This window comes from Lissotriton vulgaris, chromosome 4_1 (assembly GCF_964263255.1).
Source record: "Lissotriton vulgaris chromosome 4_1, aLisVul1.2, whole genome shotgun sequence".
Classification (NCBI taxonomy): domain Eukaryota; kingdom Metazoa; phylum Chordata; class Amphibia; order Caudata; family Salamandridae; genus Lissotriton; species Lissotriton vulgaris.
Window position 1 is genome coordinate 1,616,358,738 of NC_141691.1, and position 288,358 is coordinate 1,616,647,095.

Genomic DNA, 288,358 nt, shown 5'->3' on the forward strand with positions numbered 1-288,358 from the left:
GAAATTGTAGTCCCAAAACTCCAAGAGCTTCTGGACCCTTGGCTAGTGTTGTGGACCCTCAAAGACGCAAAGGAGACCTTCTGGAAGAAGAGACAGACGTTTGGAATCTTCTGGGCAATTTAGTCAGAAAGCATCATAAGTTGACTGACCCCGATGATGAGAGTGAAGCCGGCGACGTCAAACCGTGACTCGGTCTGAATTCCAGGTTTGCACCGCTAAAAGCTTCAGAGCTCTTTGCCATCGATGACAAAGACTAAGACCTCCATGAGTCACTGAAGCATCATGCTGAAGCAGGCCTCTGTTGTCAAACTGAAAGGCAGTGTGCCAAGGAGGCTAGCTCGACATTGAGGGAAAAAGAACCAAAGAAATGACAATGTGAGAAGGTAAAAGTTTGACCGGCCCCAACCACCCAACGTATCCGACCCACACTCCATGGCAGTCGGCCGAAAACTTTGAGTTGGTCCCAGTCAAGTGAGACCGGTTAGCCGCGGATGCCGCTTTTCACTTTTTGGCGCTGGAAAGCAGATCTTTACATTTAATCTTTAAAAATTCATGTCTCTGGTTCCCTGTATTGGATTTTTGACTTTGTGGGGTCATTTTAAAGATCCAAATATTTCCTATTTGAATAAATTGGTCTTGGATCTTCATTGTGTGTTGCGTCTTACTTATTTACTGTTTTGATTGTTTTGAGTGTCTCCTAAGTTAAGCCTAAGGGCTCATGAACGAAGCTACCAAGGGTTAAGCAAGGATTCATTTATTAAGACTGGACTGGACCTTATTTGTGATTGTGGTGTTATTACTAGCTGTGGGTACCTACCTCCACCTACTAATAAACTATCTTCCAACATTCTACAAGCCCTGTAGGAGTATGAGACAAATACATTACTGGTCCTGTGCAAAACTGATTGTAAGAGTACGCGGCAAATATATTTTTGGTCCTATGCAAAACAGACTGCAGCATTTATTTACACATAAGCTATGCAGTTAAATGGGTTGCAATTGCTTTATGCAATGTTCCATTTCAAAAAGCGACATTAAAATGATTGATTTGACTATTATGCAGTTTAGGAATATGAACTCATCCCACTTTCTGCTTTGAAATCACTTTTATTAAACGTGACTATGTCCAGATAGTCCCTAAAATGTCCTTACAATAAGAAGTACCCCATACTCCACCGAGAGCTAAACTGTGAGTTTATTTCTTGACTTGGTTTGGAGTCTTGAATAAAGTCTTATATTGTCAAATCTAAGTAATCTAATGCAAGTACACTCTGAGTGCCTTGGGCACCTTGCCACACCACAACTTACCAGGCTAAACAGATGGGGCCTCATTTATGAAAAGTGACGCATCGCTGCGTGAAAACAGCGATGCGTCACTTTTCACTGCGCACTCCTTGCGACACCAATGATGCGTCATATTTAATGTATGACGCATCATGTCGCAAGGACTTACAGATACGTCAATATTTCTGACGTATCTGTAAGCGCAAAAGTGACGCATTGCTGGAGTGGGTCACAAAAGTGATGCAACTCCAGCAATGCGTCCTTTCACATAGGGAAAGCCCCATGTGAAAAGGCTTGCGTAAGTCTTACGCCTGCTGTGAGGCAGGCGCAAGATTTTGACGCAACAGCATCCTAAAAGTGACGCAGTGAAATCTCATAGATTTCACTGCGTCACTATTACGAGGCTTTTTGCGGGGGAACGCCCCCTCTGCATACATTATACCTGACGCAGGTATAATGTGGCGCAGGGGTTTAAAAAGTGACACATCTACCTAGATGCGTCACTTTTTAAATATGGCGCAACAAGGCACATTTTTTACGCCGCTGGTGCGTCACAAAAAGTGACGCACCGGCGGCGTAAAACTGACGCAAGTCCTCATAAATAAGGGCCATGGTGTATTGGCTATAGCCTGTTAACAGTAGCATATAGCACAGCCACCATGGCCCTAATGCAAGCAAGAAATTTGGGCCCACAACCTCTGGTTTTCTAGACCAGAAAATGTGCCATTAATTGAGGGTCTCTTGGACCATCATACTAATAGTATCGCGAGTGGGGGCCTGATGAGGCCTGTGCTACATTTGAAAAATGTCATGTCCCACTGCCCAGTCGTGCCCACTACCAGCGGCATCCTGCAAATGAGACACTGTCCACTCAGCCTGGGAACAGCATTGTTGCTCCTGTTTACATTTCATGTTTTATCTGCTCTTACCTTCTCTAAGAGTATTTGCTTTTTCCAGGTGGTGTTTTTGTGTATTTTTTTCATTCAACATATTTCTCATGTATTGTGAGTAGTGTGAAAAGAATTGCTCATATGTAGCTGTGTAAGTTAAGACTGTGCATGGGCCCGCCAATCCTTGGCCTCTCTGCAGAGCAATAGTCTGGTGTGCTAATTATAATTGTGATTATATGAAAAAGTGTGTGAAGGAGGTACACAGCTGACAAAATATTGCAGGGCGAAAGTTAAGGAAAACGCAGTACGTTCAGCTGAGTGGGTGCATTGAGGGTAGGGATTAGTGAAGTGAAGGAGCTGCAAAGAAGTGTGTGCTGGAGAGAGTGAAAAGGGGCGCTGAAGAAGAAAGAGAAGAGGTGTGAGACCTACAGATTGAGTGTTTCAGAAAAATATAAAGAGAGCAAAGTGTAAATGTCTAACAAAGAGACGGCAGAAGAAGTAGTGTGAAGAGAACAGGAGTGGTTGAGGCACTCCGAAGACCTTGTACCTTCCACAGATCATAGCAACGTTTTATTAGCACTCTGTTAGTGTGTGTGTGTCAATATATATCTATGTCACCACCACTGAATCTACGGAGATCTAAGGAAAATTGAACTTATGTACTTTACATGAACTATGGGACATTGACTACTGTTGGACACTACGGATTTCATATGATTGATCAATAAAAAATGGCAAATAATTATTTAAAAAGGTACTCTAAACGTTCAATATAATCATGGAAATAAATGTCATTATGGGTTGATTACAGTGGAATTCACGATATAACTGTGTGCCACCCCCCTTTTGTCTGGCCATGAGCATTGAGACAATGGAGACATACATTTTAAAGACATTTCCCTGCGCCAACACGGTAATCCGCCAGTTTAATCAGTTTGTGACATAATTGGTTCATACACATAGAAAACGAAAGAAAATAATTCAATAGCAATGGTGGTAATTGAAATCTCTCAGGTTTTTGTGCTTACTTGTTTGTACGATCATAGATTAGCTTATATTCACCATACATAGAAGGAGGTGATAGTGTATGCGAATGTAAATGCAAATGTGTTATTTGAGAAAAGTAAGTCCTATAAAGAAGATGGTGGTACCATCTGGCCACATATGCATTGTGAGGAGGGCGGGCTAGTCGTTTTAAAAATTGTGAAATTACTATTCACGAGCACTTTAAATGGCTGATTTAAACCAAGAGAACTCTATGGTCCATTTGAAAGTCATTGCCTTAACGCGTTGGCCAGTTTCATGCTCAGGGGTTCATAAAATAATTGAATACATTCTTTGATCAAACCCACACCTGGTGTCGTTATCGAAAATATATAACTCATGCTTAAGTCTATGTAATCGCTAATTGTAGGTGGCTCTGTCAATTTTTTCTGTGGCCCCTTGTGTGCGTCCCTAGGGACGTCACTGCCTCAGACCCCAGCGCCTGTGTCACTGCCCCAACTGCACTATTGATAGCTCCGCCCCTGCCGTCAGGATGCGCCTAAGAGGATTGAGTCAGGACAGGAATTCATGGGGTTAGTGTGGGGTCTCTGGATCACATCCACTGATGCACGTCTGTTGCTTCCTCCGGTACAGGCTGCCCTAACATGGATCCACCTACAGACACTATTTGAGGCAGCCACTTTCTGTCACTGGGGAAGGCTGCTGGGGACTTAGCCAGTTTTGAAGGAAACTTTACATATACTTTACATATACTTTGCATATAAACGAGTCAGCAAGTGTAAATACCAGTTAATTTTATGGAAACACGTGTTGGAAAGCCCGTCCTATATCCAGCTCTGCTCTTCTTCCTACTAAAAAGCCTTTTTCGCATTTAGTTGACCTGTTTAATTGTAAGTAGCCAATATCTTTGACTCTGGCGCCCCCTGGAGCCTCATTAGTAACAGCAGTAGCCTCCTCCAGTGCTTTCTGCTGGCCTGCAAAGTTCGCTGGAATGTCAGAATAAATAGAAGAACTTTAAGACAACGGAGTTCAAGTACACGTGGCCTTGGCATTTAGCTGCTGCATAATGTAGCCGTTCTGAGTAAGTTCTGCAGACATCTGTGGTTTTCTCTGGATCCTGTAGCTTGTGAAGTCGCCGTGAAGTCTAACCAGATCTCAACGTTACTGGAATGTTCTTTTGCATCTGTCATGTAAAAATGAAGCTGTGCACGACAGGACAGGAGCACTGCTCCACCCGCCGAACCTTTCTCCACGTCCCTTGACACCGGGAATTGCCAACTGCTTGCCAGTGGAGGACGCTGTTGCTGCGGAAAGACGAGAGTTAAATTATTCACTATGAAAAATGGAAGAAGGCAAACTTTCTTCTGTGTTCTGTGTTTGGAATAAGCCCACTATATTCCATGCTAACTAAATCTAGGTTACACAGCAACATATACAACTGGAATGTCATTTTAAACAGAACATTTTGGCAGATTGGCGATTCTCTTTTAGCCAAATACCCATATAGTGTGTACCCCACAGAGTGTAGCATACCCTCTTCTGGCTTGAGGCACACTAGCCCTTACTTAAGAACTTGGAATGGACGTACATTAAATAGCTTCTGCTGGACACTGGGACTTGGAAAACAGCAGTAATGCCTCTGTCTTGTAGTAATTGGCACTGATACTCACCAGGCGTGATGGTAATAATGATTACTCACACTGGCACACATTTTGGCTGATAGCACTGAGGAGCACTTGCGAGCTGGCACTACTGGGGTCGTATTACCGGAGTTCCCTGGGGGCACAACAGGCGTTCGTGCCCGCTTTGCTCTCCCCCTCCCCCCCGCACTCTAGTATTCCAGAAGGGTCCGCAGACGCTTGTTCATCCCCTTTTGTAATACCAATAGTGCTGGCACACATAAAGTGCCAGCACTATCATCAGAGGGTATTCTGTCATTTGAATGGGGGCGTGGCCCCATGTAAATGGGCTGATCCCTTTGCCTCTGTGCCCACGCTGTATTAGACGTAGGTGCAGAGCAGTGCTTTAAATGGGAAAGAATAAGTGCAGGTACTCATTAAAATGACCTAAAGGTGTGGCAAGTGGGCGGGGCTATGGGCGGGGCTAAGGTCAAGTTATGATGATACATATTGACTTCTATACCGGTTGCAGCACATATCAATACACAACAGAAATGCAGTTATGTTAACAAAACAGGTTAAATCATTACACAAAGTGAAAGGCAAACAAAGTAATATGTTAAAAATTTCCTTGTTTTGTACTATTTGCAACTTCTTAATGTCATATCGTTATTTGTTGTTGGTTGAGACCATGCTATATATCCTAAAGTGTGCATACACACAAAGAAATAAGCAGAGGTACAGAAAAGCGGCTGAGCTAAGGACTACAGAAGCACCTTGGCTGTCAGAGGGAGCTTCCTCTTGGACAGCCATGTGCTTACCAGTACCAGCAGCCAATGAGCTTACATTTCATGAGTACTGGTACTCTCCTACGTAGTGGCGAAGGGTCAGTATTGCAGTGATAAAAATAAGAAGTACCAGTACTCAGAACCTGTGAGTACCGGCCCATTTAAAGCACTGCTTCAGCCCTTTGCCCTAAGGCCAGGCTCTTCCTATCTCCTTCTGGTTCTACTCTCCTTTCACGATTAACCTCTCATTTCTACCCAGCCTCTAACCTTCTCTCTATGGTTGTGCCCCTCTTACTGCCACCTCTCACTTACTTTCTCCACAAGTCTCTTAAATTTTGTCATTGTTTTTTCCCCCACTTGCCTCCTCTTCTTCCCTCCATGATGTACCCATACCCTAAATTTGCCAAATGGCCTGTGATTTGTTGTCCTGTGTTTCATTGTTTGTGTTGATAGAGCACGCTTAATGTTGAGGCCTGTATTTTGTAAATATTTTTTCTAGTAAATAAAAGCAGTACAAAACAATTTTCAAGCTGTGAAAGTGTGTGTGTGCATGTGTGTGTGTGACAGTGCACGCAAGCTCCGCCACGCCCTGTAAATTCTGCAGGGCAGCGTTTTAACCTGAATTTCAGGCACGTGGTTCATCAATAACTAAACCAATTACTTCAAGAAATACAGCAGATTTGAATTTGTATTAAAATACAACTCCTAAGCACCCATTTAAAAACGAAACGAATATCTATCTGGTATTATCTGAAAAAAATGGTAATTATAACTTAAGCTGTCACCTCACTTTTTTTACAATCTTCCCTCCCCCTTCCTTCTATGTCATCTCGGGTTGTCACCTTGTCGCCTTGTATTTGTAAGGAACGGTTGTGTCTGAAATCGATCACAAAATGAAAACAGCGGCTTCACAGCATTTACTCCTTTGTTCGGCTGGGCCTGGCTGTGGTCGGGTATTAACACGTCTTTCTTTGTCATGCAGATGAAGGGTATCCTTTCTGCGTAAACTCCCTCCCCCTTTTCTCCCTTTCCAAGTTTCACCAATCTATGGGAAAGAAACGAAGAAAGTTGGATTGCAAACATTTCCCGGCCCCGCATGGGTGCCTGTAAAAGAGGGAGTGCAAAGCGCCTAAAGTGCACGGAATGGAAGCGCTTTTCAACAGGACATTTGTCTGCTGGTTCCTGAAGAGGAGGGCGTCAGCTGCTGGGATTTACAGAGAGAGCATCTTGAGTGCTGCAGCGTTCGGTCCCTGCTATTCATTGCTCTTTGGGCAGGGCTGCCTTCACACCTAGGGATTCCTCGGTGTTATCATGTAAATGCAGCCACACAAAGGAAAGCAGCTCCTGTTCGAAAAAACACAAACATACAAAAACCGGCTTTGGACAAGACGGACTGTCTTACTGACCAGCAGCCCGAGGCCAGGCTATTTCACTCACCTAGCAGGGGGGGAGGAGGGGATGGAGTGGGAGTGCTAAGCACTTTCAGCATAATGGTCGTTTCATGTCTAATCAACAGTGCAGGGTCTGCCTCGACCCTGTCCTGTTAATCACAGCGTTAAGCAAGCGCTCCCCAACCCCTGCAGGGTGTGGAATTCTAATGAGCACTACAGAACATTAGCAGCATCTCTGTAAAAGTCCCCTTCAGGTCTGCGAGATCTAAACGCATGGCGGCATTTGTCCCGCATTGCAGGCGATAACAAACCTCAGCCTCTCATGCCATCAATCACGGTACCGGTACTCTCTGCGACTGGAAAAAAAGTGCTGGTACTGACAGCTCGGAAATTGTGAAGTGCCGGTACTCAGTACCGGTGAGTACCGGCCCATTTAAAGCACTGGTGCAGAGGAAAATAAGCTGTCAGGAGGCGAACTAACAGTGTGCCACCTAAAAGGTGGTGCACTGTCAGTGTGCCCCCTTATGGTATCCCTCTGGAGGGGAAAAGGGGTCCCAATGACCCCCCCAGACATCCCCTTGCAGGATGGTGCAGTCAATCACTGCACCCGCCTACGAGGGGATCTCTAATCCCTCTTCAAAGAGCAGGCGGGTGCCGCCTGCACTGTGATGCACGGAGCGACTTCAGATGACTAACCAGGAATATGTGCCCCATACTTAATAAGCCTCCTAGTTGGTAAGGAATGGAAATGCAAAGGCAGCGCTTTAATTGTAATGGCCTTCAGCATTAGCTCTGGAATTTGCCATCTGACACAAATGTTGCACACACAGTGAAAACAGATGTATTGCCACAACACTAATAATGAAAGGGCTGGCGCAGTCTAGCATAGCCCTGGTCGCAAAAAAATAAATCCAGGATCCTGCATATCATTAGTGCTTTAGTACCGAAATATCACATTGGTGACGAGACTAGATGGGCCTCTAGTAGTCAAACATACACCTAACCATCATGCTACACATGGCCAGCCCAGGTGGACAGCTCGCCACTGAAACATCCTAGATGCCCACCACCAAAGACAACCTAAGAAGAGACTGCAAGATATACAGCTCACACTTACCTGTGGCTATCGCATCCCTGCACCTCACCCAAGCAGTAAGTATCATGACCCAAAAAAGCACTGGCAATTCCAATAGGTCTGGCTTTAAAAGAATGTGTTTGGTAATGTGAAGCAATACAAGTAAAAAGCATGGGAATGTATATGTATTTGAGTGGAAGCAAAGAGCTGCAGAATAATATTGGTGTAGATTAAAAGGTCAGGTGACAGTTGCACTGTAAAGCTAGACCTTAAAATCTATGTAGTTGAATGACTCAAGTCATTCCATCTGTGCTACATGATCTAGTAATCTAAGATACTTTAATAGCATTGCAATGTGGAGTGTCTGCTCCTGAACGTTAAAGCTCAGACAGCTGGATAAATAAACAGAATTATCACATCTTTGAGGAAGACCAGTAATATTTTGTGGAAGTACAGATTCTCTGCCAACCCAAAACATTTACTTCTGGCTCCCACAGTGTGGGGAGCCCAAAAGCCACTCTCCTGGTGATTTTCACAAACTGTTCTGATTTCAGCTGTGCTCTCAAGCCAGACTATAGTTACCTGATGGAAAAACACCACACAATACACCCTTCCCTACTGTTGCGGAGTCCCAATTGAGCTAGCAGAATTCCAATATTCCCATCAGCTGTCAGGTGAGTGAGAGCAATACGCACATACTCCCTAGCAGCTGTATTTAAGCACCACAATGTGTAAAATCCAGCACTCTGAGAATCTTCAGATGCCGGCAGAGAGAACAGCCCACCCAAAAAATCAACCAAAAGACAATATTTTGAAAGGGGCTCAAGATCACCAGGCATATGAAAAAGGTGAATCACTGACTGGAGCTTATTAACTCCCACTGTCCTCGCTTACCACAGGTCTTCAAGCCAGAAAGTGAAGCCCCACCACACATGACTCTAAAAAACCCAGGTAATCCTGCTCATAAAGTTATTTCTGCGCACCCTTATTACACACCATTGAGTTATGGTTGATCTTGCCCAAGACAACAATGCTCATGTTGAGGCAACTGCATCAGCACCACAACTTGTGCCTGTCCAAGCCCACCTCAGGCACTAGCAGCCGCCGCACAACAGATGTAGGCAGTGGGTTTTTCACTCAAACACCATTCAGTGAGCTATCTGCTGCAGCAACAGCTGTCCCCAACAGGCTGTCAGGATGGGTTGGCTCAAGACTAACTACAGGGGGGTTATGCAGCCCTTTGTGTGGAGGCAGGATACAACCTATTCAAGTGTAGATAGGGCAGTGCCCAGCTCCGCCCTCTATTCCAGCCAGTAATGCCCATCCAGGCACACCTAAGCCTTCTATTGTGTGTAGCTGTTTAGGAGGAATACACAAAGCCCAAAACACCCAGTCATGTTGCCCAGAGACAGGCTACAGGCACCAAATGGCAGGAAAATGCCAACTTTCTAAATGTTTTAATCCATGGATTAAAGCAATTAGATAATTTCTTGTATACAAAGTATTAGTGGGCCCATCTAGTTTGCCTAGGGACCCAAGCCTTCCATAAGTTTTCAACTTTCTAAAAGTGGTATTTTCAAAATTGTAATCTAAAACCTGACTTCACCTTAAGAGACCATTTTGAACTGGTTACCTGTTCCCCTTGGAAGGTATCACTTACTAAATGTAATGAGTTAACTTCAATGTTAGCCTATGGGATAGGCAGGCCTTGCAGTTGTGAAAAATGGGTTTAAGAGTGTTTTTATACCAGGACATGTAAAACTTAAAAATGGGTTTAAAAGTGCTTCACTATCAGGACATGTACAACTTAAAAGTACATGTTCACCTTTTTAAATACACTACACCCTGCCAACTGGACTGTCCAGGGTCTACCATAGGGGTGACTTATATGTATGAAAAAGCAAGGCTTGGGCCAAAAGGTTTATTTTGCCTGGTCAACATGGCAGTTGAAAACTGCACACACAAACTACAATGGCAGACTTTAAAGGGCTACATAAGTGGATGGCACAATCAATGCTGCGGGCCCACAAGTAGCATTTAATTTACAGGCCCTGGGTATAAATCAGATCACTTTACTAGGGACTTACAAGAAAACTGAATATGACAACTGGGGATAAGCCAATGTTACTGGGTTTTAAGGAGTGAGCCCATGCACTTTTGCACTGTTTAGCAGTGGTAAGGTGTATAGAGTCCTAAGACCAGTAAAAGCAAGATTAGAAAAATAAGGGGAGGAAGGTAAACCGTTTAAGGGAAGACCACCTTAAGGCTGACAGATCCAACATTGTCGTTGTAACCTATGTCAAGCCATGGATGGAAGGGCTCACCCAGCACCCATCATCATGGAAGATGGCAGCACAGTGACATTTTCTTGAGTAAGTGCTGACTTGGGTATCCTTCCAGAGAGTATGCAGTTATTGGTCTTCTTTAATGCCTGCTCTAAATACCCAGTGACAATAGAGATCACAGCATCCGCAGCCGTCAAATACATCAAGACCAAATGGTAGAAGGTCTCATCTGAATATAGATTTCCAGACAGTCTCATAACAGACAATGGGCTCCTGCGGCAAAGGGAGTGAGTTCATTAAGAAACTTCTATCTCTATGAATCAATTGCCACAAGAGCATCACATGTTGGCACAAGCCTGATTGGGAAGTTGAGTGTTTCATGTGCACACTCACAAGACAATGTGCATCGGAGTGGAACAGTAAGATTATAGCGAACCATTTCCTACGTCCATACAAGAACACACCTCCCTGCACAACTTTATGTTCCCCTACATCTGTCATGTTTCACCGTGCAGCCTTAAATACCATCCCAGGTGGTCCAGGAAAGATGCCACACACCCCACACAGGGAGGGAAGCCAATGGCAGAGAGAAAGAGTAACAAGAAAGCCATAGTGAAAAGAAAAGCTAAGGAACCAGACATAAGTACTGAAGCTTGTCAAAGATCGTCATGTAGGAAGAAAATTCTGGATGCCATAAGAATGTGATCTGTGTTTTGTGAAGGAGATAAAAGGAACCGTGATATCCACTAAAAGAAACTTATCAATGTTTAAAAATACCCTATGCACAGAAACCCCAAGAAAGTCCCAGGTGGATGAAGCCACTCTTGACGATACACCATGGGACAGTGTCACATTTAAGGTGTAGAGCCCAGCTCCAGGTGAAAATAGACCACAAAGATCTCAGAGAATAGAGAAGTGCTGGATTCCAGGAAAGGAAACACACAGAGAAGTCAGAGAACTCTGTATGTGCCAAATATATGATGTAACAACGCGATCAAAATGATTGTGGTATGTTACATCGCAGTCTTCACAACGCAAGTCGTTACAACGACTTGCGCTGGATTTAGGAATAGTAAGATTTACTATTCCAACACCAGTCTACGTACAGTATGGAAGGTGTTGTAATAGTAAATATTACTATTCCTTAGGGTTATAGCGCCATCCAGCGCAAGTCGATGTAACGTTTACGTTGCAACTGCATCGTGGTGTAATCACCACGATGTAAAGGATGTTTCCCGTATGGGCTATGACAGGCACATAGACTCTCTCAGAAACTGGAAGACTTTGTAACTTACTGAGAACACAGCCAGCGAATGGAGAGCTACATGTTGTAAGTTTTGGAGTGCTTGAATGCTATGACCAGTTGAGTGTCCTGTGCATCATTTGTGCTGCATGATCGAAGCACCACAGGCACCAGGTGTTACATGATCACAAACCCCTCTGAGGACACAGTGTTAGCATATATTAGTGCACAGTGCTGGTAGTGGTGCCATGTGGAAGCATAGTGATGGGGAATGATGACCCTGGAACTGATGCTGATTGAGAGTTCTTACACCAATGGTGACAGGAGACAATGAAACGAATTGTAAGGCTCAGATTACTTGTGGTAACATTTATTTTCACACCGGGAAAATGGGTGGATAAATAATGAATGGTGTAAGAAAAACCGAGCAGGGAGTAATAAAGATTACCACAAGTAAGCTAGACATCACCTCCCCATTATCCTTTCTTGCACCATTCAATACATTATGTGTGTAGGCATCAGCTAATGCAGTTGAATGTGATATCGTCAATAAGAGAAGCATTGGAAAAGCCAATAGGTCCAACTTGCATTGTGAGTCCCTGCAAAAACATTAAAAACGCCTCCGCAGTGAAAAAACCCCCCAAATTATTACTTTCTGTACACAATGCGTTTATGAGATAAAGAATATTGTATGTAATGATTGAGTGTAGTTTTGAAATATAAAAGTGTCCCTCATGCATTACAATCAATGCAAGTACTGCATAGGTGGTGGAATGATAGCCTAACAGCAAATCACATGCGTTGATAAAGAACTTCTCCACTGGATAATCAAAGCTGCCTGCAGGATAGGTCGACTGAATAAAAAAAAATACAAAAAAAACGCAACTTACAATGCAGGATAGGTTATGGTGATAGTCACACCTATTTGTAAAAAACAAAAAATTAGCTGCCTAAATCTTTTAAGGCCAATAGCTATGCTCAAACACAATTCAGAAAGCGTCATCCCCACGTACCTTGATTATATGCTTGTATGGTAAGTTGCGTTTTTTCAGTATTTTTATTTTTATTTTTTCGCATTACGTTAGGCTAGGTGTCTAATCAGACATGTTTTGCACTAACTAGATTTAGGAAGAAGTTTATTTAAGAACACATCTCTGGAAAGAGGAGTTTTGGGCATTGTTTGAGTAAGTGTTTTTCATGAGTTGTTTATGCACTGAGGTTATGGTTTCTCCATATATCTTTTCATGTTCTTTGACCTACATGAGCTTATATGTATAAAGCGAACAGTCCTTAGATTTTCACATCCTTGAATAAATCATTATACTTTTGTGCATTGCCTTGCGACTATGTAAAATTGTATGTATAGAATGTCCCATGTGCTTAAAAACAGTAGCTTATGTTTGTTTTTTGTTTCTGAATTACAGTGTGTCCCCTGAAGAAGGGACTGTGAAAAGTCCCGAAATGCATTGGGCAATTACCATCTACATCATTTAAAGGAAAACTTCAGTAGCCAATTACATACGTTTAGAACATATCATTTTTTGGAATCATTGATGAAGCTGTCTTTATTTATATAAAAAAAGTGTTGTCATTCATAAGATAACTGAAAGGATTGATTTTTTGAAAATGAAACTGAATATGAATCATGGTGAAATGGTAAAGAAAATGTTTACTTTTTTGTAAATTTGCGGTAAATCATATAATAGTTGTGCATGTCTGAGTCCAGCAGACAATTGAGCTAGCTAGCCTCCACTCACTTCAATTCAGAGTGTTTAGGTACACTCATTCAGACATAGCACACTGATCAATAGAAAGAGTTTAATCTTTGATTAACAAACAAATAGGTGTGCATAGATTACCCCACTATAGTTATACCGTACATGCATGACGGCATTGGGTGGTGCAGACAGCACTGAATGAGATTCCTTTACCAGTGGGCAGCTAGGGCAGGCATTGGCACAAGGAGTGACGTGCCAGCGGCTGCTCGGGTCATTTGGGCTACATTCTGTACTTTGGTAGAATATAACAGGATGTTGGCGGCTGATTTTACATACATTTTGGCTCCGTTCTTTGTGTTTATTTTTCTACTTCTTTGTTAAAGCTCAACAAGCATTTCCTATAATTGATAAGTGTGATTGTAGCACTGCAGCCCGTTCTGGTCCTGAAATGTAATCAGGCCGCTGCACTGCCCTCATAGGATAGTGAGGCAGAATTAGCTGCTGTCTTTTCTTCAGCACACGCTTATGTGGTATGATTGGGAGGGCTGCGTCAAGGGTGAATCCAAGAGATTTCATTGCTGGCACATGGAATATAGGATGCAGAATTAGCACTTTCCCCTATGTTTAGTAAAGTAGTCTCCAGAAATATAAATGATCAATTAAATAGATAAGGGTCTATACATTTCAAAGAAGTAATTGTGTTCGATTCCTAAGATCAAAATGACAGAAGGAAAGCAGAAGCCATGGAAGAAATCAGGAAATTGCACTTTAGCTCAGAAAATGAAATTATATGTGTGTGTTATTCTGAAGAGTATCCTTCCTTTTCTCAAAGTTGAAAGTTCAAGGTTATTTATGCATCAAACTTGGAATCTGTGTTTACTAAATCATTTCTGCTGTAAACAGGAACATTCCTTGCCATCAACTATTATCCATCAATACTAAAGCATGAAATAAAAAGAAATGTGACAAATATTTTGGTTAAATAAATTAATCGTCAACATGTGAAACTGTGTAGTACAGCATCAAAAGGAAGAGAATAATTCCACATATTACCCATCGGTGTCCAGCCCATCCCCTGTGCACCGCTGGCTCCCATCTTTCTTCGCTGGGTACTGGCAGGCCACACACACGGTGTACCCCTCTCGCAGGTACTGCATCCAGCGAGCATAGGGTCGGCTTTCTCTTGTGCAGTAGACGGAAAGGGACTCGATCTTAAATTCCACACAGAACCTAGTTTGGAGACACGGAGGCCAGTCAAAGCATTAAAAGCAATTCCAATTATAAAGAATAACAACCATTAACCATCTATTTTGAAGAAGTGGTGGAAATTCCAGTCGACCATTTACAAAGGGATTCTGAGGATTTAGAAATTGACATAGCAGTTTTGGGACATGTAATATATCACTGTAGAGAAAGTTCATGTTCATCCCAAATTAAACCTTTCAACTGGATAACGGTGAGTAATGGCGTCTCTTGGTTTCCTCTTGTCGTTTTTATTTACCATGTAGATTTCAAATATGGCAATTGTTTAACTTTTCTATGATTCACAAAGCTCCCCTGAAGCATGGATGGAAATCCTTGTGAGCTCTAGATTCCCCTGTGTAACCCTGCACCCCCAGACGTATCCCAGCATGTGGGACCAGCCACCTGAAGAGGCACAGAAAGGCGTATTTGCAAATGTATCTTTTTACTTTAAAAAAACAGAGGAAATGGTTTTCACTGTGAAAAAAGTCATTCCTTTGCAGTCATTTGAAGAATGGGATATTTTCTTTTACTCCTACACCTAACATATTTACATGTGTTTAAACTGCATGAAAGGACACACATGTTTATGAGAACCCTCAAAAGGGAGTGTTTGCAGGTGTTTCATTAATTTTGCAGTGCTTAATTTGTAAAAAAAAGAAAGTGAGTGCTAGGGCCCTTCTCGAGAGGCCCTTGCAGCTTGCACCACCCATTGGCCCTGCCAGCACTGACAATGACAGTACCAACCTAACTACTAGCCACCATGCTCCGACAAGTGTGACAATTCAGAGTAATCCAGGCCACCCAAAGCTATGAATGTGCCGGGTGTTATTTATCTTTAATGAATATTGAATTATTGAATACTGTTTGTCTGTGTAGTGATGTAAATGTAAATTGTAAATTAATACTTGTATAGCGCACTACTCACCCGCAAGGGTCTCAAGGCTCTTGTACGAATACCGCTGTGGAACCTGATGGAGCGAGTTTCAGAACTCATTTTATTCTGACTCGCAAAGTTAATTCCCTGTAATATGAACTAATTTATTAATGAATTGTTGCATGATTTGTATTATTAATTCAACCTAGAGTAAAAATTGCATTCACACAAACACGCAGGTTTAACATTTTTGTGCTCGTGTTGCATTTGCGAGTTTGTCATGTAACACATGAATAATATTGTCTTGTTCGTCCTATTGTCCTCGTCACTATTAATGCGGCTGATCATTTTATGGCATGTGCTTTCATTATATGTGCTATGTGTTTGTCTTATGTTGTGACTGTTTATCTATGTTTTGTTTGTCAATCTTTTTACTCTTTCAGATATATAAAGAATCCAGCTGGACATTAAGAAGAATGGTAGATATTAAATGTGCTGCTTTATCCGTTTGCTTCTGCTAGGTGACATATTTTAATGGGTAAAATATTAGCAATGGAAGGGTGGGTAACAGAAGGGTTTATTTTACTTGAATTAATTATCTTGTTGTGTTTGTTTAAATACTAGCTCGAGTGAAAGGTTTGGGGCCTAGTTCTAATGAAAAGATGGTTGGCCTGACAAAAGGAGCAGAGCGCGACAGTGACGGTGTTGTCATTGAAAAACTTCCACGGAAACGTGCAAAAGCTCAAACAATGGACGTACAGTACATCTAGCTCTGAAAGCAAAAGCGTCAAGGCCAAGGAAGCGTGTAGAGGCAGCTTGGCTAAAATCCTGGAGGAAATAAAATCTGAACTTTTAGCTAAATGTTACAACTTTGGGAAGCCAATGTTGCTTCGTGTCAATGGACAATGACAATGATGTCACTAAGGCTGATGCGTTGGCCTCTCGGTGGTCTGATGGATGACAACCGATTAGGTTGCTGCTTTTTGCAAATATGACATTTTTAGTTAGATTAGTGAGTAAGAAAGGTATAAAAACCTGGCCTATTGAGGGGAGCGGGGCTGACTGTTTCCTGAGGGCGAAGTGCTGTCCGTTTTCCCTTGGACGCGTAAGATTTGATTGCTTAATAATAAACGATTTTTCCTTTTCAGGTCAGAAAGCTAACATAGGGTTTAGGTTGATGTTTTTCTTTAATTCATTATTCTGTGCAATGCTGATGTGCCAGACCTTTTGAGCTAATAATCTAATGATTAAAACTGATTTAATAAAAATGATTGAAATGAATAAATGCTAACAAAGATTTGAAACTTTTAAAATAAAAGACTTAAACGTCAAGCTGGTCTTGATTATTTAGTCGTTACCATTAGCATATTTCCATTGGCCTCAGTGGTCTAATAATATGTTTTCTTGATAAACTATGAATATAAATGTTATACTGCAGTTGTAAATATTGTTCATATGGTTTAGATAGTGTGAATAATTAGGCCACATGATTCAGCTTCATGATTTTCTGTCATAAGTTGTATGGGCCTTTGTATTGATTAGTTTGGTGAGTATTAGGTAGTGAATGGTGACGCATGTATGACAGAATTTCTTTAGTGACGCTGGATCAATTCTTTTGGTAGCAGAGGATGGTTGCTATGGTAACATACATGTTACATGTAAATTACATAGGATAAATGTATAAAAATTGTTGTTAGGTTTGTTCACTTGTTGTATGTAGTTGAAAGGATTTTTCCAGCAGTGTGAAAAATTCCTGGTTATTTGCCGGCAAAGAGTAGTGTGACTAGAAGAGTTACACAGTGCATTTGTTCTGTTTCAAAATTGTGGTATAGAATATATCACGTATTGTGGACGTACAACACAAGTTTAGGGACCTTAGATGTGACTGGTTGAATGTAATAGTGAGGATTGTCTTTGAAATCGTAGCATTAAGCATAAGGACCTGGTGAGCCTGTTTTAAAACTTTTTGTGAAAAGAGTAATAGAATTTATCCAAGCTTGAGAGAAGGGTAAGATAGCGTCGTCTATTCTTATTAACATTTGACGTTTTCTATGGTTGGTTCAAGTCCTGCCAAGATTTCGTGTGTGTATGATTAGGGTTTCTGTATGAATGCGTGAATGATCGTATAGAAATAGCGTTGTCTATTTTATGCGGAGAGAGAGTTCTGAATGTTTGTAAAACTATCACCTTATTAGCGAAACAGACAAGTGGTTTGTTTATTTGTGGTTACTAATTAAAATTCATTGGAAAGTATTGTTTAAAATGGCGCCGTGAAAAAGTTTTGTGAAGGAGGGGTGAGTTTACGGAGTAACACGCAGAGAAGCTGCAGCGGCAGTATACGTCATTTCGGTTCGCGCTGTGATTGGTTAACATACGTCACAGAAAGCGCACTGATTGGCTCACGTGGCAGTGACGAGCTGGTACCAGATTGGTCAGTTCTGAATACTGTATTTCTATTGGTGGAGCAAGGTGGTGACGTAGCTTAACCTGATTGGCTTGTTGGTGTCTTTCGCACACAGATTGGTTGGAATAGCGGAACACCAGGAAATCATTTAGAAGCTTTCGGAATAAACGATTTTGATTTAAAACATGAGTTATTGGAACGATAGTGAGATAAAGAAGCCTTCATGGTTTCAGAAAGTGAAAAATTATTTTAAACCTGACAAGAAAATTGAAACGCGTAGTGGTAAATTACTTCATAAGTACAAAACACCCGCAGCCTATATGGAAGGCGAATATGGTTATCATACTGTAATTTGGTTTGAAAATTGGATGCATTACACTAAAAATGATGGCGTTTTAGCCTGGCCGGAATATGGGTCATTTAATATGAAAGTTTTGAGAAACTTGAGAGGAAAAATGATGGATCTTGTGCCAAAGCCTAGACCTACACAATTTGAGGCATTGGTTGAATGGGAGGTTGAGATGATGGAACCTGAGCGTGAAAGCAAATGCTTGGCACCTAGAAATTCAAAGTATATTCTAAATAGAGAAAGACATGAAGACAAAGTGAGACGCTGGAGAAAGGCATACATGTATGATGGTCTGTATCCAGTGAGAATAATGATTACTGAAGATCTAGAACAAAAGAAAGCTGAAAAGAAACTTGATGAGGAATTAGATGATGCAGTTTTAGAAGACATTTATGCTACTAAACGCAAACCGCCACCTTATCAAGTAAGTTCTCAATCTACCCCGAGAGTTTCTACAGGAACTTCTCCAAGTGCACCTCCTAGAGAAGCTGAGGAAGGTTCTCCTAGATTTTTAAAATTACCTGAAAGAGTAGGGTCAATAAATAATTGTAGTACACCTAGAGAAAATAGATTTCCTCTACAGGAAAATAATTTTGTGAGAAATCAGGAAAGAATACCTGCTGACATGCCGGAAATTTCCAGTTACAATAAAGCGAAGGAAGATTTAATTCAACAATTGACAAAAAGCATGGAAGCAGTGACAGTACCAGTAACTATTGGTCCTGTTGTACCAGTTTTCGATCAAGGAGAAAATAGACATTCAGCCTTGACAGTTCCATTAAATGCAGAAATTCAAAAAGTGGCTGAGAGATTTTATTCGGAACTTTCAGAGATACATAGAGAAAAATCTATGATGCCAAATTTAACTTTAAATGGGAGTCTGTCAGGTTCGCAAACACCATCTGTAGCTGAATCAGATCCAGGTCTGCAGAGAGAAGTCTAAACAGAATAGATTTAACCCAAAATGCATTGTCTCCAGAAGCTTTTGATTATAAAAAGCTTGATGTTGCAAAATTAAAGGCTGATTTAGAAGAATTAATTATTGGCACAATTGGTACTGACAATTTGAAATTGTATCAGGATGATGAACTTCTTTTTATTTGCAAGAGTATTCAGTGGAAAACGAAAAACAGGTACGAACAACTGGAAGAAATGGCTGCTGAATTAGAAATTGATTTGAGTAAACAGAAACATTTGCAGAAACACTACAGAGTGGATTTTTCTGAAAGGGATATTGACAATCTCAATGCTGCTGGAAGGATGGCCCATATAAAAGAATTTATAAGTTTTCTCAGAAAACTAGGTGAATTAGGTAAATGGAGAATAAAATGGTCAAAGAATAAAGAACAGGATAAAAGGTTGAGAAACAATGTGGTTTCAGAATTTCCAATGAGGGAAATAGCAGGAGGAGGGTATGTACATGTTCCTTGGTCCAGACAGGATATTCTTCTGTTTACCAATGATTTCCCACGTTTGAGAGAGAAGCCAGTTGAGTGGTATCGACAGGTAGACAGATTTATAAAAGTGTCAAAAGTTCTGTGGATTGATCTGGATGGATTCTTTGACATTGTCGTCCCATCAGATCTTTGGACAGAATGCAAAATTTCTGTGGATTGGCCAAAAGAAGAACCTGCCCGAGACACAAATACAGGTGCACCATCAAAAGATGTCATGGACATTTATGATAAGGTAATCTACTGGCTGAAAGGGAAAATTCCCCCGAAAGAAGTGGACTGGGTTAAAATTGACAGAACAAACCAGGAACCAAAAGAATCAGTTCATTCATTTTGTGAAAGGTTACTGTTAGTCTTCAAACAGTACAGTGGCTATGAAAAATGAAGTGAAAAGGGCATGAGCCATTTTATTTACAGATTTGTTTATGGCCTGAGACCTGAAATTGGTGAGATGATTAAAAACGGGATTGTGTGCTGCAATCACATTCAGTTGATGACATCCTGAGAAAGGCAAAATATTGCAGTGATGAGATAGATGCAAAGCAGAAAAATCTCAAGGAAAAGGCAATGTGGGCACAAGTGAAGGTAGCAGAGCAGCAACAACAGCAGTTAGCTTCTATGCAGCAGCAGAATCAAGGAAAATTTAAGAACAATTTCAATAATAATAACAAGCCTAAATTTAATGTAAATGTTGAAGAGCTGAAACAAAAGCTCCCATGTTTTAATTGCGGCGAGATTGGACACTGGAAACGCAAGTGTAAAAACCCGCCCAGAAATTTTAAAAATTATTCATTGAATCCACAGGTGCAGTGTGAGTTAAATCAGCAGCAACAGCAACAGCAACAGCTACAGCAACAGTTAAACGAGTAAAGTCAGCAGCGACAGCTACAGCGACAGGTAGCAAATCAGCAGAGCCAGATTCAGCAGAACCAGATACATCAGAGCCAAATTCAGCAGAGTCAGGTACCACAAGCACCTTTCCCTAATAGTGCTAATGCTCAGAGATTTACACTAAGCATGGGCGGAAAATCCGTTTCGCTCGCGGATTTTGCGGATTTTCGGTAAATTCGCAATCCGCGAGATTCGCGAATCTCCCGCAAAATCCGCAAATCCGCGAGCAGCGGATTTTATGGCTTGCTCGCACTGTTCGCGTGAGTTCGCGGCTTCCCAGTACAACTTCGTGCCCCGCGAATAAGCGCTAAATTGCAGAAATACGATCTTAGCAAAACTGAAACTACTTACCAGGTTCAAAAGTTCAGGCTCATCATTAGTAGCCATTTCCTGTAGTGCTTCCTGAGGGGCCCCTCCAGAGTTCAGTTGCCAGTTGCAACTATTATGTAACCCTGCTCTGAACCTCAGAATAGTTACACATATGCCACAAAGGTCCTGAATTACAGCTAAGGGAGACAAGCAGGAGCCAGGCTGGAAGTTCAAATCCATTAATCAGCCCCTAATTCATTATTGTCAGTTGGGGCAGGGCAGGTGTTGTAACTAATTTTGCAACAATGAAAGCACTTAGCAAGTGCAAAAGATCACTAATCAGGAAGCACTAAGGAAGCAGGTGCCAGCTAAAAAAATATTCTGTGACACATTAATCAGCCCCAAATTAATTCAGGTCACTTGAGGCAGGGAAGGTGTACTTTGCTTTGCCACAATAATGTACACTGACTGGACAACCAGAGGGTGCTGTGATGAAACAGAGGGTGGCATGGGTGGGCCAGAGGGTGGCATGAGTAGTCAGAGAGTGGCAGTGGTGACAGAGAGTGGCAGTGATGAAGAAGAGTGTCCCAAACAGGCTGGACACGTAGAAACAACAAGTTCGCAAAACTTGCGACCCAACAGGTAAGTTCGCGTTTGCGAAATTGTACAAAACCCTCGCGACCTGGCAGAAACCCGCGCGAACACAAAAAAAAAATCTGCAAATTCGCGAGAATTCACGGATTTTGCGGATTGCGAGTTCGCAAATCCGCAAAATTCGCGAACGCGAGATTCGCAAAATTCGCCCATGCTTAATTTACACCCAAAACAGGTTTCTGTGGAGGTAATCAGGTAAATAATGTGTCAAAAGTTAACATGTCAAATGCTTCTCAATTTTGGCTAAAAGATAAAGAAGAGAGTGATTCATCAGAAGATTACTCATGACGGTGCCTGAAGAAGAGTGTGTGCTTTGACCCACTCTTGAGGTAGATCAGTCTGGTCCATTTGTAAATGGTAAAGTGAATGACGTTGATATCACTTTCCTTGTGGACACAGGTGCTACCCGTTCTACTGTTAGATCAGCAGAAATAGAAAATCTTCCTCTCTCTGGTGAGTCCATCCAAGTTGTAGGTGTAGCTAATCAGCAAATTAAAACAAGTTTAACAGAACCAGTTAAAGTGGAAATCGGAAATTACAAAGATAAACACAGATTTCTAGTTTGTGACAGCAGTCCTGTGAATCTGTTGGGTCGTGATATATTATGCAAAACGAATTGCAAGATATATTGCTCACCAGATGGCATTGAAATGCAAACATCAGAAGAAGATGGGCTTTATAAATTGACAATGTTAATGGTTGATGAAGAAAAGACATTACTGTTTCCTGTTTTTGATAAAAAAGATTTGCCAGAAGAGCTCAAAAAGCCAGTTAATCCAGAAATTTGGGACCTAACTGGAAATGACATGGGTCTTATGAAAAATGTAGATCCAGTAAAAATTACTGTTAAGCAGGGAATAGATTTTCCAAATGTTCCTCAATACAAAATGAAAGCTGAGACAATTGAAGGTGTCATTCCAGTGATTGAAAAATTCATAAGCCAAGGTGTGCTAAAAGAAATTGAGAGCAGCCCATGTAATTCACCGATTATGGGTATTAAAAAGCCAAACGGAACATATAGAATTGTTCAGGACCTGAGAAAAATTAACCAAATTGTTGTTCCGTGTTGCCCAATTGTTCCAAACCCTGCGGTAATTCTTTATCAGATTCCGCATGATGCAGAATGGTACACGGTCATTGACCTGTGTAATGCCTTCTTTACAGTTCCATTGCATCCAGAAAGCCAACACATTTTTGCATTTAGGTTCTAGAATCGCATATTAGCATGGTGTTGTATCCCACAAGGGTATACTGAGAGTCCATCTATCTTTAATCAGTTATTAAAGAAGTCTCTGGGAGATCTGATATTGCCTGGTAATTCTACACTGGTTCAGTACATTGATGATTTGCTCGTGGCAGCAAAAACACGAGAAAATTGTGTTACTGATACCATTACTCTTTTAAATCGATTGGCAGATGAGGGACATAAAGTGTCACCTGCAAAATTGCAGTTTTGTAAACAAGAAGTAAAGTATCTTGGTCACAGAATTGCAAAAGGAACAAGAAAAGTGACAATTGAAAGAATTAAAATGATTCGAGCAATTCAGCCACCGACAACACAAAGACAGGTCAGAATGTTTCTGGGAATGGTTGGTTACTGCCGACAATGGATTAGTGGATTTTCGGTAATTGCAAAACCACTCCAAAGACTAACAAAAGCTGACGTAAAAGATCCAATCAGATTGTCAAAAATTGAACTGGAAGCTTTTGAACAATTAAAAAGAAGCTTATGTGAAGCTCCAGCTCTGGGTATGCCAGATTATGAAAAAGAATTTGAACTGTACTGCAGTGAAAGGGAAGGATGTGCATTGTCTGTGTTGATTCAGAGACATGGAAAGTTGAGAAAGCCAATTGCATATTTCTCAGCTGTTTTGGATCCTGTTGCAAAAGCTTTGCCAGGTTGCTTAACCCCTTCCACGCTGATGACGAGCTGGGCTCGTCATGGCGTAGCCTCCTCGCACGCTGATGACGAGCCCAGCTCGTCATGTAAAGTGCGGTTTTAAAAATCTCAGCGCAGGAGCGGAATTCCGCTAGCGCGCATGAGGTTAAAAGCAGTGGCTGCAACAAGTGTGAGTCTTGAACAAAGTGAGGGTATCATTATGGGATTTCCTGTAAAGGTATATGTACCTCATTCAGTTGAAATTCTTCTTACCAGAAGTAAGACTCAACATTTGACAAGTAGCAGACTGACAAAATATGAAAAAACAATTCTGGGATCAGATAACATTTCAATTGCAAGATGCGTGAACTTGAATCCTTCCACACTATTGCCAGATGGAGTCGTTACTGAGGTAAATAATGAAAATGACATTGATCATGAACGCCTGGATGTTGTAGATTTCTGCACAAAACCTAGACAGGACATAAAAGATGTACCTTTGCCTGAATCAGATTTATTTTTATTTGTTGATGGTTCTTGTTTAAGAACTGATGAAGGAATTCTGAGAGCAGCATATTCTGTGTGTACAGTTTCAGATGTTGTTGAAGGTTCACCTCTAGATGGAATTCGTTCTGCTCAGATTGCAGAGCAAATTGGTCTAATTCGAGCTTGTGAAAAAGCAGCTGTCAAAAAGGTAACCATAGTGACTGATAGTCAGCATGGATATGGCGTAGTTCATGACTATGGACAGCTATGGTCTCAAAGAGGTTATTTAACCTCTGCAGGTACGCCAATCAGAAATGCAAAATTGATCAAGAGATTGATCGATGGCATTCAGTTACCAGAGCAAATTGCTGTGGTCAAATGTGCAGCTCACAGGAAAGGTGATGATTACATCACTAAAGGAAATGCATACGCAGACGAAATTGCAAGGTACTGCGCAAAGAACAATTATTCAATCAATCGGTAAAAAGACAAAAGTCACATGTTGAATTCTCTCATGCTAATTTCTGTAGTTGAAACATGGCAGGAGGTAAAAGAATTACAAGATGAGGCAGAAGATGAAGAAAAAAACTCATGGTTAAAGGCAGAATGCAGACAGCGAGAAGAGGATGGAGTTTGGGTTTACAAAGATGGAAGGCCTGTAATGCCAAACAGCATGATTGCTGACATGGCACGGATGTACCATGGTCCAGGGCATTTAGGGAGAGATTTAATGATTAGACTATTCAGAGAAACATGGTTCAATCCAAAATTTAGGATCATTGCAGAGTCACTTTGCCAAAGATGTTTGACCTGTCAACAGATGAATCCAAATAGGAAAACTGTTGTAAGCATGGGAACCATAGGACGGGAGGGTGGTCCATTTACAAGATTACAGATGGATTTCATTGAGATGCCGTTGCACAATAGGCTAAAATATGTGCTTGTGTTTGTTGGTCTGTTTTCAAGATGGGTGGAAGCTTTCCCAACTCGTCACAATGACTCAGTCACTGTGGCAAAATTGCTTTTAAGGGAGATCATACCTAGGTATGGATTTCCGGTAACCATTGAAAGTGATTGCGGGACCCATTTTGAAAACAGATTGATGAAATTGATTTGTGAAGCTTTAAACATTGAGCCAAAGCTGCATTGTGCATACAGACCAGAAGCATCAGGTGTTGTTGAACAGATAAATGGAACTATCAAAAACAGAATTTCAAAAATGTGTCTAGCCACAGGAGTGAAGTGGACAAATGCTCTTCCACTTGTTCTGATGTTATTAAGAAGTACTCCAGAGAAAAAGACAGGCCTTAGTCCCCATGACATTTTAATAGGTAGAGTAATGAGGCAAGCATTTATTCCAGTTGGCAAAATATTGAGTATTAATGATAGTGCATTCATTGAATACTGTCAGAATTTTTCTGAAGTAGTTAATTCTGTGTTTCATCAGGTGGGAACAGATATAATATCAAAGGAGAAAGTGCAAGCGCATGATTTGTTGCCTGGTGACTGGGTGAGGACTAAAGTCCATCGAAGAAGAAACTGTTTAGAACCAAGGTGGCAGAAGGCAAGACAAGTAATTTTGGTCACAACAAATGCTGTCAAGTGCAAAGGGCTGAAAAGGTGGGTGCATGCGAGCCACACAATTTGTGTACCACCTCCTGAAACTTCTGATGAAGACATTGAAGCAACAACTGATTCAGATTCAGAAGGAGATCCAGAAGATCCCGAGTCTGATGATCAGCAAGAAAATCAACATCAAGAAAATCTAGATGAGAATCAGAAATTGAATGAAGAAGATCTGAATATCGAAACTGGAGATGGAGGTGTTGATGAAGATCTGCTAGAAAAAGAATCTCAAAAAGAAAAAGAAGATTCAGGAGCAGAAGATTCTGAGCAAGACGAAAATCGAATCCAGGAGAGTATTGAAAAGCAAAGAAGTAACTCTGTGTGCAGGAGCAAGAAACCTGAAACTGGGAAGCTAAAGGTGATTCCTGAAGAAGAGGAAGAATCACCAAGTACCAGTTGTAAGGAAGTTGTTCCTAATGGAGTGAAGCTGCCGAGTAAAGAAGTTTCTAGGTATAGATTTGAAGTCTCAGATACAGACACTGATGAGAGCAAAGAAGAATCTGAAATAAGAAAATTCAGAAAAAGAGCTTGGAAAGCTGAATGTAATGAAAACGTGCCAAAGAAGAAGATCCTGAGAAAAGGAGATATTTGGCCTGAAGATAATTTGAAATTCAAATTGGTGAAAAAATCAAAAGAACAGATCAACGAAGTATCTAGTCAGGGAGGTGACTCTGTTAAGAAAAACGAAAATAAAAAGATTGAAGTAATCACTCGAAAGACAAAAAGAGTAGTAAAGCCAAATCAGAAGTATAAGTCTCCAGAGTGGACCTATATAATAATCCCGCCAATTGTTGAGGTGGAAAGCAGTAGCCAAGAAGATTTGGAAGAAGCTAGTGACAAAGATTGATGTTGTTTAAATTCTAGATAAGGGTTTTGTTTCCTGGCATAAGGCTGAAGAAAATGTGTTAGGTGACTTTAGGTCGAAGAAATTGTGTTTAGTTGGAAAGCACATATTTATGTGATGCAAGGTCGAAGAAAAGCTGTTTAGGGTTTCTTTTTAAAAAAAAAAAATTTAAAGGGGGGATATAGTTTAGTTTTACACTAATATTTAGTAAACTCACATATTTTTAAATTTTTGTCTTCAATTTGTGTGGTCTTATTAATTTTAGTTTGGTTAATATTGGCTGTAGTGTACCCTTTTGGTATTGATAAGCAAAAACACAAGACTAACATAACAAGTAAGGTAGAGACTAAACATGAGAAACATGCTGGCAAGTCTAGCAGAGTTATTGAGCATAATCCAGAGATCCATCAAGATAGATCTGTTGGAGATTTCTCAAGCGATTCATTTTCAAGGCTTCTGACTGAATATGTTAAAGTAATGAATGTCAAAGATTGTTATGTCTGTGTGAAGCTGCCTGCTTCTGTTTCAGAGGGGATTACTTACAACATGTCACATCTTTCTTATGGCATTACTTGCAGTGTAATTGCTAGCCTGTTTTATCAAACTGGTCGTCTGGAGTACTATTACTCAGACTTTGATGAGGTTTTTGCAAATCTCAAAGTTGTAAATAGCTTAAACAAAGTAAAACCTGCGAAACAGATGAGGGAATTCTTTTTAGTTACTAATGAACTCAATTACGAGTATGCTTATAAAAATAATTTAACATGCAAAATGAGAGCAGAAGAAAAGACTTTCCTGAACATGGTTGAGGAGAGAAGGGCTGTTTACAAAAGAAATGAGATGCTTAGACATGCTAAGTCCAAGTATTGGCAAATGGAGGACGCTAAGCTTAACGGTGTTAACACAAATGCAGCTATTCATATAGACGAACCAGTTAGTGGTAAATTTGGCATTAGAAGAGATAACACGCTCTATGATAACTTTTTTGTGGTTGCAAGTCAATGTGAGGATACCTATCGTATCATAGGGGGATGGGGTTTTAAAGGTGGTAAGGATCCAATTTTTCCTGGAATTTATTTTATTTGTGGCAATAAAGCATATTTTAGCCTCCCAGACCATTGGTATGGGACATGTTATCTTGGTTTAGTTTTTCCAAACTTTTTCATGTTGACAGAAATGAAAAGAGTACTTTTGAATTTGGTGAACATCTGAATAGGTACAAAAGAGAAAGTTTTACAGAAGTCGTGGGAGACATCTTTGGTGCTGTCATTCCTATGGTAGGAATTACCATGAATTCAATCAAAATCAGAAAGGTTTCTACAATCGTAGATAGATTGTCAACAGATACTGCAAGTGGTTTCCAATTAGTTAATACAGAACTTGTTGCTACCAGAAGCATGGTTATGCAGAATCGTCTTGCATTAGATATTCTGCTTGCAAAAGAGGGAGGGGTCTGTGGGGTCTTACATGTCCAGCATTGCTGTACTTATATTCCTGACAAGAGTCGGAATATAGAGTCGCTTATTAAAAATATCACTGAGTTTCACGAAGCGATAGAACCCCTGGAAGAAGAAAGTTTCACAGAATGAATAGGCAAAAGAATGGAGGCAATTAAAGAATGGTTTTCGGAAGTTGGTAGCTCAATCATCGGCAAAGTGCTCTATCCAGTAATTGTCATCATTATAGTGATAATGCTGCTAAAAATTAGTTGCATGATTCACAAGAGAAAGAAGCATCAGAAAGAAAAGAGGAGGATTTACAAACTCAGGAAGGAACAGGAGAAGGAATATGAGTTAGAAGAGATGCGAAGGGCTAAGTTTGAAAGTGTTGATCAGACAGCAGAAACAGGGGTTTAGGGAGACTAATACTGAGAGAATTCAAGGTGTGATGTCTCTAAATTGGGTTCAAAATTTTCCTGAAATTTTTGGCTGTTGTTTGGTGATTTTTTAAATCACCAGATGAGGGAGTTGATGGAGCGAATTTCAGAACTCATTTTATTCTGACTCGCAAAGTTAATTCCCTGTAATATGAACTAATTTATTAATGACTTGTTGCATGATTTGTATTATTAATTCAACCTAGAGTAAAAATTGCATTCACACAAACACGCGGGTTTAACATTTTTGTGCTCTTGTTGCATTTGCGAGTTTGCCATGTAACACATGAATAATATTGTCTTGTTCCTCCTATTGTCCTTGTCACTATTAATGCGGCTGATCATTTTATGGCATGTGCTTTCATTATATGTGCTTATGTGTTTGTCTTATATTGTGACTGTTTATCTATGTTTTCTTTGTCAATCTTTTTACTCTTTCAGATATATAAAGAATCCAGCTGGACATTAAGAAGAATGGTAGATATTAAATGTGCTGCTTTATCTGTTTGCTTCTGCTAGGTGACATATTTTAATGGGTAAAATATTAGCAATGGAAGGGTGGGTAACAGAAGGGTTTATTTTACTTGAATTAATTATCTTTTTGTGTTTGTTTAAATACTAGCTCGAGTGAAAGGTTTGGGGCCTAGTTCTAATGAAAAGTTGGTTGGCCTGACAAAAGGAGCAGAGCGCGACAATGACGGTGTTGTCATTGAAAAACTTCCACGGAAACATGCAAAAGCTCAAACAATGGACGTACAGTACATCTAGCTCCAAAAGCAAAAGCGTCAAGGCGAAGGAAGCGTGTAGAGGCAGCTTGGCTAAAATCCTGGAGGAAATAAAATCTGAACTTTTAGCTAAATGTTACAACTTTGGGAAGCCAATGTTGCTTCGTGTCAATGGACAATGACATAATGATGTCACTAAGGCTGATGCGTTGGCCTCTCGGTGGTCCGATGGATGACAACCAATTAGGTTGCTGCTTTTTGCAAATATGACATTTTTAGTTAGATTAGTGAGTAAGAAAGGTATAAAAACCTGGCCTCTTGAGGGGAGCGGGGCTGACTGTTTCCTGAGGGCGAAGTGCTGTCCGTTTTCCCTTGGACGCGTACGATTTGATTGCTTAATACTAAATGATTTTTCCTTTTCAGGTCAGAAAGCTAACATAGGGTTTAGGTTGATGTTTTTCTTTAATTCATTATTCTGTGCAATGCTGATGTGCCAGACCTTTTGAGCCAATAATCTAATGATTAAAACTGATTTAATAAAAATGATTGAAATTAATAAATGCTAATAAAGATTTGAAACTTTGAAACTTTTAAAATAAAAGACTTAAACGTCAAGCTGGTCTTGATTATTTAGTCGTTACCATTAGCATAGTTCCATTGGCCTCAGTGGTCTAATAATATGTTTTCTTGATAAACTATGAATATAAATGTTATACTGCAGTTGTAAATATTGTTCATATGGTTTAGATAGTGTGAATAATTAGGCCACATGATTCAGCTTCATGATTTTCTGTCATTAGTTGTATGGGCCTTGGTATTGATTAGTTTGGTGAGTATTAGGTAGTGAATGGTGATGCATGTATGACAGAATTTATTTAGTGACACTGGATCAAACCCATCCTGGCTTTCCCTGTGAGGCGTCCACTCCTGGGCACCCCCAAGGTGGAGGCCAGGCATCCTTAGCGTTGTGGGGGCCGTTGTGGAGATTAAGCAAGCTATTGCCCAGAGTTGCAGAGTGGGACTCCATGATTGGAATAGGCACCGAGGCGAGAATTATCAGGTCCGTGGAATTTTTGAGCCCAAGACCCGCCGAGGCGGGGAATTGAACCCTGGTCCTGGGCTAGACCTCTGCATCAGGGTCTGCCGCTCTAATCATTGAGCCACACTTCTCCACTCTTGCTCCTCATCCTGTCTTGCTCATCCTCTGCTGTCACCATGTGGAATGTTAATATTCATGATGACACATGAGAATCTTGGGTTCCTAGTTCTGTGAATTTAGTTGGAAGCTTGGGGCTGAGCTGTAAGGAGACAGCTCCTATTGGGGTTTTTATTCCTTCTTAATACCTTATTACCATCTACTGCCACCTTGTACCATCTTACTAAATAAATACCTATTCTACAAGAACCTACGTTGGACTTCATCTTTATTTACTTCACTACAGAATTGGCGGTGATAATAATATCTTATTACCATCTACTACCACACTGCAGTCTGCTCACCTCAAACTTTGATAGTCAGTGCCACAGTGTGGTAGACTGTCATTAGAGCTGGTGGTAAAGAATGAAATGCCAGTGCCGAGCACCGGAAACCACAGGCTCAAATTCAGCCCTTGGACAGCCTCAATTTCAGACGCATTTTCAGCCTCCAGCACTGAATTTAGCACTACTGGTAAATTTACTGTACAAGTGCATTTTCTGGTATAATAAACACAATCTTCTACGGCCCTGGTTCTGTGACCCAATATCTTAAGTATGTACGGACACAGGTGGTCACTTTATTTTACAGAAAGCCCGAAATTCTGGCTCAAATTGCATAATGCCCAACAGTCCATGCGCATAACTAAATCCATGAGAAACATTTGCCACTGATGAACTGGAACTTCCACCAAGGGCTTCCTGGTTTTTAAATAAAATCTTACAACACTTAACTCTGTCAGGACACTTATTTTTTAATGTTGAAAAAATATAGGGTGGTGAACTTGCACTTATGAGTCTTTCTACTACAAAAGCCACAAATACTACTTGGTCTTCAACTTAAACCATGCTTGAGCTGTAAAGTTTATACATTCTCTGACATATCCCTTTTTCAATTCAGTGAATTATTGTGACAAAAGCATTGATTTTTGGCAATGTGGAAGTATTTGAGGCATTTATTACATTCTGTTGCTCCAAATTTGGTGGTTCACTGAGCGGCTACCAAGTCCTGCAGTGCTGTAGGATCAGCTCTGCCATCACCCTGTTGGCATGTTAACAACTTTTTCTAGTTTATGTTTCTCTACCAATGATAACTATGTGCGATGTGTCCAAGGCCTTAATTTATAGGACTCAGAAGGTATGTTTTAAATAGAGGGTAATTGGAAATGTATAAAAGGAACCCATTGATTTATGTGACATCCACTGAGGATAGGTGAGAACACTGGCTGTCTCAAAAGAAAACTAATAAGAAACGTGGAAAAAATATTCGATGAGAACACATTGATTATAGTCCAGAAAATCTCAAGAAACATCAGTGAGAATCAAGTCTGGTAGTATTTTTTTTTATATAAGCGCACCCAGAAAAACACAATCCATGATTGAACAGCATTTGATACGAAAAGGATTTGCAACTATTTAAATGTGATATAAAGGCTATAGAAGCAATTTGTCCACAGTAATTGCAGTAAAAAATAAAAATTACTCTTTGTGTCGCTCTTTCTCTCTCTCACACACGCACGCATGCATTCACACACACACACACCTCATTTCTTAGAGCATTTACCTGAAGTTTTCACCATAAAATAAAAATAAAAAGAGCAGTTAGTATTACAGATTTCCCCCAAGGTGTTTAGTGTTAATTAATGCAAAATTAGCTCATAAGAAATTTAGAACCTGATGCCAGCGTTAATTTACGCATGCTTTTGTCTGACAAGATACACTTCACTGACAGATGTTTAAACTGATCATTATGAACCAGCTTGCTACTAGTCATCAGTTTCAGTGTTAAGGGAACAAAACAAATGTGTAGTGGGACAGAATAATCTTCTGTTGTTAGACCTGTCGTCCTTTGTGTGTTTACCCCTAACCTTTTGCCTTCAGACCTCCTTTTTTTGCTGATTTGGCTTTTAATGGCCTGAGGATTCTGCACACTTTACCACCGCTGACCAGTGATGAAGTGCTTATGCTCTCTCCTTAAAACATGGTAACTTTGACTTATCCGCAATTGGCATAATTAATTTGCTTAAATTAACTGCTACTAGTGGGCCTGCAGCAGGGATTGTGCCCCCTTCTTAAGGAGCCCTTAAATATGTTTCAGGCTTGCCATTGTAGAGCCAGTGTGTGCAGTTTTAAACTGCCATGTCGACCTGCAAGTTAAACCTCTTGCCAGGCCCAAACCTACCTTTTCGATACATATGTCACCCCTAGGGGATCCCCTGGACAGCCCAGAGGGCAGGGTGCAATGTATTTAAAATGGAGGACATGTACTTTAAACTTTTGCATGTTGTGGTAGTGAAAAACTCAAACTCTTAAACTCGTTTTTCACTACTGAAAGGCCTATATCTCCCATAGGATAACATTGGGATTACCTTATAACATTTATAAGAGTAGTTCCCAAATGGGAAGATATAATTGATTCATGTTTGGTGTCCATAGAGTCTTAATTTAAAATCCTAACTTATGGTGGAGTTGAATTTAAATTACAATTCTGAAAATGCAATTTTTTTTTATAAAGTTGAGGAGGAGAATTAGGACCAAAGTCTTAGACTGAAAGTGCACTACTTCTAGCACTCAAAAGAGTGTCTCACACATATTATATTCCAACTAAACTAGTTCATAACTTAACACAAAACTTGAACTCCATCCCAAGCAACAAGTAAGTTAATCCAAAGTGTCCCAAATGAATGTCTGTGACACCATCAATATGTTGCTTCGTAGATTTGTATTTATTCGAAGTTTAATTTTTCAAAAAAATGTTCATCGTCTTTCAATTATCGATCATACATATAAGGCGTGAGTCACATAAATCCCAATGCATTTCAGGTGTTAAGCCCACCCTTCACCCTTCTTCGGGGGAATCTATAAACAAATCATAGTGTCAATAAGTATGCATCTAATGAAGTCACATGAGTACATAAAATAGATCAAAAAGGCCCTCAATCATGTGAAGTAGTTGTTCATGGGAAATGTGTAAATTGGTGAAAAGAGCCCAAGTTCAACACGAAATGATGAGCAAATAGCATCAAACACAACTCAGGAAAAGAAATCCTAAAAGAAAATAGAGAGAATTCCATGAATGTGTGCCCTGACAATAGGCCATATAGTCCGAGTTATAACATACATGAAGATGTCTATTGATGTGAACTGTGGAGTAAACGTGTCATACCAGCACAACTATCTTTGGATATACAGTCCAGTTTGCAAAGTAAGCAGTGTGTCATGCACCCCAGTGCAATGAAGGAAATGGGTCATCTGGCTGCTGTTTGAATTGTAAAATAAATACAGCAACATTCAAGATTTGGTGGGCTCCTCGTACATCTGTGCTCCAGTGCCACTGCACCTGCTGCACCAATGGAAGCTGCACCCCTAAAGCCAGAATCAGAGAATCTCACGTGACCTCAGACAGTCACACTGGACTAAAAAAAGACTTTGATATGCTGAGGAAAAGTGGGCATGTACAGTAGAGACTAGGCAGTGGAGACTGATATGTCAAAACCAAGTAGCAGTGGCGTAGCTAGACCTTTCGCCACCGCTGGCGATCCATGCGTTTGCCGCACCGCTGCAGCAGCATGTAATAGCCAGGGGGTGCTGGAGATTCCTGCATTTGCCGCCACTCCGCAACGGCTGCAGGTAAGAGTGGGGGGCAGGCAGCTGCCCTCAAAACTCTTGCCTACCGGGGTGAACTGCCCCCCTCTTGCTACGCCACTGCTAAGTAGATGTTAGGCCATTCTTTCATGATCCGCTTCACATTGCCTGCCATGAGATGAAGTTGGCAGTATTTCTTAGCATGGAAAAACATTGAGATGTGCTAACAAGGCAACGATGCTCATGTTATCTAGCCAAGAACCCACACTGAGGGGAGAATTTGTACTTTTAAGTAACTTGGTGCCTGTCATCAGTGTGAACGTTATCTTTACGTGTCTGTGTTGAGGTTCGAATATCAGCAAACTGCAATTTGTCTTTTTGTCATACCCTTCAACGATGCACAGTTTCTATATTTGATTCCAATTCTCATATAATAACGATAATGAAGGTCCCTCTTTTCGAATTGTATAAGCACGCATGGTGTAATTTGGGAGAGTGTGCACACAACACTATGTGCCTGGCTCCAAGGATCTGTGTGTTCCATCAGTGTAAGACATGCATAAACCTTACCGCGCCTTAAGCATGGGCTTAGTTTATATAATCTTGACAGATTTGCAACAAATCAAGATGTTGTATAAGCGTTTACTGCTCAGCTCGTGTGCCTTTAGGAATGCCTGCCCTGCTGATATCTGCAGTAAGTGGTTGGCGAGACTCCCGCAGCTGTAAACACACTGAAGGCTGAAATCAACGCCCAAAAACCTCTGACAATAAATCACATTTCTGAAATAAAAAAAACACCTGTGAATCAACCTGCACCTGTTAACCGAAAACTTAAAGGATAGTAATTCATTTTAAACTGTCTACCACACCCAAACGTTGGAACTGAGGTAACAACACCAAAAGGCCGGCAGGAGTCCTAAGGAAACAGTGTACTTACTGCGAATCCTCGTCAAGGGAAGACCGAATAGGGGATAAGGCGCGTCTTTTTCTCTCCTTGTTGTAATCAGAGGTTGTAATGAACGCAGGGACTGCAAACAGAAAAGGACCATGATGTAAATGAAACACGTCACCTGTGTCAACTTCACAGATAGTGGTGAGATCTTTTGCTTTAAGCTCTCGGTAGCTTGTGAAAGAAAGTGTTTGTTATGCATACACAGAGTATCACTGCATCTGGTACTAAGGGGCCATGCAGGACGGTTTTAAGGTACCTATCTAAAAGGCCCTAGACACCAGAGGTATGTCCAAACGATGGCCACACCCCCGATAAACGCGGCGCTGTGTGCATATTTACAAGGCGATCGGGAGAAACAACGATGAAGCGCAGAGAAACATTTCCCGAAAAAAGGACACAGCCTACTAAACCAAGAGCCATATGTAGGTAGCCCAATTGCAATCGCAAATGCAGAAATTAGCAGAATTTCAGCGTTTGCGATCGCAAATTGGCCAGTGTGCTATGTAGCACGCAAAAACCCACACGCAAAATAAGGAATCGCAAAATTAGCAATTCCTTATTTTGCAAATGCATTTAAGGAATCCCAAATTGCGATTCCTTAAATGCAATGTAGGAGGCACCTAAATTGTGCAATTTTGGCTTAAGGAATCGCAAATTACCACCAACTTCAGGTTGGTGGTAATTTGGGATTTCTTTTTGAAAAATGCACTTTTATGCATTTTTCAAAGTGCCATGTGGCGCACATACATGCCCTTAGTGCATGTATGTGCGCCACATGTGCACACATGTTTATTTCAGGAGTGCAAAAGGGTGTCCTATTGACACCCTTGCAACCTTGAAATTGCATTCTCTATTTGCGATTCTCTAATTGATAATCGCAAATTGAGAATGTCTTCCCATTCATTACCATGGGCCTTCTAGCCCATAGGAATGAATGGGAAGGTATTCCTTATTTGCGAATCTGTTTGCGATTCACAAATAAGGAATAGATGGGATTCACAAAGTATTTTGCTAATCCTACTTACGTTGCGTTTTGCGATTCTCTAATTGCGATTCCCTAAAAATCGCAATTTGAGAATCGCAAAATTAGCAATTCCTTATTTTGCAAATGCATTTAAGGAATCCCAAATTGAGATTCCTTAAATGCAATGTAGGAGGCACTTAAGTTGTGCAATTTTGGCTTAAGGAATCGTAAATTACCACCAACCTCAGGTTGGTGGTAATTTGGGATTTCTTTTTGAAAAATGCACTTTTTTGCATTTTTCAAAGTGCCATGTGGCGCACATACATGCCCTTAGTGCATGTATGTGCGCCACATGTGCACACATGTTTATTTCAGGAGTGCAAAAGGGTGTCCTATTGACACCCTTGCAACCTTGAAATTGCATTCTCTATTTGCGATTCTCTAATTGATAATCGCAAATTGAGAATGTCTTCCCATTCATTCCCATGGGCCTTCTAGCCCATAGGAATGAATGGGAAGGTATTCCTTATTTGCAAATCTGTTTGCGATTCACAAATAAGGAATAGATGGGATTCACAAAGTATTTTGCTAATCCTACTTACGTTGCGTTTTGCGATTCTCTAATTGCGATTCCCTAAAAATCGCAATTTGAGAATCGCAAAACAGGTATTACCTACATATGGCCCCAAGTGCAAAAACAGCATCCATCATATAACCACAAGTTGCATGTTCTGTTTATGCAAAGGAACACGTGGGCACACCAGCACACAAGAGACAAGACTAATTAAATATATAAATTAACAAGGCTGCTATACTGTTAGTCTGCACACTGCGCCATAATACAAAACAACTAAAAAGTATGTGATTCCAAAATACATGCAAAACACCAGCAGCGCTCTGACACTTATCATCCGCGGCAGAAGGGACACAATGTAGATCACACAACAGGTTAAACAAGTATTGGCAATGCCAATAGGTTTGGCTTATGCATGCATGGTCAAGCCAGACCTAAAAATCCATGCACTTTAAGTACTGCTCCCCTCCCATCTGTGGTGCTGTCAGATAAAAACGCCATAAAGTATCTAGTTAACTAAGACACTTCAATCCCATTTATGTGCCCCTGAAAATTCAAGTTTAAGCAGCTAGAAAAAATAAAATGATCACATCCTTTTTAGGTCGTGCCTGGGCAGCGCGTGCGCTGCTGTGCAAAGCGTGCTGTATTTGAGTATAGTCTTGAAGCCCCGCCCACTCTCCGCCCATATTTGTCATTGGCTTGCGTCATCGTCCTTCATAAATGCTGGCTTCTGATTCATTGATAGGCTTAGTATCGCCTTGTCTTCATTTGTAACCTCTCATTAGGACTGGCCCTTTTATTTCTGTTGTTACACGGAATGTCTTATTTAGTCTGCAAACACAATTTTCTTTAATGAGTTTCTCCTAATGCAGGCGCGACATGCTTTCCTGCAGCATTCAGCGCACCTTGCGCGCTTTCACTTTCCAAGCGGCCCAGGACAATGGTGGCCGCTTCTCTGAAATGAAAAAGGTTTAGCATTTACAATACTTCACAATACAAAACAGATAAATAAAAGGCATTGTCATTTACAATGCCAATAGTTTAAACTCTTGCAAATGTGAGCCCTATTGCAGTGCAAATGCTTTTTTGATGAAGGACACAACTTCTGCCCAATCAAAATACACACTCCTGGCTCCCAACAAGTGAGCGGAGACAAAGCCCCTCTTTTGGTGATTTTCACATAATTGTCTGGCGACAGCTACACTGTCAAGCTCAACCATAAAAAGATAGTCAATTCCGCATGCACACACCAATGGATGCATGCTTAATTTACTTTGCAGCAGACTGTGCTGTAGTACTATACAGCCCACATACTAATGATATATAAACTGTGCCCACTACATAGTGGCTGCCTGGGATCATAGCAGAAACAATGGAGACCCAAACACAACACCAATGTAGAATCACCCCCCACCTCAGGAAACTCCACTGGCTCCCAATTCAGAAGAGATTTCACTTCAAGACGCTGATTTACACATGCAAGGCCCTACACAACCAAACACCAGCTTACATGAACTACCGCCTGAACTTCTACCAACCCTCCAGACACCTGCCCTTCGCCTCCCTCCACCTCACTCACACCCCTTGCATACGTCAAAGCTACAGCAGTGGTTATTCCTTCTCCTACCTTGCAGCCAGGTCCTGAAATTACATCACTCTTCACCTCCGAACCTCAACCCTTCTACTGGAATTCAGGAAATACTCAAAATCTGGCTATTCAACGGAGTCTCCGCAGCTAGATTCTCAGCACCTGGGTATCTTCACGAGTGATTAGCCATGCTATACAACTCTTGTGTTGTTTTGATTTGATTTGATAAACACTGTCACAGCTGATAGGTCTCTATTTTTGGTACTGTTTTATAATAGTTGGGCGACTATGTGTGTGTTGCCCCAACCGTCATAGAAAGAAAGTCCCTTTATAAAGTAACATCTCAGGCTATACTATAGGAAAGCAGGGAGTGGATTAGGAAGTTTTAGGTGTACCCTTAAAAAACAGTGTTAAGAAAAGGAGTCAAAAGAGTAAGTAATGAATTTAAAAAGCATACACAGAGTGAAAATCACTTAAAAATTGTAAATAGCATAAACGGCAAAAAAATGCGTAGAATATACATTTGACAAAGGGAAGCTTTACGAAAGGTGATATTGTGCATGTCTTTTCTTTGTGATAAAAAAACTGTAATTCCAACAACATGGCAGCAAATAAAACACATGCATGTGCAAGGTCAATTAGTGAATCGCATTGTCCTTACAATACACACTTCTTAAAAAACTATGAATCAGCAGTTAACTTATTGTTATGTCATGAAAGTAAATACATCGAAGAATACACACTTGCTCTGATGTTACATCAGTAGTCTAACAAAAGGACTACTTGATACCTCATTACCAAAACCAATTGGAAATACAGATGGCCAAATGTAACCATCTGCAAAATACCATGTCCTTGATGGACAGCCCATCCATTCAACGACAAGCCATGAAAACAACACTGTAGGGGGCTAATTCAGACCCCACTTGTTGTTTGTGCGAGTACTTATTGTAATGTTTTGAAGTGTTGATGACAGAAGTGCCTCTAGGCAGCTAAACCTGTCAACTACAAACCAAAAATAAAAAAGAAGTATGGGCAAAGGCAATAGATTTGCTTTTTGCAAAGTAAAACATTTGGTGTTCTGATGGCTCTACCCCATTTTGGTAGGAACCAAAATGGAGAACATAACTTTAACACCATCGACGCTTATGGTTTTCCCCCTCTGTGCTGAAAATCTGGAATTCCTACTAATCATGACGAGCTCAGCTCGGCATCAGTGTACGAGATGTGTACCTCATGACGAGCTGAGCTCGTCATGAGCGTCGAAGGTGTTAAGGCCCAGGGTTTGGTGGATCTTCATTTGGTCAATAACTAAAATGAAGAAAATGGATTTCCAGATATTCCTAAAAACATGTCAAAGTGAAGTCCTACATTGGAAATTAATCTTGGGTGTGGTATAAGATAACCAAACACAAAATTTCAGATACTTGCTAAATCATTAGGGATTGCAAATACAATAAAAAGATGTGCATAGAAGCAGTAAATAAAAATAGGATGCAGTTGTTTTTTTGTCAATTTCTCCAGTGACCGAACAGGAAGGAGAACTGGATGGTCAACAGGAACAAACAATAGGAGAGATAAAGAAAAATGTGGCAGACTTTAGCAGTGGCCATGATTAGGCATAGAGAGACAGGAATGAAAAAATATAGACAAAATACAGAAGTAAGACGATAAAGGTGAGACAAGAAAGAGGAGGAAGAAACAACTGCAGCGGAAGCAGTGGATGGGCCACGGTATAGTCCCCCTAACAAACTGTTGAAATGTGAAAAATAAAGAGTAGCAGACAGGACAGCAGGCGAAGAAAGAAAATGAACCTGGACAAAGGCCTAGGAATGAAGAGGAATTTATTGGCTCCTACCCGGTCTCTGTTTTCAATCTAAAAGATATAAAGGGAGAGAAGATAGGGTCGAGTACAGGTGGGAATGCAGTTTGACATCTAAAAGATAAACATTTTCAACATTAATGGTATTCACACGTTTACTGTCAAACACATGGTGAATGTCTTTCAGTTTGAAAAATAAAAAGAGCCTTGTTACACCTGGCATCCTTGGGGTGGTTTCCCCTGACTTTTTTTGCTTTCTGACCTCCTGTTTTGCTGACTTCATTTTTGCTGGCTATAGGATTCTGGGCACTTTACCACTGCCGACTGGTGCTAAAGTGCAGGTGCTCTTTGCCTAAAACACAGTAGCATTGACTTATCCATAATTGGCTAAATTTAATATACTTATAAGTCCCTAGTAAAGTGCACTACATGATCCCCGGGCCTGTAAATTAAATGCTACTAATGGGCCTGCAGCACTAATTGTGCGACTCACTACGGTAGCCCTTTAAAACATGTCTCAGGCCTACTATTGCAGAGCCTGTGTGTGCAGTTTAAACTGCCATGTTGATCTGACAAGTTAACCCACTTGCCAGGCCCAACCCTTTCTTTTTAATACATATAAGTCACCCCTAAGGAAGGCCCCGGTGAAAAGTTGGAAATGTACTTTAATTTTTACATATCCAGGTAGAGAAAAACTCTTATCTCGCCCATAGGTTAACATTGGGATTGCCTTATTTCATGTCACAAGTATAATTTTAAATTGGGACAAGATGGAAATTTTGTGTTTGGTGTCTCTGGACTCACAATTTACAATTCCAACTTATGGAGAAGTCAGATTTTAAATTGAAAGTCGAAAAATGTCACTGTTAGAAATGCAAATACTGACTCTACTTAACCAACACAATGATTTCTATTTGTGGTCACAAAACTCAATTACAGCGATCACCATTTATTTTCATCATTATTTGGGAAATACTTTTCATTTTGCATATAACTGTCATCAACAGAGGAACAACATTGTCATGAAATGGATCAAATAACATTCTTTATGTGTTCCACATCAAATAAAGAACTTTATTACATTACCACAAAAATGAATTATTACATACAACACAAAAAACAATATAAAACATGTACTAATAAATGTTATGAACTTTAAAACAGCCAAAGGATCACTGAGTGGAATGCCTGTAGAGGCCCTCGTTTTTTGGTTTTCAGTGACCACAAATAGAAACCATTGTGTTAGTTACATAGAGTCAGTATTGGCATTTGCATGTTCTAAAAATATGTTGTGGCCTATCCTTGCTGAAGTTAAGTTGGCCAACCCCTTGTTGCCGTCAAATTTTAAAAAGTTTCTATTTTCTTACTTTACCCATTCTGTTCCTCTGCCTGTCTCTGAATATACATCTGGGATGGGTGCCAGCTGGGCTTGGTGCATTCTCTCTGGGAAGTCAGACACAAAGAGAGCTGATGTGTGACATTCACATCCTGATGGCCAGTCACCAGGCTGATGGGCATTCCTGAGCTAGGTGGAGGGGGGATCTGACACTTGCACCTGAATAGGGTTGTGCCTGCCCCCACACAAAGAGCTGCATACCTCCCTGTAGTGAGTTTGGACCCAGGATAGGAAGGGCAGGGAGCTAATGGATTTCAGAGGCGTCTCTTTGAATTATCCTCCACTTCAAAGGCACATCTGGGTATAAGTACTGGACCCCTGACACCACCAACTCAGCACACTCTGGACCTGAGGACACTCTGCCAGGAAGGAGGACTGCTATGCTGCTGAAAGACCTGACTCTGCTGGATTTTCTGGAGTCCTGCTCTGCTGTGCTTGCCCTGCTGCCTGCTGCCCCTTGCCTGGTGGTGAGAAGGACAGGACCCAAACCTCTACATCCCCAGAACCAAGTGACTCCTAGGGTTTTCTGGCTTGCCTCCTGTTCTGAAGTCTCAGAGGCATCAAAGACTTCATCCAACCCTACTGCACCCTCCGGACTCTGCCACCTGTGTGTCCTACCTTGCCAAGTGGTGCCAACCCAGCTCTGGACCCTTGGAGGTGGGTTTTCTGGCTGCTTCTGTAAAATTTCACATATCACCTGCTTTGCCCCGGTTGTAACTGATGCATTTGCCTTCGACGCCGAGGCATCACCGCTTCAAGGACTCTGCAGCATTAACAACGCGGCTCAACAATCGATGATTACGCATTGCCTTCATCAGCCAGATCTCAACGGCAACGTGGGACCCGGAACCGATCCATCTCCTACAATACCTTGCATTGATGAAAACGCATTGCCTCTTCCGTTCCACGCAGCTTCCCCTTGATAACAACGCTTTCTCTCTGTGAATGTATTGTTTCAACGGGGCCTGCATGGCTTGTGTATGTGACATGCACTTTATCATGGTCAGCTTGACTTTTCAGAATTGATCCAGCCCAGTGTGACCAGATAGCCTCTGTAGTGGCTTTATGACTCTAAACACTGTTTCAAGATTTTCTTTGTACATTCATGACTCCGTTTCTACTTATTGGATGTTTGTTATTTCCTTAAACTAAGCTCTATTTTCCTAACCTGGGGTGGCTAATTGTTGTGTGGTGTTTTCCCTGTTTCATGGTATTAAGTACCCCACAAATGCTTTACACATTGCCTCTTAAGTTAAGTCTGACAGCTCTGTGCCAAGCTAACAGAGGGTATGCACAGGTTAATAAAGGGTGTATATGACTTACCTTGACTAGAGAGGTGGTCCCTACTTGGACAGGGGGCATACCTCTGCCATCCAGAGACCCGATTTCTAACAGGTATTGAGAGAAAAGTTTCTCTAAAACAAGTTTTCACAAACTGAATGCACTACTGAGCTAGCACTGAGTTAGTCTGGGTCCACAGACACGTCACACCGTCAGGTTTGCTCGAGGCTGTCAAAGTTTGTAAAAAACCCTGATAATAAGGGGATGGACTATTTCAGCGGCACTCCCTGACTGCAGAGTTTCGCTGTAAGATCCGTTCATGAGTCTCTCTTTCCCGGGTCTCGGTTTCTGTTAACATCACTCGTTGCCCTGCTCAGCAGTATTTGACGCCCTGCTCAGGAGGGGAATTTATTCAGCAGACCTGCCAGCTCTGACTAGCAGGTGGAGCTGTAAGAGCATTCTGTTGCTCTCCTTTGCTTCTGGGGTTGTGTTATTCCAAACACCATGACAGATTAAGGGCATATGCTAGCAGAGTTATGCTTACTAGGTGCATACAGCATGTCTGCCACTTGCTCAGCTCAGCTACCTCTCACATTAACATGGGGATCCTAGCTCACCTTTGATTGGCATAGTCAGCACAAGTATGAAGCAGAGCTACCTCTCGCTTGACCAGGACAGCAGAGTTAGCTCTGTCTCAGAGTGGACCGTCTAACTATCTCTCACACTGCACAGATCTAATACCTGGGGCGTGCATTGACAGGATGACAAAGGTAAGACTGTGCATAGATTATAATTTAACTTTGGGTATGTTTTTCATGTCTGATTACTAATGCCTTGCTCTTTGTGTATACTTTATGACAGAGTTTTTGCTGCACACAGTACATCCGATATCAATGCTTTCGTCAGAGAATATTCAAGGAGTGAGTACAGACTATTGTGTGAGATTAGTTAAAATCATTACGAACAAGGAAAAACAAAAAGTGAATCTGAATATCCTAGAACTGAAAACAGCATGATTTTCCTATATAAATTGTGCTGCAAATACATATTTCAAGAGCCTTGGAACAAGTTAAATTTGTAAATTGATTTCAAAATAGGACACATCTTTACTGAATGAGAAGACTAGATAAGGCTAAACCAACTCAAACGGTTATTAGGGATAGTGAGATCGTTTTCTAAAACTTTAGGAGCTGGACTTCATTCAGATAGTTCACAGTGTTTTGGCTTTATTTTAACACTACTATACATTTGAGATTCTGTTAGCAATAAAAATATATATATTTTAAAGTGTCTCAGTCTTAATTCCTAGGCAACAACATAGAAGATGCTACATTATTTCATGTTCATAATCACTCAGCGGGCATCGCTGATTAATAAAAGGTTGTTTATTCCACAGTGACCTAAATTCTTCTATAAGGTATAACATAAAATGCAAATGGATTGTAATTGTCGGCCTGGCTTGTGTATTGGCTCCCTTTAGATGATGCTGAGCAGACATAGGGTGATATTAATCAATAATTAGGTTAGCATGTCAAGATTTGTTGAGCTCTGTGACATCTGCAGCATGGCTGAGCAGCATCAGTCATGATATTGTTGATCACTTAAAGGCCATTACTGAAGGATAATCCTTCCAAATTATATTTATTTTAACTTCCTTAATAACAGCAGGCAGGTACTGAGACAGTGGGATATCATTTTGGCTACTGCTTTTCAATATTTTGTAGGATGGCAATATTTCGGGAAGGCTTATTACATGCTAACTCCTGTCTGTACAGTCCGAATTCCAGTCAAATTTGTGCTGTGTGTGTACTCAGAGGTAAGTGAAAGAGTTTCCTGAAACTGTTTGCACTGTACCAGTTGCAGTGGTGGGGAGAAACGACCAGGAAACGCTAGGTGGCTGTCCATTCAGGCAAGCAAGAGTTTTGCATCTGCCACTTTTAAGATCGCTCTATCTGACGGGATTTGTAATCTAGCATTGATTCTGGACACTACAAATGTTAGAGTAGCACCTCAGTGCGTTATGGTTGACAGGTGGTACCTCAGTAAGCGGCTATATGTTCACTAGCAGGTTCCCAAATAATCATACCCAGAAAAATAGCACAGGGAGGAGGGGCTGAGACTCCACAATTTCTTAATTTGTTTGTATATTTATGAAAAATCATGGCTTTGATTTATTCTGATTTGCTTCCAACTTGTTATCTAGTGTATATGCATATAATTCATGTAATGCTGTCTACACGCAGATGTATGTCTGATCCAGCATGACGATGTCCTCAGCATTTCGTAGGATTTGTAGCTGCTGACTCTATATTCTTAAATAAAAATGATCTGACCCTATAGAGAGCTGAACTGTCTAATGGATAAATACCAAGGGGTCTAAAACGCACCCCTTTCTGAGCCCTTTGTTGATGTTTATTCATTTTGATACACTTAAACCATTGGCAACATTAATGCTCATCCAGGTATGGGAATACAGGGAAATTGTGGCCCTCAACATGGGAGCCCGTTCGGCCCCAATTCGATCCATTTTTGAAAGAACAAAATAATCAACTCTGTCGAAAGCGGTGGAGTTATCGATAAACAGGCAAAGCGAGAACCTCCTTTGTGATCTAGAGCCTGGCAAGCCATAAATGTGTTACAGTGTGGTTAGAATGCTGCTTGTAAAAAATACATTATTTTCTTTTCCTCCTATGTTTCTAGTTCATCTAATAAAAAACTGGTGTAAACTTTCCATCAATATCTAAGAGTGCAATCAAACAACAGAAGACTGGACTGGCTGTACTGCCCTTTTTGAAAAGAGAGAATAAAAAAATGTAGCCTCACCATGAGCCAGGTATAGTGGACAATAGGAAGTCAAGGGCTGAGGAAACTGAAGGAACCAGAAGGCAAAAACCAAACAAGCATTGGCATAACCAATAGGTCTCACTTTTTGGACCCTATAAGTATTTAGTTATGTAGCAGAATATCCTTGGTGCAACAACACCAACTGTTGCATGGCTAAACACTTATAAGGTCCCAAATGCGAGACCTATTGGCTATGCCTATGCTTGTTTCATGTGGCATAGGCTTGACCTCCTATACATGGTATGATAAACTTTTGAAAAGTGTATACATCAGTATTCTGTCCCTTCCATCAATTCAACTCTCAGTATCCTGATTTGGCAATCAGGTCACCATGTAGGTGAAACCGAAAAACGGTCTAATGCATGGATGATGTATGACCTCAAAGTGGATATTCTCTGCCTTCAGGAATCTGTTATGTCTCTCTAAGGCCAAGGGTGAAAGAGGAGTTTACATGAGTGGAAGAGATTTATAGCACCTAAATAACAATATAAAAATTCCCTATATAACCTACAAATAACAATTCCTTAACCACATCACTGCTGTGGTTATTTTTCCCCTGTGCTGGAAATTGTTATTTTGCTTTATTCATGACGAGCTCAGCTCGTCATCAGCACAGCTCAACTGTGCCTCATGACGAGCTGAGCTCGTCATGAGCATGGAAGGGGTTAAAAGTTTAATATTAAGTCATGCTATCTTTAAAAGTCAATTCGTCAAATGCTTTTCTACGTGCTCCCATATTGTGGGAGTGTGTAATACAATGCAGCCGGGAGTGGCTGTGGTTAATCAATAATCACAAATAACCATCTAGTTAAACGTCATCATAAACCCATCAGGAGATAGCTGGGCATTACACTTCTCCTCAGGCATGAAAGCTGGTCGACCTCGCCATGTGATCGGGGTCAGGAAGCTCATCACATGTTCAGAGCCTTGACGGTAAGGTCATGGTGCAACATGGAAGTTGCTAAATCATCAGTCTCCAGGACACGGGGTGAGCCTTCTTTAAAGGGACAAAGCTAAGCCCCGGACCCCGAACCGTAAACGTGAGCGACAGGAATGCAACGTACGTCCTCCTCCAGCCCCGTCTACATCAAGGGCAACTCGCTTTTCCACGCATCTTTTTGGGACAGCCACGCTATCTCGTGAACATATACAGTACTTATTGCTAGTTCATTTGCAGCCTCCATCTTCAGTATACCGCAGCACATTCCTGACAGGGTCTGGCAAATTGGATAAAAACGGAGACAGACATCTAGATGTCACCAATTACAGTGAAACTGCTGATGGCATCCATAACTGTTTTCAGCTGAGAGCCAGTGACTGCCAATTGATGCTTCTCAAAAAAAGCAATGGAAGCGTGATAGCCACAGAGCGCCACAAACTGACATCAAACATAAATCTGCATGCTCCTGAGATAGCATAGTGTAGCGCTCCTGCTCAGTACACAGAATATTCCTGTTCAGCATTTTCCATCCATCTTTGCAGCTGTAAATGAGCCGTATAACTTGTCGAATGAGAAGTAAGGAAAGCCCACGAACTGAAACAAGCAATGGCTGCGCGGCCGTGAAAGTGACAGAGCCGCGCAAAACTGAAACAAAAATGAAGAGCTGACGAGGAGGGAGTGGGAGAATGCAGGGGGTAGGAGAGGGCATTCACGCGCACAATCGAAGAAACCAAATGGCAGCTGTGCACGTCACACGTGCTCTTGTGCGCATATTAGCAAGCTGGTGGCCAGCAAGGTAGTACTTTTAAAAGCAGCTCCTAAATGTCTCGGCCAGGCCAGCGCATGCGCTGGATCAGGTGAGACCTAAAAAGGTAATGGAAGGAGTAGGCTGAGTACAAACTGAAAGTTAAGTGAAGGAATTGTAACAATCACTGTTGCCAGACAGGCTGCCAGTGTATAAGGCCGATCTTTATAGTAACACTGCCTCTATTGACCTAAAAGAGTGACTTGCTATTTAAGGTTCTTGTGAGGCTGGAGCAACACGCCTGATCTGTTTGTGTGTTTTCCCTTTCTATGCATGCGTATATTGCCCTGATTTCCATGTACTCCACATTTGATATTGTTGTGGTCTTTTCCGTGCTACAGTGTCTTGGGAACTGACAAAAACTTCCTGGTGGTGCCCCCTATATGATAATAGTAATATTGTAAATTAGACCTATATTTTTCTTTGGGGCAAAAAGTAAAAAAATTACTTGTTTGGGAACGTGTTTTTTTAATGATACTACTTAAGTGGAAGGTTACACAAAGTACACAAATTATTTTTTCTGTGCTAAGGTTCTAGCAAAATGTTTCCCCTTGAAATGCATTGTAGTGAATGCCTGGCTGTGGGGGTCACTAGATGGAGCACAAGGAAAACCCGATAATATATTTTAGTCAAAATAAAAATCCTTTATTGAGGGAATCATATTAATTATTGGAACTGTAGTGAGTACTTGATTTCACATGTGAAAGATGCTGATCATTTTATGGAATTTCATGGATAATCATGATTTTATCATGGGAATTAAGGTTGCTACTAACAAAGCTAAAATGAGGAGGTATTTAATATAAATATACAGACCTCTTCCTCACCCATGTGAGAGCGAAAAAAGTCTGAAATGCTGAGTAAAATATGTGCTTCCACAAGTGGCAGCAGTCTGCCAGTTGGTTCCATATTGTTCTACTGCAACTTCACCACTGCACTCTACTGAACAACTAGAGATCTATCTTTCTACATTCATAACAAATGTAAGGCATACCCGAACATCATGTTCCTGGATTAGGAGCCATTGAATTTATAGTTTTTTGCTAAGAGTATACGGAAGGAAATGAGAAGCGAATGCTTAGTACAGATAGGAAAACAGCCATTTAAAAAATGTGTGGAGAAGTAAGGGGTTGTAATAGTTTTTGACATTATATTATATATTTTTAAAGGCTTAAATAGTTAAAAGGAATAGATTTGAACCCCCATAGCTAGTGAGTCATCCTAAAAGGGTTGTTATTTCGACATTTCATTTTATTTCTTTTTACGACTCAGACCTCCTTTAATTATTATTTGCACTACCTTGCCTGAACTTATACTGGCCTCAAACCTATTTGCATTGTGAGCAAAAGAAAACAAAATAATTGATCAGTTTTAAAAATTATATAGTCAATGTCTATAAAAACATATCTTAGTTTAAACGACTACATCAAAGTTAATTAATTAAAACATTTTAAAATGAGCAGCACTGTAAACCAGGCAACGATTTTAAAACAGAGTTAAAACTTTAATGGACTGCACAATTTTCACGGAGTGAGAACGTTTGAAATATATAATACAGACACGAGGAAAGGATTGCGTTTGTGGATTAATTTTCAGGAGCTTGTAACAACACAGATATGCTAATTTTCATTAACATATTCAGCTTGCTACACAAATTCAGATTCCTAAGAAGCCTTGTCCAGCAGCATCTCTCCCAGTGCTGGAACATTCTGTAAGACAGGTGAAAACTTTAACCCTTTATTAGAACTCTATGATAGTCCCAGACTGTGACTGTTGTGAGGGGATAAAGGTATAATGATGTAAGGGTTGATAATGTAGCAAAGCTATTTACAGGTGTTGCCTATGAGTGTCCTTGGTAGACATTGACGAGCTTGAAGTTAATCAAAATGCATCATGATTTTGGTAGATTTCAGATGCATGATTTAGAGTTTTAGGATGACATCTCTTAACACGACATTTCCGCAGGGCTGAAAGGCTATTCATAGTCAGCAGCCCCAGTGAATCTGGCAGGGGAAAGAGGTTTTTAATGATCAGTGCCCTGTCGCAACCAAGGTTGGAGTATTCATCACAAAGGGATGGATAAATACATTATTAAGTAATCAAAAGGCAGTGATGGCTCCAGACGTTATCATTTTATTCAAATAAATCACAGAGGACCAAAGAAACTGGAAATATTTTGAAAGTTGGCAAAGAAATATAATTCTCTACACTATTGGTGTTGACAGTGATTCTTTCTGCTACTATGTAATCATCATTTATACTTTAGGGGTGTGTCTGTCCATCTTGCAAGCACTTAGAAGAGGAGGGGTGCTAGAATGTTCATAACAGATATGAATATGAGTATGTGTTATTTATGATTTCTCCCTGGCTATCAGTTTACACCTGAACCCTGCTTTACTTGTTGTATAGAAATGCAGCTCTCTTAAACTCGCTCTCCAAAAGTGTGAGATCCCTTGTCCTGTTACTCTGTACTTTGTTATGGTAATATCTGCAGTGCGCATTGAAGGTAAAGTCTAGTGTTACAGCACTAGCAGCTACCCACTGCAGGGACAACACAGCGACGTACTCCTTGCTCAGTTCAAACAGCTAAGCTACTCCTCCCCTCATGTTTACAGCAGAGCTATCATTCACCACAGACACCAGTGACAGCCCTCACAAAACATTCTGTAGACAGCGGCAGCATTATGTCTCATTTACTGCTGACAGTAGAGCCGCCACTCACTCTTCCAGCAGACATCAGAGCCACGCTTCACCCGGCAGTAGAGTTTGAGATCATTTCTTCTCTGGCATTAGAAGGCAGACCTTTACCATTCCTGGCACTGACAGTAGATGGATCCATCTCTGTGCCTTCATGCCCCTTGGCTATCCTGCACCACTCTTAGTTATCCCTCACTCAGACTAGGTAGAAGGCTTATCATTCAATTGCCGTAGGCAGCAGAGCTATCCCTGTCTAAGCTGACCTAACCCTTGCCTGGTGCGTGCAGCGGAGGTATCGTTCATAATCAGAACAGCAGATTTACCCCGCAGTCGTTGAATTCAGCAAAACAAAACTATCTCTCGACGCCACACATATCTTTTGCTACGCTGATTTATTCTTCAATGATTGCAATCCCTTACTCACTGGAGGCAGAAGAGCATCCACTGTGTGGCAGACTGAGCTCTGACACTACACTTATAGCAGAGCTTTTCCAGACTTTTGATGGAAAGAATAGCTGTACCTTGAGCAGACCTATCTCTGAACACCAGAGCTATCCTTTGATCAGCAGCTTTTAAGCAGAGTCTGGTGGCTTAGTGGACTAATGCATCCACTGCAGGGACCTCTGTATGACCTCATAGTGACAGGTTCAAATCCTGAGGGGTCCACGCAGCCTTTCGTACATCTGAGGTCGATAAAATGAGTACCATTGAGTTGGGTAACAATAAACATCTGATATTCAGCGCCAAGATACCTACGGGTGAACGTGCGCTTTACAAATACTTATGTTATGGTATCTCACTCTCAGTGCGGATCACCACAGACTTAGTAATGACACAGCAGCGGTATCGGTTGCTTATTGTACACCCAAAGGTAATCCCACACCCCCAACAGAGTAAATGCAGGCAGCACAGCTTTTTCTCCATTGTGATAGATATCAATGGACCTCCTCACCCCAGCTTCAAACAGCAAAGTTATCCTATGTTGATCTGACGTACTCCTCACTCAGTGTTGGTAGGACAGATGTCACTCACTAGCTACAGGCAATTCCTCACAGCAAGGCTATCCTCCAGTGAAACGAGTTACCTCTTGATCATTGAACATAGCTGTGCATCATCCCATTGGCAGACAAGCCTAGAGTAGGATTGCCCGTTAGCATGCAGGTCAGAGTGGTAGGTTAGAACATTATTCCTATGCTCAACCCTTGGTAGCTTGGCTGAGAGCAGGCAGGCTTAGCTTCAAAGACAGGTATGTAAAGTATTTAAAAATACCAGTTCAGTAAATAATTAAGACACAATACACAATAAAATTCCAACACCAATTTATAAGAATAGGAAATATTTTTATCTTTAAAATGACACCTAAACGACAAAAGTCCAATGTAGGGAACAAGTGTTACAATTGTTTTTAAATGTAGCCTTATCGAGCACATAGAAACATATAGCGCCTTATCAGGTCATCTGGTCGCGATAGACCAGGTCAAAGTCTAAGTCAAAGTTTCATGCTGACCGCAATGGAGCCCTGCGCTGCTACCCCTCGCGGTAAGTCTCGGTCAAAGGTTTTACCTTCTCACTTAGAAACTTTTCTGGAGCTTTTCTTGTACTAGACCATTTGCTTGCGGGTGAAAAGGTGTGGTGAACTTGTAGTTGACACCACACTCATCCCACATAGCAGTCACACAGCTGGACAGAAAGTTTGTGCTCTTATCTGACACCACCGCTTTCGGAAAACCCACTCTGGTGAACACACCATGCAGTGCTCTAGCCACTGCAGGAGCATCAATGGTTGTAAGAAGGAATGCTTCAGGGTACCTAGTGGCATAGTCCACTACCACCAAGATATACCTATTCCCTGATGCAGTAGGTGGGTCCAAGGGACCAACAACGTCCATCCCTACCCTGTCAAAAGGAACCCCAACCACTGGCAATGGTATTACGGCAGCCTTTGTCTTGCCCCCTGCATTGCCCCTGGCCTGACAGTCACATGGGGCCAGTAGAAATGGTTGACCAACCGGTTCCACGTCAAATGTCCTGCCAAGGGCATATCATGACCCAAAGTTAGGATGAACTCTCTGTACTTCTGGGGCATCACCAACCTCTTGGTGGCCCCCTCCTTGAGGGTTCTGACCTCAGTATAAAGCAGTCAATCTTCCTAGTAGATTTTGTGAGACCCACTGTCATCCCCCTCCTCTTGCTTAGAGGCAATCGGCCACAAGCTCTCAATGGTGGGACAGTCTTTCTGTCCCTTACTGAACTCCTCCCTGGAGGGTCCACCTGCTGCTGTCAGTTCTGCCAAATGTGACAGCTCCAGCAGGGATGGAGTCCCTCCCTCAGAGGCCAGATCCTCCCCATCCGGGTTAGATTCTTCCTGTACCTTTGGAGTTCCCTGGTGTGGCTCACCAGGCCCAGTACCCTTGTCCTTGGATGCTTGGCCTTTTGTTCCAGGGTCCAAGTGACCAGCCCCTCCCTCTGGCTAGTCTGTGACCTAGTCACAGCACATACCCACTCAGGGAGCTCAAATAACTTCATATGGAGTCATATCCCAACCTCTGACCACTCAGAGGCTTCAAGATCCATGTCCAGTAATCACTGGACTGGGAGCACCTTTGACACAGCTACCTTCATAGGACCTGTCACACCTCCCCATTCCAAATCCACCACAGCCATAGGATAGAGTTTAGTATTGCTGTCTGCATAAGTCACCTGGTGAAACTCACCATGTAGCAACCTCCCTGGAGGCACCAGCTCACCCACAGCCATAGTTACACTAAAATCCAACACCAATTCATAGAAATAGCACATATTTTTATCTTCAAATTACACCAAAATGACAAAAATCCAATGTAGGTAATTTGAGATATGAATTTTCTGAGATTTAGCATTATCTAGCACATTGAAACCTATAGAGCCTTATCAGGACATCTGTTTGTGATAGACTGGGTCAAAGTCAAAGTTTCAGGCCAACCGCAATGGAGCTCTGCCCAATTACCCCACACGGTAGGTCTCATTCAACGTTTTTACCGTCTGGCTTAGAAACATTTCTGGAGCTTTCTTTCCGGGGTGTCTTAAAGCTCTCAGCTAGTCCTGATTTGGTGAGGGTTTGCCGGATTGCCTTGCGACAAGATCCCGGTCAAACTTAGGGAAGTCTGACCTCAGGAGCGTTCTAGCTGGATTAACCAAGGATCCAGGCTGACATAGTTGAAGGCAGGCGGCTTGGCTTTCGCGGTTGCTTCCGGTCACCTTGTCTTCGTTTGGACTTAGAAACTTTTACAGAGCATTTTCTCGTGGGGTCCCTCGATGCTCGAGACCAAGATGATTTTGGTGAGGGTTCGCCGGCCTCAGATTTTGACTACTCCTTGTCAAACTCTGGGAGAAGGACCTATGGAGCCTTTCAGCACGACAAACCTGGACGGCAGGCCAACTCTTAGTTGACGGCAGGTGGCTTGGCTGGCCAGGTTGAGTCGGTCCCCTTATGTAGCTTTTTTCCAAAGTGGCTCCAAAGTTCTCCAAACTTCTGGAACTTCTTCCTTAAGTTCCCCAAAGGGTCCTAAGGTGTCTCAAACTCAGTCAAGGTTCTGGAATCTCCAAGATTGTCCTTGAAAGTTTAGGACTTCAGTTCCCACAATCCACGTGGACAAAACTCTTACAAATCCACTAGTAGTTCTTCAGGTTGAGGATTCTTGGTGGCGAGGTTCCAAGTGAACTCTGTTAACCTGTAGCCTGCAGGGAGTCCACTCAAAAGTCCTTTATCAGCAAGGTAGTCCACAGGGCAATAGTTCTAGATGGTGCAGAAGGTGCAATCTTCAGAGTGCAGGCCTTAGGAATTACCCATCAAACTTCTCAACATGGCCCATCTTGCATTTTTAAGTTTCAAGCAGCAGATATGAGTGGCTCTGCCCCTCTCAGATAGTTATTCCAAGTTCTCTGGGTCAAGCAGGAGGTCACTCCTGTCCAATGGGGTGTAGGGTACCGCCCCAAGGTATGCCCACTTACTGCAGAGTATGTCACTATTTAGTCCCAGAGTGCACCAATTCCTCCAAACTTATAATGGCTGATTTTCCAGCAGGGAGAGAAAAGCTGGCTAAACACACCCCTAGGATGACTAATCCCCATAGTCTCTTCCCCCTTACATCTGCTCATTCCTTTATTAAGCTTAGCCTATGACTGGGTTCAAAAGAGTAGAGTTGTAAATGACACTGATGTCTTCCCCTTCCCTTGAAGTCCATTGTTTACGACGTCACCCCCTGCTCTGGCATTCCTGTGTAACAGAACACTGCCCTCACAGCAGAGCTGGTCAAGCCCAAGGGCTCTTTATCACCTTTTCAAAGAAGCTTGGCAAATTCACTTACCTCTTACCAATCAGGACAGACTACTAGAAGGCTGAGTCTGGGCTTACAGACAAGAAAGTCTTACAACTTCTTGTCTGTACATTTTAGGAGAAATTCAACAATATCATATTGTTGAGTTTATTAATACTATTCTGGGAAGCCTTTGAATTGTATTTTTAGCCTTCTCCTTTCAAGAGTTATTAGTTAACTTTTTGCCATGTTAACCATGTTTTTTCCAGCACCGGGCTTATACAAACATATTTTATGAGTACTCTGCCTATATCTACATGACTCCCACCCCTGGAGCACCCAAGAGAGACTTTAGGGGTTCTGAATAGGTACACATATTGCAGATCCTCCCTCCATAGTGCTCCTAGCACCAAAGTCGAGTTTGTGCAGCACTTTATCACAATGTATGGAATGAAATGTGCAATTTCACTTAACCCAGGGCATATAAAAGTCATTTTATAAGGGTCCTCCTTATAAATATCTGACTCCCCACCCCTGGGACACCTAGGGGAGACCATGGGTGTACCTAATATGCCAAAATATTGTAGGATATCCATTTTTAAGTGCCCCAAACACCAAAGTTGAGTTTGAGCACAATTTACTTTTTAAAAGCAGTCCTGCAACACAGGGCTACTTTTAAACTAACCTCAGGCTTCATCAGTGCACACATGCAAGTGCAGAAAGGGCTGCTGGCCTCTAAACGGCCATTCCCTATTATATAGTAGGGACTGAGAGGTAGTTTCAATCCCCCCTGCCCTATTATGTACTAGGGCCTTATAGGATAGGTCGTGCCAATCACAGGGGAACCACAATCCCTAGTGTACCCTAGTGTATGTAGGTGTTTTCACTGTATTCTAAGTGTCTCTTTTAGCATAACACTGGCCCTGGGCCTGATTAGGCAGAGCTCAGGGTCAGTTAGAGGCAGTTATCACCAGTACCAGTCAGCAAAATGTCAGGGGTTGCCCAGGGCACAGAATGACTTTGCAACAAGCTAGATCTAACATATACACCAGTCAGAACTACAGAAAACTCTGTTTTGCGGGCAAGTGTATATGCATATGCACAGTCACTTTTATTTTACTTATAATAGTCTGACATGAAGAGCTAAAACTTTCTTCAGCCAGACTTACAAATGAAGAAATTCCCACCAGAGCTATAACTATGTCCCCTTCCAGGAACCCTGAGGGCCTGCACCTTCATTTGGTGGACATTTTTTAGGATGCTGATGGAAGAGTGTGGCATTCCAGTGAAAGATGGCAGAACTTGGTTTTAAGTATCATAACAAAAATAACACATATGGGGCTAGATGTAGGTAATTTTATTTTACCACTTCTTAAATACCGAATTTTACTGATTCGGTATTTAAGAAGTGGTAAAATAGAGGGGGGGGGGGGGGATGTAGGTATTACAGAATCTGTAAATACCGAATCGTTAAGATTCGGAATTTACCGATTCTGTAAATACCGATTCGGTAATGCCCATTGATTCCTATGGGCATTGAAGCCCATAGGAATCAATGGGCATTATCGAATCGGTATTTACCGATTCGGTAAATACCATTCCAGCAAGGGTGCAGGGGGTGTCACTTTGACACCCTCTAGCACCCCAAATACAGGCATGTGTTCCATGTGGCACACAGACATGCCCTAAGGGCATGTCTGTCTGTCACATGGCATAGGTGTGCATGCACACATGTGCATGCACACCTGGATTCGGTATTTTACCACCCAATTGGATTGGGTGGTAAAATACCGAATCTGAAAGGCCTTTGGGACTCAGAAGAGTCCCACCTACATCTGGAAGTTACCGAATCGGTAAAAATACCGATTCGGTATTTTACCGATTCGGTAAATTTACCGAATCGGTAAAATTGGCCCTCTACATCCAAAAAACCCATTTACCGGTCGGTAACGGCCGAAATCGGCCTTTACCGGCCGGTAAATGGCCACCTACATCGGGCCCCTGATGAGCAGGTATGGAAACCACATGGTCAAGAAATCATGGACCTGTCAAATATGTAAGTAGGTTGAGGTGCAAGGTAGAGCAGCAGGCCAACACAAGACAGAAAAGATGCCATAGCCCACATGAGCAGGGAGCAAGATGTTAAAACGGATGACAGTTCCGGGCTAGATAACTGCTGCGGAAAATCTGTAAAACACCCTATTCATGGGCAGAGTGGATTATCTGGAAGCAGAATCATGTGAAAAGCAGAATTAAAGAGAAAGAAACACTTTACAGGCCTGCTTGTCTTTGCATTAAGTCTGTGAAAATTATTTTTACCAACTTTGCCAAATTTCCAAGCTGAATGCCACATTCCAGGGTGTGCCTCACAAGATTTCTGAAGAATGAAAGCGAATAACTTCATGCTTTCCATTGCTCTGTAACCCATGAAGCGTGGGCAACTCCAGAATGCAGCCCACACAATGACATTTCAAAGTGCACATTGAGCTTGTTACAAATATAGCTGACCTGAGCAAATCAGTGTTACAACTGGAAATAAGGGTTGCCAGTCTGGTCAAGTCATCAGTATTAGCACTCATGGATTCAATTTTTAGGATGAAATGCACCTAGAGATTACAGCAACTTTAGGTTGAGTGTTATGGTCTGACGATCGCCGTTGAGCCTGACCTGAGTGCTGCGGACTCGTGGCACAGCCTCTGACCCACTGACCTGTGACGCCGCCCGAGTGGCCCGCTGCATCGGAGAGTCGCTGACATTTTTGCTGCAGCTGATTTCCCCAAACCAACTGCTGGATTATACCTGGCACTGGGGGGCCATGCTTGTACCACATGATTAGTAGCCTAGACCGGGGGGCGGAGCTCTTGGCTGGGCCGCCTCATGCACCTCTGAATGCCCTCGCTATGCTCCCCTGTCAGTTGGCTGAGTCCTGGAGAGCTGAATGGGCTTGCATCTGATCTTTTCCTGGAGTGAGCTGCATTGCCTCGGCCCCTGTTGCTTATAGTGGGCCAGCAGCCTATTCCTGTGTGGCCTGTGGACAACATCTGTGCAGCACATCAGCAACTGTCCTCCCTCTGCTTTGGTGCCCAGAGGCCTGGTGTGGGGCCTTGAGCATCGCCGTGTTGGAGGGGCCGGTGGACTGCGGCCTTGGAATATGATGACTGGCCCCTGCTGACCGGTGGTGCCTTCTGGGCAATACCTTAACCCTGTGGATCCCCCAGTCCTGATCGATGAACTTCACCTTCCTGGCTTGCTGCCCTGCTTATGATTCGTGTCTCGTGTCTGGGTCTGTACAGGGGAACTACCTGCTCATCCTTCTGGGCCTTGGGGAGGACAAAATACCTACCTGTACCACCCAAGAAACCCCAGAGAAACCTCCCACCGCCCATCACCTGTTTGTACCCCTTGCCTGCTCTATTAGTGTGGCCCATTGGTCTCCCTGAGCAGCCGCAGCTCCTTGCATTGTGGGCCCCTCCTGTGCATACTCTCCTACCTCTAACACATATGGCCCGCATCTATTCATTACTGCCGCCTACAGCCTGGCCGCCTGGTGCATTAGCTACCCGTCTCTGATCTCACCTGTTCCCCCTGTGCTCTCCTTGCTGACAAATTGCACTCTACACTCGGAAGCGTTACTGACATTGCAGTGATTGCCCAGCCTACTTAATCTGACTGCCTGGCTGCAGTGCTGTCCGGTCTGGCGCTCCAAAGCAATGTAAACTGTCATTCAAGAAGTCCAAAGTCGTCGCCACGTCGGAGTCTGTGTCTGATATGGAGGCGGGTGCAACTGGGTTCCCAGCACAGGTGCGCTGTCTGGCACCGATGCTATCATGGTGGAATTCAAGGATGGATTCCGGGCTATAGACATCAAGTTTGACACCCTTGCAAATTTCTAGGACCGCACGGCTGCTCCAGGGCGCAGAAGAGCACATTTCTGGCCTCGTGGTAACTTATACTTCGACAACTAAGATGCTGCAGAAGCTCGAACTTCACCTCAAAACAATGGCCATCAAGAATGATGATCTTAAAGCACGCAGCCGCCGCAATAATCTCTGCATAGTAGGCATTTCAGAATAGACCAACACTAGTCTCCTAGACTTCTGTGTGGAACGCTTGCTCTCTGAACACTTTGGCCGTCAAGCATTCACTCCACTTTTGTTGTGGAACGGGCTCATAGATCGATTGGCCAGTTCCCTTTCCCTGGGGCTCTGCCGCGGCCTATTCTAGTTAGGCTCCTGAACTTCCTGGACTGCGATATCACCCTGAGGCTTACAAATGAACAAGGCTCACTTCAATATCAGGGACCAGAGATCTCCCTATTTCCCGACTTTACCATGGCTGTGCAGGAGGTTTACTGATGCTAAATCAGTGAATACTGGGTCTCTGCTACCCTGCCCGCTTGTGGGTGGAGGTTAATGGCAAACCACGCTTCTTCGTCAACCCAGCCAACGCCCTTGATTGTGCAAACAATACTGCAAGCTCACTTGACCTTTAGACACAACTGGCCCAGAGCACGTGCGCTCTGCCCCTTTTATTGTCAGGGTCACCTGACTGGTGACGCCTGTGGTGAGTGGGTGTATCTAGCCGGATACAACATCCCTCCCAAACTTTCAGGAAGGTCCAAACAAATGAATCCGAACCTGTGGGAGAGAATACAATTTGCAATCAAAACATAACACAATAATGATGACTCCCACGTAGTCTCTTTCGCTGCTGGTCAACCACTGACGATGGTGTCCTTGCCTCCAGGACCACCAGTTCTCCTTGGCACGATGTCAGGGTGTTCTGTGGATGTAGTCTTTTCTTGGATTTGCAACCTGGAGGTGGGATCTAACACCTCTCTCTTCCTGTTCCCCATCCAGTGAAAGTGCAGAATGAATAATGGTGGATCCGTTATGTATTATTTCCACTTTACAGTCCTGGGTGAAATACTTTCTCAATCTGGTGATTCTCTTCATCCAACGGTATTCGCAGTTGCAGGACGTCCCTCTCACGGATGCCCCTCTCTCGTGGGTATCCCCTCTCACCGGATGACCCGGAGGCCCTTTGCTGCCAGGCTACCACTGGATCGGTGGGCTGCCGCCTTGTCGCTCCAACAGCGTTGGAGGAATCGCTAAGGGTCCTCTCTCCGTGTCCGAAGCTCCACCTGAAAAGAGTGTTGTTGGCACCTGTTACTTTGCATGCTACCTTTGTTCTCCCAGGATTTACATAGCGAGCTTCAACAGCACATCTCTCGTGTTGAGACCCACTGCCACCGGTGTCCCAGAGGCCTCTGCCCCTTGGATTTCCGCGGCCCTGTGCCAGTTCCATTGCAGAGGTGGTTGTTACCAATGGAGCAGCCTGCTTGTCTCTGTCGTCACCGGGTGACCTTTGGATTCGCACGTAGATGTGTACTCCCAGTGGTGCTGATGTTGTCCAGGCACTGTGTTCCGATGTTCTTGCACCTTCGCACATTCTTCTTCAGGTGTTTTCCTTTCTGGTGTGTGAGTTGGCTTGTCCCGCACACCTCTTTACTCTTCTACTCTCCTTTTCATCTTTCGCCATGGCGTCTCGCCACTCAAGTTCTGTCTTCGCTTTCTTTCGTGGCGCGGTCTGGTCTTCTCTCCTGCATGTTTGCTCTAACCAGGTTTCTCTTGTAGCGTTCACTCCACACGTTTCCCCCTGGTCGTGTCCAAGCACTAGGACACTGTCTTCATTTCACTCTGTGACTGGACCTGTCGTCGCGACCTTCTCTCGCTTGATTACTTCTGAATTTTAGTTGATGTCATTAGACTTCTCTTTCGTCTCTTCCTGGTCCTCTTCACGGACCTCTTGTCAGATCACTTCGCTCGCTGACTTCTTGCAGGTCAGCATCATCCTTGTGACCATCTGGTAGGTCGGCTTCTTCTTCCTTGTGACCAAACTGACAGGTCGGCTTCTTCTTCCTAGCGACCAAACTGGCAGGTCGGCTTCTTCCTCATTGCGACCAAACTGTTAGGTCGGCTTCTTCCTCCTTGCGACCAACTGGCTGGTTGGCTTCTTTCTCCTTGCGACCAACTGTCTGGTCAGCTTGTTTCTCCTTGCGACCAAACTGGTAGGTCGGCTTCTTCCTCCTTGCGACCAAACTGGCAGGCCGGCTTCTTCCTCATTGTCAGGTATTCGTGCTTCTGGTGGTCCGCACAACCACTTCTTCCTCTTTCCGCAGTCGCATTGCTTTGGCATGCTTCTGGCTGCGCTCTTCTGTCCCTTTAGTGACTTGCTGCTTTGGGCGATTGTCTTGTAGTCTTGCCTCTGCGGTGATCACCTGTGGCCACTAGGCATTACTGCACTCTCCGTCTTCGGCCCTGGCAGTCTCTGTTCAGCTGTGAGTTACCTTTCATACTTCCATTTGATATTCCCAGGCGTCTCCGGTTTTGCCTTGCGGAAGGGGGGCTTGCTTACTTCCTTTCCAACGGAATGACAATGTCTTAGGGGTCTGCCTGTTCCTTCAGTTGAATCCATTTCGCTGTCCTCATTATCTGCTTTGGATAGCCGCAGTTGCCTCTCTGCTGTGTTCTTGTACTTATGACGCGTTTGTGCGCCTTGTCTCATCATGTGTAGTGACTGGCATCACTCTAGCATGGCAGCTGCCTCTGCTTGATCGCCCCCTGTACTCCCTAGTTACTCTTTCCCAGTGTCTCAGTTCTGGGGCACTTCCTTTACTTCAGGGGCGCAGTTGCGCGAGATGGCCACTAGATGGTGCTGCAGCTCTCCTATTAACGCACCAGCAGCTTTCTACATGCTGGAGTCTTCACGCTATCTCCCCCTCGGTGGTTCTCCTGCTTTCCTCTCTGAGGGACACACCAGCTGAATCCTACCACTAAGCTTGGCTGCTCCTTATCACTTTTCCCACCGGGCACTGGCACTCGCATCCGGGTAGGTGCTTTACATACTTTTGACTATCCACTTTGTGTGAAAGCTTTTTTTTTTGGTGTGCACACGTGGCCGGGCACTTCTCTGCTGCTACAGTTCACAGGCCTTGCAGCGCTCTACCTTGTTTGCGATTCAGAAAAGGGGGTGGTGATGGACAGAGTATCTGAATTAAACAGAACACTCATACCCAGTCAACAGATCAGGGCTTGATCCATCACCGTTTTTGCGGCCGCATGTGGCCTCTCACGCTTTTGGCGGTAGTGGGCGCACAACATCCTTTCGCACTCTCGATCCCACACAGCAGTCTCCTCACTATTTTCAGAGGCGCTGGCCGCATACGGTCATTTTGCCTACTTTCCGCCCCTCGCAGCAGGCCCTTTCAGTTCACGGGCTGCGCGGGGGCGGGTTCTGATGTCACTTTGATCGGCAGCGGGCCGCACGCTTTCTTCTTTGTGCTCCCCTTCCACCCGCAGCAGCTTCATTCAGTTCTCACACTGCGCGGGGTGGGGGACAGAGCTACGTCCTGGGCACTCACACCTCTGGCTGCTCTCTCCACTGCCATCAGCACCTTCGCCCGCACATGCCTCCCGGGACACCCCTGGGCGTCCAGACGCCTTAGGATACCTCCTTCTTTCGCCACGCTGGGGCATGGGCTGTCCAGCTCTCTCTCGGACCCAAGCCACTTTTGCTCGCAGGGGGCGGAGGAGTGGGTAGCTACTCCACTCTCCGTCTGCCTCGCAGCGGGCTCACCTTTGGACCGGCTGGTCAACTCTTCCACACCCCCGGGGCTCTTCACATGCTCGCAGACAGTCGGGGGGTGCAGCGCTTCGACACGGGGGAAGGCGCATTTGCTGCAGGCACTTCAGAAGTGGGTGGGCTCCTTCTCACGCTGGGGGCTCTTCATCTACCCCACGGCGATCATCACGTCGGTCCCGGGTGGGCTCCCAGTCACCGTCTTCTCACTTGGGGCTCTTCACATGCCCCGCAGGTGATTAGGCATTCCTCGCCTACTCACAGGGGGTGCCCTTCACACGGGCAGCTCTCTCCCCCTTTTCCCCATCTGCTAGGCTGCTGCACGCATGGGCGGGCACATCCCATCCTCGTAGCCAATGTGGAGTTAGCGGGCGCTAGGCCCACATACTCAATAAAGGAGCACACAGACACAGTTAGTATGGGTGCATAACTGGCCCAGAGCACGTGCGCTTGGCCCCTTTTATTGTCAGGGTCACCTGACTGGTGACGCCTGTGGTGGGTGGGTTTTTAGTGTGTCTTACAGCACAGGCAAACACTAGAACCTATCCAGCCGGATACTACAGTTGGTAGGTTTTCTATTTTTGCACAATCTTGAACTGTAATGGATGCATTGCGACTACATCATTCCCCCATATTAGGATGGCAGCTTCATGGTGGTGACAAATGCTGCTGAGAGGTTGATAGCTGGCATCTCGTTCCTTTCGTGCAACATTAGGGGCCTCAACAATCCTCACTAATGGAAGTTGGTACTTCAATGGATGGCCCACCATGGTTTTTCTGCAGGAAACATACTTCCTCTCAGGGACCTCTCATGCTTTAGCTTCCACATGGAGTCCGCATAGATATTTCTCGAGAGATAGCATTTATTCACATGGAATTTCCACACTGATACACAAAAACCTCCCAGTCCACCCCATGGACAGTATTCTCGATGAGGACTGTAGATACATCATAGTTTCGGGTATCTGTGTGGGGCTGCATGTGCTGCGGTTTAACTCCGAACTGTGATGCTCCAGACGCTTATGTCTCAGATGGGATGCATGGATGCAGACCACATCATACTTGGTGGTGACTTCAACATGCTTTTAGATCCACAGCTATACAGTACGGAGACAGTGGCATCCTCTAAGCCCCACTCTCTGTGTGTCCTGCACAAACTCTGTGACACATATATGCTCCGTAACCCATGGCGCCTGTTACACTCTTCCTCAACTGCGTACATGTTTTAATCTGCGCACCATAACACATGGACCCGTATTGACTACTGGCTTCTTTCTATCTCTCTTACCCTATTGCTGGGCAGTGGCTCATACCTTGCATGGACATTCTCCGAACACTCCCCTGTCCAGTTGATCTTACACAACCCGGATCGCGGCGGATTAGAATGGCAGTGGCGGTTTCCAAGCATGGTGTTGCTTGAGGATGTGTTCCAGTCTGAGCTTCACTCAGTGGTAGAATACTTTGAGCTTCACTGTGGCTCTGTTACCATGCAGGCTGCATACTGGGAGGCTTTCAAGGCCTACATTCAGGGTATTAGCATTTCTAAGCATTCTGGGGTGCTTTGCAATATGAGTGGAACCCTGGCTCGCTTGGAGGCTGATTTAATGGATTTAAACTGGAAGGATGCTCAGCAGCGGCACAAGCCAAAATTGTTGAGGCGCACCACTCTGCTAGCTGAATAACGCAATCTTGCTGACTATGAAGCAATTTTATTATGGAAATACTCAAGTGCCCATTAGTACGGGAAGGGGGAATGACGGGGTCGTACATTGGCTAGACTATTGCACCCACCTAGGTGGGCAACTTAACATTCCAGAGCTGCTACAGGTGGTTTGAATAAGGGTAGCCAACAAAGATGAAGTATCGGCCAGGTTGCTCAACTACTACACTGACCTTTACACATCCCAGCTGACGGGGGAATTAGTCAAAGTCAAGTCAAAAAATTTGTATAGCGCACTACATACCCAGAGGGTTTCAAGGCGCTTAGGGAGGGGAGGAGGATTATTTATCAAATATCCACGTTTTAAGCAGCTTTCTGAACGCTAGGTGGTTCTGGGTGAGGCGAAGGTAAGAGGGGAGTGAGTTCCATGTTTTAGCAGCCAGGTATGAAAAGGATCTGCCTCCCATGGTGGTCTTGTTGATGCGAGGTACAGTGGCGAAGGCTTGGCTGGAAGAGCGGAGTTGGCGGGAGGGGGTGTAGAAGGACAGTCGAGAGTTGAGGCAGTCTGGTCCGATGTCGTAGAGTGATTTGTGTGCGTGGGTAAGCAGTCGGAAAGTGATCCTCTTATTGACGGGTAGCCAGTGGAGGTCTTTAAGGTGACCAGAGATGTGTTCGTTGCGTGGGATGTCTAATATGAGCCTGGCTGAGGCGTTTTGTATTCGTTGTAGTTTCTTCTGGAGTTTAGCGGTGGTACCTGCGTAGAGGGTGTTTCCGTAGTCCAGTCGGCTCGTTACTAGAGCGTGGGTGACTGTTTTCCTTGTTTCGGAGGGGATCCAGCGAAATGTTTTTCTGAGCATGCGAAGAATGTTAAAGCAGGAAGAGGATACGGCGCTGACTTGTCTGTTCATTGAGAGTGAAGAATCCAGGATGACGCCAAGGTTCCGTGCGTGGTCTGTCGGGATGGGTGCTTTTCCGAGGGCTTCCGGCCACCAGGAGTCGTCCCATGCAGAGGGGGATGTACCTAAGATGAGGACTTCTGTTTTGTCTGAGTTCAGTTTCAGACGGCTTTGTTTCATCCATTCGGCGACTTCTTTCATTCCTTCGTGTAAGTTAGTTTTGGCGGTGCTGGGGTCCTTGGTGAGAGAGAGGATCAGTTGAGTGTCATCCGCGTAAGAGATGATGTTGAGGTTGTGTTGGCGGGCGATGGCCGCGAGGGGGCTCATGTATACGTTGAAGAGGGTGGGACTGAGTGAGGATCCTTGAGGTACGCCGCAGATGACTTCAGAGGCCTCGGACTTGAATGGTGGGAGGCGGACTCTCTGGGTTCTTCCGGTGAGGAACGAGGTGATCCAATCGAGTGCTTTTCCTTGGATTCCGATGTTTCTGAGGCGTTGTAGAAGGGTGCTGTGGCAGACTGTGTCGAATGCTGCAGAGAGGTCGAGGAGGATGAGGGCGACTGTGTCACCATTGTCCAGTAGAGTTCGAATGTCGTCTGTTGCTGCGATGAGGGCGGTCTCGGTGCTGTGTTTGGCTCGGAAGCCAGATTGTGAGGGGTCGAGGGATTTGTTGGCTTCGAGGAAGGCGGCGAGCTGGTTGTTGACGGCTTTCTCGATGACTTTGGCCGGGAATGGGAGAAGCGAGATGGGGCGGTAGTTTTTGAGTTCGGTGGGGTCTGCTGTTGGTTTTTTCAGAAGGGCGGTGAGTTCAGCGTGTTTCCAGTCTTCTGGGAAGGTGGCGGAGTTGAAGGAGCAGTTGATGACGTCTCGGAGGTGCGGTGCTATGACGGAGTCTGCTTTGTTGAAGATGTGGTGAGGGCAAGGGTCTGTGGGGGATCCAGAGTGGATGGAATTCATCAGGCGGATGATGTCCTCAGTGGAGATTGGGTTCCAGGCGTTAAGGGTGTTTACGGGGGGGAGATGGTCAGCAGATGGTAGGGTGGGTTGGCTTCCGGGTTGGTTGTCAAAGCTATTGTGGATGTCAGCGATCTTGTTAAGGAAAAAAGAGGCTAGGGAGTCGCAGAGGGTTTGAGAGGGGGTGATGTCGTTGGAGTTGGCCGAGGGGTTGGAAAATTCCTTGACGATGTTGAAAAGTTCCTTGCTGTTGTGGGCGTTGTTGTCAAGTCGATCCTTGATACTGCCTTATCCTCATATTTGGCTGAGGTAGCTATGGTCTTGCTCAGAAGCAGTGCCTCAGTGAGCCAATCTCAAGTGAGGAGGTGGTACAAGCAATCAGTTCTCTCGACGATTCCAAGGTCCCTGGCCTGGACGGACTCACTGGGGTCTTTGATAAAACCTATAAGCTCGTTTTAGCTCCATATCTGCTCGATATGTATTCAGAATCTCTGGAGGCCGGTGTACTGCCCCGACCTTTTGCTAAATGGTAATTACTCTAATTCTGAAACGTGGCAGGGACCCTAGACACTGTAGCTTGCACAGGCCCTTATCGCAACTTAATTTTGAAAATAAAATATGTGGAAAAATCCTTGCCACCCGCCTCAAACTTCTTGTGGATCACTTTGCTTCCCTCGTTCATTCGGGTTTCATCGCCCACTGTTCTACAGCTCTGAATCTGCGTACAGTCTTTTCAGTGCTTAACCAAATCTCCCCAGAGGTCCCGGCTGCAATGGCCCTGTTGGATGCAGAGAAGGCCTTTGACTCCCTGAAGTGCCCCTCCTGCGGATCACACTTGTTAAACTAGGCATTCTGTGCGGTTTCCTCTTGTTGATCCTGCTTCCATACTCCCAACCGATGGCTCGGATTCTGGCCAATGGCTCACTCACCTCTCCCTTTGCTATCACTAGAGGGGTGCGGCAGGGCTGCCCCCTGTCCCTGCTGCTATTTATAATGTAGCAATGGATACCTACATCACAGACTGCAATATAAACCTGGCCCCCTGCTACTTTCGCTCTATGCAGACAACATTTTACTATTTGGATTTCAATCTGCCGGAAATCTTCCCCTGATCCTCCTTGGGATTGTACGTTTCGGAGGCATATCTGAGATCCACATCAACTGGACAAAATCCAAGCTATTCCTCCTCATGGACACCACTGTGGTTGTACAGAGTGAATTCCCACTGTCCTGGTGTGACGGTCCAGTTAAATACCTGGGGATATACTTACACCGTGACAAAGAAAAAGTAATTCGGCTGAACTATGGTCCCACCATGGAGAAACTGATTGCTTCCCAAATGGAATGTGGGTGCACCTTCCCTTTCAATGGCGGGGCACATCACGATTATAAAGATGGTGGTCCTCCCCCATTTTCTCTATCTGTTTTTAAATACACCCATCCCTCTCACCAACTTGTTTTTTGCCTCCTTGCAGAAGGTCTTACTGAGACTGATCTGGGCAGGACAGCACCCTCACATAGGATGAGACACCCTCATCCTCCCATATGAGCAGGGTGGGTTTGGAGTTCCACATTTCCATTTTTATATTATTGCAGCGCAGTGCCAATTTGTGCATTATTGTTACCATCCTAATGTGCATCTCCCCTACACTAAACCCGAGTGTGATCATGTTGCACCGACGGCCCTGAGCTCTTTACTTCCTGCAAGGATCCCTCTACACCCTACGGATATTAAAAAACTCTCCACCACCAGCAGGGCCTAGCAGAAACTTCTCTGGTAATTGGGGGGCTTCTGTACTCTCCTGCGCTGCCATTGGTGGGCAATCAGTGGCTCCGTATGACTCAGGAGAAGTTGGTCCAATGCACACTCACGTGGCATGATATTCACACTTTTGGTGATCTCTTCCCCAATGGTCACGTTTTCCCAACATTATCCACATGGACCTCTTTGTCTTCCGATGCCTCCGTAGTGCCCTCCGAGCATTGCTACCACCTTACCCGTTGGCCCCGGAGAAATTCATCAGTTTGACACTTGTGGTCATGGACGATGATGGCTGTAGGTTGGTTTCTCGGCTGAATGGAGCATGCATAGCATTTTTATCCCCGCAGAATGGGAAACTCATGGACACTTGGCAGGCAGAACTGGGACACCCAATAACTGATAAAATCTGGTATGCCTGCTCTGCCCAAACTCACCTCGTTTCCCCTATCCATTGGCACAATCTTCTCCATTACAAATTTCTATGCAGAGCAAATGCCACACCTAGCACCCTAGCCCGACTAAACCCCACTATGTCCTCTAGATGTCCTAAATGCCATGCTGAAGGGGCGCATTTCGTGCATATGACATGTTCATGTAGCCTTATAGGATCCTTTTGGGTCAATGTCCACTCGCACTTAGCCCAACAGATTGAAATGGAGAGGTCTACGGACCCACTGATAGTGATGCTGGGATACGTTCAGGACATTCTGAAGTGTGACCGACGATACATAGAGCTTGTGTTGCTCCAGGCTAAACACGAAATTGCCATTCACCAGGGTAGCAAACTCCCACCCACTGCCAAAGCCTGGTTGAATTGTCTAATGTACTGCGACCCCCCCAGTAAACTGTATGCTACTCTCCACCCCCCACCCCCCCCCCCCTCACTTCTATGGCAAAGGATATCTGGCATCTACTAAGAAACTACTTCTGGATGTTGGAGATCACGGGGCAGGATGCTTTACCCCTGGGTTTTTTAGGTGGGTTTTTCTTCAGTGGACCTTGTGACTCTACTGCCCTGAGGCTCCCCCAATTTGATCATTACCCTAATGATGTACCCCCCCCAATGCCTCATGACCTTGTCGTCACCACTGTACTATTACTGTACTATGTGTATCCCTTACGCAATGTATCCATGATACTGTCGTTGCAATATCCCTCCAACCAGGGGTTACTGTTTGATTTGTTCTTGCTATTCAGAAAATGATAAAGTTTCAAAAAGTTATAATTAATTAACTATTAATCATTATTTATAAATTATTAATTGAATTTTAAACATGTAAAGTATGGAATACTTATTCATTTTAATTATATTTTAGTTGCATGCTGCTAGGTATGTAGAGGTCTAGAATGGGAAGTTAATTAAGTAATATTTATTAACAATGCGTTACTAATTAATAATTCAATTGATTTTTAATTATATAAAATACGAAATACTTATTTTTGGGCTATATTTTAGGTGCAGGCTGGTTGGTTCGTAGGGATATAGGGTAGGAAGTTAATTAATAATTGAATAACAATTATTTATATTTCATTTTAATTATTCAGTTTTAGATTAAGAATTTAAAAAAATCTACATTTATGGGGTTACTCATATATGTAATGTGTTTGAAGTGAAGTACTTTCCCTACTCTTGCTTAGACTGCAGTAGAAATACTAAAATTAACCAAGCACAGACCTACTATGCAGGGGCATAAGCTTGCTCCAAAAGCAAAACAAGCACAATAATTTTTCGGTGAAAATACACATCTGCTGACTTATCTGAGGGTTGAAGAGTGGAAGATCAACATGTGGGTAGCGGCCTTCTCTCACTACTGCTTCCTAAATCTTTTTTTGGTAATCGCATATGGTTAGATGACAGTAGTGTTGTCAAGCCAGTCTTAAAAATCACTAAGTAGAAAATATGGCGTTGTGGGGACAGACAAGAGAGGGAGGTAAGTCATGCGCTCCCCTTGAGTCCTAAGGAGAAATGATAAAATAGTATATATATGTATGTCAGCAGAGGAATGATATAAGCCAGCCAATCAAATTGATGGAGAAAAAGCTATGCTCTAGGGACAGTAGTGATACCAAGAATAGGGAGGAACCCCACCAAATTAGGAGCAGAGACCTGACATAGGTAGAAAAGCCCTGCAATCATGAGCAAGTAACTGACCCAAAGCACACTATGGGCCCTATTTACAAAGGGCCTCCGCACTTGAGGTGGAGGCCCCTCAGTCGTGGCGGAATCTCCATACTGCAGTTACCCATTGCGGGGCCCCCGCCACAACTGTGGGCCTCCTCGCAATGACGGCGGTGCCTCATTCGCAAGTGCAGAGGCCCTTTATGAATTTGCCCCTCTATCAGCCGCGGCCCGTGCCGGTAAGAGTGGTGGGGCCCGGTGGGGGAAGATTTTGACGGATGACGACGAGGGCAAATTAAATAAATCATTAATTTTCCCTCATAATCATCTGTCGAAATCACCCCCAACTGGCCTCACCGCTCTTATCTGCTTGGGCCTCAGCTGCACTCTTTGGGCCTTATTTATAAGAAGTGTTGCATCGCTAAGACAAAGCAGCAATGCAACACTTCTCAGTGCGTCCTCCTTGCGACACCATATATGCGGCATATTTACAGTACAGCGCATCACTTCACAAGGAGTTACAGATACTTCAGTATTACTGACGTATCTGTAGGGTCAAAAGTGACGCATTGCTGGGGTGTGTCTGAAAGCATATGCAACTCCAGTAATGTGTCCTTTCACATGGGCCAAGCCCCATGTGAAAGGGCCTGCATCACCGTAACACCTGCCATGAGGCAGACGTAGGGTTTTGACGCAATGGCGTCCTAAAAGTGGCACACTGAAATCCTATAGATTTTAATGCACCACTTCTACGAGGCTTTGATGCGGGGGAGCGTCCACCCTGTATACATTATACCTGACTCAGGTATAATGTAGCACAGTGGTTTACGAAGTGACATATCTCCCTAAATGCGTCACTTTGTAAATATGGCGCAAAGTGGCACATTATTTGCACCGCCGCAGTGTCACAAAATGTGATGCAACAGCGGTGTAAATGTGATGCAGGGCTTCATAAATAAGGCCCTATGTGTATTGTGTTGTAGACAATTGGTCTTTGATAACAGACAGCTAAAGCAGTATGTAAGTGAAGACATAAAAAGGACGGGGAGTGATCTCCCAAAGACTTATATATTCTTTGTGCTTTTGTAATGGAGACTGGATCACTAGTGCCAAATTTTCCACCACAGTAAACAGGTTTGATAGGTGTTCAATATAGGGTGGACATTTGCATTTTCCTAGTGGAATGATTTATTCTAGAGCAAAATCCATTTTCTAAAACGAGTCATGATTTGACTTTTTTTCAAGAGTTCATGAACCTATGTGGCATCAAAACCTTGACTAGCCTTCAACACGACGCATACTGTGATGTAGAGCTATGACACAAATGAATGCATCCCCACACACACAAAGAGAAACAAAACTTCTTTATAATTCTGAAAAAAGCACACAACATTTATAACATAAATCTTTGTATATAAATTATGCTTCATGATCTAAAATAGGAAATGTCCACAGTCAACAAAGATGGTGATACAATGGTAAATAAATAATGCTTAACAACTACCGTAAGACTGTCCACATTCTTTGCTCTGGTAGGTCGTGTATTCCAGACATCCAGCTTTCTCCTCTAATGGTGGACAAGGGTCGCCTCCATTTTTGGGTTCCAGCTGCACATTGCGCCTTCTCATTCGAAGAGTTGGCTTGCATTGGTCTGCACAGCCACTCCAGGGGCTCCACTCACTGACCACACAAGGCTGAGCTGCAAAGCAATGGAAACAAGATGCTATGACTGATTAGCACTAAAGGCCACATTATAAATATTTTAAGTCATACTCACTCACTTCTTTCTTAACATAAGTGGTAAAATATTATTCTCATAAGTTTACATTTTTAACCCAGCTTCATTATGCTTTCGGTACTGTTACATTTTCTACTCATCAAATTTGTTACTTCCAAATTCAGCAATAATGCTTATTTTGATACCAAACTATTGCGTTGTCAAGTCAAGTCAAATTACTTTATTCGGTTTCATGTGATAAAACCATAAAAGCACAAGATAAAACACAGGATAAAATGTGATACGTACAATCCAGATGGGAACATCCCTAGTTTAAACATTGTCATATACAGTTTAAAAATTATTATAATATTTATGCACTTAAAAATATATAGTTGCCAAATCACCACAAACACACTGAAAATACTTGCTAAAAAAAACACTCTAGGCGGTGCAATAAAGCCTTGGACTTAATCAAATTATTGGTTAAACAGGCTAGCGGAACAAGGTTGCTCATAAAAAACAGTGTTACCCGTCAACATTTGAAGAAAGGGAAAGGCGGGCCGTACTTGTCTGAAATTGGCCTGTTTCAAAATAGGAGTTAAAAGGGATTTTCTAGGTGTATCATAAAACGGGCAAAACATTGTGAAATGACCATGTCCTGCGGAGATGTACCATCGCAACCGCAGGATGAAAGAGTTTGCTCTTTATTCTGACTCCTGGGATGGGCAAGAAGAAGGTGGAAAAGATCAAACCGAAACCTATTGCGTTGTTATTACCAAAATATAGCAATAGGTCAAAACGTAATAGACTATATCATGTATTTTTTCTCCTAGCACTCAGGGTTCCTAAGATCATTTGGAAGACATCTTCACCACTCCTCCTGCTGCTTATATGCCTGTTACTTTTATCAGATGTGTGTGCATGTATTGATCTCCGTAACCACCTCCAGTTCCATCACCTTAACTGGAACCAGATCACGTGCGTTCAAACAATCACACCCACTCTGCATCATATACTGCTTCTATGATAATGTACTGCACTCCTTCTGTTCCTATCCAGACACCATCTCTTTTGATAACTTATTGCACTTCTTCAGTTCCTATCCGAGACACTATACCTTCTGAAACCTTATTACACTCCTTCCTTTCCTATCCAAGACTGCGTCCTTTCTGATAACTTATTGCACTCCTTCCGTTCTTATCCAGACACCATCCCTACTGATAACTTATTGAACACCTTTTGTTGCTATCCAGGACATCATCCTTTCAGATGACTTATTGTACTCCTTATGTTAATTTCAAAGATGTCATACCTTCTGATAGCGTATTGCACGCATTCACTTCCTAACCAGGACACCATCCCTTTCTGATAACACGTTGCACTACTTTCATTCCCATCCAAGACACCATCTCTTCAGAAAACTGCATTCCATTAAATCCTATCCAAGATACCAACTCTTTTGATAATGTATTTCACTACTTTAGTTCCTATCCAAGACACCATCCATTCTGATATTTATTGTACTCCTTCAGTTCCTATTCAGGATACCATCCTTTCTGATAACTTATTGCACTCCTTCTTTTCCTATCCAAGACACCATCCTTTCTGATATCTTATGGCACTCCTTCAGTTCCTAGCCAACACGCCATCCCTTATGATACCTTATTCCACTCCTTTATTTCCTAACCAACATATCATCCTAACCAACATAACTTATCACACCACTTCTATTCCTATCCAAGACTTCTGAAAACTTATTGCGCTCCTTTAGTTCCACTATGCTGCGAGGCTGCCCCAGGTCGCACCCATGGACCCTTCACCTGCCACTCCTGCAAATTCTCCAGCATCAAGACCCACACCAAATCCACATACTCCAAACACAGCCCCGACTCCAACCACCTGAAGAGCATCCTACTGAACACCCGCTCGGTCCATAGACACTCCATTGAACTCTGGAACCTACTCGACACTACATCTCCGGACGTCGCCTTCCTTACAGAAACCTGGATGAACACCTCATCAGCACCCGACATCGCCATAGCCATCCCTGACAAGATCATCCGCAAAGACCGCACCAACCAAACAGGAGGAGGCATCGCCATCATCCATAAGAACACCATCCGAATCACAACCAGTTCCGACGACAACCTCGCGACCGCCGAACACCTTCACTTCCAAAGCCACACCGACCCCAGGACCACACTTAGAGGCACCCTCATCTACAGACCACCAGGTGCCCGCTCACAATTCAACGAAGACATCACTGACTTCATCAGCCCACATGCCCTCACCTCCAAGAACTACATTCTACTGGGAGACCTAAAATTTCACCTGGAAAAGAAAAACGACAGCAACACCACCACTCTTCTGGACAACCTGGCCAATCTCGGACTCAAACAACTTGTCGACACCCCCACCCACCTCGCCGGACACACGCTCGACCCTATCTTCACCTCCAGCAAACACATCTCCTTCGACCACGCCTCAGATCTCCATTGGACGGACCACAGCTGCGTTCACTTCAGCTACAAAAAGACCTCGACCCACAACCCCCCACAACTTATTCCTCGTAGAAACTGGAACAAAATCTCCACCGACCAACTCTTCACATCGCTTAACCAAAACCCCCCCCGCCATATCGTCGGACCCAAACCAAGCTGCCACCGAACTCTCACACTGGATCACCCACAGCGCAGACGAATTAGCACCTCTCAAAAAACAACAGATCAAACTAGGTAGCAAGAAGGCCCCCTGGTTCAACGATGACCTTAAGAATTCCAAGAAGTTATGCCGTACCCTCGAGAAAACCTGGAGAAAAAACCCAACCACCGACAACTTGACCACCTTCAAGGACGCGACCCGCAAACACCACCAATTGATCCGATCCACCAAGAAATCAGCATTCAAGGATCGACTCGATAACAACGCCCACAACAGCAAGGAACTATTCAACATCATCAAAGAATTTACCAACCCCACCGCCGGTACTAACGACATCACTCCTTCCCAAGAACTCTGCAGCTCTTTATCTTCTTTCTTCCACAACAAAATCGCCGACATACATAACAGCTTTGAAAACCAATCCAAAGAACAGTACACTCCACCCACCTCCGAACCAAATCAGCAATCTCCCAACCTTTGCGCCTGGAACCCAATCACCACCGAAGACACCATCCGTCTGATGAACTCCATCCACTCAGGATCGCCAACTGACCCATGTCCCCACCACATTTTCAACAAAAAGCAGACCCTATCATCGCACCCCACCTCCGCTATGTCATCAACTGTTCCTTCAACTCCGCGACCTTCCCAGAAAGCTGGAAACATGCCGAACTCGGCGCCCTTCTAAAGAAACCCACAGCAGACCCTTCTGAACTTAAGAATTACCGCCCCATCTCACTCCTCCCATTCCCTGCCAAAGTCATTGAGAAAGCCGTCAATAGTCATCTCGCCGCCTTCCTTGAATCCAACAATTCCCTCGAACTCTCACAGTCCGGCTTCCGAGCCAAACACAGCACGAGACCGCCCTCATCGCAGCAACAGATGACATTCGAACTCTATTGGACAACGGAGAAACAGCTGCCCTCATACTACTTGACCTCTCCGCCGCCTTCGACACAGTCTGTCATAACACCCTCACACAACGCCTCAGCAACGTCGGTATACAAGGAAAAGCCTTGGACTGGATCATCTCTTTCCTCGCCGGGAGAACCCAAAGAGTCCGCCTCCCCCCATTCAAATCAGATGCCACCGAAGTCATCTGCGGCGTACCACAAGGATCTTCACTCAGTCCCACCCTCTTCAACGTTTACATGAGTCCCCTTGCATCCATCGCGCGACAACACAACCTCAACATCATCTCCTATGCAGACGACACCCAGCTGATCCTATCCCTCACCAAAGACCCAAACACCGCCAAAACCAACCTACACGAAGGGATGAAAGAAGTAGCTGAGTGGATGAAGAACAGCCGTTTAAAACTAAACTCGGACAAAACAGAAGCCCTCATCTTAGGATCATCCCCCTCTGCTTGGGACGACTCATGGTGGCCACCGGCCCTGGGTACAGCACCCATACCCACAGATCATGCACGTAACCTGGGCTTCATCCTAGACTCCTCCCTCTCGATGACCAGACAAGTCAACGCTGTCTCATCTGCATGCTTCAACATCCTTTGCATGCTCAAAAAAATCTTCAGTTGGAGCCCCACCGAAACAAGAAAGACAGTCACCCACGCATTGGTCACCAGCCGACTGGACTATGGAAACACCCTCTACGCCGGAACCACAGCCAAACTACAGAAAAAACTCCAATGCATCCAAAACGCCTCAGCCAGACTCATATTGGACATCCCACGCCAAGCTCGCATTTCCGGTCACCTATAAGACCTCCTCTGGCTCCCAGTCAACAAGAGAATAACGTTCCGTCTCCTCACCCACGCACACAAGGCCCTCTACGACCTAGGTCCCGAATGCCTCAACACACGACTGTCCTTCTACACACCCACCCGCCAACTACGTTCATCCAATCAAGCCCTCGCCGCAATTCCGCGCATCCATAGATCCACCATAGGAGGAAGATCCTTCTCCTACTTAGCGGTCAAGACCTGGAATTCTCTCCCCTCTCACCTCCGCCTCACACAGAACCACCTCTCCTTCAGAAAACAGCTAAAAACCTGGCTATTCGATATATAAGACACACACCCTCCCTCAAGCGCCTTGAGACCCTCTGGGTGAGTAGTGCGCTATACAAATGCCGAACTTGAACTTGAACTTGAACTTATCCAAGACACCATCCATTCTGATAACTTATTGCATGCCTCAGGTTCTATTCACAACACCATCTCTACTATTATTCCTATCCAAGACAGAATTTCTTCTGATATTTATTGTACTCCTTCAGTTCCTATTCAGGATACCATCCTTTCTGATAACTTATTGCACTCCTTCCTTTCCTATCCAAGACACCATCCTTTTTGATATCTTATGGCACTCCTTCAGTTCCTAGCCAACACGCCATCCATTATGATACCTTATTCCACTCCTTTATTTCCTAACCAACATATCATCCTAACCAACATAACTTATCGCACTACTTCTATTCCTATCCAAGACTTCTGAAAACTTATTGCGCTCCTTTAGTTCCTATCCAAGACACCATCCATTCTGATAACTTATTGCATGCCTTCAGGTTCTATCCACAACACCATCTCTACTATTATTCCTTTCCATGACACAATTCCTTCATATATTAATGCACTCCTTCAGTTCCTATTCACAACCTCATCCCTTCTGTTAACTTACTGCACTCCTTCCATTCCTATCCAAGACACCATCCCTTTTGATATCTTATTGCACTCCTTCAGTTCCTATCTAAGACACTGTTCCTTCTGATACGTTATTTCGCTACTTCAGTTCCTAACCAAGACACCCTCCCTTCTGATAACTTATTGTTCTACTTCCAATGTTGCTCAAGACACCATCCCTTCTGATGATTTGTTGAACAGTGCCTATCCAAAACACCCTCTCTTCTGATATTCCTAACCAAGACACCATTCCTTCAAAACATTTATTGAACTATTTCAGGACCAATTCAAGACACCATCCCTTCTCATAACTATCCAAGACAGCATTCCTTCTGATAACGTATTGCACTCTTTTAATTCCTATCCAAGACACCATCCCTTCTAAAAAAAATATTGCACTCCTACAGATCCTATCCAAGACACCATTCCTTCGGATATTTTATGGCACTCCTTTAGTTCTTATCCAGGACATCGTCCCTCTTTGATATTTTATTGCACTGCTTCAGTTTCTAGCCAAGATACCACCTATTGCACTCCTTCTGTTCTTGTCCAAGGCATTATTTGTTCTGATAACTCATTGCACTCTTTCCACTACTATTCAAGACACCATGACTTCTGATAACTGCACTCCTTCTGTTCCTATCCAAGACACCATCCCTTATGATAACTTATTGCACTTCTTCTGTTCCTGTCCAAGACACTATCTCTTCTGAAAACATAAGGCACTCCTTTAGTTTCCATCCAAGGCACCATCCCTTCTGTTATTCCTATCCAAGACACTATTCCTTTTGAAAACTTTTTGCACTACTTCCGTTCCTATCCAAGACACCATCACTGCTGATATTTTATTGCACTGCTTCAGTTCCTGTACAAGACGCCATCTCTTCTGATGACTTAGTGTACTCCTTCTGTTCCTATCCAAGACACTATCCCTTCGATAACTTCTCTCCTTCTGTTCCTGTCCGAAGCCCCATCCTTTCTGAAAACTACCCAAGGCACCATCCCTTCTGATAACTACACTCTTCTGTTTCTGTCCAAGACACCATTTCTTCTGAAATTATTGCACTCTTTCTATTCCTATTAAAGACACCATCCCTTCCAATAACGTATTGCACTTCTTCAGTTCTTATCCAAGACACCATTCCTTCTGATCATCTGTTCAACTCCTTTGGTTACTATACAAGACACCATCTCTTTTGATATTCCTATTCAAAACACCATCCTTTCAGAAAATGTATAGCTTTCCTTCAGTTCCGATCCAAAACATCATCCTTTCGGATAATTTAAGTCCTTCTGTTCCTGCCCAAGAACCATTGCTTCTGGTAGCGGCATTCTTTTTGTTCCTGACCAAGACTCTACCCCTTCTGATAACTATATAAGGTACCATACCTTCTGATAACTGCACACCTTCTCATAACGTATTGCACTACTTCCTCTGCAATCCAAGACACCAACCTTTCCGATATTTTATTGCACTGCTTCAGTTCCTGTCCAAGACGTCATCCCTTTTGATGACTTAGTGCACTCCTTCTGTTCCTATCCAAGACACTATCCCTTCAGTTAACTTCACTCCTTCTGTTCCTGTCTGAAGCACCATCTCTTCTGATAACTGCTGTCCCTAAGTTCCTGTCCAAGACAGCATCCCTTCTGATAACTACCCAAGGTACCATCCCTTTTGATAATTGCACTCCTACTGTCAATGTATTGCACTACTTCCTCTCCAATCCAAGACACAATCCCTTCTGATAACTGCACTCCTTCCGTTGCTATCCAAGACACCATCCCTTCTGATAACTGCACTCCTTCCATTCCTATCCAAGACACCATCCTTTTTGTTAACTTATTGCACGACTTCCTATCCTATCCAAGACACTATCACTTCGGATAACTGCACTCTTTCCGTTCCTATCCAAGACACCATCCCTTCTGATAACTGCACTCCTTCCGTTCCTATCCAAGACACCATCCTTTTTGTTACCTTATTGCACTACTTCCTCTCCTATCCAAGACACTATCACTTCGGATAACTTCACTCCTTCTGTTCCAGTCAAAGACGCCACCCCTTCTGATAAATATACAAGGCACCATACCTTCTTCTAACAGCACTCTTTCTGATAACGTATTGCACTACTTCTCCTATCCAAGACACCATCTCTTCTGATAACTACACTCCTTCCATTCCTATCCAAGACACCATCTCTTCTGATAACTGCACTCCTTCCGTTCCTATCCAAGACACCATCCCTTCTGATAACTGCACTCCTTCCGTTCCTATCCAAGACACCATCTCTTCTGATAACTGCACTCCTTCCGTTCCTATCCAAGACTCCATCTCTTCTGATAACTGCACTCCTTCCGTTCCTATCCAAGACACCATCTCTTCTGATAACTGCACTCCGTCCGTTCCTATCCAAGACACCATCTTCTCTGATAACTGCACTCCATCCGTTCCTATCCAAGACTCCATCTCTTCTGATAACTGCACTCCTTCCGTTCCTATCCAAGACTCCATCTCTTCTGATAACAGCACTCCTTCCGTTCCTATCCAAGACACCATCTCTTCTGATAACTGCACCCCTTCCATTCCTATCCAAGACACCATCTTCTCTGATAACTGCACTCCGTCCGTTCCTATCCAAGACTCCATCTCTTCTGATAACTGCACTCCTCCCGTTCCTATCCAAGACACCATCTCTTCTGATAACTGCACTCCTTCCGTTCCTATCCAAGACACCATCTCTTCTGATAACTGCACTCCTTTCGTTCCTATCCAAGACTCCATCTCTTCTGATAACTGCACTCCTTCCGTTCCTATCCAAGACACCATCCCTTCTGATAACTGCACTCCTTCCATTCCTATCCAAGACACCATCTCTTCTGATAACTGCACTCCTTCCGTTCCTATCCAAGACTCCATCTCTTCTGATAACTGCACTCCTTCTGTTCCAGTCAAAGACACCATCTCTTCTGATAACTGCACTCCTTCCGTTCCTATCCAAGACACCATCTCTTCTGATAACTGCACTCCTTCCGTTCCTATCCAAGACTCCATCTCTTCTGATAACTGCACTCCTTCTGTTCCAGTCAAAGACACCATCTCTTCTGATAACTGCACTCCTTCTGTTCCAGTCAAAGACACCATCTCTTCTGATAACTATACAAGGCATCGTACCTTCTTCTAACTGCACTCTTTCTGATAACGTATTGCACTACTTCTCCTATCCAAGACACCATCTCTTCTGATAACTGCACTCCTTCCGTTCCTATCCAAGACTCCATCTCTTCTGATAACTGCACTCCTTCCGTTCCTATCCAAGACACCATCCCTTCTGATAACTGCACTCCTTCCGTTCCTATCCAAGACACCATCCTTTTTGTTAACTTATTGCACTACTTCCTCTCCTATGCAAGACACTATCACTTCGGATAACTTCACTCCTTCTGTTCCAGTCAAAGACGCCATCCCTTCTGATAAATATACAAGGCACCATACCTTCTTCTAACTGCACTCTTTCTGATAACGTATTGCACTACTTCTCCTATCCAAGACACCATCTCTTCTGATAACTGCACTCCTTCCGTTCCTATCCAAGACACCATCTCTTCTGATAACTGCACTCCTTCCATTCCTATCCAAGACTCCATCTCTTCTGATAACTGCACTCCTTCCGTTCCTATCCAAGACACCATCTCTTCTGATAACTGCACTCCTTCTGTTCCTATCCAAGACACCATCCCTTCTGATAACTGCACTCCTTCTGTTCCTATCCAAGACACCATCTCTTCTGATAACTGCACTCCTTCTGTTCCTATCCAAGACCCATCTCTTCTGATAACTGCACTCCTGCTGTTCAGATCCAAGACACCATCTCTTCTGATAACTGCACTCCTTCTGTTCCTATCCAAGACCCATCTCTTCTGATAACTGCACTCCTGCTGTTCAGATCCAAGACACCATCTCTTCTGATAACTGCACTCCTTCCGTTCCTATCCAAGACTCCATCTCTTCTGATAACTGCACTCCTTCTGTTCCAGTCAAAGACACCATCTCTTCTGATAACTGCACTCCTTCCGTTCCTATCCAAGACTCCATCTCTTCTGATAACTGCACTCCTTCTGTTCCAGTCAAAGACACCATCTCTTCTGATAACTATACAAGGCATCGTACCTTCTTCTAACTGCACTCTTTCTGATAACGTATTGCACTACTTCTCCTATCCAAGACACCATCTCTTCTGATAACTGCACTCCTTCCGTTCCTATCCAAGACTCCATCTCTTCTGATAACTGCACTCCTTCCGTTCCTATCCAAGACACCATCCCTTCTGATAACTGCACTCCTTCCGTTCCTATCCAAGACACCATCTCTTCTGATAACTGCACTCCTTCCGTTCCTATCCAAGACACCATCCTTTTTGTTAACTTATTGCACTACTTCCTCTCCTATGCAAGACACTATCACTTCGGATGACTTCACTCCTTCTGTTCCAGTCAAAGACGCCATCCCTTCTGATAAATGTACAAGGCACCATACCTTCTTCTAACTGCACTCTTTCTGATAACGTATTGCACTACTTCTCCTATCCAAGACACCATCTCTTCTGATAACTGCACTCCTTCCGTTCCTATCCAAGACACCATCTCTTCTGATAACTGCACTCCTTCCATTCCTATCCAAGACTCCATCTCTTCTGATAACTGCACTCCTTCCGTTCCTATCCAAGACACCATCTCTTCTGATAACTGCACTCCTTCCGTTCCTATCCAAGACTCCATCTCTTCTGATAACTGCACTCCTTCTGTTCCAGTCAAAGACACCATCTCTTCTGATAACTGCACTCCTTCCGTTCCTATCCAAGACACCATCTCTTCTGATAACTGCACTCCTTCCGTTCCTATCCAAGACTCCATCTCTTCTGATAACTGCACTCCTTCTGTTCCAGTCAAAGACACCATCTCTTCTGATAACTGCACTCCTTCTGTTCCAGTCAAAGACACCATCTCTTCTGATAACTATACAAGGCATCGTACCTTCTTCTAACTGCACTCTTTCTGATAACGTATTGCACTACTTCTCCTATCCAAGACACCATCTCTTCTGATAACTGCACTCCTTCCGTTCCTATCCAAGACTCCATCTCTTCTGATAACTGCACTCCTTCCGTTCCTATCCAAGACACCATCCTTTTTGTTAACTTATTGCACTACTTCCTCTCCTATGCAAGACACTATCACTTCGGTTAACTTCACTCCTTCTGTTCCAGTCAAAGACGCCATCCCTTCTGATAAATATACAAGGCACCATACCTTCTTCTAACTGCACTCTTTCTGATAACGTATTGCACTACTTCTCCTATCCAAGACAACATCTCTTCTGATAACTGCACTCCTTCCGTTCCTATCCAAGACACCATCTCTTCTGATAACTGCACTCCTTCCATTCCTATCCAAGACTCCATCTCTTCTGATAACTGCACTCCTTCCGTTCCTATCCAAGACACCATCTCTTCTGATAACTGCACTCCTTCTGTTCCTATCCAAGACACCATCCCTTCTGATAACTGCACTCCTTCTGTTCCTATCCAAGACACCATCTCTTCTGATAACTGCACTCCTTCTGTTCCTATCCAAGACCCATCTCTTCTGATAACTGCACTCCTGCTGTTCAGATCCAAGACACCATCTCTTCTGATAACTGCACTCCTTCTGTTCCTATCCAAGACCCATCTCTTCTGATAACTGCACTCCTGCTGTTCAGATCCAAGACACCATCTCTTCTGATAACTGCACTCCTTCTGTTCCTATCCAAGACCCATCTCTTCTGATAACTGCACTCCTGCTGTTCAGATCCAAGACACCATCTCTTCTGATAACTGCACTCCTTCTGTTCCTATCCAAGACCCATCTCTTCTGATAACTGCACTCCTTCCGTTCCTATCCAAGACACCATCCTTTTTGTTACCTTATTGCACTACTTCCTCTCCTATCCAAGACACTATCACTTCGGATAACTTCACTCCTTCTGTTCCAGTCAAAGACGCCACCCCTTCTGATAAATATACAAGGCACCATACCTTCTTCTAACAGCACTCTTTCTGATAACGTATTGCACTACTTCTCCTATCCAAGACACCATCTCTTCTGATAACTACACTCCTTCCATTCCTATCCAAGACACCATCTCTTCTGATAACTGCACTCCTTCCGTTCCTATCCAAGACACCATCCCTTCTGATAACTGCACTCCTTCCGTTCCTATCCAAGACACCATCTCTTCTGATAACTGCACTCCTTCCGTTCCTATCCAAGACTCCATCTCTTCTGATAACTGCACTCCTTCCGTTCCTATCCAAGACACCATCTCTTCTGATAACTGCACTCCGTCCGTTCCTATCCAAGACACCATCTTCTCTGATAACTGCACTCCATCCGTTCCTATCCAAGACTCCATCTCTTCTGATAACTGCACTCCTTCCGTTCCTATCCAAGACTCCATCTCTTCTGATAACAGCACTCCTTCCGTTCCTATCCAAGACACCATCTCTTCTGATAACTGCACCCCTTCCATTCCTATCCAAGACACCATCTTCTCTGATAACTGCACTCCGTCCGTTCCTATCCAAGACTCCATCTCTTCTGATAACTGCACTCCTCCCGTTCCTATCCAAGACACCATCTCTTCTGATAACTGCACTCCTTCCGTTCCTATCCAAGACACCATCTCTTCTGATAACTGCACTCCTTTCGTTCCTATCCAAGACTCCATCTCTTCTGATAACTGCACTCCTTCCGTTCCTATCCAAGACACCATCCCTTCTGATAACTGCACTCCTTCCATTCCTATCCAAGACACCATCTCTTCTGATAACTGCACTCCTTCCGTTCCTATCCAAGACTCCATCTCTTCTGATAACTGCACTCCTTCTGTTCCAGTCAAAGACACCATCTCTTCTGATAACTGCACTCCTTCCGTTCCTATCCAAGACACCATCTCTTCTGATAACTGCACTCCTTCCGTTCCTATCCAAGACTCCATCTCTTCTGATAACTGCACTCCTTCTGTTCCAGTCAAAGACACCATCTCTTCTGATAACTGCACTCCTTCTGTTCCAGTCAAAGACACCATCTCTTCTGATAACTATACAAGGCATCGTACCTTCTTCTAACTGCACTCTTTCTGATAACGTATTGCACTACTTCTCCTATCCAAGACACCATCTCTTCTGATAACTGCACTCCTTCCGTTCCTATCCAAGACTCCATCTCTTCTGATAACTGCACTCCTTCCGTTCCTATCCAAGACACCATCCCTTCTGATAACTGCACTCCTTCCGTTCCTATCCAAGACACCATCCTTTTTGTTAACTTATTGCACTACTTCCTCTCCTATGCAAGACACTATCACTTCGGATAACTTCACTCCTTCTGTTCCAGTCAAAGACGCCATCCCTTCTGATAAATATACAAGGCACCATACCTTCTTCTAACTGCACTCTTTCTGATAACGTATTGCACTACTTCTCCTATCCAAGACACCATCTCTTCTGATAACTGCACTCCTTCCGTTCCTATCCAAGACACCATCTCTTCTGATAACTGCACTCCTTCCATTCCTATCCAAGACTCCATCTCTTCTGATAACTGCACTCCTTCCGTTCCTATCCAAGACACCATCTCTTCTGATAACTGCACTCCTTCTGTTCCTATCCAAGACACCATCCCTTCTGATAACTGCACTCCTTCTGTTCCTATCCAAGACACCATCTCTTCTGATAACTGCACTCCTTCTGTTCCTATCCAAGACCCATCTCTTCTGATAACTGCACTCCTGCTGTTCAGATCCAAGACACCATCTCTTCTGATAACTGCACTCCTTCTGTTCCTATCCAAGACCCATCTCTTCTGATAACTGCACTCCTGCTGTTCAGATCCAAGACACCATCTCTTCTGATAACTGCACTCCTTCCGTTCCTATCCAAGACTCCATCTCTTCTGATAACTGCACTCCTTCTGTTCCAGTCAAAGACACCATCTCTTCTGATAACTGCACTCCTTCCGTTCCTATCCAAGACTCCATCTCTTCTGATAACTGCACTCCTTCTGTTCCAGTCAAAGACACCATCTCTTCTGATAACTATACAAGGCATCGTACCTTCTTCTAACTGCACTCTTTCTGATAACGTATTGCACTACTTCTCCTATCCAAGACACCATCTCTTCTGATAACTGCACTCCTTCCGTTCCTATCCAAGACTCCATCTCTTCTGATAACTGCACTCCTTCCGTTCCTATCCAAGACACCATCCCTTCTGATAACTGCACTCCTTCCGTTCCTATCCAAGACACCATCTCTTCTGATAACTGCACTCCTTCCGTTCCTATCCAAGACACCATCCTTTTTGTTAACTTATTGCACTACTTCCTCTCCTATGCAAGACACTATCACTTCGGATGACTTCACTCCTTCTGTTCCAGTCAAAGACGCCATCCCTTCTGATAAATATACAAGGCACCATACCTTCTTCTAACTGCACTCTTTCTGATAACGTATTGCACTACTTCTCCTATCCAAGACACCATCTCTTCTGATAACTGCACTCCTTCCGTTCCTATCCAAGACACCATCTCTTCTGATAACTGCACTCCTTCCATTCCTATCCAAGACTCCATCTCTTCTGATAACTGCACTCCTTCCGTTCCTATCCAAGACACCATCTCTTCTGATAACTGCACTCCTTCCGTTCCTATCCAAGACTCCATCTCTTCTGATAACTGCACTCCTTCTGTTCCAGTCAAAGACACCATCTCTTCTGATAACTGCACTCCTTCCGTTCCTATCCAAGACACCATCTCTTCTGATAACTGCACTCCTTCCGTTCCTATCCAAGACTCCATCTCTTCTGATAACTGCACTCCTTCTGTTCCAGTCAAAGACACCATCTCTTCTGATAACTGCACTCCTTCTGTTCCAGTCAAAGACACCATCTCTTCTGATAACTATACAAGGCATCGTACCTTCTTCTAACTGCACTCTTTCTGATAACGTATTGCACTACTTCTCCTATCCAAGACACCATCTCTTCTGATAACTGCACTCCTTCCGTTCCTATCCAAGACTCCATCTCTTCTGATAACTGCACTCCTTCCGTTCCTATCCAAGACACCATCCTTTTTGTTAACTTATTGCACTACTTCCTCTCCTATGCAAGACACTATCACTTCGGTTAACTTCACTCCTTCTGTTCCAGTCAAAGACGCCATCCCTTCTGATAAATATACAAGGCACCATACCTTCTTCTAACTGCACTCTTTCTGATAACGTATTGCACTACTTCTCCTATCCAAGACAACATCTCTTCTGATAACTGCACTCCTTCCGTTCCTATCCAAGACACCATCTCTTCTGATAACTGCACTCCTTCCATTCCTATCCAAGACTCCATCTCTTCTGATAACTGCACTCCTTCCGTTCCTATCCAAGACACCATCTCTTCTGATAACTGCACTCCTTCTGTTCCTATCCAAGACACCATCCCTTCTGATAACTGCACTCCTTCTGTTCCTATCCAAGACACCATCTCTTCTGATAATTGCACTCCTTCTGTTCCTATCCAAGACCCATCTCTTCTGATAACTGCACTCCTGCTGTTCAGATCCAAGACACCATCTCTTCTGATAACTGCACTCCTTCTGTTCCTATCCAAGACCCATCTCTTCTGATAACTGCACTCCTGCTGTTCAGATCCAAGACACCATCTCTTCTGATAACTGCACTCCTTCTGTTCCTATCCAAGACCCATCTCTTCTGATAACTGCACTCCTGCTGTTCAGATCCAAGACACCATCTCTTCTGATAACTGCACTCCTTCTGTTCCTATCCAAGACCCATCTCTTCTGATAACTGCACTCCTGCTGTTCAGATCCAAGACACCATCTCTTCTGATAACTGCACTCCTTCCGTTCCTATCCAAGACTCCATCTCTTCTGATAACTGCACTCCTTCCGTTCCTATCCAAGACTCCATCTCTTCTGATAACTGCACTCCTTCTGTTCCAGTCAAAGACACCATCTCTTCTGATAACTATACAAGGCATCGTACCTTCTTCTAACTGCACTCTTTCTGATAACGTATTGCACTACTTCTCCTATCCAAGACACCATCTCTTCTGATAACTGCACTCCTTCCGTTCCTATCCAAGACTCCATCTCTTCTGATAACTGCACTCCTTCTGTTCCTATCCAAGACCCATCTCTTCTGATAACTGCACTCCTGCTGTTCAGATCCAAGACACCATCTCTTCTGATAACTGCACTCCTTCTGTTCCTATCCAAGACCCATCTCTTCTGATAACTGCACTCCTGCTGTTCAGATCCAAGACACCATCTCTTCTGATAACTGCACTCCTTCTGTTCCTATCCAAGACCCATCTCTTCTGATAACTGCACTCCTGCTGTTCAGATCCAAGACACCATCTCTTCTGATAACTGCACTCCTTCTGTTCCTATCCAAGACCCATCTCTTCTGATAACTGCACTCCTTCCGTTCCTATCCAAGACACCATCCTTTTTGTTAACTTATTGCACTACTTCCTCTCCTATGCAAGACACTATCACTTCGGATGACTTCACTCCTTCTGTTCCAGTCAAAGACGCCATCCCTTCTGATAAATATACAAGGCACCATACCTTCTTCTAACTGCACTCTTTCTGATAACGTATTGCACTACTTCTCCTATCCAAGACACCATCTCTTCTGATAACTGCACTCCTTCCGTTCCTATCCAAGACACCATCTCTTCTGATAACTGCACTCCTTCCATTCCTATCCAAGACTCCATCTCTTCTGATAACTGCACTCCTTCCGTTCCTATCCAAGACACCATCTCTTCTGATAACTGCACTCCTTCCGTTCCTATCCAAGACTCCATCTCTTCTGATAACTGCACTCCTTCTGTTCCAGTCAAAGACACCATCTCTTCTGATAACTGCACTCCTTCCGTTCCTATCCAAGACACCATCTCTTCTGATAACTGCACTCCTTCCGTTCCTATCCAAGACTCCATCTCTTCTGATAACTGCACTCCTTCTGTTCCAGTCAAAGACACCATCTCTTCTGATAACTGCACTCCTTCTGTTCCAGTCAAAGACACCATCTCTTCTGATAACTATACAAGGCATCGTACCTTCTTCTAACTGCACTCTTTCTGATAACGTATTGCACTACTTCTCCTATCCAAGACACCATCTCTTCTGATAACTGCACTCCTTCCGTTCCTATCCAAGACTCCATCTCTTCTGATAACTGCACTCCTTCCGTTCCTATCCAAGACACCATCCTTTTTGTTAACTTATTGCACTACTTCCTCTCCTATGCAAGACACTATCACTTCGGTTAACTTCACTCCTTCTGTTCCAGTCAAAGACGCCATCCCTTCTGATAAATATACAAGGCACCATACCTTCTTCTAACTGCACTCTTTCTGATAACGTATTGCACTACTTCTCCTATCCAAGACAACATCTCTTCTGATAACTGCACTCCTTCCGTTCCTATCCAAGACACCATCTCTTCTGATAACTGCACTCCTTCCATTCCTATCCAAGACTCCATCTCTTCTGATAACTGCACTCCTTCCGTTCCTATCCAAGACACCATCTCTTCTGATAACTGCACTCCTTCCGTTCCTATCCAAGACTCCATCTCTTCTGATAACTGCACTCCTTCTGTTCCAGTCAAAGACACCATCTCTTCTGATAACTGCACTCCTTCCGTTCCTATCCAAGACACCATCTCTTCTGATAACTGCACTCCTTCCGTTCCTATCCAAGACTCCATCTCTTCTGATAACTGCACTCCTTCTGTTCCAGTCAAAGACACCATCTCTTCTGATAACTGCACTCCTTCTGTTCCAGTCAAAGACACCATCTCTTCTGATAACTATACAAGGCATCGTACCTTCTTCTAACTGCACTCTTTCTGATAACGTATTGCACTACTTCTCCTATCCAAGACACCATCTCTTCTGATAACTGCACTCCTTCCGTTCCTATCCAAGACTCCATCTCTTCTGATAACTGCACTCCTTCCGTTCCTATCCAAGACACCATCCCTTCTGATAACTGCACTCCTTCCGTTCCTATCCAAGACACCATCTCTTCTGATAACTGCACTCCTTCCGTTCCTATCCAAGACACCATCCTTTTTGTTAACTTATTGCACTACTTCCTCTCCTATGCAAGACACTATCACTTCGGATGACTTCACTCCTTCTGTTCCAGTCAAAGACGCCATCCCTTCTGATAAATATACAAGGCACCATACCTTCTTCTAACTGCACTCTTTCTGATAACGTATTGCACTACTTCTCCTATCCAAGACACCATCTCTTCTGATAACTGCACTCCTTCCGTTCCTATCCAAGACACCATCTCTTCTGATAACTGCACTCCTTCCATTCCTATCCAAGACTCCATCTCTTCTGATAACTGCACTCCTTCCGTTCCTATCCAAGACACCATCTCTTCTGATAACTGCACTCCTTCCGTTCCTATCCAAGACTCCATCTCTTCTGATAACTGCACTCCTTCTGTTCCAGTCAAAGACACCATCTCTTCTGATAACTGCACTCCTTCCGTTCCTATCCAAGACACCATCTCTTCTGATAACTGCACTCCTTCCGTTCCTATCCAAGACTCCATCTCTTCTGATAACTGCACTCCTTCTGTTCCAGTCAAAGACACCATCTCTTCTGATAACTGCACTCCTTCTGTTCCAGTCAAAGACACCATCTCTTCTGATAACTATACAAGGCATCGTACCTTCTTCTAACTGCACTCTTTCTGATAACGTATTGCACTACTTCTCCTATCCAAGACACCATCTCTTCTGATAACTGCACTCCTTCCGTTCCTATCCAAGACTCCATCTCTTCTGATAACTGCACTCCTTCCGTTCCTATCCAAGACACCATCCTTTTTGTTAACTTATTGCACTACTTCCTCTCCTATGCAAGACACTATCACTTCGGTTAACTTCACTCCTTCTGTTCCAGTCAAAGACGCCATCCCTTCTGATAAATATACAAGGCACCATACCTTCTTCTAACTGCACTCTTTCTGATAACGTATTGCACTACTTCTCCTATCCAAGACAACATCTCTTCTGATAACTGCACTCCTTCCGTTCCTATCCAAGACACCATCTCTTCTGATAACTGCACTCCTTCCATTCCTATCCAAGACTCCATCTCTTCTGATAACTGCACTCCTTCCGTTCCTATCCAAGACACCATCTCTTCTGATAACTGCACTCCTTCTGTTCCTATCCAAGACACCATCCCTTCTGATAACTGCACTCCTTCTGTTCCTATCCAAGACACCATCTCTTCTGATAATTGCACTCCTTCTGTTCCTATCCAAGACCCATCTCTTCTGATAACTGCACTCCTGCTGTTCAGATCCAAGACACCATCTCTTCTGATAACTGCACTCCTTCTGTTCCTATCCAAGACCCATCTCTTCTGATAACTGCACTCCTGCTGTTCAGATCCAAGACACCATCTCTTCTGATAACTGCACTCCTTCTGTTCCTATCCAAGACCCATCTCTTCTGATAACTGCACTCCTGCTGTTCAGATCCAAGACACCATCTCTTCTGATAACTGCACTCCTTCTGTTCCTATCCAAGACCCATCTCTTCTGATAACTGCACTCCTGCTGTTCAGATCCAAGACACCATCTCTTCTGATAACTGCACTCCTTCCGTTCCTATCCAAGACTCCATCTCTTCTGATAACTGCACTCCTTCCGTTCCTATCCAAGACTCCATCTCTTCTGATAACTGCACTCCTTCTGTTCCAGTCAAAGACACCATCTCTTCTGATAACTATACAAGGCATCGTACCTTCTTCTAACTGCACTCTTTCTGATAACGTATTGCACTACTTCTCCTATCCAAGACACCATCTCTTCTGATAACTGCACTCCTTCCGTTCCTATCCAAGACTCCATCTCTTCTGATAACTGCACTCCTTCTGTTCCTATCCAAGACCCATCTCTTCTGATAACTGCACTCCTGCTGTTCAGATCCAAGACACCATCTCTTCTGATAACTGCACTCCTTCTGTTCCTATCCAAGACCCATCTCTTCTGATAACTGCACTCCTGCTGTTCAGATCCAAGACACCATCTCTTCTGATAACTGCACTCCTTCTGTTCCTATCCAAGACCCATCTCTTCTGATAACTGCACTCCTGCTGTTCAGATCCAAGACACCATCTCTTCTGATAACTGCACTCCTTCTGTTCCTATCCAAGACCCATCTCTTCTGATAACTGCACTCCTTCCGTTCCTATCCAAGACACCATCCTTTTTGTTAACTTATTGCACTACTTCCTCTCCTATGCAAGACACTATCACTTCGGATGACTTCACTCCTTCTGTTCCAGTCAAAGACGCCATCCCTTCTGATAAATATACAAGGCACCATACCTTCTTCTAACTGCACTCTTTCTGATAACGTATTGCACTACTTCTCCTATCCAAGACACCATCTCTTCTGATAACTGCACTCCTTCCGTTCCTATCCAAGACACCATCTCTTCTGATAACTGCACTCCTTCCATTCCTATCCAAGACTCCATCTCTTCTGATAACTGCACTCCTTCCGTTCCTATCCAAGACACCATCTCTTCTGATAACTGCACTCCTTCCGTTCCTATCCAAGACTCCATCTCTTCTGATAACTGCACTCCTTCTGTTCCAGTCAAAGACACCATCTCTTCTGATAACTGCACTCCTTCCGTTCCTATCCAAGACACCATCTCTTCTGATAACTGCACTCCTTCCGTTCCTATCCAAGACTCCATCTCTTCTGATAACTGCACTCCTTCTGTTCCAGTCAAAGACACCATCTCTTCTGATAACTGCACTCCTTCTGTTCCAGTCAAAGACACCATCTCTTCTGATAACTATACAAGGCATCGTACCTTCTTCTAACTGCACTCTTTCTGATAACGTATTGCACTACTTCTCCTATCCAAGACACCATCTCTTCTGATAACTGCACTCCTTCCGTTCCTATCCAAGACTCCATCTCTTCTGATAACTGCACTCCTTCCGTTCCTATCCAAGACACCATCCTTTTTGTTAACTTATTGCACTACTTCCTCTCCTATGCAAGACACTATCACTTCGGTTAACTTCACTCCTTCTGTTCCAGTCAAAGACGCCATCCCTTCTGATAAATATACAAGGCACCATACCTTCTTCTAACTGCACTCTTTCTGATAACGTATTGCACTACTTCTCCTATCCAAGACAACATCTCTTCTGATAACTGCACTCCTTCCATTCCTATCCAAGACACCATCTCTTCTGATAACTGCACTCCTTCCATTCCTATCCAAGACTCCATCTCTTCTGATAACTGCACTCCTTCCGTTCCTATCCAAGACACCATCTCTTCTGATAACTGCACTCCTTCTGTTCCTATCCAAGACACCATCCCTTCTGATAACTGCACTCCTTCTGTTCCTATCCAAGACACCATCTCTTCTGATAATTGCACTCCTTCTGTTCCTATCCAAGACCCATCTCTTCTGATAACTGCACTCCTGCTGTTCAGATCCAAGACACCATCTCTTCTGATAACTGCACTCCTTCTGTTCCTATCCAAGACCCATCTCTTCTGATAACTGCACTCCTGCTGTTCAGATCCAAGACACCATCTCTTCTGATAACTGCACTCCTTCTGTTCCTATCCAAGACCCATCTCTTCTGATAACTGCACTCCTGCTGTTCAGATCCAAGACACCATCTCTTCTGATAACTGCACTCCTTCTGTTCCTATCCAAGACCCATCTCTTCTGATAACTGCACTCCTGCTGTTCAGATCCAAGACACCATCTCTTCTGATAACTGCACTCCTTCCGTTCCTATCCAAGACTCCATCTCTTCTGATAACTGCACTCCTTCCGTTCCTATCCAAGACTCCATCTCTTCTGATAACTGCACTCCTTCTGTTCCAGTCAAAGACACCATCTCTTCTGATAACTATACAAGGCATCGTACCTTCTTCTAACTGCACTCTTTCTGATAACGTATTGCACTACTTCTCCTATCCAAGACACCATCTCTTCTGATAACTGCACTCCTTCCGTTCCTATCCAAGACTCCATCTCTTCTGATAACTGCACTCCTTCTGTTCCTATCCAAGACCCATCTCTTCTGATAACTGCACTCCTGCTGTTCAGATCCAAGACACCATCTCTTCTGATAACTGCACTCCTTCTGTTCCTATCCAAGACCCATCTCTTCTGATAACTGCACTCCTGCTGTTCAGATCCAAGACACCATCTCTTCTGATAACTGCACTCCTTCTGTTCCTATCCAAGACCCATCTCTTCTGATAACTGCACTCCTGCTGTTCAGATCCAAGACACCATCTCTTCTGATAACTGCACTCCTTCTGTTCCTATCCAAGACCCATCTCTTCTGATAACTGCACTCCTTCCGTTCCTATCCAAGACACCATCTCTTCTGATAACTGCACTCCGTCCGTTCCTATCCAAGACACCATCTTCTCTGATAACTGCACTCCATCCGTTCCTATCCAAGACTCCATCTCTTCTGATAACTGCACTCCTTCCGTTCCTATCCAAGACTCCATCTCTTCTGATAACAGCACTCCTTCCGTTCCTATCCAAGACACCATCTCTTCTGATAACTGCACCCCTTCCATTCCTATCCAAGACACCATCTTCTCTGATAACTGCACTCCGTCCGTTCCTATCCAAGACTCCATCTCTTCTGATAACTGCACTCCTCCCGTTCCTATCCAAGACACCATCTCTTCTGATAACTGCACTCCTTCCGTTCCTATCCAAGACACCATCTCTTCTGATAACTGCACTCCTTTCGTTCCTATCCAAGACTCCATCTCTTCTGATAACTGCACTCCTTCCGTTCCTATCCAAGACACCATCCCTTCTGATAACTGCACTCCTTCCATTCCTATCCAAGACACCATCTCTTCTGATAACTGCACTCCTTCCGTTCCTATCCAAGACTCCATCTCTTCTGATAACTGCACTCCTTCTGTTCCAGTCAAAGACACCATCTCTTCTGATAACTGCACTCCTTCCGTTCCTATCCAAGACACCATCTCTTCTGATAACTGCACTCCTTCCGTTCCTATCCAAGACTCCATCTCTTCTGATAACTGCACTCCTTCTGTTCCAGTCAAAGACACCATCTCTTCTGATACCTGCACTCCTTCTGTTCCAGTCAAAGACACCATCTCTTCTGATAACTATACAAGGCATCGTACCTTCTTCTAACTGCACTCTTTCTGATAACGTATTGCACTACTTCTCCTATCCAAGACACCATCTCTTCTGATAACTGCACTCCTTCCGTTCCTATCCAAGACTCCATCTCTTCTGATAACTGCACTCCTTCCGTTCCTATCCAAGACACCATCCCTTCTGATAACTGCACTCCTTCCGTTCCTATCCAAGACACCATCCTTTTTGTTAACTTATTGCACTACTTCCTCTCCTATGCAAGACACTATCACTTCGGATAACTTCACTCCTTCTGTTCCAGTCAAAGACGCCATCCCTTCTGATAAATATACAAGGCACCATACCTTCTTCTAACTGCACTCTTTCTGATAACGTATTGCACTACTTCTCCTATCCAAGACACCATCTCTTCTGATAACTGCACTCCTTCCGTTCCTATCCAAGACACCATCTCTTCTGATAACTGCACTCCTTCCATTCCTATCCAAGACTCCATCTCTTCTGATAACTGCACTCCTTCCGTTCCTATCCAAGACACCATCTCTTCTGATAACTGCACTCCTTCTGTTCCTATCCAAGACACCATCTCTTCTGATAACTGCACTCCTTCTGTTCCTATCCAAGACACCATCTCTTCTGATAACTGCACTCCTTCTGTTCCTATCCAAGACCCATCTCTTCTGATAACTGCACTCCTGCTGTTCAGATCCAAGACACCATCTCTTCTGATAACTGCACTCCTTCTGTTCCTATCCAAGACCCATCTCTTCTGATAACTGCACTCCTGCTGTTCAGATCCAAGACACCATCTCTTCTGATAACTGCACTCCTTCCGTTCCTATCCAAGACTCCATCTCTTCTGATAACTGCACTCCTTCTGTTCCAGTCAAAGACACCATCTCTTCTGATAACTGCACTCCTTCCGTTCCTATCCAAGACTCCATCTCTTCTGATAACTGCACTCCTTCTGTTCCAGTCAAAGACACCATCTCTTCTGATAACTATACAAGGCATCGTACCTTCTTCTAACTGCACTCTTTCTGATAACGTATTGCACTACTTCTCCTATCCAAGACACCATCTCTTCTGATAACTGCACTCCTTCCGTTCCTATCCAAGACTCCATCTCTTCTGATAACTGCACTCCTTCCGTTCCTATCCAAGACACCATCCCTTCTGATAACTGCACTCCTTCCGTTCCTATCCAAGACACCATCTCTTCTGATAACTGCACTCCTTCCGTTCCTATCCAAGACACCATCCTTTTTGTTAACTTATTGCACTACTTCCTCTCCTATGCAAGACACTATCACTTCGGATGACTTCACTCCTTCTGTTCCAGTCAAAGACGCCATCCCTTCTGATAAATATACAAGGCACCATACCTTCTTCTAACTGCACTCTTTCTGATAACGTATTGCACTACTTCTCCTATCCAAGACACCATCTCTTCTGATAACTGCACTCCTTCCGTTCCTATCCAAGACACCATCTCTTCTGATAACTGCACTCCTTCCATTCCTATCCAAGACTCCATCTCTTCTGATAACTGCACTCCTTCCGTTCCTATCCAAGACACCATCTCTTCTGATAACTGCACTCCTTCCGTTCCTATCCAAGACTCCATCTCTTCTGATAACTGCACTCCTTCTGTTCCAGTCAAAGACACCATCTCTTCTGATAACTGCACTCCTTCCGTTCCTATCCAAGACACCATCTCTTCTGATAACTGCACTCCTTCCGTTCCTATCCAAGACTCCATCTCTTCTGATAACTGCACTCCTTCTGTTCCAGTCAAAGACACCATCTCTTCTGATAACTGCACTCCTTCTGTTCCAGTCAAAGACACCATCTCTTCTGATAACTATACAAGGCATCGTACCTTCTTCTAACTGCACTCTTTCTGATAACGTATTGCACTACTTCTCCTATCCAAGACACCATCTCTTCTGATAACTGCACTCCTTCCGTTCCTATCCAAGACTCCATCTCTTCTGATAACTGCACTCCTTCCGTTCCTATCCAAGACACCATCCTTTTTGTTAACTTATTGCACTACTTCCTCTCCTATGCAAGACACTATCACTTCGGTTAACTTCACTCCTTCTGTTCCAGTCAAAGACGCCATCCCTTCTGATAAATATACAAGGCACCATACCTTCTTCTAACTGCACTCTTTCTGATAACGTATTGCACTACTTCTCCTATCCAAGACAACATCTCTTCTGATAACTGCACTCCTTCCGTTCCTATCCAAGACACCATCTCTTCTGATAACTGCACTCCTTCCATTCCTATCCAAGACTCCATCTCTTCTGATAACTGCACTCCTTCCGTTCCTATCCAAGACACCATCTCTTCTGATAACTGCACTCCTTCTGTTCCTATCCAAGACACCATCCCTTCTGATAACTGCACTCCTTCTGTTCCTATCCAAGACACCATCTCTTCTGATAACTGCACTCCTTCTGTTCCTATCCAAGACCCATCTCTTCTGATAACTGCACTCCTGCTGTTCAGATCCAAGACACCATCTCTTCTGATAACTGCACTCCTTCTGTTCCTATCCAAGACCCATCTCTTCTGATAACTGCACTCCTGCTGTTCAGATCCAAGACACCATCTCTTCTGATAACTGCACTCCTTCTGTTCCTATCCAAGACCCATCTCTTCTGATAACTGCACTCCTGCTGTTCAGATCCAAGACACCATCTCTTCTGATAACTGCACTCCTTCTGTTCCTATCCAAGACCCATCTCTTCTGATAACTGCACTCCTTCCGTTCCTATCCAAGACACCATCCTTTTTGTTACCTTATTGCACTACTTCCTCTCCTATCCAAGACACTATCACTTCGGATAACTTCACTCCTTCTGTTCCAGTCAAAGACGCCACCCCTTCTGATAAATATACAAGGCACCATACCTTCTTCTAACAGCACTCTTTCTGATAACGTATTGCACTACTTCTCCTATCCAAGACACCATCTCTTCTGATAACTACACTCCTTCCATTCCTATCCAAGACACCATCTCTTCTGATAACTGCACTCCTTCCGTTCCTATCCAAGACACCATCCCTTCTGATAACTGCACTCCTTCCGTTCCTATCCAAGACACCATCTCTTCTGATAACTGCACTCCTTCCGTTCCTATCCAAGACTCCATCTCTTCTGATAACTGCACTCCTTCCGTTCCTATCCAAGACACCATCTCTTCTGATAACTGCACTCCGTCCGTTCCTATCCAAGACACCATCTTCTCTGATAACTGCACTCCATCCGTTCCTATCCAAGACTCCATCTCTTCTGATAACTGCACTCCTTCCGTTCCTATCCAAGACTCCATCTCTTCTGATAACAGCACTCCTTCCGTTCCTATCCAAGACACCATCTCTTCTGATAACTGCACCCCTTCCATTCCTATCCAAGACACCATCTTCTCTGATAACTGCACTCCGTCCGTTCCTATCCAAGACTCCATCTCTTCTGATAACTGCACTCCTCCCGTTCCTATCCAAGACACCATCTCTTCTGATAACTGCACTCCTTCCGTTCCTATCCAAGACACCATCTCTTCTGATAACTGCACTCCTTTCGTTCCTATCCAAGACTCCATCTCTTCTGATAACTGCACTCCTTCCGTTCCTATCCAAGACACCATCCCTTCTGATAACTGCACTCCTTCCATTCCTATCCAAGACACCATCTCTTCTGATAACTGCACTCCTTCCGTTCCTATCCAAGACTCCATCTCTTCTGATAACTGCACTCCTTCTGTTCCAGTCAAAGACACCATCTCTTCTGATAACTGCACTCCTTCCGTTCCTATCCAAGACACCATCTCTTCTGATAACTGCACTCCTTCCGTTCCTATCCAAGACTCCATCTCTTCTGATAACTGCACTCCTTCTGTTCCAGTCAAAGACACCATCTCTTCTGATAACTGCACTCCTTCTGTTCCAGTCAAAGACACCATCTCTTCTGATAACTATACAAGGCATCGTACCTTCTTCTAACTGCACTCTTTCTGATAACGTATTGCACTACTTCTCCTATCCAAGACACCATCTCTTCTGATAACTGCACTCCTTCCGTTCCTATCCAAGACTCCATCTCTTCTGATAACTGCACTCCTTCCGTTCCTATCCAAGACACCATCCCTTCTGATAACTGCACTCCTTCCGTTCCTATCCAAGACACCATCCTTTTTGTTAACTTATTGCACTACTTCCTCTCCTATGCAAGACACTATCACTTCGGATAACTTCACTCCTTCTGTTCCAGTCAAAGACGCCATCCCTTCTGATAAATATACAAGGCACCATACCTTCTTCTAACTGCACTCTTTCTGATAACGTATTGCACTACTTCTCCTATCCAAGACACCATCTCTTCTGATAACTGCACTCCTTCCGTTCCTATCCAAGACACCATCTCTTCTGATAACTGCACTCCTTCCATTCCTATCCAAGACTCCATCTCTTCTGATAACTGCACTCCTTCCGTTCCTATCCAAGACACCATCTCTTCTGATAACTGCACTCCTTCTGTTCCTATCCAAGACACCATCCCTTCTGATAACTGCACTCCTTCTGTTCCTATCCAAGACACCATCTCTTCTGATAACTGCACTCCTTCTGTTCCTATCCAAGACCCATCTCTTCTGATAACTGCACTCCTGCTGTTCAGATCCAAGACACCATCTCTTCTGATAACTGCACTCCTTCTGTTCCTATCCAAGACCCATCTCTTCTGATAACTGCACTCCTGCTGTTCAGATCCAAGACACCATCTCTTCTGATAACTGCACTCCTTCCGTTCCTATCCAAGACTCCATCTCTTCTGATAACTGCACTCCTTCTGTTCCAGTCAAAGACACCATCTCTTCTGATAACTGCACTCCTTCCGTTCCTATCCAAGACTCCATCTCTTCTGATAACTGCACTCCTTCTGTTCCAGTCAAAGACACCATCTCTTCTGATAACTATACAAGGCATCGTACCTTCTTCTAACTGCACTCTTTCTGATAACGTATTGCACTACTTCTCCTATCCAAGACACCATCTCTTCTGATAACTGCACTCCTTCCGTTCCTATCCAAGACTCCATCTCTTCTGATAACTGCACTCCTTCCGTTCCTATCCAAGACACCATCCCTTCTGATAACTGCACTCCTTCCGTTCCTATCCAAGACACCATCTCTTCTGATAACTGCACTCCTTCCGTTCCTATCCAAGACACCATCCTTTTTGTTAACTTATTGCACTACTTCCTCTCCTATGCAAGACACTATCACTTCGGATGACTTCACTCCTTCTGTTCCAGTCAAAGACGCCATCCCTTCTGATAAATATACAAGGCACCATACCTTCTTCTAACTGCACTCTTTCTGATAACGTATTGCACTACTTCTCCTATCCAAGACACCATCTCTTCTGATAACTGCACTCCTTCCGTTCCTATCCAAGACACCATCTCTTCTGATAACTGCACTCCTTCCATTCCTATCCAAGACTCCATCTCTTCTGATAACTGCACTCCTTCCGTTCCTATCCAAGACACCATCTCTTCTGATAACTGCACTCCTTCCGTTCCTATCCAAGACTCCATCTCTTCTGATAACTGCACTCCTTCTGTTCCAGTCAAAGACACCATCTCTTCTGATAACTGCACTCCTTCCGTTCCTATCCAAGACACCATCTCTTCTGATAACTGCACTCCTTCCGTTCCTATCCAAGACTCCATCTCTTCTGATAACTGCACTCCTTCTGTTCCAGTCAAAGACACCATCTCTTCTGATAACTGCACTCCTTCTGTTCCAGTCAAAGACACCATCTCTTCTGATAACTATACAAGGCATCGTACCTTCTTCTAACTGCACTCTTTCTGATAACGTATTGCACTACTTCTCCTATCCAAGACACCATCTCTTCTGATAACTGCACTCCTTCCGTTCCTATCCAAGACTCCATCTCTTCTGATAACTGCACTCCTTCCGTTCCTATCCAAGACACCATCCTTTTTGTTAACTTATTGCACTACTTCCTCTCCTATGCAAGACACTATCACTTCGGTTAACTTCACTCCTTCTGTTCCAGTCAAAGACGCCATCCCTTCTGATAAATATACAAGGCACCATACCTTCTTCTAACTGCACTCTTTCTGATAACGTATTGCACTACTTCTCCTATCCAAGACAACATCTCTTCTGATAACTGCACTCCTTCCGTTCCTATCCAAGACACCATCTCTTCTGATAACTGCACTCCTTCCATTCCTATCCAAGACTCCATCTCTTCTGATAACTGCACTCCTTCCGTTCCTATCCAAGACACCATCTCTTCTGATAACTGCACTCCTTCTGTTCCTATCCAAGACACCATCCCTTCTGATAACTGCACTCCTTCTGTTCCTATCCAAGACACCATCTCTTCTGATAACTGCACTCCTTCTGTTCCTATCCAAGACCCATCTCTTCTGATAACTGCACTCCTGCTGTTCAGATCCAAGACACCATCTCTTCTGATAACTGCACTCCTTCTGTTCCTATCCAAGACCCATCTCTTCTGATAACTGCACTCCTGCTGTTCAGATCCAAGACACCATCTCTTCTGATAACTGCACTCCTTCTGTTCCTATCCAAGACCCATCTCTTCTGATAACTGCACTCCTGCTGTTCAGATCCAAGACACCATCTCTTCTGATAACTGCACTCCTTCCGTTCCTATCCAAGACTCCATCTCTTCTGATAACTGCACTCCTTCCGTTCCTATCCAAGACTCCATCTCTTCTGATAACTGCACTCCTTCCGTTCCTATCCAAGACACCATCCTTTTTGTTAACTTATTGCACTACTTCCTCTCCTATGCAAGACACTATCACTTCGGTTAACTTCACTCCTTCTGTTCCAGTCAAAGACGCCATCCCTTCTGATAAATATACAAGGCACCATACCTTCTTCTAACTGCACTCTTTCTGATAACGTATTGCACTACTTCTCCTATCCAAGACAACATCTCTTCTGATAACTGCACTCCTTCCGTTCCTATCCAAGACACCATCTCTTCTGATAACTGCACTCCTTCCATTCCTATCCAAGACTCCATCTCTTCTGATAACTGCACTCCTTCCGTTCCTATCCAAGACACCATCTCTTCTGATAACTGCACTCCTTCTGTTCCTATCCAAGACACCATCCCTTCTGATAACTGCACTCCTTCTGTTCCTATCCAAGACACCATCTCTTCTGATAACTGCACTCCTTCTGTTCCTATCCAAGACCCATCTCTTCTGATAACTGCACTCCTGCTGTTCAGATCCAAGACACCATCTCTTCTGATAACTGCACTCCTTCTGTTCCTATCCAAGACCCATCTCTTCTGATAACTGCACTCCTGCTGTTCAGATCCAAGACACCATCTCTTCTGATAACTGCACTCCTTCTGTTCCTATCCAAGACCCATCTCTTCTGATAACTGCACTCCTGCTGTTCAGATCCAAGACACCATCTCTTCTGATAACTGCACTCCTTCTGTTCCTATCCAAGACCCATCTCTTCTGATAACTGCACTCCTGCTGTTCAGATCCAAGACACCATCTCTTCTGATAACTGCACTCCTTCCGTTCCTATCCAAGACTCCATCTCTTCTGATAACTGCACTCCTTCTGTTCCAGTCAAAGACACCATCTCTTCTGATAACTATACAAGGCATCGTACCTTCTTCTAACTGCACTCTTTCTGATAACGTATTGCACTACTTCTCCTATCCAAGACACCATCTCTTCTGATAACTGCACTCCTTCCGTTCCTATCCAAGACTCCATCTCTTCTGATAACTGCACTCCTTCTGTTCCTATCCAAGACCCATCTCTTCTGATAACTGCACTCCTGCTGTTCAGATCCAAGACACCATCTCTTCTGATAACTGCACTCCTTCTGTTCCTATCCAAGACCCATCTCTTCTGATAACTGCACTCCTGCTGTTCAGATCCAAGACACCATCTCTTCTGATAACTGCACTCCTTCTGTTCCTATCCAAGACCCATCTCTTCTGATAACTGCACTCCTGCTGTTCAGATCCAAGACACCATCTCTTCTGATAACTGCACTCCTTCTGTTCCTATCCAAGACCCATCTCTTCTGATAACTGCACTCCTTCCGTTCCTATCCAAGACACCATCTCTTCTGATAACTGCACTCCGTCCGTTCCTATCCAAGACACCATCTTCTCTGATAACTGCACTCCATCCGTTCCTATCCAAGACTCCATCTCTTCTGATAACTGCACTCCTTCCGTTCCTATCCAAGACTCCATCTCTTCTGATAACAGCACTCCTTCCGTTCCTATCCAAGACACCATCTCTTCTGATAACTGCACCCCTTCCATTCCTATCCAAGACACCATCTTCTCTGATAACTGCACTCCGTCCGTTCCTATCCAAGACTCCATCTCTTCTGATAACTGCACTCCTCCCGTTCCTATCCAAGACACCATCTCTTCTGATAACTGCACTCCTTCCGTTCCTATCCAAGACACCATCTCTTCTGATAACTGCACTCCTTTCGTTCCTATCCAAGACTCCATCTCTTCTGATAACTGCACTCCTTCCGTTCCTATCCAAGACACCATCCCTTCTGATAACTGCACTCCTTCCATTCCTATCCAAGACACCATCTCTTCTGATAACTGCACTCCTTCCGTTCCTATCCAAGACTCCATCTCTTCTGATAACTGCACTCCTTCTGTTCCAGTCAAAGACACCATCTCTTCTGATAACTGCACTCCTTCCGTTCCTATCCAAGACACCATCTCTTCTGATAACTGCACTCCTTCCGTTCCTATCCAAGACTCCATCTCTTCTGATAACTGCACTCCTTCTGTTCCAGTCAAAGACACCATCTCTTCTGATAACTGCACTCCTTCTGTTCCAGTCAAAGACACCATCTCTTCTGATAACTATACAAGGCATCGTACCTTCTTCTAACTGCACTCTTTCTGATAACGTATTGCACTACTTCTCCTATCCAAGACACCATCTCTTCTGATAACTGCACTCCTTCCGTTCCTATCCAAGACTCCATCTCTTCTGATAACTGCACTCCTTCCGTTCCTATCCAAGACACCATCCCTTCTGATAACTGCACTCCTTCCGTTCCTATCCAAGACACCATCCTTTTTGTTAACTTATTGCACTACTTCCTCTCCTATGCAAGACACTATCACTTCGGATAACTTCACTCCTTCTGTTCCAGTCAAAGACGCCATCCCTTCTGATAAATATACAAGGCACCATACCTTCTTCTAACTGCACTCTTTCTGATAACGTATTGCACTACTTCTCCTATCCAAGACACCATCTCTTCTGATAACTGCACTCCTTCCGTTCCTATCCAAGACACCATCTCTTCTGATAACTGCACTCCTTCCATTCCTATCCAAGACTCCATCTCTTCTGATAACTGCACTCCTTCCGTTCCTATCCAAGACACCATCTCTTCTGATAACTGCACTCCTTCTGTTCCTATCCAAGACACCATCCCTTCTGATAACTGCACTCCTTCTGTTCCTATCCAAGACACCATCTCTTCTGATAACTGCACTCCTTCTGTTCCTATCCAAGACCCATCTCTTCTGATAACTGCACTCCTGCTGTTCAGATCCAAGACACCATCTCTTCTGATAACTGCACTCCTTCTGTTCCTATCCAAGACCCATCTCTTCTGATAACTGCACTCCTGCTGTTCAGATCCAAGACACCATCTCTTCTGATAACTGCACTCCTTCCGTTCCTATCCAAGACTCCATCTCTTCTGATAACTGCACTCCTTCTGTTCCAGTCAAAGACACCATCTCTTCTGATAACTGCACTCCTTCCGTTCCTATCCAAGACTCCATCTCTTCTGATAACTGCACTCCTTCTGTTCCAGTCAAAGACACCATCTCTTCTGATAACTATACAAGGCATCGTACCTTCTTCTAACTGCACTCTTTCTGATAACGTATTGCACTACTTCTCCTATCCAAGACACCATCTCTTCTGATAACTGCACTCCTTCCGTTCCTATCCAAGACTCCATCTCTTCTGATAACTGCACTCCTTCCGTTCCTATCCAAGACACCATCCCTTCTGATAACTGCACTCCTTCCGTTCCTATCCAAGACACCATCTCTTCTGATAACTGCACTCCTTCCGTTCCTATCCAAGACACCATCCTTTTTGTTAACTTATTGCACTACTTCCTCTCCTATGCAAGACACTATCACTTCGGATGACTTCACTCCTTCTGTTCCAGTCAAAGACGCCATCCCTTCTGATAAATATACAAGGCACCATACCTTCTTCTAACTGCACTCTTTCTGATAACGTATTGCACTACTTCTCCTATCCAAGACACCATCTCTTCTGATAACTGCACTCCTTCCGTTCCTATCCAAGACACCATCTCTTCTGATAACTGCACTCCTTCCATTCCTATCCAAGACTCCATCTCTTCTGATAACTGCACTCCTTCCGTTCCTATCCAAGACACCATCTCTTCTGATAACTGCACTCCTTCCGTTCCTATCCAAGACTCCATCTCTTCTGATAACTGCACTCCTTCTGTTCCAGTCAAAGACACCATCTCTTCTGATAACTGCACTCCTTCCGTTCCTATCCAAGACACCATCTCTTCTGATAACTGCACTCCTTCCGTTCCTATCCAAGACTCCATCTCTTCTGATAACTGCACTCCTTCTGTTCCAGTCAAAGACACCATCTCTTCTGATAACTGCACTCCTTCTGTTCCAGTCAAAGACACCATCTCTTCTGATAACTATACAAGGCATCGTACCTTCTTCTAACTGCACTCTTTCTGATAACGTATTGCACTACTTCTCCTATCCAAGACACCATCTCTTCTGATAACTGCACTCCTTCCGTTCCTATCCAAGACTCCATCTCTTCTGATAACTGCACTCCTTCCGTTCCTATCCAAGACACCATCCTTTTTGTTAACTTATTGCACTACTTCCTCTCCTATGCAAGACACTATCACTTCGGTTAACTTCACTCCTTCTGTTCCAGTCAAAGACGCCATCCCTTCTGATAAATATACAAGGCACCATACCTTCTTCTAACTGCACTCTTTCTGATAACGTATTGCACTACTTCTCCTATCCAAGACAACATCTCTTCTGATAACTGCACTCCTTCCGTTCCTATCCAAGACACCATCTCTTCTGATAACTGCACTCCTTCCATTCCTATCCAAGACTCCATCTCTTCTGATAACTGCACTCCTTCCGTTCCTATCCAAGACACCATCTCTTCTGATAACTGCACTCCTTCTGTTCCTATCCAAGACACCATCCCTTCTGATAACTGCACTCCTTCTGTTCCTATCCAAGACACCATCTCTTCTGATAACTGCACTCCTTCTGTTCCTATCCAAGACCCATCTCTTCTGATAACTGCACTCCTGCTGTTCAGATCCAAGACACCATCTCTTCTGATAACTGCACTCCTTCTGTTCCTATCCAAGACCCATCTCTTCTGATAACTGCACTCCTGCTGTTCAGATCCAAGACACCATCTCTTCTGATAACTGCACTCCTTCTGTTCCTATCCAAGACCCATCTCTTCTGATAACTGCACTCCTGCTGTTCAGATCCAAGACACCATCTCTTCTGATAACTGCACTCCTTCTGTTCCTATCCAAGACCCATCTCTTCTGATAACTGCACTCCTTCCGTTCCTATCCAAGACACCATCCTTTTTGTTACCTTATTGCACTACTTCCTCTCCTATCCAAGACACTATCACTTCGGATAACTTCACTCCTTCTGTTCCAGTCAAAGACGCCACCCCTTCTGATAAATATACAAGGCACCATACCTTCTTCTAACAGCACTCTTTCTGATAACGTATTGCACTACTTCTCCTATCCAAGACACCATCTCTTCTGATAACTACACTCCTTCCATTCCTATCCAAGACACCATCTCTTCTGATAACTGCACTCCTTCCGTTCCTATCCAAGACACCATCCCTTCTGATAACTGCACTCCTTCCGTTCCTATCCAAGACACCATCTCTTCTGATAACTGCACTCCTTCCGTTCCTATCCAAGACTCCATCTCTTCTGATAACTGCACTCCTTCCGTTCCTATCCAAGACACCATCTCTTCTGATAACTGCACTCCGTCCGTTCCTATCCAAGACACCATCTTCTCTGATAACTGCACTCCATCCGTTCCTATCCAAGACTCCATCTCTTCTGATAACTGCACTCCTTCCGTTCCTATCCAAGACTCCATCTCTTCTGATAACAGCACTCCTTCCGTTCCTATCCAAGACACCATCTCTTCTGATAACTGCACCCCTTCCATTCCTATCCAAGACACCATCTTCTCTGATAACTGCACTCCGTCCGTTCCTATCCAAGACTCCATCTCTTCTGATAACTGCACTCCTCCCGTTCCTATCCAAGACACCATCTCTTCTGATAACTGCACTCCTTCCGTTCCTATCCAAGACACCATCTCTTCTGATAACTGCACTCCTTTCGTTCCTATCCAAGACTCCATCTCTTCTGATAACTGCACTCCTTCCGTTCCTATCCAAGACACCATCCCTTCTGATAACTGCACTCCTTCCATTCCTATCCAAGACACCATCTCTTCTGATAACTGCACTCCTTCCGTTCCTATCCAAGACTCCATCTCTTCTGATAACTGCACTCCTTCTGTTCCAGTCAAAGACACCATCTCTTCTGATAACTGCACTCCTTCCGTTCCTATCCAAGACACCATCTCTTCTGATAACTGCACTCCTTCCGTTCCTATCCAAGACTCCATCTCTTCTGATAACTGCACTCCTTCTGTTCCAGTCAAAGACACCATCTCTTCTGATAACTGCACTCCTTCTGTTCCAGTCAAAGACACCATCTCTTCTGATAACTATACAAGGCATCGTACCTTCTTCTAACTGCACTCTTTCTGATAACGTATTGCACTACTTCTCCTATCCAAGACACCATCTCTTCTGATAACTGCACTCCTTCCGTTCCTATCCAAGACTCCATCTCTTCTGATAACTGCACTCCTTCCGTTCCTATCCAAGACACCATCCCTTCTGATAACTGCACTCCTTCCGTTCCTATCCAAGACACCATCCTTTTTGTTAACTTATTGCACTACTTCCTCTCCTATGCAAGACACTATCACTTCGGATAACTTCACTCCTTCTGTTCCAGTCAAAGACGCCATCCCTTCTGATAAATATACAAGGCACCATACCTTCTTCTAACTGCACTCTTTCTGATAACGTATTGCACTACTTCTCCTATCCAAGACACCATCTCTTCTGATAACTGCACTCCTTCCGTTCCTATCCAAGACACCATCTCTTCTGATAACTGCACTCCTTCCATTCCTATCCAAGACTCCATCTCTTCTGATAACTGCACTCCTTCCGTTCCTATCCAAGACACCATCTCTTCTGATAACTGCACTCCTTCTGTTCCTATCCAAGACACCATCCCTTCTGATAACTGCACTCCTTCTGTTCCTATCCAAGACACCATCTCTTCTGATAACTGCACTCCTTCTGTTCCTATCCAAGACCCATCTCTTCTGATAACTGCACTCCTGCTGTTCAGATCCAAGACACCATCTCTTCTGATAACTGCACTCCTTCTGTTCCTATCCAAGACCCATCTCTTCTGATAACTGCACTCCTGCTGTTCAGATCCAAGACACCATCTCTTCTGATAACTGCACTCCTTCCGTTCCTATCCAAGACTCCATCTCTTCTGATAACTGCACTCCTTCTGTTCCAGTCAAAGACACCATCTCTTCTGATAACTGCACTCCTTCCGTTCCTATCCAAGACTCCATCTCTTCTGATAACTGCACTCCTTCTGTTCCAGTCAAAGACACCATCTCTTCTGATAACTATACAAGGCATCGTACCTTCTTCTAACTGCACTCTTTCTGATAACGTATTGCACTACTTCTCCTATCCAAGACACCATCTCTTCTGATAACTGCACTCCTTCCGTTCCTATCCAAGACTCCATCTCTTCTGATAACTGCACTCCTTCCGTTCCTATCCAAGACACCATCCCTTCTGATAACTGCACTCCTTCCGTTCCTATCCAAGACACCATCTCTTCTGATAACTGCACTCCTTCCGTTCCTATCCAAGACACCATCCTTTTTGTTAACTTATTGCACTACTTCCTCTCCTATGCAAGACACTATCACTTCGGATGACTTCACTCCTTCTGTTCCAGTCAAAGACGCCATCCCTTCTGATAAATATACAAGGCACCATACCTTCTTCTAACTGCACTCTTTCTGATAACGTATTGCACTACTTCTCCTATCCAAGACACCATCTCTTCTGATAACTGCACTCCTTCCGTTCCTATCCAAGACACCATCTCTTCTGATAACTGCACTCCTTCCATTCCTATCCAAGACTCCATCTCTTCTGATAACTGCACTCCTTCCGTTCCTATCCAAGACACCATCTCTTCTGATAACTGCACTCCTTCCGTTCCTATCCAAGACTCCATCTCTTCTGATAACTGCACTCCTTCTGTTCCAGTCAAAGACACCATCTCTTCTGATAACTGCACTCCTTCCGTTCCTATCCAAGACACCATCTCTTCTGATAACTGCACTCCTTCCGTTCCTATCCAAGACTCCATCTCTTCTGATAACTGCACTCCTTCTGTTCCAGTCAAAGACACCATCTCTTCTGATAACTGCACTCCTTCTGTTCCAGTCAAAGACACCATCTCTTCTGATAACTATACAAGGCATCGTACCTTCTTCTAACTGCACTCTTTCTGATAACGTATTGCACTACTTCTCCTATCCAAGACACCATCTCTTCTGATAACTGCACTCCTTCCGTTCCTATCCAAGACTCCATCTCTTCTGATAACTGCACTCCTTCCGTTCCTATCCAAGACACCATCCTTTTTGTTAACTTATTGCACTACTTCCTCTCCTATGCAAGACACTATCACTTCGGTTAACTTCACTCCTTCTGTTCCAGTCAAAGACGCCATCCCTTCTGATAAATATACAAGGCACCATACCTTCTTCTAACTGCACTCTTTCTGATAACGTATTGCACTACTTCTCCTATCCAAGACAACATCTCTTCTGATAACTGCACTCCTTCCGTTCCTATCCAAGACACCATCTCTTCTGATAACTGCACTCCTTCCATTCCTATCCAAGACTCCATCTCTTCTGATAACTGCACTCCTTCCGTTCCTATCCAAGACACCATCTCTTCTGATAACTGCACTCCTTCTGTTCCTATCCAAGACACCATCCCTTCTGATAACTGCACTCCTTCTGTTCCTATCCAAGACACCATCTCTTCTGATAACTGCACTCCTTCTGTTCCTATCCAAGACCCATCTCTTCTGATAACTGCACTCCTGCTGTTCAGATCCAAGACACCATCTCTTCTGATAACTGCACTCCTTCTGTTCCTATCCAAGACCCATCTCTTCTGATAACTGCACTCCTGCTGTTCAGATCCAAGACACCATCTCTTCTGATAACTGCACTCCTTCTGTTCCTATCCAAGACCCATCTCTTCTGATAACTGCACTCCTGCTGTTCAGATCCAAGACACCATCTCTTCTGATAACTGCACTCCTTCTGTTCCTATCCAAGACCCATCTCTTCTGATAACTGCACTCCTGCTGTTCAGATCCAAGACACCATCTCTTCTGATAACTGCACTCCTTCCGTTCCTATCCAAGACTCCATCTCTTCTGATAACTGCACTCCTTCCGTTCCTATCCAAGACTCCATCTCTTCTGATAACTGCACTCCTTCTGTTCCAGTCAAAGACACCATCTCTTCTGATAACTATACAAGGCATCGTACCTTCTTCTAACTGCACTCTTTCTGATAACGTATTGCACTACTTCTCCTATCCAAGACACCATCTCTTCTGATAACTGCACTCCTTCCGTTCCTATCCAAGACTCCATCTCTTCTGATAACTGCACTCCTTCTGTTCCTATCCAAGACCCATCTCTTCTGATAACTGCACTCCTGCTGTTCAGATCCAAGACACCATCTCTTCTGATAACTGCACTCCTTCTGTTCCTATCCAAGACCCATCTCTTCTGATAACTGCACTCCTGCTGTTCAGATCCAAGACACCATCTCTTCTGATAACTGCACTCCTTCTGTTCCTATCCAAGACCCATCTCTTCTGATAACTGCACTCCTGCTGTTCAGATCCAAGACACCATCTCTTCTGATAACTGCACTCCTTCTGTTCCTATCCAAGACCCATCTCTTCTGATAACTGCACTCCTTCCGTTCCTATCCAAGACTCCATCTCTTCTGATAACTGCACTCCTTCCGTTCCTATCCAAGACTCCATCTCTTCTGATAACTGCACTCCTTCTGTTCCAGTCAAAGACACCATCTCTTCTGATAACTATACAAGGCATCGTACCTTCTTCTAACTGCACTCTTTCTGATAACGTATTGCACTACTTCTCCTATCCAAGACACCATCTCTTCTGATAACTGCACTCCTTCCGTTCCTATCCAAGACTCCATCTCTTCTGATAACTGCACTCCTTCCGTTCCTATCCAAGACACCATCCCTTCTGATAACTGCACTCCTTCCGTTCCTATCCAAGACACCATCCCTTCTGATAACTGCACTCCTTCCGTTCCTATCCAAGACACCATCCTTTTTGTTAACTTATTGCACTACTTCCTCTCCTATGCAAGACACTATCACTTCGGATAACTTCACTCCTTCTGTTCCAGTCAAAGACGCCATCCCTTCTGATAAATATACAAGGCACCATACCTTCTTCTAACTGCACTCTTTCTGATAACGTATTGCACTACTTCTCCTATCCAAGACACCATCTCTTCTGATAACTGCACTCCTTCAGTTCAGATCCAAGACACCGTCCCTTCCGATGCCACCCCTTCATTTCCCATCCAAGACACCATCTCTTTTGATAACTTATTGCATTCCTTCTGTTTCTCTCCAAGAAACCGTCCCCACTAAAACAAGCCGATCAGTTACTGGGATTTTGCACAAACCTGCACGTGTGCGGATGAAGTAAGGTCCGGATATCCCAATAGCAGCCCTCATTTCCCACCTAGTCACCTGACCACTGTTCAACTCCTGGCCTCAGTCGGAATGACTCATTACCAATCTAAGGATGACTTCCACTACTTCAGTGCTCGCAAAATGAAGAAGCAGCTGTGTTTTCTTTTCATCACTCTTGCTATTATTACCACGCAACATTCCTTTAGGAATCAAATAAGTCAAATACTCCGGCCACATGTTCAACATTGCAAACTCAGGAGACAGAAGCATGTTTCTATTTATATTTTTCGTCGCATTGCATCCCCAGAAGAAACCCCAAAGTTTGATATCTTCCCAATGAGAGCCCCCTCCCTACAAACACTCAAAGCCCTTCTCCCACACAGTGATGAGCTTACAAGTTTAATATTGTTTCTACGTCAAGCACATTGGTAATAATTATTGAAAAAGCCAATACGGGTGACTTTTGTATAGTCTATCCATACAATCGACAACATCCATGGAGACATTGGCAGATCCGGGTTTGGTGTCCTCCCTGTGTTTAGAAAGGGTCACGTGGGTTGCAGAAGGAAGGGGCAGGCACAAGTCCCTCACCAGGCTAGAGTGGGACGTGCCTCGAGCAAGGCTTCGATGTCACATAAATAAATGTCTTACTAAGAATGTCAAAATGCCTGTAAATTATCCCTTTTCTGTATCTCATTTAAATTATTTTCACAGTTTCAGGTCATCGCAATAATTTATTTTCTATCCAAAAATAGAGGTTTAAACAATCCTACTGGAGAGCATACCAAATAACCTAAATAAAGATCGACAATGCATTGCAACGAAAATGCACTCGTCATTACTTTATAAAGTGCTGGAAAAGGTTCATTATTTTAAATTCATCTTTCTAAAATACAATCCACACGTTTTTCAATCAAATCCAAATAAAGTGCTGCTATACAGAGATCTCAATTCTACCTCCCAAAGTGCTTTCCATATATCGAATGAAATAATGCCAAACTTTTACATCTTTTTGCCTCCTCCCATCCTTTTGACATACTAACCACAATGATATACGTTTGAAATTAGCTTCCCTCGGCATCTGGGCATTAAAGACTGAAATTTCAGACCAGTCCCTCTCAGCCACATTCACTCCAATATCAGTCCTCCATTTTTCTTGAGCAATACCAAACATATTATCAGCTTCTTTGTAACAAATATGGAGCCATCTTATCTATTGCCAAAGCTTTTTTTGTAATTTTACATTTATATAGTACGATCGCTCTCTCCCTTGTTTCTCTATCCGAAGCTGGAGAAATTTCTTTAGTACGCTTTCTATCTAAAGATATTCCAGGATATTAAAGACCTGGGATAAGGAATATCTTGTCTGCCCTAATTCCCAAGAAATTATTTCATTATTATTATTATTATTAATTTAAAAAAATCTCCTATTCCCCCCAGATGGTCTCTTTCCTACTTTCTTAGTGTTAGCTGTAATTCTAAGTGACATAAGAATTGGAGGAGAAGCACTGCTTGGATCTGTGGGATGACAAGGTATTTCCATAGTTGTTTTTGCTTCTGCTTGAATAATGACATATTGTCTTGTATCTATGGGTATGGTGAGAGCTCCTTTAGCATCTTTTCCATATACAAATGGTCTACCACTGACATCTTGGATATATTGTGGATTCTAGTATGCAGACCCAAAAAAGACGCCAAATAAAACGCTTTTCAATCTGGGAGTGCCATCCCTACTTTCCAGCAAAGTTTAGCTCTGACAGGCTTATTCGTGTATTGGCCTTATTCCATATAAACTCAGAAATCCTCACATTATGGTTTGAAATAAAAACATTAGTTAGGTGAACTGGAATAGACATAAATAGAAAATTTAATAAGGGCAAAATGTGCATCCTAATCATTGCAACCCTGCAAACAATCGAATTATATCTTTACATAAAGGCATTTAATTCAGATGATAAAGATCATCAAGATCCTTCTTAACCTTAATCCCCAGATGCCTAATGGGACTACTCCTGTAAACCCTCTGAAGAATTTCAGGCATGTTCTTCACATCTGTGTTGAAAAGCAGTATTTCTATTTCTGCAGTGTTTATGGTATAACCTGCAGCAGCTGAAAAAATTTCCCAAAAGTTCAAACACTTTCTTAATACCTGCAGGGTCTAATTGAATATATCGAACCAAATTGTCCATATACACCTTGAGCTTAGGAGAGTCTGGTACTGTAGCTCAAACACCTTCCATCCGCCTCAGGGCACATGCAAGCGGTTCAATAGAAACCACAAACAATGAAGGTGACAACAGACTCCTTTGCCTTGTGCCCCAATAGAGATATATATAGAGGTTGACATTTTCCTGTTTATTGCCAGTTGCGCATATTCTGGCAATCATCTTAATACGTTGATCAAGAAATGCCATTGTTTTCTGAGTTCCTAAAAAAACTTTCAGTTCCCCAATTCAAAAGCTTTTTCAGCATCCACGAACAAGACTACTGCTGGAACCTTGTTAGAAGCATAGCTTCAATGAAGAAATGTGTGATAGAGAAGGCACAATGTACAACACACAAAACACAGGGGGTCTACCAGCTAAATTCTAAAGCTGCACTGTTGTGATCGAGTCCACAGGATCTCAGAGTGTATGTATCACATAGAGACAGCGAATTTCTGAAAAAAGGGAGAGAGGGGTGAACACTACATGCATAGAAGAGACCGGTACATCATAGGTTATTCGTATACGGCTGACTAATCCAAAACAATTAGTATAGGGTTTCCATCAAATAGACTCAATGATCAGTCCTATCATTTGGCCAAACCCTGGTGCATATTAGGCTGGTCCCCTGATCATTGGGACAAACAGCACCGCACCTTATTGCTGTTTTAGGATTTGGTCCACCAAAATAAACAAACCGTCCATGATGACTGATCTTTTGATGGTAAAGTAAACAAGTGCAACAGGAAAATTAGTGACTTAAAATAGGATGGAATATCCTCCTTCTAACAACTTTAATCTGCGGACAAGACACGCCTCCTAATTAGAAAAACCAGAACAGTGCAAAAAAGACAGTGACAAATATCTGTCTAAAAATGGGCCAACATGTTTCTGCCTGACGGGTATTTAATCCCTTGGCATTCATTAGGGCCTCTGCTCTTATAATAGTTGCACTTCTAGTAGTGGAATAAAGAAATCACCACCATCACCAGAGAAATAAAGTATGATAAAACTGGTTGAATACGGTACAACCTGTGGCAACCATGGACATTAACCCTCCAATTCACTTTGGCTACTGTGAATTCTGTGAAGGAAAACGTTACATCATTAATACTGTGTTGGATGTGTCAGTCCCATATGCATCGTGTATCACCCAAAAACCAATTGTATATATAAGAAAATTAAATGTTATATGCTCACCCTTAATGGTAGGGGAATAGACCTCACCTCACCTGGACTCTGCTCAGGTTGTAGGAGGCCCGCACTACAAAAACATAGGGAGGACAAAAGGAATGTAGCACAATAAAGCAGGGAATTATAAGCTTATCACCATGCCTAAAAACCATTCCTGTGAAGATAATACCCTATATCTAGAGGCAAACATGTGGGGTAGGTCAAACTACAGACTCAGTGTACTAAGCCTCAAGATAACCCAGAAAATTAACTCTGACACCAGGCTATTATAGATACCAATTGTGCTGTTTCAAAAGGTTCTTAGACAGTATAAGATAATTGCCAAAGCTGTCACCTTAATATATATGTAGCATTATATAATACCATGTGTGCTCACCTTTCCGTCAGTACCTCAAGCTCCCATCTGAGGCTTGGGGGAGGCACCGACATGTGGGTGATCTCAGTATTAGTAGTCTTGTGAGGGTTTGTTAGTATGGTAACCCTCCGCCTAGGTGGTCTCTGCTGCCTCCTTGCAGCACTATTGTAATATATCCCTGCACATCCCTCAACTTTTATTTTATACAAGGGAAGGAGGATAACGAAAGAATAACTTTAGGATGGGCTTTGCAAGTGTGTATTACTTAGGGAACCAAGCGCACTACTTTGCGCTCGAAAAAGCGCGAGAACACGCGCCCGGAACTACTAGGTGGCGTCATCGTGGCCATTTTAGTACTTCAATGACTCGGACCTGATTGTGATGTGTCCCCGAGTCTCCCTCTGATTATATGTTTTAGAAAAGCCCAGGGATCATAGAAAGAATTACTTGTTGGGTATGCCCAGTAAATCTATTGATGCTAAAAAGGACGAAGCTGTTAAAGATAAAGCGCACTAATTCACGTTCCAAATAGCGCGAGATCACGTGCTAAGGACTACTCTTTGAGCTCATAGCGGCCATACTTGTAGTTTATTGACTCTTACATACCAGTAATCTATATGGCAGTTATATCTAGTTGTTAGAAAACATAACTGGAAATAAATTAATTTCGAATTCCTACATGTTGGAAAGCTGTAATGGTATTTGTTCATAACTGTGTTGTATTAAGGAAGTCTGGCATGCTCCATTTGTAATGTAAACAACAGTTATTAGGATCGAGTGTATAAATCATGTAAGCAGGAAACCATGAGCCCTGGCATGCTCCATTTGTAGTATAAGCGACAACAATTAGGCTCGAGTATGTAATTCATGTAAGCACAACCAGTCACAGTCAGTACATCACGATTAACGCTCACTGGTATTATCATGAGACTGCGATATCATCTCACTGAAGGAGATGATTCCCTCGGGATAGTAATACCGGTATTACGAATAAGTCTACGAGGCTTCAAATGTGTTATATACCTGACAAAGCCAAGAATGACAATGTAAATGCCTTTCTGTTACAACTGATGCGCAAATCCGTCGACTCGGATTGAGTCCGGTTTGTTTATGGTAGGGATAAGCATAGTGGTGCATCCTAAATCCTTGATATTACATATCAGCATTGGACCTTATACTGGGAACCAGCTAGCAAATTAGTTGTCAAATATATTAGCCTTATGTCTGGTAAGTTTGGTGTGGCTTTTCTTACAACGGAAACTCTTTCCGTTGTAAGAAAAGCCACACCAAACTTACCAGACATTTCTTGGATCAGGCACACCTTGAAACGGACTTCCAGTGGACTGTCCTTGAGAAGCCGTACATACCCAGCTACATAAGTGATGTGTCTGGGTACCTTTTCCGAAAGGAACAAAAATAGATTTACAAGCTTCAGTGTGACAAAGGGGGATTAAATGATGATATTCCTTGGACCTTATTATAGCGATCGGCCTCTGCGTTCACTAGAGGTTATTACCAACCTAGCCCTATTCCATAAGGCTAATATAGTTGACAACTAATTTTCTAGCTGGTACTAGCTGTACTGACTGTGACTGGGTGTGCTTACATGAATTACATACTCGAGCCTAATTGTTGTCGCTTATACTACAAATGGATTCAGAAAAGGGGGTGGTGATGGACAGAGTATCTGAATTAAGCAGAACACTCCTACCCAGTCCAAAGATCAGGGCTTGATCCATCACCGTTTTTTAGCTCACTACACCATCCCAGCTCAGAACCTGGCTACATGCAAATTAGTCTGTCCCTGGCCCATTGCATCATGGGAACAGGGCAGACCAAACTACCAAGCCAATTCTTATACTGGAAAGGAAACAAGCTTCCGGGGACCGGTTTCTGGCATTTCAGCCGTCTTCGGCCCGGCTTGCTTGAATCCTGATGGTGCAGTGAGCAAGGGACTCACATCTGAGTATACCCTTCCACGCTTATGGTGGACAAAACGATTCAGAAAAGGGGGTGGTGATGGACAGAGTATCTGAATTAAGCAGAACACTCCTACCCAGTCCAAAGATCATGGCTTGATCCATCACCGTTTTTTAGCTCACTGCACCATCCCAGCTCAGAACCTGGCTACATGCAAATTAGTCTGTCCCTGGCCCATTGCATCATGGGAACAGGGCAGACCAAACTACCAAGCCAATTCTTATACTGGAAAGGAAACAAGCTTCTGGGGACCTGTTTCTGGCATTTCAGCCATCTTCGGCCCGGCTTGCTTGAATCCTGATAGTGCAGTGAGCAAAGGACTCACATCTGAGTATACCCTTCCACGCTTATGGTGGACAAAACGATTCAGAAAAGGGAGTGGTGATGGGCAGAGTATCTGAATTAAGCAGAACACTCCTACGCAGTCCAAAGATCAGGGCTTGATCCATCACCGTTTTTTAGCTCACTGCACCATCCCAGCTCAGAACCTGGCTACATGCAAATTAGTCTGTCGCTGGCCCAGTGCATCATGGGAACAGGGCAGACCAAACTACCAAGCCAATTCTTATACTGGAAAGGAAACAAGCTTCCGGGGACCGGTTTCTGGCATTTCAGCCGTCTTCGGCCCAGCTTGCTTGAATCCTGATGGTGCAGTGAGCAAGGGGCTCACATCTGAGTATACCCTTCCACAAATGGAGCATGCCAGGGCTCATGGTTTCCTGCTTACATGATTTATACACTCAATCCTAATTACTGTTGTTTAAATGGAGCATGCCAGACTTCCTTAATACAACACAGTTATGCAAAAATACCATTATGGCTTTCCAACATGTAGGAATTCGAAATTAATTTATTTCCAGTTATGTTTTCTAACAACTCGATATAACTGCCATATAGATTACTGGTATGTAAGAGTCAATAAACTACGAGTATGGCCGCTATGACCTCAAAGATTAGTCCTTAGGGCGTGATCTCACGCTATTTCGAACGTGAATTAGTGCGCTTTATCTTTACCAGCTTCGTCCTTTTTAGCATCAATAGATTTACTGGGCATACCCAACAAGTAATTGTTTCTATGATCCCTGGGCTTTTCTAAAACATATAATCAGAGGGAGACTCGGGGACACATCACAATCAGGTCTGAGTCATTGAACTACTAAAATGGCCGCGATGACGCCACCTAGTAGTTCCGGGCCGTGTTCTCGCGCTTTTTCGAGTGCAAAGTAGTGCGCTTGGTTCCCTAAGTAAAACACACTTGCAAAGCCCATCCTAAAGTTATTCTTTCGTTATCCTCCTTCCCTTGTATAAAATAAAAGTTGAGGGATGTGCAGGGATATATTACAAGAGTGCTGCAAGAAGGCAGCAGAGACCACCTAGGCGGAGGGTTACCATACTAACAAACCCTCGCAAGACTACTAATACTGAGATCACCCACATGTTGGTGCCTCCCCCAAGCCTCAGATAGGAGCTTGAGGTACCGACGGAAAGGTGAGCACACATGGTATTATATAATGCTACATATATATTAAGGTGACAGCTGTGGCAATTATCTTATACTGTCTAAGAACCTTTTGAAACAGCACAATTGGTACCTATAATAGCCTGGTGTCAGAGTTAATTTTCTGGGTTATCTTGAGGCTTAGTACACTGAGTCTGTAGTTTGACCTACCCCACATGTTTGCCTCTAGATATAGGGTATTATCTTCACAGGAATGGTTTTTAGGCATGGTGATAAGCTTATAATTCTCTGCTTTATTGTGCTACATTCCTTTTTTCCTCCCTATGTCTTTGTAGTGCGGGGCCTCCTACAACCTGAGCAGAATCCAGGTGAGGTGAGGTCTATTCCCCTACCATTAAGGGTGAGCATATAACATTTAATTTTCTTATATATACAATTGGTTTTTGGGTGATACACGATGCATATGGGACTGACACATCCAACACAGTATTAATGATGTAACGTTTTCCTTCACAGAATTCACAGTAGCCAAAGTGAATTGGAGGGTTAATGTCCATGGTTGCCACAGGTTGTACCGTATTCAACCAGTTTTATCGTACTTTATTTCTATGGTGGTGATTTCTTTATTCCACTACTAGGAGTGCAACTATTATAAGAGCAGAGGCCCTGATGAATGCCAAGGGATTAAATACCCGTCAGGCAGAAACATGTTGGCCCATTTTTAGACAGATATTTGTCACTGTCTTTTTTGCACTTTTCTGTTTTTTTTAATTAGGAGGCGTTTCTTGTCCGCAGAATAAAGTTGTTAGAAGGAGGACATTCCATCCTATTTTAAGTCACTAATTTTCCTGTTGCACTTGTTTAGTTTACCATCAAAAGATCAGTCATCATGGACGGTTTGTTTATTTTGGTGGACCAAATCCTAAAACAGCAATAAGGTGCGGTGCTGTTTGTCCCAATGATCAGGGGACCAGCCTAATATGCACCAGGGTTTGGCCAAATGATAGGACTGATCATTGAGTCTATTTGATGGAAACCCTATACTAATTGTTTTGGATTAGTCAGCCGTATACGAATAACCTATGATGTACCGGTCTCTTCTATGCATGTAGTGTTCACCTCTCTCTCCCTTTTTTCAGAAATTCGCTGTCTCTATGTGATACATACACTCTGAGATCCTGTGGACTCGATCACAACAGTGCAGCTTTAGAATTTAGCTGGTAGACCCCCTGTGTTTTGTGTGTTGTACATTAAGTAGGAGCTGGGGATAAAATCAGGTGTGGGTCTTTAAACTATATATCCCTTGGACCCTCTTTCTAACTGTCTTGGTTTTTGTCAGAGAAGGCACAATCCCATTATGATGCACTGCCACTAGATCAGCTATTACCACCAATATTCTCCTAGCAAGGATCTTCATGAAAATATTAGAATTTGAATTAAGTAAAGTGATGGAGTGGTATGAATGCATCTGATCCGGATTCTTTCCCTTTTTTGGAAAACAAATTAGATTCCTTTCTTAAATAAAGGGAATATGGGTTCTCTCTCAAAACATAATTAAACAGCTAGGTGAGTGGATTCTTTAAGTATTTAATCATCAATAAGTACCATTCATAGGGATATCCAACCTCCCCTGGAGCTTTACATCTTGGAAGTTCCCTTAGAGGCAGGCAGCAATTGGCATCAGTGGTACAGCTCTAGAATGGTGCAGATCCAATCGTAGCTCCCTAACCCAAGCAGTCCACCTCCATCCCTTTCAATCTGCATTTGGCCTGTCAAACAGAGGGTTCCTCGGGGCTTCTCCGTGAGCTCTACACTCTGTGATGTCTACCTCAGATTACTCTCTCAGGAGATTTATTTCATTACCTCAGGATCATCTTCATGAATTACGGAGATGACACACTGCTTATTATCGCCGTGGATCAATCAATGCCTGACCCTTTCTGCCAATTCCATCACTTTATGGGTAAAATCACCACTTCACTGTTTCTGAATGCCCTAAGGTTTAATGGGGACAAAACTGAGGTGCTCTGTTTCTCAAGGAACTCGATCTCTCATTCGCTTCCTGATGATGTCTGGTCGTCACCATCAGAATTTCCTTCTTCCCCACCATCTGTAGTCAGAAACCTTAGTGTTTATTTCGGCAGTGTTATCTCTTTTCATCTTAACAAGTTGACGTCCTCTTGTTCTGCTCTCAGTGATCTTGTAAAAAGGGCTCCCACTTCTACCTCCTCATCTTTGACCATTGGTGGTTATATATTTTTTCACTGAAATGTAATGCTTGAGTCTTTTGTTTCCCAAGGACAAATCCCAAAACTTGCTATTTTCACCAAGAGAGCACCCTTCCCTACACACACAAAAGCCCTTCTCCCACACACAGCAGTAAGCTTGCAATTTTAATGCTGATCTAACTTCTAGCACCCACATAATAATCAGTGGCGGCCGGCATCCATGGGGAGTGGTGGGTGGGCAAATGGGTGATGAGTAAACATAAAAATGAAAAACACTTACCTGCGACATGTCTGATTTCGACCCCTTCCTCGCTGTACATCTTCCTCCTGCAGTGCGAGCTCTTGAGAAGTGCCTTAACCAATCCTGGCACTGCTCCTATGCTGTGAGAGCAGTGCCCTGACTAAAGGGAGTGGCCTCACTTGCCACTCCCAAGAACACTGGAGCCCTGCACTTACTCTAACCCAGCTGTTTTAAGATAGCTGGGTTAGAGGTTTCAAAGTGCGCATGTCTGGCTGGCTGTAGCAAGAAAACCCACCAAAAAGACATGCACACCTTGAAAAGGTCCGGGGGAGCCCACCCTCCTCTCTGTTGCTGTCACGTAGCAGTGTCCCTGACCCGTCCCGAAGCGAGTATCAGGACGGGGTTATATTGAAAAAATAAAATGGTGATCAACCAACTTTATCACCATTCTATTTTTCAATTCTGGGGCACAGAGTGGCATTTTAACCAGTGGGGAGCGCCTCCACTTAAACAGAGGAGCCGCTCCTGTAATACTGGCTCTATCTATTTGCAGTTCAAGCTTTGGCGCTACTACCTCACCCACAATCTATCTCAGAAGCTAATCTTTTGGTGTGGACGAAATTTCAACTTGTTTGGCTGGGAGGCAAAACATTCTCTGTGCAGGCTCTCTGGCTATGGAATGGTCTACCCCAATCTTTACATTCAGTCCCTGACTTACTGCACTTTATGAAGGCACATAAAGCTTGGTTGTCGAGCTGTTTCTTCTGCTTTCTCATCTTGGGATTCTGTGGCCGTGTTTCAATTAATAGCACAAGGATGCCTTTTTGGGTAATCACTGCGCTTTATAAATTCCAAAATCAATCAATCAATCAACCCTTCCAGAGTCTAGAGTCCTCACAGAGGGCCTTCAAGTGTCCATGTCTTTTATAGACTGCTACCCATAATCGCTGCAATGCAAAGAACATGCATTCATATGGCATCTCCCGGAGCTTAAAAGGCATCCTTTGTTATATACTTATAGTGGCGTTTAATGATGCTGCACTGCTCACTCGGGGATAGCATGTGACCAGAATGTAGACTTGAAGAGATAATGAACAAAAAAACTTTAAAAGCATCAGATATTGCAACCCCCTTGGAGCCCAAATAGAGGCAATATTGACTGCAACTATAATTTTCAACACAAAGTAGATCTAGCTCCAAATGTATGCAGTGGCAAGGGGTTTGCATTGAAGGTTCAAGACTCATTTAACATATTATCTTCAATAGTAACTAAAATGTAAAGTCTGTTATCATGTCTAATGAATGTGGCAGATACTTTTCCACACTCCAAACTTGGGTAGCATGATCAATGAGAAGATAATAGACTATACTGCACGCTGCTGTAAATCTTACATTTGTTTGTGTGTAGAGATGAGGTCAACTGGGCAAGTGGAACCGATATAGAGCTTGGCTGGAGGAGGCAGCCAAACTCCCGCCTAACTCCTACAAGCGCCGCGAGCTGCACCATTTATGTGCGCAGATGAAGGCAGAAAGTTTTCAGAATGATGGTGGATTCACTCTACCTTCTGCTTTTTCGAGAAATACTCAACTTTGATGATGGCAGAGGGAGTGAATGGAAGTAGGAGGGGAGGCTATAGGCCCTACCAGCTCTAAGCTGTAGGAAGTATCCTTGACTCTTCCTTCGTCCAGGATAAATGCCAGTGTTTGTTCTTCTGTCTGCCACACAAAAACAACTGTGCCCGTGACTCCTCATGACATGGATAATCCTGGGGTTTCTTACTCCGTACTCCACATCTCCATGCACTTAGGGAAATCCCAGTGATTGCAAATTATTTGTGGTAACCACGGAGGACATTCTAGGGATCCCAGTATTCTGGGGCCAAGGAAAGTGTTTGCCCCATGTAGAGCATAATTCCTAACATTACTGAGTTCTGGTTATCAGTGATTTCCCCTCATATCACTGCACTTAGCAAAAACGAGGAGGTGATTGTGCAGTATTGGTTGTTAAAACATAATGGAGGGAATATCTGCAACCCTGTAGTGTTATCCCAACCCCAAAATTCCGCCGGGTGGCCCAATACAGCTGTCTAGCTTTACATAACATAATGTCAACTGTGAAGGTATGGTCCCTAAAGAAAGGAGTGTTCAAAGAAAAAGAAGGACAAGTCTCAAAAATATAAATATAACCACACGAGGGGTAATCCTCTGGATTATATCTTGTTGTCATCAGATACCGCTAAGAATGTCATACTTCATCATTAGGCATTGCTCCTTGTTGGGCTGGCACTGCAATGCCCTACGGGCCACTTGAAGGGTCAATTTGGAGATATTTTGTGGGTTTTGCTGTATAATGAAAAGGGTATGATGGGCACGTGGGGTGAACAAAAGTAAGAGAAACGAGAATAAACTGTCTAGGAGATACCAAGAAACTATTTTAATGTAGAGGTTCTCCTTACAGGATTAAAAGGCCCAAGAAACTGGTTGAAGCTACTGGCGGAGTGCAACGGATCCATGGTGGTTCATCAGGACTAGTAAAAGGTGGGGGTGTGAGTTTACCCCACATCCATGATGTGATGTAGATATTCCACAATGATAAAGTACCTGGTGTAAAAGTAGATAGGTTATAATAATCCACATAAAAATGAAATTATACTAAAATTAGAAGACAGCATATCTCATATGCTATGTCATTGGATTCCTGGAAATGACAGTTAAAGTGTCTCCACTAGTAGACTTGTACATACTGTGGGTAGCATTGATGGTTTCCCGAAAGATGTGGACAGTGAAAGCTGTCATCTCTCATATAGCACTTCAACGAAATAGAGGAAAACACACAGAACAAATCATAGAGAGAAAACATACATGCTGGTGTCACACTGTGGGAAGTCATGTGACTCCCATGTATCTCATAAAGGAGTCAATATCCCCATTGGTCGATGCAGATGCCAGCACGCTGCTGCTGACTAGAACACAAAAGGAGATCAGGCATACATAGGCATCAGAGTACATGTTAGGGAGCCAAATGTGGTGAAGAGTAACAAGAGAAAACAATTGGGGAGATATTTACAAGACCAGTGGCGGAGCGTGTCGTTAGCCTCCTTGGCTTAAGGGCATGCTCCACCACGTCAGAAGCGCAGGGCTGCACCATATTCACACGAATATGGTGCAGCCCTGTGTTTCCCCCTGTGGGGGAACATCCTTTACAACGCCGCAGTGCAGTTAAGACGCGTCTTTTACAACACAAGTCGTAACCACGACTTGCGCTGGAGTGCGCTCTAGGCTAGGGAATAGTAGATTTACTATTCCAACACCTTCCCTACTGTACGTAGGCTGGTGTTCGAATAGTAAATGTAACTAGTCCTAAGTCCAGCACCCCTACAGCGCATGTCGTGGTAACGACTTGTGTTGTAAAAGACGCGTTGTAAAGTACCGCGATGTAATACATCGCGTGGTAACAACGTACATCCCCCCCCCTGTGCCATACTGCAACAGTGTCTGCGTGCTGGGGAAGATTGTTGATGTACAGGAAGGTCCCTCTTCCTGCACATAAACAATCTTGAAATGCTGTTTTGTCACTTCTATGTGTGCTGCTTAATGCAGCACACATGGAAGTTACAAAATGTCATTTATTTTTAAGATTTCTTATGTGCAGGAAGGGTCACCTTCCTGAACATAAACAATCCAAGGTGTTTTGCTTTTTCCATGTGTGCTGCACAAGTTAAGTTGCTTAATGCTGCCGTGTAAATAAAGTGATGCCCCTATCGCCTCGGGAACATGCCAAAAAGTTACGTTCACCTGGCGATAGGGCTTGTAAATATGCCCCTCAGAGCCTTAGGGAACTGTATTCACATATTACCGGTGCGTGAAGGACAAGGTAACTACCCTTCTCTGCTCTTCAGGATTTAAACTGAGCAGAGGAGGTGGTCTGGTTTTTATGGTGGTTGAATAGGCGAAATGCTCACAGGTGTGTAGTGTGACCGCAAATCTGGATCAGGTGCCGGCCATGGGAAGCGGTCAAATGTGCGGCTTGGGCAGACTTGGAGTGTCCTGGTCTCATGACGGGACTAGACAGAGTTCTGTCCCGAGGTCAAGGAATCATGGTAGCCATCTTCGAACTGGTATCCGGGTGGTGAGCCAGTTAGTGTACAAATTATATTTGGGCAGAATGTGCACATAAGGGTCAAGTAAAGTAAACACAATAGTTACCCCATAATCGTGTGCTGGGTCAGAAGGATGGCTTGTCAGTGTGCCCTACGTCCTCATGGGCCCTTCCACCAGTGGCAGGACACTACTCTTGTATGTACTGTAATGTGAGTCCTCGAACGCAACTGTCCAAGGAGATCAAGCTCAACCAACACTTTAACTGGATACAAAGGGGCCACACAAACAGCAACACAAGGAACTGTGTATATCTGAACACTTGCCACTTGCCACTTGCCCCTGAGACCTCCACTACCTGGGGATGACAATGCAATCTGTTAAGATTAGGATCATGGAACGCCAGATGTTCAGTCACTTCTGTGACCTCAGACATACTCCTGAGTACCTGACATGGATTATTCTATAGGCCAGTCAAATGTGGAGTGCCACTACTAGTCTTTTTAAGATGAGACAATGCCTGGAGTTCGGCCTCTGCACCAACAAGACAAAATGGGAATGATGAAATCCCTTGGTGTGAGCTGTGACTTTCATAATCCCATCAACACACACCTTAGGGTAATACGACTGAATATGTGTGTTGTTCTTTGTTTTCCTCTGTTTTACTGAAGTGCTGTATAAGAGATGACTGCTTTCACTGTCCACATCTTTCGGCCAACCGGGAATGATACCCACAACGTGTGCATGTCTGCCGCTGGAGTAACAACAAAAGGGGTTGGCTCAAAACGCAGTAAGGCTGCGCCACATATCAATATAAACAAAACAATTGCCAGTACTGCAGGAATAGGTAAACAAACTTTCAATGCCCTATGATATAAAACAGGCCACCACCAATGCGGGACATGCATTTGCTGCCCATTAACGATAGAAGGCGATTTATTCCAACACAATGGAATTTCATGGAAGCACTGCAAGTTCACAAATTGTAAGACAAAGTATGTCATTTATGGAATATTGTGCCCATGCAATAGACTGTACATAGGCAAGACAAGTCAAGAAGTGCGACAAAGGATCAGCCAGCACAAATCGAGAATAAAAAAAGCCATTCTTACGGCACCACTTGTGCAACATTGGATAGAGCATGAACACACAGAAAATGATATAAAATGGACAGTGATCTCAAAGGTTGAACCGGACCAGAGAGGAGGTGACCTTGAGGCCAAATTATCTACACGGGAAGCGACACTCATTTTAAAGTACAATTCTGCAGTTACAGGACCAAATGAGATGTCCGAATTATATCATCTATGACTGAGGCATCGTCCACAACACATCATCTTCATTCAATCATGATGATTTTTCTGAAGCAGGTTCTGGACACCTTTGCACTAATATTTTAAATTGGACAAGCGCCCTTGCCCAATTTTATTTCCATCCCTGAGATCAATAGCTGACTACCAACTTCAATGTGGCCATCACGTACACTGACCGTTACATAGGATATACATTGGGTTTCATTCATAAACTCCAAATCCCAGAATTCTCGGAACTGGGGCAGGCGCTGCATCCAAACTCAGAGCGCGGTCATCACAAACACTGACCGCTGACTAAGACATTCATTTGTCTTTAAGCATAGACTACAAATCCCAGAAGTCCCGGAACTGGGACATGAGCTCTGTTCTTATGACGCACCCGTTGTGTTCTACGACGCGACGGCAGATTCAGATATGCCGAACGCGAGAGAGGAGTCACTGTGCCCGAGTTTAGGTAAGTCGCCATCGAGCTTCAACCCTTCTACCGCTGTATGAATATGTTTATCTGGTACACAGTAAGTTAGTTGGATTAGTCACCACCCCGTCTTTTTCTACCACGCAGGGTGCCAAAAAACTTGTTATTAAAAGGGATCAAAGAAAACGTCATTTCACGGCATCTACCCACTCCATCACGAAGGTAGGAGCCCTCGTTAGTTCATTTTGAGTGTTCAGAACCAATCAGTCAATTAGGCACAGAGGTACAACTGACAGTCGACTCTTTGCCCACAGCTCAGAATATTTCCCGAACCGTTATGGACAACTGATTTCTCATAAGAAGACAAGTTCTTCTCTAGAAGATAAGGTATTTCCTTTGTTTTGTCGATCCGAAGATAAGTAGAAGGTTAGCTCAGTTCTAGTATAGTAAGACAATATTGTTTTTTGTTTTGTCATTGCAGGACTAATTCCCTTTAGGTCCTGAGGAGAATCCCCACATTGAAGGGGCTTCGAAACGCGTCGACCTGCTTTTCTGTTGTTTTGATCTGTTTTCTGTTGTTTTAACGGCTAATCTTTTATAGTGAATGTTGTTGTGTATTGAGTAATCTATACATTGGTTAGATGGCCTGTTACATTATAAATCCAACAGTTATGTTAAAATAATATTAGTACCCCACCATCTTTTGAATAACTTGACTATTAGAATTCTGGTGAGGATACTGGTTCCTTCTAAAAAACAGTCTAAAAACACTTGCTCCTTCGTTATTAGGAATCTTTTCTTTCTTTTTTTCACCGCGCACCTTGTGTTTTGACTTTGTGTTTGTTCCCCTACCCCTGTGAGTGTGAATTGCTGTATGTAAGTTTTTGCACAGAGCAAATGTGGAATGGAATTGTATGAGCATTATTCACTTATATTGTATTTGTCTTCACTTGTGTGTTTTCGTACACATTTTCTCGAGTTTTAGAAAACAAACCACTCCCCTCCCTAACATTCGAAATCTTTAGAAAATTGAAATTTGTCAATATTTTTCTATATCCTTTAAAAAGAAAATAAAAATATTCAATTTTGAACACACTGTGTATGGTGGTCATGCTACAATTGTTTTATATCATTGGGCATTGAAAGTTTGTTTACCTAGTCCTGCAGTACTGGCAATTGTTTTGTTTATATTGTCTGCCGCTGGAGGCATTTTAATTGGCATTTCCAGGAATCCAATGAAATTTCATATGAGATATGCTGTCTTCTAATTTTCTTTGTTTACTTATCATTTCATTTTTAGTTGGACGATCATAACCTATCTACTTTTACACCAGGTACTTTACCATTGTGGAATACCTACTTCACATCATAGGTGTGGGGTAAGCTCACCACCTACCTTTTACTGGTCCTGATGAATCAGAGTGGATCTGTTAGGGACCATCAGGTGCAAAGAATGTGGACTTGATTTCACTTTTTGTTACTCACAGCTATTTGGGTCTTTTAATCCTGTCAGGAGAACCTCCACATTATAATAGTGTCTTATCTTCTAGACAGTTGCATTGTATATTTTATTAGTTTTGACCTCCCCACACACTCATCACACTCTCACACACACACACCTTTTCATTATATGGCAAAACCAAGAAAGATCTCAGCCAGAGTAACCCTGCATGGGGCCTGTAGGGCATTGCAATGACAGCCCGACGGCGAGCAATGCCCAGTGATGAGGCATGACATCCTTAGGGGTGTGTGAGGGCATCAATAAATAATACGTAGGATTCCACCTCTTGCTCTTATATTGATATTTTTGAAACTCGTCCTTCTTTTTCTTTGACCTCTCCTTTCTTTAGGAACATTAACTTGGTGGTTGAATTCCGATTGCCTTCGGAGCCTGGGTACCGGACCTTTTTTGGCTCCTAGCCCCCATCTTCTATTTACTTTGTGTACCTTTAAATAACATCATGGTGGTAGTTGTACTATAAAGCTAATGTACGTGCAACCACAGAATGCAATCTATTAAATTCAAAGGAAGTGCCTCCAATACCTTTAAATGGGATGAAACCTGGGGGAGTGCTGACTCTGTCTAAATCTAAAGAGATGTGTAGATTGACTGGGCAAACTAGACTCAAACCTCACCCTGGCTTCTCTACACATCCAAATTGTGTTACTGTGCACAAATCAGCTATATTTCTGACTTACTCACGACCAAATAATGCGATATTTGGAGCAGAAACAGACTGATTCTGCATGGTTAGTACTATTTTAAAAAGGCAATGGACAGAATGATCTATTGTTCTAAAGAGTGTAGAAGATAAGAAACTGCAGTGGGAATCTCTTTTACTTCACCTGTAATAATTGCTGGCCAGTCGCTTCTTTAACCAGGCTTTCTTAAGGCTGTGCCATCTGGTTGGGGGCGTTTGACAGCAGGTTATCTCCAGGGACTGTAGATCCCTGCTGATCGATCGACTGGATCCCAAACAGGAGTTTTAGCAAATGTACTATAATTCAGCTTACCACTCCCTCTTACATGCACCCCTACCACAAAGCATTCGGAGGCCAGCACAGGATAGTTAATAGACTGGTTACAAAGCTTCCCAAACAATAGTTTTTACCCCGAGGTGAGCACCATCTATTTCAATCTTATCCGTTCTTGGTTTTGCAGCATCTTTAAAGCCCTTGCAGAGTAGGGGTTAGCTCCACTTCATTTAACTTTTTAAGTACTTGACCTCTTCACTGAGACTCTTATCCCACCACAGAAGTGGGCTTCCTCCATTGTTATTCTGATTGGTGCTGCCAGTATGCCACCTGAGCACATGACGACTTCCGGGCTCCCGAGCCATCTGGGATCAAATTAGGCTGGAATATCAACATAACCACGCAGTTCCACATAAAACAATGATTTTAACCTGCCACACCACAGCTGCAGCACCATTTTTATGTGTACCACAATTTTACAGGCGTGTTGTCCCCCAGACATTCTAAGATGCTGCAGTGGCAGTGCGTTAGCCAAGAACGTGGTTTGTTCTCCATGCAACATAATTGTGGCTAGTGTGTCGCACTTCGAGGCTGACTTCAACATTCCAATGAAGTGATTCAGCTGCAGCAAAAGGGCATGAACTAAACAGTAAACTTCAAACGCCACTGAAAGAATATGGGTTTATTTCCAGCCAGTAGCTTCCAGACATGATAGAACGTTAGCCAAAAACGAAGGCAGAACATTCCTGACTTTCATTTCTAGTAATAGACTATCCTCATTTCAGTTCTGACATACATTTGCTTCAAAAACATAGCATGAAATCTTCAAACCTAACTACCATTAAACTTATGTCTTGTAAAACGGCCATATGTTTAGAGATCCTGTTCTCTAGAACCATTGCCGTAAAAAGATACATTCCTTTAACATTGACTGCATCTCTATGAGTGCAGGCCGTAAGAGGCGATATAGCACAAAATGATATACCCTTGTCCCTGGCAGCACCCTTAAGTATCTGCCAGCCCCACTCCGAACATCTCTATATGTTGATGTGTTTCATTGTTTAATCTCGCTACAATCCTCTCTGCTTTTCCTCATCAAAGTCAAATCATCAAAATGTCATGGGTATCAAAAGGGATATTGTGTGCCATTTAAAGCCCCCTCCTTTTTCTGACCCCCCGCCATGCTGACTTCACAGGTAGCGACATCATATTATTATTGGATGTTGTTGGAAAATGCCACTTTTTTGCCCCTTTCTGTGAGATCATCTGAATTGTGTGCTAAAAAAACTGTCCTAGGTTGCTTGTGTTCCGGTTCAGGAAGGACCTGGCCTAGCAGTTCGAGCTGGACTGTTCCCATTGGAGCAGGGTCAAACGGATTTCCACATCAGTCGTTCCAGACTAAGGTGACACGGTGTGCAAAATAATGTAAATAGGGATGCAACATGAGAAATTATCATTTGCTGAGATTAATTTAAGCATTCCATTCATCCCTTTTCTTATACTTCAGTGTGACACCTCTAGGGTGAGCACAAGATCCATGTACAGGGTTAGAAAGGCTGTACCATGTAGGATTTAGGTAGAGAGGGGCATTGTGTGCTATTTTTGCAGTAGGGCACACAGGAACTACGGAAAACGTTGATAGAATTAACCCTGGAAAAAATGTCCCTATTGGTTAGGCAGAGTCCAGGAGTCACTCCCACCCACAAGCTAGTGCCAGAACCTTATGGACCTGTGGAAGACGGAAGAAGGGCTGCGCCTGCCGTTGAGACCTGTGAGGAGAACTAAAAGACTGCACCTGCTCCCACTTGTACCCAGGACAAACATCCTGAGAAACCTGAGACTTAGAACTTTTTGTCTCCAAAAGGTCTTAGGGGGAACTGGGACAAACCTGCAAAGTCAATCTGATGAAGGTGCATTGCCCCTGAGCCAAAAATTCAGTATGCTCCTGCGTGTTGCTTTTCTGCAGGAGCAAATCTGTTTCAGTGGGACATCAAGTGAGAGGGCATCGGGCCTCTTGGAGCCCTGTTCGGCTAAAGCTTTTTGCCTATCCCCGCTCAAGGAATCCGAGCTCCAAAAAAGTGACAAAGTCTAAAGGGAGAAATCTTCACTGAGTGAAGGCCCCAAAAGTATACAGTTGGAACAAATTTTGAATTTCTCTGTATCAGAGCTTTCCAGCCAAAACTCAACAACTTCACCGGGACTTCATCCAATGGCTTTCTGGCCTCATGGAGCCCTTCTTGGCCACATCCTGCTGCATTCCTCTGTTCCACTGCTGAGGACTTTTGACTTCCAATTCAAAGAGTAAATTAGAAGGGAAAACATCTGACCACGAAGAACCTGGTTTCTATATCTGACCCGCGCTCCATCACAGTTGACATTAAATCGCGCCTAGGTCTCACTCAAGCACACCCAGATAATCAAGGTTGGTGCTTAACAATTTTTGCCATTCTTCCCTTTAAAACTTAAAAAATTCATATCTCTGGTTACCCATATAGGATTTTTGTTGTTTTGGCATCATTTTGTTAATTATATTGTTCTCGATCTTTAAAGATTGGAGAGGTATTGCTATCTTATCGTGTTTTTGATGTTTTAACTGTGTTGGTACTTCTAAAGGCTTTCCACATTTTCTTAAGTTAAGCCTGTCTGGCCAGTGCCATAGCTACCAAGGGTTGAGTTCAGGTTTAATTTACTGAAATCTTTACTGGACCTAACAAGAAGAGTGACCTTATTACTTATGGTGGACAATTCTACACAACCACTAATTGACTTTCTCACAACAGGAATGAACAAATGGATGGATGCATGAATTAATGAATGATTAGATTTATAAAGCCTGAAGCTACTCCAAGCCATGTCCCAGCACTAAAGTTTAGAGAGTTACTGAGTTAGGACATAAATAGGTGAGTTTTCATGGCTTTACAGAAGGTTAGTTATTGAAGGATCCTGGGCAGCGAGATCGGAAGTCGATTCCAAACAGCACCAGCCAATACAGAGAAGGAACAGCCTCCACATGTTGACCAATGGAATCGAGGGATGGATAGAAGCATCGCTGTGGTGGAAAGTAAGTCTCTCCTGGGCACACAGTGTTGGAATCATGAAATAAGATATTTTGGGCCTTGATGATGAAAAGCACGATAGGTGATGATAACAGCATTTCAAGAGGATTCTCTTCTTTAATGGGAGCCAGTGTCATTTTTGCAGATGATGAGAAATATGTTCTCTTCAAGAAAGGCCCAAGATAAAATAGGCTGCTGCATTTTGCACAATCTGGACCTTTTTTTCAGCTTATCTGGTGGGCCGAGATAAAGTCCAGCAGCAAATTCCAATCTGGATGTGATCAGCTCAAGCACTACAGATCTGCGTGCAGACATCGACAAAACATAAAACAAATGCATACCAATCACAGAAGGGAAAAACAAGAAGCTGCAACAGAATTAATTTGAGAGCTAAAAGACAGTTTGTTGTCAATTTCAAGCCCTAACGGGCATATTATCAAGGGGGTTTATCTCCGCTTCTTTGGCTTTAAAAGCCAAGAAAGCGGAGATAAAAGTATCTCCCTATTACTTAGCTGTCGCTAACACCAGTTAGCGACAGCTAGTAGGAGATAGCGACCATCTTGGGCCCCACTTTGCATGTCAGTGATATTTATCACTAATGACATGCAAAGTGGGCGTGTCAAGATGTTAGCGACTGGAAACAGTCGCTAACATCGCTATCTCCTATTACCAACTTTTGGAGATATTCGCGCTAAGCGCGAATATCTCCAAAAGCTAACACCTGCCCTGAGCAGTTCTTAGCCATGTTATCCAATGGGAGGTGGATAACATGGCTAAGAGCATTAGCTCGGTAATGCATGAATATCGCTGACTTCTCAGCGATATTCATGCATTGCGGCCGATTTTTATCGCATTTGCGATAAACCTTGGTAATACCAAGGTTTATTTGCGATAAAAATCGCCGCAGCTCAGCGGTAAATGTTTGTCTCTAACCAAGCAATAGCGATAATTAGCGCTATTGCTTGGTAATATGCCCCTAAATACCTTACTGAAGAGGCAAGGCTTCAAAGGCTGCAGCAAACAAGGTCGGACTGGGACAGAAAATAGGCCAAGGCACCAATATAAAAGTGGCTCCCATTAGTGAATCAACTAGTTTGAATGGTCACCCAAATTTGCAAATGGGTCAGTTTTGAACTTGTAACAACATGTTGTGTAGGTGCTTTGCAAGGTAGGGCAGAATGCATGAATTTGTGCTTGTTGGAGGCAATGTTTGTGGCATTATCTGGAAAATGAACTGAAAAAACCGGCACACCACTGACCTGTCAGACCAGCCTCCAGACACTGCCTGATTGCGCCATAGGCCAGTCCGACACTGACAAAAAGAACAGATGATAGAAGGAATGCTGAACCAATCAAACATTCACCCTCAGTGACAGATCTGGGTTAAATCCATCATTTTTTTGCACGCCACACCATTCCAGTTTAGACCCAACAATATGAAAATCAGCCTTGACCATAAGAACAGTCCAGCCCTAACTGCCAGGCCAGGTCCTCCCTGGACCAGAAACAAGTATCCTTGGATAGGTTTCGGGGTTTCACCCCTCATCAGCCAGGTTAGTTTGAATCTGGTGGTTCCCAGCCCGAACTGCCAGACCAGGTCCTCCCCGGACGAGAAACAAGCATCCTGGGACCGGTTTTGGGGTTTCACCCCTCATCAACCAGGTTTGCTTGAATCTGGTGGCATAGCGAGAATAGGACCCATATCTGGGCATACCCTTTGCACTTAGTGCAACAAATGCAAAAAGACAGATGATGGATGGAATACTGAACCAATCAAACATTCACTCCTAATCACAGACCTGAATTAAATTCATTGTTTTTTTGCAAGCCATGCCATTCCAGTTTAGACCCAGCCATATGCAAATCAGCCTTGAACCTGCTCCTCATGGGAATAGTCCGGCCTGAACTGCCGAGCCAGGTCCCCCCTGGACCAGAAACAGGCATCCTGGGACGGTTTCGGGGTTTCAACCCTTATCAGCTGTTTTATATTGAATCTGGTGGCGTAGCGAGCACGGGACCCACGTCTGGGTATACCCTTCCCACTTAGCGTGACAAATGCAAAAAGAACAGATGATGTACGGAATGCTGAACCAATCAAACATTCACCTTCAGTCACTGGAGCAAATCTGAGGGCCAACAGCCAAACAGCCATTCATGTTTTATATGTCCAAACAGAAGGATTTCAGTTTTATCTGCATTGCAAAGCAAATGGTTATAACTTTCTGCCAATGCAAAGTAGCAGTAATGTCATTACACTAAATACATAATGTGAACTTTGACTCGGATGACAGTACAGAAACTGACTTAACTGAGGTAAAATGAAGAGCAAGCATTATCTGGGGATTTCCTGGTGCGTATGCTATAGCTTCATGGGGATACCAAGAGATTCTCTTCGAAAAGTGGGCCATATTAGCAACAAACTGAGATAAATATCGCAGAAAGTTTTTCATTGCCAGCTATCGCTGGAATATATCTCCACATTAACGCTGTATTACCAGCAATTAGCGCTATGGCGATATATATTCCAGCGATAGCGGGAGGGAAGGGCCAACATCGCGACAAAACCAGCGATGTTGCATGGGGAAGGGGGAAAACCTTGCTGATAAGACCCTGTGGTCGTATCAGCATAATCCACCCCCATGTCAGATATGGTTAAGTCAGGAAAATAGCAGGTGTTACAAAACCGGCGATGACCACGGTTAGCACGACTTTTCACGTCGCCAACCGGGGCCAGGGCCTCCTTGCTAATAGGCGATAGGCCAGGTCTGTCAGTCGGGAACGCCTACTTTGCATGTCATTCGCGATGAATATCGCTGACATGCAAAGCTGCACCCAAACCGGCCGCTATCGCCAGAAAGCTGTTGCTAACGCCGGCAACAGCTTGATGATAGGGCGATAAAAAAAACGCCGCTTTAGCAGCAAAAAAGTGCAGCTAAAGCGGCGATAAGGCCCTTGGTGATATGCCCCAGTGTCTGAACTAAACAGAGAAGATTTTATCAAGTTGGTACGGGTATCCACCTACCTAATTAATAATCCCATTCCTGACACGCACTCATTACGTGTGACCTTATAACTCTGATGAGGGCAGCAACAACAGTTACCTGTCCCATTTGAATTATATATATGTTTACTTTCATCAGAAGTTTTCTGCTTCTAAAAGCAGATGAAAACTCCAGCTGTAAGATGGCCCAAAACGAGGAACCATCTGGAGAATCGGACATGTAATTACCGATTTTCGAGTCATTCTTCATTTCTTAGTGGAATGGCAGGGCCCAACCCCTAATTGGCTGGATTATCCCTTCACCAGAGTTACTGGTACTCGTGGCATCGATAATTCTGTGATGGGGAAAATCCGCCCATTTCAAGGGCCACTCACAATGAGGGCCATGAACTGAAGCTTACCAAGACACAACATCACGTACACTTGCACATCCAGAACTGCAAAGTCATATTCTCACATGCTTAGTTATAGCCCCTGATATCCAGGAACAATCGCAAATGCCCAGTTACAGCCACATACCTCCAGTGAAGCTTCACATGTGCAGACATAGCCCCAGTAGCTGAGGTGTAGCCCAAAAATGCTCATATACTAACACATACCCACATTTCCACCACATTTATGAAAGTTATTCCCCATATTGTCAGGTATGGACCCATATGCTCAGTAAAGGCTAGTTTACAGGCTAGTGTTTGAGAGCATATGTGACTCAGGGTCAATTGGGTATTCCACATGACAGGTATTGCTAGCTGTCCCTGTAACCACAGGAACCAGATACTAATCCAAGAGGCCAAGAACCTCCTTTTTGACCTTTGGTTTTCAGTGGAGTGCATGGTGAACGAGTCAAGGCTTACTCTTGGAGTGTAGTGTGGGGTAAGACATCAGATTCAGGTGGTGCAAAAATATTGTGTAATATTTTTATTGCCAAGACAACGTAGTAACATTTTCAAATATGATAAAACTTATTTCTGTAAAGTTCAGCTGCTCGGTAATAATGTATATGGCCCAATAAAATTCAGTCACAGACTTTTGCAGGGACCGGGGTAAAAGTAGTTGCTAGAGACCCCAGTTGCGATCTCCTACAGAATATCGGCAGGTTGTTTAATTGTTTAAAATAACCTTTTCACAACAAAGTCATCATTATTTGTTTTAAAAGTTTATTTTCTCTTTAAGAGATTATTTGTTATTTTTGTTATTTTTTATTTAGATTAGTCAGATAAATCAATTACAGAAATAATCAAAATAGATTAGTTAGAACAAGCATAGAAAATAACAGCACGTTCATTCAGAATACAGTCCCTGTTCTAAACTAAAAGACCTATCCTATCCTAACAAGACCCCAAAAAGAATTCCGTCTGGAAAAGCGCAAGTAGATTTCGGAGTAAAGTCAGATAACTAAGAAAAGGATCAAGCTCCCCATAGATAGAGGATAGTTCTGGAGTCTCAGCTGAGTACTCCGAACAGTTGCAGTAGCAAATGTCTAAACGGGAAAGAGGGCTTGAGAAATCACAGCAGTGGCTATGATCAGCATAAAGACAAAAAGACTCCTCAATTTGGTTAAGATAAATCATAGAAATCACCAACAGCAATAACTTATGGCAATTTGAGCCCGCACAACAAAGCGCTAAGGGGCATGGCAGGGTAGGAGTCATAGAATGCCTTGACGTTTTATCTAGGAACACGTACTCTATAGAAAAGCAACTAAACACGTTGCAAAAACAGGTGAATATGTCATCAGCATCCAATGGAGGATGATCTTCCAATAGTCTGTCATCTTTGTCTTCTATTCCCCAGTAAACATCCATTTCGACATGAACTTATTCAGGTGGTATTACAAAAGTTACTTCTGAGTATGTTGTCATGGGAACCCTTTGCGAGCCTACTCTATTAGCAGTTTGGTGTCCCATTGTGTAACAATGAGCTACTCTATTGAATGAAACATTTGAATTCTGGTATGTCCTGGTTAGATCACAAAATGTAAGCTGCATCAGGCATTTTCTTTTCATATATACGCTTGTTCATTATGAATATGTGGAAAAGAAAACAATCTAAATACAGTGAAGTCATATGGTGTGAGAAAAAGAGAAACACATTTTGCAGGAAACAGCACATTTCACAGAAAGGTCAGGCTCTATGATTCAGTTAAAACATTAAATCACTATTTATAAAAGGCATTTGTTTTTCTCAAAGGGATAGAGAAGAATAAAAGAATAGTGTAGCCTATGAATTAGAGGACGATAGAACGTAGTGCTTTCTGCAAAAATTAAGCAGCATTTTCCACTTTTACATGTTAAAAGCACATTTCATAGCTTCTACTTTATGATGCATTTCTGTGTTAATGTTTAAGCATGTTCCTATATTATTATGTGGTACATTTTCATAACGTTTTTCAGCTTCCTCACTATTATTTGTTCCCTGACACCCAAATGGCTCTCTCCTATCCTGGTTAGAATATAATATTAGTATTGGGAACCCAAGTGCATTTTGGATACTCCTTTTCCCATAGCAGAAAGATGACTTTAGGCCATTTGAAGCAAACTCAACCTGATGTTGCCATCTGTGCAGGTATGGTGAGGCAGCAGCCTACAAAGCATCATCGATTGCAAAAACAACAATTGATGGATGGAATGTTGCACAATGGCAAAACATTCACCCCCAGTCACAGATCTGGGTTTAATCCATCGTTATTTTGCTCACCACACCACCCCAGTTCAGACATGGCCATATGCAAACCAGTCTTGACCCTGTGCCTCATGGGAACAGTCCAGCCCGAACTGCTACGCCATGTTTTCTCTGGACCGGAATCAAGCATCCTAGGACCGGTTTCTGGCTATCAGCCATCATCAGCCAGGATAGCTTGATTCCAGTGGCATGGAGCATGGGACTCACGTCTGAGCATACCCATCCCACTCAGGGTGACAAATGCAAAAACAACAATTAATCATCAGCACTGGGCCATTTTGCCCCAAAGCGAAGTAGCTGACAGATGGTCCAACAAAGTCACTGGTCCCCAATCCCAACCTATTTATACATTTCGATACCAGACCTTGGACCCAAAGACAGCTGTGCTAATGCACTTTAATCCTCACGTACATAATTTCTGACCATTATCTTTTTGAATTCCCCTCCCCCCAATCAGGAAATGCAGCAAATCCTGAACTGGAGTTACACAGCTATTTTAGTTTCTTGGCACACCCCCACTTCACCCTAATCCTGATTTATATCATCTCTTGCTATTCTGATTAAGACCTGAACACACCTCTGACAGTATACCTAGGTCCTTCTAGGTAGCATACTTATAATTCCACACTCACACAGTTCTGGCAATGTACCTCACATACCCTATGCTACTTCACCAATAAATCGCTGATACAAACCTGTACTCATAAAGATCAAATCAGAGCTGATTTTCAATGTTTACATTTACAAGAATCTCAGTATGTAACATAAACAGTTTGTGCAGCAAGGTACATGATATATTTATAAATAGAAGTGTAGTGTAGTTCCTATTTTCCCTATATGCCCTGCGCATTGGAATAACATAAACAGCAGTGTAGACGTAGGAGTGCAGTCTTCTGGGTCTCTACTGACTATGTTAGACTTAATTGGGTTTGTAACAGCTAGCTCAGAGGTCACTGGAAACTTTCTTGACTGAATAGGAAGTGATCACCTTCCCTGGCTCAGACAAGAAGGGATTCAGTTTTCCAACAACCGCATTAACATGACAACTTTGCTCCTCAGAATAAGAGTCAATCTCTAGAGTCGTGTGAAACAATAGACAGCTATTTCACTCAGTCAGTTGTGCAGAATTACTTTCACCAGTTATGCAGAGAATAGAGAGACGAGCATTTTCAATAAAAGATATTATTTATTGAGCAGTCTTCCTTCTCATGCAAGAGAAATGATTTGCCACAATTGCAAAACTTGTTATTATAAAAAGTGCGTACAGTAAAAGGAGTATTGTGAAATAATACTGTAAAAGCATTGATATGGTTTCTTAGCCATAAGATGGTTAAAACGAATAAAATATATACATTCATATATACATTTGGCTAGCGTCCTCAACTGGTGCTTCTAAGTACGCCTACCCCAGTGTACCTGACCTAAGCCTAATACTTGGGAGGAAGTAAGTAAGTAGCAGTTTAAGTTAAGTTGGTTTTGCCAAGGGTTTGCTTCAAGAATTCTCTCTAAGGATTTAGTCAGCACCGTACCTCTGGAATAGAATGTTGGAGGTCTGGTATCTCCTCTCAGGACTCGATATTCCAGTTACCCGCAAGGGTAGGCTGGAAACTCCTGAGCTGGATTTTCTCGGCAGGAGAAAAGACAGCGTCTTTCTCAGCGTGTCAAGGAGGAGGAGGGGCAGCGTCCGTGGGCTTCTCTCATCTGCTGGGTTCTGCAAGGGACAGCTGTTCTGCTCCAGTATTCACCACCACCGTGTTTGCTTAAGGCAACCTTGGTATTATTTATACCTGAAAGGTGCCGAGTTTGACTTAAGTTTTTGGACATAAGACGTCAATAAAGATGTCACTAAGAACTGGTCGTCCTTACAGTGCTTGCAAGAGTTCTATTACTAATCAAAACAAAGCAAGCAGGGCTTTCCCAGGTTGCTGGGGGTTTGAGCTGTCGAAAGAACTCGGTGTGTTATCTAGGAATCTAAGGAAGTGGCTTCTGCTGTGTCATGTACTGTAATGAGCTGCAGAGACGAGTTACTGAAATATGGCTCTGATCGTTTATGCCATTATAGGGATATCTATTGCTTATAGCCGTATAGGGCCATTAGGTCACAATATTGATCGGGGTCCTAGATAGAACACAACACCCACTCCACGAATTTACGTCCATCAAATTACTAAAAACTAAAGCAATAAGATGCGCGTGTATTCCTACCCACCCCAAAAAGGCCTCCGGGCAGTTATGCGCTATATAAATGGAATTTTTCATTTCATTTCATTTCATTTCATTTCATACATATTTGCATTTGAAATGGCGTATATGAAATACATGAGAATACAGGTACTGTACGTTTTCAAGCATGGTAATCATTCAAAAAATTATTGCATTCGTAATCAGTTATGAACGATTTTTGCGAAAAAATTACACATGAAATGTCTCTTAATACAGAAAAGAAGGGCGAGACTATTTCATCACATATAAAAACAATTGCTGTAAAATGTGCTAGAGGCTTGAGGTAAAGTTTTTTCTCTAGATCTTACTAAAAATAGAAGCTCTGTTCTTTATGAATAGTTCTACTTTAAGCAAAGTAAGTGTGCCAGAAAAAAAGAAAATATCTTGAAAAATGTCTGATTAAAAAAAAAATATTTCATGGGGAGCGAAAAAATAGAGTTCCAAACACTTTTCAGTAGTTTTTGTTGATCAAAACTGAAGGCCGAATTCAGAGTTCATGGGAACGCTGTGCGCCGGATTGTTTTCTAAAATTCATTGTTTCTGTTCAGGGGAGAACATCATATCAGACATGCTCTCGAAGAATAGGTCTACATATTCAGGTGACAGTTTGAGCAGGTTCGATAGTGCAGTAACCTGGCAGTTGTGAGAATCATTGCTATCATCGATGTCTGGATCAGCAATGCTCACAGAAGGTCGTACCTGGGTGATGCTGCTTTCATTTTTTGCTTCACTGCCGCCACCTAGTCGTAGTGCAGGAGTCTCAACGAATGCCGTCATCAGGATTGGTAGCCGCTGGGGACAACACGATGCGTGAGCCATTACAGGACTTAGCAAACTATCGATATCCATTGGTACTGGTGATGGTAGTGCAAGACAGGTATCAAACACGCATTCTTCTCCGCATAGCATACATCGAAGCACAGGTAAGATGCAGGTCTGCCATATAGGTCTGAATGAAAGAAACCAGGTCATGTTCAGATCTCTCAGCCGGGCCAATCCAAGGACCTTAGTTATGCGGTCCCAGTAGCGTATTGCTAGGATCATTTCTTCAATCCTTGCCGGAGTCATGTCTGTGTTTTGGCTTGCCATATCGGAGCAGAAGGGTCAAAAATAAAATGCCTGCTACGAGTCCCAAAATTAGTGGTAGGCCGCCAAAGACTGAATGGACAAAATTGGGAATAATTCCCAGAACTGCTTTGAATGGTGTTAACAGTCCCGAAAAAATTGTCTTAAATACGTTTGAGATACCAATGGCATCCGACATATTTAGGATTTGGCTGAGCATTTCTGTGAAATACACGGGGCAATTTGTTGATAAAAGTTCATGTATCTCCGATGTTGTCCTTGCAACTTCATTCTGCTTAAAGTATCAATTTGTATAGAAGAGATATTCAAAGGAGGCCAAATCGGCGTCTCGGAATCTCCAGGGCCGTTTGGAAACAATGCTTGCATACAGCAAGTGACCATGGAAGTCACGCTTACGAGATATGCTTTCCCTGGCACCAAGCCACAACAGCTGTGATCCATTATTAGAATGTAACTCCCGTTAGAAAGTTGCCTGAAGAAGGGCTCTATCTGCGTTGCAGGTGTGACGTGCTGGTGGAATGAAAGGTTGTCTGAAGTTACTTCACAGGCCCCATGTAAATTAATACCCTGGCACAAAAGTATACCGCTTAGTGAATGTTTGCAATTTTCACCACTAAGAAATACATTTTTGTCGTTGTCACTGTAGCATGTGTGTGTATATGGTAATTTCCATAATGACTTAATGTACCCTTTACCCAACCTTTCATACTGGCCTGTCGGTATATGCTCAAGGCAATTTTTAAATCGGAAAGTTGTTATCGGAATTGTGATAATCCCGTGTATTATCCATTCAATGACAGGTCTTTCTGACATTGTCAATGACAATCTCTCAAGTTTTTCGATGCTCAGGATTGTATAGTCTGCTCCTTTCTGTGCCAAACTGATTTGTTTATCAGTGAGGTTAAAGATAGAAAACAATGACGTTGTGTTGATTAAACGCCATGGCACATAGCCTGAACGAAGATTTTGCAACGTCCAGCCTAGCTGTACAATAGATCATAATTGGGACTGGCCATGTTGTAACATTAGCAAGTCTTTATCTATTATATTGATGACAGATGATACAATACTGTCCAGTGAATATATTCTTGAGGACAGAGTCATTAACCCATTGTCCACGACAGAAAGTGATTTTTCCAAATTAATACGATCAATTTCTCGTATTTTTTCTGCTGTTTCAATTTGCATTACTTTCCATGACTCGTTGTATGCCGCATATACACTTGCCACTATGAAACGTTTTTGACGCTTTTTGCGTGGTCCCATAATGAAATCACGCAAGTCAGCACCATCTTTAAGTAAAGATAAGTGTTGCTTAATTTCTGCCAGTGTGGATGTTTCTAGCCATTCAAGGCACAGTTTCCCTACACTGTATGTTGTTACTATCCCTGGATGTTGTCGCTGGGAGTATCTAGGGTCTGGTCTGGTCATTTTTAACCCCTGTGTTTTGTTCGGAATCTATCTTGACAGTTATCAGTGTCTTCTTGCCAGATTAACCACTTTTTCCAATCAGGATGTGTTCTGTTTTGATGTAAAATATGGTATACGTCTATTTCAATATCTGTGGTAGCATTATCAGGTATTGGCTTTGGAATAGACGGTTTGTTTAGGTCCTTAATCTTAGCTAGGCCAAGACAGGTTGTTTGGTGAATTGTGTCATTTAAGAACATTATTTGTTCTGGGATCATGCAGGCTCGAAATAATGCTTCTAGGCCTTGTACCTGCCAATCTTTTGTACCCCAGATTGTTTTTGTTTCAATGTTATTTTTCCAGAAATCAAAACCAAATGTAATCATTTTTTCATAAAATGCTTCTGAATATATCAATTTAGTATTTGTCAGCATGGTTTTCGACCCAGTTTTATCCAACAGTTTATAATAAAATGTTTCTGCATTACTCGTGTTAAACCCTGAGAAGTATTGGAATTTCTCATAGAATGTTTTAGAACTGCTTTTAGGTGGAGTAGCACAATGTTCCCACTGGTTATATTTAAGAACATTTCTAGGTTGCGCAGATTTTATGTAAATAGTGTTCTGCGTAATGCGAAAAACAGTACATCTGTTCATAATTAGATGAACCTTGTAAATAATCATGTTCTGTAAATTTTGCTGACCACACTAAATCCAACATCATATTATTTATACTTTCAAAGTCCCAATCATCAGAGAATGTACTTGGTTTTACAAAGTCACTTAATGAAACCTTGAACTGGTGAGGATATTTCAAGATCTCGACCGGGCCATATATTTCATAGTCAGTCTTGTCCCACACTACCCCGCCGGGTATTGGAATGGCTGTGACATTTACTGATGATAGTTCTCTTTTCTTGACGTGAGATGATTTGTGAGGTTTCAAAACTAAGTTGATGTTCTGACTAGCTGTGTCCATTGAACTGTAATAAACTTTCCTAATATTAAAACCAAAATTAGGCATAGTAGGAGTATAAGTACCCCTGATACAATCCAACGCTCAGAAATGTTTCCTTGAGTTGATGAAAGAGTTCTGTTGCTTTTTCTTTAAAAGTCTTTATTTCTGGCGTTACTTCAGGGTCACTTTGATCTTCAGAAAAGTTATCGAAATTGATGAAGTAGCCAGAGGCAGTTCTGTCGATTGTTGGAATTGTTTTCTCCATTTGCTTTTCATTAGCACATTCTGATGCCACATCATTGTAGACTGGTGTTTCATGACAAACTGTTTCAATTTGAGTTCCAAGAGGTACGAGTTCCATGGCATTATTGCATAGTCCTTCCCTGTGCACTGCAGGTTTATCAAATGTGATTAGTCTTTCAGTTTGAACCTCTTGGATTGTTGCAAATTTGGGTATTCTGTTATTTCTTGGGAGTCCACTTGGCCTACTGTTGATTATAGGCCACATACTTGTGGTTTCACTAGGTCGATGGATACAACTCGGTTCTCCTTTTTACCAGCAAGAGGCGGTCGTACTACTGATCTTGTTCCGTTGATTGCTAAGACAGGTACTGCTTTTCTGTAAGAAGGCCCAAATTCCTTCTTCACCGCTATTTTTTCTCTGACCAGATCCCCAATCTTTGGAATCCAGACAGGTCTTGCTGGGACAGGTGGTGTGTCTTCAGTGGTAGCTGGCTGTTGTTTTAACTTTATGTTGCTTAAGGATTTTCTTGTTTCATTCAAGTCCTGTAAAACAGCCAAACGATCTTTGATGTCAAAGTCTTTATTTTTATTTTTTACCACTGAAGCCTAACTATCAAGATCCTGCATATAAATTCTAGTTCCGAACAATAGTTCGTACGGGCTGAAACCTTTTAGAGAATTTCTTGGCAAATTATTAAGACTACGTTGGACACTTGTTAAATGTTTGACCCACCCATCACCCGAACCTAATACCTTCGCTGTTATAGATTGCTTTATGTCTCGGTTTTTTCTTTCCACTACACTGTTTCCCTCAGGGTGGAATGGACAAGAGAATCGCAATCCAATGCCCATACTGGTCATGGCCTCCTTATAAGCTCGAGAGCTAAAAGCAGGACCCTGGTCAGAATGAAGCATGGCAATTGCGTATGTGCCGATAAAGACTTGCAGATCTTTTATAACAGTTTTGGCGTCAGCCGAGCGCTGGGGCCATATTTTTAAAGTGAATGTAGTCTTAAACAATCAATAGGACGCTGGATTGCATATAGACAGCATTACGCTACCTTCATACAAGGCCATGGCATTACTCTGCTTGATTCGTTACTGCGGTCTCTGTCGCAGTCTGGACAGCTTTTTACAAATTTATAATGGTGCAGGCTTATCTCCGGCCACCAGTATACTGATTGTAATTCGGTCAGAGATTCCTTCATCTGTTTGTGCCTTGGACCTTCACCCATGTGTGCGTCTGCTATTAATAACTTTCTCCGGTTCGTGTTTGAAATTACCCTATCCCCCACTCCAGGGATTCGAGCAAAAGGAACAGAGTTTGCATCAATTACGTATGTATAATTGAGTGGATAGTTCACGGGTAGTGCTGCACAGTCGCCTTTTAAGGACGTTTTTACTGCCAGCATGGTTTACCCGTCTATGTATTTTTCTGAACGCTTTTTTGTGGCTACGGAAGCCGGTTTAGTAGCTTCCGCTGTGGCTGTATTAGCCAATGAATTCCCTGCAACGTGAACGCCATCACGTTGATGACTCAGAGTGTGTATCACGTGAGTCTTTTGTAGTTCTTTCTGTAAAAGAACTACTTGTTTCCAAAGCATTTTATGCTTGATTGTGGCACCTGTGTCATCTTTGTAATCATTTTGAATCCAGTTCTGCAAATCATTATTGTAGGAGTTGACGCAGAAATGCGAATCGCACACGATTAGTGTCGGGAATTCACGTTCGGCATTTTCAAGCGCCATCTTTAAAGATCTGATTTCAGCTCGCTGAGGCGAACATTTTCTCAGTGATTCAGTTTTTGTTATTTTAGGTCTAAATTTACCGCAGAGCCAGCGACCTTTAACAATCGCACAGGCTGCATCGTAGGATTTATTTTCTACATTGTAATGCTGTACAAATCTGTCTGTATAGATTATACAGGAGTACTGTTGTAGAGGAAGAATTTCGATTGGCAGAGGATATTCTTTTTCATAATTTAAATCATTCAGTTTTTTCATGTGCGGGGCGAAATAGTATTTCACGTCTTCTGCAGCAAGAGATTTTTCCCACTGTATCCATTTTGGATCCAGTGACACTGTAGGCAGGTTTACTGGGCTGAATAGTGCCTCGAAGGATGATTCCGCTGTGAGAACAGTGATCCTTTTGCCTTGTTCTGATTCTCGTTCTTTCGCTATAGCAGTTTGCACTGCTTTCACAGTATTTTCTGTGAGACTGAATGTTTTTTCTGCTTGTGTGTACAAATGAGATTTGTAAGCTATTGGTACCGTTTCTCCCTCATTAGAGGTCAGGTACGTGAATCCGCATCTTCCTGGGATTACTCGGATTACAAGGTTGCTTGTGTTGTCACGTGTTTCTAATTTTGTTTTTGCTAGCATGTCTGTTTGCAGTGATCTCAAAATCTCCGTGTGTTTTTGAGTACAGTTGATTGGTTTAAAATCAGGTTTAATTAATTCGTAGAGAGGTTTAATCCTCTCTGCGTAGTTTAGAATGTAAGTTCTTCCGAAATTCAGGAAGCCAAGAATCGATTGTAAATTCTTCAGCGTTTTTGGTGCTTGGAGTACAGCGCACTTCTCTAAAAAGTTGTCCGCTAGGCTTTTTCCTTCACTTGATAATTCGTATTCTAAAAATAATACTGTCAGATGGGCAATTCGAGACTTTTTAAAGTTGAATTTGTAACCCTCTGCTGCGAACCCAAGTATTATGGTGTTCACCCTTTTCAAGTGAGTATCCAAGTCGTCGTCTGTGAGATAGATGTCATCGACATAAGATAATGCCTCATCATCATAGATTTGTAGTAACTCTGTTACTCTGGCTGAGAATAATCCTGGGCTATTCTTGAACACCTGTGGGAGCCTACAGAAATTTTTCTGCGACCCCATTATTGAGAAAGCGGTCAAGTACCTGCTTTCTGGTGCAATATTTTGACAAAAGAATCCATTAGATATGTCTAATGTTGTTTTGTATTTTTTCCGAACTATGTTATTCATCAGTGCCGCACTGTGCAAGTTCTGTACCGCAAATGTTTTGCAACACGAGTTAAGGTGTCTGTAGTCCAGGACTAGACAATACGAATCATCTGGTTTGGAGACAGGAAACAAAGGATTGTTCATTTGAGAGGTGCATGTTTCAATTACCCCTTGGTATTCAAGTTGATCTAAAATCTCCCTGACCTGTTTTTTTATATATATATATATCCCATCCTACATGATTTTTATATAGTGCTGGTGCCTGGGCTACTGCCCATTTCCTTGCATATATATATTTAGTGTGAATTGGAATGTGATTTGAGAAGGCAGGCATAATCATTTCTTCGCCATGAGGGCACTCCCTGACAAACTCCGGGGGCCAATCTTTCTCAGCTAACAGGATGTCATAGCCTTTTGAGAGGTTATCCCAAAATAGACCCTTTATTTTTCTAGTCTTATCTCCCTCTATACGCAGTTTAATGTCGTATATCTTATGAGGTTCGCTAACTCTGGTCTCTGCAGTTTCTTCTTGAATGTATTCATTTGTGTCCATTGTCTCCAGATGACTCATCAGGATCTTGCGAGCTATGCTGATTTCTGCTGCACTGTCTAGCATTGTCTGTGCCCACTCTCCGTTTTTCAGCTGTGTCCTCAGTATTCCCGGGATGTTCGATTACTCTAATACTGGCTACCATCTTTCTTGGAAATTGTCATTTTTTACTTTGAGCAGGTTCCTTGTCTTTGGACTTGGTGTGCTCTCCTGGGTCTGACCGTCCTCTTCTTTCCGATTTCTGCGAAAAAGATCGAGAGGGACGTGTATCAATACTTTGATATCTATCAGGTTTTTTCAAGTTATCCCTATTTCTAAGGTTATATATTTTCTCAGAGTGCTCCCTCTGGGGAGACTGGTGTTCTCGAGTCGGAGTTCACTCCCTCCGCCGAGGAGACCTTCCTCTGGACTGGAAAACTTTTTCCTTGGGAGTGGACTGTTTATTTCCATCCCAGCTCTTTTTAGGAGTGTTTAGTTTATTTTTAATAAATAATTTTTCAGGATTTTCGAGTAGTTGTGGTTTTACAGGTTTCCTACCCAAACTATCTCTACCTAATTCTTCATAGCATTTTTCTATAATTCTGGCAAGCTCAATTGGTTGGTCTGTTATATCTGTTTCTTTCAATTTCTGGCGGATCGCCACAGATGCTGCTTCTCCTTTTATGTTGGCTAGTAATATAGCCGAGACCTGCTTGAAGTCTTTCAGTAATTTCATACCAAGAGTTAAAGCAGTTTTGGACCGTATTCATTCTGAATTTGTTTTAGCACATCTGGTATTACCGCCATGGACGGAACACCATGTGTTTTTGTGTAAATGGAAGCAAAGACTGTACCCCAAGTGTCACAGTCCTCCACGTGTGGTGCGACCCCCATTGGAAGGCAGATAGTCAGAATTCTGTGTTTCTCAATAGGGGTAGTATTCGGGAATACTGCCTCTATTTGAGTAATTTTCTGTGCTAACCAGAAAAGGATTTGTTCCCGTTTTATGGGTGTTTTACCAAGACATGATTGTATGTTCTGTGGTGTAATTTTATTTGTGTTCCCCTGATGAGGGGTCTGCTGTGGAACATTAACAGATGTTTGGACTGTTGCAGTCCGCATTACATATTGGACTAACTGTCTATGTATTTTAATTAATGTTTTTAGCGGTGCTAACAGCTCTTCTTTTGACATTTTTTCAATGTCTGTATGTGGTGTGTAGCTGGCTAGAACTGGCCACGTTGCTCCTGGTCTACCTAGTGGACCGAGCCTGGTGATGTGATCATTGTGTTTTAGGGCGCCTTTAAACCAGAGCAGGTGCTCTTGGTATTTTAATGGGATTTCAATCTCCTCGAAAGGAGCGTACTCTTCCGGTGGTTCCTCTATTTTGTAATAGTGGAATTTGTGTGCTGTAGCGTTTGCCGCTGGAAAGTTTATCCATGAATAGAATACCTCGGTCTGCCGATATTCGTGTGCCTCTATCACGAAAATGACGGTACCACCTCGTGAGGTCAGTCCGTTTTCTATAAGTTTTAACGTTATAGTTTTTCTTATGTTTGCCGGAATGAGGATTGCATCCCGTGGATAAATCCCTGTTTCATCGGATTCCTGCTGAGTCGCATTTACTGCAGCTTCAGCGGTTCCGTTGTTATTGCCATTTTCTGACATTTTACTGTCAGGAAGGTCTTTTGTTGCAGATCAGGTTTCAAGGAGACAAAGATTAGGTGCACAATATTTTGGAACACTGTATCCTTCAACGTTGAATAAACCAGAAGTTCTACATAGGAATCTCTTCCTACTAAGTTCAGGTGGATTTTAACCTTTCACCCATACCAGACGTCTATTGGAGTATTTACGGGAGAAAGGGCCTGTGTGAAAAAGCACGACTGAGTTACTCTAACGTCTTGCGTTAGTTTTATCGCCTTACCAAACGTTGGGCGCACCATGTAGTGTAGTTCCTATTTTCCCTATAGGCCCTGCGCATTAGAGTAACATAAACAGCAGTGTAGACGTAGGAGTGCGGTCTTCTAGGTCTCTATTGACTATGTTAGACTTAATTGGGTTTGTACCAGCTAGCTCAGAGGCCACTGGAAACTTTCTTGACTGAATAGGAAGTGATCAGCTTCCCTCCCTCAGACAAGAAGGGATTCAGTTTTCCAACAACCGCATTAACATGACAACTTTGCTCCTCAGAATAAGAGTCAATCTCTATAGTCGTGTGAAACAATAGACAGCTATTTCACTCAGTCAGTTGTGCAGAATTACTTTCACCAGTTATGCAGAGAATAGAGAGACGGGCGTTTTCAATAAAAGATATTATTTATTGAGCAGTCTTCCTTCTCATGCAAGAGAAATGAATTGCCACAATTGCAAGACTTGTTATTATAAAACGTGCGTACAGTAAAAGGAGTATTGTGAAATAACACTGTAAAAGCATTGATATGGTTTCTTAGCCATAAGATGGTTAAAATTACATGCTGTGTGTCTTTTATCAGTCCTGGATGATGTTCCCCTTCATGAGAAACAACCATGCTTCCTGTTTCTGGATCAGCTTTTTCCTCTTCCCTGTTTCTCAGAGCTTTTTGAAATAAAATGGCAAATTTGTGGACATGCTCAAATTGGCAAACAAAACAGGTGATGGACAGAATGTGGATCAATGTCACACATTCACCCCAGTCCAAGGATCTGGGCCCATATCCATAGTTTTTTTGCACTCCACACCACCCTGGGTTAGACAATGGCGATATGCAAATCAGCTCTGATCCTGTGCCCCATGGGAACAGTCCAGTCCAAACTACAAAAGCCATGTCCTTCCCAGAACGGAATCAAGCATCCGAGGACCGGACCGGTTTCGAGGTAACACCTCTCATCAGCCCGGCTAGCTTGACTCCAGTGGTGTGGAGTGCCTGGGACCCACGTCTGAGCATCCCCAGCGCACTTAGGGCGGAATTTGCAAACAAAACAGGTGATGGACAGAATGTGGATCAATGTCACACATTCACCCCAGTCCAAGGATCTGGGCCCATATCCATCGTTTTTTTGCACTCCACACCACCCTGGGTTAGACAATGGCGATATGCAAATCAGCTCTGACCCTGTGCCCCATGGGAACAGTCCAGTCCGAACTACAAAAGCCATGTCCTTCCCAGAACGGAATCAAGCATCCGAGGACCGGACCGGTTTCGAGGTAACACCTCTCATCAGCCCGGCTAGCTTGACTCCAGTGGTGTGGAGTGCCTGGGACCCACGTCTGAGCATCCCCAGCGCACTTTGGGCGGAATTTGCAAACAAAACAGGTGATGGACAGAATGTGGATCAATGTCACACATTCACCCCAGTCCAAGGATCTGGGCCCATATCCATCGGTTTTTTGCACTCCACACCACCCTGGGTTAGACAATGGCGATATGCAAATCAGCTCTGACCCTGTGCCCCATGGGAACAGTCCAGTCCGGACTACAAAAGCCATGTCCTTCCCAGAACGGAATCAAGCATCCGAGGACCGGACCGGTTTCGAGGTAACACCTCTCATCAGCCCGGCTAGCTTGACTCCAGTGGTGTGGAGTGCCTGGGACCCACGTCTGAGCATCCCCAGCGCACTTAGGGCGGATTTGCAAACAAAACAGGTGATGGACAGAATGTGGATCAATGTCACACATTCACCCCAGTCCAAGGATCTGGGCCCATATCCATCGTTTTTTTGCACTCCACACCACCCTGGGTTAGACAATGGCGATATGCAAATCAGCTCTGACCCTGTGCCCCATGGGAACAGTCCAGTCCGAACTACAAAAGCCATGTCCTTCCCAGAACGGAATCAAGCATCCGAGGACCGGACCGGTTTCGAGGTAACACCTCTCATCAGCCCGGCTAGCTTGACTCCAGTGGTGTGGAGTGCCTGGGACCCACGTCTGAGCATCCCCAGCGCACTTGTAGTGTTTGCATGCTCAAATTGGCAGCTTATTTGCAGACAGTGGCTGTTGGTGTACAGCCAACTGGCTACTAAAATACAATTACACTCAGAATTGTGGATAGATCCAATCAAGTACAAATACAACTTCCTGTAGGTATAGTTTGGCTCCACGGAAACAAGTCTCTCAAAAGGTGCATGGTCACTCTAGTTGTCTTGGTGATGGCAAGTTTCCCATAATGTCAGCGTTGAGTAACTGACACAGACATTCCTGCCAATTAATTAAATTAATTAATTGTGGGTTTATATAGCGCTAGGATAGACTCCCGGAGGAGTATCTCCGCGCTTCGACCGCTGCGAAACCCTTCCTGGCTTCCCTGAGAGATGGTCCCTTAATGGGTATCTCCAGGGTGAGACCAGGCATCCCCGGCGGTCTGGTGGGGCCGTTAGTGCAGATGAGGCAAGCTTATGCCCAGAGTTGCCGAGTGTGATCGCTGATCAGAGTGGGCACCGAGGCGAGAGAATTATCGAGTCCGCTGACCCTGGTCCAGAAACCTGCCGCGTCGGGAATCGAACCCTGGTCCCGGGCCGTCCTCTGCTCTCGGGTCTGCCGCCTCTAACCAGTGAGCCACACTACTGCACTAAATCAATCAATCAATGGGTATTGCTGCTTTCAGCTCTCACTGTCAGATCTGGACACAGAATGAAGAATAGGGAACACTTATCTTTTGATGAAATGTTTTGTAGTAGAGAAGACCTTGGTCACAGTATTTTGTTCATGTGTTCCTTCTTTCAGGCCACAGTATAACCAGCTGAATTTGTCTTATCACAAAACACTAGCAATGGCAAAAAAAGCATGATGAAGTACGCGTACATGCAGCATGATGCTATAAAGGCCCAACATGATGACGTAAATGCTCATATGCGTCATCATACATTTGCGTACATATAGCATGATGCAACTGCCATTTTGTCATTTTTATTTACAATTTCAAGATGGTGGACCTTTATTTTAAATGTGCGCCAAAGTGCGTTTATGAAAAGATGAGGCCTGGCAAACATTTGCACTGCCAGGCATCCTCCCCAGAAGGAAAATGTTTGTAACTTTTTTTTATTAAGTGCGCCAAGAATTCTAAGGGAGGCACATGGGAGCAACAGAGGAGCTGGAGGGGGCGAATTCATCCATGGAGGAATAATAGAGTAATGGGGGAAGGGAAGAGAAGGGAGAAGCCAGGGTCTATTAGGGATCCTCAACTGTTGTATACCGTTAGCCAGATCCCAAAGGGAATACCAAAATGCAAGAGAGAATGGAAGTGACATCTTTTACCCTTTGACTACCAAGTGGCATTTGAGGAAACATCACATGACATTTGAGCCCAAAAACACAAGAGGTAGTGGTACATGGCCTCTAGCTATGATGCCTTCTTAACAACTAACAACAACGGCACAGATTTATCAAGGGCTTGTCATCTTGTGTGGCTCTGCGTGGCATAGTAAATATGGATTAACTCAATGCAGCGCAAGTCCCTGCCTTGCGTTACTCTGCGTTGGGAAGGCGTCACATGGATGGAGAATGGGTGTTCCCACGCATCCACCCATGGTGTTTGGTGCATTCTCAGATTTACTAGGACTAGTAATCCTGGAAATGTCTCAAGATGCTACACCTTCCCAAGTGAGGCATAACGAGGAGAAATATGTTTATTTATCCTCATTATTTCCTCTTTTAATGTGAGCTGCATTCTGCAGAACACATCAATGCTTTTTTATGCGCAGGAAGGTGTCCCTTTCTGCACGAAAACAATCCTTCCGTAACACAGACTCCCTTGCACCGTGGCACCATGGCACCAGGGTGCCTGAGTTGGCACTTGGCAGCTACAGGGACACAGAGAGAGAAAGCAGGAGTGCGCAAAAGCGTAGTAAATATAGCACATCCCTGTTCTCCATTTGACATAGCACAAGCACAGCAAGCTGTCTTGCTGCGTTGCCTTGCGTTGCATTGCGCCAAATGTTGATAATCTGACTCTGAGATCATTGAAGTTAAACCCTCCAAAACATTTATGAAGCTGGTGTATCTTTTTAAGTTGTTAACTGTATAAGAAATAGAGTGCTGCCATGATAACACAGTGGTGCAGACGTGACATTTAAAGTCGCAACAGCCCTAGATCAAAGGCACAGGCAACCCATACCCAAATAAAGCAATCATGTGTCACATTTAGCAGCCATCTGATAAAGCACTGACTGATAGGGTCAATTACAGCCTCAAATTCTGATGCACAATCATGTGCCTGCAAAGTTTCTAATGTGCTGCCACAGTCTCAAATTCCAAGAGAAAGCCTCACATAACCAGAAATGGCCTTAGATCTTCAGAAACAGCTATAAATATTCAGGTACAGCTTCATATACTTAGGCAACAATTTGGGTGCCACTCACAGCTTTAACATTTTCAGGATCACTCGAAAATGCCCGAGCATAACCAGGTACAACATTTTCAAACACTGGCTTAGGAGCACGGAAACCATTTGCAACCTTGCAATTACCAGCACAATCCTCAAATTCCGATCAGTGCTTCAAATGCTCAGGAAGAACCATCAAACACAGAAATCAGATTCATTTGCAAGAGAGACATTAGGTTTTATTTTTTTTCTTCATTTTTTCGTCTTTATTTCGACATAGAAAATGTCATAAAAGAATGAACAGTAAAATACATCAATATCATTACAGTTATTAAGATGAAAACAAGTTCCGTTATATTAAAATTATGGTAAAAACATTGTCATACAGCAAATCTTGGGGCAAACCCCTATAAAAGGCCTCCGATCACCACAAACCCCAGAACAACTAGGCAAGTTACACAACTGTAATGGATCTCAATTTTCCAAGTATTTTCTTCTGGTATTCCACATGGCAGCCAAGAATTTTGTGACCGCAAAAACAATTATTGGCGACAGGTCAGTTTTTAATATTCGATATGATAGAGAACACTGCCTGATGCCCAGGTTTTTGCAGGTAGGGATAATCCACTTCTTCCTAGAAGTTTTGTAGGAAGGGCAAAAGAAAACCAGGTGTAACTCAGACTCTAATTCGGCACTACACGCAGGGCAATTTCTGGGGGCATTAGGATGCCAGCGTGCGGTCAAGGCCCTTATCGGTAGGGAGTCATATCTCCATTGGAGATATAGCTTCCTATGGGCATTAGGGCTAATAATATCAAAAGCAGATTCCAGTTTGTAGTAGTCCTTTTGACCCAAAAATGATCTCGTCAGTGTACCAATTTTTGCGTTGGTTAGGCAGGCGGACATGTTTTTATCATAGTACAGGCTAACCAATTCCCGCCGGAATACACCTCTACACGCTTCTTCAGGGTTAGACCATAATAGAGGGCATCCTAGTCTGTCAAATTCTTGCCTAATGTATTTCAGCCAGGGCAAGTTCCAAACATTTAGTGTTTTTAAAAGTTCTGAGAGCTCTCGCCGATAGCTGACAAGTTCAGGTGTAACCCAAAGCCGTCTCCAGAAGGTAAGAGGTTTAAGTCCCAGTTCTTCCTTGAGGGGTCTGATTCCCAAGTCCATCCTGAGGGGAAGTAGGGGCGTGCTGGCTGGCAAAGATACTAATTGCCTAAGAAACCTGTTTTCTATAGTCGTGATATCAGGGTGGCAGTTATGGCCCCATAGCTCACCACCATAGATCACCGCTCCCTGTGCCTGCATTTAAAGATTTTAAGAGGGGAGGAAATAGGTTTAGAGACAGTTTGCTTCATAGGTTTTAGAATCCCACCTGCTTTTTGGGAGAGTTTTAATTGGGTTTTAATCTGGTGTTGTACCCAAGTCATATCCTCATTTAGGGTTAGTACCAGATAGTCAAACTTTTGGACTCTCTCTAGGCGAACACCACCTATAACAGGGTTCGGGCGGGATGTTTTCGGAGAGTTAAAAATCATAAACTTCGTTTTGGATTTATTTATTTCTAATCCCAGATCATGGCAAAATGAGACAAATGCGTCCAAGACTCGCTGTATGCCCATTGGTGTCTTAGCCAGCAACAGGGTATCATCTGCGAACATGATCGCAGAGATCCCTTCACCAGCGAGCCTTGGAGCGTCTCTATTGGGGGCCATATTCAGGTGATTGATTACTCTGTTGACAAAGAGGCAAAACAGGGTTGGTGCCAAAACACAACCCTGCCTTACCCCCTGCCAACGGAGAAGCTAGATGACAAAGTGCCGTGTCTCCCACACCTTACCCTCGCGAAGTTCTGAGAATGGAGACAAAGTAAGATATTTAAGAGGGGAGTTGGAATGCCTAGGTCCCTCAATACTCTCCAAAGTTTCCCCCGTGGGACCAGATCGAAGGCTGCACGGAGGTCAACGAAAACAGTGTAAAGCGAGCCGCCCTGGACTTTGACCGTTTTCCAGTAGAGCATGTTTAATCTAAAGATCTGGTCAGTGGTGGGTACATTTCTTCTGAAGCCAGCCTGATAATCACTCAGAATTTCTGAGTCCTCAACCCAGGTTTTATTATCAGATTTTTCTTGAGAATTTGAGTTGATTCTGTTGCACCTTTGAACTTCCGCTGCATTCTACTGTCACATCCGGGCGCACACAAGTCTTACTGTCACAGCGCATGGTATTTCCTACCTACTTACTGACATATTTTTAACCTTCAACTTACCATCAGGCTAATGACTTTTCACTGTTCCCGACAAAGCCTGAAGGAAGCCAAAGGTACATAGGCACACAGGGAGAAACTTGATGGCTGAAGTTAAAAAATAAGCATGATGTACTCAAAATGTCAAGACAAATGTGATAATGAAACCTAATGCCATCCTTGCAAATAAATGAGTTTGCTGATTTTCATAATCCAGAAATCTATTTCAATCAAGTATGTGCAATATGACATTTAAGCTCTGAGACTGGTATTGATCTGGAGATATGATGGGATAAAAGCCAACACAGACATCAGAACACAGACACATTCAATATTACCCTGTTTTTGGTCTAATAGAAACATTGTTTAGTGGGATATCACTTACCATGGCATTTTTGATCCATTGAGCACAGCCATGATACACTGATGTGTAACAGCAAATGTCTGTGCGGATCCTGACGTCCCCAGGCAAAGCATCACATGCAACATTAAACACACCACAATCTAAAAGGTTCCTTTGCAGACTCACACACAAAAGAGTTCACAACATACAACATCCCAGCATCACTTGATATATCATACAACAGTGGGACTAGGGATCTGTAGTACACAAAATACTTTTTGTGAAATGCTGAACCCATCACAAAGATTTTATATGAGAATCAAACATATAAAAATCTTAGAAACATATCACTGAATGCCAACCAGCATGAATGTATCCCAAAAGAAGAGTAAAACATGCCAAATTCATGCAGAAAAGAAACAAAATTGACAAACTGTAAGAAGCAAAAAAGTATATAAAATAAATACATCAAGCAAACAAAAAACGAAAAAGTTTCAGGAAACGACATATAATACAAAGTTTAACAATTAGGCAATATCAGAAGATAGTTAGAAAAAGATGCCCAAAAAACCCCTAAAAATCATAAGGAAGTAGAATCAGTGTATAGCAGTGCATAACACCTTTCACTACTCTATAGTGCAAACGTGTTACAAAGATACCATTGTAGATTGCGTTTGTAAACTCTTACCAAATTTACATAGCAAAATACCATCCTCCAAGCATTAACAACACCATGGGCTGGCAATGCGCCATGCTGTTTACTGGTGAACACAACTCAAGTCTCTTCCAGGGCTTGTTCATTTCTCAGCATCTTTCCCCTTCCAATGTTTCCCGGCACCTATCACTTGTTGCAGATGTTCAGTGAAAGACAAACGCCTTCTTACTGGTCTGAACAACTCGCATTTACAATTTGTGGACTCACGTTTTAGTGTGGAAAAGAAACACACACACACGGAATCTAGAGTGTAGCTGGCGTGCTTGTAAAATGCCTAAATATAGATTGTGTGTTGTGTTGGTTTGGTTACCCCGCGAAATGTATACTTTACTCCAAGGGTGACATTTTCTTGGCTGGGTGTGAAAGGGCCACATAAGATGGAAGCACTAGTACTTCCGGAATGTAAACCATCTTCCTTTCACACACTGGCACAATGTAGTATTCTCAACACGTTATTGTCCTCACTGAATTAAGGTGTCTAGTCCCAGAATAACTTCATGCAATATTAAATGGCATACTGCATATATAAGTAAATTCAATATGTTCTCGTACGCTAATAATTGTTTATGATGAATGAATTTTAGAAAAGATGTGCATGTTGAAATTGCATTTTTGTGTCCTTTTCATTTTTAATGGAATCCCCACGAATAAACACATTGTTGTGAAGACACAAGGGTAGGGCTCTTAGGGGACATGCCTCTGGCTAGCTTGGTCAGGTGTTTTAGACCCATACTATTCGGATGCCTAATGACACAACTAAATAAATGTAGATGTGTATCAAAATGCTCGCGTTAATAAATCTGCTAGCAGTACAGGGCCAAAAATTGCTTGTTAACCCAGGATCTATGCAAGGCTTTAAGTCAGAATACCATATAAAGAAATATCGTACAGCATGAATACTGTGTCCTAGATACCGTTAAGAAAATATACTGTGAGGTGTAGATGTTCGATTACCTATTCCACTGGGGAGACATTTAAAACACAATGGGGCATATTATCAAGGACATGCGATACATTATCGCCGCTTTTATCGGCAGGAAACTGCCGATAAAGCGGCGATAATGGCCTTGATAATATGCTCTAGGAATTCCAATCGAAGCCCATGTTAGATGTCTTCACATCTAACATGGGCTTCGATTGGAATTCATTGAGCATATTATCAAGGCCATTATCGCCGCTTTATCGGCAGTTTCCTGCCGATAAAAGCGGCGATAATGTATCGTATGTCCTTGATAATATGCCCCAATATTCATGTCAGATGATATTCTGAAACAATATTTTGGTACCACGACTTTTGAAAATACTTTAAATTGCAACACTGTCTGTTAATTAGGGGAAAAGGCACATTAGTTGGAGAGGAAATGGAAATTACGTTGTCTAGATAGGAAATTCTTTCTACCTGTGCTATGAGCAGAAAAAAAGGATAACTTTTGCTTTACGCAAGTGTCTTAGCATTTCTTTAGTAAGCGCCTCTCCTTAGACACGCCTTCTAAAGTACGTAACCAACGACCAAGACTTGGGCTCCACTTTACAGTCTACCAGCCTGCCATCATTGAATACTCAAAATGGGATTTCTGAGGACTTGAAGAAACATTTAACACTGATGACCACAATGGGATGGGTGGAGGTGAGAGTGTGTCTTTGGTTTATCTATATAGTTTTGCCCTTGTACATTCAATAAAGGCCCCTCAGAACCTTGGAACATTGCCATACATGGTGTTTGTATCTTTTCTTTGGTTGGCTCCTGCCTCTGCCCCCTTTTATCTTATGCCTCTACATTTGGAATCTTCCAAATTTGGTGGGTCTTTGTTGTTCTTTCTTCCCTAGACCTGCAGGTAGTGAACTGGCTATTTTAATGTTTGAGAATGAGCTGTTGCTCCTGGACTTGTACCCTATTGTCGATCAGCAGAATCTCAACCAGCTTTCAAAGTATGTTAACACCAAGATCACGGCTGCACGAGTAACTGCTGGAGGTTGTAAACAATATACAATTTTGGGATGATTTTCTCTTGAAACTTATATGGCATTGGAATGAAATTGAATTATTGGTTGGGAGGTAGGAACACCACTCAGGCAACAAACACAATTCTGGTCATGGTGAACCACAAAAGTCACTAAATGAACCTGTGCTTAACCCTCTGGTAGCTTGGCGTATAAGCAGTCAGGCTTAACTTTGAAGCAAATAGTGTCCTGGCACTAGGAAGAGAGTGGGAAAACAGAGAGGAAAAAGGAGGCTAGAGTGTAAAGAGCCCCATCTTGAGTTTCTTTTTGAAAAGAGAGAAGAGATAGGCCTTGGAACAGTGAAAAATGACTGAAGGAGATTTTCATTGCCAGGATATGTAAAACGTAAACACACATATCCTACTTTTTAAATACAATGGACCCTGCCCTGTGAGCCTTTAAGGCCTATCTTATATGTATTTAAGAGAAAGGTTTTAACTTGGCAACTGCAATATAGGCTGCAGTGGCAGGCCTGAGACATGTTTGAAAAAGGCTACTTTGCTGGGTTGCATAATTAGTGCTTCAGGCCTACGAATATCATTTAATTTACAGGCCCCTGATGCATGTAGTGCCATTTACTAGGATCTTACAAGTAAATTGCATTTGCCAGTTAGGCATAGGCCAATTTTGTCATATTTTAGGATAGAGCACCAGCACTTTAGCACTTGCTAGCTGTGGCAAAGTGCACAGTGTTGTAAAGCCAACAGAAACAAATTCAGCAAAACAGGCGTGGTAAAGGCAAAATGTTTGGGGGAATACCACTCCAATGATGTTAGGTCTAACAGTGTGTACATTTTCAAAAATAAAAGGTTTCAATTGATGTGAGAAGCGGCCTATCAGCATTAGATGCATCAACGAGTGGTAGGGGTTTGTAGTTACTAACGGAGGTTTATGAGGCAAAGATTCTACTTGCGATGCTTTATGGAGTTGAATGGATCCCTTTTCCCCAGCAGCTCTCAATGTTAAATTCTGTAATGGAGAAAGTAAGGAAGACTTTAGAAATTAGGAGTGGGTGTCTAAAGAAGGTCATTGGTTGAAGATGGGTTTATATTGCTGTACCTACCAAGGCTATGCTAAAGTGTTAGAGACCATTTTATCAACTTTCTCTGACGTAAGCCAGCTCCATTCACCATTTGATGTTTTTACAAATTGAAAGGGATCACAGAGAGAACTTGTTGACTGTAAACGGGTCATTATTTGTGTGTTACATATGTTGGGTCTTCCCAGTTAGGTAGTATTGGATTATTCCTCATTCACTTACTCGAATAAAGTGTTGATATCAAGTATCGTGCAATACATCTTTGGATTAGATATGCTGCATTGTTCAAGTGCCAAGCCTTTCTCTCCAACATGTACATCAGCTATCCAAAGTCTCTCATAGTTCTAGCTTAAGGCCACTCTGGAGCTGAAGACAGCCGTTTTTATTCAAAGGTTAAATCAGGAGGGCTTCCCTGACCAACGATAAAGAATGTGGATGGAGTTGCATGTTTAAAACAGACTGTGTAAAAGGAGGTAACAGGAGCCGTTACACGTTTTATTTGCTTGATCAGATTATAAGGCTCCCCGCTGTAAGCTTATAAAACCCATGGGCCATATTATCAAGAACGGGAGATAACATTATCGCCTCTTTAGCGGCAGAAAATTAGGGGCTTGATAATATGCCCTTGTGAATTCCCATAGCAGCCCAGGTTCTGTTGGAACCTTGGCTGCTAAGGGAATTCATGAGGGCATATTATCAAGCCCTTTATCGCCGCTTTAGCAGCAGTTTCCTGCCGCTAAAGCAGCGATAATGTTATCGCCGTTCTTGATAATATGGCCCCATGTTTTCTGGAAAGTGTATACGAACTGTCAAGACAGCAAAGGGCTATAGTCAGTTACAACGCTAAATGTTTGCAATCAAATGTTCACATTTTGAACTTCATTTTAACTTAGTCATTTGAATGCTGTTGTTCTGTTTTTATGATTGACTCAGTCTTGTGGGGGAGTAGATAGTATAATCAAATGTTGTTTATGTAAAAGAGTGCTTGTAAAAAATGCATTTGCAGTCACACTTCACAACTATTTATCCGCATTGTTTTGAATCCTGAGGTGCACATAACCCCTAAAAAAAATATGTTTTTAAGAAATTGTGGGCACCTTGCTTTGTTTAGGGTTCTCTGATTGTCCAAGTGAAAGACTTCCCATCACAAATAATGAAATAGTCTCAGCTGACTACAAGACAGTTAGGAATGGAGTTGTTGCCTTTTTTAGGTCTCGCCTACGCAGCGCGCATGCGTTGCGTAGGAAAGAGACCTGTAGCCATCGGCACAGCTTTCCTGTGAAAAACTTGCACGTGTTGCATTGCTTCCTATTGCAACGCGTGCACGTTTGGCTATTCGCTCGCGGGAGCGAGCAGCTGGCGCCCTCCCCCCTGCTGCCGCGCACGCTTGTTTAGATGAAAGACATCTCTCTGAAGCCGCGATTCACTCGTGGGAGCAAACATCTCTCTGAAGCCGCCAATCACTATTGCAGTCGACTCACTTTCATTTTGTTGACAGTGCACGCTTGTTTAGCTATTTTAATGCACTGAAAAACGAATAAAGTTTAAACAAGGATTGCATGCTGTCTCGTTGGTGTGTCCCCCGCCCTCCCAGCTCCCAAACACCTCCCTCACCCCCGTTTTCCCCATGCCTCCAAAGTGGAAGGAGGTGTGAGTGGGGAACTCCCGCCTCCACCACAGTTTGTACGCCCAGCCGCTCACTTCAGGAGTCCTTTGGTCACACTGGCTGAGGCTGACTTCAGAGCGCGCCCCCGTCAGTTTCCAAAGTCACGTACGGGACTCTTGCACCTCTGACGCTGTCACCAAGGCTACAGCTGTCCCGTTGCTAAGGGGTGGGTGCTGTAAACAATGGCACGAGGGGGTGAAGCAGCGGCGCTTCAATAACCTAAACGTCAAGCTCATTCACTGATCGCGGCTGGTTGGGAGACTCATCCCAACTATCCCTAATTGTAGCGAAGAACAGCTTTCATAACTGAGTACGTTCAGGGCCCTTCCCCTACTCACACCGTCTTCCGGGTATTTCTACCAATAAGTCAAGTCAAATAAGCCTCCAAGGCAAGTATGGAAATTCCACAGCCCTAAAGGAAACGACAAGAGAAAAAAATGCCACCTGACTGAAAACCAAATTGGTGTCTTAAAAGCAGACATGCATAGCATGATTCTCTTGTATAAAGCAAGAGCTTTGTTGCCACAGCGCTTGCCTCGTTTGCTGCACTGTAAAAGCTTTGATACTGTAGCACTGTATTTCTTTCCTGCCTGCTCCCTGCACCGGCCCGCCTGACACCTAACCTCAAAAGTTTCAGTCGCTGTTACACCGCCTGGACCCTTGTACGAAAGATCCCGGGAACCAGACTGGGAGGGTACTGAAACTCTTGTCCTTCTTTTGGGTGAACATGTGCCCGCCTGGAACCCCGCTGCTCTCATGCATCAGGGCTGCACTATGTGGCACCCAGGGAGGCCCGACTCTCAGCCTCGCGGCAGGAGGAAAGGTGCGTGCACACAACAGAAGCAGCAGTTGGCCACGGGGCTGGTCCTCTGCAAAGCCTGCATTGTCAGTTAAGCAATGTCTATAACGTCCTGTTTAGCCTGCAATTCCAGGGAGGAATAGGCCAAGATGGCCCGCTTCCATTTATTCCTCACCTCCCCCAGTGCCGGCCAAGTCCTGATGAGCAGTGTCGTTCCTCCTCTCCTGCCCGCATGGGGGCTGGTCAACCCTCTTGCAAGGGAGGAGAACAGGAAGCAGAGGCCAAAGAGTTGTGTGTGTGGTGGAGGGCTAGGAATCCACAGGTGCCCCCAGCCTATCGTAGCCACCCCCCAAACAAGGTGAGCCTTCGCAGTGTACAGGCCTGTTAAGGAGAAAGACGTGGTTCTGGCCTAGTGCTTTGGAGGGTGTGTGTGTGCACCACTTATGCCATAACTTATTTGCTTTAAAGTTAGAGAAATAATTGGGCATCCAGAGGTTTTGTTTGAGGAGCGCCCAAAATCAAAATATACATGGCACATCCTCCAGCAGCCAGGCTGAGACCACCAACCTAATTTAGCATATATAGTACCAAGGGATAATCTTGAGATCAAACACAATGTTAATTTATTTTGAGCTACTAGGTGTGCCATTGTTTTAAGTAGGAGCCCCATTCTTTTTCCCTCTCACCTCCTCCATTACAGTATAAAGCATTTGTTTTGGAGCTCCGGGTATTTAAATAATTTTGCAGTTTTTCTGTGCTTTTTGGGGCTCGTTTTATTAGTGTTCCCTGAAAAGTGCAATTGTGAATTCTGTAGAGTATGCAGGAAATCCGTAAAAGTTGTGTTAGTCGTCTTTCAGCATTTGTCATCTTCTTAAATTTGAACGCAGACTTAGAAAAAAGACTCTGAAAAATGTTCCTCGTTGCAAAGTATGAACGGTATATTTCTGCTCTGAGGACTATAAAATTACCTTTAAAAACGAAACTACATTTTATACTTTTTGGCTGCCCTTTTTCGTTCTTTATTTTTAAACATGAGATGGTCTCACTTAACCCTAGTGGACCTTTCAGTTGACAGTTTCAAATGATTTTTCCTGAATTGAATGGTAGTATAGAGGTGTTTGGCAATTTAATGAACTCCTGTGAAGAAAATTCTATTGATGCCAGTTGTATTATTGGACCGGTTACTGGTATTTGATTGTATTTTTTGATCCAATAGACATTCGTTTTTGCCAGGGAGATAGTGTAACATTGAAAAATCCTGCTCTGCAACTGCATACAGGGCAAACCATTTGTTGCTACTCAACGGGAATGACCACAAAGAAAACTTAGATTCGTTTTAGCAAAAAGTACATTATTCTTTGATCAAGAACATTAATGTATACTGGACAATTGATATATTATTGATTTTTCTTTATCGCCTCGACTTGGCTTAATCGCTTTAGAGCACTTTGCTTTACTAGAGAATCTGAGCAGTTTCACATTTTAAGACATGAGGAGATAAAGTTATCTGCCTAGAGTCAAAGAATGAGCCAAAGCCGGGTTCGAAACTGATTCCCCAGGTCTGAAGTCGGCAGCTATGGACTGTAGGCCACATTTCCTCCCTAGATACATATTTATGCTTTTGTTTCTGCTGTAGGTGAAGAAATGAAAATAAAGTGCACAATAACTCATCTAGCCCAAAAGACTGGCTTAATTGATTTATTCATTTTAATGCTTTGCTTTTAGCGCCTCTGATCCTAGTGTAATGCAAAATCCCTACTGTGGAAGAGATCCTTATTAAGACCTGCTTGTTTGCAAGGCATATTAATTGGGAAACATCCACAGTGCGCTTATTGGAAAGTCTACCATAATAATGCTTGCTGATGAGGGGTGGGCAGACAGGAAAGCTTGGGGTGAATGCCTCTGCATGTGTTTATTTTTGCAAAAATGGAACACATAAATGTACTGGCAATGCCATACGCAACACATGACCACCAATTTCAGGGGATCTCAAGCCCAATTCTCTAAAGAAGTGCTGGGCCCATTTTGCACAAAATGCAGATCCCTGTTCTCACAAAATGAATCCATCTGTTGTGGGATGGACAAGAGGGTGAATGCAGGAGCAGCACTACCAAGGTTCTCTGTGACTAACAGTGCCACCAAATGCTTGGTTCTTCTTTGGTTCCCATCACCCATGTGAACAAAGGGACATGGATCTGTTGATGTTGACGTTGATAGGCTCCTGCATGTGCTTTCTCTAGCTCTCGCCCTCGTGTACTTCTCCCCCAGGACCCTTCTGCCCCACTCCATGTTTCTCTCTCCCGCCCATGTGATTTTCTTCTCCCCCATGTGTTTCTTTTCTCCCCCATGATCCACGTTGCTGCCTCTCAGTGTTGGATACTTATCCAGTCACACTCCCTGTTGCTTCCCCTTCCCTCTGTGTCGGTTCCCTCCGCCCTCTGTGTAGGTCTTCTAACCCCGCCCTCGGTCAGCCCCTCCCCTCCACCCTCCCAGACCCCCGCCCTCTTTTTCACTCCCCTGACCCTTCCATGTTGCTTACGCCCCAACAATCAACCCTGTTGTGCGTCCTCACCCGCTTTAAAAAACACGTTGCCGTTAGTTGGTCCCAATAGCGAAAAAGATTGGCTTTGCCAGTGTTTTTTGTTCAAGTATAACCAGAATAGTGCTTGTTAGGAGCAGCCCGTTTAAAGTGTGCAGTTTTCCACTTACAAAAGAGTTTTAAATACACTGGTACCACCTGCCTCCGTGGCTCCCTGATCCTCAGTGCCAGACAATCATAATTATTTTTTTGTAAAGAGTTTGAGGAGGAAAGAAAGCTTAGCCAGCAAACAATGAGTGTGTCCTAATGGTGGTATTCTCAACTACGTGTCGGTGTACCACACGGGTGGGCGACGTCTCCCCACTTATTTTACCGGGGGACGCCATCCCCCCTGCCAAACAGCTGGACTTCTCTCTTTGGCCTCTCTGGGACAAGGAGCTCGGCACCTTTCATGACGTAGCTTCCTGTCGTGACGTCACTTCCGGTGACAGCGTCCCCCCCCACTTCTTTTTTTACGACTTGTGCCTGGTGTTAACGATTGCCATATAAGAGCGCACACAAAGCGCGCGCACAAAGAGGTGGTTACAGATACGAAACAACTAAATTTCCTAGGATTTTAATTGCGCTGTGTGAATCCATCTGAAAATCCCGACAAAAACCAAGAGGCTCCATCGCAAATAAATAACAAGCAGTTGCAATGCAATATGTCTCGCATTTGCAAGAGTTTAAGCTATTAGCATTGTAAATGACAATGCCTTTTATCTATGTAAATAAAAGGCAATTACATTGACAATGCCAATAGCTCAAACATGCGTAAATGCGAGACCTATTGCACTGCAAATGCTTGTTCTTACTGGTTACAAATGTTGCTTTTCCAGGAGTCTTTTTGTGAAAAGGTGCATATTGGGCTGCATTCACCCCTTTGGTTTAGTCTGGATATCTTACCTCTGCTAAAGTTGAGTTTTGCACAAAACACTTTCACACTAAATATGGCATACCTGCCATTTTGGTAAATCAACTGTGTGAGGACAAACCTTTCAAGGAGTTGTACAAGATGTAGCTATGGTATGGTATGAAGGAGTGAGGCAAAATCTTTTCCCACTTGCACCTAAAAATGTTAGATATGGTTTTACAATGAGCAATTTTTTCTGCAGGAAGGCTGCAGAGCATATTACCAATGTATGCCATAGAGTACACTTATATTTTGGAAACCGTTGATATTAAATTGCCATCAAACCACAATTGCAGTGTATATCTAGTATGAAAAGACCTTTGGTGTGGTCCGATTTTTACTACTAAATGTGCATAATCAATTTTGGAGATATTAAATATAGTATGCACAAGTTCAGCTGCAGTGCTTACCACATGAACATTCACTGTCCTGGTGGAACTACTAATAAACATCCTTCGTCCTGCCTTAGACTGGGTGAGCCAGCAGTTGACACTTCTAAAGAAGGCCAAAAAAACACATCAAGGTAGGATGGGAAAATTCAGGACACATCAGCCTTTAAAAGATACACAGAAACAAATGCCCGGAGCCAAACGCCTCCAGAGGACAGTGACTAAGGCAGTTTGGGGATGAATTTATATGATGCTTAGTAGGATTAAAGGTACAAACACAGAAGACCGGGAGAACTTAGCATGAGAGAACACAGATAGTTTTGCACCTAAAAACATATCATTTGACTGGGACTGGGTCACAATGCTGTAAAACCTGGAAAGCAGAGGTCCAATAACTTTAGTCCTATTCACTCATGTCTCACCACTAATAGCTAACAGATTTTTACCTTTTAATTCGCCCTGTGAGTCTATGCCCAACCCTGGAACCTAAGACTAAAAGAATTCCCTGATTTCCACTCTGAATCATTCCTGCCGGCATAAAAAAGGTCAGCGAAGAGAAATGTCTTAACTTTGTCTTGAATCTCTGGCACTAGAAAGCTGTTCAATGGCTTTTGGTGCAAACCTTTTGCTGACCGAAGACACAGGATTCCAGGTCCTAGCATAGAAGGCTGCCTGCTTCTATGGAGATTTATTCTTAGGTGCATTAGGGCCTGTAGCAGAGGAAGCTGTGCATGTCTGGAAGAATACGAGTTTCAAGTAGAGATTTCATGTCCTTGTCCCTGTGGAACTTTTTCCCTGGGTTTAGCGAATGCAGTTGGTCCTGCTGAAAAATTAAGCATCGGCTGCTGCAGACAAATCCCAAGGAGAAGTTTGAATTGGACAATGTACTGTGGACCTGAACTGGATTTGTGAGGTAAACATGCTGCAACTGGAACCCATGGACTGGACCAGTTCTGAATAGTTTGAGAGTTTCTGCATCAAGAACCATTTATTATAGCAGAAAACAAAGACCACCGAAAAGAATAAAATGTGAGCCCTTTTTTCAACCACATCCTTAGGAGCATGGTATAATACTTCTGAGCAGAAAGTTATTGAGGTTTGTTTATTCCAAGAGTCGAGGTACCATTCACAAAAGAGATTGTCGCCCATGCCTCCAGTTTCACTTTACTGAAGTCCTTAGATATGAAAGACTTATGAGGCGATGAACCATGAGCAATATTGAATTCCCAAAGTAGACCGAGGGCTTGATTTAATATATGGTGATCTGGCCTTCCTCTGCCAGTGCGACGAAGTACATTACTCCGTCGACCTCGTGGAAGTCCCAACTGAGAAATGTAGAAATGTCCATCGGGCCTCCAAACATGTCAACCATTGACAGGAACTGTCTTCAAGGCAGTTCTTGCAAATGTATTCTAACTTTGCCATACTACTCCACCTAAAATAATGGAGTCATAAGTCACAATTATTATTTTGTTTTATTATCAAAAACAAAACCCCAAAGCAGGATTTTGTTTTTTTAAAAAATAAAAAAAACAATGCTCCTCACCATTGCAGTTATCTTCCATTGGTGAGGGGGGCATTTTACAGTTTTCACTGACCCTCACCTCCAGGGTATTCCTTGAGGTGATGGGCAGTGAAAACTTACCTGTATATCTGTCCATCTAAATTATATGAGTGGACATACAGGTCAATCTCCTACATTTGTTACACGATTGGGCCTTTTGAGGGCTGTAACCATGGCAGGGACAGAGTAGTCTCTGCTGCAGTTTCACTAAAGCAGGTCCCCCAATGCTTAAATCGGACAGGCAGACCAATATGTTGGCTGAAAGGGCACTCTGTCAATGTGCGAAAACATGCCTTTCCCAGTCTAATCATTTTTGTAAATTGACTCTGGGACTACCTTGATAATGGGATTTAACAGCCACTGCCAAGATGTGACAGTCCTGTTAGCTCATACTTAGAGCGTAGAAAAAAAGAATGCTGGCTTAAGTGGAGAGAGAGATTGCAGTCTAAACCAGAGAATGGGTTGCACTAATTGTCTCTATGCACTGACATCTCTGAAGTACAAACATATTCATGTTTGTACTTCAGAGACGTCAGTGCTATTCGTGCATTTAAAAAAAGCTGGAGCAAGTCATGCAGATATGGCTAATAAATGCGGACCTCAATGTCAGTTTGTAAAATCATGTTCAGAAAAGGACAATTTACAATTTCTGATTCACTCACTGTTCATAAATGTGGCAACTGAAATGTTGCTGCAAGAAGAGATGCCCTTGTGTGTCCCATCTTGTAGGAAGTAAAAAGAAAAGTAGCAGTACGCTTTTGCATATTACTATATATTTAACAAGAAGCACCGTTCAGTATCCTTTGTAAAGATACAGGAGCAGAGCCTGAGCCACCTCTCAAGCCAGCTCATTGATTCAACCCCTTCTTTCTCCTTAGAACAACACGCATAACAAAGCTATAAAAGATGCAAGTGTAGGGATGGGGTTGGACCTCTGGACCGGTTGCTGGATGGGATGGCGAAAAATGGAGGGGTATATGGACAAGAACTGCCGCTAACTAACGCTAACACTAGTTAGCAGCAGTATTCTTAATGCGGCCGCTCACCAAAAACTATCGCCCTGTTAGCGATTTACATACGTCGCTACATAGTGATAGTTTCAGGTAGCCGCGGTGAACACTGCCACTAACACTAGCATGAAGGCAATACAAATTCTGCCGTTAGCTGGCGAAAACTGAGGAAAGGCTCATTAGCGGCAAAAAAACTCACGTTAGTGAGCCCAGCGTTACTTTTTTGCCTCTAGATGCGAAAATAGCCTATAAGTCCACCTCCAATGAAAAATAGGAAACAAAATCAATGGAATGCAGAATGGAGCAGCCAGGGCCAAGTGCAGAACAGATTAACAACCCCCCAAACCCCCCAGCAGCCAGGATGACCAGCCAGAGTCCCAGGGGAAGAGGAAATTCAGGGCTACAATCATGAAAAGAGGCGCATCGCTGGGCAAAACCAGTGATGCATCACTTATCATTGCTAACTCCTTCAAAAACCATGGCATCCAAAACCTTGAAAGCGCAGACAGTCCCTGGGGTCTGGAGGCCTCGCTTGGCCTTTGTCTGGGACCCGGAGTGGGATGCAGAGGTGCGGTGGAGTTGCTGGGCCGTGGCGGTAGACATTGAGGTGCCGGCGATCGCCCTTACCTGGTGCTGAAGTCTGCCAGGTCGCATGGAGACACATGGTTGACCTTTGTGAGAAGACTGCCTGTTGCCCCTTGGAGCAATGCAAGGTAGAGGCACTCCTGTACACCAACATAGGGAGGTCTGCATCGCAAGCCATGCGCCACCACTACACTGGGGGGCACAGAGGTTAGTAATGGTGAGCCGCGCCTCTGCATCACAGGCCTGAGGATGTTGCGCTGACCGGACGCTGAGGAGGGTGAGGCCCCTAAGCTGTGCCGAACTTGTGTGGTGGGAGCATTGCAACTTCATGCCTGTATCACCTGCATCGGGAGATTACCCAGCGGACTTGGCGGCAACTGCTGTACCTAGGGTTGTGAAATCCCACCTGGCTGAGGCTCCTGCTGGCTGAGTCACTGATTTGGAGAGGGTGCAGCGGATTGCGCCACAGTGTCACTGTCCAGGTGAGGAGAAGGTGGTACGCGTAGTGGAAGAGGCCTGGGGGTCGAGTAAGGCCCAGGCATAGCACCTATGGTTGACGCACCCCCAGTGGCAGCTCATCCGTTATGGTGGAAGAGTGTCGCCCTACTGCTTACAAGCAGTGCAAAAAGCTTAAACATAACATGATGATAACTTTCTGATGTACTCATGCTGTTTCATTTGCGGCGGGAGGGTGGGTGGGGCTGCTCTACTCACTGTGCATGGCAGGAGCAGAGTGGTATGCCCACTCAAGAGCGCAATGACTGTTTGGTCAGCTCACTCAGGCTGCCAAAAGCAGTCATGTGCACATCCCTCTTCGCAATGCAGGCTGCATTACCGCCTGCATGGAGAACATGCCTGCCCCTCCAGCCACTGGCTGAACGCCTTGTTGTGGTGCTCTATGAACAATCACAATACCGCATTGCAGCATTGTGATTGGCTCAAGGAAGGGAGCCTGGATGCCTGCTTCCTGTTTCTGGAAGCAGACTCAGGGGAGTAGGAGCACAGAAGACATGGGACCGGGCCTCGAGGTAAGAATTAAAAAATATATATATTTACAATCCCCGCCCCCTCTAGCGTCCTTTCCCTGCATTTATCACCTCCCAGCTGTTCAGTCCCCCCGCAGCACTACATAATGGTGGACGCTGTGCGGCCATGAGCAGCGGGCATACCACTGGTGCACCAAAGGCAAGCCCGTCTGCGTCCGCCCGCCCCGTGACCACGCCAAGCACCAAGGACCCTTCCTCTTGCAAACTCCACTGCTACCACGCCAGCACCCTCCTCTCCATCAATCCTGGATGCCACACCGCCTGCTATCTAGCAACACTGTAAAATTCTCTTGCACCCTGCGCCTGTCAAAACTGCAAACGCACCTTCTGCAACATCAGCACACCAGCGCCTCCTGCCTCCCAGCCGACCAACAGCGCAGCCGACTGGCTCAACTGCATCCTCCTCAATGTGCGGTCCCTCCACAAACATGCAACAGAAATCTGGGACCTCCTCGACACCACCTCTTCAGACATCGCCTTCTTCACGAAAACCTGGACCAACCTCTGCTCCGGACCGAACATCGCTATCCCCATCCACGACAGCTACAAATTCACTCGCACGGATCACTCGAGTGGCCAGGAGGAGGCTTTGCCATTGTCTGAGAAAACACACTCTGACAGACCACGCACTGTAATGACCCCATGGTGACCATGGAACTCCTCTACTTCTAGATCCGGACCAACCACCACACCACACTCCACGGCACCCTCATCTACAGGGCCCCCGGACCACGAACCCCCATTCACTGACACCATTGTAGTCCTCATCGCACCCCAGGCTCTCTCATTCACCAACTACATCCTCTCGAAGACCTCAAGTTCCACCTGGGCAACTCCAGTGACCAGAACACCACCCCCTTCTGGGTCTCAAGCAGCTAGTCACTGCACCAACCCACATTGCTAGACACACGCTCAAGCCTGTCTTCTCCACCAGTGGGAACTTCAACTACAGCCACACCACAGGACTCCCTTGTACTGACCATCATTGTTTACATCACGCCTTCCCCACGCCCACCGTACACCATCGCCATCATTGTCCCCCCAGCACCACCACAATGCTTACAAACGGCAACACCACAGCGTCGAACCTCCACCGATGGATCTCTAACTGAGCCGACACCCTGTCACCCCTCAAGAAAAGACCAGGCAAACAACACTCCAAGAAGGCCGACTGGTTCACCCTTGCCATCCACTAGTCCAGCCCCACTTGAAAACGTCTCGAGAAGAGAAGGAGCCACAACATCAATCAACTCCGCAACACAATCACTCTTGCACGATGGCGCAGGGCTGCCTGTGTTGGTGCATGCAGCCATTGTGCACCAACATAGAGGAAAAAGACAGGGGGGCTTATTCCTGAGCCCCTTCTGACAGTACCACCCTGCTGGTGCATCATTTTCTTGACATACTTGCGGCATGATTCTTGTGAAGTATTTGTAAAGTGACGGATCTAGGCATATGCGTGACCTTGTAAAGCCCTGTGCCACAATATACCTGCATCAGGTATTATGTATGCAGGGTGGGCGTTCCCACACAACAAAGCCTCATAGGAGTGATGCACTGAAATCCATCAGATTTCACTACAACAATTGTAGGACACCACTGCGTCAGTACCATATGCCTCATGGCAGGCGTAAGGGTGACGCAGTGCCACAGGGATAGGCTGGCCACATGCTTTGCTGGAGTTGCGTCATGCTTGTGACACAACTGCAGCAATGCGTGACTTTAGCGCTGACAGATACGTCAAGATTCCAGATTTATTAGTCATTAATTGCAACATGGAGCGCCGTACAGTGAATACAGCGCATCCATGGTGTAGCAAGAAGGGCGTAGTGAAACGTGTTGCAACACTGTTTTGTCGCAGCGATGCAACACTTTTCATGAATGAGGCCTAGGAATGCACCATATGTTATTGATGTTGTGCATTCCTGCCCTGTAGTTTTGTTGCAGTGCAGCGCAGCAACATTCCTTGCAGCGCTGTCCAACCCCAATTCTTCTGAAATATGGTCCCAAGTGTTTACATCATTTTTAAGATCAGCTATTTTCTGGTCTTAAGAAACTGCCTCTAACTGGATTTAGAGGCAGTTTTGTGGGTTTTCCACCATACAAGGAATTCCTTGTAAATACCACAAAGTGGGGTTAGCAGCAGTTTTTGCACTGGAATGCCTACCTTGCATCTCATTTTCATTAAGTCCCGCTAACAGAAAAGGCGATCCTAAAAATTCACGTTTACGCCAGAAAACTGCTGCTAACTGCAGTTAGTGGCAACTTATAAAAACAGCGATAAAAAAAGTCGCAGTAACATCAAAAAATTGACGCTACGGCGGCGTTAACTCCTTGTACATATGCCCATAAGTTCCCACTTCAGGCACAGACATTATAGTATGCGGGCATGAATTGGCACAGTATAATAACTAACCAGTGTTACATCACTGGTTATAGTTTAGGGAGGATTTTAACTAATAGGATAGGGATGTTTGAGGATTGATTGGGGCCTATTTAAACATTGCCCTTAATTTGTATAGTAACACCTTGGTTGTTTATATTTACGGTCATTCTAATGCATATTATTTGTAGACAAATAAGACATTATAAATAATCATATAGTGTAAAATTCTAACTATTGGGTGTGCATACGGATTTCAGGATATGTGATGGGCCTGAGTATTTACCACATAGAGATGAGAGATTTGTTGACAGGTCTGTCCGACTCCTAGAACTTCCACCTACAGGAGCATAACTCAGTAGGGGAGGAGTGAGAAACACCTGCCGTCCGACCTTCCTCTCGAAGGTCCCAGTTTCTGGGGCTTAAGGACTATACTGGGGGTGACTCCCAATAATTTCCCCCCAAGAGAAGATCTAAAGAACACAATCCAGGCTGTGGCCATCTTATGACTCACAGGTCACATCAAGGTTCATCTTGCACTCCGCAAAACAGTTGTATGCTCTGCTGCCAGGGTCAACTCTTGAACGAAGAAATGCAATCCCGTTACACTAGATCTGGCCTCAGTTAGCTCACTGCTTCTGCGCACTGGAGAACTCCGGATGCACAAACTGTATATGGTAGCAGTAAAGACCCAGGAAACAAATGTCCGTTTTTTACTTGAAATCCTCAAGTTCAGGAAAGAGCGAACCATAAAGCAATGTCTCCCAGGCAATGCCTCTACGATTTGGAATTCTTTCCCACATCACATTCATCATGATGCTCCCTTTAAATAATTTAAGATGAGCGCAAAGTAGGCCTGCGGTTAAATCTTGCTACGCAAGTGTAGTCTCGCACAAATCCCACTTTCTGCATCTCTCGAAGCGTGTGTGGGTCCCTGTGTTTTTCACATCTACACTGATCGTATAGTTTCCTCTTGCGAGACTTGGTGGTGTGAACAGTGAAACCAGATGGCTGTCATGTTATTTTCTCTCACTGCATGTCTATTTAGGTAACCCATGAGGGTTTTGTGAGTGAGGGCATACCTCGTGTGCATTTTTCTAGTGATTGACAGAATACTGAAGACCTCTTGTACTTCGCCTACTTTACCTAGTTTTTGCAGATGCCAGGAAAGAAATAACAAGATTGCACACTGCTGGTCTAAATAGCCACCTACTAATAGCCTGAACTAGCAGATCCATGACACAAATCAGAGCTATAAATATGTACATATTAATCCGCTGGGCTCTTTTACTGCCAAAGATCGTATTAGAGAAAGGCGATTTTTGGGGCTCCTTATTTGTCCCAGATCTTGTGTAACAGATCTGATGCGGGAACGGCGATCCCAGAGCTCTTTTCAAAATTTATGAAGAAACCCCCACATATTGTTATATAGCACATGGTACCACATTCACATAATGTGCCACCTACATGCTCTTTCTTAGCTGAACCTTATGAAAGTTGCCTTTAGCTGCTAGGTATGTTTCTGCCCTGAAAAGCACTCTACCACTCATTTGAGGGCAGATGTTTTATTTATACAACACTGCCCCTGGCTGGAGGTCTCTCTTGAATGGCCATGAAGCTGACAATTTGAAGGTGGCTCTAAAGGCGGCATGGGGGGCCTTGAGGGGCTGAGAGTGTTCGGATGAGCTCCGAGGTCCAAGGTTTGACCAGGAGTTAAAGTAACTTTGAGTTTAAAGATTCAGGTTCTAATGTGTAATGGTGGGAGGTGACAGAGGGATTTGGGATGTGTTTGAACCTGTTTGAGATGTACACTAACTTGTAGTGGCAGGGGCTAGAAGTTCTGTGCTGTGTTTAACTTCTGTATAATGCAGTCTTTTACGAAGGCCTGCTGCAACTTTAGATACGCGCTTTTTGGCTGCTCGAATGGCTACTGGGTTGGGGAAAACGTGCATTTCAGTTAGTAACACTGGTTTCACGCTACTGTGGAAGGAGGGACTTTTAACATCATTTAGCTAGCATCAAAGTCTCGCAATAGCTAATAGTCGGGCCCTATGAAGTTGCGGTGTTTGTCACCCGAGCTCTGGCTCCCAAAAGACTGGAAGCGGGACGTCGTCGACAACCAACATATTCCCAGCTTTGTTGGATGTATGTCTGGTAATCAACAGCCACAGTCATGGGTGCTTAACAACAATGCCGTTAATTGTCTAACACAGTAATGGTGGCGTGCGCAGTGTTCCTTCCTCCGAGGACGGGGTGCACCGAGTCCCTCACAGTGAAGTGCTTCAGAGCGGAGCTGAAAACGCCTTTAGTCATTTCCTCGAATTCTTTTAGTCAGAGTCGACCAGCCAAGGAGAATGAATACTTGAAACAAAATTCAGTGCTCGCTCGTGTTAATAGCAGCTTCGCGGGATTATTGGCCCGGGAAACACTTTTGATTGGCAACACTCCCCCAACTGATTGGTACTAGTGTACCCAACCTCCCACCGCAGGGGAAGTGGAGGTGGGAGAGGCGACGCACTACAGAATATCAGAGCCTGAGCCGAGCCAAGGGTCGTCTGTTGCGCCTAGATCCTGTGCACGAGCCGAGCTTTGAGAATATTGGGTATGTAAATCATGCACCGAGCATCATGTTAGAATATGACGTGGTATCTTGAAAATTCAAAAAGGGTTATTTCTTCAACACGATGAAGTATTATACCCCGGTACATCAGATTATATCTCCGCAGGGAGAAAGATTTGGTAAAATTGGTCGTTTTAAACATGCACTGAAAAACATTCCTGCCCCCACCCTAACGACAATACTAATAGGGAAGCCGGTTGTTATGTGTACCCTATATATGGTCCAGCTTCGTATCACAGGTGGAGCAACATCATAGGCAATTCAATCAAACACAAAAGAGTTTTTTTTGTTTCAATGCACATTCTGAACTCATGTATTTGGACGTGTTCTCATATATAACCATGAATAACAAGGACCTTAAGTGATCTTTTTTATTTGCCTAGGATCAAACATTTTGGTCAAGCAGGGAAGCCGGAATACATCTCTGTTTTCCAGCTTCACACGTTATGATTCAGCCACTACATGGGTATCTTTTTCTCACGTCAAAGTTTAATGCAGTGTCATTGATTCGTTTAGGATGGGGTTAGAGTGTGTTTGACAACAGTTGGAATCCACATTTTATTTTTGGCAGTTTTGCATCGGACAAACATTGCCAAAAGACATAAGAGCACTTTACATCAAACACAGACTATCGGCACAAGAAGATTTGAAGGGGTTCACAGGATGCCGAGGCAAGGCCAGGACTCAAACCTGGTTTCCCATGTTGTATCATCAGCTGTAGCCACTAGGCCATATCACCTCCAGTGAAAGAACTGCTGGTATTTGGGCTCCAGGTACACAGAGACCTCGAGATTAACCTGAGCCATTGGACTGGAGCCTGGCTAAAGCTTGAAATGGCTACCCACCTCTAGGCAATACTCGATAAACTGGTAAGCACTACCACCACTTCAATAAATATGTTAGAATTGGGGGTCACTAGTTGGCAAAGGTGTGCACCTTGTCCAAGTAGGGACCCTTCCTTCTAGTTAGGATAAGGGACTTACACACTTTAGGTAACTTCTGCTCACCCCCTTGGTAGCCTGGCACGAGCAGACAGGCTTATCTCAAAGGCAATGTTTAAAGAATTTGCACCCAGATACACAGTAACACAGTGAAAACACTACAAAGGACACTATACCAGTTTAGAGAAATCAAATGGATTATTTACAAGCCCCTTGTTCCACTGGTGCCCCACATTTAATTTGGGAAAAAGCGACGTACCAGTGGTTCAAGGGGCTTATAAATAGCCACCAAAGTATTTTTATCTAAACCAAACACGACCAAAATGACAAAAATCCAACATACACAATTCAAAATATGACTTTTAAAAGGTTTCAAGCAATTCTGTCTATAGAAACAGGGCCTCCATTGGAGTCAGTACTGTGATCTCGGACTTCGGAGGTTAGTGTACTGAACTTGGCGTGTGGTGGATTTTTTAGCCGCTGACAGGCACTGCATCGATTCTTTGACCACATGGCTGCCGTGTGTGAAAATCCTTCCTGCACGGCGGTGCGGCTTCAGAAAAAGCAGGCGCTGAAAGAGAGTTGAGTTGAATTTCTTGGTTTCTTCAGCTTTTTCAGCTCCCAGCAACAGGTAGAACTTCAAGAGCACCAGACTGGGATAGGCACCTCCTGGCGGTCAGAACTCCCAGAAGTGGAGTTAAAGGAAGCTGGTGGTGAAGTCTTTGTATCCTGAGACTTTAGAACAGGCAGCAAGCCCATAAAAACCCTTGGAAATTCTCTCACAAGCAGGTTCACTGCAAAGTTCGAGTCTTTGTCCACTCCTTGGTAGAAGCAGCAACTGTAGGCCAAACCAGCAAAACAACACACAGCAAAGGGGCAGTATTCTCCTCACAGCTCTTCAGCTCTTCTTCCTTGGCATTGAATCCTCTTGATTCCAGAAATAATCTAAAGTTCTGGGGTTTTTGGTCTAATATTTATACCCCATTTTCTCTTTGTACTCTTTGTTGCAAAAATCTCTGAGCTCCGTAAAAAGCAGTACTGTCCCCCCTGGTCCAGCTTCCCTTCAGAGGATGGAGACAGCATTGAGCAGAGCAGACAGAGCCTATCCAGGTGCTCGTGAAAACTCCTTCCACCATTCTAAATGCAGAAATGTCTATTCAGCCTAGCTATGAGTCACCCAGGAGAGGAAGGACACACCCACTTGTTACTGTCTAAGGGGAATGCACATCCCCAGCTCCCGTCACTCCAAAACCAGATGGTGAATACACAAACAGGCAGAGGAACACAGGATAGTTGGTAATACTAGAAAATGCTTACTTTCTAAAAGTGCAAAAAGAACAATTGATGGACAGAATGCAGAACAACGTCATACATTCACCTCAGTACAGAGATCTGGGCCTTAATCCATTGTTTTTTTGCTCACCATGCAATTCCAGTCTGAACCCAGCCATAATCAAATCAGTCTTGACCCTGTGCCTCATGGGAACAGTCTGGTAATACCAGTCCCACTCGGGTGACAAATGCAAAAAGAATAATTGATGGACAGAATGCAGAACAATGTCATACATTCACCCCAGTACAGAGATCTTGGCCTAAATCCATCATTTTTTTGCTCACCATGCCATTCCAGTTTGAACCCAGCCATATGCAAATCAGTCTTGACCCTGTGCCCAATGGGAACAGTTCAGCCTAAACTACCAGGCCAGGTCCTCCCAGGATTCAACTCAGATCTGTGACTGGGGGTGAGTGTTTGAAAGGTTTCAGCACTCCGTCCATCGTCTCCTTGTGTTTGGTACTTTCTAAAAGTGCCATTTTCAAACACACAAGTTAAAAACCACCTTCAATAAAAGGTGGGTCGTTGAATTCTGAATTCAGAGAGCCTAAACTCCAAATCTCTATCTTGTCCTAATGGAATGTTGCACTTGAAAGATTTTACAAGGCAGCTCCCAAGTTAATCTATGGGACAAACAGCCTCTCAATAGTGAAAAGACGAAGAACACAGTATTTTACTACCAGGGCATGCATAACACTCCAGCACATTTCCTACCTTTCACATACACTCCACCCTGCCCATGGGGTACCTTGGGCCTACCTGAAGGGTGCCTTACATGTTAGAAAAGGTAAGATTAGGGCCTGGCAAGTAAGGGCACTTGCCAGGTCGACGTGGCAGTTGAAAACTATGTGTGCAGATACTGCAGTGGCAGGTCTGAGACACACTTACAGGGCTACACGTGGGTGGCACAACCAGTACTGCAGGCCCACTAGTTGTATTTGATTTACAGGCACTGGGCACACACAGTGCACTTTACTAGGGGCTTACCAGTAAATCAAATATGCCAATCATCGATAACCAATCAGAATCACAATTTACCCAGGGAGCACATGCACTTTGGTACTGGTCAGCAGCAGTAAAGTGCCCAGAGCACATACACCAGCAAAAACAAAATCCATTACACAGTCTTAAAAATACAGGAGGTAGAGGAAGAAAGATAGGGGAACCCAGACCAAGGATGCCAGGTCTAACAAAATGTGCCTAGCCTGAGAATCAAAGTTCTGCAAACACAGCTTCACACCCTGAGGAATATTGCTGATATTACTCATAAGCACTGCTCTACTGTCTGAGAGAATCTGCTCTACACCTGAGAGGCACTGCCCTGCCACAAGAATACTGGCCTAGGCCTACATTAGACATGCTTCACCTCCTGATGAACATTACTTTCATGTGATGATCACTGCTCCAACACTATGATTTAATATTACTGTGCAGCCTTCTGACAGAAATCAATTGACCACTTTAGGGGAGAAAAAACCAACATGGAACGGAAATTGCCTTATGTCCTGAGGTAAACTGAAGCACAATCTGAACAACACTTGTCAGCTGCATGAGGGCCATATCCTACCTGACAAAAAACACCCCCATCAAAGTTACACTGCTCCTCTACCCTATGTGCCAAACCCACTTCAAATGAAGCACAAAGCTGTTCAAAATTAGGTAAAATGGGGATGAGGACTTTGTCCTCAATCTGAGGGACTCTGCTCGCTGATCTAGGTAAACAGTACACTAATTTATTTTGCCAGATTAGTGCACAGCATATATGTGTTATGTCATGAACAGAACAAACATCCCCATACAATATCCTCATTTTAAAATGCTAGAATACGATGACCGTTGCGGTACACTAAAATGAAATCAACAAGGGCCTACAGATCTGTACTGTGCCCCTAGGGGTGGGAGCTTGGTGGGCCTCTGTTTAGATACTGTCCCCGGCAGACCCGGGAGTGGGTTTGCTCTGGAGGCTGCCATTTTCTCTATGAGAATACAGCTGCTATCGAGGATGACATCACCCACCTGCTTCTGTTTGGCGGTACAGCTTAAGCACGCTAGGACTGACTCATCCTTGTTTTACTTTACACCTCATCTCTACTCACCTTGGTTTGTTTCTTGGCCTGCGAGCTCAGCCCCTGGGGCGGCGCTTGCCAGGGATGGCGAGTGGTGAGCCATCAGTGATGGTTAGCAACTGACTCTACTCCTCCCTGGAGATACCCTGTTCCCAAGCCTGCTCGGACTGCACTCCAAGGACTCTGTGGCGCACTTGGGGTGTGGTCACTGCCCTCAGGGAGGCTCGAGACCATAAAGAGGGGATAGATATGCCAAACTTTGCTGCACCATCCTGTGGGTGGGACAGGGACAAGGTACCCCGGAGCTTTCCCACCCTACAACCTGACTGGGTTGTGCACCCCTGGTTTCTTCCCAGGGCAGTCCTCAGCCCCTGGGGTTCTTTCCTTGCACTCTTCGGCACGCTACTAGTGCTAGGTGAGCATTGATTGGTCATCTTCCACACGTCTTTGCACTTGGTTCACAAAGAGCAAAGAGCAAACTCTGGAGAGATTCGGGCTACTCATGCTACGTCACCAGCAGACAATCTATTCGAACTCAGGTGATAGTAAGTGGGCCAAAACACTCCTCCTTGTTTGTCTTTATACCACCAGAATTTGCTATAGGATGCACCAAGATTCTAAAAGATAGCATTGTGCCAGCATTACTGTTGGACCTGGGCCTCTTGGCAGGGTCATCCCTAAACTTTTTGCCTTCCTCCAATACTCTCTCTGACCTATTTTGTTTGGTTTAATGACTCTGGGCACTTTACCACTGCTGACCAGTGCTAAAGTGCATATGCTCTCCCTACTGCAAAGTGTACATGTGATTGGTATCCATGATTGGGTCATTGGATTTACTGTTAGTCCCTAGTAAAGTGCACTAGGATTGCCAGGGCTTGTAGATGCCAATACTGCTAGTGGGCCTGCAGCGCTGGTTGCGCCACCCACAGAAGCAGCCGTAAGATGTGTCTGGGGACTGCCACCGCAGAACCCGCGTGCAGTCTCGTACTGTCATGCCGGCTGGGCAAGTGCAACCACTTGCCAGCCCCTGAACCTTCCCTTGACTGCATATTAGTCACCCCTATGGTAGGCCTGCGGGCAGGGTATATTGTAGGTGTAAGGTAGGACAAGCCCTGATGTGTGTGGCGGATATATGATGTTACAACGCGTACTGTTACAACGCATACCGTTACAACGCGGATTTTACAACGCGAATACTACTACAACGCATGTTTTTACAACGAGTACTATTACAACGCAAAATAGTACTTTAATAGGAAAAATACCATTACAACGCAACATTTAACAACGTGTACCATTACAACGCATATATATATAAAAAAAAATTCTTTGTAAAATAAAACCTGGCACGGGATGCAGGGAAAATAGGGGTTTTGGGTGGGTAAGTGTATTAAAAAAACGGCATGAAAAACTACCATATTATTACGAATAACAATTAATTATTTATTAAATAATTACTCGAGTATTAATTTTGATTATTATTTAATAAATTATTACTCGTGTATTTTTAATAATTATATTTAAATATATATTTATTATTTCTTTTGTAAAATAAAACCTGGCAACGGGATGCAGGGAAAATAGGGGTTTTGGGTGGGTAAGTGTATTAAAAAACGGCATGAAAAACTACCATATTATTACGATTACCATTTATTTATTTATTAAATTATTACTCGATTATTAAAATTAATACTCGAGTACTTACATTAATATTTCGATAAGTAAAAATGATAACATTTTACTTACTTCCTTTCTTTTAAACTAAAATATACACATTCTTATTATTATACACGATATGTAACTTTTCGGATTAAACAAACATATATATAGGATTCATGGACGCCATTTTGCAAAGGTATCACAATATTGAGTCCTACTATTATTTCAATGAATTATTACCACAACACAATAGCCAAAATGGATGCCAAAACGGCAAACATAACGAGATATAAACGTCTTATAATTGATTTTTAAATTATATGTTCTCAGAGAAATAAATGTAAAATTTAAAACGATTTCCAGCGCATATTTTTACAATTAATTTGGTGATACTACACCAAACTTATAAATAGTAGCGAGACACCATTTTGAAATTAGTTGATCCTCAACTACCCGAGAGAGCAGACGTGAGATTCCACTCTGTGACCTTTTCACCCTGTCATCCCATCGGAAGTTACTGATCTACATAATAATACGAATACCAACGATTTACAAGTAAGTAACGTTTACTGAAAACGTTAACTCAATAAATATTAGTCATGTTAAATAAATAAAAACTAAAATAATATTAACTATATTTCTTATTTGAAATATAAGAGAAATATTACTGGGAATAAATAAAGATAAACGAACAATAATGACATGTTTTAAAAATACGTCCAATATAAAGTAACACATAAAATTAACATAAATAATTTTCAGAGTAAAACGTGATTTTAATAGAATACAATAGCATTAATATTTTGTTTTTTTATTATATTTCTCTTAGAATTCAATTCAGAACGGTTAAAAACGAGAGACCTAAATATTTCATTCATTTTGGAAACCGACCCGTTTTCGAAAGTTAAAATAAGGTACAACATCATTATTCCAAAAATTAATTTATTATTTATTATATGTAAAAGGTCGCATTACGAGTAAACTTTACAATTTTTTTTTCTGACAGAGATATTACATATAAATTTTATCTCGAATCATAACTGGCCTCAAAAACATTTTCGACACCGATTTAAAAGGTAATAAAAATATTTTATATGAAACAAAACACTGCAATTGAAAGGCAAAAAATATATCAGTTAACACGGATAAAAAAAATATTTGTTTTTTTAAATGTTTCAGAAAAACACACCAATCCAAGAAAGAAAGAAATCCTACTGCAAGTGGAAGAACACATTTCTGCTATTCAGAAATCCAAACCGAAAAGTAAGTGAAAAACAGATTTCGAAATACATGTATGAATACAGCATAAACACTAAATAATGCTAGATAATGTCAAAGTCCTTATACATATACCAACTCTAGCTAATTGCAGCGATGAAAAAAATATAGGATAGTGCTACAGTAGGGAAAGTGCAGGATACTCTAGAGTTGACATTTACTATCCCAGATGCATGTAAATGCAGCAATACACAAAAGACTGGATAATCCACAGGACTAAATTGCGTTTCCGTCTGTACATAAGTGCTGCTGTGAATAAAGTGCAGAGAAAGTGCTAAAGTATGCCTCAATACTATATCTCATGCATGTAAAGAAAACATTAAAATCACTCTCCTCAGAAATTATGTGTCACACATTTTTACACATACTTTTCTTTTTTAAGGACTCAATCTCACCAGAAGTAAAACAACATCAAAGAAAACCAACTGCAATTACCAGAACTCATTTCTGCAAAGCAAAGATCAAAAACTAACAGTAAGTGAAAAACATTTTTCATTATACATATATGAATCAAGCATAAACAGTAAAGAATACCACATAGTATAAATGAACAGATACATATTTCAACTCTAGGTAAGAGCAGCACTGAATAAAGTTTTGAAAAAGGTACAAGTGTAAATTACTATTCCAACTCCTGGTAAGTGCTACAATAGGGAAAGTGCAGGATACTCTAGAGGTGTAAATTACTATTCCAACTCCTGGTAAGTGCAACAGTAGGGAAAGTGCAGGATAGTCAAAAGGCCTAAATTACTATTCCAACTCCTAGTAAGTGCTACCGTAGGGAAAGTGCAGGATAGTCAAGAGGTGTAAATTACTATTCCAACTCCTGGTAAGTGCTACAGTAGGGAAAGTGCAGGATAGTCAAAAGGCCTAAATTACTATTCCAACTCCTGGTAAGTGCAACAGTAGGGAAAGTGCAGGATACTCTAGAGGCCAAAATTACTATTCCAACTCCAGGTAAGTGCTACAGTAGGGAAAGTGCAGGATACTCTAGAGGCCTAAATTACTATTCCAACTCCAGGTAAGTGCTACAGTAGGGAAAGTGCAGGATACTCTAGAGGTGTAAATTACTATTCCAACTCCTGGTAAGTGCTACCGTAGGGAAAGTGCAGGATACTCTAGAGTTGACATTTACTATCCCAAATGCATGTAAATGCAGCAATACACAAAAGACTGGATAATCCACAGGACTAAATTGCGTTTCCGTCTGTACATAAGTGCTGCTGTAAATAAAGTGCAGAGAAAGTGCTAAAGTATGCCTCAATACTATATCTCATGCATGTAAAGAAAACATTAAAATCACTCTCCTCAGAAATTATGTGTCACACATTTTTACACATACTTTTCTTTTTTAAGGACTCAATCTCACCAGAAGTAAAACAACATCAAAGAAAACCAACTGCAATTACCAGAACTCATTTCTGCAAAGCAAAGATCCAAAACTAACAGTAAGTGAAAAACAGTTTTCATTATACATATATGAATCAAGCATAAACACTAAAGAATACCACATAGTATAAATGAACAGATACATATTTCAACTCTAGGTAAGCGCAGCACTGAATAAAGTTTTGAAAAAGGTACAAGTGTAAATTACTATTCCAACTCCTGGTAAGTGCTACAATAGGGAAAGTGCAGGATACTCTAGAGGTGTAAATTACTATTCCAACTCCTGGTAAGTGCAACAGTAGGGAAAGTGCAGGATAGTCAAAAGGCCTAAATTACTATTCCAACTCCTAGTAAGTGCTACAGTAGGGAAAGTGCAGGATAGTCAAGAGGTGTAAATTACTATTCCAACTCCTGGTAAGTGCTACAGTAGGGAAAGTGCAGGATAGTCAAAAGGTCTAAATTACTATTCCAACTCCTGGTAAGTGCAACAGTAGGGAAAGTGCAGGATACTCTAGAGGCCTAAATTACTATTCCAACTCCAGGTAAGTGCTACAGTAGGGAAAGTGCAGGATACTCTAGAGGCCTAAATTACTATTCAAACTCCAGGTAAGTGCTACAGTAGGGAAAGTGCAGGATACTCTCGAGGTGTAAATTACTATTCCAACTCCTGGTAAGTGCTACAGTAGGGAAAGTGCAGGATACTCTAGAGTTGACATTTACTATCCCAAATGCATGTAAATGCAGCAATACACAAAAGACTGGATAATCCACAGGACTAAATTGCGTTTCCCACTGTACATAAGTGCTACTGTAAATAAAGTGGAGATAAAGTGCTAAAGTATGCCTCATTTCTATATCTCATGCATGTAAAGAAAACATTAAAATCACTCTCCTCAGAAATTATGTATCACACATTTTTTCACGTACTTTTCTTTTTTAAGGACTCAATCTCACCAGAAGTAAAACAACATCAAAGAAAACCAACTGCAATTACCAGAACTCATTTCTGCAAAGCAAAGATCCAAAACTAACAGTAAGTGAAAAACAGTTTTCATTATACATATATGAATCAAGCATAAACACTAAAGAATACCACATAGTATAAATGAACAGATACATATTTCAACTCTAGGTAAGCGCAGCACTGAATAAAGTTTTGAAAAATGTACAAGTGTAAATTACTATTCCAACTCCTGGTAAGTGCTACAGTAGGGAAAGTGCAGGATACTCTAGAAGCCTAAATTACTATTCCAACTCCTGGTAAGTGCTACAGTAGGGAAAGTGCAGGATAGTCAAGAAGCTTAAATTACTATTCCAACTCCTGGTAAGTGCTACAGTAGGGAAAGTGCAGGATAGTCAAGAGGCCTAAATTACTATTCCAACTCCTGGTAAGTGCTACAGTAGGGAAAGTGCAGGATACTCTAGAGGCGTAAATTACTATTCCAACTCCTGGTAAGTGCTACAGTAGGGAAAGTGCAGGATATTCAAGAGGCCTAAATTACTATTGCAACTCCTGGTAAGTGCTACAGTAGGGAAAGTGCAGGATACTCTAGAGTTGACATTTACTATCCCACATGCATGTAAATGCAGCAATACCCAAAAGACTGGATAATTCACAGGACTAAATTGCGTTTCCGACTGTACATAAGTGCTACTGTAAAGAAAGTGGAGATAAAGTGCTAAAGTATGCCTCATTTCTATATCTCATACATGTAAAGAAAACATTTAAATCACTCTCCTCATAAATTATATCTCACACATTTTTAAACATACTTTTCTTTTTTAAGGACTCAATCTCACAAGAAGTAAAACAACATAAAAGAAAACCAACTGCAATTACCAGAACTCATTTCTGCTAAGCAAAGATCCAAAACTAACAGTAAGTGAAAAACAGTTTTCATTATACATATATGAATGAAGCATAAACACTAAAGAATACACCATAGTATAAATGAACATATACATATTTCAACTCTAGGTAAACGCAGCACTGAATAAAGTTTTAAAAATGTACAAGTGTAAATTACTATTCCAACTCCTGGTAAGTGCTACAGTAGGGAAAGTGCAGGATACTCTAGAGGTGTAAATTACTATTCTAACTCCTGGTAAGTGCAACAGTAGGGAAAGTGCAGGATAGTCAAGAGGCCTAAAATACTATTCCAACTCCTGGTAAGTGCTACAGTAGGGAAAGTGCAGGATACTCTAGAGGTGTAAATTACTATTCCAACTCCTGGTAACTGCTAAAGTCGGGAAAGTGCAGGATAGTGAAGAGGCCTAAATTACTATTCCAACTCCTAGTAAGTGCTACAGTAGGGAAAGTGCAGGATAGTCAAAAGGTGTAAATTACTATTCCAACTCCTGGTAAGTGCTACAGTAGGGAAAGTGCAGGATAGTCAAGAAGCCTAAATTACTATTCCAACTCCTGGTAAGTGCTACAGTAGGGAAAGTGCAGGATAGTCAAGAGGCCTAAATTACTATTCCAACTCCTGGTAAGTGCTACAGTAGGGAAAGTGCAGGATACTCTAGAGGCATAAATTACTATTCCAACTCCATGTAAGTGCTACAGTAGGGAAAGTGCAGGATATTCAAGAGGCCTAAAATACTATTCCAACTCCTGGTAAGTGCTACAGTAGGGAAAGTGCAGGATACTCTAGAGGCCTAAATTACTATTCCAACTCCATGTAAGTGCTACAGTAGGGAAAGTGCAGGATATTCAAGAAGCCTAAAATACTATTCCAACTCCTGGTAAGTGCTACAGTAGGGAAAGTGCAGGATACACTAGAGGCCTAAATTACTATTCCAACTCCAGGTAAGTGCTACAGTAGGGAAAGTGCAGGATACTGTAGAGGTGTAAATTACTATTCCAACTCTTGGTAAGTGCTACAGTAGGGAAAGTGCAGGATACTCTAGAGTTGACATTTACTATCCCAAATGCATGTAAATGCAGCAATACACAAAAGACTGGATAATCCACAGGACTAAATTGCGTTTCCCACTGTACATAAGTGCTACTGTAAATAAAGTGCAGAGAAAGTGTAAAGAAAACATTAAAATGACTCTCCTCAGAAATTATGTGTCACACATTTTTACACATACTTTTCTTTTTTAAGGACTCAATCTCACCAGAAGTAAAACAACATCAAAGAAAACCAACTGCAATAACCAGAACTCATTTCTGCCAAGCAAAGATCCAAAACTAACAGTAAGTGAAAAACAGTTTTCATTATACATATATGAATCAAGCATAAACACTAAAGAATACCACATAGTATAAATGAACAGATACATATTTCAACTCTAGGTAAGCGCAGCACTGAATAAAGTTTTGAAAAATGTACAAGTGTAAATTACTATTCCAACTCCTGGTAAGTGCTACAGTAGGGAAAGTGCAAGATACTCTAGAGGTGTAAATTACAATTCCAACTCCTGGTAAGTGCTACAGTAGGGAAAGTGCAGGATACTCTAGAGGTGTAAATTACTATTCCAACTCCTAGTAAGTGCTACAGTAGGGAAAGTGCAGGATAGTCAAGAGGCCTAAATTACTATTCCAACTCCTGGTAAGTGCTACAGAAGGGAAAGTGCAGGATAGTCAAGAAGCCTAAATTACTATTCCAACTCCAGGTAAGTGCTGCAATAGGGAAAGTGCAGGATAGTCAAGAGGCCTACATTACTATTCCAACTCCTGGTAAGTGCTACAGTAGGGAAAGTGCAGGATACTCTAGAGGCCTAAATTACTATTCCAACTCCAGGTAAGTGCTACAGTAGGGAAAGTGCAGGATACTCTAGAGGTGTAAATTACTATTCCAACTCCTGGTAAGTGCTACAGTAGGGAAAGTGCAGGATAGTCAAGAAGCCTAAATTACTATTTCAACTCCTGGTAAGTGCTACAGAAAGGAAAGTGCAGGATACTCTAGAGAAGTAAATTAATATTCCAACTCCTGGTAAGTGCTACAGTAGGGAAAGTGCAGGATATTCAAGAGGCCTAAATTACTATTCCAACTCCTGGTAATTGCTACAATAGGGAAAGTGCAGGATACTCTAGAAGCCTAAATTACTATTCCAACTCCTGGTAAGTGCAACAGTAGAGAAAGTGCAGGATAATCAAGAGGCCTAAATTACTATTTCAACTCCTGATAAGTGCTACAGTAGGGAAAGTGCAGGATAGTCAAGAGGCCTAAATTACTATTCCAACTCCTAGTAAGTGCTACAGTAGGGAAAGTGCAGGATATTCAAGAGGCCTAAAATACTATTCCAACTCCTGGTAAGTGCTACAGTAGGGAAAGTGCAGGATACTCTAGAGGCCTAAATTACTATTCCAACTCCATGTAAGTGCTACAGTAGGGAAAGTGCAGGATATTCAAGAAGCCTAAAATACTATTCCAACTCCTGGTAAGTGCTACAGTAGGGAAAGTGCAGGATACACTAGAGGCCTAAATTACTATTCCAACTCCAGGTAAGTGCTACAGTAGGGAAAGTGCAGGATACTGTAGAGGTGTAAATTACTATTCCAACTCTTGGTAAGTGCTACAGTAGGGAAAGTGCAGGATACTCTAGAGTTGACATTTACTATCCCAAATGCATGTAAATGCAGCAATACACAAAAGACTGGATAATCCACAGGACTAAATTGCGTTTCCCACTGTACATAAGTGCTACTGTAAATAAAGTGCAGAGAAAGTGTAAAGAAAACATTAAAATGACTCTCCTCAGAAATTATGTGTCACACATTTTTACACATACTTTTCTTTTTTAAGGACTCAATCTCACCAGAAGTAAAACAACATCAAAGAAAACCAACTGCAATAACCAGAACTCATTTCTGCCAAGCAAAGATCCAAAACTAACAGTAAGTGAAAAACAGTTTTCATTATACATATATGAATCAAGCATAAACACTAAAGAATACCACATAGTATAAATGAACAGATACATATTTCAACTCTAGGTAAGCGCAGCACTGAATAAAGTTTTGAAAAATGTACAAGTGTAAATTACTATTCCAACTCCTGGTAAGTGCTACAGTAGGGAAAGTGCAAGATACTCTAGAGGTGTAAATTACAATTCCAACTCCTGGTAAGTGCTACAGTAGGGAAAGTGCAGGATACTCTAGAGGTGTAAATTACTATTCCAACTCCTAGTAAGTGCTACAGTAGGGAAAGTGCAGGATAGTCAAGAGGCCTAAATTACTATTCCAACTCCTGGTAAGTGCTACAGAAGGGAAAGTGCAGGATAGTCAAGAAGCCTAAATTACTATTCCAACTCCAGGTAAGTGCTGCAATAGGGAAAGTGCAGGATAGTCAAGAGGCCTACATTACTATTCCAACTCCTGGTAAGTGCTACAGTAGGGAAAGTGCAGGATACTCTAGAGGCCTAAATTACTATTCCAACTCCAGGTAAGTGCTACAGTAGGGAAAGTGCAGGATACTCTAGAGGTGTAAATTACTATTCCAACTCCTGGTAAGTGCTACAGTAGGGAAAGTGCAGGATAGTCAAGAAGCCTAAATTACTATTTCAACTCCTGGTAAGTGCTACAGAAAGGAAAGTGCAGGATACTCTAGAGAAGTAAATTAATATTCCAACTCCTGGTAAGTGCTACAGTAGGGAAAGTGCAGGATATTCAAGAGGCCTAAATTACTATTCCAACTCCTGGTAATTGCTACAATAGGGAAAGTGCAGGATACTCTAGAAGCCTAAATTACTATTCCAACTCCTGGTAAGTGCAACAGTAGAGAAAGTGCAGGATAATCAAGAGGCCTAAATTACTATTTCAACTCCTGATAAGTGCTACAGTAGGGAAAGTGCAGGATAGTCAAGAGGCCTAAATTACTATTCCAACTCCTAGTAAGTGCTACAGTAGGGAAAGTGCAGGATATTCAAGAGGCCTAAATTACTATTCCAACTCCTGGTAAGTGCTACAGTATGGAAAGTGCAGGATATTCAAGACGCCTAAATTACTATTCCAACTCCTGATAAGTGCTACAGTATTTATTTATTTATTTATTTACGCAACTTTTATAGCGCAACAAATACCCGAAGGTGTCTCGGCGCTGTGGAGCAACAAGAGTTCATCATCCTACCGTCTTCTCACTGGTTAAACAACCATGTTTTCAGAAGCCTACGGAAGCTAATCAGATTCGGAGCGGCTTTTATGGCAGTTGGCAGAAGGTTCCAAAGTTTTGGAGTGGCCACAAGAAAGCGCCTATCACCCCAGGTAACTGATCTTGTATGTGGCACCGGCAGAAGACTGGTATTGGCCGATCTAAGGTGCCTTCTGGGGGTATAGAGCTGAAAGGCTTCGATCAAGAATCTGGGTCCTGTGCCATGTATGGAAAAGTGCAGGATAGTCAAGAGGCCTAAATTACTATTCCAACTCCTGGTAAGTGCAACAGTAGGTAAGTGCTGGAAAGTTAAGAAACATGTAAAATGTGCTAGATAATATAGAAATAACCAATAATCAAAGTAAAGCAAAAAGAAAACTGCATACAAATGTTTATTTAAAAGTTTTATATTCTAAATATTAAAACATTTATTCTTTCTTTTCAGAAAATGTCTTCACAACAAACTGCAAAATATATCCCATCCAGAAAAGGAAAACAATTACTAACTCATGCAGGTTACATTTATTGTAAGGATAGGTTAAGTAATCCACAGATTCATTGGAGATGCGTGCAATACCATACAACTCGTTGCAGCGGCAGAGCGGTTACGGTCAATGATATTATTGTAAGAACAACTGACCATAACCACTCTGCCTCTGCAATGGAAGTTGATGTTAGAGAAACTGTAAATGAAATGAAAGCTATTGCAAGCACCTCCAATGAATCCACAGGATCTATTTTGAGACAGGTTGCACAACATGTCCCTACTCATATTGCTAGTAATATTCCAAACATTCATAATTTGCGAAGAATTATACAAAGACAAAAGCAGGCAAGTAATACTCAAATAAACACACCACATACCTTTTCTGATATCAATATTCCTCCTGAACTTACTATTTCTTTTTCTAATGAACCTTTCCTCCTGCATGATAACGAAAACCCTCTTAAGCGCATCATAATTTTTAGTACTCCACGCAACCTTGTTAAGCTTGAATCAAGTGAAATTTGGATGATGGATGGGACGTTTAAAAGCACGCCCCATCCATTCACCCAAATTTATACTATTCATGCAAAAATTAATAATAGTGCAATACCCCTAGTATATAGTTTGCTGCCTGATAAGACTTCAGCAACTTACACAGAATTTTTAACTGTGATTAAGTCCAAAACAAACCAAAGTCCTAGGAAAATAATTATCGATTTTGAATTGAGTATGATCAATGTGATCACCAAACTGTACACGGATACCCAAATTCAAGGGTGTTTTTTCCACTTTTCCCAGGCATTCTGGCGTAAATTACAGAAAACACCCTTAGTTACTGAATACTCAACGGACAGCAAACTACAAGTCGAATTAAAAAAATTAACTGCTCTTTGTTTTGTCCCTCCCGAAAGTGTAGACGAGTACTACACTGCCATTACAGAATCAGATTATTATTTAACAAACGAAGATAAATTGGCACCCATTTTAAATTATATGGAAGACACATGGATTGGACACCTAGGCAGATCGGGTCGCAGGAGGAAGCCACGTTTCCATGTGGAGTGGTGGAACTGTTATTCGAGTTGCCTAGAGGGAGAGGCAAAAACAAATAATGCCATTGAGGGATGGCATAACTCCTTCAATCATGTAATTGGTAAACCCCACCCTAATTTTTATTCATTTCTGGAAACTTTGAAGAAGGAGCAAAGTTTCCAAGAAATGAGACTTTCACAAACTCTCACAGGTAGTCTAAACTCACGGATTACTCAAAGAACTAAGGAAATGTCTGAACGACTATTGGCACTATTACAACAATTTTCGTTGTGTGTGGCTTTAGATTACCTTGAGAATCTTGCTAACATCCTTTCTTTCTAAACTATTATTTACATTACTTTCCTGCTTTTACCAAAATTAAAAAATTTTCTAATTTGAATTCGTCAAAAACATTTTTCCTAAAACATTTTTTAATATTTAATGTTGGGTCATTTTTTTTTCCATGTATTTAATTTTTTAACATTTTTTCTTAAATAAATCCCTTACATGAGGATTTTTTTTAATTTTGAATAACATAAGACTTTCCAAAAAATAGCAGAACAAATATTTCCAAAATTCATGTTTGGACTGCATTATTAAATAATAGGAAATTACAGTGCAAATAAAAAAAATGCATTTTCAATATTTTCCTAAACTCTTCTATCAAAACCACACCATAAAATGAATGATTAAAATATATATGTAATCAAAATATTGATATTTCCATGTTTCCACATGAAGTGCTAATTCCTACAACATTTGACCAAACATTGAAAAATTCATATATGAATTTACTTTGTTCTCTTCAGAAAGTGAAAAACAATCTAGCCTTGTCATTTTTATAATTCAATGTAACCTCATTTTCTAAATTCAAATTTCTCTACTCCTCCTAAATCAAAAAATACAGACTTCAACTTAATTTAAGAAAAACAATAAACATCAATTCTGCCTTTAAATCTAATTAAGCAGAATAAACAAAGTCTCCAAAACTTTTGCTTTAATATTTTGAAACGAAACACAAAGCAAAAAGTTTTCCAAAATTTATAAATTACAACTAAAATGTAACCAATATAACCAATCACACCATCAATTATTCGCAAATAATCCCAAGATTAGAATCTTCAGCAAATACAAAGTTGTTTTCTAAAAGCACGAATAAAACATTGGAAATATCTCTATTAACATTCGTATAATATTTTAGCAACAATTCCTAGCAACTAACTTTCTCAAACTCAATATTTCCAAACTGTAATATCACTCGAAAATGCATTTTAATACTTTGCATACATAAATACATTTTTTGATATATGTTATACTTTTCAAAACACTTTTTCATCATTTAATGCTACTAATTCAACTACATCATACTTTAATATAATTACCGATCTTCCCCACGCCCACCGACCCAACATCGGCATATTCTAATAATACGAGTAGCGACATGTTGTTTATATCACATTTTTTTTATTTCGAGCAACCACTACTTAACATATCCTTACAATAAATGTTAATCTTTTGTTATTTTACATTATTATTTAGTATTAAATTGTTTTCCTACCTGATCACAGTTCAGCGTCCTGCTGCTTCCTGCTGCTTCCTGCTCCGGTACCCCACAAAATGGCCGATGACGCTCGCGTATACGTAATGACGTCAGGATATGCTGCAACAATAAACAAAGGACTACTGTACATTTTAGTATAATACTATTTTTGAATAAAAATTATTTGTATATATGATTACATGTATATGTAAAAATTAAAAAAAATATACATAAAATTTCTAAAAAAGAGATGTTTATTTTAATATATTTTTTATGTAATAAAAACATATTTTTACTTATAAAAAAATATCTCTTCGTTTTTATTTATTTCATACAATGTATCTTATCTTTTATAATTTCATGTAAAATATATACTTCCTTACTTTACCTGTTTTCTTCTTTCTTTTCCGCTTTTTTCCTCCTCTTTCCTTTCGTTTCCTTTGCTTTAATTCCGGACCGCTGTACATATCTGGATGTATCATGAAAATAAATGAAGGACAAATGTGTCCATAGAAAACAATGGTAAAGCGTGGGAACGGAAACATTACTATAAGTATGTCACAAACAAAATCATTTAATTATTATTTTGTTAAAAAAACATAATACTTAATAAAGTCTAAATTTCGAAAACATTTTATTTTAATTAAATTATATTAAATTAAAACGTACACTTTTTACAATATATTTTTTATGTAATAAAATAGATTATAATATTCATATATTCATATATAATCATATATAATATTCAAAATAATTAAAAAGTAATATTGTTAAAATACTTTTCAAAATACTTAACTAATACTTAACTAACTTAACTAATACTTGACTAAATTTAATAAACATACATGAAATTTTTAAATAAAACATACATTAAACCAAATAAATAAATTCATACTATTTTTGTAAAATTTTTAAATACCCAAATTTACTCTCAAAGTTATATTTTATATACTTTTTTCAATTAAACTCCACTAAATAAAAGTAAGTAATTTTTATCAATAAATGATTTAATTATTAAACTATATTTAAATTAATTAATTACTTTTAATTAATACTCTAATACCCTAATTTAAAGACAATATAATTTGAAATGCTTTAAAATTAATATTTATTATATCTTATAATAATTAAATATCTATTACCCAAATATTAACAATAATACTTCATATTTATTTATAATCATAATTATTACTTTTTATACATAAATACATATTTTAGTCACTTAATTTATTTAAATCATATATTATTTAATACTTAAATACCCAAATTAATACTCATATTCCTAAAATAAACAATATAATAAACAATATAATAAAAGACAATATAATTTGAAATGCTTTAAAATTAATATATATTATATCTTATAATAATTAAATATTTATTACCCAAATTTTAACAATAATACTTTATATTTATTTATTTATTTATTTATAATCATAACTATTACTTAATATACATACATACATATATATAAACAAACAAACAATATAATGGATCAATAATTTTCATTTGTTTAATTCATTATTTAATAAATACTTTACTATTCACATTAAATTAACATTAGAAATTTTAAAGTATACATTACTATATTTATACTATACAATACTAAAACAAATATTAATTTTCAATTAACATATAAATTAATAATACTAAAACAAATATAATTTTTTAAAAGTCAATACAAATATTACTAAAATCTAAACTATTTTTAAATAAAAAATTAGATTTAAATACATATATATATACATATATGCGTTGTAAAAGTACCTGCGTTGTAACTCTACCTGCGTTGTAACAGTATAAGTTGTAAATGTATGCGTTGTAACAGTACCTGCGTTGTAAAAGATGCGTTGTAACAGTACTGCGTTGTAAAAAATGCGTTGTAACAGGTGTATACCGTGTGTGGCATGTCCTAGTAGTGACTTACAACTAAGTTCGTATTTCACTATTGAAGGCTACCTGCTCCCGTTAGGCCAGACTGAGCTGCTGGAATTATTACACCCTATGATCCCAGCAGGCTCAGGGAGCATGGTAGAGAGTCGTGTTTAGTATGCCTGAACTCAGGATGATGAAATATTTCTTTTAGTAAAGTTTATTTTAATATCCTGTGTTTGCAAATGCTACTTTTAGAAAGTTAGCATTTGCTTGACTAACCATTTCAGCCCGCCTCTGCTGGTATGTGTATCTGACTGTCTGGGATGTGTGAGTGACAGGGCTGGGGGATGACAGGTGGTGAATGCGCAGATTACACCTTAGTGGGAGGTAGGAGTGGCTCTTGACTCTGGATCTTGCTGTGCTCTGCCACCACAATGCTGGCTCCACCCTCCTGGGGAGCGACTGATGACTCAGCCGACACCTGGCCCAGGAAGGGTGAAGCCCCATCAACAAGGTACTCTGGCTGCCCCTGTCCGCACAATGCTGGCTCCACCTCCTGTGGGGCGTCTGATGCACCTGCCCCTCACACTGAAAGCAGAGGCCGGAGTACACCCTCCAGAGTACTCAAGGACTGAAAGTGGCTATGCAAAGGCCCCCCTGGCCTGCGAGAACAAAAGAAATGCAGTATAAAAGAAGGAGCCTGGCTCCTTGTAAATTAGATCCTGTTTGGGCTACAGAAGGAACTCTACCCGACGAGAAGGACCGGGAAGGACAAGGAAGAGTGCTGGCTCTTGCCTGTGTCTGGTGCCTTGCTGCAGAAGGAGAGGAAAAGGAAAGACTATAAGAAGACTTTTGCTTTGAGAAACTTTGTGCCAAACTCTGCTGAGAGATCTCCAAGGGCTTGCTGTTGAACCTGCCCCCTGACCAGCGCCCCAGGACCAGTGGGCGCTACATCCTGAAGAAAGCGACTGTGTGTGCTGCTTATCGCTGCAGTACTGACAGAGGGGTCTGGGAGCGCTGGGCAAGCCTGCCACGCTCCCCGTAACCAAGGCATCGACATCCCCCTGAACACCGTGACCGGGGCCCAAAGCAACAGCGAGAGCAACGTGAGGTCCAGCCGCCGCTGGCCCGAACACCGTGACCGCAACTGCACCGGGAGCCCGAGAGCAAAGTAAAGGAGGACCCGTCCGGTCCAAGCTCCCGAATTGACTGCGCTTCGAGCCGTCAATCCACCTGCGAAGACGGACAGCTGCCCTGCGATAACCCCCTCTGGTCGGTAGCCTGCCCGACAGCTCAGCTGTGAGCGCACAGCTGCAACCGGTACTTTGGCTGGGTACGTCCTGCACTTGGGGACCGTACTGCCACTGGCCGCCACCACACAGCCGCCGCCTCCAGGGTCGGAGCGAACGACGAGGAAAGGACCCTGTCGCCACAGAGCACGGCCGCCCCGGATGACCCGTGACCTGCCCGGCTGAGAGCCGCAACGAACAGCGACCCCGGAAAAGCAACGCGACGTGGGACAGCTCCCCTGGAAGCCGCCCGCTCCACAAGAATTTGAAAGGTACTGTGTTGTATCCTCACGGTGCGAGCGACCTGCAACTCGAGCTCGCACCGCGCTATCTGCTCCCAACGCGAGCCGCCTCTGAAACCGAGGCTCGCACAGCCCCTGGCCCTCGAGGCCCACGCAGAGAGCGCATTGAGGCGCTACGAGACACTGAACCTTGTCGAACCTGGGCCGAAGGCCCGAAAGATTGCTTATTGCTAAAAGAGAACTGTGGCAACCTGAACTTAAGTAACCCGGAACCGACCTATTGAAAGTTTTACAACTGTATTTACAAGCCTGCTTGAAATTTATATAAAGATATATATTTTTACAAATACAGTTTGGTGTCATTGTGTGGTGGGTTGGTTGTGATGGTATAATATTGCAAATGTTTAACCCTATGTGCCCCAAAGATTAGCCTAAGACTGCTTAAGCCACACTACCTAGAGGGTAAGCAGATGTTGTCTGGAAGGTAACCCTCAGCCCTGACGAGGAAGAGAGAGTCCCTGCTTGTCGCTAGTCCTACACTGCGCCAACTAGAGCCTCCCCCTTCCTACAATTACCATCCTTATTGACTGCCATTTCCAGCACTTCATCATTGGACCGAGACAAGTTTGAAATCATTCTTAAAGCAATCCAAACATCTTGAATCTCTGCAGAATCAAAATTAGATGCAATAGGGTGGACATCAACCTTCTGCATGATAACCATCGAAAACTGGCAAACCGTGTAAATTAATCAGAGAAAGCACTATCAGAGCTCCAACCTCGCACTACCAAGACATAACACCATACTTCTCAATAGAAAAAGCCCATAGAGTGCCCGCTTGTAGTCATCCAACTGGGGCCCCTCCCTTCCCCTTGGTGGCCAAGATCTTCCACTTCAAAAATGAGGACACAATCCTAAAAATGGCAAGATAATCAGACCCTACACTGAAAGATAACCACTGCATCTTAATTTTTCTGGACTACTCGCTGGTGGTCCAGCAACCATGGGCCTCCTTCCTCGGATTCCAACATAAGCTGGAGGAGATGTGTGTCAGTTATGCTGTTCTTTTGCCAGCAACGTTTTTAAATTGCTATGGATAAAAAGAAAGCATGCCTCAGACTGTGTTGAGAGCAGAGGCACTTCTACTTAGGCTGAGGGGGCGCAGAGGTGGACATCCTGGCTGTCTAGATGCTGCTGGGCATGGAGACAGACTGTTAAAGCTCCGATTTCCTCAATGATTTCCTCTCAAGACAGGTTTAGAATGGCAGTTGATCGGCCCTCGGCATGGTAGTGACCTTCTGGGATCCCTGGGGGACCCTTCTGGCACTTCCTTTGATGACTCAGATGATGGGAATACCTCTGTATGAATCCTGGATGACCCAGGACCCCTCCTAGGGTGACCATTCCGTTGGTAGATGATATTATCTAACTCTTGCTCTGGCCACATTTCCTGCCCATGCCCCTTCCCAGATCCCCATGAGATTTGATCCTGTGAGCTGCCCCTTTCAGGGATATTCTCCTCTATCCTGCTGAAGTTAATTTAGTCAGCCCTCCCTACCCCAACCTTTTAATGACAATCTTATTTTCAGTTCTGGTGGACAGTTTACCGAGCCAGATTGAGGTCATTCTCTGGCCTATACTGATTCTAACCCTGGGACACCCATTGGGAGAACCTTGGGTCTCACTTGGTGCCTACCTTCATCCTTCATAAATGGTTGGGGCCACCTGGAATAACCTCCTCAAAGCAGCGAGTTTTAGTACCCTTGATGCTAGGGTCTCAACTCCACCCTCCCTGTGGACATTGTTATGGTTTGGGCAGCTGGCACATAGCCTTCTGCCTCTAGTATTCACACTATGTTTTGTTCAGCTCGAGTTCTTCCAGTTAAAGTTTTACGAGAGTTGGAGACCCTTACCCCTACCTCTCTCGATCCTACCTAGTCACACTACAACTCAAATGTGAGATGGCTCCTGATACCCGCAAGGAAAGGGCTAGTAATAAACCTATAAATATATGCTGAGCACACAAACATTCCAAATAATCTCCCAGAATTTCATAGGGATGCTCAGTCCATGCAAGCTCTAAAAAATCCATTCCTTTCTTAAGCAGAGATAGTACATAAAGCACTAAACAAAGAATCCCATATCAAACAGTCAGAAGGGGATAGACTTCAATTGAGATGGAGGGGTCAAATTCCCACCACCAATTATTCTGCTTATGACAAGGGGACTCTCACCTGGAATAGAGCATAGCTTCAATACTATCCAAAGAAGTAGATCCAAAGAGAAGACTTGTCATCCTTGAAATTAAATTGGATGGTTCTGTGCTCATACTAGGCAGCATCTATGCTGCCAATTCAGATCAGCCCAAATCTTTAAAGTGACTCTAATTCTACCCAGCAAAGTGGGGACATGTCCGGTTGGTAGTGGAAGGAGGCTTCAACTGTGTTCCATACACTTCAATAGGCATCTCATCCCCTTTTTAATTGATCCCACCACCTCCAAAGCTCAGAGCCTGGTTTCATGGCTCCAACACTTGTCCTTACAGTATGCATGGTACAATCATGACCTTATTGTTGGTTTCAACTCATTTACTTCTCAAGCCCACGATCTTTATGTCCATGTGGACAGAATTGTATGTTTAAGAACTCTCTGTTCCTTGGTTTCCTCCCCTTATTACCCCAGCATAGAGCTTTTGAACCATAATACCCTCTTGCTTAGTCTAGGATGGGTAGAACTCCCTTTTCTATCGCTACCTGGTATCTAAAACCCTGGGCCCTCCAGGACTCGGCTTTCAGAAGAAAGATGGTGACTAAATTAGGGAATATTTTGAGTTTAATGCTGATAGTGCTTCCTCCCCGGCCATGGGATGGGAGGCTTTTAAAGTTGTTATCAGAGGCACTTGTATCCTCAACTGAGGTTCCGTGACGATCGTAAGTGGTGTTTTTGACTCGCACGAATATGGTCGAGTCTGGTATCTATGAACCGCAAATGACGGGTTTAGTGGGTGTACGCGTTTTCGCTGTGCTAGCCCAAACCGTTCGTTTGTTTCGTGGGTTTCTTCATCCGAGCCCACGGGTTCCATCTTAGATACGGCATCCATTTAGTTTCTTGCCCTCAAGTAGCCAGCGAACGGACGCTGTCCGCTTCGCGACCCTGGGATTCCCAAACTCTTGCAGAAGACACGTTTCCTTTGAAAGTGTCTTTATGATGAGGGGGATGATACTGTAAGGCAGATGGCCCCGCTCGAGGCTCATCTTGCCGTGCCGGTCTATTGTCTCAGTTGTGCATTCATTAGGCACGTCCCCTTTGATGCCTGCAGCTCGTGTTTCCTGATACCACCCCCTTTACACCCTTTTCGATCTGCTCACTGTTCCTGTCTTCCTCTGCACCTGTTTCTGTCTCTTCCTCGATTTGTTTACTGCTGATTGGAATGTACTAATGGTGGAAAGATGTGCTTTTACAGTTGGGAACTACCAAACGTTACTGTACTTATGTTCCGGGCCCTGAATACATGAAAGCGACCCCTTATGGTCTTTACGATGGGAACCAAGTTGTAAACCTTCGTGTACCATGTTATCCTATGCACGAAAACTCTATAAGAGGAGCGATCCACAGATACAAGTTGAAGCAGTCTCCTCGAACCTACACGTGTTGTACTTCCTGTGACTTCTGTGTTCCCTGCAGTAATAAACCTCGAATCTTTGACACCGAAGGAAGTGTCCCGTGTCTCTGTCATTTGTACGCCGGAACAGTTTACCCACGAAGGTTTTAGGTGTTATCCCTGGCACCGCTGGGTCTTAGAAAAACCCAGTCCATCAGTTGGCGCCCACAGTGGGGCTGCATCAGTGGTACCGGTCCAAGCCCGACGATCGTGAGGAACTTCGTGTGAAATCTCCGAGGGAAGGTGCACCCCGCTTCATCGATCCTGTTGTCGAAACAAGTGGCCCGACGACTTTTCCCGTGAAGATCCCCGCCTCCTGACGGCTGCGACGGACTGCTGCCCTGACTGTAGACCTGTTTTGGCGCCTGGCGTAGACCTTGGTCCAGCGAGACTATTGACGGGCCTTCCTGGTGACGCCATCGATCTTTGAGTTAAGTATTTGTGGGTCGCTCCCAGAGTCCTTTGTTGTGGGTGCTTAGTTGTTGCATGGTTCCATTGCATTTGTGGTTCTTAGTACTTGGTTCTTTGTTGTGATATTTGACGTCTGCAGTCGCCAAAAACCGAGGGTTTTTGCTCTTTGCAGGGACATTGTAAATCCTATAACCCTTGACGTTTGTGAAACTCGGTTAGTGTGCAAGATGCCTGGCCGTAGTACTTTGTTCAGTTGCTTTAGAAGTTGTGGTTCGGATTCCCGACTGGAGGACTCGTGTCCGATACCTCCGGTTGGAACTCCAACTTACGAGCTGTACAGTAAACACGGTTTAGGTCCAATTACATTCAATGAGTGTTGGGTTCGTTATACTAAAAAAGACGGTGTCCTTAGTTGGCCACCTCATGGTAGTTTTGAGACCCCGATTTTAGATAATCTAGAAGCTAAATTGTTTCAGAGAAAAGCAAGGCCGGCCATGTTTGATTCCTTTCGGTTGTGGCGTAAAGAAGCCAAACAGCGAGAAATCAAACAGATTAAACGTAAACGTAATAAGAGAGAAGGAATTGTTACGACGGTAAGAAACGCAGTGCAGTTCCAGCTAGATATGGAGGAAAAGGAAGTTTTCGATAGATTGCAGCGTATGTCTATAGATAAGTGTTATCCCGCTTTACCGACGGGTACGGATAAGAAGGAGGAATCAGTAGAGGACCCCTTGTTGTCCTATCTCTTGAAGTCGCCACCTCCGTACGCACAGGGTACCGTAGCTCCTGTGGTTCCCCCTGTCCCTGTTCCTCCACCTGCTCCTGCTCCTGTTCCACAACCTGTCCCCGTTCTTCAACCCGTTCCTGCTCCTCTACCTGCTCCCGTCCCTACTGCTCCCCCGCTTGTACTTCCTCATACTCCTGCTCCCGCTGCTCCTACTGTTCTGGTTACTCCTGCTGTCTCTTCTGTTCCTGACCCTTCACTTGTTACCCCGTTGTGTTACTCTTCTTCTCCATCTGTTCGACGTCGTACCCCTTCTGTTGCTGCTAACTTCTTTAATTCTCTTGGACCTATTCTTGAGTCCGCTGGTTCGGACGGCCCTCAAAGACGAAGTCAGCTTCCCGGTAGTAGGGAACGTGACACACTGTATAATATGGCGATGGGATGGATGAAATACCCCCTTAGAAATCCTCCACGTGTGGTGCTTGATACGTTCTGCCAATTCAACGTACAGACACAAAGGTTCGTGTTTGAAGAAATGTGCAAGGTTCTCCGTGACCAAATATCGGCTGATGCATCTGACGATGTAATGACTGCTCTGACTAATCTTCAACTTCAGTTTGCAAGCGGAATGTTGGTGGGCACCAATGTTCGACGTGCTGTCGAGCAGTTGTTGTCTTTTCGTCCTTCTATAATGCCTCAGGCATTGTTTTTAGAAGACATCGAGGGACCGCTTGCATCGCCTGGTCAGTATCCCATGCGCGAAGTTCCACCAGTGTGGATGCCAGGTGATGCTACTCAAAATCCTGCAGTCTTGCCGCACTTTCAGAGAGTGTGGATACATCTTCTGTGGAAACGGTCGGAAGTTTTGCAGGTGAAGCAATCTTTGCCTGACCCTCTCAAAAATCCTGCAGGGTATTATAAAGAATTATCGCAGCTAGTGGATGCTACGATAATGAATCCTGCTGACATTGATATGTTGTTCGGCAATGTTGTGCCGCAACCAGTCTGGGCGAAGATTCGTCAGGAAGACCATGCGGCGGAATTAGGCGGTGATTGGAATGCATTAGGGGCTGCTGATGCCTTGCAAGTTGGTGGGGCGAAGCCTGATCAGTTAATTACGGCTTTACCCCAGAGAATTATCACTCTAATGAAAACGCTTATGCCAGCTATGAAGGTGAATTGGGACAAACTGTCCGCTTGCAAGCAGAAGAAGGATGAGAGTGTCTCTGATTTCTTTACGAGATTTGAGGAGGCATTCATTGATCATAGTGGTCAGGATATGGGTACAGAGGGAGGTCAGCGATTGTTTGTGGACAAGTTTGTCTCAAATTTGTTGCCGGACTTAAGCAACAAATTACGAAATTCAGAAAGTGCGTGGGCTGTTTCCACTTCTGCTCAAATATTGGCCACGGCCCAATATTATGAGAATAGAGAGAAAGAGGAGAATGATCGTGCCGATAAAAAGACGAAAGAACTCAAAACTAAAGTGTTGTTGCAGCAAGCGTTTCCTCCACGTTCGAATCAGAATGATTCGCAACAACGGAATCGATCGCAGTCTCAGTCGAATAGGTCGCAATCACGAAATGACTCCTCTTCGCAGAGATCTTCGTTAGGGTACAATCAGTGTGCCTATTGTAGGGGAGAGGGTCATTTGAAATTCGATTGTCCAGTTTTGCGTGATCGAAATAGTGGTAATTCATCTAGAGGAGGTCGTAGTGGTCCTCAACAGGCATCGCGTAGTAGAGGTCGTGGTGCTCAAAATGATCGTTCCAACAATTCTTCTGATTCTAATAATTGTTTTGATCAGCGCGGATCGTCGCAAGGAAGATCTGCGCAGTACAATGTGGACGATTATTACGTCGATCAGGACGCTGACGACGGTAATTACTAGGACAGTCATAGACAAGGAGAGGGAGTAGTATCAGTTCCGGTTGATCAGAGAGGGCCTTACGTCGCAGTTGCCACCTCGGGCGTCGTTGAGCCTTTTCTGTTGGACACTGGTGCAGCGAAAAGTTCCATCATGCATTCGAAACTCCCTGGCGCACCTTTGTCTGGCTTAACAAATGTTTCCGTTGGATTCTCTGGCGCCCCTGTTAGCAATCCGGTTTCGTGCTCTTTGCCTCTTACAATTGGGCCTCGTGAGCTGAAAGCTCCATTGATTTTGACTACTGGTTGTGGTGAAAATCTCTTGGGCCTGGATTTGCTAAAACGCCTATATGCGACTTTGTATTGTTCTCCTGCGGGAGTAAAGCTTACGTTGGGAGAGAGAGTTGTCTCTCCTATGTACTTATCCATCGATAAGCTTCCACCGGAATTGAGTTCTCTTCCTGCATCTTTGTGGGCAACAGGTCCCAATGACGTGGGCCTGCTTGACATCTCCCCTTATGTTGTTCACTTGAAATCTAATGTGCGATTGCCACGTATTCCCCAGTATCGTATCTCCCTTGATGGTGAACGAGCGTTGTTAGCAATCATCTACGATTTGATTGAGAAAGATGTTATCGAGGAGACTCGGGGAAACGTGTGCAATAGCCCTGTACTGCCCATTCTGAAGCGCACTGATCCATCAAAGCCCCCTGTTTATCGTTTTGTTATCGATTTACGGGAGGTGAATAAAATTGTGATTCATCAGTTCCCTGTGGTGCCTGACATTACGGCTCTACTGACTCTGATTCCAGCCTCTGCATCCTGGTTCTCAGTGATCGATCTGAAGAATGCTTTCTTTAGCATTCCGATTGCTGAGGAAAGTAGGGACCTTTTCGGTTTCTCTCTTGGTGGCCACAGCTTTAGGTTTAAACGCGCTCCTCAGGGCTACTGTGAGAGTCCATCAATATACAGCCAAGCCTTGAAGGGCCAACTTGATGCGTTTGTGTTGCCGGCCGGTGCGGCCTTGATCCAATATGTCGATGACTTATTGGTGGCTGCAGATACTCAGGACATTTGCAAACTTGCTACGGTGTCGTTGTTGCAGCATCTCTGTGACTTACATCACATAACTTATCTAGGCCACTTATTGTCAAAGGAGGGAAGAAGGTTGACCCCAGAGAGAATTGCAGCGATTGCTCGAATGACTGTGCCAACAACTCAGAGAGATGTGCGTGCCTTTTTGGGTATCACGTCATACTGCAGGCAATGGATCCCGAATTTTTCATTGCTAGCGAAACCATTGGTGGCTCTTACGTGCAAGGATGTTCCAACTCCGCTACCATGGACGGAAGAATGTCAGAAAAGTTTTTCTGAACTACGTGATGCGTTGTGTTCGGCTCCTGTGTTAGGTACTCCTGACTACAGTAAGCCGTTTATACTATACGTTCACGAAAGGGAAGGTTGTGCGTTGAGTGTTTTGACGCAACAATTCGGCGGTAAGCAACGTCCATGCGCATATTTTTCCTCGACCTTGGACCCGGTAGCTAGAGCATTGCCGAGTTGTTTGAGAGCAACAGCGGCAGCTGCGGTGTCCATCCGACAGTCTGCAGGATTGGTCATGGATAATATGCTTACGGTGATGGTTCCGCATGCAGTTGACACTCTCTTGAATCGTACGAAAACTCAACACCTGACGAGTGCAAGGTTGTCTGGTTATGAGTTGACGCTTTTGGCAAGTCACATTCAAATAAAACGTTGCAACGCCCTGAACCCGGCAACGTTGTTGCCAATCAGTATGGAATCAGACGAAGTAGCACCTCATGACTGCTACTTTCGAACGGAGGAAGAAACAAAAGGTCGTGTTGACCTGAAAAATACTCCATTGGAAGATCCCGACGGGACCCTGTATGTGGGTGGGTCGTGTTTTAAGTTGCCAAATGGCGATGTAACGACTGCGTATGCTGTGGTGACATTGAGTACTGTTGTGGAAACTGCGAGATTGAATCAGAATTCTGCTCAGGCGGCAGAGCTGATTGCTTTGACTAGAGCGTGTGTGTTGTCGAAAGGGAAACGGGTGAATGTGTTTACGGACAGCCAATACGCATTTGGCGTTGCCCATAGCTTCGGACGCTTGTGGAGAGAGAGAGGTTTTATGACATCGCATGGTACGAAGATTCAGCACGGACAGCTCGTGAATGATCTTTTGGATGCACTTACATTGCCCAAGCAGGTGGCGATTATTAAATGTAGTTCACACCGTAAGGTGACGGATGATGTTGGTCGTGGCAATACGTTTGCGGATGAGATTGCTAAGGAGACTGCCCGGAATCTTAGCACTAGAATGTATGTGACGAGTTCGGTTAGGTGGCCTACAGAGACTGGTATGTGTGAGGACACTATCGAGAGTGTGAAAGCGATTCAGAACGAGGCCACGGAGTCTGAAAAGACGAAGTGGAAAGAGAGTACGGGAAAGTTGGATGCGAATGGCTGTTGGATTGATTTGTCCGAGAATAAGAGGTGGATGTTGCCGGATGCGTATGTACTAGCTGTTGTGACAATGGCACACGGCTTGGCACATATTAGTGCGAAAGGTATCTGCAAGTTTTTTTCCCCTGTATGGAAGAATGACGGTATTGCTAAGTGTGCTGAGAGATTGGTTAAGAATTGTATGATATGTATGATGTACAATCCTGGTAAGGGAACCCCTACACCTCCTGGCCATTTTGCCCCCCCTTCATGTCCCTTTGAGGTGATTCAGCTAGACTTCATCCATATGGAGCGATGCAATAACCTGAAGTACGTTTTAGTTGTGGTTTGCGCATTCTCCCGATGGATCGAAGCCTACCCTCTCAAAGATAACACTGCTCTGTCCACTGCGAAAATCCTACTGAAGGAATACTTTCCTCGGTATGGAATGCCACGGATTGTATGGTCTGATAACGGAAGTGAGTTTGTGGGGAGTGTGATGAAGAGTGTGTGTAAGGGCCTTGGAATTACACAGAAATTCCACAGCGCCAATCATTCCCAGTCAGCAGGTTTGGTTGAAGGGTATAATGGCACCCTTAAATTGAAGTTAGCGAAGATTCAGGCTACGACTGGTCTCTCGTGGCCTGACGCTTTGCCTCTAGCTCTTTTGTCAACTAGGGCGACTGTACACTCCCGAGTAGGGCTTAGCCCCTACGAGATTGTGTTCGGCCGCCCTGCAAATGTTTGGGGGGTCCCTAGACCGAGTGTGTATTCTGATCTTGAGTATCCAATGTTGATCGATTATCTGCATGATCTGACTGCTAAACTGAGGTTAATTCACCAACAGGTCTTTGAAGCACTGCCGACGCAGACGGAGGGTCCAGGCCACCAGCTCCAGCCTGGAGACTGGGTGGTGACACGAAACTTTGGACGGAAGCGCAACCTTGAGCCCCGCTTCACTGGACCCTACCAAGTGCTCCTTGCCACAAGGACTGCTGTTCGTTTGGAAGGATGCAAAAACTGGGTGCATGCCACCCATACTAAAAAGGTACCTATACCTTTACCAGCAGACTCGTGGGTGAGGAAGGGCATTGCCTCGTCCGAAGCAGAAACTGTGCCGACCTTCGTCCCTTTTAGCGACGCTCAGCCTGTCGGAGAGTCCTCAGTGCAGCAGAACGATATTGTTGAACATTTGTCATCGTAAAACTCAAGATCTGAACAATTGACTGATCAGCAGAACTCTGCCTCATCGTCGGATCAGTTGTTTGACGAACAGACACGTCCTGGGAGAAGCCGATATTTTCTGCGATCCAATATCAAAGACTAATAAAATTTTTGCTTTCTCCCTTGACATCCACGTTACCCCATTGCCACCATTCCGTCTGAACACACTCGTACAATTGTGATTTTTGTAATTGTGAGCCTTTTTCCATATATGTGTTTTTGCTTCACACAGCTAGGAGCTTTTGTACATGTTTGTAAATTAAAGATACCTTCCATCCGGGTGGACTTCCTTCTGGTTAGTAGGTCTTGACACTAGGTCGGAGACCGTCGGTTCCTGGGAACTCCTGGGGATTGACTATTGCTACACAGAACGAAGTGCGTCAAAAACATTGCGGACGGTTTTAGAGGATGGCTTTCTCTAAGCTGTTGGATTTGGAAAAAGCTTAGGCCCAAAGATTCAAGTTGCAGCAAATTGCTCATACAAAATGCTTCATGTTTCAGGTGTTCCTTCTGTTCTTAACTGTTTCCTCGTTATTGGTGGGTGGGGTGTATTACACGATACAGTCGTTTTTGCCTTCTGCCTCACCTACCCCTTCTTCTGAACCTAAACCTACCTCCACTGTTTCTCCTCATTCCTTCCACATCCTACCCCAACACGAGCAGGTTAGACGTGCGGAATTCATGAATAATTCCTTCATTCAGCTCCTTCATCAGCATCAGTTGGTGGTGAACACTACCAATTGTTGGGTGTGTGGGTTAATGCCACATACCACCGATAAGGGAATTCCGTACTTGGTCCTTCCTTATAGTTCCCAGGGTTCAGCTCGAGCATTCCAAACAATGTTTCGAAGCGCACTAGATTCTTACCCCAATCGAGAGCCACGTTCTCCCCACTTTGGTCCCGGTCCGTACCATAAGCCTTTGGCAATAGCGATTGCTGATTTAGATAGGGATATCTATGAGCCGTCGCTCATCCCAGAGGAAGAGGTGCGAGCCTATAGGGATCTGAGTGAGGTTGAGTATAGTGCGCTCGTAGGCGAAAGACAGCTTAAAAGCTCGTCTCCAATATGGATCGTACCCCACCTTGGTAATTTCTGTCTAAAAGGTTGTGGCCGAAGCCCGAGAGCTCACCTTGGAGAGAGTGCTTGCTCTGAGACGTATGTCTTACCAATGCTCTCTTCCCCTGTTCTCCTGACTGCCAAGGGTACGTACTTTGTCTGTTATGACCGTGCATACACATGGTTGCCCCTTGACTTTGCGGGCACATGTTATATTGCAAACTTGTTGCCACCGACTTTTACAGTCGCCTCCGATTACCACAAGACCCGAGTTGTGAGGGGCGTGATTAGCAAAGAGGACACTGCCGGTCAAGAGGCAGGAGACTTTTTCAAGGGTTTCTTTCCGTTTTGGGGACCTATGGTCAATAGTAGGAACCTGAGACAGTTGACTCGAGTAGTGGAATCGACAGCTAATATCACTGCCAGTGCCCTTGGTAAAAACGCAGCAGAGCTTCAGGCGGATAGGCTTATGACGTTACAAAACCGTATGGTTTTAGACGTTGTTTTAGCAGATCGAGGTGGAGTATGTAAGGTTATCCATTCGAGCTGTTGTATTTTCATTCCAGACAACGCTCCGACTGTCTATCAAGCCATCTCAAAGTTGCATAAGATCTCTGAGTCCATACACGTGGACGTAGGGGATTGGACGCTACTTGGGTGGTTTTGGGGCCTAATGTCGACTTGGGGTTGGAAAATTCTGATGATCATCGGGGCTGTTGTAGCATTCCTGTTCACGTGTTGCCTCTGTGTGCAGTGTGGTCCTGCCTTATGTGGCCTCTGTGCTACGACGTGTATAAGACAGCCGCCTGTTGCCAAAGGAACTCTGATGGATAGAATTATGTTACAGCAGCAGCTAGATGGTCTGATGAATATCGAGATCGATTATGATTCCGATTAGTGCTTGCCTACATGAGGGCAAAAGGAGCGTCTGAGGTTCCGTGACGATCGTAAGTGGTGTTTTTGACTCGCACGAATATGGTCGAGTCTGGTATCTATGAACCGCAAATGACGAGTTTAGTGGGTGTACGCGTTTTCGCTGTGCTAGCCCAAACCGTTCGTTTGTTTCGTGGGTTTCTTCATCCGAGCCCACGGGTTCCATCTTAGATACGGCATCCATTTTGTTTCTTGCCCTCAAGTAGCCAGCGAACGGACGATGTCTGCTTCGCGACCCTGGGATTCCCAAACTCTTGCAGAAGACACGTTTCCTTTGAAAGTGTCTTTATGATGAGGGGGATGATACTGTAAGGCAGATGGCCCCGCTCGAGGCTCATCTTGCCGTGTCGGTCTATTGTCTCAGTTGTGCATTCATTAGGCACGTCCCCTTTGATGCCTGCAGCTCGTGTTTCCTGATACCACCCCCTGTACACCCTTTTCGATCTGCTCACTGTTCCTGTCTTCCTCTGCACCTGTTTCTGTCTCTTCCTCGATTTGTTTACTGCTGATTGGAATGTACTAATGGTGGGAAGATGTGCTTTTACAGTTGGGAACTACCAAACGTTACTGTACTTATGTTCCGGGCCCTGAATACATGAAAGCGACCCCTTATGGTCTTTACGATGGGAACCAAGTTGTAAACCTTTGTGTACCATGTTATCCTATGCACGAAAACTGTATAAGAGGAGCGATCCACAGATACAAGTTGAAGCAGTCTCCTCGAACCTACACGTGTTGTACTTCCTGTGACTTCTGTGTTCCCTGCAGTAATAAACCTCGAATCTTTGACGCCGAAGGAAGTGTCCCGTGTCTCTGTCATTTGTACGCCGGAACAGGTTACCCACGAAGGTTTTAGGTGTTATCCCTGGCACCGCTGGGTCTTAGAAAAACCCAGTCCTTCACAACACTCTGGAGAAAGGAGCAATATTATCCTGAGAACTAATTACGATGGGAAAAGAGTACATTGCGGTTGAGAGGCAAATAGTCTCCAATCCAATTCAACACACCAGACATCGCTGAGGAAAAAGTCACCCTAGTAGAGAGTCTGCAGTGCATACACAAAGCAGCATTCAGGATGCAATCTCACTCTGAAGGGTCCAGGTCAGGTGTTCTCTTGGGGTTGCTGGTAAATAGAGATTCTAAACAACCCCCAGTGAAAGTGCTTTCCCACTGCGACAGCAACTTGCGGTACTTAAAGCAAAACATGCATGAAATATTTGCTAACTTTTACAAGACCTTATACCACCCAGCCTCTGAGATCCCAGGAGCCAGTATTCGGTCCTTTCTACATGCCGTTCCCCTCCCTGGGCTTTTCCCAGTAGATCATGGCATGATTGATGCAGCTATCAGTACCCAGGATGGGAAAGAAGCAATCACCAAACTAGTATCGGGAAAGACTTCTGTGACCAATTGCCTCTCTATTGACTTTTACAAAACATTTGCTAGCACCCTGGCACTCAAACTGACAAAACTGTTTAAGACAGCGTTAGAATCCGGGCACCGCCCAGCCTACCTCCACGAGATGTCCATGGTGTGACTACTAAAGCCTGGAAAAGACCCCAGAGACACCTCATCTCATCACCTAATAGCAGTTCTAAACATGGATTACAAAATCATGAGTAAGACTTTTGCCCACCAAATCTAAAAAGCTCTCTTCCACTTGATACATGACAAACAAAATGGTTACGTCCAAGGTAGAAATGCTGCATTCAATATCTGGCGACTGTTCTGAATCATGGAGTTGAGGCAGGTCCATTGGCCCTGTGCTGTTGCTTTAATCCTAGATCTACAAAAGGTGTTCAATTCCCTTACCTGTTCCATGTCCTGTCCAGATTTGGCTACATATGCCATACTATCAACCCGGTCTGGTTACTTTACACAGATCCCACAATTAGAGTCAGGTCCATGGGACAGACTTCCAGTAAGCAGGAGTACTAGACAGGGTGGCCCCCTCTCTCCACTCTTATTAGCATTAGTAATAAAGGCCCTAGTGACCCACGCATGTCTCCAGGTGAGAAAGTAGGAATACCCTTAGTGACTTGATGCATCCAGTTTCCCTTTATGCACACCATGTGTTAGTTTACCTCAAAGACATATAAGACGTTGACCCTTGCATCGCTCATCTCAGACACCTGTGCATCTATTTTGGGATTGCAAGTGAGCTAGAGTAATGTCTGCCTTTTACCCTTGCCCCCTATTGTGACTCATACACCGTTAGACTGGTAAAGTGGGAGGGTAACTCCATTTAATACCTAGGGATCTGGATATTCCATTCAGAGCAGGATCTCCTGGATGGCAACCTTACAGCTGCGGGGACCTCCCTTCACACTCCAGTCAAATTCTGGTGATCCCTCCCTGTATCAATAACAGGTCACATTGCAGTCTTGAAGATAGTGATGCTTTCTCACCTTTTGCACCACTGCCCCAATCTCCTGTTAGTACTTCCTCTGAAATTCTTTAGGGGCCACGACAACTTATTGGGCAAACTCATTTGGTAAAATTGACACCGTCAGGTGGCCCTTTCCAACTGTAACTCCCTCCTGACAAAGGCAGCTTAGGAACCCCCATTTCTTAATTTTATTATTTAGAACCCCAACGTCAATGGATATCAGTGCTTTCCCTTAAGGAAATGAGCTCCCTGAAATCCCACCCCCTTGGTCAAGCCTAAATCCTAGCTTAAATTCCAATACTTGGTCCCTAGCACCCACCTTGAGGGGAATACCTTGCCTAAACAGGGGATTCTTGGCTACTATGGGTTTACCTCCCTACTCTCTTTCCATACCTTTCCTAGGTCTCCCCAGAAAACAATAGCATCTCACTAGACCTAAGTTGAGTTTCTGGGTTCAGGCTGGAATCTCCTCACTTTGTGATCTTTTCCAAGATGACCATTTCCTACCATTTACAACAATGCAAATGCAATTTGGCCTTCACAAGGGTCAGTTCTTTATGTAGGGTCTCCTGCGCCAAGCCCTCAGAGACTTAGGAATGGTGGAGAGTCCGAACCAAACACTCACCAGCTTGTACACACCCTAGAAACAATTTGTAATTGCTGCAGACTCATATCCTGGCTGTACAAAACTGTTGTAGCCCACACTCAGATCTCCTTACAATCCTTGAGAGGGAATCGGGAGGAAGAATTCGGCAAAGCCTTACATGACAAAGAGTGGCAGAAAGTACTGGAGTCTCCCCACAAGATCTCTAGAAACGCTCGCCTAAAATTAATTCCATTTAACATAATACACAGGGTTTACCGGTCTCCTAAGTGGCTACACAGAATTTTCCCTGAGGCTCCGGATGCATGTGCCATATGCAAATCCCAAGCAGCAGACTTTAGGCACGTGCTTTGGGACGGCCCTTGATTGGGCTCTTATTGTGCTGAGGGGTCTCAAAAGCTGACGCCCATTACGTAGCTATGGTGGTGGACACTTGGAGGATAAGATCCTGGGACAAATGCCCCAAGCAGTGCTTTTATGGCCTGGCCCTGATCATTGCAAATCACACCATCATGATGAAATGGAAAATCCCACAGCCCCCTCTGGTAAAACCTGGAGACAGACATTGTGCACATGGGCTAGGGGTGAGGCAGCGCCATAGGGAAGAGGCTAGGGTCATACAGCGCTGGACCATCATCCAGGAGTGGGATAGATTGTTCACCGAACTGATGGCAACTTCCTATTCATTTATTTGGATGAGCCCTGCCATTTCTCATAATCCCCCTACCATCTATTTTGATCCAGCTCACCCCACAACACCGGATCCACTGTCCAAAGTATCCCTCCTGTTCTGCCATTGGCCGTATCCCCGGCTTCCTATTCAGGAGCCTAAAACTCTCTCCCGTCAGAGTTACCAGCTACTCTCTCCCCTCGCCCCCTTCCTCCCAGTTAGCCACAACATTTTCTAGACTTATTAAGTTTCAAATGCATGTGCATACCTAAACTCCCTTTTGATGTATAACCTTACAGTTTCATGATTGCATGTACTATTGCGCCATGCCAGGGAGATGTGTTCCAGTAGCACTGGCAGACCTCAAATCTAATGCTTGCTTCTCTCTGTGCAAAATAGCTTTTTTTTGTTCCTTCCTTTTTAAAGATGATAAGGAAATGTAAAAAAAGAAGTGAAACGTTTTGTGTTTTATGTACGGCCCTAAGTGGCATGAGTATGACCAGACGTGGGTCCCATGCTCACAATGTCACTGGAACTAAGCTGTACCCAGTTGATGAAGGCATACAAAGGGAAAATCAGTCCTGGGTTGCTTGTGTTCCGGTTCAGGGAGGACCTGGCCTGGCAGTTCGGGCTGGACTGTTCCTAAGAGGAGCAGGGTAAAGAATCATTTGCTTATTGCTCTGGACAAACTGAGGGGGCATGGTGAGTAAAAGGACTAAGGGTGGGGGCTGGGCTTTAAGTGAGGCGGGTCTCACCGGTGCTGAGCACCGGCAGTTTTTTTAAAGGAGGCCTCGAAACGGGTCTCTATCGGGATCTGTTTTGAGCCCTGGCACAGGCGGTCCGTTTTCTGGACTGCAATGACAGCAGGCACGTGGATGTGCACTGTTCACACTGCTCACTAATCACTTGTGGAGAAGGTACGGCACGACGTCATGCCAGGTGAGAGTTGGTGGGGAAGGGAAAACCTTTAGAAAGAGTCATTTTCTCTCTAGAGTTCCCTTCTCTGTTTGAAACTCAGGAGCAGCAACATTGTTGTGGTGTCACTAGGGCTTTAAGTGGAAGCTTTTTCAATATTATATACAAGCCACAGTTGCTACGTATTTAGCTTATGCAACTAACAACCATTGACAAAGCCAATAGTCCAGACTTGTTGTAGGTATGATGTTACTTAGTGATCGTTTCAAAATGCTTTATTCTGTTTGTACAAGTACAACCATATAGCAACATTCCTAAATGCAGTTGAAGTCACATTTGTAAAGAGGAAAGAATAATGAAACTTTTCTAAAAACAATTACATTGATCCAAACCAAACAAGTTAAAACCTGCAATATATATCACATTTGTATACAGTAGAAAATAATCACTATATGTAGCAGCAAATTAAAAGTTTGGTGCAAAGCATGCCAAGTGGAATGGTACTAAACAAAAAGGCCTATGCTGGGCATAAAGTGCAATAGTATGTGCAAAATATGCAAAAATTGAACATTGTATTTAGCAGCAATTTAGAAATTTAGTGCAAAACATGCCAAGTGAGGTAGTACAAATCAGAGAAAGGCCTACGCTGGGCATAAAGTGCAATAGTATGTGCAAAATATGCAAGGATATGACTAAAGTGCAATGTCTATATAATCTGTATACAAGAAATTTAAAAAAGGCGTTAGTCCAAAAGGGTACAGAACCGGGGGACAATCATTACCCGGGTACAAAAGGTAAAGTACATAGTAACCAAAGTTCATGTATAAGAGAAATGCATGTGGTTTAACAATAGCTCACAGTTGATCATATATCTGGATGCAATGACAGAAACAGCAAAATGCAAGTCGGGAGACACCCTATGCTAAGCACAGATTTTTAGTTTACGTGTTTTTACGCCACACCCTTAATTACATTGCCCCCCCCCCTTTTTTTCATCCTACTCAAAGCCCTGGGTTGGGGTGCTACACCGAGCGAGTGCCAGTAGATAGATACATTGCAAGCATTCCTCCCATCCGCTTTTTTGCGTTACACTCTGCACAACATGGGCAGCACTATTTAGCTAGCGCCGAGGGAGGTTTCTGCAATTGTCTATGATCTGTTTTTAATTTTGCGTGACCATGGCCCCTGAATTTGGCAATAATGCATTTCATCCTGCCTCACTAGGGTCTTATTCACTTTGTATGGACAGCATGTCGGGTTTACTGAGGGAGACGCCAGTACCCAGGCCCGGTTCTAGTGGGTGGCCCACGCCCACCCAAACCTGATCCTGGTCCACCCATACAGGACCCTTGGCCCTCGCAGTGAGGGCTTGAAGGCAGGCGCGCAATGGCATTGGGCTCAAAGAGCTGTCTGTGTGTGCGTGCACCCGGGCTGAGACAGCTTCCCGGGCGCGCACACACACACAAACACACACACACAGACAGTTTTAGAGATTATAGCAGCCTCACCCGAGTACTTCACAGGTCTTTAAAAGACCATTGATATGGCAACAAGGCTTTGGTTTTTTTTCACCCCTTCATCTCCACATGGTGAAAGGCGACAAATCCTTTCTTTGACAATGGTTACCTTTGCCTACTGTTCTGCTGTGTGGATATTTCTTTTTCAATGCAGTGCAGGAGAAAAGAAGTTTGTTTATTCCTATTCACCTTTCCTGACCCCTGCAGCTGCTTATCATATCAGACTATGACACAAAGTTTGTTTTATGGAGTAGGTAAGAGAATGTGTTACTATTTGTTTTTCTTTTTTAAATCTGCACAGGCCCAGCAGGACACATACTTCGTGTGTGCTTCATTTTAATAGTTTTTATCATTATCATGGCTGATGCAGGACAACAAGACAATACAAAATGCCCAGATAACGCTGGTGATTAATGGTCTTGCTGGAGAGCAATCATTTGTCTGTTAGTAGTTTTTAAATGCAGATTAGCTGTACTTTATGTGGATGCTCAGTGGGTTACTGCCTTTGTCACAGAGATCCTTGTGCTACTTGCAGTTCAGAAGTAACACTCCTAACATAGGACAGTGACCAATGAACTGTCACCAAAGAGCTGCATACAAACATGAATGGTATATTAGAACTTCGCTTTTTTGTTTTGTTATATAGTTAGAACTTCCTCGGTCTTTCATTATTCTAATGTTGCTAAAATGAGTATTTTGGGGCAGATATACATTTTTATCAGTAAAGCTGACCCACATGGAATACTCTTTAGATCCTAAGGTTGTGTTTCCCCAGACCAAACCCTCTTAAAATATACTGCCCACCAGTATGGATGACATGTGATTCCTACACCTCGTAATCCTCATTAGCTTATGTGACATTCCCTGAAGACTGATTTACATACTTGTATGGTTGATTGTCTCTGTATAATGTGTGCGTGGTGTAAAGTACTGTGACACCCTACACTGATATGAGTAGGTCTATACAACAAATGAAATGCATGTGAGATAGCGGCTACCTAAAGATGAGGGGCACCGTTGGAGAGTGGCTGTGAGGGAATCCGAGGAGGTGGTAGTGGGCGGGGCTATGAGTGATGAGGGGCACTGTTGGAGGGTGACAGTGAGGGAATCCGTGGAAGAGGTCATGGGGTGGAGGGGGAGCTAGGGAGAGATGAGAAGCACTAGTGGAGGGTGATAGTGAGGGAGTCTGAGGAGGAGGTCATGAGGGGTAGGGGCTATAGGGAGATGAGGGGCACTTGTGGCGTGTGGCAGTGAGGGAATCCGAGGAGGAGGTCAAAAGGGGGGCCATGGAGGGATGAGGGTTGGAAGGTGGTAGTGAAGGTATTCACAGAGAAAGTGGTAATTGTGTGGTGCCAAAAAAGACTTTTGCATCAGCCCTGTCATGGCCTTTCTGTTTTTGTTTATTTAATTAGCAGTCGGGTCATAAGGGCTACTGTGGAACATACTTTAAAGTGTGTGCTAATTATATTTACTGCTATATTCAATGTTTTAAGTTTCAAGGTGATTTTACTAATGTTTTTACCGGGAAAAATGAAAGTGGAGCCCGATGGTGCCTGATATGGGGCTGGGGCCCAAGGTCAGCTGTGAGATAAGGTGCACTGGGGAGGAGTAGTGGATAATCAAGCCTGTAAGGGTATGAGTGCGTTGCAGAGTCCGGGGTCAGTTGGAGGTAGTAATATAGAGGGATTCTCCCTGAAGGCTTGCACAGAGGGAGCCCGAGAAGTGTCACTTGCCTGATACTCCCACCTCAGAAACCTCATCTTCCCATTAAAGGAACATTACATGGAAAAAAACACTTTTTGAGAGTGATAATATTTAGAAAGAGATTTGGAAAAGAGTGCTTTTTACTGGGCCTTGTAAGACTAAGAAGAGATAAAGGAGGGCCCTGAAGCACGCCTGCCCAGACATATATGCGACAAATCTAGCCCGCAGTGGCCCACTCAAATGCACCCTTGGCCCACCCAAATAAAAATTCCTGGAGCCGGGCCTGCCTGCACCCAGCATGTCTGCCTAACTCACAGGGGCGTAGCTTTCATTAACACAGCAGGTGCAGTGGCACCTGGGCCCAGAGGACTGGAGGGTTCACTAAATTATAATTATTGCTGTATTTTATAATTCGAAGAGCAGTCAGGGAACCCGTTCCTTCATAATTCGAAGAGCAGTCAGGGAACCCGTTCCTTCATAATTCGAAGAGCAGTCAGGGAGCCCGTTCCTTCATAGCACGCGACACACAGGTTACTACTGCTCCCTCACACTAGTGTAAAAGTAAAACTCCCTCTTGGTGCATTCATGGTGTGTGATGAAGCGCGCGCCTGCATCTTCTGTATCCCAGTGCTGCTGTGCAGAGTGTGTAGGGGGGCAGCTCGGGGCGTGCAGGCTCGTTTGTAAGTCGGAGCCGTTAGTATCACCCCAAAGAAAACGTACTCCGCTATAATAGCGACTCTGAAGGTCCGGTTCCTCCGCTTTGCTCTGCTGGCCGTGCACCCGCCGCGCGCTCAGTCACAGTCACTACTTACGTTCCGATTTGACTCTGGTGTGTGTGTTTTTTTCCCAATTTTCTAAGCACCGTACTTGAAAATGAATCGCTTATAAGAACGGCAGGTCAGGACAGAAACCCCAGTGTTATATGGTCCGAAGAAAACAACCCTTCAGAGACGGACTGGAAATCTAAGTCAGCCCTCAGCACATCTTGAAACCAGCCCCATTCTACAGGAGGCCACCACTAGAATGGAACCAAGGTGGCATGGCTGTGTCATGGCACCTCGCCAGGCTCTGAAAGCAGAAACCAACTTCGGAAACGCCCGAGACGTGAAACGGCCAGTCGACCATGGGACACGTGCAAAGCTGTTCTGTGTATGCCTTTAGGGGGATAATTAAGATGAGAAATTGAGGTCCGACGTCAAATACAGTCCTAAAAGGCATTTCACCTGTGTAAAGGAATGTGAGTTGTATATATATGGTGCGCATGCATGAGTTCAGAGTGGAGCTATGGACGCCTGACCTCTGACACTTTGTGTGATCTGCTACAACGCACTCATCTTCTGCCTGACCAGCCCGCCTGTGTTTTTTAAGGCACAGAATAAGTCCCCAGCGCGCCCTGTGAATGTGACAAGCAGCGTCCACCTACCTGGGCAGGCCTGGGTGTAGTCGTAGCAGCAGTCCCTGGCCCGCGTGCACGCCTCGTCGCAGAAGCAGGTGCCATAGACCCGGTCCAGCCGCCAGCCCTGGGTGGCACACTGGGGGTCTCTGCCAGGGCAGCACCTGCCGGCCTCGGCGCACCCGGCCCCAGCCGAGCCCCAGAGCCTGGCGAGGGCGAGGAGAAGCAGCAGCGGGCGCAGACTCGGTGCCATGGGGGGTGACCGCATCAGAAGCCCGGCCGTCCGAGGGGCTCTCACACCGCAGGTACTGTGGTTCTCACACACACTGCAACCACGGCACACACTCCTTCCCTGTGCGGTCTAATGGACTCTCACACAGTAGACACTGCCACCTGAGCGCCGCTCCTACCACTTCCACTATGCAGTCTCAGAGGCTCCCCACACCATGCGGTCTGGGCACCGTCCACACTGCGCAGTCTAGGGGGCTCCCACACCGTGGAGTCTGAGCACCGCTCAACCTACGGTGCAACCCGTGCCCCGCTCACGCCACTGCACAATCTGTGCACCATTCACACCACTACCACTGTGCAATATGTGCTCAGCTGACACAATTACCGCTGAGCTATCTGTGCCTTGCCCACACCCCTACACTGTCCAATCTGCGCCCCGTTCACACCCATACATTGGAATCTACGCCCCTCTCACCCACTACTCTGTGCAATCTGTGCCCAGCTCACACCACTACACTGTGCAATCTGTGCCCCGCTCACACCCCTACACTGTGCAATCTTTACCTATGCCTCGCTTGCACCAGTACACTGTGCAATCTCGGAAGTTAACTCTGCGAATCATAAACTATTCAGGACAACACACTCTGCCCACTACGGGATCCCAGGAGAATTCCCAACCCGGACACTCCTTCCCAGCCTGGACACTCCTAGTGGGATCTCGGGGTACTCAGGGGCCAGGCTGTGAAGGCTCGGGCGCTGTCCCAACCACCGCAGATTCACAGGCGCGATTTACTGAAACGTGTGTGATCTCTTGTGTCAGCTCACACGGGTTGGCCAAAGAGGAATTGGGGACACCCCCACACTAACCAGAGTGAAAACTCCCCAGAACCTGCTCCGCTCCCTACCCTCGTGCCTGAAACCTGTGCCCTGGCTCTGAGGCAGCGCCCCGTGAATATCTGCCCCTGCTCTGCCCTCCGGGTTCAGTCGCACGTCTCTCTCATGCCGCGCTCCCGGGTGACCTTATTTCAGATTCCCTCAGGTCGGTCTGCGAGGCGCTCCTCCCTTCCCGGGGCTGTGGATGCTGCTGAGCTCGCGCAGGTGCTGTGGATGCAGAGGAGAGAGGGGCGGAGGGTCCCGCTGTGGTGTGAGCCGCCCGTCCCCTGCCTGTCTCTTCCCCCTCCGCTGGGCTCGATGCCCGTGGTCCACGGTCCCTCCCCCGCTGGCTCCTGCTCTCACCAAGGGAAGGAATGCAGCACCTGGCACCCGGCCAGGCAGCCGGGGTACCTAGGGCCGAGGGAGGCGGCCGCTGCCAACCCGCGGCTGCTCTTGTCTGTGCCCTCTTCCCCTCTAGTCTCCCGGTGGCAGCGGAGACTGGCAGGGCTTTCAATGCCTCGCTCCTCTCCATCAGCAGCCGCCTTCGGCAGCCTCACATCTGACGCCAGAGTCACCCGGGCCAGCCACCGCTGCCAGCCCTGACTGGCACAACCCGGCTGCCATCCCTTGGCATTGCTATCTTCACTCCCACAGTCTTTGACTGTGCCTTGTCTCCTAAGCACGGGGAGCATTTCTTCATTTCACAAAATGTTTTATTGAGAGAGATAAGCGAGCAATACAATAATGAGCATATATTGGTTCAAATATCAATAACGGGGAGCATTTCTAATGGGTGATGCTTCCACTCTTGCACAAAGCGTGTAAAAACTAGCATCTCCGACTGATTTTTCCTCGTAACACCAGTGGCAGTGGCACAGTCCATTTTGCCTCTCTTGCAAGTCGTGGAGTGCGCCATAGTCGTGCTCTAATGTTTATGTATCTGCTTCAGACTTTTTGTTATCGCATCCCTCCCCCCTCCAGAGCATACACCTCCGAAGGTGTAATGCAAATGGTGAAAGGTGCCTATTTTACATAGTACTAGTCAAGTCAAGTCAAGTCAAGTAATTTATATAGCGCGCTACATACCCAGAGGGTCTCAAGGCGCTTGAAGAAGGGTGGGGAATTACAAGTCGAAAGTCCAGGTTTTAAGTTGCTTTCTGAATGCAATGTGGTTCTGAGTGAGGCGAAGGTGAATGGGAAGTGAGTTCCAGGTTTTAGCCGCCAGGTAGGAGAAGGATCTACCTCCCATGGTGGTTTTGTTGATGCGGGGTACAGCAGTAAGGGCTTGGTTGGAAGAGCGTAGCTGGCGGGAGGGGGTGTAGAAGGAAAGTCGTGTGTTGAGGCATTCGGGTCCAAGTTTGTAAAGTGATTTGTGTGCGTGGGTTAGGAGGCGGAATGTTATCCTCTTATTGACGGGAAGCCAGTGGAGGTTTTTCAGGTGATCAGAGTTGTGGTCGTTACACGGGATGTCTAGTATGAGTCTGGCTGAAGCGTTCTGGATGCGTTGGAGTTTTTTCAGAAGTTTTGCGGTGGTGCCGGCGTATAGGGTGTTTCCGTAGTCCAGGCGGCTTGTAACCAGAGCGTGGATGACCGTTTTTCTAGTTTCGGTGGGGATCCAATGAAATGTTTTTTTGAGCTTGCGAAGAATGTTGAAGCAGGATGATGAGACGGCGTTGACTTGTCTGGTCATCGAGAGTGTGGAGTCCAGGATGACGCCCAGGTTCCGTGCGTGGTCCGTCGGGATGGGTGCTTTTCCAAGGGCCTCTGGCCACCAGGAGTCGTCCCAAGTGGAGGGGGAGGTACCTAAGATAAGGACTTCTGTTTTGTCTGAATTAAGTTTCAGACGGCTGTGTTTCATCCACTCGGCTACTTCTTTCATTCCTTCATGAAGATTGGTTTTGGCGGTGTTAGGGTCTTTGGTGAGTGAGAGGATCAGTTGAGTGTCATCAGCGTAGGAGATGATGTTGAGGTTGTGTTGGCGTGCGATGGCCGCGAGGGGGCTCAAGTATACGTTGAAGAGGGTGGGGCTGAATGAAGATCCTTGTGGCACGCCGCAAATGACTTCAGTGGCCTCTGACTTGAATGGTGGGAGGCGGACTCTCTGAGTTCTGCCGGCAAGGAACAAGGTGATCCATTCCAGTGCTTTTCCTTGGATTCCGATGTTACTGAGGCGTTGTAACAGGGTGCTATGACAGACTGTGTCGAAAGCTGCGGAGAGGTCGAGGAGGATGAGGGCGACTGTGTCTCCATTGTCCAGTAGAGTTCGAATGTCGTCTGTTGCAGCGATGAGTGCGGTCTCAGTGCTGTGTTTGGCTCGGAATCCGGATTGTGAGGGGTCGAGGGATTTGTTGGTTTCGAGGAAGGCGGCGAGCTGGTTGTTGACAGCTTTCTCGATGACTTTGGCCGGGAATGGAAGGAGCGAGATGGGGCGGTAGTTTTTGAGTTCGGTGGGGTCAGCTGTGGGTTTTTTCAGAAGGGCGCTGAGTTCGGCGTGTTTCCAGATATCCGGGAAGGTGGCGGAGTTGAGGGAGCAGTTGATGACGTCTCGGAGGTGTGGTGCTATGATGGAGTCTGCTTTGTTGAAGATGTGGTGAGGGCATGGGTCTGTGGGGGATCCTGAGTGGATGGAGTTCATCAGGCGGATGGTGTCCTCAGTAGAGATTAGGTTCCAGTCATTAAGGAAGTTCAAGGGGGGGGAAGGTACGACAGAAGGTTGGGTGGGTTGGTCTCCAGGTTGGTTGTCGAAGCTGTTGTGGATGTCTGCGATTTTGTCGTGGAAGAACGAAGCTAGGGAGTCGCAAAGGGTTTGAGAAGGAGTTATGTCGTTGGAGTTGGAAGTAGGGTTGGTAAACTCTTTGACGATGTTGAATAATTCCTTGCTGTTGCGGGCGTTGTTGTCAAGTCGGTCTTTGAATGTGGTTTTCTTGGCAGTCCGGATCAGTTGGTGGTGAATGCGGGTGGCATTTTTAAAGGCGTCCTTGGTGCTGGTGTTTGGATCTTTTTTCCAGGCCTTCTCAAGGGAGCGACAGAGTTTCTTGGATTTCTTAAGGTCATCGTTGAACCAGGGGGCGTTTCTGCTGCCTAGTTTGATTTGACGTTTTTTCAAAGGTGCTAGGTTGTCGGCGCTGTTGGTTAGCCAATGAGTGAGGTTAATGGCTGCTTGGTTGGGGTTCGAAGAATGGGCAGGGGGATTTTGTAGAAGCGATGAGGAGATCTGGTCGATGGTGATTTTGTTCCAATTTCTTCGCAAAGTAGGTTGAGGGTGGTTGTGGGTTATGGTCTTTTTGTAGACAAAGTGAACGCAGCTGTGGTCCGTCCAATGGAGAGCTGTGGTGTGACTGAAGGAGATATGTTTGCTGGAAGTGAAGATAGGGTCGAGTGTGTGACCTGCGTAGTGAGTGGAGGTATTAACAAGTTGTTTGAGTCCGAGGTTGGCGAGGTTGTCCAGAAGGGTGGTGGTGTTGCTGTTGTTGCTCTTTTCCAGGTGAAAATTGAGGTCTCCCAAAAGAATGTAGTTCTCAGAGGGGAGGGCGTGTGGGGTGATAAAATCAGTGATGTCTTCACTGAATTGTGAACGGGGTCCTGGTGGCCTGTAGAGGAGGGTGCCTCTGAGTGTGGTCTTGGGGTCGGTGTGGATCTGGAAGTGAAGGTGTTCGGCGCTAGCGAGGTTGACGTCTGAGCTGGTCGAGATGCGGATGGAATTCCTATGGACGATTGCGATGCCTCCTCCTGTCTGATTGGTACGGTCTTTTCGGATGATCTTGTAGCCTTCCGGGATGGCAATGGTGATGTCTGGGGCTGAGGAGGCGTTCATCCATGTTTCTGTTAGGAAGGCGACGTCCGGAGAGATGGTGTCTAGTAGATTCCAAAGGTCGATGGCGTGTCTGTGGACCGAGCGGGTGTTGAGCAGGATGCATTTTAGGTGGTTGGTGTCAGATCTCTGTTTGGTATTAGTGGATGAAGAGTTGATCTTGGTGCCGTCATATTTGCAGGAGTTGCATGTGAAGGGTCCATGGGTGTGTCCAGGAGTGGCTTGGGCGCAGTTGGGGAGTCGACCGGGGTTAAGGGCAAAGAGGGTGGAGGCGTCGTATGTAACGCGGATGGGGTGGGTGGGATGGGGACCAGGGCGTCTGGCGCTGGGCGCGGTCCAGGCGCGGACGGGCGTAGACGGGCTTACCTTTGGCGCACCTTCGGCGCGACCGCTGCGCGTGGACGCTGCACGCAAGTCCATCTGTCCATAAATGGATAGTGGGGGGGGCGGAGCGTGGGAGGGTCAGCTGGGAGGCGGGAGCGGGGAGGAGACACGGGGACAGGTAAACAGCAACAACAACACCAAAATGGCGGTAGGGTAGCGCGATTCAAAGCAGGGGCACAGTCGATCTTTAAATTGCCAGAATGCAGTACACGCGCTGTTAATTAAATAGTAAATAAAGATGCCACTATGCAGGAGCACTGAGCAAATTAATAAATTAAATTAATCAGCTGAAAAACGATACCAGGCAAATTAATAAATTAATTAATTAGAAGAAAACGATACCAGGCGCTATACAGGAGCGCTATGCACAATCGATACCAGGCGCTATGGAGCTGCACTTTCTCTGGAAGGCAGGGCTCGAGGAGGAGCGAGTGGGAGCGACCGCTGATTGCGAGAGTGACTACCATTTTGTAAACGAATGGTAGTTATGAAGAAATCCCTCTCACATTTTTTGGAAAGCGTGGTCAGTCTTGTAATTATAAATCCATTTAGAAAGTGCTTACTACCCCTGAAGTGCTTTTTCGGTGAGTAGCACGCTACTCTGGAACCCAAAAAGGATTAATGGTGAATTAGTATAGAGAAATATGACATTTATTTGAGCTGTGGATATGTTAGTCTGTTATTTGGATTGAAAAGGATAGTGGAGGGATAAAAGAGGGAAGGGTCTAGAAAGTTGTGTTTTTTCAGCTCATAACAGTTAGGAGGAGGTTTGGGATGAGTAAAGATCCTCTCCAAACGACACCCATGGACAGTTCTCGTGCAGACACTGTTGCAGATCCTTCACCATCAACAAAGCTCCCACTATCGCAGAAGGCCCGCCGGATGCACGCACCACTGAAACCCGACATGCATCCTCCTCAATGCCCGTTTCCTACACCGACACGCCTTAGAGATCTGGGACCTGATCGACACCTCTCGCCCGACGTCGTCTTCTTCATTGAAACCTGAGCCAACACATCCTCCGGCCCGACATTACCACTTCCATCCCAGATGGCTACAAGATCCAGGGAAAGGGAAAGGACCGCCCCCACTGCCCAGGGGGAGGACTCACCATCAAATACGCAGCAGGAGATAGAAAATGTCCGTAGAACGAAGCCACAAGAAACTCACGTATTAACAAATATATAGGAATCAAAGAGACTCACCCCATTAAATGATCCTAGTGAAGTTGATCAGAAATCATTAAAATTATCTGTTTATTCATCAATGTCAAGTATTTCAACTATTAGCAAAGCAGCCTTGGCTGAGAAAATGATAATACAACAAGATGATTCAGGCAAACTTCAAAACTTTCAACAGACCAAAAGGCAGAAGAAACGTGCTAGGAAGGCCAGGAAAAATCAACAATATAAAAGAAGTGTGATTCAAATGGCGAATAGATTCTATCCAATATTTGCCCCAAAACCCAAGGAGCAAAACTTAATTAATCAGGAGCTTAAGGATGAACGAAAATGCTCCATGGGGAATGCCATACAAAAGGAACAATCAATTACAGAAATCAGGGCTGTGAAAAAGACATGTGAATCACCAGTCAATCTCACAAATTCTTCAATAAAGATCATTCCAGAAGGAACAAAGACCGATCCTGAACAAAGGACTCAGACCGTGACAAGGGAAGGTAACATTGAATATAATAACCAGTTCAGAACCCATGTAGGCCCACTTGCAATTGGTCAAAACACAGAGCCCATAGTAATTGAAGAAATGAAAGAGGAGAAAAAATTGGACATAGCCCTAATCCATCAACCAAATAATAAGCTTTATGTAAAACAACGGGAAGTGGTATTACACAATGTATCTCAATCAATCCGGGATTTAAATGAGCGGTTACTAGTTAAAATAAATCCATCTGAGAGTACCATGATGCAACAATCACTAGGACAACACCCAATGAATATGGATCAGACCACACATCAGTCAATTCAGTTAAAAAATCAGGGCTAAATACAGAATGCAAATAACCAGATTATTTTCAACCCACAGTATATATCACAAGGTCCTCAGGATTGTTTGAACAGAGGTAATATTTTAAGTTTAAGGGCAGCTATCCCATCACTAAACATCCTTAACACGACCGATCTTCTCTCTATTGAGTTTATGAACCAGGGAACAATGAACTAAGCTGAGCAAACTCTCTCTACATGGAAGTCATCCGAGTCAGTCTCATTAATTTTAAAAGCAGACAAGCAGTTTAAGGACTGGGGTATAACCCTCTCCAAACCTGCAAATAGATGTTATCCTTTACCCCTCTTAGGTGCAAATAATATTCGTATACATACACAAAGAGCAACCTCAGTTTCTTCTGTACTAAAAAATGCAAGAGGCGACTCGAGAGGCCTTGAGACAGAAACACAAAGGAACATTGATATGGTAAATGATGGAACTAGAATGGCTAAGCGAAGAGAATGACATGATAATGACAGCAATTATGAATTCCAGCCGTCTTTAAAACATTTATAGTGGAATATTGCTGGAGCAAAACAAGAACTTCAGCATAATGCGGCACCGGACAACAGGAAAAATGTTAATCTAATTACCCTTCATGAAACCTGTCTGATCACGCCGGTACAGTTTGCAGGTTACACCTTACATCATGTAAAGGCAAAGAAAACTCAATGATACGGCAGGCCAAGGGTGGCCTAGTCGTTTATATCTCTTCTGCATTAAATACTTCATCTGTGCAGTTGCCAGCAACAACAGCTGTCATGCAGCTGTTGACCTATGACCCTGCTCGTAGGCAGGTCGCTCCCCACGCTGCTGCACGGCTCTGCCTGCATTGTTTTTGCCTAATCTTGTATTTTTCCCCTGTGCCTAACTTGCTTTCTTGCCCAGACTTGTTTTTATTCCCCTGTGCCTGTACTTGCTTTCTTGTCCAGACTTGTTTTTATTCCCCTGTGCCTGTACTTGCTTTCTTGCCCAGACTTGTTTTTATTCCCCTCTGCCTGTACTTGCTTTCTTGCCCAGACTTGCTTTTATTCCCCTGTGCCTAACTTGTTTTCTTGCCCAGACTTGTTTTTATTCCTCTGTGCCTGTACTTGTTTTCTTGCCTAAACTTGTTTTTCCTTCCTGTGCCCAGTTCTCCCGCTGCCCCGTCCATTTTTCCCGCCGCTGCGTCCCTGCAGCCCGCCCACCTGCAATCCCATTCGCCGCCCCGCTCCCGCCTTCCAGCTGCTCCTCCCTCCCACATCCCCTCATATGGAAGCCGCTAGGTGCCTTTCATATGAGCGGCCGCGGTCAGCGGGCGCGCCGCTGGTGCACCTAAGGCAAGTCCGTCTGTGCCCATCCATGCCTGGACAGGGCCCAGTGCCAGGACCCCTGGACACCACGAATGCCACGACGCCCGACACCGCTACGATGCCAGAACCCTCCACGCAATCAACACCGGACGATCACACACCTGCTTCCTGGCCGCCCGGAAGCGCACCCTCGGAGCTTTCACCTGCTGGAACTGCAGGTTCACAAGCATCCGCCCCACCATGCTGCCGACCAGGAAAGAACCCAACCACCTCAGATGCATCCTTCTCAACACCCACTCCACCCGAAAACATGCTGTTGAACTCTGGGACCTACTCGACTTAACCTCCCCAGACATTGCCTTCCTGGCGGAGACCTGACTGAACCCCGCCTCAGCACCCGACATAGCCATAGCCGTCCCAGAAGGCTAAAAGATCACCCGCAAGGACCGCACCAACAGAGCGGGAGGAGGAATCGCCATCATCCGCAGGAACACTCTCAGAGTCTCGACCAACACCAACGACACCCTCAGCACCACCGAACACCTGCACTTCCAGATCCACACCGACCCCAACACCACCCTCAGAGGAACCCTCATCTACAGACTGCCCTGACCCCGACTACAGTTCAGCGACTCCATCGCCGACTTCGTCAACACACCCGCCCTCTCCTCCACGGACTACATCCTCCTCGGGGAACTGAACTTCCACCTCGAGAACAATGACGACACCAACTCCACCACCCTGATCGACAACCTAGCCAACCTCGGACTCAGACAACTCGTCACAACACCCACCCACTCCACCGGCCACACGCTTGACCCCATCTTCTCTGCAAGCCCCATGTCTCCTTCAACCATACCACCGAACTCCACTGGACCGACCACCACTGCATCCACTTCACCTTCAAGAAACTCACCATGCACCACCGCACCCAACAGATGCCTCACCGCTGCTGGAGCAAAGTCACAGATGACCAGCTAACGCCCACCCTCGCCCAGATCCCACCCGCCAACCATACCAACCCCGACACCTCTGCCCGCAACCTCAGACAGTGGATCAACGACTGCGCCAACACCCTGGCCCCGATCAAGAAACCCTCCAACAATCATACCAACAAGAAAGCCAGCTGGTTCACTGAAGACCTCCGGGCCTCCAAGCAAACCTGCCGAAAGCTGGAGAAGATCTGGCTCTGTGAACGAACACCCGACAGCCACGCCGCCCAAAAGGACCTCCTTCATAGACCTCCTAGTCAACAATGCGCACAACAGCAAAGAGCTCTTCAACATCGTGAAGGAACTCTCCAACCCCAGCTCCTACACCAACGACGTCCCACCCTTGCAAGACCTGTGCGACTCGCTGGCCACCTTCTTCCACCGCAAAATCACAGACATCCACAACAGTTTCAATGCCACGACTGCCCCGACAACCACTGAGACCTCCGCCCCCACGACCACCATCCGCACCTACTGCCTGCTCTACTGGACCAACATCAACGATGATGACACCATCAAGATCATGAACACCATCCACTCCGGATCTCCGTCAGATCCATGCCCACACCACATCTTCAAAAAATCCAGCACATCCATCGCACCCCTTCTCCGGAAAGTCATCAACACCTCCTTAGAGACAGCAACCTTCCTGGAGAGCTGGAAGCACGCCGAGATCAACGCCTTACTCAAGAAACCCAAGGCGGACCCCAAGGACCTCAAGAACTTCCGGCCCATCTCCCTGCTCCCGGCAAAGGTCATTGAGAAGACCGTCAACGAACAACTGAGCCGCTACCTCGAGGAGAACAACCTCCTGGACCCTTCCCAGTCTGGGTTCCGCAGCAACCACAGCACCGAGACTGCCCTCATCACCGCCACCGATGGCATCAAGTCCCTGATGGACAACGGAGAAACGGCGGCCCTCATCCTACTGGACCTGTCAGCCGCCTTAGACACGGTCTGTCACCACACACAACGAACACTCCTTCACAATGCTGGGATCCAAGAGAAGGCTCTGGACTGGACCACCTCCTTCCTCTCCGGCAGAACACACAGCGTCCGCCTTCCCCCTTCCGCTCCGAAGCCACCAAGATCATCTGCAGCGTACCCCAGGGCTCATCCCTCAGCCCAACTCTGTTTAACATCTACATGGCACTGCTCGCCCACGCCACCCAGCGGACCGACCTCAACATCCTCTCCCACGCCGATGACACCCAGCTGATACTCTCCCTCCTCAAGGACCCCCACATTGCCAAAACCAACCTTCACGAAGGAATGAAGGACGTTGCTGAATGGATGAGGAACAGCCGACTGAAGCTGAACTCGGACAAGACGGAGGTCCTCATCCTCGGGTCCAACCCTTCGGCCTGGGACGACTCCTGGTGGCTGCCCGCACTGGGAACCGCTCCAACACCCACCGACCACGCACGCAACCTAGGGGTCATCCTCGACTCCACCCTCTCCATGACTAAACAGGCCAACGCCGTCTCCTCCTCCTGCTTCAACACCCTCCACATGCTCCGTAGGATCTACAAGTGGATCCCCACTGAAATGAGAAAAACAGTTACCCAGGCCCTTGTCAGCAGCAGGTTGGACTATGGAAACGCCCTCTACGCAGGAGCCTCGGCCAAACTCTTGAGACGGCTCCAACGCATCCAGAACGCCTATGCACGCCTGATCCTCAACATCCCTCACCGCAGCCACATCACACCCCACCTAAGAAACCTGCACTGGCTCCCGGTCAACAAGAGGATAACCTTCAAGCTCCTCACCCACGCACACAAGGCACTCCACAACACCGGACCAACGTACCTAAACAGACGACTCAGCATCTACACCCCCATCCGCCAGCTCCGCTCCGCCGACCTCGCCTTGATACAGTCCCCCGCTTCCGAAGAGCGACCTCAGGTGGCAGATCGTTCTCCCTCCTCACCGCCAAGACCTGGAGCACCCTCCCCATCCACCTACTGCAGACCCAAACCTGCTGACCTTCAGAAAACTCCTCAAGACCTGGCTTTTCGAGCATTAGCAGCATTCCCCACTCCAGCGTCTTGAGACCCTCACGGGTGAGTAGTGCGCTTTACAAATTATATGATTGATTGATTGATTGATTGCAGCTGATCAGCATTGGGTTGGGGCAGCGCAGTGTAGCAAATACCATCATTCTTATAAATCTCTACGCCCATCCAAGTAGCAAGAGGAACAGGGCACTATTTAGCAAATTAGTTAGTGTAATAAAAGTCTAGGCATCAAAGTCAGCAGTGATCTTTCTATGCATCACCAAGTCAGCGCGGTGGCGTCCTCATGTTTCTTAATTTGCGTATTATACGCAAGATATCTAGTTTTTTTCTATTGAGGCGCTTAAATTGATCTTGCTAGCTATGGTTATCTCGCGTCTTGAGTATGCGAATGCTCTGTATGTCGGTATACCCGCCTACGAGCTTCGCCGTCTTCAACTCATTCAAAATCAAGCCGCACAGCTAGTGTTTAAGCTTCCTAAATCCCACCACACTACTCCCCTTCTTAAATCCCTTCACTGGTTACCCCTCACTGAACGCTCTCTGTTTAAGCTTGGCTGTCTGACCTTTAAGGCATTAGCGGGATCTGCCCCATCATTTGTGTCCACCAAACTTAAGCCTTACATTCCCACCTGTGATCTTCGCTCCTCCACTAAAAACCTACTACATGTCCCCCGCTTTAAAAGGAAGAAACATGGCGGTCGGAGCTTTTCCTATCTGGCTCTGCGTTTTGGAACTCCTTACCGCTTACTATTAGAACCACAGCTTATTACATGGAGTTCTGCAAACTGTTGAAAACCTGGCTGTTTTCACAAGCCTTTGCTGAGTGAGTAGTTCTTCCCTTACATTTGTCCTTAGCGCCAAGAAACCGCTTGGTCATCGAGCGCTCAATAAATTCCTTTCAACTTCAACTTCAACTGTAATAACTGAAATAAGGTTCAAGAACCCTAAGTGGGAAATAATCATTACAGGTGATTTCAATTCCAAATGAATATATACTTAGAGAAAGATGGTCACTTAAATGCAGAAAATGAAATCTGGGCTGTGAAAACGCAAGCTGCACCACAACTTAGGCGAATTGATCCGCATGGGCAGAACTTAGTGACAAATCTAGAACACCTTGGTATGAGAGTAATTAATGGAAGAACTCAGAGTGATACTCCTCCAAACTTTACATACTATGAGGTGAAAGCACGGTCCACTATAGACTACCCAATACTCACCCTGCCACTGCTTGCATTAGTAAAGGATTATTCCATTAAATATACCATCAAAAGCGATCATTCATATCAGCGCCTCAAATTATTAATTTCCCCACCAAGGCTTATGGAAGCACTGCCGTCAGTAGGAGTAATATCAATAACTAATCTGAAGCGTATAAGATGGATGACTGATACCCTCCCTGATATAGCTGCCAAAGCAAAGGAATTGGTAACACCACACTTTCCCAGGGAAGGGTCTCTGATAGCCCATTGGGAAACTTTCCAAAGAAACATGATTAATGGTGTTCCTACAAGAAATTGTGCCGTAAAAGCACAGCAGATGCCTCTTAAATGTTTGGGGAATAAAGCTTGGATGACTAGGAAAGAACCAAGAGCATTGGTAAAATCTACAAAGGAAAAAACTGTCTCTAAATAGACTCACCATCACAAACAAAACCCCCCTCTGACTCTCCACATCCAGCACAAATGACCCCCACCCAACAAGAACACCTCCACTTCCAGATCCAGACCAGCCCCAGGACCACGCTTTGCAGCACCCTCCTCTACAGCCCACCTGGACATCGCAACCAGTCCACAACTACCATTGCCAAGCTCTCCACACCCCACGCCATCACCTCCTTGGTCTACATCCTACTCGGGGACCTGAACTTCCACCTCACCAACTGCTACAACCCGGACTCCACCACTCTACTCGACAACCTCGCCAACCTCGGACTGAAACAGCTGGTCAACACGCCCACTCACAGAGCTGGACACACCCTCAACCACATCTTCACAGCAGGGTCAAACATCCGCTTCAGCCATACCACCCATCCCCTCTGGACGGACCACCACTGCGTTCACTTCACCTTCAACACCAGCACCGCACCCAAGTCCGCCCAACGCTCGCCTCGTTGGAACTGGAACAAGATCACAGAGGAACACCTTAACACCACCGTCCTCCAAGACCCCTCCAGCGCCACGACCGACGACAACTCCGAAGCAAAAGAATTTCACTGCTGGATCTCCTGCTGCGCCGACAAGCTGGCACCCCTCCACCACCCTGCCAAACAACGCCCTCTGAAGGCCGCCTGGTTCACCACAGAACTACAAGAAGCCAGATGCTCCTGCAGACACCTAGAAAAAACCTGGTGAAACCAGAAATCCACAGAAGCGCGGAACAACCACAGGAGCGCCCTGAAGGAATACCACCAGCGCATAAAAGACACCTAATGGACCTTCATGAGAGACAAAGTCCAGACCAATGCGACCAACGCCCAGGAACTGTTCAACGTCATACAGCAGTTCGCCAGACCCCCCAGCGAGGCCATGGACATCACACCTTTCCAGGAACTTTGCGACAAGCTTAGCTCCTACTTCCATCTTCAGATCAAGGCCCTTTACGACAATTTCGGCGAACAGATGCCAGGCACCACCTCCCTCAACACCACCGCCAAGCCAACCATCATGACCTGGAATCCTGCCATCGTCAAACTCATCACCTCTACCATGATGAAAATCCACTCAGGAGCTCCAACTGACCCCTGCCCATCGCACATATTCCACAGGGCCGCTGCTGCCATCACACCTGACCTAGGACGGACCATCAACGCCTCCTTCAGATCCGGCATCTTCCCAGAGAACTGGAAGCGGGCGGAGAGTAAACCCCTCCTCAAGAAACCTACGGCCGACTCAAGGACCTGAAAAAATACCGGCCCCTCTCCCTCCTCCTCTTCACAGCCAAGTCACTGAGAGACTTGTTAACACCCAGCTGACCACCTTCATCGACTCCATCAACTCCATCCTAGACGCCTCCCAGTCTCAATCAATCAATCAATCAATCATGTCATTTGTATAGCGCACTACTCACCCGGGAGGGTCTCAAGGCGCTGGGGGAGGGGAAAGTTACTGCTCGAACAGCCAGGTCTTGAGCTGCTTCCTGAAGGCGAGATGGTCTTGGGTTCGCCGGAGGTGGGTGGGGAGGGAGTTCCACGTCTTGGCTGCCATGTAGGAGAAGGATCTTTCTCCGGCGGTGGCTCTGCGGATGCGTGGTACGGTGGCGAGTGCGTGGCTGGTCGATCATAGCTGGCCGGTGGGCGTGTAGAAGGTCATGCGGTCGTTGAGGTACTTGGGGCCCAGGTTGTGGAGAGCCTTGTGTGCGTGGGTGAGGAGTCTGAACGTGATTCTCTTGCTGACGGGGAGCCAGTGCAGATCTCTCAGGTGTCCGGTGATGTGGCTGTGTCGGGGGATGTCGAGGATGAGTCGGGCGGAGGCGTTCTGGATGCCTTGGAGTCTTTTTTGAAGTTTCGCTGTGGTTCCGGCGTAGAGGGTGTTCCCGTAGTCAAGTCCGCTGGTGACAAGTGCCTGGGTGACGGTCTGGATTCCACAGCAACCACAGCACTGAGACCACTGAGACCGCCGTCCTCGCCACCACTGATGACATCCGCATGCTACTCAGCCAGGGACACACTGCAACGCTCATCCTTCTAGACCTCTCCGCAGCCTTCGACACCGTCTCTCATCACATGCTCGCAGCCAGTCTTCATGACGCAGGGATACAAGGAGCCGCCCTCGACTGGATCCATTTTTTTCTCTCTGGCAGATAACAGTGGATCGGACTCCCTCCCTTCCTCTCCGAACCCACCAACATCAACTGCGGGGTGCCCAAGAGTCCATCGCTGTTCAACATCTACATGGCCCCCCTCACCGCCATCGTCAGACAGCATGGGCTCAGCATAGTATCCTATGCCGATGACACCCAGCTCATCCTCTCACTCACAAAGAATCCCGAAGACAGGGGGAGGAGCTACGTAGCAACCAAGATGGCCGCATAGGCTCCCGGCTCCGCTGACCTCCGTCTGCTGCTTGATGATCCTGCCAGATATCCTGATTTTACGCCCGACCCCCGTGTGGATGAACTGTCACTGAATCTAACGGTGCGGCCCGAGAAATTTATCGCCCAGATTGATGGAGTTGTGTCGTGTTTAAGATCTCGGCCTAACCCTGCTTCTGAGCCGGTGCCTCGAGTACTTGCCCAGCCCGGTTGCAGTTGAATAACATCGGCCGTGGGACTCAGACAGGGTCCGGTCTCTTGCATTGGAGGTTATCCTGGCCTGTTTTTGGTGGCGAGCGTCTGGTCTGTTCTATACTGAAGGAGTGGTGATAGGCTTCGTCTGTGGCTGTGGGGGAGAGTTCCCGTCCCTGACGACCCGGTCGCCAACTCCCGGGTCTGCTGGGCCGAGGCCCACGCTCGCGGGGGCATACTGCTGACTGATAATGCACCCTCCATTGCCATCCGCTCCGCTCTTGCCTCTTCTCCCGGAGAGACCCGGCTCTCTGAGGAACCCGCCCATGCTTGGAAGCGAGCGAGTAGAGGCGGATCGGACAAACTGTTGTGGTAAATATTTGATTTACCGTCCTAATTTCTATGCAGGTAAGTACTTAATCAATAATAACTCAATCGGAAAGAAAGAGGCAGAGTCCGTGGTGTTAGAGTTCTTAGGGGTTTTATTCCTTAAAAAGGAATGGTCGGACCGGATATCATGTTCCTACCACCACTGGGGTGTAGGAAGGGATAGAGCAATATTTTATTGACAATACATAGCTTATATACTTAAGTCACATTATAGAAACCAATACAGTAGGCGTAACAGCTGAGAGAAACAAGATAACAGCATCCACGTGTTAGTAATACGTAATTAGAAGGCGTGAACGGGGCGTGAACACAGAGGTGTGTGCTAGAAACGTCACAGGTAGGTGTCACGAGTGGGTGGCAACAAAGCAGAATTTTGTAATGTCAGCAGAAATCTAAGGCATGGATGCGCGCGCAGCTGCATGACGTGTGATTGACGTGAAACTGGAGGGTGCAGGGGACTTGACATTTACACTGGCGGAAAGAGACAGAAGTCTGGCATGTCAGATCAACTCGTACCTCTATCATATCTGATATCTAATGTTTGGGAACCATACTATCTAGAGGGAAAGGTCTCTGGGGCAGAAGCTATTCTATACTGACTGTGAGTGCGTGTATAAGCGCCTAAGTGTCTGCATGAGATGCGAGGGGCATGGGCCTTCCATGGTAACAAAGGCTATGAATTACTTGCATGGAGACAGTGAGGCCGGGCCCTTTGCTCTGCAGCTGGGGGGATGTTTACTTAAACTAGTAGGCAGGAATGCATTTTCGAGGAGCGGAACAGATAATTCGAAGGTTGAATACAGTCTTGGCAGGCAGCAGGCTGAGCTAAGCGCCGTTAGCCGCACAGGGAGTAAGGCAGAGGTCACGGGTACAGAGACAGCCTGGGCTGAGGCTTTCGGAGTCAGAAAACAGGAAAAAGGCTCGATGGCAGAATTCAGGGCCTACTTCGCCAGAGCTGAAAAACGTGTAAAGTACACCATAAAAAGACGTTGGCATAGCATACTTAGAAACGGAATATTCGACCCATTCAGGGTGGATCTGAAAGAGGACATGTTAACGTTGGACGCAAATGTATTTGCGTCTTCATAGCTGGCACAGGAGGGAAGTTACATGCACTTTAAGCTGGTACATGGAGACGGTGGGGTACACGCTAGGGAACATTACTTGACCATAAAATTTATATTTCCTCATTCCCTCCTTGTTCCCTACGGACCCTTCATGATATATCGATCCTCATGAATCGATCAGTCTGTTCTTGTAACATCATTTGCTCTTCTTTCTTCCTCTCACGTTTTGAGAGAAAACTGGAATGTTCAATACACGATGTGGCACGCAGTCCACAAATCTCTGGCCCACACTGTAGGCACAGGCAGCAACTGAATACTATGACAAGGGCAATGCCTAGGAAGGATAGGATCTTCCATCCCCAAGCGGTCAACGTTGTCCAGAACCAACCGGACCAAGTCCAGGTGCCTGGATTCTGATGTATCAGATTTGCAATTTTATGAAGACGTGTAATAGCTTGGTATACTGTCGGCGCGTTTTCTGGGATGAAAACACAGCAACTTGACCCGATGACCTTACAAGCTCCACCTCTATCTGCCAAGATGACGTCAATAACAAGACGATTCTGAAGGACAACAACCCGCATGGCGGACTGCTCCTCTGTTAAGTTACCTAGGGCGGAGGCAGTTTCATTCACTACAGCTTCAAGTGTTCTAGTTAATCTGCGGATTAGTTTACTATTTTGGACGGGGCCTGTGAAGAAAAAGAATCCTTTATTGAAATCTGTGTATTGCTCCCATGCCGTTTCAGTGTAGTCGACAATCGGGAGATCTCTTCTGAGTCTATTCTTTACTAGATTTGTATTTCTGTGATAATCAGGAGGGGCTAGAAAAACAGGTGGCAGAAGGAATGCAATGTAACAGGTACCATCCCAATCTGGAGGCAAGCGTATGTATGCGGTATGACCACAAACAAAGTAGGAATGACGAGTAGCTCTAAAGGAAGATTTGCCTTGGTCACTGAATTCGACCACAATAGTACATTTGCTATGACCTAAGTGTACTGAACCCTTCTTACTGACACATAATTCACCAGTGACTGGTAATACTGACATAGCAGGGAGAACTGGTGCAGTTTCGGATTCGACAGTAAGAATCATAAGGTTAATTGTATAATTACCTAATCCATATACTTCATTTTCTAGATCAGTTCCTATTCTAATGGGAAGTCCCTTCTTGTCAGGATAACAGGCATTAAGCAGAACTAAGTTCAAGTTTCCCCAAACCCAGCTCCCCTTAAAAACAGCAGTATCAGGATCTAAGGAATTAATTATTCTAAACCATGCACCACAGGAGCCATTGTGAGTGAACGGGTACGGAAAGAGGGGCAGAACTCCCTTGTATTTCTGATAGGGAGGGAGTCGGCCACATATCCAGCAGTTTGTAGCATTGTTAGTCTGATGGGAGTGATGTAACATACTAATGAATGTGTTGTTGCGCAGCGCGAGTCTGTAAGATAGTTCGTGGGGAGGTAATTCACTAAAAGAATGTTCGGCAGTGACATTATAAGCAGATTGTTCACGTTTAAAGATAGGGTAATATATGGGAAGCAATATACTTGCAACAATAATCAGGAGACTTAGAAAAAACATAATCAATAATGTCACTATACAGTGACTACGGAGTGATTTGCAGTATGTACGTTTCTTGAGTTGTCTCTCTCTCTCTCTCTATCTCGATCTAGGGGATACATGTCAGAAACTATTTAACCGATTCACCTAGGGGAGGACTTAAACAATTAAACTGTCTGACTTGCTAGATCGGAGTTTCATGCGGTACTCCTCTTGGGGAGTTTTCTCTTGTTTCGTAACTTTGAAGTCTTTAGTGTCTAGGCAGTCTTTGGAGGGGGTGGACGAGTCTGTTTCTGGCAGCAGTTCGTTACATTTTTTTATATGACTCGTATGGATCCACCCCTTTCGTCCTTCCACCTTGATAGCGGTCTGCGTTGTGAGAAGGACGGTCTTCGGCTCTTTCCAGCGGGGTTCCAGCGGACTTTTCCTGTCGAAGTTCCTAATTAGCACCGTGTCGCCGGGACGGACATCATGTGGCTTTACATCTGTGTTGTCCGGAAAGGCTGCGGCAACCTGTGAACGACATGATTGGAGTGCAGACATCAAGGAGGCAAGGTAATCTGTCAGCATATTACAATCAACATCGGTAATTTTCTTAGGTATGGGCGTCCCCCACATATTCGGTGGTCTGCCAAAGACCACTTCATACGGGGATAGTCCTGATCTCGAATGGGCGACCATTCTCATGTAGAACAGTGCAACGGGCAGGGCGACTATCCAGTCGACCCCTTTCTCTTTACAAACTTTAGCAAGGCGGGTCTTTAGGGTCTGGTTATGCCTTTCTACAAGGCCAGCGGCTTCGGGATGTCGGACACAATGGAATCTCCACTGATATCCTAGCAGCAGGGAAACTTGTTTCATGAGTTCGGATGAGAATGGCTGTCCGTTATCAGAGTACACGACACGAGGCAAGCCGTATCGTGAGAAGAATTCTCGAACCAGCTGCCTGGCAGTGGTCGGAGCAGTGTAATCTGGGACGGGATATGCTTCGGTCCAACGGGAAAGTGCACAAACAATTACGAGGACATACTTAAATCCTCGACAACGGTCCATCTGGATATAATCCATCTGGAGTACTTCAAAAGGGTGATCGGGAGGATGAAATCCACCTTGCTCTACAGGGACGCTTTTACCTGGATTGAACTGACAACAGATCATGCAAGTACGCACTTTCTGTTTTGCTGCTGCTCGTAAGTGTTTGTTGTACCAGAGGTTCTGTAAACTGTCTAACATAGCTTTTTCTCCTAGATGTGCTGGACTATGTGCTGTATTTATTATGACTTGAACCATAGAGTCGGGGAGAAACCATGTAGATTTTCCCTTTGTCATCCAACCTTGATCTGTCTGGATCCCTCCTAGTTCAGTCCATTTCTTTATTTCATCTGTAGTAGCATGTGTCTGAATATCTATTACGTCTAGTGTGGGATCCCTAACTGTAATACAATCTGTCGGTACTATTGTCTTTGTCACGTCAGTTGTCTGGGTGTGAGTCAATGCTGTATGTTTTGCTGTCTGGTCTGCCAGGTCGTTACCCTGGGAAATGGAATCTGTAACTTTAGTATGTGCTTTACACTTCATGACGGATATGCCTGAAGGCAGATGTATTGCTTCTAGCAGTGCTTGAATGAGGGGACCGTGTTGAATCTTGGCACCGTGAGAGGTCAGGAAACCTCGTTCTTGCCACAACATTCCGAAGTCGTGTACGACTCCGAACGCATAACGGGAATCAGTGTATATGTTAACATTTCTGTTCTTGGCTAGTATACAGGCTCGGGTCAGAGCGATGAGCTCTGCCGCTTGAGCAGACAGTGTATCAATGCGATATGTTTCTTTAACTTCAGTTTCAGTGGTCACTGCATACGCGGCCACTAATTCTCCTGTACTTGTTCTCATACATGAACCATCCACGTAAAGTGTCAGGTCTGGATTTGTCAATGGAACATCTGTTAAGTCTCGTCGGGGCTTTGTTACTGCATTAATGATCTCTATACAATCATGCGGGGCTGGATCTGTCATAATCGAAGGTAACAATGTAGCGGGGTTTAGAATGCTGCAGCGCCTGATTTCTATGTGTGGCTGGAATAGCGTCAGTTCATAACCTGTCAGTCGTGCTATAGTCAAGTGTTGAGTCTGAGTTCTGTTTAAAAGAACCTCTACAGAATGTGGAACTTGAACTGTTAATGGATGTCCTAAAACAATTGAGTCGCTCTGTCTGATTGCTAGTGCTGTTGCTGCTACTGACTTCAAGCACGCAGGGAGTGCCTGGGCTACTGAATCCAATGTACTTGAAAAATAAGCGCAAGGCTTATGTGAACCTGCTTGATCTTGAGTGAGGACAGACAACGCTGTACCATCACGTTCTGTAACAAAAAGTGTAAAAGGTTTGCTGTAACATGGTGTCGCTAAAACTGGTGCTTGACATAAAGCTTTCTTTAATTCTTCAAAGGCCTGTGTATGTTCCTGAGTCCAAGGAAGGGCAGTCAAAGTCGCTGCCTCCAGTGTTGTCAACTGAATGAGTGGTTTAGCTAGAAATGCATACTGAGGAATCCATTGTCTGCAGTACGAGGTGAGGCCTATAAAGGCCCGCACTTCCTTTTGTGTCTGGGGTTGTGGCATATTTACAATTAACTGGATACGGTCAGGAGTGAGCTGTCTCCCCACTTTGGACAGCAAGTGACCCAAGTACACAACTTGCTGAACACAGAATTGTAGCTTCGAAGGAGACACCTTGTGTCCCTTGTCGGCCAGAAAATGTAGAACTGTCAGAGATGCTTGTTCACATTCGGGTTCACTTCGTGCGGTGATCAACAGATCATCGACGTATTGCAGTAAGGCGGTGTTAACTGGCATTTGAATACAATCAAGTTGTCTTTTCAGTGCTTGGCTATAGATGCTGGGGCTTTCTGTGAATCCTTGAGGTGCGCGTGAAAATTTGAAACTTCGTCCATTTAAACTGAATCCGAAGAGATATTGGCTCTCTGGATCAATAGGCACACTAAAGAAGGCGTTCTTGAGGTCAATTACAGTAAAGAACGTTGCTTCTGAATCAATGGCAGTCAATAGAGATGAGATGTCGGGAACCACAGGGTACTGTGGTACGATGCATTTATTCAGTTCTCGTAAATCAATCACCAGCCGATATACTGGCGGTGCATTGGGATCAGTACGTTTAAGAATCGGAATGATAGGGGAATTACAGATATTGGAGTCGGTCTCTACGACCACTCCTTGGGCAATGAGCTCTTCAATGATTTCCAAATATTAGGGTTGTCAGCCCATAGTACTGCTGACCGGGCTAGTTCTTGTTCATCCATAGAATTGAGTACATGGTACCCCATTCGTTCTCGAAGCATTTTATCAGTGTCTTGGAACTGGTGTTCAGGAGAATTCGGTTTTGATATGCCAGAGAGAAAAACTCTCTTGCTTTCTGGACGAATTCCTTTCCTAAGATAAGTTCCCTTACCTACATACGCTATCGTATCTGTAGTCTTTTCTGGCTCTTCAGGTTCTTCCTCCTCCTCGGAGGAGGCTTTTTCTTTCTCTTTTTCGTGTATTTCTATCACTGCTTTTCTTATTTTCCTGTACATACTGGCTATGCAACCCCCTTTATCATGTTTTCCTTCCGATATATTTTGACCCCACTTGTTGAGTGCCTCCAGTTCATCCTGTTCTGTCTCAGGCCTGTCTCGTTCTCTTATTAGACAATTTATGAAAAAACGTAATATATATGTTTGAGTGTCAACTTTCTGATGTGCCATGGCCTCTTTAATACTTTCAGGGTCTTCCCCAGTCTGGACAAAATGATATATTCTATCTAGATGCTCTTTCATTCCTGAGAATAATACTAGGTAATCTGTAGCTTGTCGCAACCGTAGTGATGCTATCAACATCCTATCGTCTTTGCCGGGTACTGGATCGTATCTGCAAACTGGAAGCTGTTCTTTGAGTATGTCGAGACGGGGTGATTGGAACGTAAGGTGGTTCTGCATGTCCCTAAGGTGTAATCTGTGTGTTGCTGGTGGGGTCTGAAGACCCCCTGTCGCACCTCCTGAGGCGGAAGCTTGGGCATTATCCCTCTGTGGAGTCTGTATGTGTACTTGAACTTGTCTTTTAGTAGGATCAGGTAAAAACGGATTTGGTATATTAATTTTAGGTGCGGGAAGTGGTGGAGGTGCAGGAACGACGGACTGTCGAACGGGGAAACCTTGTTGCGGTAATGGCGGGGTAGGGTCTGGAGGCGGGTTGCCATCTCCGTCACCGTCAGTAGGCGGGACGTGGGCACGTGGATTGGTGTAAGCGGGTGCTACATCGTTCAGATAGGAATTCAGAAATATGTCCTTAGTAGTCCTGTGATTTACTATAGTTGGAACCAATGGTGGCGGCAGATCTTTCGGTATTTCTGAAGTGGCTTATGGCGAACCCTCGGCCACAAGATACATGCCATTTACAAGATTGTTTTGTGCGCGGTCTACTTGTTCTGCTTTTACTCGGATCCCTTCAGTAACTAATTCGTTTTCTCGGGCTTTATCTGACTCTTCTCTATGTCTGTCTTCTCTACGGAGTGCTTTTTCAGCACGTTTATGTGATTCTTTACGCCAAAATTCTATGGCGTCTTTCTGAGATTGTCTGGCTTTCTTTTTCCATAGTGCTTCTTCTACCTTCATGATGCACTCGGCATCCCATGTTCCGGTGACAGGCCATCTATGTCTCTCGTCTAGATGCTTAGTATAATCGGCCCATAAATCTAGATACAATATGGCATCTAAGCCATGCTTGTGGTACATGAAATTTCCAGGCGTGTCCCTGGGGGGGATAGGAATTTCTTCCTCTAGTATCCCTTTCCTAGTTCCTATCTGCTTTAACTTATTGAAAAACGGCATCTTGTTTACTCAGTACTGAATGCTCAATCCTTACTATTTAATTCTGAACACAGCTAGTTACACAAAAACACAATAATGCACATTAAGAACAGTCACTCATACCACGACATTTATCACATGAAAAGACATTTGAGACTTATATGACTACCCCCTTATACTGGATGTACTGCTAAACAGCACAGATACACTGCTAAGAACAGTGCAAGAACTGGAATAACGGATATACTGCTAAACAGTACAGATACACTGTCTAAAACAGTGCAGACCGAATTTGTGTACCCAAACTCGTCTTTACCGGATACATAATAATGCACCCGTCTAGATACGTCCCAGCAATGGTACTCACCGGGAAGCACGGAAACAGAAGGCCTCGGAAAACTCGACTGGACTGGACCGGACTCGACTCGACTCGACACGTGGATACTTCGGAAACTGGTGGGCCTCTTGACACCTCGGACCTTGCTTCTTTCGGCTAGGCTCTGGTCGGGATCCTCCGCACTCCTCACCGCCTCGTCTGGGTGCTGATCGCAGTCTTCGTCACCTCCGTGGGCCAGAGGGAGATACAGGAAATCCTGCCAGTACGCGTAGTTCCGTCTAACTGATGGCAGGGGACAGAGCTTGCAACGCACCAACCGGCGCGTGGGGTGGGGGAGGGGTCCCTGTTCGGGCGCCAGAATAATGTGGTAAATATTTGATTTACCGTCCTAATTTCTATGCAGGTAAGTACTTAATCAATAATAACTCAATCGGAAAGAAAGAGGCAGAGTCCGTGGTGTTAGAGTTCTTAGGGGTTTTATTCCTTAAAAAGGAATGGTCGGACCGGATATCATGTTCCTACCACCACTGGGGTGTAGGAAGGGATAGAGCAATATTTTATTGACAATACATAGCTTATATACTTAAGTCACATTATAGAAACCAATACAGTAGGCGTAACAGCAGAGAGAAACAAGATAACAGCATCCACGTGTTAGTAATACGTAATTAGAAGGCGTGAACGGGGCGTGAACACAGAGGTGTGTGCTAGAAATGTCACAGGTAGGTGTCACGAGTGGGTGGCAACAAAGCAGAATTTTGTAATGTCAGCAGAAATCTAAGGCATGGATGCGCGCGCAGCTGCATGACGTGTGATTGACGTGAAACTGGAGGGTGCAGGGGACTTGACATTTACACTGGCGGAAAGAGACAGAAGTCTGGCATGTCAGATCAACTCGTACCTCTATCATATCTGATATCTAATGTTTGGGAACCATACTATCTAGAAGGAAAGGTCTCTGGGGCAGAAGCTATTCTATACTGACTGTGAGTGCGTGTATAAGCGCCTAAGTGTCTGCATGAGATGCGAGGGGCATGGGCCTTCCATGGTAACAGAGGCTATGAATTACTTGCACGGAGACAGTGAGGCCGGGCCCTTTGCTCTGCAGCTGGGGGGATGTTTACTTAAACTAGTAGGCAGGAATGCATTTTCGAGGAGCGGAACAGATAATTCGAAGGTTGAATACAGTCTTGGCAGGCAGCAGGCTGAGCTAAGCGCCGTTAGCCGCACAGGGAGTAAGGCAGAGGTCACGGGTACAGAGACAGCCTGGGCTGAGGCTTTCGGAGTCAGAAAACAGGAAAAAGGCTCGATGGCAGAATTCAGGGCCTACTTCGCCAGAGCTGAAAAACGTGTAAAGTACACCATAAAAAGACGTTGGCATAGCATACTTAGAAACCGAATATTCGACCCATTCAGGGTGGATCTGAAAGAGGACATGTTAACGTTGGACGCAAATGTATTTGCGTCTTCATAGCTGGCACAGGAGGGAAGTTACATGCACTTTAAGCTGGTACATGGAGACGGTGGGGTACACGCTAGGGAACATTACTTGACCATAAAATGTATATTTCCTCACTGTGAGCCATCCTTGAAGACCGTAATGGCCGCCATCGGGGCACTTCAATTGCATCTGGAGACCCTTGTCCATAAAATGATCGCTGGTGACATCGATACTGGGCAGCCAAGTCTGGGCTCTGTCATTTTGCATGACTTTCAACAAACTGATTCTCCCACGATGCCCGTAGTAAAGGAGGACGGAGACCCCGTGCGCGATAAAGTTTTGACGCCATTGACCTGTTTGCAGAATACTTGCGGAATTGTTCCTCTGGGGGTATTGCTGCATTCACCATCGCAGCCGATTATTGTGGAGCTACCTGGTTCTTCTCGTCTTGAGACTACGACTAGTAAAAACCGAGAGTCACTACAGTCCCTTCCCGCCCTTGTGGTTCTTTTACATCTACGGAGGAAAGGATATCTGGACTGCATGTCGGTGAGGGAGGTCTTACCGGTGTCAGATGCTTGCAGAGACTCAATGTTTTCGACTGGTCTCATATTAATCTTAATTGAACTTCCTACGAACTTTGACTCTCCTGGGGCGGTGATGGTGTTACCGGACAGAGTCCGCAGGAAGAATGATCGGAGGGGTCAAGGATGAGGCTGTTGGTCTGGGTCTGACTTCGGGGCTTTAAAGGACAAGGGATTCGCTAACGTAATGCTTGCGGGAGGTTGGGCGGTGTTCAACGCCACCCCTGTCTGGCTCTGTCTATAATATTTTTGAGTACTCTGTGGTCTTAGGATAAGGGTTGTTCGCTTCAGGCGAGGGGGGAAGGTGACCGGGAGTTTGTATGACATTCTCCTCCTCCATTCTCCTTTTACTTTTTGTACTTTAGTTAGTCGGGGCGACAGGCACGCTGCTAGTTGGGGTTAGGCGAAAGCCACATGCAAGGGTGCAGGGTGGGGGGATGGGTTTATAGTTATGTTAGTTAGTTTAGTTTTTATGGTTTCTTTATCTCATACTTTCCTTTCGCTTTCCTTTCATAACGTTGGGGTATTATCCTGATTTCGTATGTATTCCGGTATCTGGTAACCGTACTTCTTTTTCTATTCTGGCGTCAATGGGTGGGCGGGGTCTGTGTACGGGCGACTGCGTTGGGTTATAGATTGCTTTGTCATACATCCTGTTTTGTGCTTGCTAGCGCAGGCGCCTCGGTTGTTCCCTTTAAATTGATCTGTGATTATCCTATTTCTGTACCTGCTCACTTTATCAAAGTGTTAGAATGTATGGTACCAGATATGTCTGTATCTTTTTCCTTGCTTTTTAGGCTGGGGGGGGTGGTTAAACATAAAATGAAACCTTCGTCTTATCCTGTAACGTGTTGTGAGCTCAATACAATGTTTATCCTGATTCGCTGCCGGACCTCGGGGTTGTCGGCTGAGAGCTGTGTCATTTGATAACATAGTGGGTCTTATTCTTGTGTGGCGGCCGGCCCCTGCGGTTGTTGGCCCGTGCTTGTAATTTTATTGAACTGTACAATAAAGGTTTTTTATTAAAAAAAAAAAAAGAATCCAGAAGACACCATACTTTGCTTTCATGAAGGAATAAAGAACGTCGCAGCTTGGATGAGAGATAGCTGTCTGAAGCTCAACACAGAGAAGACCGAGGTCCGCATCCTTGGACCCTGCACCTCCGCCTAGGACAACACCTGGTGGCCCTCCGCCCTCGGGAACCCACCCACTCCTACAGACCACACTCAAAACCTCAGCATCATCCTTGACTCCTCCCTCTCCATGGAACCGCCAGATCAAAACCATCACATTCACAATTTTCAACTGCCTGCGCATCCTCCGCAAGACCTTCAAATGGATCCCCCCGACTTCAGAAGGACCGTTACCGACGCGCTCATAACCAGCAGACTGGACTACGGCAATGCCCTTTACGCCGGAATCAACGGAACTCTTCTACACAAGCTCCAAACCATCCAGAACGCTGCAGCGAGACTCGTATTTGGGACACCGCGCCACAAACTAGTAAAATGGGGGTTTAGGGTGAGTCAGAGAGTGGAGGTAGAGGATATATTGAGAGAGGTATAGGGTGAGACATAGGGTAATGCATTGGAGAGAATAGTGGAATGAGGTTTGAGATGAGTCAGAGTGGCGGTAGAGGATATATTGAAAGGGGTATAGGGTGAGATATAGGGTAGTGCATTGGAGATGTTGAACTATAAACAAAGTAATACATAATGTTAACGCCGTTTCTTGATAATATGCCCCCTACTTATTAAACACGTTCATGCACATATGTAGGTACACATCTGTAGTCCAAATAAATGCTTATATATAGAGGGATATGCTGTATTTATGTTTGAGTGTGGTGATGTGAGGAAGAGCCAATTCTTGAGTAGTTTTCAGAAGATAAGGTGGTTATCTGTGGATCTTATGTTTGGGGATAAAGAATTCCATAGTTTGGCTGCTTGAATAGAGAAGGATGTGCCACCTATGTTTCTTTTTTCTTGTATGGTAGGATTTTGAGTCAAGGTGCCAATCTTGAGTGGAGGTTCACTTGCTGATTTTATTCCTGAGGAAGAGCAGTCCTGTTCCATCTATCGCTTTGGAGGTGATACAAAGCAGTTTGAATGTGGATCTTCTGGCAAACCGGTTACCAATGTAGGGCTTTCAAAGCAGGGGAGATGTGGGCTGGTTGTTTTATATGTAAGAGTAGTCTGGCAGCCAAATTCTGAATCCATTGTAGTCTTTTCATAGTTGTTAAAGATGATCTGTGGTAGAGGCTATTGGCATAATCGAGTTTAGACAGAACAAAAGAGATAATAGCCTGGGACTTGTGTGGAAATCCTAGATGGGGGAAGATGCGTTGCAGAGTTTTTATAGAAACGAAGCTTGATCTTGCCTGTTTTTCCACTTCGACATTCATTGATAGCTTGAATTCCATGGTAATTCAGAGGTTTCTTACTTCCTCTGATACTTTAGGTGGTGTTCCCAGATCCTCAGGCCAGGCGGTGAGAGGGTCATAAGTTTTCCAATCACCACATGTGAGTATTTCAGTTTTGGAAGCATTCAATTTGAGATGACTCCATATCATCCATTGATCCACGGCTTTGAGATAACTGCAAATTTGTGAGTTTTCAATGTCTTTGGGGCTTTCCAGTTTAAGGAGTATTTGTGTGTCATCTGCATAGTTATAGCATGTGAGGTGAAATGTATTTTTCAGTAAAGTTAACAACTTCATGTAAATGTTGAAAAGCAAGGGTGAGATGATCGATGCCTTGAGGGACACCTGCTTTTGTGAAGTATGGTTTGGATGAGAAAGGGGGCTATGGATGACATTAGTTTTGTTTTGAAGGTAGGATGCCATCCAGTCGAAAGCAGTCCCCTCAATACCGGATACATTGAGTCTTTGTATTAGAGTGTCATGGTCAACCATGTCAAAGGCAACTGAGAGGTTCAAAAAAGTAGTGCAGCAACCCTGTTCTGGTCAGCTGTGTTCTTAAGGTCATCCCAGATGGCAATAAGGGCAGACTCTGTGCCTCTTCCTAGACAGAATCCTGTTTGGAAGTCTGAAAGTATGAAATTATCTTTAATTCATTGTGGCATCTGGGCGAATGCTGCTCTCTTTTTTCAGTTTACACAGGAAAGGTCCATTTGTAATTGGTCTGTAGTTGTCGGGGTAAAGTGGGTCCAGGTTTTCTTTAGTAATGGTCATATGTAAGATTTCTTGAGATCATCTGGAAAGATTCCAGTAGTTAACAAATTGTTGATGATTCTTCTTACTAGTGTGGCAGCAGAGGCAGTTAGCGGAATTTTCTAGAAGGTTTGTGATGGACACAAGCAGTTGCGTAGCTAGACCTTTAGCTGTCCGCCAGCCCTACATTTGCCGCCTGCCGCAGCATGTCACCGCAGGAGAGGTGCTGGCAATTCCTGCCTGTGCCACCCGCGATGGCCACAGGTAAGATGGTGGGGCGAGGCTGCGGCCCTGACACTCGTGCGGCCAGGGGTTAACCACACTCCACCCCCTCTTGCTACGCAGTCCAACGTGTCTGCTTTGGTCATGTAATAATTTGCCAGTTTGTCTGTGAATTCTTGAGTAATGGGATGAGTTCCTTCTAGGAAATTTGGTTTATGAAATTCAGTGAGAATTTTATAGAATTCTTTATTTCCACCTTTACCATTTTGAATTCTGTCTGAATAGTAACATTTTTTAGCTTTTTTTATTGCTGAATTGTATAATATGTTACGTTTCTGTAGGTGAATTTTGTCTTGATTGGTGTTTGTTTTGAGCCAGGTATGTTGTAGTTCGTGGGGCCCAGACACATCTCCTTCCTACCATTCCCCGCAAAGGTCTCAGAGAAACTAATCAACCAACTCCTCACTGAGCACGTCAGCAACCACCAGCTCCTCAACACCACACAGTCCAGATTCAGGCAGAACCACTGTACATAAACAGCACTCATTGCTGCCACAGACAACAGCTGCATGATCCTTGACAAGTGAGACAAGGCAGTCCTCATTTTGCTGTAGTCTTAGACACAGTTGCATAGCTCATCAGGTGCCTCCCTCTGGATCTGCTCATTCTTAACGATAGAACACAAGCCATCAGCCTGGTAACCTACTCCTCGGAAGCCCACAAACTCATCTGTGGATTGTTTCAAGGTTCATCGCTCAACCCCACACTCTGTAACACATACATGATCCCTCTGGCCAAAGTCATCTAAGTACATGACAGCAACATCCTCCCCTTTGAAGATGACCACCAATTCCTACTCTCCCTCTCGGGCAAGACCCCCCAAAACAAGAAACAAGTTCACCGCCTGTATGACCGAAGTCGCTATCTGGAGTAGTGATCCTCAGGAAGAACACCTCACCATGGGACTCTCACTCATGGTCAGCTAAAATTGGACCCACACCAAGCAACCATGCCACGAACCTCAGAAAAATCTTTGACAGTAAACTGGACATGAACACATAAGTCAACGCTGTCACTGCATCCTGCTTCACACCCTGAAAATGCTGGAAAAGGTATTCAAATGGCTCCACAGCAACACTAAAATAAATGTCACTCATGCGCTAGTCACCAGCAAGTTGGACTACGGCTACACCCTCTATGCCCGGATCACCAAGTAACTCACTAGAAAACTACAAACCACCCAGAACATGGCAGCCAGACTCATTGTCAACCTTTCATACCACACCTCAGGCAGCTCCACCGGCTCCTAATACACAAAAACAGTCATTTCAAATACCCCATACACACATTCAAGGGTGTACACAGCTTAGGACTACCTACCAAAACAGCTGCATCTCCTTCCACCAACAATCCTGACACTGCCACTCTGCTGGACTCCTATTTGCACACATCATACGCATACATAGAAGCAGATCAGGAGGACAAGAGTTTTACATTGCTCCACATCAGAGGATCGTCGTCTCTATTTGAATACAGTGAGAGCCTTTTCAATTAACCAGGCTACCATAGGCAGGTCTAGGCACACACACCTGCTCTACACCAAATACCCTAGCAGGTGCTAGTGCACTTTACAAATACACACAATGTAACATAACTCAAGGCCTCCTTTTATCTGATCTCAGATTCCCCGCATCTTAATACCTGGGTCAGAAGAGTGCACATATAAGGAAGACTCAAACATGGTTCTCACCCGGCACCATGACTTGTGAGTCTGCATGCCATGGGACTGTGCACGGAAGTCACAAAAGGTGAGTGACAACAATTAGATGAAATATGATACAGATAGATGTGCACAGCATGGTTTACCATGGAAACACAGCTGTGCCCACTACTCTGAAACCAAAAAGTAATCTTTTCAGCTTTAATTGAGGACTTTTACATTCTTAGGCACATGGGCCAGTGATGCTCAGAGAAGCAATCTATGCTACACAGACTCTGGGGTGGTGCCAAGTTCAAATGTGAACTCTTTTTGTAGATTTTTTGTTTTTATTATCTGAGTACTAAAATCTATCACGACTGCAGTTTAAAAACACATTTCTTTGTCCGCAATGCATTAGCATTTAGAGAATAGATTCCAGTGGAGCTTTACAAAATATTTGGCAGGGAGTTTTAACTAAAGACGTCAAAATTCCAGAGCAGGATTACCTCAAGTACCTAGGTAGTGCTATTCATTGTAGTCTGTGCTTGTTTGCACTGGGGTGCCATTTGCCATTATGCACCATTTCTTTCTCTAGCTGTGTGTACTTTTTTAGACAAGCATTTACAATGCAATAGGAATCGGATTTCTGAAAGTTAGAGCTATGGGTGTTGTAAAAGATAATGTACTTTACTAATGTTTTTTGTTTTTAGGGGAGTGGATGTATGTTGTTTGTAGTGGATTTATGTGGTTTGAATTTGAATTGTTAGTTGTCGAATTGTGTGGGGTGGAATTGTGTGGTATGTAGTGTATTTGTGTAGTGGATTTATGTGTTATAGTGAATCGAATGGGCTGAGATTTTTATAAAATAGAAAGAAAGTAAGATTGAGAGGGATGGGTAGTTTGCGTATAAAGTGGTGAATGAAGTCTAGATAGAGTACCAGAAATAGTGTGTGAGAAAGAGAGAAAGAAGGAGAGACTAAAGAAGCATAGCTAAATATTTTGAATATGTAGCCATTTGCAGCTAATCCGGCATGTGTGGGTAAGAGGCAATTAGGAGTACCAACCAATTCGCAAACAAGGCCAGCATACCCCATGACAACATTGCACATACCTCCACAAACTACAGCCTCAAAATTAGAATATAATGTATATTAATTGTTTTCATAAATCCTAGTTACTGTGCACCGTTATTGCGCACCTGCAAAGCTTTTCTGTCCCTAATGTTATGGCTGCCAAAAATAATAAAGAAAAAAAAGAAAACAAAAACAAGTGAACAAGGAGTTGGCGCCCACTACTTGGATAAAAAGGCAAAGCTAATCTAACTTAACCTGTCATCAATATGGAAAGAAGAGGGTTTCTAAAAAAATTAGATGCATGCATGAGCTGCACTCATTGAAGAAAAAAACTGTTAAAAGTGGGAGCAGGTGGAGCACCGTCTTAGTCACAATTTCCCTTAAAGCATGTTTGGAAGTTAAGCAGGACACATCCCTACCAGGGACCTACTTGTGGAGCTGGAGGTACATTTTTGGCAGGGGACATTAACTTGATAAATGGAAGGGGTGTGACAATGTACATAACCAGCATTTTAAGTGTACATCAATTCTGTAAAGTAGTTGTAAATTGGGTACGGTGAAGCAAAGAACAACTACTTGTGCTTACAGGTGCAAACGGTGGAAGATAATATAGCTCTGATGCTTTAGGATGTACAAAGCGTTTATGGGCAGAGGTGTCAGGGATGGACAGAAGATGTGAAGATGGGGTATTTTAACCTCACCCCAACCGGCTGGCGCGGAGCTGGTTTAAGACAAAACCAAAGGTTCAATGTCCGAATATTGCAGGTTTCAGGAACTGCTACTTTGCAGCTAGTCAGATTTGTTCTAGTATGGGATAGCCACGATGCAGTGTGCTTCGGAGTTGCCTATTTGAATATCAGGAGTCTGGGTTGTTGTTAAGGTCTTGACGTTTTAAAACACAGCTCCGTATCATCAGGTGGGGTTATGCAAGTGTTGCTCCCAATTTCACCATTTTAGGTGACTTTAACATCTACTTCGATGAGCCTGACTCGTTGGCCTGTCGTAACTTGACCTCCAATTTGGAAGTGCTCCAGTTGAATCAAATAGTCACAGGTCCAACGCATAAAGCAGGACACACTTTAGATCATTGTCATACCAATATGGATACTCTTAGTTTCGACAAGTCCATTAGGATTCCCTGGTCCGATCATTCATTATTACTTTTCTCCCTGACCCCTGAGAAACAGCAGGAACCGGCTAGTGTTTCCAAACGGACAACTCGAGTCTGGTCCAAACTTCCAATAGATAGCTGGAACAAGAGTTTGAAAGAAACATTACCCGCTATAACGAATGATCCATTGGAGGCCGATGCACGGTTTAACCAATGGCTGGAGGCATCTTTAGACCGCACCCATCCCAAAAGCAATTTATCCCACAGAAGTGGTGGAAATAAAAAATCTTGGTACACCCCCGAGCTAAAAGCCCTTAAAGTACTGTGTAAACAACAAGAAAGAAGCTGGAGGAAAGATTATACGGCAACCAGCAAGGAGAGCTATAGATTAGCTCTAAGGAAGTATAAACAGGAAATAAAAAATACACAATCTAACTACTTCCAGACAAAAATCAGTGCTGCAGCTAATGCGCCCAGAGAAATTTTAAATTTTTTTAACTCTCTTGTTGCTCCTCCTGTTCCCACAGCTGACCCCGGCCAAGCAACTACACGCTGCAATGAACTTGCTAACTTCTTTTCTACAAAGGTGGCCAATATATTCTCTTCTTTTCAACACCCTCCCACTGAATCCACTGGCCCCTCTCATGCAGGTGTAAATGAACTTGAGCATTTTGATTTGTTGGATTGCTCGACTACCAAAACGCTTCTAAAAAATCTTAAATCTGGTTCTCCTCTAGACCCCGCACCTCCAACTATATTGAATCTGGTGTCTGATACTGTGACCCCAGTGATCAAGGAGGTGATTAACTCTTCTCTTATAGCAGGCGTAGTGCCCCCTTCCTGGAAACAGGCAAGAGTGAAGGCCTTGCTAAAAAAACCTAACCTTAATCCGGATGATTGGGCAAACTACCGCCCAATATCCCTTTTACCAACTGTTAGTAAGCTTGCTGAGAAGCATGTAAATTCCGTGCTCTCCTCCTTTTTGGAGAACAGTAACTCTCTGCACCCTACACAGACAGGCTTTAGAAGCAATTTGGGTACAGAAATAGCCTTGGTTACAGTGGTGGAGGAAACAAGGAAGATCATGGACAGTGGAAGTTGTGCGGCTATACTACTTCTAGATCTGAGCGCGGCCTTTGACACTGTGAATCATTCTATTCTGATTCAGAGGTTAAGAGAAGTAGGTGTCACGGGCCAGGCGCTCAATTGGCTGTGCTCCTTCCTGTCCGATAGATCGTTTTCTGTGGTCGAGGATAATGTATCCTCCCCCCAAATGGGTCTACAGTGTGGTGTTCCCCAGGGCTCCTCCCTCAGCCCTACCTTATTTAATATATACATGAGGCCATTGGCTGAGGTGGTACTGCCCTGGGGGGTTCAACTGGTGACATACGCAGACGATACCCAGCTCATCATCTCCCTGACCACCCAAGCCGCCCCGTTTGCAAATCTTACCACCTGTCTGGATAAGATCTATGACTGGATGGACAAATCCTTCCTAAAGTTAAATGGCGCAAAAACGGAGGTGATGATGCTGGGATACAACCCACCCACCACTGTGGAAAGTTGGTGGCCTTCTAGACTTGGCCAGCCTCCTCTACCAAAAGAAAAAATTAAAAGCTTGGGGGTCTGGCTAGACCCTGCTCTTAACTTTGCGGTACAGGCCCGGAGGGTTGCAGGTACCTGCCTTGCTTACATCAGGCTACTGAGGAAAATTATTAGGCTTCTTCCTTTCGAAGCTAGGAAGATCTTGGTGCAAGCGTTGATCCTGACACGATTGGATTATGCTAACGCACTATATCTCGGTGCCCCACTAGGGACAGTCAAAATTTTACAGACAGTACAAAACTGTGCAGCACGAATGTTGCTGAATGTCCCGCGCAGATCATCCGCTAAGCCTGGTCTGCGCCAGCTTCACTGGTTACCAGTGAAACAGAGAGTGGAATTTAAAGCTCTGACTATGGTACATAAGGCAGTTAATAAAACTGGACCTGTGCTTATCCAATCCATGCTCTGCCCATATGCTCCCAAGCGGACCCTGAGATCCACCAACAAAAATCTGTTAGCGGTCCCCAAGACAAGGAGAGTGCGTACTGGAGGGAGACGTTTTTCCCTACATGCCACAAATCTTTGGAATTCTCTTCCCGAAGCAATCAGAATGGAAACAAATCATTTAAGATTCAGAAAATTGTTAAAGACCTTTCTGTTTGTCTGAATCTCGGAGTCTGGAAGAGTTGGAAGCGCTGGGATGCCTTCGGGTAGCCATGCGCTATACAAGTACGTAATTCAGGTCAAGGCAATGATTTTTAAGGCTCCAATAAAAGCCCTTGAGTACTCTGAGGCACTTGTAGACATGAAGAGGAAGCCCACCCTTGAATTTCAGGAGCGTCCGATTCCATGAACGACTTCCAGTGTCCCCCACCCGGTGAGGGGAGTGTTTTACGATTAGGTGTGGCACTACTGCCCCTGGAGAGGAGGTTCCGCTACATGAGCAATGAGCTTGGCTAGGAGGGTGGCTGGGGAGAAGAGGTTCCGAGGGAGGTAGGGGTCCTGAAGGCAAGGGGCACACAGAGCACGCCGGGCAAAGGGAGGACGGTGCTGTTACTTACCCGCAGCAACGAGAAGTTAATGGATGTTAACAGAAACAACAGGACAACAAGACCAGGGTTTAGCACAACCAAAGCACTAGTCCAGATAAGAATAAGGGTGGTGCAGCACACTTCCTGTGCCCGTTGTCCCTGGGCACAAATACAACAACCAGATATGAAGACAGAATGGAAGGCGCACTCAAAGGAATTACGCAGGTACTTGCAGTCTTGATTTTTCTTTTCTTTATTAAGGTAATTATACCAGAAAGGACATACACAGCCAACGCGTTTCGTTACGTGTTGTAACTTCGTCAGGGCTAGGTCTGTGATGTTGATATAGAATAGTGAGATAGACGTGGTATGGAGCAGGAACCGTAGAAGGTAACGGAAAATCTGAATAATATACTGGGTAAAGCTGCTCAATATGCCTGGTTCCAAAAGAAGTAAAGCATGGCCTGCCGCCGTTGATGGAGATCGATATTGGTAGGTACAGAAATCTTGTCACTGTGATACAGCTAATGGTGGTTTCTATACCGAAGGTCGCTCAGCAACATGTGTAGTACTCCTAAATGATTGGTGCGATGTGTGCTCTTGGACCGCGTCAGAAGTCAAGACAACGGCCCACTGGACATAATAGTCTCCCCAATAAGGGTTGGCGGTCTCCTGGCACGGTAGCACGGGTTCGAAGCAGGATAGGAGGGCGGCTGGGGAGAAGAGGTTCCGAGGGAGGTAGGGGGTGCTGAAGGCAAAGGGCACACAGAGCACTCCGGGCAAAGGGAGGACGGTGCTGTTACTTACCCGCAGCCACGAGAAGTTAATGGATCCTTCCTCCTCAATGGCCAGGCTGTGGCGAAGGTGAGTCTTGGGCAGCTGCAGGAGCACTGACTGCAATGGGAGGAGAGGCAACAATGTGTCTGATGCAGAGGCTGGATGTACTAACGGAGGGTGAGGGCTGCCTCAATGCGGAAAAAAGAAAAAGACGCAATCACCATGAAACAGGACAGAAACAATTTTGGTATAAGATCGTCGCACACTGTTGTTCCAAAATATTTCACAGTGCTCACTCTTAGGGTCAACCGTTTCAGAAAAAACCCAGATATTTACAAAGTGCAAAACAAGAATGGAGGAGCACAGTTTCTATACTGGCTATCAAGATATCAATAACTATCACAGGAAAAATAAAATTGTCAGACAAACAAGAATAGAAGTATATTTTTCACACCAAGGACAAAAGGACAACCTTCTTGTTTTGAATAAGTTTTTCTTATTATTTTCTTTTGCACATAATTCTTCATTACAATGCATGTGAATAACAAGATACAGCCTACGCGTTTCGTCCCAGCCTCACGGCACGTCTTCAGGGCTGTCAAAAAATGTGCACATAAAACATAACTTTAGTGAAACTAACCCAGACAATACATTAATCATTCCTAAAAGCATAAAAGGACTTTTTCGGCAAAAAATACTATCAAAACATTAATAATATATTAAAAAAAAGAAGAAAGGGAATACACCCTTCTTTTTTCATAAACAAGACAAAAACAAACGCACACATTTAAACCAATATTGTTCATAAAAATCGCGTCAAACTAATATAATTTCTAAACACTTGGTTTATTGTGCTAATTTATCAGAAACTCATAATACCAAAGTTGTAATGTTGTATCCAATTTACTGCTCAGAACATTTCTTCCCAATACGCCAACGAGAAGTGAAGACCTACACGAACTTGAATGGTCTTTTACCGAGCAGAACAAATCTGCTCAATGCTGCTACTGTTTGTTATGTTCAGATTATGTTTTCTGTGTATGCAATGTTCCCCTTTGATTGTGATCACGGTACGCCTTATGTAAAGCGCTCTGATACCCTAGCTTGGGTCTGGTTCGCGCTCTATAAAACTTTAAAAATAAAATAAATAAATAAAATAAATACATTGAAAGTTCTCTAAAGTAACAAACAACAGAAAGAAATACATGGGCATAAGCTCTAATCTTGACTATAGAATAGGGAGAGACTCACCAAGGTCTAAAAAAGCAATACTCCAATTTTTCAAAATGATGATGACATAGTCCTTTTAAATCTGTTTAACTCTATGCACAAACCTAACATGTATAGGGGCCCAACCCACGAGTAGACTGCCCTGATGGGCCGCATTCACTTTGAGTCAATGTGCCTATTCGTGTAAACAGTTCAGATAGGCATACCAGCATATATCACAAGACACTTAATAATATCAGGAGCACACCCATACCAGCATTTAACTTGCATTTGCTAAAATTGCCCAGATCTCTCCCACTGAGCAATTTACAATTTTAAAACATCACACACGTCTTTTGTTTTATGACCACCTTGTGAAACATTCTCTGTTAAGCAACCTGCTGCCACAACAAGACCCGATCAAGGAGGCAGAGTCTATTCTTTGTTTCTATCCTTTGCCCATTGTCACACCCCTGAGTGACATGACCACGCTCTTGCGTGATGACGCAGTCACTCCCAATTACCGGCAAGAGATAGCGGGAGCTTTCACGTATAACGCTGATCTCCAAACACTGACCCACAACAATGGAATCCCAATCCAAAGGCCGCAACAGGTACGAGTAGAGGGCAGACAACCTAAACAAAGTAAGTAGGGCTCCCAGGCCCACAAATCCGGATCAGAACGAAGGGTCCCTACTGAAATAGATTCTCTTCAGTACCTTATTGCTCCTTTCTGTTTCCATATCCTCAGCATGTGACTACAGGTCCTTCCCCATTGCAGGATTCCTGCTGTACATGGCGAGTTCACAATAATAAGCATTGTTTTAATAACCACTGAAACCACAACCACTACAGATGTTACCACAATAGCGCATGTATCCCGGTAGTAGCCGCAACACATGCACGGGTGACACCTTTATTACAACCGCCTCACCCAAAATACGATCTAACGTGGCACAACGTGTGTTATAGATGAGTACAAAATGTTCTCATCCTGAAGCAACCATTTCTCCATGTTTATGTGTTTTTGTCTGTCATATTTCTTTTCAGGATTTACAGCAGCACTAGGAGGATACAATCTCCCTCCTTTTCCACACCTTACCGTGTGCGAAACGTGTCACTCCAAATGGCCAAGTAGACTATACCTGACCATCACGTTCTTTAACACACACTACCACACATGTCCAGAAGAAAGCCAGCACACCACTTTGGAGCCTGGTTGAAACATGCTGGCCTTTCTTCCAGGATATCAGAGGCATAATAATAAACTCTACACATATTCGCCTTTCTCCAGTTTTAACCCTGTAATAGGGGCCCACCATTAAAAATGAACCTTTATTAAAAGGGACCCTGTGGACAGTTTTTAACATCACTTTCCCTGCACCACTTTGCACTCATAAAATCCTGCTCCGCTGTAATTCAGGCGTCATAGCACACCCGAGGTCCACTTGGCCCCTTGGGTGGGACCCGGTGATAAAGCATGCAACCAACTAAGTTGCTGGTTGAGGGTTTTCATAAAAACCAAATGGTTTCCCACACATAAACAACAAGCTTCAAGAGTGTGAGTCAGTTCTTGATTTGAATAAACTAAACATTTGGCCGGGCCCAAACTTCCTTTTTAATATACATAAGTCACCCCCTATGTAGGCCATGGTTCCCTAGAGAGCAGGTTGCAATGTATTTAAGAAAACTATGACATGTACGTTTAATTTTTACATGTCCTGGTAGTTAAAAAACTCTAACATTTGTTTTTCACCCCTGCAAGGCCTAACTCTCCCATATGATTAAAGTTAAAATATTTTATTTTATAACTGTAATTTCCAAATGGGAATAGGTAACCGGTTCATGTTTGGTGTCTATGAAATCACATTTTAATACATATGATGAAGTCGGATTTTAAATTGCATTTCTGAAAATGTCACTTCTAGAAAGTTGTCATTTTCTTGCCTTAGTCATTTGGTAACTTCAGCCTTTCTCTGGTCATGTAACTGGGTGTAGCTGGCAGTTGGGCTTTGTGTATTCCTCCTAGATAGCCACACCTAATGGGGAGCCTAGGTGTCACTGGATGGGCCATCACTGGCAGGATGAGAGGGAAGAGCTAAACACAGCCCCACTTACACTTGAAAAGGCTGTGTCCTGTCTCCACACAAAGGGCTGATACCTGCGTAGTTAGTCTAGGTCCAGGGAGGCAAGGCATCTGTGCACTTCACAGGCATGCCTCTAGAATCTTCTCCCCACTTTAAAGGCACAACTGTGTACCACTTCAGTACACTTCTGGACCTGTGGATACTCTGCCAGGAAGAAGGACTGCTGTGATGCTGAAAGGATTAATACTCTGCTGGGCTGATGCTTTGAATGAAATGCTGTCTTGCTGTGCTAACTTGCTGCCTGCTGCCCTCTTGCTTGGGGGAGAAGAACTGGACCTGCAACTTCTTGAAACCAGAACCCCAGAGGACTCCAAGGGCTAATCTGCTGGCCTCATGATCTAAGCCTCAGTGGCATAAAATGTTCCCCAACATCCTGCACCAGTCCCTGGACCCAAAGGCAGTGAGGTCCTCACCCACAAGTGGTGCCTCTCAGGTCCTGGGCCCATGGTGTGGCTCAAGGGTGCTGAAATCAAGCATTTGGGCTCTTCATGACCGTGAACGTGCCTATTTGCACCAAGACCTCTGGGCAATGTGTGTGTGTTTGCCTTAGGTCACCATTTTGTCTTTGTTCTCCATGCCATGTGGGTGGCTGCCATTTTGAGTATTCAGTGTTCGTAGGCCTGGATGTGTTCTTTGTTGTCCATGCCTCCTTGCTTGTTGTTGTTTGAACATGTGGCTGACGGATATTTTGTGTAGCCCACCAGTGCGCTTTTGCCATAGGCCTGCATGTGTTCTTTGTTGTCCATGCCTTCTTGCTTGCTGTTGTTTGAGCATGTGGTCGGTGATCATTTTGTACAGTCAGCCAGTGTGCTTTTATCATAAGCCAGCATGTGTCCTTTGTTGTTCATGCCTTCTTGTTGTTTGAACTTGTGGCCAGTGGCCAATTTGTGTAGCCATCCAGTGTGCTTTTGCCACAGGCATGCATTTGTTCTTTGTTGTCAATCCCTTCATGCTTATTGTTGTTTAAAACTGTGGCAGGCAGCCATTTTGTGTAGCCAACCAGTGTGCTGTTGTCATATGCCTGCATGTATTCTTTCATTACCCATGCCTTCTTGCTTCTTGTTGTCTGAACAAGTTGACTAGTGGTCTTTTTTGTTTAGCCAGCCAGAGTATTAGATCCTTTTTTCCAGTTTTCAAGGCCATTTTCTAGGGGCATTAATAGAAGGCTATGCCTTTTTGTTAATTTATTTTTACATTTAACCCTGACATAATTTTAATGTGTTTGAGGATCATTGTACAGTTAATGCACGGTGTTTATATAATATTATATGCATTGTTTCCATTTTCCTCTGCACTTCTATGCCTCCCAAAGGATTTCTCTTAGTCCCTAGTGAGACACCAGCAATAACTTCTTTTTTACATTTGATACCTCCCTGCACCCCTGCCTGCCATAGGCCTCTTAAGCCATAGGTGCACAGCATCATTCATTTTGTTTATTCAATCTTTTCCTACACTCCCTGACTGTCATAGGTCTCTTAGGCCATAGGCGCACACCAGCATTATTTTTTTCTAAACAATGCCATTTTCCCCTGTACCGCCTGCCTTCCATTGGCGCACACCAGCATACATTTTTCAAGAATTATTCAATTTTCCAATGCACCCCTTGCTTGTCATAAGTCTCTGAGACCATATGTGCACACCAGCATTCATTTTTAATGATTATGTAATTTTCCCCTGCACCACCTGCATGACATAGGCAGACACCAACATTTTACTTTTTTAAGGCTTATTCTATTTCCCCCTGCACCACTTGCCTTCCATATGTCTCTTATGTCATAGGCTCACACCAGCATTCATTTTTTAAGGACTATTCCTTTTTCCCAACCTCACTTGCCACTGGTGTCTCACTTTAGAGGCTCATAAAGAAAACTTGTAAATCTGTATGTTGCTATCCTAATTGAGATATTACGTTAGGGTTTGGATTGGAATGGCTACACTATTGTTGTTAATTATTTGGGCTAACCTCACTAAATTAGATTATCTATATGAATAATTCAAAGTGTAAAAGTGCCACATTCCACTGAATGTTTTTGTTGTTTGTTTGCTTTTAGGTGCACAAGAGACATCACCTACAGTACTGCCAGACAGAAGGCCATCACAAAGTTAACCCACACGACAATACCTGAGTCCACCTCTGCGTCCACTCTTGCAGGTAGGTGTGAACTGACAGAGCTTTAAGACGGCCTCAAAGGAAGGTGTTTCTGCCAAGAAAGTGGCCAGTGACTAGGAGAAGAAGAAGCAGATTGCTACCAATGGTGTTGCCACCCTCCACCTTTTTCAGGAAATGTGGTGTGCCCACCACACCGTCCTCTGGGGAGCAAGCTGGGAGCAGCACTTCCCCATCAACAGCCCCAACCCAACCGAAGTCCAAGCCCTCGTCTTTCAGCGAGGCAGGTACTGTAATCATGAAGACGAGCAGTGACTCTGAATTGGATTTGTCTTTGCTGCAAAGTACCCAATCATCATAGGAAACTGAGCAAAGTGGACAGCAGCAGCTGCAGCCAGCAACAGTTCTTCCTGATTTAGAAGTAGAGCAGGAGGTTGGGCTTCCTGTTGAGTAAGATGTAGCTCTTGAACCATTGGTTTCATGATCTCCAGCAAGAAAAAGAAAGGTTACGCCACTATCTTCCCCAAGCATCCGTTCTAATGATCTGGACATGGATTGGACCGTGGCTGAGTCTGAGACCCGCCATGAGACACAAGGGAAAATGAAAGTTCCTGAAAGTCTTAGAATCATGGAAAGTGACAGTGATGAGTGCAATACAGTGATTATCAGTATGGAAGGTGGCTCAGAGGTCACTGAGATGACTCCTTCTTTTCAACCTGCTCAGAGGGCTATGGCACTATCTCAGTCGGAGTACGCACTGCAGAGAGGCAATTGTTCTCTCAGTTTGGGACTTCTTTATGATTAACAATCAGGAGAACAACAGTGTAATATGTTCCATCACCCACATCAGCAACCTCCAAATGCACAAGACTAAGATACATACACCACTGTATACAGTGATTTCCGCAAGATGCACATTGAGATTACCACCTTCCGACCTGCGTTAGTGGCACCACAAAAGAAAAAAATCCAAGCTACTATTTAGGACATGTTTAGGCAGAAGGGTCCCTACGAATGCAAACACCCAAGGGCATGCTAGTACAATGGGAGGTTGCCTAAAATGTTAGAGATGGACCTCCTCCTGTTTTCTTTTGTGGGAGTGGAATTTCTACAATTTGTAGTGGCCATCTGCCTGAAACGTAAGGTTCCCAGCTGGACCAATTTTCCCAGAGTTGTTGTTCAAGCGCTCCATCATGATGTGCTGCAATTGGTTGGCCAATTATTCAGCAGAGTGTTTTTATACCATCCACCTGACGGCAGACATGGGTCAGTTGTCAAGAAACTGATTACATGTGTATCACTGCACACTGAATCTTTTTTGTGGGGATTAGACAACATCGATCTGCAGGTATCAGCAACGAAGAAAGGTTTAAGAGTGTTCAGCAGCATGCAAGAGTAGCGATGTTTGCCATGGAGAGAAGAATGGATGGGAGTTAGAGTACCGGGAAGAAGTTCTGGTGTGCAGTCTTCAAACTCCGGCAAGGGCAGTGCTGTTGTCTCACTGCAGCAAACACCAAGAGCAGCACAAGACTCAACATCAGCAACAGAAAAATCAGACCCAACCTCTGCAATACTTGGTTTCAAGTGGCAGGGCTTGAGTCAGGTGCAGAGGTGAAGACAACAGAGGCCGAGCAAGTGGCAGCACCAATGGCAATGTAGAGGAGAGTCCAAGACTATCTGGATGACCCAAAAGAGGTCTACCTGGATCAAAACCCATTAGCCTATTGGTATGCGAACATGTGCCAATGACCAGAGCGCATTTGGTTGGCAATAACGTATCTGGCTTGTCCGGTATCCAGTGTGTCTGCTGGGTGTGTGTTCAGTACAGCTAGCACAGTTATCACAGTCAGAAGGACAAGTCTCTTGCCTCAAAACATGACGATATTGACCATTATTAAAAGGAACCAACACTTCATATCACAAGATTACATTGTTCCTGAAACAGCACAGGAGGAAGAAGATGGCAATTGGTCACACTCAACATCTGGGCGAATCCCGTGAGTTTGAATATGATTTCTACTTTCCTGACTGAGTAGGCTACCATTGAACATTCAAATTATTGTCGAGCTGCTTTGCAAAAAAATATAAATGGTTATAGTTCGAGGAACATTTATCTAGTTGGTACCTGACTATGCACCTCAACCATTTATTCCCATGTATACACTAGATTGGAGTTAGACCGATGTGCACAAAAAAAGCCTCCTCATTTGCTTAAAGGACATGACGACAATGCCTCCCACTCCTTATTTCATTCACTAGCTGAGCTGCCCCAGTAAACACCATTATTTTACAAGACTGCCATTGTTTGTTGCTTTAATGGGAAAGAGGAGATGCAATAGAAAGAGGTGTACCACCATGCTTGGAACAGGTAACTATTGCACTAATGAGTGATATATATTGAATGAGCGTGAGTGATGATCAGTCATGTGGTGGCAGACAGTGAGGTGTTGTTCAACTAATTTGTAAACTTGATTTCAACAATTTGCAATGTTTGGGGACTAATGGGTGAGCCAGCCTGAATGTGATTGCTCCATTCACACTTAGCTCGATTTACGTACATGGTCCACTCCTTGCTGTACTTTATATTACAGTTTCTTCAGAAACCAGATAATGTATTAAAACATAATTTCTCTTTGATCACAATATCAGGAATAATATCAAGAATAATCCACACTCAATCATTCAAGGATCAGTCAAATACCCTCAGTCAACTATCAAATCAGGACCCAACAATCTATTATAAAGCTTTTTTCAGTATGTTACAAAAGCATATTTATTTAAAAACAATTTTGATCATGTAAAACACAATTCATAAAAACAATGAATATTAAAAAATTGTTTTAAATCTCACATTCACGAAATTTAAACTTAAATGAACATACAAACAAGAGACAAACACCGCCACCCAGGCGGAGGCAATCCGCCCGACAACCACTCTCGTTTTCCCCTCCGCCTGATTAGGATGGCGGAGGGGACAATGGCGGACAGAAAGACCGTCTGCCGCTTTCCCGCCGCGGTCGCCTTGCGCCCACGGCGGTAATAGATTAATATGGTGGCGGTGTCCAATGGACACCGCCAGCCATATTACGATGGCTTAATTTAGGGGCCTTTACGCGGCGGCAATGCCGCCACGGAAAGGCAGGCGGTGATTGCTGGGGGGCCCCCTGTGGGCCCCCAGAGTGACGGCCATAGGGGGGTGGCACACGGGGTGGTACCTGTGGTACCCCCCTGCATTTGCATAATCATAGCGGCAGGCCCCGCGCGGTGCCTGCCGCTTTGAGTATGCAAATGCGTGCATTTGTATTTCACATTGTGGCGGGCGGTGCAGTGAGCACCGCCCGCCACAATGTAAACTTGAGGAATGCGCCCGCCACTGTGGCGGGTGCATCCTAATGCCAATGTTGGGACCCCCGCCCTTTCGGCGGGCGGTCCTGATCTCCGTTAGGGTGGCGGGCGGACTGAGTCCGCCCGCCATCCTAATGGGGCCCTTAATCTTAATGTCTATCTTAAAAATACCATAATTTAGTAAATGCCTGTATTAACCCTTGGGTGCTTAGGATGGCCCCCAGCAGTCATATCTCACGGTGGGCGTGTTGAAGGATGGCCGGGAGCCATCCAAACCCCGCCCGCTCATTAAATATCCCACACAGCAGGAGAATTATCGCAGCGCGCATGGGGTTAAAACAAAATATATATCACTATACTGTATTACAGACAACATCAAACAAGAAAATACATATTACTTTTGTGACAGCCTAAACATTTAAAAAAAAACATTCGGTAGCCCTCATATATGCAATAAATACTCTATACATATGATATGATTCATAATTGTTTCAAGGGTTTCCATGGGACATATAAATCTCCCTTCCATTATAACTATCTCCTACTGATCCATCTAATGATCATGATGAAGTAAATAGTACATTATCATAAGACCCTTCCATATTGAAGTAGAGGTACCAGATTTTACCTCTGTATTGTGTGGCCCTTCCTTTCAATCTTGATACTCTTAATATAAATCATACCCACTGGGTAAAAAATCAGGCAGACCGTACTGATATTTGTCCCTCAGGAAAATAATATATATATATATTGTGATTATAATGTATTAGCCACCTTGACCACTGTTAATCAATAATACACCAGCGTTCAGGATAATGTATTCCAGACCTTAATGCTCCAGTTAATCACCAGGTCGTCGGGGGACTGATATGGAAAAAGACCCAATGGAGATAAAAACACCTAGAAAATAACCATAAGGATCACACTCCCATATAGGATATGTATGTACTGTTTCATCTGTATTTATTAAAGGACTATTATGTAGACAGAGTCACCTACCTCTAGATAAAAATACTTCCAAAATGGAGACTGATAAGTCCTCCACTTATTTTAAACAGCTTCTTGCATCTCCTGAACCACCAATGCCGATTTGGTATGTTTAGCTGGGCTATAGGAAAGATAGAAGAAAACCAAACAAAATAAAATAAGACCCCCATGTTACCGGGGTTAAAGCTCTTTTTACAATGAGCACACAAATTATTTGTGACCATGGGCAAAGGGAAATAAATAAACCCATTGACTCGTTATGTGACTTAAGCGCATGAGTCACTGTGTCCCAATGTAGCAACCCTGACCCAATAGAGTCCTTCTTATATCTCACCTTAAAATCCTTTTTTCGGCATGCAATACCGTCCGTCCTCAATCAGGAGCAAAAAATAATACCGCTCACCGAGTGCAGCCTTATGTATCTACCATTAATGATGAACACCTGGTTCCGTGTTTGCCAATGCATCATCACTGCGTGAGCGTCATCGCAGCTAACAATGTCTATTGCGTGATGATCGCAGACGGTATCTCTCTCATTACATCTTGGAATAAGTAGCAATGCCTTGACAATCAGGGAAAATATAAATTGTTCAAGCCTAAAATGAATATATATTCATCAAAAAAGGGGATAACATATTGTAGTGATCTCAATGGCAGTATTCTCAGTAGTATAACAGGTTAATATCTGCCATTGGTTCTGACCAACTCCCTTCTATTCTACAAAAGAGACACATTCTGTTTTATAGAAGGATAAAATCAAAGATAAGATTATCCTTAGAATACACCCCCGATGTAGCATTGTGCAGTCAGCCCTGTTCGGTACATGGCCCACAATATACAGTATATCAGTAAGCAATCGGAAGTGCATTCCAAAGAAATCTCTTTTCTATTTTTTAACCTCTCACTGGAGCATTACCAATCAGCGTATTATCCTTATAGTTAACCCCTATTCATGGGGACAATTTCTTGATCTATCCTCATTACGCTCTAGGTAAACCAATCCATATTTTAACCTAATTTCACTTCAGACCTCCTCCACCCTGTGCATTCTATTCACCTAATTTCAGGAACTGATTCAATTGATCAGTCTCATCCAATCTTTCTTGGAATTGAGACCGAGAAGGCATTCGACAGGGTCTCCTGGGGGTTTATGTGGGCTGTCCTGAAGTGGAAGAGATTTCCAAAAGAATTTATACAGGCGATCTGTGCGATGTATATTTCCCCAAGAGCACAACTTCGTATCTCCGGCCAGCAGACTTGCCCTTTTTCTATCACTAGGGGCACATGACAGGGGTGTCCCTGTTCTCCCCTGTTGTTTGCCCTGTGTATTGACCCCTTTCTCTCTAAGATTATGGCCAATCAGCGTATAAAACCTATAAGAGTCAGTAATATGTCTTATAATCGGCTAGCGTACTCAGAATATATAGTTGTTATAACATCTGAAGTCTTGTCTGATTTTAGTGAACTTAAGCAATTGGCAGGGCATTTTGGGGCAGTGTCGGGCTACAAGCTCAATGTCTCAAATACGCAGGTGGTTCAGACACCTGGTATGGTCATTACAGATGCCCCAGTGGTTCCTGATGCCAGGTATCTAGGGGTGCGTATAACTTCTGTAGTGGACACTATACCTGATTTAAATATCCTACAGGTTATAGATGAAGTCAATAAAAAACTGGAAAGACTAGATAGCCTGCATCTATCCTTATATGGACGATGTAGCTTTATTAAAATGTTAATTCTTCCTAAGTTTTTATATTTGTTTAGGACCATTCCTCTTTTGTTTTCTCAAACAAGCTTTGTAAAGGCAGATAGAGTTTGCTACAGAATTTTGTGGGGGTATAGGCGCTCACGCAGAGCAGCCAAGTGGATGTGTCTTCCCAGGGATCGAGGGGGCTGGGCGGTTCCAAATCTCGCTATGTATTATTGGGCTGCGGTGCTGCAAGTAATGGGCGTGTTGCTATGTGGAGATAAAGTGAGTATACCAATATGTAACACTCCCACTATTTATGAGATTGGGCTGGGCTCAGCTGCAAAAGGTATCTTACTTGAACTCCTTGAACCCAGCTACTATAAGAGAACCCGCTTTAAGGTCTTGATTGCTGCATATACTATCTGGCAAATGATTAGGAGGAAATTAACTATTCCAAATATGAACTTATATACGCCTTTTAAAGCTATTCGAATATTTCCCAGCATCTTTCAGGATCATGTTATGTATAGATGGCAAAGCAAAGGTATCTATGGGTTGGGTGATATGACTGAGGATGGTGCTGTCCTATTGTATAGTGAAATAAGTGATACATTTCAGTTATCTCCACGTGACATCTTTATGTATTTACAGATTCAAAGTTTTCTCCAGAAATACAGGCATTTTGTACCAATATATGTTATCAACACTTCCGGATGATTTGACTGTTCAAAATGCCAAGTGGGAAGTCAAATTAGGTAGGGCAGGTATTGATTTAACCTCGGTGATAGAACTTGCTAGTCAGGTTATAGTATCTGGTTCGCTCAAAACCCAAAGTTATATGTCAATGTTGGATTTATACTATACGTCTGCTAAGATTGCAAAATGGGGGGCAACAAAAGCAAATACATGTGCACGATGCGGTTTGCTGGCAGCCGATGCAAAATATCTTTATTCCTGTCTATCGCTTCGTGCCTTTCTAGACGATATCGAGCACTTTATTAATGCCACACTTAAGATCCGATGTATTATAACACCGGCACTTGTGATATTCGCAGTCGAGGCTGGTAATTTATTAGCTGGTGGTAACACTTTTAATGAATCGGCTCTCATATTTATTGCCATGTCGCAGGTTCGCCTATGCATTACTTCTCAGTGGCTTTCTTCGGAAGCCCCTACATTTGTACAGTGGCGGGCAAGATTGTTAGCTATACATCGTTTAGAATTTTCTGCATTTTCATGTAAAAGGGGGAGACGGCGGCAACTTGCGACTCGAATCTGGGCGCCTGTGGCGGAATGGTTTGGATAAAATAATAGCGTTGTTTGGACTGCATATTAGCACTAGTATCTATTTCATTTGTTTCTGATGTGCTTTCCTCAGTCTTAATTGGTAGGAATGTATTTGTGTTATCATTTGCCTAATCTACCAATCTATTTTTTATTTTATTTTGTATGAATTTTGTATGAATAACCAATTCTGCTGTATAAATTCTAAATTGGAACTGTTTAAATGTTTGGTCTCAATAAAATAAAAATAAAAATAAAAAAAAGGAATTGAGACCTGTTTTTACTGTGTCCAGTATTGAGATGTACCATTGTTCTCTATTTTTTCTTTTGGTTGTGAGGTTCCCCTCTCTCTTATTGCCTTTAATTTTTTCAACAATAAACCATTTAAAATCAGTAGAGGAGTGACCTGCCTTTCTGAAATGGTTTATTAGAGGGGCATTATCTTTATTGATTTCTATTGCAGATTTATGTTCTAAAAGGTGAACTCTCAGCTCTCCGGCTGTTTCTCCCACATACCCTAAACCAAACGGACATGTGAGCAAATAAAGGAAATTGCTACTTCCTAAATTATTAAGATCTTTCGCTGTCAATGTGCATTTATTGTATATAATGCTTTTCCCCACTGAGCACTGGTCACAGATCATACAGCTCCAGCATTTGTAATGACTTTTTCCTTTTGTTCCTGAGATGGTACGTTGCTCCAATTCAGATGTGTCTCTATAGGTGTGAACCAGTTCTTTTTTTAAATTAATATTCCGTTTAAATGCAAACTTTTACAGATCTAAGGCATTTTGTCAATTATCATTGAGGATACTCCAATTGGAATGAATGATATTTGTTATCTTATTGCTAATCCTAGAATATTGGCTGACAAACACAATTTTTTGTATCTTATTTTTCTCTTGTTTCTTCCCATTAGTGTCTGCTAACATACTGTTCCTATCATAAAATCGGGCTTGTTTCAATGAATGATCATTGGGTAACCTCTATCCCTAAATTTCATTTTGAGGTTTTCTGAATGTTTGTAAAAATCTTCCACCAAAGAGCAATTCCTTCAGAGCAGAAGGAATTACTCAAAGGGGAGGTTTTATCTCTGAGCTCTAGGTTGGTAACTGGTATAATGCAGTAGAGTATTTTTATCTGTTGGTTTCGTAAAAAGTTCCACTTCTAAATTGCCATGTACATCCTTATTACAAAGATCCAAAAAGCTTACATTCTTGTTATTATATTGAGCTGTAAACTATAGCTCCCAATAGCCTCATAAGTTACAACTGCAAATGTTTGCAATATTAGTTTTTTGTCATGGTGGTGGTCTTGTCTCAGCCTATGACAAGTTATGATAATAACCCACTAACTCTGTGTATCTTTCAATTTAGTTGCCTGTGATAGATAATCCTTTTGAATAATCGGCAGGTGGAATTCACCTCATTCAGATTAGGTGAGAGTGGGACCTCGCTTGTGATGTTTTCCCTGAAATATGGTTTTGGAAGAATGAGAGAGAAAGCAATCATTGCTTCATTTAATAAGGTAAGATAACTAAGAAGTGAACCTGCTTAGTTAGTAATTTATACTGAAGAAGTGTTTTTGGCAAGCACAGATGGATAAGTAAGATTAAGATGTTTGTGTATGTTGTAGACATAGGCAAACCCCCAGTGGTCAATAGTTATATAGGATAGTAGGGTATTATTAACTAACTAGTAGACTCTTAGATAAGTGGCTGGGTGCTGCAAAAGTGGCAAAAGTTAACTTCATCACGTAATAAGATAAACAGACCTAGTCTGTTGTACCCACTCTGGTAGCTGGGTATTGTGTATATTGGACTGCAGAGAGGATGTAAGTAAATAAATATATGGCAAGGAACGTCAGGTACAGAAAATCTTGGGGGAATAGTTGATGTACAGCATGTGACTATTTCAGAGGACAGCTTTTGTCAATAAAAAACACAATGCTGCACTAAAAAGCAGTTCAAAGACAAAAGAAAGCTTGCTAGTGATTGCATTAGAAAGAAAAAAACATTATTTTGTTTTACAAAGGAACCCCATCCTCTCCACCCACAACAGGACCAACCTTCTTCCCTAGCAAATAGCCCCAAATATCTGGTCATTTATGTCTGAATCTTTCCACTACTTACCTTCCCGATTCCCACCCTCGCCACGCACAACAACACAGTCTCTTCCACCAAAAAATGTCAATTGAAAGAAAGAGCTAGGGTATCATGTGGGTGTGTAGAGAGACCACTTCCTGAGCAAGGTTCTGCCAGCCGTGTAGAAGCAGCGGCAGCTCACGGAGGGCATCGTGGAGGAGGTGATTTGTCGTCATTGATGTTGATGATGAGAGGGGAATGGTGTTCCTCTAGGCAGCAGTGGTGGACCCCAACTGCTGGCAGCGCTGGTGTGGCTAAATGGACGCGGGCCAGGCTGGCGGGCCAAGGAACTGGAGGCATGTGCCTCCTCCTCTTTCTCCTCCTCCAAGGCCAACAGCCTGTAGTATTCAGCCACAACGGTCTCATCCTGTGTGACCACAGCTGGGAGGCTATCTCCTGCAGGGATGGATGGCTTCATGCAGGAGTAGCTATATCAAGAAAGAAAGAACATGAAAAACCAAATTTGTAATCCTCAAAGCAAATGCTTATTTATAGTGGCACAGAAGCAGACCATTGCTAGTCCCCTAGGGCCATTGGAATGTTTGATGCAATTAGTGACAGGGTCAGGTTTTCCCCACACATGCACCTCAAAACAATAGCACTGACTGCAAGACTACCACCATAATCAAAAAGTGATTTTTTTCATGTAACAGATTTTATAGTAAAACTTAACATATACTTCTGTGTAAATTACCTCTCATTAATGAGTAAGGCGTATATGCTAAACAATTAATAGCATATTTGATAAGCAACATTAATGGAGACATGCCAACAGGATGTTGATCTTTAGCATGTCTTTGGGGCAGCTGTAAGAGATAATTTATTAACGTAATATTATAATGCATTCCAATGGCCTGTTCTCACTGGCAGCCTTTTCAATTCTACCCTGACTTCAAACACACATGACGTATAACGAATACCTTGTCAGCCATAAGTAGACAATGTACATATTATAAATGATGCACTGCAGCACAGAGAAGGGAAAGGAATATATTTTATTTGGCACATTTGTCAAAGAGTATCTCATCCACCAAACTCTAAAGCAGGCACTTAGTTCCACATTACACCCTGGCCTCTCCCTTCACCACAAATTGTTTTCAACAAATACATTGTCTTGTAAGTAGGGGAAGTTACTCTACTGAAAGCTAAGTTAGACGATTAAGCTAGGTTGTTGTTTAGTAACAGAATAATTGGGTGTCACTGATCATGTGCTATGCTTTTGCTTAGTCATTCACTAGGGTTGACAAATGATGAAAGGAAAAAATTGGAACAGGAGTAAACCCATCAATTTACAATTTTTTGATAGGCTAGAACAGATGGAAAGTATTATGTAGTGAAGTACTAGGAGTAGCTGACTGAGTGCTCATTGGGAAACACTCCTTGTTTTCGGTTTGTAATGCATAGCAACCTTCTCAATCCGGCACTGTTAACGGAAATGATGCACATTGCACGGCCTACACTGCAGTGCTGAATTGAGCCATGCTACAGTTAGGTCACAGGTGATTAAATGGAATGGGCAGGGAGGTGATGATGGATGGGATATCTGCCTCGCTTAACAAAATACAGTATCATTTGTAAATAAGCAAGGAAGGTGACTTACCATTTGCCCCTGCCACCACTGAGACTGCTACCCCCAAATGCCTGGGCCTCCTCCGTACCACTCACTGCCATGGTGCTGGCACTGGCTGCGGCACCTGTAAATTACCCTTTTAGATACCAGGCTTGCCACCTAAGTAATTACTTTGAATAAAATACAACAGCAATACCTCACTACAGTTCAGTTAGTAGTATAGTAGTTAGTAATATATTCTTTTGAACCTATCACTTGGAGAGGATTGTTGGTTGACAACATGTTAAAACAGACAGTTAGTCAAATCAATCAAATTGTTTTTTCTTCCCAATAGAGGAAAAGGTTATGAAACAATGAGTGTGAAGTGCAATGAAAGGATGGAAGGGAATGGTCAATGAAAGACATATGGTCTTGATTGGTAATGGGATCTCATTCCTTTTCTGCCATCCTGCACTGTAATGGAAACTCATGGTCTTCATTCCTTTATCACCATGATGGAATATTCAAAATTGTTGTTCAATAGTAAAAACTTTCCTGAAGTTCCAAATTCATATTCAAACGCTTATTGAAACAAAACCTTTTATATGTATACTCCATTTATATGGTTTAAATCTTTTATTGAAAGTTTTTCTAAACAACAAGTGTACTGGTCTATTGAAGCATGCCAAATAGCATGGGCAATAGAGCCCGTGTGAGTGGGATACCACTCAGGGTTCCTGAATGATTTCACAGTACTGAAAACAAAAATGAAACTTACAATAATATCCCCCACCGCCACCTTCCCTGCCATCCTGATGTGAAAAATCCCAAGGCTTGGCTTGTGGCCTGTTAAAGAGTGACCAACTAAGGTGCTACCTGTTGTTGGTCTGAAAGCCGCAGGAGTTTCAAGTATCTGGGGCAGCTCACTTCTCTGAACTCCGAGGCAAGTAGGGATAGGAATTGCTGCCATAGGTCTCAAAATTCAGCGCCTCTCCCCGCAAGTGTCAGCGTCATTTTCTCCAACCCCAACATCTGCCATAGTCGCCATAGACAACCTGTGAAGGATGGGGTCTGCGGTGTGCGCCAGTGGGTTAAGATGTTCTGACTGCTGAGCCTAGGGCGATTGCAATTAGGCAGCCTCTTCAGGATTTGAGAGGGTATATCAGGGGGTTCAGAAGGCCTAGCAGGACATACACAGGGAATCTCGGTATTTGCGTGTCTAGGTGTTTGTCTACCTCATCGAAGACCTGGTTCCAGTTGTAGTGGAGTAGTTCACAATCCCATAGTGTATGCACCAGGGTGCTGCCTTTCCCACATCCCCTCCAACAGTCCGCGCTCTGTCTAGCATCTACCAAGTGCAAGCGCTGGAGAGTGCAATGCCAATAGGTGGCGAGTTTCATCAAGGTCTTAGTGAGTCCTGTGTGGTATTCTGAATGTCGGGCTCTATAGTACACCCCTTCCCATTCCTTATGGTTGAGTGACCTACCCAGGTCCCGCACCCACCTGGCGAGGCTAGCTCTATATGTTTGTGTGTGTTCTTTGCAAGTAGCATTTTCTATAGGTTTGAAATGAGTTTCTTCTCGGACTCTCGAATGAGAAGCCACTTCTCATATGGGGAGAGGAGGCAACGGACCTGAGGTTTAATATCTGAGTGTAGTGCCCAGTGTTGCACTTGGAGATAGCGTAATTGCTCAGATTCGGGGATCCTGTATTCCGACTTGACCTCTTGGAAGGAGAGGATGCTCTCCAGGTCAAACAGCTGACCCTAGGACCGACATTCGGAGGTACGCCATTGTGGGCTCGCTGCACCTTCCATGCCGAGCTGGAAATCGGGGTTATCAAAGATGTGGGTTAGCGGGGAAGGGAATGTGGCGAGATTATGTTTAATGCTAGTGTTATCCCATGCTTCCAGGGAAACCCTTGTGATGTATGATGCATATAGGTTAGGGGGCCTGTGTGCTCGACGAAGGTAGGGAACCCTTTGCAGGGGTGTGGCAGCAACCACCTGGTCCTGGAAGAGCAAGGTTTTTTCGGATTCTGACCCGTTCCATTCGACCAGGTAGCATATCTGTGGCGCTTGAAAATATAGTTGGAGGTCAGGGATACCGAGGCCTCAATCCTCGGGGGGTGAGGGCCGCCATGGAATGTTTCAGCCGGGGATTGCGGCCGTGCCATATAAAGTGCATAGCTCCAATTGCGTTAGCTGAATCCACCCGGTGGAAGGGCGGAGTGGAAGGGTTTGGAGTATGTATAAAATCTAGGGTAGGATAGACATTTTAGTGGCTGCCACTCTACCCAGCAAAGAAAGTGGGTAGTGTTTCCATTGACTTAGTTCTGAGAGGATACGTGTCCGCAATCGGGCGTAGTTAGTGGCAGCCGTTGCCGGGATGGAGAGGGCCAAGTGGACCCAAGGTAGGGAATCACATTTTTGGACCATTGAATAGTATGCCGCTTCTGAAGATATCGAGTGGTGGAGGACAACGAGAGATCAAGTGCCACAGATTTGTCAACGTTGACCTTAAACCCAGAGGCTAGGGTGAAGCGTTTCAGCTCCAGGAAACTATACTTAATTTTTAAAGCTTTTTCTGTAACTCCATCAAAATCCCAAAATTGGGCATTGTCAAATTTCTATAACAAATAATAAATGTTCATAATTCTACATAAATGATCCTTGATAGGATGGCAAGTTAGAAACATGATTTTACTATTCAGTACTGAGCTGAATAATTTTTAATGCATGATTAATTAAAATCTTACAATTAGAACAATCTTTAATACACACCCTTCAAAACATATCAATAAGTCTAAAATTCTTAATAATCTTAATCAGACAATTTCCACAGATTATACCACAAAATACGTTAGAAACATTATTTCAGTCAATCATTTTTGCAAGACAAATAGGCAAAACGTAATATGGATAGACTCACTGGCATCCAGTTTCTTTTTTGCAAGTATCGAAAATTTTGTAAAGTTAGCGTTCATTATAATGTCTATTGGGTTAAAACAAACTACCATAACTTGTCTACATGTTCGAACACCTCTATCAATGAAGCAATTTTTGAGATATCTCTGTCTTTCAGCCATCATTTATGCACATATGCAAACCAAATGAATAATATTTTCTTCCCACAGATTGCATAGTCTACAGGTAGTCAGCATAGATGGTCTCAGCCAAGGCATCACATGCTTTAAACCTGGCAGGTAGTCGAATCTTCCTTTCATAAATATATTTTTGGTTTGCACTGTCCAAGGTATTTCTCGATATTGTTGAACTTTAAGAATCGTATATTCGTTCACTATCATCCATGCATGTGATCGCTTAATAAACAATTCTTTATCTTTCAGAAGGGATAGATTTTTTATTGATTTATTAATTATTTTCTTAAAAGTTTGTGGGTTTATAGACATTTCCCAGATGTCGTGAAGTGACAATTCTTTCAAAGCCATATGAAGATATTTATAAAAGACAGACTTTTGATTCTGTTGCATCTCTTGCCAAAAAAGACAGCACATTAGATTATTAATATCGGCTTGAATTTGTTTCCATGTCTTATCATATTGACCCATCCTTGCAGTTTGCTGGTTGCAGAAGCCAAATTCCAGCCTAATCTGGGCAGGTGATGCATTAGCTGGAAGCCGAAACAATAATTTAAGAGTTTTTGTTACAGCGTTATTCAATAGTGTAGAGTCTGTACCGCAAAGAACTTCACTTCCATAGGTAAGGCTAGGGAGCAATTTCGCCTTTATTACTTTTAGTAGTGGGAGATAGGTTGGACCTCCCAAGGAGCTATAAAGTAAACAAAAGACCCCTTGTGAACAATTGCCTCTTTTTTTCATCTCTGTTTCATGGTATGAAAAAGGTCCGTTCTCTTCAAACAGTATACCAAGGTATTTATAGCATTTCACTTTTTCTAGCTGCCACTTTTGCAGATACCATTTATGTTTACTGCACATCAATACCCTATTGCTGACTTCCATTACTTTAGTTTTTGGTTAATTTATTATCATCTTATTCTCAATTAAATACATAGTTTTTTTGTTTATAAGTCGCTGCAACCCTATCTTTGTTTGACTAAGCAGAACGACATTGTCGGTATATAATAAATTCAGTATTTGTTTATCTGCCAGTTTCGGTGAATGAGCCAACTCATTGTCCAACACTATCGTAAGGTCCGATAAAAATAAATTAAATAAATATGGTGCTAAAAGTTAACCTTACTTTAAGCCTTGGCATGTATTACTTTTTCTAGAAAGCCGTGAGCCATTACCTAGTCGAACCCTAGTCCAGGTCTCAGTATATAATAATTGAATTGCTTTTAGAAAACTGGGACTAATACCATAGTGATCCAATTTCCTCCATAAATTTTGCCTATCCACACAGTCAAAGGCTGATTTAAAATCCACTAAACATAGATATAGAGGCTGTTTATTCATTTTATATTTTTCAATTAATGTTCCCAATATTAAAATATTTGTTGCCGTCGATTGGCTTTGTATAAAACCTGATTGATACGGTGGGATTAAGGGCTTGTCTATTGCCCAGTCTATTAACTCTTTGAGGAGAATTGATGCAAAGAGCTTAGCTTCAATATCTTGCAGCGCAATTAATCTATAGTTGGCTGAAAGTGACCACTCCCCACTTTTGTAGATGGGTGAAATTATAGAACCCTTCCAGGATTCTGGGGTGGTCCTTGTTAGTATTAAATGATTAAATACTGGTGTTAAGTAGTAGACCAAAATAATGCATTCTCCTTATAATATACAGCTGGAATCCCGTTTGGGCCAGGGGCGCCATTAGATCTCTGTTTCCTAATAAGTTTGCATACTTGGCTTTCCATTATAATTATATCAGTATTCTTATTGTCCTCTGTTCTACTTATGTTCTCAGCGATAATTATATCAGTATTTTTATTGTTCTCTGCTCTACTTATGTTCTGAGCGATGGAATTCGTATCCGTACTTGGATTGTGATTCAAATGCAAGTGTAAAAACATAACCCATTCTGATTCAGTGACTGTAGAAGAAGTAGGTTTCCTACTAGCTCTATTCATGTTATTGACTAGTACCCAGAATCATCTTGCATTACTCTTTTTACAGGTATACAAAGCTTTTGCCCATAGTGCTTGTTTTGCTTGCATTTTATCCTTCCATGTCAATTTCCTTACATCTGCGTTAATCTATTTTAGTTTTTCGCCGTAGATTCGATTACCTGTGTACTTCTTCACCAGTCTTAGGGTTCTAATATGCTCTTTTGTTATTAGATGACATTCAGAAGATAATTTAACCAGTGCCAGTGATTTTATTTTCTAATGCTCTTTATTTCCATCTCTTTGAAACTGACCTGAGACTAATTTCTTTGTAAAGAGGGACCATTTTTCAAAGCATTAGAGAAGTCTCCGTTAAAATATATCTCAGGCGTTGCTTGTGCACTGGCTATGATTGATTCTTTAGTAATTTCTGACCAATAAAGTTTCTTATAATTTACTGTTGTTATGTCTCCCAGAAGTGTCATATATTTTTCATACCTTATACCATTTAAGTTTGACTATTATTTGTTGATTATGATCACTCCAGTTTGTTCCTCCAATCTAATAAGACAAAATGTTATTAAATAATTCCAACGATGCTATTGTATAATCTATTCTGGACTTGTTGCCCAATGCTTGATATGTCCAAGCGGGTGGCGAGTCTTGCTGAAATCGACCATTTAGCACCCTTAGACCTATAGTTTCTAGGGGCCATATGTATCATGCACTAATGCGTTCGCAAACGCCGAAATTCGCAGAATTTCAGCCTTTGAGAAAGCCTTTTTGCTAAATGGTATGTATCAAAGAAATCTGCGTGCAAAATAAGGAATTGCAAAATTTGTGATTCCTTATTTTGCGATTGCATTTAAGGAATCCCAAATGTTGCGATTCCTTAAATGCAATGTAATAAGCATAAAAAAAATTCCAATTGGCCTTAAGGAATCGCAAATTACCACCAACTTCAATTTGGTGGTAATTTGCGATTTCCTTGAAAAATGCACTTTTTTGCATTTTTCAAAGGGCATGTATGTGCGTCACATGTGCACCCATGCTTATTTCAGGGGTGCAACAGGGTGTCCTTTGGACACCCCTGCACCCTTGAAATTGCATTCTCAATTTGCGATTCGCTAATTGCAAATTGAGAATGTCAGGTATTCCTTAAATGCGAATCGCAATTTGCGATTCACAATTAAGGAATATGTAGGATTCGCAAAATTATTTGCAAATCCTACAAACATAGCATTTTGCGATTCTCAAATAGTGATTCGCAAAAAGTCGCTATTTGAGAATCGCAAAATGACTTTTTGATACATATGGCCCTCGGTCTTTTAAAAAACTCTTACCAATTTTTTCTTTCTTTCCTCCCATAATATCCGATGTAAGTGGGAGGCTGGGAATTGACCATAGATAGTTCTGTTGTTGAACTTTGGCATCTCTAACAAACACCACAACATGTTCTTGTTAAAGTCACCCGCAATAATGATCTCAGGTTGAGTGTCATTTTCCAATTGCTGCAATATCATAGTTGTCAAGCAGATAACCATTGTTCTTTGTGAATCGTTATCAGGGTGAATGTATACGTTTATTACAACAGGGTTTGAATTATCTTTTGTTCTTTGTGACGTATTTTGACAATCAAACAGTCCTTTAGACTTTGAGCTTCCACCTCAATCTCCATATTTAGTTCTGTTGAAATAGGATCTGCCATATTTACTTGTTTTCTTGGCCAATGAATAATAGCCCTTATAACCTTATAACCTGAAAGATATAAATGCCAAGGTCTCTTGTAAGCAGATAATTTGAAAATGGTCCGACAGGTAGGGTAGTTGCTCATTTTGGATCTTTGATTGTGAACCGTTTATATTCCAGGAGCATATTTGAATCCTATCAATTAAGCTTGTTGTCCCCCTTGTGGATACATCAAGTGAGATTCATCAATCCTCCCTGACATTATGCAGGGCTGCAGTCATCCAGCCAAATTTTAGAATCTCAGTTGGATCACTTTAGTTCTCAACTAGTTATCTCAGGGCATGCCTGTTTGTTTATTATTAAGTATATCTGGTTTGTCTGATCTCTTTTGCTTCTTATTTTGTATTTTGGGTGAGATAAATGGGCTAGGGTAGGAGGGTTGGAGTAGCTCTGTTTCTTTTATTCCCCAGTCCAGAAAAAAATCGTGTTCTAGTATAATAAGACCAGCAGAGGTAGGTGTTGTCCAGGTTACCAATGTCGATTCTTGATTGCTGTTATTAATTGCTAAGAATTCAATTGTGTCTATATCAGTACTTCTAATTCTTTCCAGTGATGGTACTACTTTGCACAATTTTAAGATGTTTCCTCGATTCAATATATCATTGTTACCCCTAGATTTATTTTTTGGCATAAAAATTACTTGTGTTACTCCCTCTTTTTGACTATTGTTGTAGGAGATTTGTGTTTTTATCTTGATCGCGCTCTATTGGCTTGCCAATGTGTTTACATAACTCCTGAGTCCATATTTGTTGTTTAAGTAGTTTTTTTTCCCTCAATTTTCTGAACTTGTGGAGTACTGCTATCCTTCCGGTTTTCTGGCGATTCTGTGCTCTCATGGGCCACTCTAATGCTCTCTCTTTTGACCTTTTCTTTTCTGATTGCACTAGTTTACTTTTCACATTTTCTTTAATTTCTTCGGCACACGATGTACCTGAAAGCTGTTTTTTTTTCCTGTTCTACCTGTTTTTGTTATCTATTGACTCATTAATTACACTTTTTTATTGAACAAAGGTTAGAAAGGTTTTGCTGGTAACATTTCTTTGTCATCTTGTTTCTGGTTTGGTATTTGTTCTCGCTTATTTCCTATATTTGTTCTCTCTACTTCCGGGATGATTACATTTTTTTGTTACTTTTGAGACTTTTTTTCTAGCTTTCCGTTGTTTTCCTTTGTCTTTTTGGCAAATTAACTTCTGGTGATGCCTCTAAAGATATTGTTTGTGATGAACGTGGAGTTTCCACCGCTTCATCATTCGTTTTATCGGCTATTGGATCTTTCATACTTTCCTTAACCCCTTCCCCGTGGCGTGGAGCTGTCATGACCATGCCCACTCACTAATTCACTAAGTATTTAGTGCCGCGTGGACGGAGCGGCAGTTGCATGATGGCTCCACGCCATCACGAGAACACGCCACCCATGGCTCATGACGACGTGGACCTGTCATGAGCACGCATGAGGTTAAATACAGTATTATCATTACTTGTCATCATTTCTTTAGATAAGTAATCACTCTAAACGGCTGTGTTTCCGACGTTGACTACATTTCCTCTGAAATCATAGATTATTGTTTTTAACACATCAGGAATTGTGGCCAGTTTATTGATTAATGGGGAAAATTGCACTCTGTATAATAATATATTGGTTGTGCCCTCATTATTAGATTGTTTAATGTTGGTATCGTCTGATCAATTCCAGCTACAGAGGATGACATGGCACTCAAAAGATCTATTTGCTCCTCCATTTTATTAGACTGATATGTTAAATCTTCAAGTGTTAGTTGTGAGGTTCTAAAAAATAGATCCCAAATTGACCCCAGTTCCAGTTTCCTGTATATTGTACTACCAGGCTTGAGCTTTGGCTTTGTCCATTCATAAATGGCTGTTCTTTGTTGGCTTCACTTACAAGTCTGATTCAGCAATTTACTGGCTGTAGTAAATTATAGCCTACTGTTCCGTTTGTCCTTTTGATATGGAGTGCTCCAATGCTACAAGTTTTCTGGTTTTATGATATAGTCATCCATATTGTTTATGACCCATTATTTTGCTTAGAATTCTCCTTGTCCAACAATGAACATTTTTAATCTGTGCATTGTAGTCAGATTAAAATCAGATTGCTGGAGGCTGGGTAAAATTTTAACGTCCCTTGAGGTTTTAGCCTGGTCAACCCCTTCTTTTGGAGACTCTTGCTGGGGCTGGGCTGTTTGGGCCAGACTCATTGGATCCCCTACTACGTTGACTTTTCTTACGTTTACTTGCACTTCGATTGGCTTTGGCAACCCCGTTACTAATAGTTGCTGCGTATCTCCCGTTAATTGCCCCACGCAGTTTGGGACCTCTTGTTGCAAATGTGTAGTTAGGGGAATGGTTAACATTTCTAAGTCCGTTATTTGACCCCATTGGTTGCCTGGTCCTTCAGTTGAATTTGACATTAGCTCCACTTCCAGCTCATACTGGTCGGGTTTCCTTACTCCCTGATTTTGGGATGTTGTACTTGATTCACTCATTGGATTAATTGGGGTTTGAAGTCCGCATGAATTAGTTTGTGACATTAACATGGCTCCCGCTGAGTCTTTCATAAAATCAAATTTTGCTGGAGACTTTTTTTTTTCAAATGATGCTTTTTGAAGAATCAGCATTAAATCCAACATCTGCTTGGTTGATCTAGCTAAATTCCAGCATGCCAAATAAAAGGGAAAATAAGTCTTTCCCGTTAAAAGTGAAACAGGAAAATATACTCTCTGTTGCAGCAAAAATGCTAAATAGAATTACACCAAACCTGAAATAAAACTAACAATATACTGAGAATAGGGACTTTTAGTAGTTTGGTGTAAATTGTTCACTAGTTTTTCTATTTTCTTTACAAAAAAAATGTTGGGTGGGCTTCAGAGGGTTAATCAGAGAGGGACATTTGTATATATTGTCTGAGGTTTTGTAGACCTTCCACTATTCCAAATCCATGGAGGATTGAGGATCCAAAGTTTGAGAAAATAAACAGATCTCATTTGAAGAGGGAGCAGTTTTTCTTTAACACCTTGGCTGCTATGACTTTTCCCCTCCTGTGCTGGAGATCCTAGATTCCCATTCTTCATAAGCACAGCTCCAGTGTGCCTCATGACGAGCTGAGCTCGTCATGAGCAGCGAGGGGGTTCATCCAATAGGGGATCCAGCATCTTTAAATGATCTGAGGATCAGGACAATCTTTTGAGGATTTGTATTACTATTATACCCCGGTCAACGTTTGCCCCCCTTTAACTTTAGTTTTTTTTAATTTCATTGTTTTTCAAAAATAGGAATTCTAATTTTTAGTTTAGTATTACCTATTGAACTTGTTTTTCTCTATTTTATTTTGCCTATGTAGTTGAGTTCACTTATCCCAATCGCCCATCCCCAAGTTTACTGCTCACCTTATTAGTACTCCTTATAGGTCAGTAGTTTGTTTTGAGGAAGTGATGAGATTGCCATTGCTCCTTTCAGAACCGGATTGCCAGCTAAGTGCAGGTCTGACAGTATTGCTTTGGGTAATTTACAGTGAAGATACTTTGATCTTATCTTCCACACTCTTGGCAAATAGTGTGTTAATTTGCATTCTATATTAATTTTCTGAAAGGAAGTGTAAAGTTGAAGGAAAGAGTAAATAGATACATCTTACCAAGTAGATATTTCTAAAATGTGCAAGAATGGTAGAAGCAGAAGTTATGTCTATAGGCATACCGTGCATTAATTAATTCATTAATATGTATTTGCTTTAGCTCTAAACACTGAAATATATTTAATTCCTGTGAGTCTTCCTGTGTGTTGGGTCAGAAATATACATGGTTGTTGCTAATGATCACTTACTCGCATATTGGTAATACAGACATAGTTTGCTTAACTGCTTTCCTAGTTTTCAAAATGAAGCAAATTGCACAATAAAGTACTTGTTCTTTATTGCTGCTGATTTGCTAAATCATATTTTCATTTTAACATCTAACAAGAGTTTATATTAGCATATCAGTTAAGTCTTTATTACCCAAAGAAATGAAACTCTGGGCTTTTGTGTGTGCATTATTTACTTTAGCACGTTTTGTGTTTTAAGCAGTTTTGGTTTTACTACTAAAGGATTGTTTTCTTGTTAAAGCACATTTTTTGGCATGTCACAAAGAAATGATTCTGGTATATAAACAGTTTGCAATAATTTATGCTCTGAGAGACTTGGAAACGCTGCTTTAACTTCATCTTCCTCAGAATCAATGCTAAATATCCCATTTTAAGAGTAATCTTGGGAAATGGCAACATAAATCATGCCTTCATCAAATACTTTTGGACTGATAATTATTAACGAAAAGTCTAAACTTTGCCCCTGAGATTTATGACTGGTTGCAGCACGCAACAAGCAAAATAGATTTTTTTTGTCTCTAATAAATCTCCTTTAACAATAAAAATAATGTGGACTTTTTTTCTGTAAGATCAGTGTTATCAGGGATCAAAATAAATATTTAATATGTCCGAAGACACCTTTTACAAGTTACTTTTCAGTTTGAATGCTTTGTGGAGCATAGTTTAACATAAGGTTTCAAGTTTTTTTAATATGTTTTAGAAATGGATTTGTCTAGAGCTTTTAGTTTATGCATTGATTATTTTGCCAGGAGTACAAGTAGTCTTTGACCATCTAAGATGTCTATGAAAGGTAATTGTGTTATGATTTGCAGCTCTATTACTAACATTGTATATTTTATAATGGAGATTTTAACATGACTCTTGGAAAATAGTGGGCCAACAAAAGCATAGTTAGTGTAAAAAAAAATACCTGCTTGCATTAATACAAAAGTATCACCTGAGAAATGTTTGGAGAGAAATTAACTGAAGTACCAGACAATCTGTGTACATTAGCCCCAGGATAACAATAGCCGCAAGACTATTTATTGATGTCTAGAGATATAAACGTCCAATCTGGAGGTATCAAACCTGCCGTTTTATCAGATCACTGTATCATGGAATTATCTCTGCAAATAAAACAGTAGATGTGGCATTTTGTGATTATTTAATGGTATGTTAAAGAAGCAGGAAAACAAATTTGGATTGAAGAGACTATCAGAGATTATTAACTCAAATTCAACCTTAATACATATGGCATGCAACAGGTTTTAGCTTATTCTTAGGTGAATTTGTATCTTGATGGAAATAACTGATAGGGGTAAACTATCCACTTAATTAGAAAGAGCTATCTCTTTTAAACAAATAAAAATGTCTAGAAAATCAGTAAAACTAATTATGAACATAGTTCTTACATTCTTGCACTTATCAGTAAGAATTATATTAGGAAGGTAATGAAGAGGAAAAACTACTAGCGCTGCAAGTTAAGATAGATCAGTCAAGAAATTAGACTGGTAGAATTGAAGAAGCACATCATAAACAAATTAGTATGGGAGCAGGTGTAAGCATTTGCAGTTTTCAACAACTTTATAGGAAATTGTATACTGAAACCTGATCTGAATAAAGAGGACATGCGTACATTTCAAAGGGTGTGTCACTACCATGCGTTGTTACCTCACAATTTGAGATTTTGTAATGTTCATTAGAAAAAAAGAGGTTGCAAAGACCAATAAGGAATTGCCAGAGGCAAAGTTGCTCAGTCAAGATGGAATGGGTACTGAAAAATACAAAATATTCATTACATCATTATGTTATGTTATGTAATATCATATCATGGCATGTGTATGTGTGTAGTACACAACTCACCCGGGATGGTATCCCAGTGCTAAAGAAGGAGCTCTGTAGGCCAAGTCAGGATTGGGGCTAGGTGAAGTGCCAGGACTTCAGTTTCTTGCAGAATTCAGGAACCAATAAGGTGTCTCTGATGTTCATGGGCAGGTTGTTCCAGGTTTTGGGAGTGAGGAAAAAGAAGGCACAGCCACTGGATCTGGTTCTGCGTATGCTGGGGGTGTTTGTGAGTAGGAGTCTGGCAGAGCGGAGTTGTCTGGTAGATATGCGTAAGTTTATGTTGTTATTGTGGTACTTAAGGCAAATTTTATGTAAAGCTTTGTTTGTGTAAAGAGATTGAAGAGTGCTTGTTTTTAGATAGGGAGACAGTGGAGATCTTTGAAGGAGCTCCTTGAGGTGCGGGGTTATGTGAGTGTGGGCTGGGAGGTTGAGGGTGAGCCTGGCCACTGGGTTTCGTATGGTCTGGAGGCTTCTGGTCAGTTGAGCGTTGATTCCAGCATAGATTGCGTTCCAATAGTCCATCTTGCTGTAGTGAGGTCTTGAGTGACGGTTCTGCGAGTATTGTTGGGGAGCCATTTGAAGATCGTCTTGAGTGTCTTGAATGTGCGGAAGTAGGAGATGAAGACTAGGTTCTCTTGGCCAGTCAAAGAAAGTTGCTTGTATTCCGTGGTTATTTGCAAGAGTTGCCGGGAGGGGGTGGATCCAAAGTTGAGTCCAAGGTGAGTTGTCTTTGCTGAAGATTACAACTGCCTTCTTGTCTGTGTTGAGTTTGAGGCAGTTGGTTTTCATCCATCTGGCAACTTCGGTCATGCAGGTGGAAAAATTGGTCCCGGTGGTTGGTTTCTTGTTAGAGAGGGGGAGTATGAGCTGTGTGTTATTAAGGTCGGATATGATGTTGATTCCATAGGTGCGGATGATGATGGCAAGTGGGGTGATGTAGGCATTGAACAGAGAGGGGCAGAGTAAGGATCCTTGTGGGAAGCCATAGATGAGGTTGATGTCATCCAAAGTGAAGGGGGCCAGGCTGACTGACTGGGTGCGGCCTTTCAGGAAGTAGCAAATCCAGCAAAGTGCAGGTCCTTTGATGCCGGCCTCATACAATCTTTGGATAAGGATAGGTTGAGAGACAGTGTTGTAGGCTGTGGAAAGGTCCAGTAGGATAAGGGCCATGGGTTATTATCACCATTAGCCTAAGTATAAAACTAAATTTAGCAAATGGGAAAATATCATCACTCTTCTAAAGAAATAATGTTATGTTGTTTTGTTTAACCTAAATAAAAATACAAAACAATGTGATTCATACAGACAAATAACACTTCTCAGTCGAGATTATAAGAGCATTACAGAAATGTTAGCAAATTGATTAACCATGGTAGCTGTGAATGTGGTGGGCCGAAACCAAATAGGCTGTACACCAAGCAGATAATTAGCACAGACCCATTTTCTAATCAAGGCAATTTCTTATCTGTCACAGAAAAATGTAATCCAACTTGGAATTTTTATGGAAAGTGCTTAAAATATTAAAGACACCTTGCCTGTTTTTTAGAAAACTTCACAAGCAATACAGGAACATAGATAAGGCTGAAAATGAATGGCATGCAGAAACTGTCAGCCAAAGGACTAGAAAGGTGTACCCTCTGTCACTTTTGTTTTTCACGTTATATATTTAGCCAAAACAGGGCTGACAGCACAGCGGAGAGAGCTGCATTCCACAGGCTTGTAGGATTAAATTATATGTGAATGAAGTAGCACTACACTTAAAGAATGATCTGAAAAATATATACCATGTCCTTATATTACTCAAGCATTCTCACTAGTGTCGGGTTATAAAATACTTATACTAAACAGCGATTCTACTGAATACAATTCCCACAAATAAGGAGGTGTGGTATTCAGATAATATTAAGGTGTTATGTAAATTAAACATTGCTTATTTAAAGAAAACGATCATAATCCAATTGCCTAGACAGGACCAGAAAGTGTTCTCACTGATAGGAAGAATTAACCCAAGATGACTATTTTATCTTAAGGTCTCTTTTTATTTCAAGCAATTCCATGTAACCAAACAAAGAAATGCTTCACTGAGGTTAATGGAAAAATAACTAAACGTATATGGTATAACAAGAAGTGCATAAGCGCTCGATGTAAAATATGTCGCACTGTACTCAGTGGTGGGGATGGACTCTGCCCGACATAGAGAAAAATTACATTGCTGCTTCATATGCTAACTAACTCCACTCATGGAGACCAGGATAGATCAAGAAAAATGGACAATAGTATTCGCGAGGTAATGTTTGAACATAAAGATATGAAAGCTTACATGTTCAAGTTTGGTCACCAACCATTCTTCAAAAATATTTGATGTAGAATCCTGCATAATTAAACCATATTTATAGATATCTGGTAAAGGTTTTGAATATTTCCCAGTTGTTTGAGGCTACTCCAACTTGGGATAACACAGCTATTAATAATGAAATAAAAGAAGGGAGTAGGGTATGGCAGCAAAAGAGTATCACCAAATAGGGTACTTAATGATGGCTTTAGAGACAAAATATTTCTCGCATATAGAACCCCGTTAGTATTAGTATAGTAGGTAACTCTAAATATTTACAGTTGAGGGATTGGATCCAATGTGTGCCGCCGGGATTGCAAAGGGTGCTCGTTCATTTGAATGGGGGTGTGGCCACATGGAAATAAGGAAACACTTGCCTCTACATCCGAACAGTATTGTAGAGGCACTTTAATAGAGCTTCCTGGAGGTTCACTGCGTGTGCGCTACATAGTTGTATTACAGGGTCAGTTCTTACACCCAAGGGCAACCACTGGCAGGGGTAGAAGGCTCAAAGTGTCCCCCTGCAAGCAGGTACAGCCACTCACTTTATCTACCTGCAGGGCGTCTCTATCCACCCTTTGAAAAGTAGTCTGGCTGTAAAAAGAACAGCGAAAGGCTGGCCAGCAGCTTAAAGAAACGGTCTACCTTTCACTAATGTGCTGTCCCCAGGGCAGGAGCGAGTTCAAGGCAGTGCGGTCATTGTTATACAGTACAGTGACTTAGAATGTGCCGGCGTGCCCAGTTACAGGTGCAATGTGGCACAGACCAGGGCAGTGTACCATGTCAGTCATATAGGCCAAAGAAAACATCCTTCCACCCGTTGTAGGACACATTATACAAAAGAAGAGGTGCACACATGCAATTCGGTAAAACATGTATTTTCTTAGTGTTTTGAACGATCTACCATGTAGTCCAAACATGATGGAATACCTTATGTAACCATGTCATTTGGCCCAGGCTCAAATGACACAGTAAGGCTTGCACAAAACCATGTTTGCCATACAAACTGTGGCGGTTTTTGTGAACTCAGCTGCTGCAGGTGTCTACAATAAAAGAGGAAAACAACACCCCTATTAAATCAAATACATTTCAAAGGAGCTGGGATAACACACATTGGTAGTATTCAACGTGTCACATGAAAGTGTGAAGTGACAGAGTGCAAAGCAAACACAGCAGGCAGACCAGAAAAAACAAACAAAAGCACTTCGGAATGAATACCCTGCAAATGAAGAATGGCTACACTGGGAAGCTAATATAAGTTTGACAATCATCCATAAAGGAGTAGTTTGAATGTCTGAATATCAATTTAGAGCCCTGGACTTTGCAAGGTGTGCTGCCATGGTAGATACATTTTGTAGTGGTGATAAAAACAGGACAAGGTTAATTGCAACATTCCTGCTTTGTCTGTACTACGGATCGGGGCAAACATGCATTGATTATAAATCATTTTATTGGAGATTTTAAGCCTGATACTCTTCATTCGCGAACCACCCTATTCTTGAAACAAAACTTGGTTTGCTCTGTTTTTCCTACAAATCTAATACCAATGCACAAACTAATGATTTTTCTTGAATTCATATATATTGACTGTAAAATATTGCAAGCAGGAGAACATTTTTATATCTCAATTATGTAAACTCAATAGACATTTTGTTAAACATGTTTAATTTCAACATTCCCTACTTAACAATTAAAAAAATGACGTAGATTCATGGTCCTTATTGCTTGTTGTCAAGTTTCAATAATACAGCACCTGGAAACATAATCATGCCTCTGGTGAAGTCATGCAATTCATCACCTACTTACTTTCTCTAAACTGTTATAAGCAACAACATTTAAATAGGTGCAGTAGCATCTTGTTCTGTCCAAACAGCAATCTCCATTTTATATTCAACTGGCCATACGAAGACCGAGAAAAAGTTAAAAGTATTGCTTCTTTTGTGGAGCATTCAACCATGCAGTGCTATAGGTATGATTTAAAGTTCTCTGTTAATGGAAAAAGCTTAAAATCTGGAGGAAAATGCTGAATATTATACACATTTTCTTGGCTCACACTATGACTATAAGGGAGGAAATCCTACCTGTAGTGCAACACCTTTCTAATTGATAAAAAACATATTCATTTTAAATCTTAGAACTTGTGTTTAAAAGAGAAACAGATTTTGTCTGGTCAGTCCAAGAAAAAGCGTATATTTGTCAACGTTGCCCTGCCTCACCCAACTGATGCCCTATTGCAGTCAAGAACATGAATTCATTTATGCAATATATTAAAATGCTTTGCAGCCAAACCTGTTAAAAACCAAAATTAGTTAACCCTCATTAAGCCAAAACAAAATCACCAGGTGATACTGGGAGACATGTTGGGCTGACAGGAGAAGGGATGTGAGGGCACAAGGGAACTTTGGCAGTCTACTGCAGTCCCTATTCAAGATTGCAGGAGCAAGGAAGCAAGCCAACCTCGTCCAGAAGTGTACCACCAATATATCTCTTTCCCCTTAGCTCCTGACAACAACCTGTGTGTCATAGTGAATAGCTAAATAGGTGAAAAATGACAGGGTCAGTCAAGGAGAGGTCAGATTATCCACTCTTCTGGCTATTTCCAAAAATTGCTGAAGTAGAAGAGAGAAGAGTGTTGCTGCAGTTGATCTCCACAGAGAGGCAAAACACCTGCAAAGACATATTAGTGCAGCTCAGATGCTCTACTCTTGAGCTGTCAAGCAGCAATGTACACCCGTTAGATGGACAAAAGAAGTTCCTCTACATGCAGTTCAGTTCTAAGAGCAAAGTCTGATAGAGTCCTGTAGCTGCCCCAAGGTCATACACATCATGGTCACCAGATTGTCTTATGATCCACTACAGCATGGTGATGAAGCTTTACCCCTCGACAACTACTTTTAAATTGGAGGAATTCCCTCTTGCTTGGTGTTACCAGAGGCCTCGATTTAAGGCCATGTGCTAGCTCTAAGAAGGCTCTAAACCA

General features: G+C 43.6%; 1 protein-coding gene across 2 annotated transcripts; it reads right to left on the bottom strand.

Moving 5' to 3' along the window:
- Window positions 1-3,075: 3,075 nt before the first annotated feature.
- SBSPON (somatomedin B and thrombospondin type 1 domain containing) lies at window positions 3,076-218,718 on the bottom strand. 2 transcript variants are annotated; one of them, XM_086965884.1, is made up of 5 exons: window positions 217,435-218,718; window positions 70,388-70,582; window positions 34,631-34,721; window positions 14,352-14,528; window positions 3,076-4,483 (listed from the first exon to the last, which is right to left on the bottom strand). In XM_086965884.1, exons 1-5 carry the CDS (start codon window positions 217,670-217,672, stop codon window positions 4,366-4,368), a joined length of 819 nt encoding a protein of 272 aa, XP_086822010.1. In that variant the 5' UTR covers window positions 217,673-218,718; the 3' UTR covers window positions 3,076-4,365. The 2 variants fall into 2 exon arrangements, with proteins under 2 accessions (XP_086822010.1, XP_086822009.1); XM_086965883.1 differs by having other exon boundaries at window positions 3,076-4,477; window positions 217,435-217,804.
- Between the last annotated feature and the right edge of the window lie 69,640 nt (window positions 218,719-288,358).

Excerpts from the sequence above, each read along its gene's own strand:
- SBSPON (XM_086965884.1), bottom strand. The coding sequence starts at position 217,672 with ATGCGGTCACCCCCCATGGCACCGAGTCTGCGCCCGCTGCTGCTTCTC. Across the intron at positions 34,722-70,387 it reads AGAATGTGGACAGTCTTACG|TCCCTGCGTTCATTACAACC; the intron begins GTAGTTGTTAAG and ends TTCTGTTTGCAG. Across the intron at positions 4,484-14,351 it reads GATGGGCTGGACACCGATGG|CAACAGCGTCCTCCACTGGC; the intron begins GTAATATGTGGA and ends GTCTTTCCGCAG.